Source organism: Plectropomus leopardus, chromosome 15, assembly GCF_008729295.1.
Source record: "Plectropomus leopardus isolate mb chromosome 15, YSFRI_Pleo_2.0, whole genome shotgun sequence".
In the NCBI taxonomy this organism is placed as follows: Eukaryota; Metazoa; Chordata; class Actinopteri; order Perciformes; family Serranidae; genus Plectropomus; species Plectropomus leopardus.
The window spans coordinates 7217696-7462845 of NC_056477.1; the positions used below are offsets into that span (position 1 = coordinate 7217696).

General features: G+C 38.8%; 6 protein-coding genes and 1 long non-coding RNA gene across 11 annotated transcripts; 4 read left to right on the plus strand and 3 right to left on the minus strand.

The window, feature by feature from the left end:
• Nucleotides 1-21504: 21504 nt before the first annotated feature.
• Nucleotides 21505-108010, minus strand: ccdc88ab (coiled-coil domain containing 88Ab). 4 transcript variants are annotated; one of them, XM_042501656.1, is made up of 37 exons: nt 107412-108010; nt 107179-107279; nt 92431-92539; nt 71080-71149; nt 62145-62203; nt 60509-60592; nt 60160-60300; nt 58612-58784; nt 52148-52229; nt 51428-51586; nt 50753-50899; nt 50468-50612; nt 49684-49862; nt 47814-47951; nt 46110-46293; nt 45848-45978; nt 45176-45469; nt 44699-44881; nt 43879-44157; nt 42726-42850; nt 42208-42346; nt 41383-41559; nt 41122-41283; nt 38615-38892; nt 38000-38143; nt 37622-37808; nt 37073-37218; nt 36336-36428; nt 35694-35896; nt 35259-35306; nt 31758-31835; nt 29194-29421; nt 28933-28986; nt 26373-26450; nt 25666-25755; nt 24817-25082; nt 21505-24116 (listed from the first exon to the last, which is right to left on the minus strand). In XM_042501656.1, the coding sequence occupies exons 1-37, from the start codon at nt 107472-107474 to the stop codon at nt 23226-23228; spliced, it is 6108 nt and encodes a 2035-aa protein (XP_042357590.1). In that variant the 5' UTR covers nt 107475-108010; the 3' UTR covers nt 21505-23225. The 4 variants fall into 4 exon arrangements, with proteins under 4 accessions (XP_042357590.1, XP_042357591.1, XP_042357592.1 ...); XM_042501657.1 differs by lacking the exon at nt 35259-35306; XM_042501658.1 differs by lacking the exon at nt 26373-26450.
• A 9334-nt stretch (nt 108011-117344) lies between these two features.
• On the plus strand, nt 117345-129586 carry LOC121954951 (polyribonucleotide nucleotidyltransferase 1, mitochondrial). Its single transcript, XM_042502707.1, has 28 exons — nt 117345-117570; nt 117835-117895; nt 118722-118796; nt 119057-119162; nt 119265-119314; nt 120092-120155; nt 120242-120289; nt 120403-120516; nt 121457-121643; nt 121902-121953; nt 122177-122234; nt 122378-122474; nt 122561-122663; nt 122938-123008; nt 123220-123256; nt 123359-123425; nt 123547-123636; nt 123786-123839; nt 124559-124668; nt 124824-124895; nt 125220-125283; nt 125381-125464; nt 125582-125665; nt 125789-125895; nt 126611-126666; nt 126806-126884; nt 127723-127770; nt 127859-129586. The coding sequence occupies exons 1-28, from the start codon at nt 117452-117454 to the stop codon at nt 128009-128011; spliced, it is 2310 nt and encodes a 769-aa protein (XP_042358641.1). The 5' UTR covers nt 117345-117451; the 3' UTR covers nt 128012-129586.
• Nucleotides 129587-130974: 1388 nt separating this feature from the next.
• On the plus strand, nt 130975-140770 carry LOC121954239 (serine/threonine-protein phosphatase 4 regulatory subunit 3-like). Its single transcript, XM_042501590.1, has 16 exons — nt 130975-131414; nt 132016-132071; nt 132556-132654; nt 133561-134184; nt 134998-135075; nt 135621-135737; nt 135893-136009; nt 136729-136860; nt 137065-137167; nt 137269-137310; nt 137483-137641; nt 137839-138008; nt 138107-138246; nt 138333-138481; nt 138573-138712; nt 139395-140770. Exons 1-16 carry the CDS (start codon nt 131273-131275, stop codon nt 139500-139502), a joined length of 2376 nt encoding a protein of 791 aa, XP_042357524.1. The 5' UTR covers nt 130975-131272; the 3' UTR covers nt 139503-140770.
• Nucleotides 139806-158298, minus strand: cfap36 (cilia and flagella associated protein 36). Of its 2 annotated transcripts, XM_042501591.1 has the most exons (11): nt 157961-158298; nt 156912-156976; nt 156686-156787; nt 152706-152820; nt 152529-152616; nt 149997-150156; nt 146898-147000; nt 146403-146584; nt 145951-146100; nt 145496-145603; nt 139806-144739 (listed from the first exon to the last, which is right to left on the minus strand). In XM_042501591.1, the coding sequence occupies exons 1-11, from the start codon at nt 158064-158066 to the stop codon at nt 144656-144658; spliced, it is 1263 nt and encodes a 420-aa protein (XP_042357525.1). In that variant the 5' UTR covers nt 158067-158298; the 3' UTR covers nt 139806-144655. The 2 variants fall into 2 exon arrangements, with proteins under 2 accessions (XP_042357525.1, XP_042357526.1); XM_042501592.1 differs by lacking the exon at nt 145496-145603.
• On the plus strand, nt 148243-156717 carry LOC121954241. Its single transcript, XR_006106557.1, has 3 exons — nt 148243-148329; nt 151917-152010; nt 156638-156717. It is a non-coding gene; the product is annotated as an uncharacterized LOC121954241 (long non-coding RNA).
• A 5532-nt stretch (nt 158299-163830) lies between the features above and the next one.
• Nucleotides 163831-226376, minus strand: LOC121954911 (inactive phospholipase D5-like). Its single transcript, XM_042502654.1, has 10 exons — nt 226206-226376; nt 179904-180040; nt 172268-172454; nt 170375-170483; nt 169963-170090; nt 167601-167798; nt 165535-165671; nt 165226-165391; nt 165023-165113; nt 163831-164381 (listed from the first exon to the last, which is right to left on the minus strand). Exons 1-10 carry the CDS (start codon nt 226374-226376, stop codon nt 163831-163833), a joined length of 1875 nt encoding a protein of 624 aa, XP_042358588.1.
• Nucleotides 226377-234450: 8074 nt separating this feature from the next.
• On the plus strand, nt 234451-238507 carry LOC121954528 (SLC35A4 upstream open reading frame protein-like). The gene is made up of 3 exons (XM_042502081.1): nt 234451-234515; nt 235861-235959; nt 236134-238507. Exons 1-3 carry the CDS (start codon nt 234501-234503, stop codon nt 236329-236331), a joined length of 312 nt encoding a protein of 103 aa, XP_042358015.1. The 5' UTR covers nt 234451-234500; the 3' UTR covers nt 236332-238507.
• Nucleotides 238508-245150: the final 6643 nt, after the last annotated feature.

Here is a 245150-nt window from a genome sequence, read left to right on the forward strand (position 1 = left end):
GGAAAGAGACGTTGCTGTTGAGTTTGAGAAGCATATTTTTGTGAAGCTTGTAGCACCTCAAAGCCGAGCGCCATCTAGTTCCAGTTTATTGGAGGGAAGGCGGACATCTATATCTCAAACTCTTTGCAACTCACACAAAACAATGTTGACTGATAAAAAGCTCTACAAGTAGGAGGAGAAGTATGTATTTTTAATTTGGGGTTCAAACCGCCCCTTTAATGAAACAGAGCTATTATTTTTATTATTATTTATACCTGTGCTTTTCTTGCCATGACAGTAGATGTAGAAGTAAAAGATTTTGTCTGAAGAGTAGGCAGTGGGTGCACACACACACACACACACACACACACACACACACACACACACACACAGCGTGACCTCCCTGCTTCAGCTGAAGTGACATTTAGATCCATTGTAATGTAACAGACTGCATTTTAACTTGACAGGGTATCGACTTTTAAGTCTCACTGATGTAAATAGGAAACGTGACCAAATATAAACTTACCTTTACACTGAGTAGCTTTGGGCTCATCGCAGCTACCTGTAAGAGAGAAATAATTCAAAGTAACTTGCTGTCTGTTGTTTTGCTTCATATATTGGTTTTGCGACTGGGTGCAAAACTTATAAACTCCATAGTTAAAATACTTTGGCAAATGTCTTAATATATGTTAGATTAAAAACAGAACCTGACTGAACTGAAGGGAAGAAAAACTTTGAAAAAGGATAATTAAAAACCACAAACTTAAACAGCAACACTATATATGCAGTTCTACAAATGGAAGAAATATGCATGTCTACTTTCTGGTAATTTTTCACTGTTTACTTGATAAAGAAATGGAAATCTATGTTACTTGCATCCTCGAGGTTATGAAACGGCTCCGTGTGATTTGAGATGTCGAAATCAAGTGATGTTTTCTCACAGTAAAAAGCATAAACGATTAGCAGAAGCCTTAGCTTGTGAGTAAATTTATTGCATTGTAACCTTATACTAAAGGGGCTACATGTGTCTATACTCTTTGAGTTTCAATTGGATGCTGGATTTTTTTGCATGACCATACAGTTAATAAACATACATTAAAAATGACACAGTGTTTGTTTGGATGGTTGTTATTCATAGCTTTGTTTTTGTACAACAGTGAGATTATTTAATAAAAGTAGCATTTGAGTATGAAAAAAAAATAAATACAGTATTTGTAAAAGTAAAATAATTAAAAATGATTTTAATGCTGAGATTTCAATTTTGTATTATTATTTTTATTATGCAAATGTTTGCTTAATTAATGCATTTTTTTTCAATGCCCAACTAACTATCACTGTTCTACCTTTACAGAGGTGTGGGGTTTGCACGGATGAAGGCCAGATCCACGTGCCGTGCGGGGAAAAACACTCAAGTTAAGTCAAAGGTGCAGTTATTTTATAATTCTATTTCTTTAGCCGTCAAACAATGCAGTGATGTTTTTTGTTGTGCTGGGTTACTTATCTGAAGTGTTGTTTAATTTTTATGACATGTAGAAATTTGACTTTTTTACACATACTATACCATTGCCTTTTTCACCATATTTTTGACATGCTAAATTATAATGTTTTTGGCCTTTTTTGGACTTTATTCCCACAATGTATAATATATCAGGTTTCTACAAGCTATTATATGTTTTCTTCAGGCATTTTTTTGACATGTAAAAATTTGACATTTTTTCTGTGGTGCTTTTGTCCATTTTTTTTCCACGTGCTAAATTGTTTTTGCCATTATGACCTGTCAAATTTTGACTTTTTCCACATAACATGCAATAGCTTTTTTTCACCATTTTTTCAACATGCTAAATGATGAGATTTTTGGCCTTTATTCACACTTAGTATACTCCAACGCGTTTCTACAACTATTATAAGTCATTTTCAGCCATTTTTAGGAGCAGTCAAAATTAGACTTTTTTCCACATACTTTACTAAGGTGTTTTTTTGCGATTTTTTAAATATGCTTAATTATGAGTTTTTTGGCTTCTTTGGTCTTTATTTCTACTTTGTGTACGATAACGTGTCTCTACAAGCTGTTATATATAGTTTTCAGCAATTTCTATAATATGTCAAATTTTGACTTTTTTTTACACATACAATATTATTGCCTTTTTGGCCTCTTTTTGACATGTTAATTATGATGTTTTTGGCCTTTATTCCCACTTTGTATACTATAACAGGTTATAGCAAAAAAGCCATACTATAGTATTGCATTTTCGGCTTTTTTACTCATTTTTTCAACATGCTCTATTATGGTGTTTTTGGACGTTTTTGCAGAATACTTTGACACGGCATGGCTCAGCACACTGTTTTAGGTGGTTTCCAAGTGTTTTTTTTTTTTTTTTTTTTTTTGGTATTTCAAATTTTGGCATTTTTCACCAAAATTGCAATACTACAGTGTGGTTTTTTTTTCTATAGTATGGCTTTTTCCTCATTTTTTCAATGTGCAATATTCTGGTGTTTTTGGACATTTTTGCAAAATACTTTGCCATGGCATGTGTTGGCACACTATTTTAGGTGGTTTCGAGGTGTTTTTAGGACATTTGAAATTCAGGCGTTTTTCACCAAACATGCAATACTATAGTATGGCTTTTTCGCTTATTTTTTCAAACGTGCAATATTCTGGTGTTTTTGCAAGTTTTTGCAAAATATACTTTTCCATGGCATGTCTTAGCACGCTCTTTTATTTGTATTCCAAGTGTTTTTAGGACATTTGAAATTTTGACATTTTTCACCAAAAATGCAATACTATAGTATGGCTTTTTCGCTTATTTTTTCAATATGCAATATTCTGGTGTTTTTGGATGTTTTTGCAAAATATTTTGCCATGGCATGTCTCAGCACACTCTTTTATTTGTATTCCAAGTGTTTTAAGGACACTTGAGATTTTGACATTTTTCACCAAAAATGCAATACTATAGTATGGCTTTTTCGCTCATTTTTTTAATGTGCAATATTCTGGTGTTTTTGCAAGTTTTTGCAAAATACTTTGCCATGGCATGTGTTGGCACACTATTTTAGGTGGTCTTGAGGTGTTTTTAGGACATTTGAAATTCAGACGTTTTTCACCAAACATGCAATACTATAGTATGGCTTTTTCGCTTATTTTTTCAACGTGCAATATTATGGTGTTTTTGCAAGTTCTTGCAAAATATTTTGCCATGGCATGTCTTAGCACGCTGTTTTAGGTGTGTTTGAAATGTTTTTGAGACATTTCAGATTTTGACATTTTTCACCAAACATGCTACACTATAGTATGGCTTTTTCGCTCATTTTTTTCAATATGCAATATTCTGGTGTTTTTGGAAGTTTTTGCAAAATACTTTGCCATGGCATGTGTTGGCACACTATTTTAGGTGGTTTCGAGGTGTTTTTAGGACATCTGAAATTTTGACATTTTTCACCAAAAATGCAATACTATAGTATGGCTTTTTCGCTCATTTTTTCAATATGCAATATTCTGGTGTTTTTGCAAGTTTTTGCAAAATACTTTTCATGGCATGTCTTAGCACGCTCTTTTATTTGTATTCCAAGTGTTTTTAGGACATTTGAAATTTTGACATTTTTCACCAAACATGCAATACTATAGTATGGCTTTTTCGCTTATTTTTTCAATATGCAATATTCTGGTGTTTTTGGATGTTTTTGCAAAATTTTGCCATGGCATGTCTCATCACACTCTTTTATTTGTATTCCAAGTGTTTTAAGGACACTTGAGATTTTGACATTTTTCACCAAAAATGCAATACTATAGTATGGCTTTTTCACTCATTTTTTCAGCGTGCAATATTATGGTGTTTTTGGACGTTTTTGCAAAATACTTTGCCATGGCATGTGTTGGCACACTATTTTAGGTGGTCTTGAGGTGTTTTTAGGACATTTGAAATTCAGACGTTTTTCACCAAACATGCAATACTATAGTATGGCTTTTTCGCTTATTTTTTCAACGTGCAATATTATGGTGTTTTTGCAAGTTTTTGCAAAATATTTTGCCATGGCATGTCTTAGCACGCTGTTTTAGGTGTGTTCGAAATGTTTTTGAGACATTTCAGATTTTGACATTTTTCACCAAAAATGCAATACTATAGTATGGCTTTTTCGCTTATTTTTTCAATATGCAATATTCTGGTGTTTTTTGCAAGTTTTTGCAAAATACTTTGCCATGGCATGTCTCAGCACGCTCTTTCAGGTGGTTTCCAAGTGTTTTTAGGACATTTTTTAAATTTTGACATTTTTCACCAAAATTGCAATACTATAGTATGCTTTTTCACTCATTTTTTCAACGTGCAATATTATGGTGTTTTTGGACGCTTTTGCAAAGTACTTTGCCATGGCATGTGTTGGCACACTATTTTAAGTGGTTTCCAAGTGTGTTTTAGGACATTTAAAATTCAGACGTTTTTCACCAAAATTGCAATACTATAGTATGGCTTTTTCACTTATTTTTTCAATATGCAATATTATGGTGTTTTTGCAAGTTTTTGCAAAATACTTTGCCATGGCATGTCTCAGCATGCTCTTTTATTTGTATTCCAAGTGTTTTTAGGACATTTGAAATTCAGACATTTTTCACCAAACATGCAATACTATAGTATGGCTTTTCCACTCATTTTTTCAATATGCAATATTATGGTGTTTTTGCAAGTTTTTGCAAAATACTTTGCCATGGCATGTGTTGGCACACTATTTTAGGTGGTCTTGAGGTGTTTTTAGGACATTTGAAATTCAGACGTTTTTCACCAAACATGCAATACTATAGTATGGCTTTTTCGCTTATTTTTTCAACGTGCAATATTATGGTGTTTTTGCAAGTTTTTGCAAAATATTTTGCCATGGCATGTCTTAGCACGCTGTTTTAGGTGTGTTCGAAATGTTTTTGAGACATTTCAGATTTTGACATTTTTCACCAAAAATGCAATACTATAGTATGGCTTTTTCGCTTATTTTTTCAATATGCAATATTCTGGTGTTTTTGCAAGTTTTTGCAAAATACTTTGCCATGGCATGTCTCAGCACGCTCTTTCAGGTGGTTTCAAGTGTTTTTAGGACATTTTAAATTTTGACATTTTTCACCAAAATTGCAATACTATAGTATGGCTTTTTCACTCATTTTTTCAACGTGCAATATTATGGTGTTTTTGGACGCTTTTGCAAAGTACTTTGCCATGGCATGTGTTGGCACACTATTTTAAGTGGTTTCCAAGTGTTTTTCGGACATTTAAAATTCAGACGTTTTTCACCAAAATTGCAATACTATAGTATGGCTTTTTCACTTATTTTTTCAATATGCAATATTATGGTGTTTCTGCAAGTTTTTGCAAAATACTTTGCCATGGCATGTCTCAGCATGCTCTTTTATTTGTATTCCAAGTGTTTTAAGGACACTTGAGATTTTGACATTTTTCACCAAAAATGCAATACTATAGTATGGCTTTTTCACTCATTTTTTCAGCGTGCAATATTATGGTGTTTTTGGACGTTTTTGCAAAATACTTTGCCATGGCATGTGTTGGCACACTATTTTAGGTGGTCTTGAGGTGTTTTTAGGACATTTGAAATTCAGACGTTTTTCACCAAACATGCAATACTATAGTATGGCTTTTTCGCTTATTTTTTCAACGTGCAATATTATGGTGTTTTTTGCAAGTTTTTGCAAAATATTTTGCCATGGCATGTCTTAGCACGCTGTTTTAGGTGTGTTCGAAATGTTTTTGAGACATTTCAGATTTTGACATTTTTCACCAAAAATGCAATACTATAGTATGGCTTTTTCGCTTATTTTTTCAATATGCAATATTCTGGTGTTTTTGCAAGTTTTTGCAAAATACTTTGCCATGGCATGTCTCAGCACGCTCTTTCAGGTGGTTTCCAAGTGTTTTTAGGACATTTTAAATTTTGACATTTTTCACCAAAATTGCAATACTATAGTATGGCTTTTTCACTCATTTTTTCAACGTGCAATATTATGGTGTTTTTGGACGCTTTTGCAAAGTACTTTGCCATGGCATGTGTTGGCACACTATTTTAAGTGGTTTCCAAGTGTTTTTAGGACATTTAAAATTCAGACGTTTTTCACCAAAATTGCAATACTATAGTATGGCTTTTTCACTTATTTTTTCAATATGCAATATTATGGTGTTTCTGCAAGTTTTTGCAAAATACTTTGCCATGGCATGTCTCAGCATGCTCTTTTATTTGTATTCCAAGTGTTTTTAGGACATTTGAAATTCAGACATTTTTCACCAAAACATGCAATACTATAGTATGGCTTTTCCACTCATTTTTTCAATATGCAATATTATGGTGTTTTTGCAAGTTTTTGCAAAATACTTTGCCATGGCATGTGTTGGCACACTATTTTAGGTGGTCTTGAGGTGTTTTTAGGACATTTGAAATTCAGACGTTTTTTTGACCAAACATGCAATACTATAGTATGGCTGGCTTTTTCGCTTATTTTTTCAACGTGCAATATTATGGTGTTTTTGCAAGTTTTTGCAAAATATTTTGCCATGGCATGTCTTAGCACGCTGTTTTAGGTGTGTTCGAAATGTTTTTGAGACATTTCAGATTTTGACATTTTTCACCAAAAATGCAATACTATAGTATGGCTTTTTCGCTTTTTTTTCAATATGCAATATTCTGGTGTTTTTGCAAGTTTTTGCAAAATACTTTGCCATGGCATGTCTCAGCACGCTCTTTCAGGTGGTTTCCAAGTGTGTTTTTAGGACATTTTAAATTTTGACATTTTTCACCAAAATTGCAATACTATAGTATGGCTTTTTCACACTCATTTTTTCAACGTGCAATATTATGGTGTTTTTGGACGCTTTTGCAAAGTACTTTGCCATGGCATGTGTTGGCACACTATTTTAAGTGGTTTCCAAGTGTTTTTCGGACATTTAAAATTCAGACGTTTTTTTGACAAAATTGCAATACTATAGTATGGCTTTTTTTTCTTATTTTTTTTTCAATATGCAATATTTATGGTGTTTTTGCAAGTTTTTGCAAAATACTTTGCCATGGCATGTCTCAGCATGCTCTTTTATTTGTATTCCAAGTGTTTTTTAGGACATTTTTTTGAAATTCAGACATTTTTTCACCAAACATGCAATTACTATAGTATGGCTTTTCACTCATTTTTTTCAATATGCAATATTTTATGGTGTTTTTGCAAGTTTTTGCAAAATACTTTGCCATGGCATGTCTCAGCATGCTCTTTTATTTGTATTCCAAGTGTTTTTAGGACATTTGAAATTTTTGACATTTTTCACCAAACATGCAATACTATAGTATGGCTTTTTCACTCATTTTTTCAATGTGCAATATTCTGGTGTTTTTGGACATTTTTGCAAAATACTTTGCCATGGCATGTGTTGACACACTATTTTAGGTGGTTTCCAAGTGTTTTTAGGACATTTGAAATCCAGACATTTTTCACCAAACATGCAATACTATAGTATGGCTTTTTCGCTCATTTTTTCAATGTGCAATATTATGGTGTTTTTGCAAGTTTTTGCAAAATACTTTGCCATGGCATGTCTCAGAGTGCTATTTTACATGGTTTCCAAATGTTTTTAGGACATCTGAAATTTTGACATTTTTCACCAAAAATGCAAGACTATAGTATGGCTTTTTCGCTCATTTTTTCAGTGTGCAATATTCTGGTGTTTTTGGACGTTTTTGCAAAATACTTTGCCATGGCATGTGTTGGCACACTATTTTAGGTGGTTTCGAGGTGTTTTTAGACATTTTAAATTCAGACTTTTTTCACCAAACATGCAATACTATAGTATGGCTTTTTCGCTCATTTTTTTTTAATGTGCAATATTCTGGTGTTTTTGGACGTTTTTGCAAAATACTTTGCCATGGCATGTCTCAGCACGCTCTTTTATTTTTTCAGTATTCCAAGTGTTTTTAGGACATTTAAAAATTTTGACATTTTTCACCAAAACATGCAATACTATAGTATGGCTTTTTCGCTCATTTTTCAATATGCAATATTCTGGTGTTTTTGCAAGTTTTTGCAAAATATTTTTGCCATGGCATGTGTTGGCACACTATTTTAGGTGGTTTCGAGGTGTTTTTAGGACATTTAAACTTCCGACGTTTTTCACCAAACATGCAATACTATAGTATGTTTTTCGGCTCATTTTTTTTTTCAACGTGCAATATTATGGTGTTTTTGGACGTTTTTGCAAAATACTTTGCCATGGCATGTATCAGCACGCTCTTTTATTTGTATTCCAAGTGTTTTTAGGACATTTGAAATTTTGACATTTTTTCACCAAAAATGCAAGACTTACTATAGCCTATGGCTTTTTCGCTCATTTTTTCAATATGCATATTTCTGGTGTTTTTGGACGTTTTTGCAAAATTTTTGCCATGGCATGTGTTGGCACACTATTTTAGGTGGTTTCCAAGTGTTTTTAGGACATTTAAAATTCAGACGTTTTTCACTAAACATGCAATACTATAGTATGGCTTTTTCACTCATTTTTTTTCAGCGTGCAATATTCTGGTGTTTTTGGACGTTTTTGCAAAATACTTTGCCATGGCATGTCTCAGCACGCTCTTTTATTTGTATTCCAAGTGTTTTTAGGACATTTCAAATTTTGACATTTTTCACCAAAAATGCAAGACTATAGTATGGCTTTTTCCGCTCATTTTTTCAACGTGCAATATTATGGTGTTTTTGGACATTTTTGCAAAATACTTTGCCATGGCATGTGTTGGCACACTCTATTTTAGGTGGTTTCCAAGTGTTTTTAGGACTTTTAAAATTCAGACGTTTTTCACCAAACATGCAATACTATAGTATGGCTTTTTCACTCATTTTTTTCAGCGTGCAATATTCTGGTGTTTTTGGACGTTTTGCAAAATACTTTGCCATGGCATGTCTCAGCACGCTCTTTTATTTGTATTCCAAGTGTTTTTAGGACATTTGAAATTTTGACATTTTTCACCAAACATGCAATACTATAGTATGGCTTTTTCGCTCATTTTTTCAATATGCAATATTCTGGTGTTTTTGCAAGTTCTTGCAAAATACTTTGCCATGGCATGTCTCAGCACGCTCTTTTATTTTTCAGTATTTCCAAGTGTTTTTTTAGGACATTTGAAATTTTGACATTTTTCACCAAACATGCAATACTATAGTATGGCTTTTTCGCTCATTTTTTCAATGTGCAATATTCTGGTGTTTTTGGACATTTTTGCAAAATACTTTGCCATGGCATGTGTTGGCACACATATTTTAGGTGGTTTCCAAGTGTTTTTTTTTTGGACATTTAAAATTCAGACGTTTTTCACCAAACATGCAATACTATAGTATGGCTTTTTCGCTCATTTTTTCAATATGCAATATTCTGGTGTTTTTGGACGTTTTTGCAAAATACTTTGCCATGGCATGTCTCAGCACGCTCTTTTATTTGTATTCCAAGTGTTTTTTTTTTTGAACATTTTTTTTTTGACATTTTTCACCAAACATGCAATACTATAGTATGGCTTTTTCGCTCATTTTTTCAATATGCAATATTATGGTGTTTTTTTGGACATTTTTGCAAAATACTTTGCCATGGCATGTGTTGGCACACTATTTTAGGTGGTTTCCAAGTGTTTTTAGGACTTTTAAAATTCAGACGTTTTTCACCAAACATGCAATACTATAGTATGGCTTTTTCGCTCATTTTTTCAACGTGCAATATTATGGTGTTTTTGCAAGTTTTTGCAAAATACTTTGCCATGGCATGTCTCAGCACGCTATTTTATTTGTATTCCAAGTGTTTTTAGGACATTTGAAATTTTGACATTTTTCACCAAACATGCAATACTATAGTATGGCTTTTTCGCTCATTTTTTCAATATGCAATTTTTCTGGTGTTTTTGCAAGTTCTTGCAAAATACTTTGCCATGGCATGTCTCAGCACGCTCTTTTATTTGTATTCCAAGTGTTTTTAGGACATTTGAAATTTTGACATTTTTCACCAAACATGCATTACTATAGTATGGCTTTTTCGCTCATTTTTTCAATGTGCAATATTCTGGTGTTTTTGGACATTTTTGCAAAATTCTTTGCCATGGCATGTGTTGGCACACTATTTTAGGTGGTTTCCAAGTGTTTTTTAGGACATATAAAATTCAGACGTTTTTTCACCAAACATGCAATACTATAGTATGGCTTTTTCGCTCATTTTTTCAATATGCAATATTATGGTGTTTTTGGACGTTTTTGCAAAATACTTTGCCATGGCATGTCTCAGCACGCTCTTTTATTTGTATTCCAAGTGTTTTTAGGACATTTGAAATTTTGACATTTTTCACCAAACATGCAATACTATAGTATGGCTTTTTTTCGCTCATTTTTTCAATATGCAATATTCTGGTGTTTTTGGACATTTTTGCAAAATACTTTGCCATGGCATGTGTTGGCACACTATTTTAGGTGGTTTCCAAGTGTTTTTAGGACTTTTAAAATTCAGACGTTTTTCACCAAACATGCAATACTATAGTATGGCTTTTTCGCTCATTTTTTCAACGTGCAATATTATGGTGTTTTTGCAAGTTCTTGCAAAATACTTTGCCATGGCATGTCTCAGCACGCTCTTTTATTTGTATTCCAAGTGTTTTTAGGACATTTGAAATTTTGACATTTTTCACCAAACATGCAATACTATAGTATGGCTTTTTCGCTCATTTTTTCAATATGCAATATTCTGGTGTTTTTGCAAGTTCTTGCAAATTACTTTGCCATGGCATGTCTCAGCACGCTCTTTTATTTTGTATTCCAAGTGTTTTTAGGACATTTGAAATTTTGACATTTTTCACCAAACATGCAATACTATAGTATGGCTTTTTCGCTCATTTTTTTCAATGTGCAATATTCTGGTGTTTTTGGACATTTTTGCAAAATACTTTGCCATGGCATGTGTTGGCACACTATTTTAGGTGGTTTCCAAGTGTTTTTAGGACATATAAAATTCAGACGTTTTTCACCAAACATGCAATACTATAGTATGGCTTTTTCGCTCATTTTTTCAATATGCAATATTATGGTGTTTTTGGACGTTTTTGCAAAATGCCATTTTGCCATGGCATGTATCAGCACGCTTTTTATTGTATTCCAAGTGTTTTTAGGACATTTGAAATTTTGACATTTTTCACCAAACATGCAATGCTATTGTATGGCTTTTTCGCTCATTTTTTCAATATGCAATATTCTGGTGTTTTTGGACATTTTTGCAAAATACTTTGCCATGGCATGTGTTGGCACACTATTTTAGGTGGTTTCCAAGTGTTTTTAGGACTTTTAAAATTTTTTGACGTTTTTCACCAAACATGCAATACTATAGTATGGCTTTTTCGCTCATTTTTTCAACATGCAATATTATGGTGTTTTTGCAAGTTCTTGCAAAATACTTTGCCATGGCATATGTCTCAGCACGCTCTTTTATTTGTATTCCAAGTGTTTTTAGGACATTTGAAATTTTGACATTTTTCACCAAACATGCAATACTATAGTATGGCTTTTTCGCTCATTTTTTCAATATGCAATATTCTGGTGTTTTTGCAAGTTTTTGCAAAATATTTTGCCATGGCATGTATCAGCACGCTCTTTTATTTGTATTCCATTTTTTTCAACTGTTTTTTAGGACATTTGAAATTTTTGACATTTTTCACCAAACATGCAATGCTATAGTATGGCTTTTTCGCTCATTTTTTCAATATGCAATATTCTGGTGTTTTTTGCAAGTTTTTGCAAAATATTTTGCCATGCCATGGCATGTATCAGCACGCTCTTTTATTTGTATTCAAGTGTTTTTAGGACATTTGAAATTTTGACATTTTTCACCAAACATGCAATGCTATAGTATGGCTTTTTCGCTCATTTTTTCAATATGCAATATTCTGGTGTTTTTGCAAGTTTTTGCAAAATATTTTGCCATGGCATGTATCAGCACGCTCTTTTATTTTTATTCCAAGTGTTTTTAGGACATTTGAAATTTTGACATTTTTCACCAAACATGCAATACTATAGTATGGCTTTTTCGCTCATTTTTTCAATATGCAATATTCTGGTGTTTTTGCAAGTTTTTGCAAAATATTTTGCCATGGCATGTATCAGCACGCTCTTTTATTTGTATTCCAAGTGTTTTTAGGACATTTGAATTTTGACATTTTTCACCAAACATGCAATACTATAGTATGGCTTTTTCGCTCATTTTTTCAATATGCAATATTCTGGTGTTTTTGCAAGTTTTTGCAAAATATTTTGCCATGGCATGTATCAGCACGCTCTTTTATTTGTATTCCAAGTGTTTTTAGGACATTTTTGAAATTTTGACATTTTTCACCAAACATGCAATGCTATAGTATGGCTTTTTCGCTCATTTTTTCAATATGCAATATTCTGGTGTTTTTTGCAAGTTTTTGCAAAATATTTTGCCATGGCATGTATCAGCACGCTCTTTTATTTGTATTCCAAGTGTTTTTAGGACATTTGAAATTTTGACATTTTTCACCAAACATGCAATACTATAGTATGGCTTTTTCGCTCATTTTTTCAATATGCAATATTCTGGTGTTTTTGGACATTTTTGCAAAATACTTTGCCATGGCATGTGTTGGCATACTATTTTAGGTGGTTTCCAAGTGTTTTTAGGACATTTAAAATTCAGACGTTTTTCACCAAAAATGCAATACTATAGTATGGCTTTTTCGCTCATTTTTTTCAATATGCAATATTCTGGTGTTTTTGCAAGTTTTTGCAAAATATTTTTGCCATGGCATGTATCAGCACGCTCTTTTATTTGTATTCAGTGTTTTTAGGACATTTGAAATTTTGACATTTTTCACCAAACATGCAATGCTATAGTATGGCTTTTTCACTCATTTTTTCAATATGCAATATTCTGGTGTTTTTGCAAGTTTTTGCAAAATATTTTGCCATGGCATGTATCAGCACGCTCTTTTATTTTGTATTCAAGTGTTTTTAGGACATTTGAAATTTTGACATTTTTCACCAAACATGCAATACTATAGTATGGCTTTTTCGCTCATTTTTTTCAATATGCAATATTCTGGTGTTTTTGCAAGTTTTTGCAAAATATTTTGCCATGGCATGTATCAGCACGCTCTTTTATTTGTATTCAAGTGTTTTTAGGACATTTTTTTTGACATTTTTCACCAAACATGCAATACTATAGTATGGCTTTTTCGCTCATTTTTTCATAGTGCAATATTCTGGTGTTTTTGCAAGTTTTTTTTCAAAATATTTTGCCATGGCATGTATCAGCACGCTCTTTTATTTGTATTCCATGTGTTTTTAGGACATTTGAAATTTTGACATTTTTCACCAAACATGCAATTTTCGCTATAGTATGGCTTTTTCGCTCATTTTTTTCAATATGCAATATTCTGGTGTTTTTGCAAGTTTTTGCAAAATATTTTGCCATGGCATGTATCAGCACGCTCTTTTATTTGTATTCCAAGTTTTTTTAGGACATTTGAAATTTTGACATTTTTCACCAAACATGCAATACTATAGTATGGCTTTTTCGCTCATTTTTTCAATATGCAATATTCTGGTGTTTTTGCAAGTTTTTGCAAAATATTTTGCCATGGCATGTATCAGCACGCTTTTATTTGTATTCCAAGTGTTTTTAGGACATTTGAAATTCAGACGTTTTTCACCAAACATGCAATACTATAGTATGGCTTTTTCGCTCATTTTTTCATATGCAATATTCTGGTGTTTTTGCAAGTTTTTGCAAAATATTTTGCCATGGCATGTATCAGCACGCTCTTTTATTTGTATTCCAAGTGTTTTTAGGACATTTGAAATTTTGACATTTTTCACCAAACATGCAATACTATAGTATGGCTTTTTCGCTCATTTTTTCAATATGCAATATTCTGGTGTTTTTGGACATTTTTTGCAAAATACTTTGCCATGGCATGTGTTGGCATACTATTTTAGGTGGTTTCCAAGTGTTTTTAGGACATTTTTGAATTCAGACGTTTTTCACCAAAAATGCAATACTATAGTATGGCTTTTTCGCTCATTTTTTCAATATGCAATATTCTGGTGTTTTTGCAAGTTTTTGCAAAATATTTTGCCATGGCATGTATCAGCACGCTCTTTTATTTGTATTCCAAGTGTTTTTAGGACATTTGAAATTTTGACATTTTTCACCAAACATGCAATGCTATAGTATGGCTTTTTCGCTCATTTTTTCAATATGCAATATTCTGGTGTTTTTGCAAGTTTTTGCAAAATATTTTGCCATGGCATGTATCAGCACGCTCTTTTATTTGTATTCCAAGTGTTTTTAGGACATTTGAAATTTTGACATTTTTCACCAAACATGCAATGCTATAGTATGGCTTTTTCGCTCATTTTTTCAATATGCAATATTCTGGTGTTTTTGCAAGTTTTTGCAAAATATTTTGCCATGGCATGTATCAGCACGCTCTTTTATTTGTATTCCAAGTGTTTTTAGGACATTTGAAATTTTGACATTTTTCACCAAACATGCAATACTATAGTATGGCTTTTTCGCTCATTTTTTCAATATGCAATATTCTGGTGTTTTTGCAAGTTTTTGCAAAATATTTTGCCATGGCATGTATCAGCACGCTCTTTTATTTGTATTCCAAGTGTTTTTAGGACATTTGAAATTTTGACATTTTTCACCAAACATGCAATACTATAGTATGGCTTTTTCGCTCATTTTTTCAACGTGCAATATTCTGGTGTTTTTTTTGCAAGTTTTTGCAAAATATTTTGCCATGGCATGTATCAGCACGCTCTTTTATTTGTATTCCAAGTGTTTTTAGGACATTTGAAATTTTGACATTTTTCACCAAACATGCAATGCTATAGTATGGCTTTTTCGCTCATTTTTTCAATATGCAATATTCTGGTGTTTTTGCAAGTTTTTGCAAAATATTTTGCCATGGCATGTATCAGCACGCTCTTTTATTTGTATTCCAAGTGTTTTTAGGACATTTGAAATTTTGACATTTTTCACCAAACATGCAATACTATAGTATGGCTTTTTCGCTCATTTTTTCAATATGCAATATTCTGGTGTTTTTGCAAGTTTTTGCAAAATATTTTGCCATGGCATGTATCAGCACGCTCTTTTATTTGTATTCCAAGTGTTTTTAGGACATTTGAAATTCAGACGTTTTTCACCAAACATGCAATACTATAGTATGGCTTTTTCGCTCATTTTTTCAATATGCAATATTCTGGTGTTTTTGCAAGTTTTTGCAAAATATTTTGCCATGGCATGTATCAGCACGCTCTTTTATTTGTATTCCAAGTGTTTTTAGGACATTTGAAATTTTGACATTTTTCACCAAACATGCAATACTATAGTATGGCTTTTTCGCTCATTTTTTCAATATGCAATATTCTGGTGTTTTTGCAAGTTTTTGCAAAATATTTTGCCATGGCATGTATCAGCACGCTCTTTTATTTGTATTCCAAGTGTTTTTAGGACATTTGAAATTTTGACATTTTTCACCAAACATGCAATGCTATAGTATGGCTTTTTCGCTCATTTTTTCAACGTGCAATATTCTGGTGTTTTTGCAAGTTTTTGCAAAATACTTTAGCATGGCATGTCTCAGCACGCTCTTTTATTTGTATTCCAAGTGTTTTTAAGAAATTTGAAATTTTGACATTTTTCACCAAAATTGCAATACTATAGTATGGCTTTTTCGCTCATTTTTTCAATATGCAAGTTTTTGCAAAATATTTTGCCATGGCATGTCTCAGCACGCTGTTTTAGGTGTGTTCAAAATGTTTTTGAGACATTTCAGATTTTGACATTTTTCACCAAAATTGCAAACGACCCCAAAGCAACAAAGAGACATTTCAAGCATCTCATGAAATGAAACAACTCTAAATAAAGCTTCATGTTTTCAATATTTTCCTGGCAAATGTGTCTTTTTCTCAATGAACTGATATTGTGACAAGTGTCTTCAGTAACTGAATAATAATATTAATAATAATAAATATAATAATATATTTATATTATATTGTTATTATATGAATTATATATATATATATATATATATATATATATATATATATATATATATTATATATAGAGAGAGAGAGAGAGAGAGAGACATTATTATATATCAAATAATAATAATATATTAATATTATATATAATTAATAATAAAATATGATTATTATGATAATATTAATGTTATATTAATTGTCTGTTTATGGCACAAGTGTCTCCTTGGCTCCTGAATTTTTGATACTGAGCTAAAGGGAACGTCGAAGTAGTTTCAGCTGTGTGCTGATATGGCTCAGTGGGGATTGCAAATGACTAGTAAACCAATGGTTGCAGGATCAAATCCCAGTGTACACAATTGACTTTTGAAAAGTTTAAGAGACAGGAAAGTCAATCAAGTTACAGGCAGTTGGATTGTGAGACAGGAAGGACAGTGAAGAAACAGGAAGTTGAGAAGGTTAGTCAAGTTACAAAAAGTGAAGTTGTACCACAGGGCACTGAGTGAAGGTAGACAATGATAGTTAGTATCGGCAAATGCATCTGTTGATATGAAGGAATATCAGTAAAGAAATGACAAAGTAAAGTCAAAAGTCACTTTGAAACTGTGATGTGATAATTATTAGTAACAGTAGTAATAATAATAATAGTAGTAATAGTAATAATAATAATATTAATAATAATATAGCAATAATAATAGTACCAATTATTATTATTCATATTATTATTCATGAGAGAGTACTGACATGTTTTAATATTAATTAATAATATTAAATTATTAATATTAATAATAATATTAAAGTGTATGATATTTTGTTTGTTTATGACACAATTGTCTCCTTTTCTCCTGATTTATAAATATTGAATTTTCCCTGCCAATAACTTAATTAATTATCGGCCAACTCATATATCTGTCAATTTTAGACAGACGTCGCTGCCGATACTGATTTTGACCTGTTTTGAGCGTTGTTGATTATCGGCCTAACTCATATATCTGTCAACTTTTCGACCAGAGCACAAAAAAGTCCGACTGTGGACCAAAAATGCCCATATATGGGGGGGCAGGGGGCGGGGCGAGCTGAAAATCACCTGTGATTGGACAGAATATCCCTCACTCATTGGTCACTGGTGGCTTGCCCCTCCCATTTATATTATAATAATAATAATATTTCATTATTAATAATATTAATATATAACATTAACATACCATTATTATTATTATTATTATTATTATTATTATTATTATTATTATTATATTAATATATCATTATTGTCCATATTATATTATTATTTGTATTATAATAATATATCAATATATTAATATTAGAATAACAATATAAATTGATATGTTATTATTTATTATTATTATCAATATTATTATTTCTGTTACTGAAGACACCTGTCACAGTATCAGTTCATTGAGGAAAAACACACATTTGCCAGGAAAATATTGAAAATAGCGAACAAGGCAATAGTATAGTATGTCGAAAAAAGTCAAATTTTGACTGCTCCTAAAAATGGCTGAAAACGATGTAGAATAGCTTGTAGAAACGTGTCATGGTATAGAAAGTGGAAATAAAGTCCAAAAAAGGCCAAAAATCCTCATAATTTAGCATGTCAAAAAAATGGCGAACAAGGCAATAGTATAGTATGTCGAAAAAAGTCAAATTTTGACTACTCCTAAAAATGGCTGAAAACGATGTAGAATAGCTTGTAGAAACGTGTCATGGTATAGAAAGTGGAAATAAAGTCCAAAAAAGGCCAAAAATCCTCATAATTTAGCATGTCAAAAAAATGGCGAACAAGGCAATAGTATAGTATGTCGAAAAAAGTCAAATTTTGAGCGCTCCTAAAAATGGCTGAAAACAACTTATAATAGCTTGTAGGGAGGCGTTATAGAATACAAAGTGGGAATAAAGGCCAAAAGGGCCAAAAAACTCCAGCATTTAGCATGTCCAAAAAATGGCCAACAAGGCAATAGTATAGTATGTCCAAAAAAAAAAAAGAAATCCCTTAAAGTAGTCCAAACTGGTGTGTCCTGCCTGTCCTCCTTCTGCTGCTGCATCAGCTGTTTGTGACGACGATCAGCTGCAGCGTCTCTTCAGCTGTTCACCGTCATCTTCACATCTTGGTCTCGCTTTTTGCTGAGCTCTGTTTTGCTAATATGCTGTTTTTTGGGTATGTTTCCATGTAAACAAACACTCGTGCTTCGTCTCGTTTTTCCTCCGTGTGTTCAAATTTTCGGGAAAAACATGGACGTTGAAAGCTTCATCCAATCGGGACACAGGAGGTGGGACAAAGCCTTCACAGCCCTCGCTGATTGGTTGAGAGGACGGAACAACGTGAGTTTCTTTGGCCAATCAATACGCAGGAATTGATGATGTAACCACGTTCACTGCGGAGCGCCTGGACGTTTTAAAGGGGCAAATCTGATATCGGTGGAAAACTTTAATTCTCCACTTTACATGACTTTTAAAACAAGTTGATAGGATCATCGGCATCCTTATATTTAATAACCATCTCCGTTACCCACTGAGCCAAACCTCCAGACACAATACAAATGTGTGACATTCCTAGTATTTCAGTATCAGCAGTGACTTCTGTCGAAAACTGGACTGATATATCAGCCAGGCTGATAATCAAGTTCATGACAGGAAAAAAATCAATTTTCAGTATATGAAAATTTAGGAGACAAGGAGACAATTATGTAGTTTTGAACTGTTTTAAATGTTTGTTTCAATGTATATCATCGATGACTAATATCAGCAAAGCAGAAGGATCTTTCAGACGATATTTTATTTATGCCATGAAAGTCAAAAGTCACCTATCCGAGAAAAGTCTTGAACCAGCAACCACAGGCACACTGACTGACTGAGTCCCCCACTGAGCCAAACCTCCACATACTGTTAAAGATTTCGACGTTCACTTTAGCTCAGTGTCAGCAGTGACCTCTGTTGAAAACTGGACTGATATATGAGTCAGGCCGATAATCAATTAAGTTCTTGGCAGGGAAATTAAGTATATAAAAATACAGGAGACTAGGAGACAATTGTGTGTTTTTGAAGTGTTTTAAATGTTAAATTGTATCATTATCTCAACAAAACAGGCTTTGTTTTCCCAAGATAACGAGATAAATATATCTGGTACCATGAGAAAACCAGCTTGGTTTGCCCGAGATGCTGAGAAAAAAAAGCCATTATCAACGAGCGTTGTAATCTCAAGATAACAGCATAAATAAGTTGTGATCTCAAGAAAACAACCAGAAATATGTTGTTATCACGAGAAAACCAACTTCACAAGCTAATATTTCTTTTAGGGCTTTTGAAATTATAGCTAAGGTGCAACTAATAAACCAACCATCCACCATCCTGAGCTAAAATGGATCACGCTGAAAAGAAACTACACTTTTCACCTCTCCAAATGGAAAGTCAAAGAGCTCAAGTTAGTGTAACAGTAAAAAGGAATAACATTTTTACATTTTGAGAGTGTGCAGGATCCTTCCCAAACCGTTTCTAACCTAAAGAACTTATACCAGTTTTCCTACAAATAACATTTGGGTCTATATGTTCTGAAACAGCCCAGCATAAGAAAAAAACACAAATAAAAAGGAGTGCACGCTAGCCTTGATGAATTTTAATTACATCAAATGGATTTATGTAAAAAGTGGAAAAGGAGGAAAACACTGGGTCTCATCATCATCATCATGTTCAACACAGCAACACAAATCTGCATGTACTGAGGTCTCAGGTCACCTATACCGTGGGCCTTCTCAGTAAGTCAGTTACTGTTACTTTTTCAGAGCAGGACGGGGAGCAATAAATGAGATGATTTAGTGCGATATGATATATGATTTAAGCAAAGATGAACAGTGTGTCGGGTTTGTTTTCATGGCTGCCATATAGGTGACCTGGAACTCTCCCATGATTAATTTCTCGCTCTCTCTCAGATCACACAAACTTCGCTCATGATTTGCAGGCAATCACATAACTGTCATGGCTTCCTGTCCAAGTCCATTTGGCATCCCCACTGAACGCTGTCCTCCTCTTTGATTGGATAAAGGAAGTAGGGTGATTGCTTGAATGATTGCTCCATGCAGATTGTGATTCTTCAGTCTGAAATGTTTGGTGATGACATGCTTTCAAGATGTTTTGTACGAGACTGACTGTCTGTCTTTGCTTGTGCATGCTGCCCATTTACGAAAAAAACGTTTTCTGATCATGGCGTTGGGCAGAGGAGGGTCCGGCTGACTCTGTAGTTGCACAGAAGATCTAAAATGGTTTAAGATTGCCCTTTTGGCTTGTTGTGTGAACATTGGCACTTAATCTTAGTCCGTAGAGACTAGTGCACACCAAGCAGTCCGTCACACTGAAGGACACGTGGCAGTGCAATCTGCCACAGCTTTTAGTCTTTATAGAAAAGAAAAAGCACAGCAACATTTTCTAGTATTTTTCTGTTTCCTTGATTCAAGGAAGAAAAACAAGACAGAGAAGGAAGCCACTTTTCTCTACTGAAGTGTCCTGGGTTAAAAAAAAAAAAAAATACAGGGAGGAAAAACGAAACTGGGATATACAATCTTTTCTCACTGTAGACGGTCTCAGCAGATTAACTCTACTAGGCTTCAGACACACAGCTCCAAGGCCACCTTTCTCTCTGAGTCCCAGGCAAGCAAAGAGGAGTGGCGAGAGTCAGAGAAAGAAGAGGCAGATCAGAAAGTAAACAGTTGAAAGAAACAAAAGAGAACAAAGAAAAAAGAGAGAAAAAAGATTAAAAAATTAGAAATTGTATCAGTAGACAGTGATATACAAGAGAAAGAAGGAAGCAGCCAGCCTGGATCTACATGCATTATGAGGGGAACAAGGAGGGGGAAGGATATCAGTGCTACACTGAAGCCATGCAGCAGCAACACGCAGCCTGAAAACAGCACTGTTTTCTGTCACCAGCAGGAAACACTCAGCAGTCACCGTCACCGACAACACATGAAGCATCACGGAGGAGGGATACGGTGAGGTGCTAGAGTCGTAGAGCTCCTCTTGTTGGGGGATTTGGGGACACAAACAGGCAAAGTGTTCATCCACTCAGAGCGACATGGTTAAACGGCCCATATGCCATGCAGACCAGGGTCCCATCAGGCTCTGTGAACAGGCGTTTGGCACCACAGGGACGGTGGGACAGGACAGTGACGAGGACAGGAGGGGTGAGCTTAGAGTAGCAGAGGAAGCAAGTGCACGGCAGGATGGGCGACATCTGTTACACCATGTTTTAGGTTCCCATGGAGACAAGACCGACCCCCCCCTCCCCTCCACCCCGCCCCCCTTTCCTCCCGCTGGAGCAGCACTCACTCACCACACGCTCACAGCATGGTAGCAGACAGACGAGGGTGGTGGGGGCGGGGTTTAGCAGCTTTGCTGCGGCTCCCCGCTCCTGCTTTTTGACTTTCTGCCCTCCACATCTGTAGGACAAAGGCAACGTTTATGTTACATCTGTAGACAAGAAAAGTGTTCATTTATACCTGCATATACTGTAGATTAAGATAAATACATTAAGCAACTTCAGAACGGCAAGTACTGAGTACAAAAGCAGAAATAAATAGATATAAAGGCGGACAGTACTACGAGTATTGGCACAAAAAGCAGTGCTCGTCTTTGATTATAATTTAAGGATTACAACAATCTGTACAAGATCTTGTCAGTCTGAAATACATAGTCAAATATTATCCTTTCTCAAGTTGTGGTGCGTCGGGATGAGTAAATAAAAAGTCTCCAAATACCAAAAGAAATGATGTTAGCTTCATTCACAAAACATTCTGACCACTGAAAACTAATCTCAACTTACTGTATTGACTTCCTGTTTCAATAACTCAAGGGATAAGTAAAACTAAAACGTAATAATCACCCTGATCATCCTCTACTACCTTCACAGTCAACTTTCTCTTAACCAACTATACGTCCCCTTAGATTTAGGGCTGGGCAATCAATTAAATTTTACTTTTCTACGATAATGAAAACAAAATAATCACAGTAAAACTATTATTGTGCTGCACTCCATTTTGCAATGATGCTCTTGTTTTGTCTTGTGATAAATCCAGCACACCCCTTTCCTTTACAGCGGTGCACTTTGGCCCCTCCCTAAAAGTCTAAACTCATTGTCAGCCAAGCTGTGGCATATTTAGGTTACCTTGAGCCAAAATGATGAATTGAGAGCCTTTAGTCAATGAGTTATTGTGATCTCAATACTGACAAAAAAAAGTGGGATCATGATTTTTACTTTAATTGAGCAGCCCTTCTCAGATCATTTTGGAAATGAAGCTTCATCATTTTGTCACCAGCCCAACAGGTCAGTTAAAATCCACCACATCATAACCCACAGAGCAAATGCCCTGGTTAATATTATAGAAAAGAAAATACAGAAAAGGTATCAAATTGTCCAAAAACAAACCGTACACACCAACACAAACAAAAACAAGATACATAAAATGAGCATTTTGATCACAGCAATCAAAATGAGCGTTTCAGGAACAAAGCCGTGCAATTTAGTGGATGATGCAACAGAGTTAAAAAAGCAGTGAAAAAGACAGTCACCCAAACATCATCGAGACATCGCCATAAACAGAAAGTGGAAAGTGAATCTATTATCTGACACATTTCAAAGTCTTAATTTGGATTTGTCATGAAGAAAATGCAGCTATACGATCTTTCCCATAATAATTTGCTCTTTATCAAAGACAGCAATTTCTCACATTAAGGTGTTTTGTTTTTTTAAAGGATTATGGTGAAAAAATCACTGAATCTCTATTATTTCTTAGTGTTACTTAACAATTTAAGCTATAAACAGAAATGCTAAGCCTTAACTGTGATGCATTAACCCCAAACTGCAGATAATAGTGTATTGTTAGCCAGTGAAACAGATTTAATGAGGAAACAATAATATGGCTGTTGGATGAAACAACATTCATCAAAGTCTCACCTCAGTAAAAAGAACAAGGCAGAAAACAGGAGGTGACAAAAAAAAAAAAATCAAACAGCGATTCACCAGTCAGCACCAAACAGAAAAGAACCAAACAAAAACACCACACAGAGATAGTGCTCCAATAAATACATGCAGAGGAGGAGGATTTGTCATTTCTCCTTCATTTCATTCTCCCCTCGTTACGTCAAGTCTGGTAAAAAGATCCCTCCCTGTCGTTCACACACACCCATACTCGTACCACAGAGACTGGTTGTCCTCTGGGCTCAGTGACTGGTCTGGATTATTCACACGATTGGGATCAACGCCCTCGTGATACTCTTTCTGGCCGTTTGTTTGGCTGAGAGGGGCCTGGTTTTGGGTGGAGACGTGACTGGGGATAGTTGAAGGGTGTGTTTTATTTGTAACAGGAGGCCCGCTGATGTTGCTGACTAGGGTGGGGTTTAGAGACAGGAAGGGGAGGTTTTTGCCCGCTGACTCACTAAAGATGGAGTCCATGAACACTGACTCTACAGTGAAGGAAGGGCCGAGGAAAGACTCGAGGGTGGAGAGGTCGGGATCCTCCAAACTACGGCAGGGTAAGCTGAGTGACTTGGGCAGAGGGGTGGTGGTGGTGAGGGGTCCCTTTAGGTTTGTGCTGTTGGGGTGGTACTCACTGGGTGTAGGCTGGGAGCGGACCCCAGCCTTGGTGGAGGTGGCGGGAGGAGAGGCGTCGACGGACACAGGCTGCCGGTTGTCCTTTGAGAGCAGGTCGTGGATGCTGGTGCGCCGCGTGGTGCCCTCTGCAGTAGAGATGACGCTGCTGGCCCGGGGCAGTGTAGAGGAAGCAGTGTCCAGGCGTTCGGAGACAGACGTGGCTTTGCCCTGTGCGGACAGGCTGGAACGCACCGGGACAGAGCCTCTCACACGGGTGCTCTCTGCCTTACGCAGGGTTGGACGACCCGGTTGCCCAGCAGATCTCGGTGGGCGGTCAGAGCTGGCTGGCGCTGCTTTTCCGCTGGATGAGCGCAGTATGCCCCGGGCCTTTGTGGAAGTGCGTTCTTTCGGCGCATGGTCAGAGGACGTGGAGAGGCGAGGAGAGTCTACAGTGAGGTTCTCCTGACTGCCAGACTGCAAAAGACAAAGCAAACAAACAATCTCAAGGACAGTGCCCTCATACCATCCTTTTGCATTTCTAACCTTGGCTGATATTCTTGAATCTTGAAAAAGCAGTCAGCATATTGTTTTAAAATTAATTATAGGGATGCACAATATAAATTGTTGCTGACATCTGATATGCAAATATATAACAACTCATTTGACCGATACCGATGTATATGTACTTTTCCACTTTTATCATCATATTATGCATACTGTTCATCATGATGTCCCACCTGCAGATAGAGACATAAAATATACATTTTTTAAACTTAATACTCATTAATTGTGCTAAATATGAAAAATACTTCAACTAAGGGTTGTTTTGTACATGTTCACTTTGTCAATTTTTTAAAAAAAAATCTGTTAGTGATACTGGCAGAAATCAACATGCTGGCTGATTCAAATATTTCATTTTGAAGCCAATATCTGCCAACACCAATGACATGCCGATATTTTTTAACCATCCCAGTAATTTTTTTTTGAGAGAAAATTGCCAAAGATTCCCTGTCTCCATCTTCTCCATATTGAGGATTAGCTGCCTTTCTCTGTCATATAAGGTATTAAATTAAATATTTTAAGGTTTTACACGATTGTTCCAACAAAAAATTTTGTTCAGTGTCCCAAAGCTAAACCATAGCGCCATCAGATATAACCGAGTTCAACGCCTCACCTCTGCAGGATCAATACCCTCATCCAGGAACTGCTGCAGGGAAAGCACCTCGTTGCTTCTGGCCTGGGTCTGGCCTGGGCTGCCTGCAGCTGTAGACGAGTCGAGCGACTTGCGCAGCTGCAGCGGGCTCTGGTGGGAGGAGCGCGAGGAGGTGGGCTGCTGGACCGGGCTGCTGCCACTGCTGGACCACACCTCCTGGTCCAAACTCAGGCTGAACTCTCCGCTGCTCTCGCTGTGAGGCCTGCTGAGGCTGCCGTTTAAGGTGCCTGTAGGAGGTGGAGAAAACAATTTGAGCATCTATGATCTTTATTGATCTTTGTCATTCACCGCTTAGAACTGCATTAGTACCATTCTTCTTTTAAACTGCCTGCAGTTATAGTAATGTCATATATATAATCACTTAAAAGCCCAATGTGTTATAGCTCTCTCATAGTTCATTTATAATACTGCCCATTCAACACTGATGACTTGGAAATGACAGAAAATACATTTTTGGAAGTGTGATGAAATTTCAATAAGCTGCCTGTTTTAAGTACATCAAACCTACATTGAACATTAAATACGTTCTTAATGCAGGAAAAGTGCACCTGTCACCCATTAAATGAACCTTAAATATCAGTTACACCTAAGAGACAGCAGCCAGACTCCCAGTAACATCATTTTGAACAAGAAATCCTTAACTTTGAAACCAGGAAAAACAGACTAGATCCAATTTCCACAGGAAGACACATTGAAGTAGACTTCAATAAAGACATGAAATAAAAGATAAGAGGAGGAAAAGAGGAAGGAGAGAGTGTTTAGTTGAGAAAAGGAGGAGAAAAGGGGGAGTTTAGGGAAGGAGGAGCGTACCTTTGCCCTCCAGAGGAGAAGTGAGGTGGGAGTTATTGTTACTATTACTACTGGTGGTCCTGTTGCTATGGAGACTGGTGGGTCTGGAGGCTGGGTAAGGGACGAGAGGGAGGACACATACACAGACAAACACAGTTAGGATTCTTTACGGTTACATGTGCCCACACAAACATGCACTAACACAAAGAGTGACACGTAGGTGTACGCTAACAGTTTGACAGAGCGTCTCCTGCTGGGGCAGCAGATGGCACATGCCAGGCAGAGGGACAGGAAGGGTGGCTCAGTGCCAGGCTGCAGTGCCAATATGTCCAGTCGGTAAACAAAGAAAGTAGTGACAGAGAGGACAGGGACACCTAAATCCAGGGACCAACACACCTGAGAGACAAAGGGGAAGTGATAAAGACAAAACTAAATAACAGGAGGGAAACAGAGGAAGATTAGTTATAAAAACAAAGAAAAAAGTGGGTGAGATTGTGTGAAATTGAGGAGGAGGAATTGAGAAGGAAGAAAGGAAATAAGTGACCTTGCTCTTTATTGTGTTTATAGGGACAGTTTCAGCTGGAAACCAGGCACCATGAAACCATTTCAAACTGGTTTTCAGGACATGTGTGACACCAAATTTGAATTTTAAATGAATAATTACATTATTATGCCTAGAAAACCAGCCCCTTGTAACCCAGAGTGGCATTCAGTGCCGAGTCACTTACTACAGATGCTACATGGGACTCTGCACATAACGCTCAGATCAACAGGGGACGGCAGAGCACTGCGGTACACCTGCAGGCCTGATAAAACACACATACACACAACTCAACACATCCTAGTTGTGGCACATCATCGTTAATGCTGCCTTGAAGGAAAAAAGAGCAAAGTTTAATGTCTCTTAATGCTTTAAAATACAGATGGGAACTAGAAACAAAATGGAGAAAAAGCTGCCTGGAAAATCAATAGGTTTCTAAAGCTGCCATTAACGACTTAATAACATCTCAGGACGACCTAATGGCTGATAAATTATAAGCAACGTCCGGTGTGTGAGTGACAGTTTCCTCCAGCCATTACAGAGACATACTGGGAAATGGGGCTCGCTCATTTATTGGATTTTTAATCAGCTAAGTAGAATCCAGGTTGGACACTAATGTCATGGCGAGCCAGCTGAATGACCATTTAAGGTTATGAGATACATACAGTATTAGATGCAAAGTAGGAGGAAGTCTGGTATATTAACATAGTGCTTCACTTTAAAGTCCTATTCACGCTGGACTAGGATTACCTGAGGACCTCTGGTAATTTGTAATAATTATGATTCTGCCATGTCTGTAGTTTTTCTAGTACCTAGAAGTGGAGAAGAAGTAGAGTTTAACATCCATGTCTGGGTCCATTTCCCCCATGTTGTCCATTTGAGAAAAAAAAAAAGAAATTCCCGAAAGGTGTTCTTGAGATATCATGTTCACAAGAATGAGACGGACAAGCTGACAGTGACCTTGACCTTTGACCACCAAATTCAGTAAATCGTTGAGTCCAAGTGAACATTTGGGCCAAATTTAAGGAAACTCCCTCGACAGGCCTTCTTGAGATATTTCGCTCAAGAAAATGAAACAGGTGCAAGGTCACAGTGACCTTGATCTTTGATCCAGCAAAATCTGATGAGTTCACCCTTGACCTAAAGTGAATGTTTTTACTAACATGGAAGAAAAAATGACCCGTCCCAAAAACAGCTGAAAAACACATTAAATAGCGTGCAGAAACGTGCCATAACATAGAATGCTGCAAAAACAGCCAAAAACACCATAATATGGCATGTTGAGAAAATGACCCAAAGAGCAAGGCTATAGTATGGCGAAAAAGTCAAAAAATGACCCGTCCCAAAAACAGCTAAAAAACAGCTGAAAAACACATTAAATAGCGTGCAGAAACATGCCATAGCATAGAATGCTGCAAAAACAGCCAAAAACTACACAGTATGACATGTTGAAAAAATGACCCAAAAGGAAGGCTATAGTATGGCGAAAAAGTAAAAAAAATGACTCGTCCCCAAAACAACTGAAAAACACATAAAATAATGTGCCATGACATGCCATAGAATAGAATGTTCCAAAAACAGCCAAAAACACCAGAATATGGCATGTTGAAAAAATGACCCATAGTATGGCGAAAAATATTGCTCAAGGTATTCCCAACATTGCGTAACTTACAGACGGACAACCTAAAAAGGTAATGCCTATTGCAATAGCTATCGTCGGTGCGTTAATTACCTTTCATATTTTGCCAGTTATGGAGAATGTGTAATTATATCAGACCAATGCAAATTGGCATCTATGTGATTTTGGGTTATATTTAAAGCTTTTGATTTCTCTGCTCCTTGTTTAATGTCTTTAGGAAATATGGAGGCTACGTTGACAATCATAAATCAAATTTTTGTCAGCCTTTTGGGCACAGGAGGCTCATCTCAATGGAGACCTGTTTGCCAAAAAAAGCAAGTTCAAATCAATCAGTAGTGCAAAAATCTGTTTTGTTTGTTTAACCTAGATTTAGAAGAAAAAATAAGGTAACACTCAAGATATCTGCTCGTAGTGCTGTGCAGTGTTTCTGTGTTGTTGCAAATGACTGTGTGCAACATATCCCGCAGATAATGTCAGTAAATCTGAGTAAAATACAAACTTTGCTTATCCCCTTTGAACGTGCCACATAAAACACAGACATGGAGGTATTTTCCAAAGTCACGTGAGGATCCCAGGTAATATTAATCCTTTGAGAATAGGGTTTATGAGTAACTGCTTGCAGAATAAAGGTATAAAATGTATTGAAACTAATAGAAAAGTGCTTTAAGAGAGACAAAACCTGACTGCAATAGACTGAGCTTAAGTGCTAGGAATGTGTGTCAGTAGTTTGGCGGCTGTTTAACAACTGGGTCATCTTCATTAGAGCGGCACAGAATTGATAGATAGTTGCTTGGCGGCAGATTAACTGCCCTGGATAACGTCCTAAAGCCTGAATTAGAGTCAATCCTACTTTCAGTGGAGGCTGATCTCTCTCTCTCTTTTGCTCTCCACTAAAATTGCTTTTCCAACTGTAGATCAAGCTTAGTCAAAGAGCAGGAAGGCAGCCCAAAGATGAGCAGTGGGACTGCTGAGGACGTGACCTGCTTTTTGGGGCTATTAGGTCTTTTCTCATTCTTCGTTTGTAAGGCCAGCAGCTGCTGAGAGTCTGTTGCGATTACCCGTCCTTTTCCTTTCGTTTGACACAGTTGATGCTGATGTCAAGTCTTACCTTGACTCTTGGGGTCATCTAAGGAGCCCGCAACATCCTCACAGGAGGCATTATCTGTTGAGACACAGAAGAAAGTGATGCTACAGCTGCTTTTTTCCACCATCATCACACGAACCTCCACTAAAATGAGTCCAGTCTACTAAATATGGATGTTTACAGGTGAAAAACATATTTTCGGATTCACTCATGTACCTGCAATTTACGTTTAAAAAATGCACCTGTTTCTTCCTACCCTCGCACAAATAAAACCAGTATCCTGACCTTTGACCTGCAGCCGCTGCTTGCCCCGGCTATGCCCTGCAGACGGCAGGGTGAGGGCGGCACAGTCGATGGCGTTGGTAGATAAGGCGAGCTCCTTCATGCGCCCACTGCGCCTGCTGCCACCAGTCATGCCTGCGTCTCCGGCCTCAGCGCCGTCTAGGTTCTCGATGCTGCTCGCCCACTGAGCTCCGCCTGCAACCGCCATGGTCTGCAGCAGGTCGTTCATGGCTAAATGGACGAACAGAGGGATGGAAAATAGGACAGGAACATTAGCTGTTCACCAAGCAAGTCATGCTTGTCCAGCTCTTTGTACCCCAAAAAAAACTTCACTCATACCAAAATGTTGATATTTTTCCCATGTATTTGTGTCTATGTGACTAATGGGAACAGCTGTTTTTGAAACTGGTCCAGTATTGAGCGAGTTCGCTGCAGCCAGAGGCAGCAAAATAGGCTACAATATAGTGCAATTTACGTCCACCAAAAGTACTTATTTTTGGGACAGGCTCAGATTGTAGTGTCTCACAACATTGAGGAAAGTATCCCTACTTAGATAAACCTTTTTGCCAAAGAGTAAGATTGTTTTTTTTTCTAGCCTGAAACAGCTCCGAAATATCGCCAAAGTTTTCACCATAAAACACACTTCATCTAAAGTAGACAGAAGCAAAGAAAAACCCAAACTAACTTTGTTTGTCTTTAAACGGGTTTCAACAACTAACAGTTCTGGTTTGGTTGACATGAACTCTTGATTCACCCTGCAAGACCTGGAAATATGCTGGCTCTATAGGCCGACACTCTAAATACTCTCTAAAAGGTCTATCTCTGTAGGGATCCTTTCCCTTTCAGACACTTAACAATCTAAGCCTGTCAGTGGCAAAAACAAGCACTTTTAGTACACGTACATTGACAGTGCTAAATCCCCAGCAGGGATTAAACTGCAGCCAGTTTCACAACTGCTGCTGCAGCACTGTCGTGTAATACTGGACCAATTTGAAAAATTGTTGTCATCATTAGTCAATTAGACATGAAAACATGGGAAAATACTGTACTAAAGTTATCCTTTAATGTCAGAGACATTTTGTATCCCTTTGAAGATAATCACTTGGGGATGTAAAATGGCTCAGATGAGCGCATTTTTATGAGAAGCCCTAATTTGGGTTACTAGTATCCTCATACAGACAACTAGAGTGAGTAGCTTTCACTCCAAAAGCAAATAGGACAAAATCTAAAATATCATCACATCTACTTGATTATTCAGTGAACAAAAGAACACAAAATCAAGTCTAGCCCTTTTTGGAAATCAAGGCACATGCAAGCATATAGAATCACAAAAAATAAATAAATAAAAATCATATCATTCAAAGTGCATAAAGATGGCAGCTGCGTGGTTTGTCATCCTTCAGATATTTTTTTTTAAACAGGTGATAAATCACCGTAGGAGGCCACTGTCTTTATGCACTTTATTTTACTGAGCCATATGCGACGGCAGAGAAGCACGAAGGCATGCAGAGCTGCTCTGAGCGGCAGCAGCTGTACACAAAAGATCGGAGCCAGAGTCAGAACTAGGCAAGTCCATGTCAGCAGAATAAGATCTGAAATGCAGCACACTGACAGAGGAAGAGAGAGGGAGAGGAAGACAGAGCGAGCGATAGAGAGAGAGATACAATAAAGGCTCCATTTCAAGTCCTCCATGGTGAGTGCGAGCAGAGTCGATCAGGCGGTTGGTGAATTTTTTTTTTCCAAGTCATGCTGTAATCAAAGATGGAGGCAAACACACCACAGGCGCATGAAAGGCACACCCGCTGTCTCTCCAAGTCTCTCACTCACACACACACGTTGAGCCTTTCATTCAGTATACACAAAAAAAATTAAACCACAGAGCACATGACAAAGCTGCCCCATAAGTTGCCTGTCGTGTAATGATTCCCACAGTGACCCAACTAAAAGATAAGGCTCATGACACTACAAGAGACACATCTACAGGAAGAGGAAATCCTTACTGTCACATCAGTCTTTGCATTTTTTTGAGGTTAATCCTAAATTTATTCATTTTCATTTATACATATTTTCTTTCAGACAGTATGAGTAAAGTTTCTGGTTATTCATTCATCTGCTAACAGAGAACAAAGTGGATAAAAGCTGAGAGCAGATACTCTACAGGAGGGAGTGGAGGCGGCAGACGCAGGGCGGAGGAGGTGACGGAGGGGTGGGGGATTACTAGGCAAAAATTATAAAAGGACAAGTCACTGATGTCACTAGATGTAGCAGCATGGGGGTACGGTGACTATCGGACAGTTTTAATCTTTGGTATATTTTGTGTCTCTAAGAGATCATCACTGTAAAATACTAAAACTCTTTTTCTAAATATTAACATGTTGGAAATTTTCAGACTGCTGAAGGTTTTAAAGCTGTGACTAAGACCCAATACGCCATGCTGTCACTGTCACGCCCCCACGCTGCAGCCACCATGAAATCAGCGACTGTTCCTTCTTTGTTTCTCCTCGTGTGGCGATGGGAGGGAGAGGAGGCGGAGGGAGGGCTAGTGTGGCGGCTATCGGAGGTCTTACACATGGAGCGCCGGTAGATGGCCTTGGCCTTGTCTTTGTCCTTGGATCTGTTCCTCATGAAAGGCAACCTTTTTATAGCTGTCAAGAGCGCAGCCAGAGACAGACAGACAGACAGACAGACAGGAGGAGAGGGAGCGACAGAACGAGCCCGAGGGAGGTGGAGAAAAGAAAACAAAAGAAAAAGGAGGGCAGAACAGAGGGATGTGGTTATAACGTTTTCACAAAGAGAGCCAGGGGAGAGATGCAGAGCGAGAGCTGAGTCCCTGGACACTCAACTGGACAATAGACACACAATGCAATAGACACAACCACTACAATATATATGATTAAGAGTGGGTGGATCATATTGTTATAGAGTATAAGGTATCTCAATCTTTTTAGTATTTCATGGAAATACTGTTAGACAATTACTAGCCAGATGCCGGATTAAGTTAATGGAGCTGAAAACAATTTCTCTACAAAACAGATGTTTTGTATTGTTAAGCTCGTGCTGGGAGGGTTATGTACATTTTATTTCTTTCATTTCCCCCCGGAGAGATTGTGTTCAACCCAAATGATTTTTTTTACTAACATTGTTAAAGGAACAGTGTGTAAGATTTTTGGGAGATTTAGTGGCATCTAGTAGTGAGAGCTGCAGATTGCAACCAGCTAAAACTTCTCACGGTTGGAAATTGTGTTTATTTGCTCAGGAGTTTTTTTGTTCTCTTCCGCTCCAAAACATTCATTTAAAAGTGTAAAAACACTGAATATAAAGCAGTTTCATGTGACAGATCAGTGTTTCTTCAACGGGGCCAATCACCCAGCACCTGCTAATGTGTGCTCAGCTTTTTTCTTTGATAATCTAAATTCAAGACGTGCACAAGGTTTTTACCTGATGCTGAATTATGCACAGAGGCTCCTCCCTTTCCAAAACAAACGGACTCAGTCAAACTGTTTTGCATTTAAAAAATCTTTGTTTTTTTGAATGTTCTCATTGCAGAAGGGATTTTTTATTGAGCTGACTGACACAAAAATGCAAATGGCCTCTTCTGGAGTCGGTGTTTGTCTATTCTGGGCTGCCATAGAAACATGGCAGGGCAACAGGGCAAACTCTGTGTATGACGACACACTGCTTTTGTAAATTTAAATGGCTCATTCTCAGGTAACGAAAACTCAGCAAATCTTATTTTCAGGTGCTTTTACACTGAAGAAAACATACTTACATTATATATATATTTATTATTTTACATTTCTGCCAATATTTCTCCCTAAATCCTACACACTGGATCTTTGCTAACTGATCATTTATTTACACATTTTTCTTTTTCAAATACTTGTTCAAGAGCTTTCTGGATGGACTGAAATACCTCCCAGAGACTTCTTTAAAACCTGAATCATACTTTTAAGGGCAGACTTTTATACAAATAAACATTATGCAACAAACAAACACAAAAATGTAAACACATTACGCAAACCCACGAACACACACTCTAATGCACTTTTTATCTGCACACAACACAGTCACTCTCTCATGGCAATGGTCATGAGTGTTGTATTCTGCATTACATACTGTACAAAACCACATTCGACACATTACCAGTTACATGAAACACGGAGGATGAAGAATATTAAAGGGTGCAATTAGGAGAAAGAAAAGGATAAAGGGCAGCATTACAGCATCAGGGAGGACTGCAGGGGTTTTCAGAGACATGATATACTTTATTATTGCATTTTTGACTGTCTTTGGTACATGTCTTAATGTATTTTACCTGTGATGTTATTCATATTTATTCATTTGTTGTAATTAATGTTTTTCTACGTTTCCAGAAGCTTCTTTTCCCTTTGTGTTTACTGCTTGCTTTGATTCAAACTTTTAAAAAATACATTATTTACTTTAATCTATGTGCGACACACTTTTCTGGTTCTTGATATAAAAAATAAGTAACTCACTTATTATACTAGCTTACTTATGCTGCCTATAACTTCTTTATTTTATACAATGCATTTGATCTTGGAGGAAAGAGACCTACTTAAGATACTTTTTTATATGCAAAAATAAACCTATGAGCCCAAATACAACCTGTATTCTGTATTTCTTCCTCTCAATCCAGACAACCAGGATTCTGACACATCTTGCATTGACTGAGAATCAGTCACAATGCATTGCACCTTTTAATAGCTTGGATGCTACATTAGAGGACGTTTCTTTGTAATTTACAGGTGAACTGCACAGATCAGCAGGTTGACGTGACCTTAAATGGGAATTAATGAGCCTCGGTGACCTGTTGGGGGAGAAACTTAGAGTGAACTGGATCTGGGGAAAAAATACCTATGTTTTCCAATATTTGAACCACATGAGAGGAGCTTGATTCTGCTTGATACCAAAACACTGTTGAAAGACAACTCAACACCAATTTAGCATTGTCAGAGGATGTACGGTTCCACAGAGCCCCTCCAATGAAAGCTTTTAACATGTGCATATGGTGTTTTTTATATGCTTTCAGATGTATCGTCACCAAAACATCAGAAACCTCATGAACTATCCGTCAACTGAAGGAGTGAGACTTTCCATAACACTGGGGAAACCAAAGGTAACTACTCATTTTGCAAGTGAAGTTTCACTTCCGTTTTCACTTGAAGTTGTCAGAGCTGCGATCGGGAACTTGGTTTATCCATCAGCACCAGCGCAATATCAGCTGTTTCATAACGTCATCAAGCTGAAAGCCCATGTTATCTATTACCGTTTACAAGCAGAGGTTTGTGTTTGATGAGAAGAGTCGAAGGTGAGCAGGGACGTTCAAGCTGCGGACAAGCAGCTGAAAGACGTGGCTCATTTGCATAGCCATGTGTTTACAACTACAAAATTTGGCTAAGTTGTAGAGTTACATCTAAGCCATTTTAAATCATGTAGGGGTGCTTTTTAATGAAAACAAAACCCCTAAACATGTAATTTTGATGAAAAAAGATGCCTCTAAAGGTATTAATCAATGCCACAATAGACATTTCTTTAAAAGTCAAATTAAAGTTGATGTAGCAGAATCAGAGTTACCATCTTTTATTATCTCACACATTCTTCTTATTAATGTCTGGCACCTGCACTACCCACAATGCAAACTGGCCACTGACAATTCGGTTGGAGATTTGGTTGTCTCGTAGCAGCTAATGTTGCTTTCAGACGGTAGCCTTTAGACTTTGATGTATCAAATCGGTGTAATTCCTCTTTAAAAATTAGTGTTTTCAAGTGGACAAAAAGATATTTTTCTCAAACTTATGTGTCTAATGTTTGTGGAAAATTTCATAACTCAGAACAAAGAAATCAAGCACTCCCGTTGTTTCAAACACAGGAAAAAACTATTTCTCAAACCAGGTCCCAGACTGAGAGTCAACCTTGTGGTGCTGCGCAGCTCAACCGTAACCTCGAGGACAGCTGAGTGACACAGACAATGGACTCACGAAAACATGCCCTGAGAGACGTGACAGTCGGGTCACAAACCCCGCCCACCCTCCCCATCCGCAGCATACCATTGGTGGAACCCTGCCCTTGGGCATGGGACTGCTGCCCTCTCCTCCCTTCGCAGAGAGAGAGAGATAAAGAAGCAGAGGAGCAGTTAGGGGAGGAGAGACCCATTCAACCACTCAACCAGTTCACAATCGTACAAACCAACACACACACACATCAAGTAGTGCTTTGCAACTTTGTGAGTACGTGAGTGTGTATAATTATGTCTTTAAAGAAGTTTTCAGCATCTTTACATGTACATTTGTATCCATATGTGTATGAAATAATGTCTAACTATCTGATCAGAGGTACTTTTAGTGTAAAATTGTTTGCAGGGTAAGTATGTATTAATATAATTCATCCTGAAGTTCCCTCAGTCGTGACTGAATCTGTAAGTACTCTGGTTTTGATTCTTGTGTGTCCATCTGTGTGTGTCTCAGTGTTTCCTTTGTACTCACTGCTGCTCCTCTTTTGTGTTAATGTGTCGTCCAGCGAGTTGGAGCCGGAGCCAATGGATGAGCTGTCCTGGCTGTCCAGTGGGAACGTCAGGAAACCGTCGCCAGATTCTGAACGAGAGGGAGTCAGCGTGAGAGAGCGCATCCTCTCCCGGCTCTTCGGCTTGATCAACTTCCTCATCTTCAAAGTGATCCAGTTGCCACGCCTATAAAAACAGAGACGAGGCAGAGAGTGAGACAGAGAGACTATCAGGAACACAAGGAGAAAATAAAACAGCTCATAAAATATAAACGTACTGATATCAAATTCTGATTTGTTACATGTGTGTAATCAGCTTCTAAATCTTCCCATAGACGATAAAAAAAGGTTACAGTATACAGCTGTTTAAAGCTCTGCAGACCATTAATATTTAATGCATCGCTTCCTGAAGCCGCAGCGTGAGTGTTTTCTGGCATTCCCGCGCCTCAGAGATAAGAGTCAACAAGCACACAGAACTTTTGAACATCATAGTCTGCTATGATACACAGACTTGTTGAAGTCACTTAGATTTTTATATTGAGATGTTATACCAGTCATTACTTTATTTTTTGGCTGGATTTTTGTCAAATATTTTTTGTCACATAACTACATGAAGCCTCTTTTACCTGCGTGGAGGCGAGGGGTCGTAGAACTTGTACTGGTCCATGATCTTCTCCTCCAGCTTCTCCTTCTGTCTCCTCAGCTCATTCAGCTTGTCTCTGACAGGCAAAGAAATGAGAGATTAACAGGTAAAACAGATAAGAGTGAAAATGCATACAATCAAAAAGCAAGTGCATGTTGCTGGGTGTCTACAGATATCAGAAACTTAAACTGTATGTTTTTAAGACCTTTTCAAGATAATTTTTTACAAAATTTAAGACTAATTTTTGAACAACACATTTTCTTTCATATTCAAGCAATTGTAGCAATTGTGCCCCATGCAGAGGTATTTTTCATGAAGGAATTAGGGTATCAGAGCGAGTTAGATTAATATAAATTTTGCCAACCGTTACTTGCAAGTATAATTAAAAAAAAAAAAGGTGTTAAGCTCGGTGGTAAGTTTAAAGATTTCTAACATCAGAAATGTGGACTTTACCCAGAAGACCTTTACTCATATTAAGGAAAATAAACTAAAAGATGGACAAAAGAAAATAGATAAAATGTCTGTGGCAATTGAGACTTCACAAATTCAAATTTAGAACTATTTAATGGTTTTTAAGGCTTAAAATTTGTGCAATTTAATGCAAGACATTTTGAGACATGCTGGTCCAAATACCAAATATACTGTTAGAATATCAAAATAACTGTACACATGGACATGTTTGGTGTCTGTTTTAAAGAAAAGTGATCATCAGGGGTTTACATGTATTGTCTTTGCTCTACGTGGAACAGGTCCTTGCTCTCCATGGTCTGCTCCAGCAATGTGCGATTCTGCAGCATCAGAGTCTGGATCTGGTCCAACAGGTGGCGGTTCTCCTCCTCCAGGTTTCCTTTCAGCTGGCTCAACAACTAACACAAACACACACACACACACACACACACACACACACACACACACACACACACACACACACACACACACACACATACACATTTACACATTAAATAAAGAGATGCTAAGACACCTGGATCAACAACAAATTTGATTCATTAAAAGGGTTTAAACCATCCACAACACAGCTGGCTTTAGAAGTCATTTCTACAAAAGGCAAACCAGCAAAAAGCTGGTTTTAAAAGTGGCACAGAGAAATATAATGGGAAACTCCCAAGATGAAGCGAAGCGAAGAGAAGAGAAGAGAAGAGAAGAAGAGAGCTGACCAACCAGGAGAGGAGAGGAGAGGAGAAGAGAAGAGAAGAGAAGAGAAGAGAAGAGAAGAGAAGAGAAGAGAAGAGAAGGGAAGAGTCTCCTCACCTCACACTGGTTGGTCAGCTTGGTGGAGGTGATGTCCAGCTGCTGGTACTGCTCTTTCAGTTTTGAGAATTCGGCCTCCAGCTTGGTCTGTTCCAGCTTGGCGCTGTTCAGCTGGGTCTTTGTGTTCTTATGATCCAGCTGGAGATTGTCATTGTCCTTCACCAGCTGACGATATGTGTTATTCAGCCTGCGGAGAGAGCAGAGGGACTCCTCAAGATCTACACACGTGCATGTAAAAGGGCTTTATTAAATCCATTGAAAATTCAGGTAGGATTTAGGAAAAATATCAAGTTTAAAAGATTGAGTCACTTTGTTGACATGTTATTCATACATTTGCAGAGTGTTTAAGATAAAAATATTGATACACGTGGATCTGACCTGTCATTTTCCTCTTTGAGCAGTTTGTACTGGTCAGCAGTGGCTTGGTGTGTTTGGTTTTCTTGTGCCATTTTTTCCTGCTTCTCCTTCAGATTTTTCTCCAGATCCTCCAGCTCACCTTTCCTCTGCAAGAGCTGCTTATACCTGCACACATAAAACACACACATTACAAACTGTTCAATGACTTCACATAAAGAAGGTTTTAAAAGGGTAATTTTGGTATTTTCCAGCATGGATCTTATTTTAGAGGATTATTAACTTAAGTGTCTGGCATCATTATGAAAGTGATCCTACAAAGAAAGACATATGTGTATGTATATATATATATATATATAAATGGAGTCTGGGTGGTTTGGTGATGGTGATTTCATGGCTGTTTTTGGTTAAACAAAAAGTCTTACTCTTTAACAAAAAGGTTAAAAGGATCATTTCCATAATGTTGTCAGGCACTTTTATTAAGAATCTGAGCCTGTTGGTGGCAAAAATAACCGCTTTTAATGGACATAAAACAAATTGACCTCATAAAAGAACGTTCAAAGAAGGTCAAAGTAATGCATCAAGTCATGAGTAAGACTTGAGCTTGCATCCCTCCCATGCTCCTAAACCCGGTCTCACTTGTCCTCCAGGTCCCTGTGCTGCTGCTCCAGGCTCTTGTGGGAGGTTTTCAGGCCTCCGTGCTTTCCAATCAGCGCCTCATACTCGGCCGCCTGCCTCTCATGGAGCGCCGCCAGCTTCTCGTGGTCGCGCAGGAGCAGCTCATAGGTGGCCCTCAGCTCCTCTTTCTCCCTCAGAGCTCCCTCACGCTCCCCCTCCACGCTGCTCTGCTGGCTCTGCAGCTGGGCGTTCTGGGCCATGAGGGCTCCACTCTTGGAGCTCAGGGTGGAGTTCTCCACCTAAAGGAGAGGACGAAGACAGAGATTTATCAAGGAAGGAGGTGCAAAAAGGGGCGTGTGGGAGGGGAGAGGAAGAGGAGAGGGACTGATGTAAAAAATAACAAATGGAGCAAAACAGTGGAAGAGAAGACCACAGAGGAAAGAAAAAAGTTGCAGGTCTACACTTGTTAAAAGATCATTTTTCCTGTGATCTGTGAGGAGTACCTCAAATCAAACATCAAGGGAAATAAAGGTAAAAGTCAGGGTTTCCACACATTTTCATGGACAAAATTTCAAAACTTTTCAAAGACTTTTCATGAACCCTTAAAAACTATTTTTTCTCCTTGTCCCACATGCCCAGCATTTTTAAAACGTGTCAAATTCAAACTCAATTCAAACATAATTCAAGTAGCTGGAACACATTAACTGAGCTTTAAAAATAAGCTTTTTGTTTTAACTTTAAAAAGTTAGTAACTGTGCTGCCTTACATTTTTAAGTTGGCTGAATTTGAAAAAAGAAAAAACAAGTTGAATTATTACAAAATAAACTACATTTGTATTTTCAAATTGAGTCAACATGAAATTTTAAGGCAGCCTGGACACTAACTTTTTAATGTTTTCTTTTCACGGTGTGAGAGAGGGAATGAAAATAAAATCAGAAATATGGAGAGACATATGTGATGGTACACAAAATGTCACAAACTGACACACATTAAAGTGACACAACCTCTGATTATGACATTATAATCAGAGGTTGTTGCTGTTTCTGTCCACAGGGGGCACTATGCCTCTGTTCGCTTTGTTCTCCCCTCTTTTGCTGTAAGCTCCATCTACAGAAACACCATCAGGAAAACTTTCTTTTCAAGTTTCCTTTGTGGTCACAGTGGTTTCCTCGTCTAAAATCCCCCTTCAATCATGACCAGTGTGTGTATTCTCCTTCTGACACACAGACACACTTTATGTATCTTTAAACAGAGACGGCTTTTTACCTCCAGCGCACACACACACACACACACACACACGAAGAGATATATGTAAACAGCCCCAGAAAGAGCCAGAAGCTACTGTATGGTCAGTGTAAGGTCAGGTCGCCTATAAGCAGGGTTTGAATTACTGCCAAACAGAGAGTACAAGTCTAAATCCATACCAGGGAGCTAAGCAGCCGCCTGGCACAGCAACTGTACAAACAGAGCGATGTTGGAAGAAGGCTGGAGAGCTTCGTATTAGATGTTTAAAATGTAGAATTGTTTAAGTGTTGTTTTGTATCCAATTCAATGTTATAGAATAGTTCAGGAAGCATTTTATGTCATTATACTATTGATGCTATCTTATTCTAATAGGGACATGACCTTATCATTATCATATTATACATATTTATTATTTCTATTATCATCATCATCATCATCATCATTATTATTACTATCATTATAAATATAAACATATAGTGCATGCATCTAGGAGAAATACGAGGTTGTGTTTTAGGGAAGTTCTTCTTTATCAGAATTCAGCATTACTGTACATTCTAAAAGCCATTGGAGGAAAAAGGGGAACTTGTGATTTCGAGCTAAAATATTTTATCAGTAAGACAAAAAAATCGTATTCAGAAAATTATAAAATGATATTGCATGCAGTATGAGGGAAATAAACTTTGGGGTAAGACTGTTTTGTCAACAGCTGTATTAAAGGTAAACCATTACTGACTTTTAGATCTGTTTCGGGTCTTTTTGCTGTTATTAGATAGTATAGCTGAAACAATTACTCCTTGAAGTGATCAGAAAAGACAGAAATTTGAACATCATCAATATGATAAGATACCAATGGGATCTTGAAATCAACTTGTTTTACTGAATTATTTAAAAAGAATATTAGATCTTTATTTGGGAAATGAGTCGAGCTATAAGGGCTGCAACTAAAAACTTCTTTAGTTGATTTATCTGTTGTTTATTTTCTTTATTTATTGATAAGTCTACAAAATGCCAGAAAATGGTGCATCAGTGTTTGCTCAAGGTGACATCCTTGGGAAAAAGACAATGAAGATATTTATTGGTATTGTTTCTTATTGATTGAATCAAAAATGCATTGTGGTAGACTTTGATGTATCAAAAAATATTGTGTCATTGTTCAAGGAATTAATGTAATATGGTACTGGAATAAAACTTCTGATTCACATACTGGGTAGCTTTGTCATTTGTACTGTATGTGTGGCGTTTTCGACAGGACGCTGTATTGTGTAGGATGTGTGGGGGATTACCTGCAGCTTGGCATTCTGCGTCTGCAGTGCCGTATTGTTCTCCTGTAAAGAGGCCGTCTGTCTCTGCACGGCCACGATCTGAGCCTGCAGGTTGGAGCTTTGAGTTTCCAGTTGTTTGAGCTGGCTCCTCAGAGCCGCCTTCTCAGCCTGTAGCGTGGCATTCTGGGAAAAACACACACATTATATAAGATACCGTACGCACAATCCAAATGTGTGTGTTCACCAAGTCAATAAGGAATCCTGATTTTGTGTCTTTCTTACATTTCTCTCCACCTCAATGAGTCTGTCTTTGACTTTCAGCAGTTCTCTGGTGGCTTCATGACTCTCTTTCTCCCATTTACTGACAGCCTGAGGGTCCTCCGCTCCTCTAGGGGGCGAGCTCTGCACCATCCTCTCCTCCTCCTCCCTCTGACGCAGCGCCTCGTAGTTTTTCTTCACCTGCAGAAACATGCGAGTCAACACTTGGGCTCCTTCAGTGTAATAAAAAGACCTCCAACATCAATATTACATAAATCCAAGACATCTGATAGTGACATACTGCCCCAGGCTTGACTGTACTGAACTTTACTGAATGAAAACGCAAACTACACTAGTAGAATATGACATGAGTGACAGGGAAGTGTCACTGCTGAAGCTGAGAGTTCATCTCCAGAAGCCTCAACTTTTCCCCTTTCGCCCTTTATCTTTGGATCCGATTTGTGTCAGCAAGTTCAAAACACAAACTCCTCCCGAAAGGAGAGCAGACATCCTCCACTCCACCTCTTTGACAGTCTCCTGCCGCCTCATGAATAGATAAACTGGTGATAGAAGTGGAAGAGTGGATGAATAAATAATGTATCGGTCTGAGACGCCCTCAGTGTTTTCAGTGTTTCTAATGTTTTAGACTGCGGAGGGAAGATTTTAGGACACTCCATTCTCAAGTGGACAGGCAGGGAGATTGGTTTTGACTTTGTGGGGAGTAATGTGTTTTATGTTTCAGGTCTTCTGTATTGTGGTCAGGCAAAGCATCTGCATGCAACTCGTCCAAAATCCTGTATTTTTGTACATGTATTTCTATCTTTAATATTATGGATTTGTGTCACTGACCGTCTTGAGCTCCTGGCGAAGCTGCTGGTTGAGGTTGGAGGACTCCTGCAGTCTGGCCTCCAGGGCGGCGATCTTCTCTTCTTTAATCTCCAAAGATGATTTCAGAGTTGACTCCAGCTTTGTTTCCAGAAGTTTAAACCTGAAAATAAACTCAAGTTAGCTCTGCGTGTTTGTATTTGTGCCTCCAGAGTGTGATCACACATTTGTAATCCTAAACACAGATAATGTATTATTGTCATGGCTGCAGTGTAGCAGGGCCAACTGACTTCTTGGCAAGAGTGAAGCAAGCGGAGGAGATACTGGCTCATAAAATTCCCTCGGGAGGATTCTGCTATAGACTCAGATTAATTAAAACTTCAACACCAGAGCTAAAATGGGCCACAGGGCTGATTTTCTTGGACTGTATTGATCATTTTTAATGATCAAGTGAGTTCTTATTTTAGGGTTTAAGACCCGTCACAGAATGGTGACCATTGTGGCTTGTGTGTGTGTGTGCGTGTGTGTGTGTGAGACGATACCTGTCGTCGGAGCTCTCGTCGTGCAGCAGCCGTTCCTTGTTCAGTCCAATCTTCTCCAACTCATGTGTCAGTTTCTCCAGATCATTATTCATCTGCTGAGTCCGCAGCTTCTCGCTCACAAGCTCCTAAACACACACAGACAGGCTCACACTGAGTAACTCTGAGACACACAAATACGTTCAATTTATTCAGTAATAACTAATAATGAAGATGCATGATTTTAATGGAAGATTCAACATTGTGTACTAAGCTTTGCTGTCTGTGTTATCGATACATGACATAATAGATTCCCATCAACAATCATACCTGTGGTGTGTTTTAAAAATGTTTTCCCCTTCAGCAGTGATAAAACAACAGGATCGTTTCAATTTGTTCCACTAAAACAAAATTTAGTAGAACGAAATGACAGAAAAGCTATTGTTGTATGTTTCTTTAAGTGCCTTCAAAGAAAGAAATGTTTGACACATCTGAATCAACAAATGATTATGACAGATAAATCTGTAAACATGTGAAGCTCAGTCTTCAGACATGCAGGGTTTTGGCAGGTTCAAATCTGCCAAAAAGGAAGAAAAGAGCTCCCTGTTTTTATCTGGACTGCAGCTAAGCACGTACCAGTCCTATAAACGCGAAAGAAAATCAATGAGGTCATTATTAGTCTCCTTTTTCTTGTTGTTTGATGTTTAATAGTATTAAACATCAAACAACAGGGAAAAGGAGTCACAATACAACTTTATAGTTTTATATCTCAGGGGGCACTTAAAAACTCAAACTGCAGATATGTGCACGTCAGTAAAGTTGGAAAGATATTCAAAGATGAAAAATTCCCGGTTCAATAACTCATACGTAAAACGTTATTTAAACAAAAAGCAATCCTCTTTCCAACCATAGTAAAGAAGACAACAAGCTTCTACCTAATTTTGATCAAAATGAGCTCGACAAATAACGTTGCGCATATTTTGGGTACATTGTTATTGGAAAAAATCTTCAGTATCTTATCTCACGTAATTATTTGAAGTCTTGAAGAAAGTTGCTTGTAAAAATTGTTTGCTTGAGCCAGTTGAACCACAGTGCATATCCACACCCCCTCATTTTAATCAGGAAAAACTCTTGAGAAATGCTGGAAAAACAAATATCTGCTGACTTGTACTCTTACCTCTCTGAGTGCGATGAGGGTCTTCTTATCAATGTTGCCCAGTTTGAGCAGCTCCTTGTTCTCTTTTTCCAGGTCTTTGACTCGGGTGCAGGAGTCCCTGAAGAAGATCATCTCCTTGCCCATGGTCCGATTCTCTTTCTCCAAGGAGGCGATCCGCTGGTTGCTGTCATCCAGTTTGGAGTCGCGGATCTCGGCCTGCTGCCTCAGACGCTTGTTCTCCTTCTCCAGAAGCTTCTTGTCTTTCTCGAGCTGGGAGCTTTCCTGCTCCAGAGTCTTGTTCTGGAGGATAATACAGAGCAGATGGATGAAACATGATGGGATTTACTATTAGTCTAAATGCCTTGTAAATACATGTTTGGCTAAAAGTGGACACAGATTAATTTAAAGGGCCAAAAATCTATTCTGACAAATAATCTGGGATAATCCAACTCTGCTGGAAAACTACTGTAACTTTGTCAGAATGAACCAAAAGAGCTGCAGTGCTGCTAAAGTGCCAAAAAACACATTTTTATACACAAGATTCTTTAAACTGCTGTATCATAAACACTACTTTAGTCTACTACAATTTTGGGCCAATCTGATTGACCTCATTCTGACTGGCAGAATCAGTCCGTCCCTAAAAAAGTCTGTGAAGCTGTGTCAGTAAAACACCTACAGCTATGTCATTTGATGTTGTACCTGTTCTGTTCCAGAAAAGAGTGCAGCCAAAAAAATATTGTTTTTTAACACTTGTTAAAAGTTCAGATTTTGTTTTCTTATGAAGCCATTTCACACATTTCATCATGTGATTATTGCTACTGCATGAATGCATTTTTCTTACCTCCTGCTCCAGCTGCTCCAGGCGTTTACTGGAGATCTTGAGCTCCTCCAGGTTGCGTTGGAGGGTTTGATTCTCGGTCTCCACCTCTTGCAGCTCGGCCTCCAACTGCTGGATCTTCTTGCTGCTGTTCTCTAAAGCTTTCTGCAGGCGCTGGTTCTCTGTATCTAGGCCCTGGTAACTCACCTGGGAGAGCAAAAGCCAGATTAGGATATTAAAAGCATCCATGAACTAGTTGCGCTGCTCCCCAATGGCATTACAAGCCAGATCCCCTGTAACTTACCTGTAAAAATATACATCTGCGACAATAAATCAAAAAAGCCAAATATTAAAAGGGGCTTTTAGCTCTACGGCTGTTCTGCAGTCTCTGTTAGGGACCATCAGTAGTCTGCTTTTTATTTTTTAAATTGTTTTGCCACATAGTTGCATTTTATCTGTGTCTCACTGCCTGCCATATGACAGGCAGTGCTGAAGTCTCACCTCTAATCTCTCCGTCTTCTTGGACGAGGCTTTGAGCAGCTCCAGGCTGCGCTTCAGCTGGCTCCTCTCGCTCTCCAGCTCCCTGTTCTCGGCTTCAAGCTGAGCCGCCTTAGCGCCCGCCGACCGGAGATTCTCAGCCGAGCGTCGCAGCTCCAGGTTCTCGTGCTCCAGCTGGGAGTTCTCCTTTTCCAGAGCCTCCAGCTGGAAGGCCATGTTCTTTAGCGTATCCAGCTTCTTCTTCAGACGACGGCCCTCTGCCTCCAGCTCAGTGTTCTCCTTCTCCAGAGACGCCACCTACACACACATAAGTGATGAGGAGTAAAGTTTTTGACATAACAACACAAACAAGTTGAGGGAGATTGATAAGACAAAGAACTGATGACTGACATTTAGGCTTTCCTAAAAATCACATTATGATCATAACTGTCCATGCAGGCAATTATTTGTCAACAAGTAAAACTACCATGGCTTTTGTCCTGTAGGGCGACAACAATGTCAACATTTTGGCAGCTGTGTTAACATGGCTGCAGCTGGCTGCCAGATTACGCTACATTTAAACAGTATCTCCAGTCTGCTCTGCTGTGTGTTAATTGATGCATCGGCACACTGAAATGGAGCAGACCCACTGATTTCTCAAAATACAAAGCAGGCAGAAAGCAAAATGCACCACACCTTTTCACATGTGATTCCAAGACTGGCAACTTTCTTCTGCAGGCTCTCGTTGTCCCTCTCCAGCTTCTGCAACAGAATCTCCAACTCCTCTGCTCTCTCGCCTTTCTCCTTCACCACCTCAAGCTCTTTACCTGCATAAAAACACAACAAACAGCCAGTATGTTGATTCTGTGAAGTCAGAATGACAAACTGTGTAGAAAAGAAAGCTGTTGGATACTGATTCCTAAGAACCACAAAAACTGTTTAATAACATGTCACTCACGTAGTTGTTTCCTTTCAAACTCCATCTTGTTGAGTTTGGCGGTTGTCTCGCAGATGGACTCGTGGAGAATGCGATTCTCTTTCTCCACATCCTTGACTCGCGCCTCAGCACCAACCTGACAGCGCTGACGCAGAGACGCCACCGTCTGGCTCAGGTGCTTGTTTTCCTGCTCCAGACCCTTCAGCTGAGCAAGAGACATGAGAGAGTTAATGTCGGCCAAGGGTCATGTTTAACCCTTTGAAACCAGAGCAGATTGGCTTGATTACTTACAAAAACATGGGGAACAGGAAATGAGCAACTCAAGAAGAAATGACAAAAAAAATAGCTAAAATAAAAAACGGTTTGAAAAAACAGAAAAAAAGGAAATTACTTTAAAAAAGCTTAAAATAACATTAATTCTGTAAAAAGTATTTTTTAATAAATAATTCTGATAATGTTAAACAGAATTTTGGAAACATTTTTCCATATTTTTTTTTAAATTATTTTTCAAATCTAGTAATTTCTTGCAATTTGCGAAACAGTTCTTGACAAGTTACTCATTGCCTTTTCCTGATATTTTCAAAATAAAGTAAACCATTTGCTCAGATTTTGAAGGTTAACATATTTGTGAAAGCATCTGAATGCAGCACAAGAAAAGTGATGTCGATCCGGGTTTCAAAGGGTTAACATGACTGATTTACTCATCGGTTTGATTAGGTTTGTGGATTATTACTGGTAATGAAAGATGCTCAAGGTTCAAATGTTGTGTTGTGTGTTACTTGTGTGACTTTATTTGAAAGGTTTATTGTAAGGAGTTTGGTAATATGAGCTGATATGTGAAGAAAAATATTAAAATTTGAAAAGGAAGCCCCTAGGTTCTGCTTCAAATTTTTATTTAGTTTAAATTAGACGAAAACAAACAAACAAAAAACCTCAAGGAGCTAAAATAACATGTAGAAACAGCTTATGAGGAGACAGCAAAACTACGGTGGAATAGCATGTGTTTTGTAACAGCACTGCATTAGTTACATCTCATTGTGTTTACAACCAACTGGATAAAATTGCCCACATTAATCTGTGAGCGCAGCGTGTTGTGTTTTCTCTGCCTCATCAAAGCCGGATTTTACAAATCAGATGGTTAAACTAATCAAAGGTGTCAGATTTAGGTGTAACAGCCACAAACTCCCGGCAGACAACAACAGCCAGCAACTGCATCTGGGCCACAGTGAGCCGGAAAACTGTGCAGTCAATAAAACATAGTGGTAGTTCCACTTAATAGTTTTTGGAGCCAAATGCAAATCAATTGCACAAAGATTGCTCTCAAGAAAACTCTGTAAAGACTTTAGTAAATTACGCAGTTTAGTCGTTTTCTTGGAGCTTCCTGGAATGAAAATCAATGATGGTTTTGTAGAGAGAGCGGCGTGTATGACGCACAGTCTCAAACCGATGTTTGCCTGAATGTGTTGATGTTTCCATATACTTGTCCTGTATGTTAACTATATTTCAAAGCAGATGCATGTTTGATGTGATTATACACATCCTCAGTTAGGTGGCTCTCTACAACATATTAGATTAACTGCACCAAGCCAGTCAATAATGCATCGTTCAGCATACATCTACATGTTTCCTACTTAATATCAGGAAAAAGGTTACTTGCTGAACATCTGGTTTTGGGATAAACTTCCCCAAAAACATCATTGTGAGCCTGAATGTGTTTGTTTGTACCTGTCTCTCAGAGTTTTCTCTGAGTGTTTCCAGAGTCTTCTCCAGCAGAGCCTTCTCCTTCATCAGGTCAGTACTGAGTGATTCAGCGCTGCGGAGCGACTCTCTGTCTGCCGTCAGTTCACTTCCCAGCTGCTCCAACTGTAAACAACATTTACAAGTTACATTTTCGGAAGACACACTATCTTGATTGAGTTTTAATGTTCTGGTGCAAGTATTAATCCATGATGCAAGCAGAGACTACATCACCTCATTCTGTCACAACTCTGCACACAAACACACACAAGTTATAGACAAATACACTTTTAATGAGACTATTTTATTATGCAAGTCGACCAGGAGCTGCATTCACATTTTAATGTGTTTTGGCTCCAGTCACTCAGAAATAAATTTCTCACTCTGGATTTTTCCTTTGTGAGAGGAAAAACACAATTTCATGCTTTTTATTCAGAGGGCACAGACAGAGGCTTATGTTTCTGAAAATAGCTGAGAGACTTCTCTTAGCGAGAGGCGCTCGGGTGTCAAAGAATGAGAAAGAAAAGGCAATGCAGGGCTGCCTGGATTTACAGCTTTGCTTTCATCCTCCTATCCACCCCTCTCTATACTCTCTGCTTCTTTCTCTTTTTTATTTCTCACTGTGTCTGTGTGAAAAGGCCTAAAGCTAAGTGTTAAGGTGATTTATTATAGAGGAGAGCTGGTCCAATATGCTAATCATGGTAGTGACCCTGATAAGGGCAGGAAATTACAATTTCCAAGGCTGCAAAGTGAAATTTAAAAAAAAATCCTCATAAAAACTATATAACCAATATTGGACCTTTGCATAACTATTTAGAAATTTGTGCATGATTAAAAATAAATACGACATCACATTGTGCTTATCACATTTACACATCCGGAAACCTTTCTCTGTCTGTAAAATTTTTAGAACATTTTCGAGTTTCTACTGTTTTTTTTGTTTGTTTTTTTGTTTGCATCCTTCAAAGGCCAAAAGAGTTGTTTGACCAAGGAGCAGTGAAGTAAATGCGGCGTAACATGCAGAACACACAGGCTACATCTGCAACAAGAGAGCAGAACGGGGCGCACAGTATCATTTTATAACTTGGATGGCCTACTTTCAACAGGTCAGACAGTAATATTCAAGTGGATGATGAGGAGGAGAAGCGCACACAGACAGAGAAGGAGAGCAGCAGTGTTGAGACAGAAAGGGAGGACAGCACAGCCCCTCTGGTAGTCGTGGTGTCAAATGCAAGTCACCGGCAGAGAGTGGCGACAGGACAGCCTAGGGAGGTACCACCAGTGTAGAGCAGCAAGGCAGCAAATGTGTCTTTCCACTTTGTCTCATATATCCAATTTTTGCAATGAACAGAATAAAATGCATCAGAGTCGGTGCACAAGGTTTCTGTGCATAACAATTTTTATCGCATGATGAATTTGGAAGCTGAATATGAAAAATAAGCCTTGGTGTGCAAAGGGTTTCACTTTTATTAAAATTATTACATGGACATTGTGAAACAAGAGCATTTATTGTGACATGAGCATTTTCTAAATAAGCATATAAGAGATCATTGATGTGAATCTGAAGAGCAAAGGACCAAGAATGGAGCCCTGAGGTACCTCTCAAATAATGGTATTAGAAATAATCTCTTTTTGTTGTCTTTTCTGTTGTCTATGATGCAAATAATTCAACCATTCAAAGATTTCATGATTTAATAGTGTTTGAGTGATAAGGAAATGTTAGAAGAGTATCTGTGTGTGTAATTTTGCCATTCAGTTAGCAAATACACATCATACATTTGTCTAGAAGAACAAAAAAGGAAATTATGTTTTAACCTAACCGAACACTAAATACCTAAATAAACGGTCCATTACTTACTTTCTGGTTCAGTCTCTGGTTTTCCTGGTTGACTTTGGACAGTTTTGACACTGTGTCCTGACTGGCTGCGGCTCTGAGCTCCTCCACAGTCTTCAGCAGCGTCTGGTTGTCTTTCTCAAGCTTCAACAGGCGGCTCGAGGTCAGCTCATTTACCTCCTCGCCCAGAGACTTCTGAGGAGCTGGGTCAATAACAGCAAGGAAATGTGGATTGTGCATCAATGATTTTAAAAAATTCGAACAAAGCAATCAAAATCCTGCTTTGATTTTTTAGTGTTCTTAAACAACAAAGATATAAATCCATCAAAAAATAGACAAACACAAAGCCCTGGGGTCTGACTAACACAGGTCTTAAAGCTTTTAAAGTGGCATTTTAACAAACACACAACACATCGTCTTTATCCAGATCCCTGGCTAGTTAAACCTCTTAACAGCTTTCATAATCCAAACGCACAGATTATCCTCCAAGAGTCACTGAATATTAATTACAGGTTTTAACCAAGTGGAAAGAAACCCAAGTGGAGGCTGGCAAATGCAGACGGGCCATGGGGGATGACGACAGGGCCAAGAGCCAATAAGCAAAGCCCAGTCTGTTGGCTTTGAAGTCTTGAACCTGGTCAACTCAGGTGAGTCTCAGCTGCATGATATCTTAACTCTTTGCTTTCCTAAACACTCCTCTTTGTTCAATTTTTTTAAACTTTTAGTTCAGAAACTTTTTGTTTGCATGTTGAAATATGTTCTTGGTCTTTGTATTTTAAAAAGATCCTTGCCTCCACCTTCTCCTTACCTTCGGTCAGTTCTGGTGTCTTGGACAGTTGCTCCAGCTCCCAGCCCAGGTGCAGGGACTCGTCCATGCTCTGTTTCTGAGCCATCTCCAGCACAAGGTTCTCCTCCAACAGCTCCTCCATTCGTTTTCGGTCCATGTCCCGTTCCTGGAGAGATAGACAGTGTGTTGAAATAAACAAATGCACCTGTCCCAATTACTCTGGTTTCTTTACCCTCACAATTACTGACCCTCATATTTGTCTAGCTCCAACATACATTACACTGACATATGAACCCATCATCTCACCATCTCCAGGTCATGGATCTTGGATTTGAGCTGCAGACTCTCTTTCTCCAGGAGGTGCAGTTTGTCAGACCGGGTCCGGCTAGCATCCAGCTGCTCCTCCAGCATGCTCTTAGTCTCTAACAGGACCTGGTTGTCCTCCTTCAGCTCCTACAGAAACCACCACATCAGCAAAGAAGACAAGTTAAACAACAATGCATAAACACTGCAGCCTGTCCAAAAATGTTTTGGAGATCTTTTTTTTTTTAGTTGTTGTTATTCGTTTGTTTTTGTTGCTTGTGTTCGTTTTGTTTTTCTTTCTTGCTTGTTTGCTTGTTGGCTTTTTGAAACAATGTGATGGGTTACATAAGATGCAAACTATTGTTGTACGGTCTGATTTTCATTTGTACTTGAAAGTTTTTAAAAAAAAAAATATATATATATATATATACCACTTGTGCTGTATTCTTAGCTTTCAGATAATCACTTGCATCATGAAATTATGCAGTATGGACAGTCGCTGGGGTCTCGTAGCATGGTCTCGTCTTCACAACATGGCCAATTTGTACTAAAATTATTAAGACTTGTTCATCATGTTTCAATTAAAAGTAAGTTCCTTTAAAGTCAACTTCATGATGCTAAAGTCCTTAAAAAAATTGTTTTAGTGGCTTGAGGTAATGGGGGTGTGCAGTCGTGTACCTCGACTCTGGCCTTGTAAAACTCGATGTCGTGAAGTCTTTCCTTGTATCGGCTCAGCTCGCTCTCCAGTTTGTCGACACGGATCGCTTTCTCTCTGAGTGCGTCCAGCTCATCCCGGTAGGCCCGAGCCGACCGAGCGTCTGACAGCAGCTGGAAGCTCTGCAGGATTCAGCAGCCAAATACAGAGCATAAATATGTTGATATGGATGTCTCTTCGTGAGGAATTTTATGAACCAAGATGTAAAAATAAACATGAAATCATAAATAAAAAGCTACGGAAGTTGTTACAAGTCAGTGGCCTATAATCTTGTTTGACTGCAGATTATCTATAAACAACTCACAGTCTTGTCCGTTACATAAACAGATAAAGAACAGAACTCGGCACACTATCAATTATCACAAGCACGCATCAACACACACACATCCTCCATTCCCTGAACTCATCCACCTTGTTTACGACATTCAGTATGTTAGCCAGGCATGCAGCCTGCCGCACACTCCAAATCAAAAGCCATGCGAGGCTGTTGCTAGACCAAAGATAGCTCTAATAGCCTCTAATGAGCTAAGTCACTAACTAGCTGATTAAGCCTGGCAGAGCTGCAGACACAAAGTACTTAGAGAGAGAACGGAGCAGCGGGTGAAGGGGGGACATATCAAGTCCTATGTTTATGTGTTGTGTGCATGTAGGTGTGTGAGAGTCAGTGTGATTTGCGGCGTCACCTCTTGTTGAAGCTTCTTGAGCTCCACTTCCATGTTCTCAAACTCCTGCCTGGTGTCCAATAGCTGCTCACTCTTCTCCTCCCTGAAAAAAAGGAGACAAGAGTTCAACAAGGAGAAAATGCAACCTGTGTCACCTTTAGAGAGCGAGAACAGAGAAATGGCAGGAGATACAGAAAGATATGGATGTTTTTGTAGTAAAAAAGGCAAGAAAAAATGTGGGGTTTTTTTGGTTTCTGCTCATGTGACTGAGATCACGCTGTACACTGAAAATCATGTGCTAGTTTTTTCTTTTAAGTGTGCGTGCATGTGCACCAATTCAGAGTATTAACAAGGACTTTCCTTTAGGGCTTTTTCCATTTCGAAGCTCAGAACCAGATCATTTAATGACAGCGACCTATTGACACAGTTGCACAGAAAAGATACACTTTAAACAATTTGCCTGAATAGCTTCATCGTCGTAACCTTTGGGTTTGGTACTGCGCACATTTAAACTGATACCAGAATCGCTAAAGTGCAATTCTGTTCCTCTGCTCTTCTTTAATCAAACATAAAGCTGGTCTTCTGTCTTTGTCTGTCTGTCTGCTTGTGTGCATGTGTGTTCTTATCAAGCAGTGATACCAGGTTATTGTTAAAAATGAAATCGAAAATAGACCAAATGTCATAACTATTGGAGCAAATTGGCACTGCAGTGATAGTTTTGTTGTTGGAGCGGCCGATAATGGAGCAGAGTTCTTAGGCCGGCTTGCCAGTTCCAGGGCACTGTCGACTCTTGTCTGAGGTTGAAGCTGGTGGCTCTACAGAGCGCTGTAGCTTGCTTTGCAGCTTTGGGGCATTTTCTGGCACTTCCTTTACTTGTCTTAACATGGCATTGTCACTCAGATGCACTCTCAGGTACCAGAATTTGTCACAGATGGATTTACATTAATCAGTACTTGGTAGTGCCTACATACTTTAGTTAGTACCCTTAAAAGTACCATGTTTGGTACCCAACCCTACTTAACTTTAAGCATTTTATTTGAAAGTCGTCATTTTAGCTGTCTCAGTAAATAGTTGCAATTAATCATGCAAGAGTTGAAAGTTTTAGCACCATATTAAGCTGAGTTAGAAAGTCAAGGACTGAAGAGGGAACTAAAAAACATTTAAAGGAGCCTTACTTTACTATTTGGAAGCCACCTGAAAATGTAAGAGACCAATTTCAGGTACAATTTTAATGCATTTTGAAATTTTTTGGTATAGAGGCTTCTTCATTCAAAAGAAATGTTAGTATTAATACTAAGCAAATGCAACATCCCATGAAGCAAAAATGACTTTGTTGACAAGTTAAAAAAAACCTCGGACTCACATGTTAATCAATAAACCCACTAACCCATTTTCTTTAAGTAAAAATAGCCTGTTGTGTCTGAAGTGTTTGAGCTATGATGGCCAGGAGTCAGGACACAGTCTTTCCTGTGTCCTGTTTGAAATCTGCTACCAATAAACAACCCTCTTCTGCTGGACATCCTCAGCATAACACACAGCGACGCACAGAGAGGGGAGAGACAGCAGTTAAAAACAATGAAGAAAACACTGAACCCTGTGACCACTTCAGGGGTAAACATATGCAAATCTGCTCCTGAGGCTCAAACCCCTCATCTTCTTTTATTCTGGACAAACTTCTACATCAGAAAAGGGGAGAAAAAAGTTTTACATCTGATTGTTCAAGTGTTAAAAAACCACTGAATTAAATATGTCATTCTTTCACCCTTAATAGTAGGATCCAGCTATCTGCTCTCTAACACTATCCTGTATCCGTTTGTTTAAGTGACGGGGAAATAGGGCAGCCTGACATTTGCTGTCTGTGTGAGTTTGTGTGTGTGTGCAAATTCTCCGGGCTCCTACCATAGAGGGAGAATGTGTCACACTGCTTTGAAGGAAAACGACTGCATTCCTGAGATGCTGTTCAGTATGTGTGTGTGTGTGTGTGTGTGTGCGTGAAACCGCTCCACCGAACATCTGATGGCGTATTTGATTACAGCTCTCTGGAGACTCAGGGCGCATCTCAATAAGGGCAAAGGCATCCTTCTTTTCTTATTCCTTTCATTCATTTAACGCCTCCTTCCTCCCACAGCTGACATTATTTGGGAAGTTGGAGTGTATACGCAGTCAGGATGTTCCATCACCCGTTTCTGTTTTCATTTCATCAGTTAACCCCCTCCACCTCCAGCAGCCCCTCCCCATCCACCCCCCTTCCCCAAATCACAAACACCTGTCAACTCTAGCATGGCAGATTAGCTTTGGGCTCATATTATGGATGCAGCTGGCTCCGCTGCTTATGTTAATGGTTTTACACGCACTGCATCTGTGCAAGTACAGACACAAACACTTGTATGCACTATTTGAAAAGCAAAGAAACAAAGGCAACCTTTATTCCTCTCTACATGTCTAACTGGCATCCTTACCCGAATCTTAATATTTCCATAACCCTACATCATGGCGCCATCCGAAAAACACATCCTCATCTTTCTGAGAGCCGACAAAAAAGCATTTTAATGCAATAAATAAACCAATAAACAAGCTGTAAGCTATATGTTTCTATCACCTAAAAGCGGCTCACTTTTGCCTACACTGTCCACACACACTCACATATTCTATGCACAGGCCTGTAAAAACACAGCTTTTGAAATTAACATTACCAAACATTTCGTCTGTAACATTTTTAACTGTTACTTAACTATTATAGAAGTCAAATAACAGAGGGGGGTTGTTGTTAGAGTTGTAAGAGCCACTTAGTCCTCCTGCCTTACAATTTGTGGCCGGAAAAGTAAGAGCCACTTAAGCATGTATATATTTACATTTGGTAGAAATGCACGTGCTGGTATGACGTATTACATAGGTTCTGATATTATCTTAGTTTACATATAAAAGCTTCTGTATATTCTGAATAGTGTTTAGTAGTGGACTATGCTGAGGTTTTGTGTATAGTTACTATTTTTTCTGTGTTAGAATACTGGAGTCAAAGTTTAGTGAGAATGGCAAAAAGAAATAACAAAGTGGTGCTTGGAAGATGACGTGAGGTCTTTGTAGTTTTTGATTGCATGCTTTTGACCACGCTGAAGCTTCCTTATAGTGTGAAATAATATGCGAAATGTAGAAGGACTTCACCTGCTATTATTGTGGCCTTAAATAAATCTCATTAAAGTTTTCTCTGCCTCTTGAGTTCATCACATCTACAAGTAACTGAACTGGAAATGAGAAAAAACTGGCATATCTTGCAGACTAAGTAGAACTTGGGCATGTTAAAACAGCCACAAACAAACACAAAAATCCATTATCAAACATGAAATATGAAAAAAAAAATCAACCTACTGACCTTCAATATTCAATAAACAAATCATATATTAATTTAATCATTATAGCAAGAACATGTGTTGGTTGAAGGAGGATTAAAAAACAGACTGGTTTAAAACATTATCCACCAGTCTGGAACAAAACATGCATGCTAAGTTTGATTGTAACTATTCAAGCCAAAAAGGACATCATGCCTTTCACCTCACTGGGTTGGTCAGTGGCAGTTAATGATCTACTGGCATTCAAGGTGTATTGGCTGATTGACATCAAAATTTAGAAAGACTCTTCATTAGTAACAGGAAATAAGTGATGTTTTGCCATCTCTACGATTCTGTCTCTCAGTTCAGTCTGTCATAAATTCACAATCTACTTGCTGTCAAAAGAATATAATGCTTGAAAATGTTTCAGTTTTTGTTTGTCAGGTTCTGTTTTCTCAAAAGATATGCTGTCATATTTCAGATCCAAAGAGCTAACCTAAATAATGCTGCCTCTATCTGAAATTTCATTTTTGCATTTACACTCGATCGCTAGTTTATTAGGTACACCTAACTGAAAGTATGCAGTCCTTTATAACTGTCCTGCATAAAATCCAACCTTTGTGAAGGTTATAATATAGTTTGAAGTGATGTCGAGCTGTATTTTATTTTACAGAAATGTGTCTCTGTTCTTTAGTCATATTGATATAAACGGGGTGGACAAAATCAAAGAAACACCTACGGTCTGTGTAACACATTCTTCTGGTTTGTCCCAAAGGTCAAGACGTAACGTGGGGAAGCAGCGCTTCATTTTTATGCCCCACATATCTGACACAAGCTTCCAGAAAACTGCAGGTCCGCTGCAGCTTTATGTTCCTTTAAATCAATCCTGAAGACTTCTGTTTGCAGAAGCATTTCTATTAAATCAAATAATTATTGATTTTTTACACCACACTTCAATTTTTATTCTTGTACCTTCTTAGAATATTTTTGTTGGTTTTAATTGTATATTTTCTCGTTCTCTAATGGGATTTTTAATTGTATTTAAATGTCTCTTTATAATGTGTGTCTTTTGTGCTTTGTCTCAATGCTTTTAATGTTTTCTGTAAAGCACTTTGAAATGCCCTGTTGCAAAAATGCAATACATAAATAAACTTGCCTTGACTAATATGCTGTCAACAGAGCATATAATTAAAAAAATATATATCCCTGACTGTGCTAAAAAAGAAATACGGGTACAATATACCCACATTTGAAGCTAATAACTGACTTTTAGAGGCAGTGCAAAATACATTTTTGGCAAGGGAATTGGGTAAAGACTCATTAAGGAACAGCAGCGCTAAATATGGCTCTAAATGTGTGTCATCAACTTAGTGTGTGTCTGAGCTTTAACAGAAGAAGGAATAGCGGCCAAGACACAGTAGCTTTAACAGAAACATTCACAAACAGACCACTGTGGGAAACATAAATCCCTCGGCTCTGACCTGGTCTCCTTCAGACACAGGACCACACAGAAAAGACACGCACACACTTCTATATTTGTGTGCAGGGACAATATTTGTGCATGTGCATGCACCCAGACACAACAAACAAACTCTTCTGCCTTAAAGGAAGAAACCGCAATCATGTGACCAGACCACATCAGCATTGTCTGACTTAAAGCGCTTTTTGTCCCTCGTCTGCATGACAGCAACAAGCAAACAATGTCATGGAAACCAACAAACAAAATATCTCACTGGCTTGTTTGGTGGTGTACTGCAGCCCTATTTAGGCCTTCTAAAGAAATCGTCATAATGTAGGTCGGGGATATATAAGGGAGACAGTGATGAATGTCACACCGTTTCACTACAGAAGCACAATGTCCGAGGTCAGGCTCGAGGAGAGAGCGTTTTTTATTCTTTTCATATGACCAAGAAAAGGGTGACCTGCACTTCACTCTGAGCTACACCCAGCTATTAAAGAAACATAATTCCCACACAAGCCACTGTCTATTGGACAAAAGAGACAACATTCCCTGCAAAATACAGGGGCAGAATGACACAGCATCATAAGGAGCTGCAATTAGCATAAAGATGACTTGACTATGAATCAAACGAATACATTTTCTCCTTGCTACGGTTATGAATGGTCCGCTAGCCTGGAAATCAGATCCACTCAAGCACACAAATGATTACCTTGAAGTAATAAGTGCACATTATCTGACCTGACACAGAGCATCATTGAAATCTACTCCAAGATTAGTTTCAGTGAATCGTGAAAACAGAATAGACTGTGAACAGACTGTCAAAGCATTCAGTATTAACATCGACCTCATGACGCCAGACAGTCTGTTAGATTCGATGTTTGAGCGACAATTCAATACTTCCCCTTATCAGAAGGAGCGGCCTTTCTTCTAACTGGTCTGTGTTGACCATTAAACCTTTGTCCGGTGGGGGATTTTAGCACTTTAAAAAGGAAACTCTATTATTCATAGACACAATTTAAAAGGCCTCACTAAGGTTTGTGAGACACTAGTGTGTGTGTTTGTGTGTGTGTGTGTGTGTGTGTGTGTGTGTTTTTGTGGTGCAGTATTACATCACAGCATCCTGGTCTAATGTGAGTAATCGCGATGCAGGGAGGAAATGGACTGCTGGTCTCTGTGAGTCTGCTTCTCTGCATTGTCATTGTTCTTCAGCATCACGTTTGAGGCCTGAATGAGTCATTTAAACTCCCAATAAAAACTAAGAGCATACACTCATTGTGATTTCCCATCAGGACCAGCAAAGACCATCATCCAATGAAATAATAGGCGTGTAATGATCCACTGATCTGCATCAATATATCAAATAAATGAGCAACAATCACGTATCATCGATGCAAATATGAAAACATTGATCCATATCATCCTCTTTCAGATGCGCCTTTATTTTGAAATTCTGTGCCACCATCACACAGCATTAGGAAGATAGCTTAAAGATCCTGGTCTGAGCTAACATGAAAATGTTTTTCCAAAAATGTTGCTTGAATAGATACAATCTAAGCAGCAGATGAAATATTTGTATGTAGTTCTTGAGCTTGTCTGGGGCTTAGTATGGATCTGCACTTCCTGTTTTTTTCTTCATTATGTCCCCTTTGCCCAAGTTCAGTGATGTCATATCTAGCTGATAAAGCTGTGGCACTCACAGTTCCTGTCGAAGGCGCCTGATCTTGGCCTTGGCATCAGCCAACTCCACAGAGAGGTGCTGTCTGCTTTCAGTCCTCCTCATACTGGGAGAGTCACCGGGAGACTGGGTCGGACACGGAGCCAGAGGAGACAGCTGCACACAGTCTCTCTCCTGGGTTAACTCCACTATAGTCTGCAGGGAAAGAGGTGACAAAAAGAGGTCAAGTAGTGAGATTTCTAGCTTTGTAGAAGACTACAAGGGCAAGAAGTCAGGCTGTATGAGTTCACATTTGCTTCAGAAAGAAAACACTATAAAAAGTTTTAAAACAGAAGCATAATTTTGAATCTGTACTCATAAGAATCTGTACAGAATGAACCGGTGCTGCTATTTTTAGCAACAGTAATAGGAAAGATCCAACAACTGGGTTAGCACGATGGACTGGGTGCAAAGAGGAGAGTAGATCCATGGATTCCCCCAAAGCTCCCCCACCACCCAAAACTAGAACACAGGCATTGGGGCAAAAAGTGCATCCCACACACAGCCTATTTTGATCAAATGCCCGTGACAGGAAATGGGATTTTAATTGAGAGCGGCTGGACTACACAGTGATAATCTGGAGGCTATTAGAACCCCTGGTACACACACACACACACACACACACACACACACACACAAACACACACACATCCAAAAAATACCACACAAACAAGCACTCACACTCACAAACACACACAGACATGCACAAAGATCAGCTAAATCAGTCGCGAGCATCTGCACCCTATGGGTTGGAAACTCATTTAATGACGCATATACTCTAAGTAAAACACACACACACACACACACACACACACACACACACACACACTCCATCCATCCATCCATCCATCCATCCATCCATCCATCCACGAGGCAGTTAACAGTTTCAACCCTTCCTTCCTGAAGCTGCTCTCTTGTGGTAACAGCAAAAAGGGAAAAGTTTCCACATAACTCTGACTACAAGTAGCTCATCATTTTCATTAGCAAAGGTCTGTTGGTAGAACTGTAACAGACATCCACAAACACACATCTGCACATGAAAACCTCCCCCACACCCATTGAAAAATACACAAAATATACCTGACTTCCCTCACTGCTTTGCTCTGCCCTGATTGTTGTACTTGTTTATTGCCATTTCTGCTTTTGGTATAAAAGAAATTCCCAAATTAGCTCAATATATATAACATTTGACATTCCTGCCTGGTTGTAACGACTGAGCCTCCTTATTTTATTTATTTATTTTTTTTGTTTGTCATCTTTTGTTTTTGTTTTACCATTTTTTTTTTTTTTTGCTTCATTTTTTTCATTTTCATCCACGTTTCTTATTATTTTTCATGTGTGTAAAATATTGCTAATTTTGTTGTCATTTTATTCCATAAGTTTTGTCATGATTGTCATGTCATGGGCGGTTGGTAGAGTAAGGGGAGAAAATATGGAGAAAAAAAATTGAAGGCTGCTCTCTGATTTATACGCCTTGCACACTGTTCTTCCAATAAAGAAAAGAAAATAAAATAAATATATTTGTCATTACCTCCAGCTGTGTGTCCCTCTCATCCACCAGGCGTTTGAGGTGGAAAGCCAGGTTTCTGGAGAGTCCATCCAGGTCCTCAGGTGGCATTTCACCACTTTCTAACCACTGCAGATCCACCACGTTCTCCTGATTGTGCGTCACCTAAAATCACAAACATATCATCACCAACTGTTAAGATTTTGTCCTCTGATGTAGAGAAAATTATTGCTGTTCAAAGATGCATTGAAATTTTGCATCCATTAAACGTCACTGGCACATTTCTCACATGTTTAAACTTGAGTACTCACAGCCCCAAGGAGGCAAACCACCTTAATGCTCTCCAGTTTTATGCACTACAGAAGAGAAATACCTCTTGGATGTGGGATGCGATGGCAGCTTTGGTGTCAAAGTCGAGAGTCTGGATCCGCTCAATGTACTCTTCCTTCTTCTCACACTGTATACAGGGAAAACAGGTAAAGGAGATGGAGGACATTTATTGGTTGTTAAAGAGTTATGCCTGATTTATACCTGCCGTAGTGTCCCAGTGCAAGCCTCACAAGCCAGAAGATGGTGAAATCACCCCATGGACGTTGAGTGCAAACGCTTTGATCACAGCACTTGGTCATGCAACCCTGAATTTTTGTAGCTAGGCGCTGTGCTTTTTAGTTCAACAGGGACGCCTTCAAGGGAAGATTGGGGCAGATTTGTGTGTACAGACATGTCTAAAGATCTTTAATGATGATTCTTCATTAAGAGACCATAGGGACAATCAAATGGCCTTACGCTGTTGGGAAGAAGTAGCCAACCACACTGAGGAAAGTAGTGGCTTTTTACTGCTGGGTGTAGAAAAACATGAGAAATCACTATAAAAAGCTACGAAAACAACCTCATGGAGAGAGCAGCAACCCGAGGGGAAACAAAATGGGATCAAATAATTTCAAATTGAAGGTAAGCAGCAGCAATAACTATCAGTGTTTGGCAGTGCATTAGTATTTACTACAGCCTGCAGACAGTCAGCCTTCCCAGTGACGTACTTCTGCTAAAACTTGTTGACTTCTTGCTTATCCAGGGTATATTTTGTTTTCATACCGCCTGGCATTTTGGAGCATATTCCAACGAATATTGCATTGAGCATAAATGCCTCTGTGCATGCTCATGGCTCGCGTGCCATCTACCGCGCCACGGTATTTCATGCTAGTGTAAACAAGCTTTAGGGGAGTTGGGGTTCAACTGGAGGTTAGTAGACCGCCACTGCAGACACAAGGCAGAAACTGCTCAGAAATACACGTTTCCAGGAAGCAGGAGTTGTGTCTATTTAGTCTTCAAATGCAAGTTTATCTTCTGGATCAGACAAAGATCATTTTACTCTCTTGCTGGCAAAGGATCAGATAAGAACAAGACAGTGAAAAAGAGCTTACATCTGTAGTGCACAGTGTGCCAATTCTTACTCAGCAATGAGTACTGCTGTGCTTAATGCCAGCTTGAAGTCAACGGAATATTAAGTCAGAGTTACTCACATGAATGAATGAACTATGGCGTCTTTTTGCTAAAACAATAGAGCTGGTGAAAGGTCAATGCCCTTGTTTGAAATGCAGTGAGTAAGAGCTGAATGGGGCTTTGTCACAGGACAGGAAAGGTCTGCCACGCCATTTATTACAAAGCATTAGCTGTTCAAAAGAGTTAGTAAATTCATTTTATCAAAGGGAGAAAAGGGCTGTAATCAAGGGAAGCTGGAACCAAATGGAGACTTCTTTTCCAAAATTAGTCAGGCTTTGGGATTAAATTGCTACAAGATGAGCAATAAAAGTGATGAACATTTCAGAAACGGGCTCAGCTGAAGACGTTCGCTCTTGTTTCACGTGCTAATATTCTGAATCATGAATCACAGGCACAAAATGTCTCTTTTAAAGTTTGATTGCCACCTGATATAAAAAAAATTTGCTCCTTGAAAATTGAATTAAATATGTAAAGTGTGTGTGTTTTAGTTGACTAAACTGTAGTCTTACCTGGACAGCACAGCCTAGTAGCAGCAGCAACAGTTTCTTCATCTCCTCCAGACCTTGCTCTAAAAAACAAAAACAAAACAAGGAAAGGGAGTATTATAACTGCACCCAAAACCACTTAAAGTATGTCTGCATGAGACACCCGACAAAATAAATGTTAAAACCACACAACAAACAATTTGCAACGATTAAACTCTATCTTGTTTGTGCTTTGTCTCGTCTGACATTCTGATCAGTCCGCTGTTGTGGTTCACAAAGGCGTAAAAAACACAAAGAGATAAATGAATAAATTCTATTGACAGATGTTGAAAGCAGTGGAAACCTTTGCATCGAGCATTTCACCGCAAAATGAGAGATCTGGTGAATGATGCAGGGTGAAACCGGTCATGATTATACATATGGAGTCTTTCTTTACAGTGGAGTCTTAAGTGTTGGGTAACATTTTTTTTTTTCAATTAGAGCTATAAAACTGTTATAGCAGCTGTTTCCTGCTCTGGCACATGTTCAGATTGACTATTAAAAAAAACAAATCAAGATTTAGCAGGTTACAGTAATGGTGCCACCTTGGAAAAATCATCCACCGACCCCACATTTACTCGTGCATACCAATTAATTAAATCCTTAGGTTGCCAGAGTTTCCCCCCAATAAAACTCCCTCCACTAGCTGCAGTGCCACAATGTTTTCCGCAGCATAGAGCTGGCAGGGTGAACTTCCACATGTCAGGACATATTATCAGAAACTGGAGAAACCCGCAAACAGCTGTCAGCGTGCTCAACAGGCCTGAGCTCATCTGTGGGATTTGTTGCTGAACAACAAGTAAACCAGGTGGTGTGACCCTGACTAAGTGGTGTGGTGTATTCAAGTTGTGTGTATCAGTTTCTGTGTGTTTTCCCTGTTTGGAGCAGTGTGTGTGTGTGTGTGAGAGAGAGAGAGATAAGCCAGCCCATCATGGGGTCCAGGGGGTACTGAGTGCTAACACTTTTCGGATCTCATAATAATAAATCCAGATTAGCGACTGCATGTTTTCTGTGTCAGGTGGCCTGTTTGCCTCTCAGTTTAATGGGCCAATCATCACAGCGGGAGCAGCTAAACTGCAGCCGAACAGGAAGACAGTTTTGATCTATGACTTTACACTTTGTTGAACTTCCAAAATTATTTTAAATAAAAATCAAATGAGTTGAATTAAGTTAACATAACCAGTATAACACTGTTTACATAATCAGTTGTTCTGTATCGGAAAAGCTTTCAATACTGCCTAAAATGCTAAACCTGGTACTTGAGTCTATGAGCCGATCCGATTGCAAGTAACTTATTTTAAAAAAACTTTAAAGCAAATTTACACCCAGATAAAACAGTATTTTTTCTGGAAAACAATTCTTCTTCTTTGCTTCTCTAGAGCAGTATCCTACACAGAAAGTTACACTGTGCAGCCACTGGCAACTACTGTTTTAGAGCGGCAAAGAAGATTTGATTTCCAGTAAATGGTAATTCGTTAGCTATTAGCAAAATGTCAGCAATGTGGCAATGATTTACACTGGAAAGTCCCACTAGTAAAGGGTAACGCGTACAGGATGCAAGGCTTTAGTTTGAAGGGGTGATGTTTTGGAAATTGTGGCTGCACATTTACATTTTTTAAAAGAATTGCGATTTATTCCTAAGGTTTTTTATGACTGATAGTCAAGTTAAGTAATAAAATAAGTGTATGGCAATCATTCTTTGTATTTGTTCATGTTTTAAAGACTTGAACCTGGGCCATGCCATACAACAATGCCTATAATAATTTCACCTACATGCAGAGTTAAAAATATACAGCTGTTGTTTATTTATTTTTTAACACAATGGTATTGGATTGGTACTCGGTATTGGTCGATAAATAAGTTCAGGTATTAGAGTCAGTATTTGGAAGGAAGGAAAAATGATCTTATGGAAAAAAAAAAATAACTGCTGGAGAAAGAGGTCTGGTCGTTTGTTTTAAGCACCAATTTAAAGCGCAGCAAACAGATGACCAAGCTGTTCCTTTGGGAAAACTCAATGGTCCAAAACAAAGGATCTATCCATCAATTTTACAGATTCCTCCAGACAACAAAATCAATCTTCCTTCTCTCATTCCTCACAGCTCAACAAGTCAATGTGTTATTGAGCAATTGAGACGTCCACATGATGTGCCAGCTTAATCGACTTTCAAATGTGACACCAATGTTTTACTCTAGACAATTAATTCTTGATCATAAACCCAGTCCAGGAGTTTAAAGGACAAAGCAACACTGATAAGGGAATAAAACCTGCTGCTGTGCCTCATGCTGTACTTTTGGCCCTGGCTCAACCAGTGATGTCAATGCAGGTTGCTTTTCCTTGCAGCTGGTGGAAAACTAGAGCTTTGCAGCAGCCTTTTTCCTCTGTATATGATTTCACTGTTGATTTACCCATTAGGACTGGCTAATGTCTGAGTGTTTCTATCTTGATATGGAAATTCAGCTGTAATCACATTTGTTCTGCACTGCAGCCAAGGAAAGATGATGCATTTTGTTTTTCTAGGTCTCAGGGAAACTTTCCAGCTACAGCTAATATTTCTGTAAAGTAAACATTTACTATTTGCTCAGAAAGTCTGGATAAGTGCTGCACTGCAGTGTACACAGGTAATGGCATCTAATGATTTCACCCAGGAGTTTGACAACATTAGGGCTAAGTCTGACAATTTCTGCACCTTTCCTTAGTAGACAAACTATCACTTTTGTTATTCTTCAAATAACATATAAAAAAAATCATAATATGAATTTGTATTATCGTGCATACAACTGAGTGCAACATTATGGATTGCTGATTCTAAAAGTGTACACTATTATCCCCATATTTTAAAAAGTTAGAGGGTCTCATTCATGAAATGTTAGTAAATCTGTGAGAAGATTCACACATAAAACACCTTGGTACTAAAAAACTACACCAGATTAATGAAAACTGCAGGAAACTCGGATTTGATCGTAGGCACGAGTGTAGTTCATGAATGCCAATCAGTTTTAAATTGACAGCATGCTCACATTCGTCAGCAATTTGCACAGATGCAGTTTAAGTTTTGGTCAGGATGAGGCTCAGTATTTGAGGCCATGTAATGATCCCAAAAATGGCCATCACTATTTTTTTTTTTCACAGAATCTGTTAATTGTTGACTCCTTTATCTAAATGTTTTATATTTCTATTCTTTTGTCATGTTCAACTTTTGAGTTTGAAAGGCATCTACGTATTGTGAATGCAACGAAGCACAATGCAATTTAAATTTGAAATTTCTTACAATCAAAGCAATATTTCTCTGCATTCTTCATTTAAACAAGCAGTATGAGTCATCAGAGGCATGTGTAGATTTTGTAAAAATCTATGAAAAGATCGGAGCAGCTAACATATTATTGAATGCCAGAACACATGTAAATTTCCTTCTGCAAACACTATCACACAAATTTGTTCTGAGACCCATCGTGTCTCGCTGTTCTCTATAACAGCAGGCTTTTCACCACACCTTTGAGTTGGGCTGTTTGAAACAACTTTAAAACACCTTCAACCGTGGTCAGACGTCAAACTAGTTAATTTCAAGCATAATCACTGTTTAATGATGTCCGCTCCTGCAACAGCTATAACCAACCTGATTAAATAACTGCACCTGCAGAGGACTGATTGTACCAAAGAAGGATGACGGTCGATAAAAACTTAATTCTTACAGCTGGAGGGCTTAATGGTACACTATTAGAGCCATAGGAGGCTACTCTAGTTGGGGAAGGGATTTAGCTCAGCAAATCTACTGAAGCAACGTAGGAAAGATAAGGACCCTCACAGGATAAATAATTTATAGAGCTAGAGAGGAGCGAACAAGAGGGAGAAACGGTAAGAGGGAGAGATGAAAGGAAAAGAGACAAAAGAGGGAAAGCACCACAGAGCAGAGGCAACACAAACACACGGGAGGGATATAGAAATAGACGAACCAAGAGAGAGAAAGAGCAGGAGGAAGGCGAAGAGGCAGGGTTGAAAATAGAAAAGAGAAATCTCCCTCCAGCAGCCGCAGTAAGGAGGCTTCAAGGAGGCGTAGCCAGCCTCATCTTTTCTCCTCTCCTCCCTTCTTACACACGCTCACTTCTTCCATCCATTTATCCTCTGCAACATGCATCCACCCATCCTTCCTTCCTTCCCTTCAACATTGTTACAAATCATCTGCACCTCCCGATTTTGCATTTACTCATCTAGGCTTCCTTTTTCTCCTCCTGTCCTTCCTCCCTGCTTCATCCTCCACAAGGAAACAAGAGGTCAGAGGAACAGTGACTAACCTTTCTTCCTGCAATGCCATTGTTAATCCGTGTGTGAGGATGTGAGTAAAAAAGAAAAAAATATATGTGTGACTGTGTACATGTGCAATCAGCTGCTACAACGCTCTCTCCTGCCACGATGAATAGATTCATTCAGGACCCGATGACTTGCATGTCTGTAGTGAAACTGTTACAAGCTATCTGATATTGCTTTGACGGCATGCCAGAGTAAATTCAGACCATCTCACTGCAGCAGAGGACAGAGGTGGCTGAACCTTATTTTCGGATTATTTCAGAGCATTTGTGCTTTATAAGACAAGATAGAGTGTCAAAGACAGACCGCCTGAAGCTGAGGTCAGTGTCGTGAGCAACACTGCACGCCACACCCAGCGACATGGCCGATAAATTATATCACAATTTCTTTGGTTGTATCGCAATACACAATGTATATCTCAATCTTCCAAAATCTTCTCGAATTTACTGTGGACTGCTAAAATACCAAACTATTAAATAAAATACTGTTGCAATAAAAATAAATAAGGTATTGTTACAATCACATAAAATAAAGTACAGACACAATAAAGGCAAATAAACTGCTGTTGCACTAAAGGTAAATAAAGTTGTATTAAATGTTACATGTGAGGATTTATTCACTGTAATGGGAAACTAATGGCTCCCCAGTTTATACATTAATAATATTTCTAAGTCACTCTGGTGCTCTGTGGTCACAAAATGCAACTGAATGGTCGAGACCTGCATACACAAAAACACACACCTTCCCTTCAATCATGCTATCTCCAAGGAGAGAGTGATCTGGTTGGACAGCGAAGTGTGTGTGTCTGTGAGAGGGAGAAAGCCATGGGAGAGAGCGAGAAAACCAAAATGCCAAAGTGAGTCCTATACTAGTGGCTCGAAAAACATGAGAATTTATGCTCGATGTATGTAATGTAGTCATTTCATACATCCCACGGGGAACAAGCCAAGATACACTGTGTATAATCTGTGTACAGCCCGCCTCTAGTCTGACTTTGCACTTTACAGGGAGCACTGAACTGGCTAAATATGATCACAAAGAAAAAAGATTTTTTTAAAAACATACTGGTCAAATTGGCATTTTCTTCTGTTTATCTTCATTGTTTCATTCTCATAACTTTCAAAGCTAGCACAGCACTTAAGTCTTCTCAGCCATAAATACACAAACAACTCTACTCTATTCTTTCTCATGAGACACTAGACACCACAACACTAAGAAAACAGACAAACCAAACACTCGCCTACACACACGGTTAACTTTTCTAGCAAAAACAGCACGCCTGACTTTTTTATGAACTACTCCTTCAATTGCACACACATACTCTCAACTGTCAAGCCCCCGCAGTTAATGCTCTCTGTCAGCTGTCAACAGTTGTTCTTCCTGTTGTTGCTACTGTTGAAATGATTTCAGCTCATTAGGAGGTGCTTTCATCCAAAAAACATGTTTTAATTTGTGTCATCCATACGTTTGGCCTTATTTATTCAAAAAATGTGTTTATAATCATTAAAGATAAAAAAAAATCCATATTACATCTGAGATTTGTATGTGGAAATCTGTGAAGATTCTTCAGAGAGAGGATATATTTTTGTCATCAACCACTGTTACAGACTCAGGTTATGCTAACATGATAATAATAAATGACTACAAAAGTTTACATGAATAGTCACAAACTTTTTTTCAAAAGATCAGACTACATCACTGCTAAAAACGCACAGGCTTGAAGACAGACTAAACAAAGGAGGTCCTGTGCGTCTGTGTATATCACTGTGTGTGTATATACGAGGCAGACTCAGGTAAATCAGATACTCAGATACTGGGGGTACTACAGTGCATTCCCACTGTTCACTGTTTTGAAGACACCCCTCCCCCATCCACCAACTAAACACACACACGTGCACACACTCACACACATGCAGAGTCGTCCCCTGCCCCCCTAATGAGAGCATAATAAAAGCCACATGGCCAATGACTTTCAGCTGGCAGCCGCTGAGCCACAGAGCCAGACTCCACAGCCACCGTGGGTCAGACCGACTGAATGATTATCTGACAAGCTGGAGGGTAAAGGGCAAAAGAGACCCTGAGGAATGCAGTCTAATGCTTTCTGCCTGCTCTGGTCCACTTGCTCTGAGCTGCCCTCCACTCCTGTCTGCGCTGAGTCGACTTTAGTAGTCATTTATATTCACTTCAGACATGTGTAAGTCTGTAGATCTGGAAGATTATCAAGGCGCTGTAGATACAGTAGAGCTTCAGAGATGTGCTGCTGAGAAATTCAAACAGTAGTGATTATTTTGGGAGTTCTGCTCATGAAAGAACCCCTCTTGGCTTCACTAGAACGGGTTATTATGGGAAGCAGATGGTCTGATGGTTACTATCACTAGTAGCTGAACAAATACTAAGAACAACGCATTAAAAAATACTTGTTTTTACTGTTAATTTTGCAGAACAGTGATAGATTTTTTTTACTTCCAAAGTAAATTAACAACCAAGTAATGCATGCATGAAACACACAGTCAAACACACGTGTGTGTGTGTGTGTGCTGTGTGTCTGCAGCCTTTTATTGTGCGTTTATTTACCCTTCATGTCTGTGGGGGCGTATGAAAATTAAGAAGGTAACTGTGACCATTGAAAAGCGATGAAAACCCAAAAATAACAGCAATGGCTGTGGTGAAAGTGTGACAAAGGCAGCTGAGGGAGGACGGGATTTAGGAGCCATTTCATCTGCTTAAAAAACACACAGATATCCTTCAACACACTCTGCCAGTTGGGCCTGGAAACAATTCACTTTGACGAGCTGATGATAACATGTGAAGAGGTGTACACAAAGGCTATGAATCTTTGTGTGGGAACTTGTTGCTTTTTCTTTCCAAAAGTAAAACAACAAATCCTATGACCTTGTAGTGGTTTTAGCAAAGGTTTTGCAGTGGGGGCTGATGTGCCAATAATTGACCTACACAGGCTGGGAGCATTTTTCCATCACATAGTTCTCCTTTTATCTATACAGTCCTTTAATTTCCACAGCCAGCACACCGTGACCCTAAATGATGGCCTGCTACTAGTTATCTTATCTCCTCAGTGGTTTCATCAAGGTCACATTGGAATATCGAGTAACACTTCGGGCTGCAGAGGTCAAGCTGCTCAAAAAGGTTTTCATGAAATGCAAACACTTGACACTGCACTGCTGTTGCTTTAAGGCTGCTCAGATGTATTAAATGTCTGGGTTCAGTAGGTCGTAGCTTTGCTGCAAAATAGTTAAATTCATTTAACGCTTCCTTCTTTGATGTATTCTTAGATCTATATTAAGCCATGGAAAAGAAATTTAACATTGTGGTTTACTTTGAACTATCTTGTAAAAAATACAGAGACGCTATTAAGCACCGTCTATGTGTTTTATAGTCAGATTCAAGATTATCACTGGATAGCAAATTGGACCAGTCAACTGGACTAGTGGCAGAAGTGTAATAGTGCTGCTTACTTGCTGATGGAGCGCAACATACTGTTTCGATACACTATCAGCAACAGAAACATTCAGAGAGCCGATCGAGCCCTGATCAGGCCTGAAGAACGGCTTGGTGATGCTCTAAAAACATAGGTTTGAGGTGCAAAAAGCTTCGTTAAAATGGAAAAGAGCGGCAAGTCGCTTACCCTGTTCGAATGCTGATGCACTGAGCAGGTTAGACCGTCTTCATTGAGAAAAACATTCTGATGTTCACTTGTTTGCAAAGGAACAGGTTAGGAAGAGATGTAATCAAATTTTTTGAGAATTGTATTCCTAAAACATGCTCTCAGAGGACAGTGCTCTGTATGTGGTTATTATAATAAAAGGACAAACTGAGGAAATAGCAGCATTCAACCCCATACACTTATACTCATTGGGCTGTTTGAGACTGCACTTAAAATGGACTTTAAATCTGTCATATTATATGTCCCTCCTGGACAGAGTAGCCCAGGATGTTTAACCATGTCTCAGAGATACACAAAAGCGAATCTTTCATTAAATGCTCCAAATGTGCCTTCTTAGAAAAAATAATATACATCTCAGCTTTGAATATGGCACCCTAAGCATTTTAGCTTCATTTAAAGTCTTCAAAGCTTTTGTTTACCATTTTGAAGGCTTGCTTTATGTCACTAAGATGTTTTTTTTTCCTTTGAAATCAACCCATTATCCATTTCCCGTCACCTCAACAACAAAATCAGCATTTTTCACATTCCTCTATTATGTCCCTTTTAATTCTGCCATCATGTCAATATTTTTTATAGCGTAGTTTGGGCATGACAGTTAAATAGGCAGCTCTTTATTGAGCACATTGAGAAACAAATAAAAGAAATGACTGGAAAATTAAATCTAAAACCAGAGAAAAAGTTACATTCCCCATCAAAGCAATGCATAATTAAAATATGTCTATTGCTGCATTCTAATTAACACACAAAAGCTGTGCAAAATTGCATGTGTCCTCTGTGTGAACTGTATAAATGCTTGCTGCTCAAGTGATTAAAGAGGAATGTATGGAGCAGATATGAATCATATCTAGTTTCTCTAGAGTTTCTCAATATTACTCAAATTAAAACTTGCACAGCACTGGTCATCGTATTTATCTGTGTGGTACGTTGAGACTTACCAGACAGAGGGTTTCGGCCCAGAACCAGCACGTTCGGTAAAGGCATCATCACCAGCTGCTGCAGAGTCTCCTGTTGCACAAAGAAATGAAAAAAGAAAGTCAGCAAGAGAGATCACTCTTTAAAAAGAATTACGGACATAAAAATGGAGAGAGACAATTTATACAAACCTAATCAAGCCCAAACAACTTGATCTAATTATTCAAAGAAGTGTTGGATTCCTACACATGGGAGTATGCTTAACTCTTCCATTTACACGTTGACCAAACCACACTTACGTTATAGTTTATGTTTGACTGTTGATTATAATCTAAAGACCCAGAAACACCAAACCGAACCAAAGAATTAGTGGCAACTTAGGTCAACTGCTGCATTGGTCTCGTGTCTTCTGTGTCTTAGCCAAAAGGTTGCACTTGAACACACCACACAACTGAAGCCAACAGCTAACTAGCATGTACATTCTGTGCCTGCGTGAGAGGAAATAACACTGCACACCTGCAGGCAGCATTACTCTATATTCGTCATTTAAAAAGGGACAACGGAAGACCAATAAGACGAATTCAAGATGCTTGTTAGTCAGTTAGCACATGAAAAATCTCCAATCAGAGTGATTTTATTTACTGACAAGCTACACCATTTCTGATGATGCCAATTAAACACGGTGAATTGCCCGAAAAAAGCAGACAAGGGCCACCTAGTGCCAATAATGTGGAACACAGAACAATAATGTGGGCAACAACTGCTCACCGACAGCCCGACATCGACACGCTCAACCGTCGGCGTGGTGGGTCAGGTTCCTCGTCCAGATAGAAAGCTCACTATCAAAAACATTTTAGCCTTTCACACATGTACTTACGTTAAGAGTGCAGAGGTTTTTAATGCACATCCCTTTTAAAGACAGGTTTCGGAACTACGGTAAGAATAAAAACGCTATCACGACAATCCTGAGGCCTTTGACAGTGTGTGAAACGCTGCAGGTATTTGACTGTAATATCTTCTCCTATGACAGCAAATAATAGTGAGGTGTACGTTTTACCGGAGTTACAGTGCAGGCGAGGTGTAGACTTCAAAAGATTATCTAGACAGCCAAAGGAAAAGCGAAATTAACAGTATCAATCTCCTATAGTGGACAAAAGTGATGGTCACATGTCCACCGGTGAGTGTTGTACAATATGTGAGTGCATGTGTGTGGGTGAGATGATGCAAGTGACAGTGGTATTTATGTGGGTTAAATTGCTGGTGTGGGTTTTGCCGCAGGGCCCCCTCCATTCACATGTCAATCATGAAAACCAAAATGAAACCATGAGCTGCAGTTTACACACTCTTGCAGACACACACACACACACGTACAGACACACAGCTGGTAAGGGTGGGCTGAAATCTATTTTGCTGATGTTTTGGTTTAAGTCATCAAATTATGGGCACCACAAGAGTGCAAAAACAAGCTACTAGCAACAACATATTACTTACATTCATGTCTTTACATAATTATATTGCCTAATCTTTGCCCCAAGTTTTGCATTAAACATGGAGGATATGACTCATCGACGGCCTGCCAAAATATTTTTGCAGTCCTAACATTTAGAGCAGTCTAAAGTCCAAACCACAGTTGTGTTGGAAAGAAGGCAGGTTTCTTCAAGCAGAAAGGACATGAAGGTCACCAACTTGAATATTTCATGTCTACCTGATGGCAGACAGCAGTTTGAACTCATCTCACCCGACAGTTTGACGACTCTGCGCAGGTTACTGCTGATGTCATGGCAAAGTAGCTTATATAAATAAGGGGTTTTAGAGAAGACCCCCACCCTCCCAACATAACCATCTGCCCTATACATATTGCATTGCCTCATCGTGGAGGTAAAGGGGGGCAGGAAATCTGACGTCAGTTGGTGATTTTGATTTGAGCCACATCTGTGCCACTTTGAAGCATTTTCAAAATAAAAAAAACAATTACGCTGACCCCGAGCTAATGAATTCAAAACTGTGTGAATTCAAAACTTTGCAACATAAATGTTTCTTCAAGAAGCATATCATCTTTCACACTAATCTGTGGAAAGATGCAGAGCTGTCTTTGTCCGAGATTAAGCACCTCAATGAGCTTTTGTCTGAAAGTAGGATGACAAGCCCCTAACATGATAACTATAGCCATATGGTCACTAAGACCATGCATACACATTAAATCAACATTTGGAAATCATTTCTAAGCACATTTTTTTTCCAACAACTCTTCCAGCTGCAGGTGATGAGAATGAGTGAGAAAACATCAGATTGTTTCAGTAGACAGGTTTCCATTAACCCTAAAAATGCACAAACTGAAATTGCAGAATATAAAATACGCCTAATGGAAACATCAGTTTAGAAAAAGAACACCCATTTATCGCATTAAAAGGTTTACACTTGCATTGGCTGGTACTTCAGGTGATTAAAAAAGACTTACACAAAACTGCAATGGAAACACTTTTTTGGCTTTTACAGGTCACATGATGCTACGGCTATGGGTTGTCGGTAGGAACTGGCTCCCTCATGATGCAGCAGGAGCTACAAGAGCTGTTTCTGCATCACATAACCCTTCAAAAGCTGAGCTGATCATCTGGAAGTTTTAAATCCACAATTCCTCTGTAAAATCGATGACTATCAGCTCACAGAAATCCCTCATACATGGCCGCTCTCACATATAAGGGTCTTGCCTTTCCTTTCACTCGATGATCACCTTTGATTGGAAATAATGACGGCTATAGAAATAGACCTGCTGTTTTGAACATCCATCACCATACTTCTAGAAATTCTATCGCAAGAGGAGAAGTCACATAACATCACTCAAGTAAACGCAGTCATCTCACAATTGTGTTTTAGCGACATCTCGAAAATATTGCTATAGGTTTTGTGAAAATTTATGGTGGAAAGCTTAGTGTTTCTGCAGCTTTGCAAACCTGCAGCGTATTTTCAGAGCCCTTGCTCAGGCTTGCTCATAGCTTGATAGGCTCTCTGAATGTTGTTGTGGCTGTACATCTGGAAACTTGGAGCTCCATCTGCCAGAGTTCACTGGCTTCTTGTGTGTTAGGAAATAGGTGTCACTGCTAAGCTGCCATTTTAATAAAATATTAAATTCTTTCTCTAAGGTTTTCTTCAACACCATGATACAGTTCCTCTTTTCGCCCACATGCCTGTTTCTGTGTTTGTTGTTTAACGAACACGCGCCATTGTTTCTCCATGTCAGGGGAAATGTATTCAGTACAGTTGCAAACACAACTTCAGATGTATCTTCCTTATCAGAGCCTGCAGCAGGGGCGATTGAAACCAGTGGTCAAATCAACCTTTGTGGGCAGTTTGATTTGATGCAGAGGCAGAAAACCACTGATTTACAGAGGAAGATTTGGATAATGGGGTGGAAGATTTCCAGTGGAGCACACACGTCTGGTTTAAAGGAGATAGCAGCACCGAATCTGACAGATGCAATGAGATATCATGCATCAATGCATGCATGTTTTTATTATTTTTGTCCACCCCTGTGTTTATGATTGTGGATCAGGCTCATACAGCGGGTTTTCATTTAGGCAAACAGGGGACACTGCCTGTTGAGACGCTCACTGTGAGAGCAACATATATAAATGACTGTATTTTCACATACAGATCAGTTCTGTAGGTGCTGATTTAAATGTTTTCAAAATCACAAGGAACAAATCCATGCTTTTATACACACACAAACGGACAGAGAAGCTTCTATGAGATGAAGTAAAGGTCAGATTTAGTCACACTGATGATCAGTCACAGTTATTAAAAGAGGAGCATGGCTGCCCTGGTATATCTGTCATGGTGATGGAGAGCTCTGACCACATTTGCCCCGCCTGTCCCTCTCTCTCTGTTTACACTGATGTATCGGGCATGCAGCCAGAGAGGTTACAGTGTGTTATGATGGTGTGCCAACTCCCAACCTCTTCACAGAAAATGAACAAGACCATTACCTTTTCAGATATGTATTAAGACCTTGTATTTAGGGTGGAATATATTGGTCAGATGTTTCATAAATGTATGGACATCAGCAATTCTTTGGATGGTACGATACTGGATTTTTGCCGATATCAGATATGATGATATTTTTCCACCCATTTTGGCCTATTGCCAATGCAAATGGGGATAAATGCACATAATTTTTTCCCCACCTTACTGCGGAAAACATTAAGTTAAGATATATTATGTGTACTCTTATTCTGATGGTCCACTGGCAGATACAAATATAAAATGCAATGGTTTTCAAAATGTAAACATTTACTGGGCAAAACAACAAAACTACTCAGGTTACATATATAACATGCCATTTTTTTGTAAAATCTTCAAACAAAACTGTAAAATTCACTCTATTTTACCAACAGTGAATTATGTGCTCCCTGACACAATCCATCTGACCCATTTCAACTAATTTAAAGAGGGAGCAAGAAAGTTTTTGCTGTCTAGCCAGAACTTGCAAAATGGCAAAATGCAATAAAAATCCAATAAACAAGAAACTCCTATTGCTCTGCAAGGCATCGACCCCTTTGTAATGGAGTTTAGCCTAAACAGGAAAGCCTTCACTTCATGGATGTCATGAATATGAGCAGTGACAACTACTTGCAACCCAGAGGAACTTTGTCTCCAGTGTCTTGCCACAATAAACAAAAGGTTTAGTAAAATATCTTTTCCGCCTTGCACTGCAGTGCCTGAGAAAAGGCCAGCAATCTTTCCAAACTGTGTTAGCCTACTTGTGTAAGCAGACATACCCCAGTAGGGTTAAGTCGCATAGTTAACGTGTCATCTAATCTGCAGTGAGGGATCGAAACTAAGTACATGTACTGTACTTAAGAACAAATGTGAGGTACTTGTACTTACTTGACTGTTTTCTTTTTATGCCACTTTATGTTTTTACCCCTCTACATTTCAGAGGGAAATATTGTACTTTTAACTTCATTTTGTTTATATGACAGCTTTAGCTACTTTACAAATAAGATTTTTGCATAAAAACATACAAACATGTTATCCTTCTTATAGTTGTATTTATTTATTTTTTTCTAATGTAACTTTTTTTTGGGGGGGGGGCTTTTTTTCTGATTATCTTTTGGGCGTTTTTGCCATTATTTTCGATAGGACAGAATGATAGCTTAAAAGGGGGAGAGAGAGGGGATGACATGCAAGAAAGGACAAAGGACAATTTTGACTTATTTTTAAGGTGTTTTTTCCCCCTTTTTCTACTAATTTGAAGGCTTTGGCATGTTTTGTTTATTTCGAAAGATTTTTTCGTAGTGGGTACTTTTACTTTTAATACTTTAAGTATACTTTCCTTATTATCCATACTTACCAACTTTAACTTAAGTAGCATTTTCAATTCAGGACTTTTACTTGTAACAGAGTATTTTCATAGTGTGTTCTTAGTACTTTTACCTCGGTAAAGGACATTAAGACTTCATTCACCACTGCTTATCGGCCTGTCATAAAGGCAGACATGTTCATTTTGAGCCAATGCTGATATTCAGTTTTGAAGCCTTTATTATTGCGCATCCCTAACAATATGGTTTATTATCTATCAAATATAATGATATCATGTACTGACCCAGGTACCAATGATGACTAATATTGTATTAGACAGTTCCAGTCTGGAATGACCAAATAGCATGATGTCTGATGACAGAGACAGATTGACTCAACAAGCGTCAGACAGAACAATCAGCGTAGCTCACACAGCCACAGTTGGTGTCTTGCAGAGAAGCATTTGGTGTGCATGAAAGCCAATCCACCATGCAGAACTCATGACAGCCGCTCTGGGCAAAATCGAAACTGTAAAGGCCAAAGAAACTAATCTGCATCATCAAAGAAAACTATTTACAGCCTAAAATCTAAAGTTTTAGGAGGAAAGAAATCAGATGATTGCACTATGGAGAACTGCTTGTACATATCTTCAAGGCTTGTGGAAACGGATAATCATACTTTCAGCTTCAAATAAAATCACAAGTCACCAGAGAAGAGAACTTCAATTAGATCTTTAGTTTTGCCACAAAAGGCACACACTTTCTCTCCTACACAACCACCTGTCTCAACTCAGACCACTGCCTCCTATTAACACATGCTCACACCTGTCCCCTTCAGGCTGTTTCTGTCTCAGTGTGTCACTACAGCTTCATAATGCAAAGACTTCAACTATTTATCTTTGGTGGAACACAAGTGCAGGGTAAAATCACAGCAAAGTCAACCTGCTTCAGTGCAGGTATCAGTTTAAGAGTTTGCAATATAATGATCTGTACTGTGCAGAGTCATGAGCTTAGTGTAACACTGTGTACCATTCAGTACCACATTTCCTTCCTTTCCTTCCCTTCTCAGGGGTCCACTGAGCTGCTCGTTAGTCTGTGATCCTCTGATCTGCCCTGGTCTAAGCTTGGAGCTTTGTGAAAAAACCCAGGATATTATGAGCTTCAAATGCTTTTTTTCTCATTTCAATCTGCATTCTGTATCCAACTTTATAACAGTTTTAAGACAGATTGTGGCACTGCAGGACTGATTTCAGACTACATGCTTGACAGATGTTCAGAGTGCTAACATCACTGTGTTTCCTGCAGAGCATGGCGCTCTGTCGCTGCTTTATCTCTCCCACCAAATGTGCACAGAGTGGTGTGCAGCACAATGTCTGTAGCTGATGATTTAATTTCACTCTCCATATGGCATAAATTTCAAACTATAAAGCTCTTACTGCTTATGGAGCTGGAAATAAAAGGAAATAGCCAAAACAAACAGGTTATCAAAATAATACAAAGCAAGAGCAAACAAAAACATGAAAATCCAGACAACTTTTTTCATATCATTGTGGTTCAAATTCCAAGGGCCAATGGCAGCCAACTGACATTTTGTGTGGCTCAAAACATGAAATGCATCCTTTACAGGGCTGCCCCCTGAAAACAAGGACAGTTTTTTTGTTTTGTTTTGTTTTGCAGTCTGCATGTCATGTACTTCTAGGGTTGTTTCTTTCCGCAGAATAAGCTGCAGACTGAGTTCTAAAGCTGGAAGCAACTTAATACAACAATGTCTGTGGCTTGTGTCTGTAAAAATACTATGGCACGTCAGGTATAACCCTACATTCAATTTTAATAATTTGAGGTTCACTTCAAAACTTTTACATTCATTTTATACACTACAGGGAGACTGCGTCTCCCTAACAAGCATCTCTTATGTTAGGGATGACAACTTGTAAAAAGCTGCAGGTTGCAACTAGCAGCACTTTAGTATTTCACTAATTAGATTTGGTCATTAATGATAGTGCTGTTAGCTAAAGTGTGTGGAAGTAAATCATATCACATTTATGCATTAAAATTATTGATCTGAATGTTTTGCCTCTAAATTCTATTCAAAATTTAAACTCATTTTCACCTTTATTTTTCAATGTTCACAAATTCAGAATCAAAAAATCATGGTTTAAAAAAATTCAAATAAAACATATTTGAATTGTTCAAATTCGACAGGCCAAACGCACATGCCAAAATACGAGGTATAAAACACAGGTAATATATTTTTCAGAGGCCAAAATACAGAGTCAACATACGGGAACTCAAGGATGAGCAGTTGATTCTAGATCAAGTCAAACAAACATCCAGCCAATCAGGTTACGCCAATACTGGAAAGCTGTCGGCATAGATTCGGCCATCAGTGATAGTGCTGTTCGTTATAATTAGTTATTTCCCTCAATCATATGCTGCCTCCCTAAACTGGCACTCTGTAATCAAAACCTTGAGCACCCCTGATTTATATTAGACTGATGAAAATGATTTTTGGATGCGCAGCACCTCAAGTATCTTCCCAGTCAGACAGTGCATGTACATAAGGCACTGTGTTGTTGAAAGATGTGGGTAATACCATGCTCTGAGGATTAGCTGCAGGCTAATAAAGCTAAACTACAGTTGACTAATATGCAGCTTGGATTAGCTGGTGACGGCTTAGCTCTCATACATAAAACATGATGGACACTGCAGGAGGGAGACCAGCCACCACGCTGAACGTGCCATGGAGATGTGCTACAAAAACTGACGGGCACGCACGTGCACACACACGGCTTTCAAATGAAAAGCCTCACTGTAGCTGTGACAGAGGAAACGTCCTTGGCTCAGTCACTATGTCACTCTCCGATACTCACTGCCGAATCATATCCACTTCACACATGGGGGATGGGAAAGAGTCGGTCATTTAAATTTTCAAAAAAGACAATATTCACAGAGCGAGGGAGTGTTGGAGAAAAAAATGACAGATAAAGGGGGAAAGGGAGGACTGAGAGAGATGCAGCTTTGATTCCAACACTTCTTACTCCAGGCACGCAGGACTGAGCTGCCTCCTCCTCTCCTCCTCCTCCTCCTCTCACCATCCCCCTATCCTGACACTATATTGCTGTATTATTGATTCCAGCAGGATTCACAGCTCCTCAACACTGTCTCCTCTTCCATCCCACAGAGACGTTTAGACAGACTGATAGAATGAGGTGTTGGTTAAAGCGGAGCTTGTCAAACACAATGGGATTCACTCATTCAATATATTGTTTGCAAAGAGATCTGGTTTTGGGCATCTGCCGTCATGTGTATGCGAGCAGAGTAATAAAGTCTTCAAATGAGCTCTGCAGGTCTGTTATGAACTGATATTGATTTACCTCGTCCTCCCTTTGCTGCTCAGACTTTTCTTTTGGAAAGTAAATTTGACATTCTCTATTCAAACCTATGACAAAAATCTATATTTTTAGAGAAAATAATGAAGCATTCACACAAAACTGCAATAATTCTGAGGTCTGCATCCTGCTCTATTGTCTTTAGTAGGCTGAATGGACGTCTGCTGACAACAGAGATAATATTCTGCTGATCTATCAGTCTGGTCGATGATGCTCACACACACACAGACACACACAGACACACACACACACACACACACACACACACACACACACACACACACACACACACACACACACCTTCAGGGCCATGCTAAGATAAATAGTGCATGTGCTTGTACAGTAGGTAAGTGTGTACATTTGTGTTAAAGTGGTGTCAGTGGAAAGGTTATAAGGCTGCTGTGTTTGTGTCTCACAGGAGCCCTGTCTGTTAAACTAGCTCCCCCCTACACCCACCCACCCACCCACACCCACACACACACACACGCCTCCCTACTACTCCTTCCCATCCATCCACGCAAGCACAAGTTCCGCTGCCGGCACAGCTTTAACAGGGGACTAATTGTACTGCGACTGTGTGTGTGTGTGTGTGTGTGTGTGTGTGTGTGTGTGTGTGTGTGTGTGTGTGTGTGTGCCCCAATGCTGCCTGAACCCTGAAAGCCTGAATCACACCCATTCTGCAGACATGGAGCGTTACCATAGAAACGAGGAGATGGGTTTATTCTCCCCACGCTACTGAGTCTGACACACATAGTACAGTACATGTACATGCAAACACACACACACACACACACACACACACACACGTAAGCCCTCTCCTGGGTACGGCACTGCGGACTTCTCTCCTGCTGAAAAACTGCAGAGATTATGAACTTGAAAAGGTTATTACCACCAACAATGGGAAGGAGCACGCTTCCTCTTTCTCTCGCATCGAACACAAACACACACAGAAAGCACTTAACACTAGATCTCACTGCAGCCCCATGAACTGAATCAATGCAAAGAGAGCTTTGCCTGCTGTTGTAGCAGCCAAATCAGGATTTGGTCAACAAGGGTAACTGAAATTGTTTAAAAAGCTTGACCACTTTTAATTTTTTTTTAATCTAGAGTGTCTAATCATTTGTGCAAAGAATAACAATATCAATAATGACAATCTTAAATCCCCTCAACTGAGAAAGTCATCATAGTGTAATTACCTTACGAAATACTGATGAATCAAACCAATTTGGTTGTTCATTTAAAAAAAAAAGAAATAATAATTTGACTATGAAGCCAGCAAAACGACAAAAGAGCTTTTAACTTAAAAGAGAATGAATTATGGAGAACTAAGAAAGACCCTGAGCAAGTTGTTCCATTAATCATCGCATAATTCTTGGCTATGTGCGAATTTCATAGATAAAGAAGTGAGCCAGCGTTCTTGTTGAAGTACTACTAATTAGATTTGACCTGACAAAAAAATTCAACAGTTGCCTTTTGGCTCAACGCCACTGAAGAGAACAGCAGTCGTGGTCTACTGTCGACCAGATGGACAGATCATCTCTTACACGAGGAGGAGGAGAGAACGAGCCATTAGTACTCTGTTTCTTTTGTTCTCCGCTGTTATCTATCGGCTAGAGTGCTTTTTACAACACACCCCCGAGGCTAAACGAGTGGACGGGTTGATCCTGCTGCTCGTCTCAAAGGTGGAGGAGGCAGGTGGAGCTGGGATGACCAACCCCTCCACCCCCACACCACCACCCCAGGGCTCTGCTTCACACTGGCTGGAAAAGTTAACATAATCACACACATGTCGTTCTATGCAATTTAAGTCAATGCAATTATCGCTCTCTTTAAGGTGACACTCAAATGAAGTTTGATGGTTTCTGCTGATTGTTCTTTCAACTCCAATCCACTGTTTTCAATTTAGTTAAAAGCTTTGTAGCGTTAAACCTGCAGAGCAGCTGTGAAAATCGTTTTGTGCAATGACAATTTAGAGTAAACGGTTTATTCATTTATATAGTTTATTTGATAGGGACAATGCAAATTAAAATAGTACAACTTTATGCTGTTGCAAACATGCTGTATTAACTGATGTTTCACAGATAGAGATTATAGTTGCTAGTGTCCAACTCTTGTCCCTAGTTAGTTTAGTGAAGAAAAAATTCAGGGAGCTATTTTTAATTTATTCATTCTTTATATATTTTTTCACTTGACTTTATCAAAGCAAAGTTGCTGGTAGCTTGCAGTACAAGATTTTGAAAGTCGCAGATCTGATTAAACATTTGCTAAGCACATTTAAACAAAGTTTTGTGTTGGAGTTTGTTATATTTAAAATATTTAACACTGAAAGGAAGATTTTCATTTTTATTCTAAATGCACATTGGTTACAAATATCAATTATTAGTCTCATTAACTACTAATAATTGGTATCGGTACACAATAGGGGTCGACCCTAATACAATTACAGTTAAAAAAAAAAACAAACACAAATATAAAGGTGCAACAACCTGGATGTTTGGATGCTACAATTAAAAAAGCAGTCAATTTAAAATTAATTTTAAAAGGTGCGAATTTTAAGGCTGTATTTTATTGTTTTGCCACTCTTGACTCTTGCAGACATGACCCAGTTCAGTGATGGAAAAGAAGAAGCCAGCTTCCAGCTTCCCCTTAATACAGCAACTGTGCTAACACCTTAAAATAGCTCTCTGCATATGGGAACCTACACTACATCATAACTGCCACAAATTCCCCTTCACATGTTCTCCATCACACTCGGCACACGAACATACACACAAAGTACATGCTGCAGAAATGTATGCACACACTGTGTTATTTTGGTGAGCCAATGTTCAGTTCCCACTCCAGGCTGTGATTATATGATGTGACTGGTGAGTGGTTCTGGGTGTAAACGGGAACTCCACTCGACATGAAGGAAAACTGGAAAACTGTGGGGATTTCTGTGTACAAATATGTCTCAGAATAAGTGTTTGTTTACAGAAAGCAGCTAACTAGAAAGACAGCGGCAAAAAGGCCTTGATCAGACTGCCAACCCAAATCCATTTATTGGCAAATCCAGACTGATTTTAGAGAGTCTGGACACAAAAAAAGTCACATGAAATGGATTTTTTGCAAATCAGATCCAAACTGTTTTTACTGATGCGTCTCAGTCTGGACGCTCAAATCGGATTTCAAAGTGTCTTTTGCGTCACCGGCAATGAGACACAACAGTAACATCAAATCTAGAGTAAAGAAAGTGCTGAGCACAATCCACGCTGTCACTAGCAGAGCGGCAGCACAAAGAACAACAGTCCATGGACAGACGGAGAAATAAATTGTCTGCTGGCACCTCCAAACAATCGCACTTGACAGGGTGATTGTTTGGAGAGTGAAATGATGGACCTCCTCTGCGTCACCAGCAAAGCCGCGTAGTTACAAACCACTATGTTGTTACTACAGCAACCGATTTTGATGGTTTGGTGATGTCTGGACACACAAATCCTATCTGATCGCTTGCAAATAAAAGTGCATATACGCCACCTTAAAGATCGGAATTGAGAAACAAATCTGATTCGCCAGCAGACTGAACGTAGCCTCTATGACATCTAAAATTTGTAAAAAAGTCAAATGCATGACTGTTTAGTATTCCTGCCGATTGCTATACACCTTTTGTCCTCTGGGGTCATCTTGACCCCACCCTGTTTTGACTGTTATTTAAAGCATATTGTATAAATTGTCAATCAATTTTGTGTTACACCTTTAGTCCTACTTCAGTCCAACCCATTACCACACATTTTTTTTTTGCCTTTGTTTCGGAATTTAGGGCAATACATCGTCATCATCATCAACAGGATATTCAGACTAGCTACCATGTGAGTCTGCATGACATCACACATTAAGCCTGCAGCTACAAGCACATGCCCTAATAAACTGATTTGCGCATGACTGATGCTGAAAGGAGCAGAGACACAAGGAGCCAACAGGGAATTCCAGACTTATAAAACAAACATTATATAAATTTAAAAAAAAAAAAGACTGTATATTTTGACTGAGTTCTTGTTAAAGGTAATAAAAATAACTGCTGGCTTGAGGCAAAAGCTGTAATAATGAGGATAGAAAATTCTGTTTTCCATTTCTGATGGAGTCAAAAGCAAACATCCATAGCTGCAGTAGTTTGCAACAGACTGTGTGTGTGCATGAGAGGGCGACAGTGTGAACTGCATGTGTGTGTTTCAGCTTCACTCTGGCCCAGAAACAGAGCATCTTTGTGAGGCTTTAGATCAACAAGGGAAAAGGCCAGACTCAGACGCCTCAAACCAGGCAACAGTTGAGAACATGAATTCCTGAATTCTTTACGAAAATGAAGAAAACACATGAATATTTAGTTTTAGATAGCAAGCCATAAAAAAAGCTGTGTCCTCACAGCCTAGAGGCATCAAAATCCAAATATTCTCTGGTTTGTTTTGTTGCAGCCTACAAATGATAACAAATAAAATGGCCAAAATGATACCTGATGACCTATCCTACATAACTTATTTTCAGCGTCTTGCCAAAGACCCTTGCAAAGCTTTGGGGCCAGGCCTGCTCAGCATGAATGGTGGCCTCTGTCACTCTCTAAACAGTCAAAACAGAGCTCCCAGCCTTTACGCCACACCCCAAACCCAAGCAGTGGCAAACAGAGGACAGAACAGCTCTTATTTCCAAAACTCTTACGTTTTTTTGAAGGAGCAGAGAAAAATGTTGCTTCGGTCTGCACAAAAACGCACATCAACCTGCAATAAATCAACGTTCAACAACATCTACAGAAGCTTAAAGATTCTTAACATCTTAAATACACTTATTTCTGTCCCTGGAAAAAAAAGGTATCACCATCCCATCAATCTAAATGAGCAGTTTTGACATTGAATGGCACCAGATGTTTCCCGAGCCCGATTTTCATAAACCAGGATAAAGGGATTCACTTAGCAAGCTTAGAGAAAAGCCACTAAAAGCACAAAGAATTCAGTTCAGTTGGCTGAGGCTCCATAATACACCCCGCTTAAGTATGCCAAACCGAGGCCACTAAATTAAAAAGGAGGCCCCGCGTATATTTGGACTGACCACGAGAGAAAAGAAACTTTCAACGGACTCAAATGACCAAGCATCCGGAAAACTTAATAACCCACTCAGGAAACAGAATTGCGATAAATGCTAGTATGAACATTTACGCTCACTAATAAGTGACTACAATCATCATTTCTGCTTTTATGCAACATTAAAAATGCACACTACATTTATCTGAACAAGCGCACACACGCTTACAGCTGTTCAGCCCTGATCTGTTCACCAGATTCTGAAGTCTGAAGCCTGTCTAGACATTGACCTCCTCCTACACAATCTACTGTACCAGAACAGTAACAGAGACTTTGAACACACACACACACACACAAACATGTACGCAGACACACACTCAAGCCCAAGAGAGCTCAGACTATGAAATAAAAACCATTATTATTGAAATTCTGGTCTTGCCTCAATTGACATTTCACAACTTCTGCACAAAGAACAATCTCCATGGGTTTCCTATGTGGAAAATGGCACACACATGCTGCAAGGATTACATCATGTACAGAGAGGCAGTTCTTAGGCATGCTGTTATTCAATTCACATTGTAAACGTCTGCATTGGTCCAGATTTTTTTTTTTGTGTCTTGATTTCTTTTCAGGTTTTTGCCTTTAATAGGAGATGTTTTATTTAATAGGAGAGGTTCAGTGTGAAAGGGGGAGAGAGAGGGGATGACACGCAGCAAAGGACCAAAAGTTGGAATCGAGCCCATGGCAGCTGCGGTGAGGACATAGCCTTTATACATGGGGCGCCCGCTCTACCAGGTGAGCTACATGGATGCCCCAAAAGCCAGACTTTTTTATGATTAAAGCCAAGATAGATCCCACATGTGATCGACGCAGACAGGCTTCAGCCGCTCTGTTGCATCTGTTTTGGATATGTCCAAGGCTTTACACATTTTGGGAAACAATTAAAGAGATCTTATCTAAAAAATGTTGAAGAACATCTCCACTTATGGCACTTTTTGGTGTGGTAGACAAATGAGGTTGGGGCTTTACAAAAAAAAAAAGGTAGCAACCAGGTACCAGACTGAAGCAGCAGGCACCCAACAGACACAGTGCCGAAAAAATGCAAATATAGTGTGGCAAAACGCCAAATGAGAGTGAATCTGGGGTTGGCTTTTACTTTCTATTGCTGGTGAGCATGTTCCCAAAGAGTAACTAAAAATCCTGCATATCGTACCTTCAAATGAAAAGACCGCATTCCACCATAATCACTAGATCAGGGAATTAATTTACCATTTTAAACTGAAGAAGATCAGATATCCTGTCCGAGGGTTTACTTGGATATTTCACACTGTTTGGCAGCCTTTTGGCAACCATCAAATACACAATAAAAAAGACAGTAAGCAAGAAACAAATCCAAATTAAAATCGAATAAACACTGTGTAAAATGAAAACAGAATAAGTTCATTTGGACAAACTGTTGAGAGACACAGGACATTGACATGAAGGGTCATAACATTAGGCACATCCTGAATTCATTGGGACTATGCGATGGGCAGTTCTCTATATAATAGAATCGATTTAGCAACCTTTTTTTTTACCTTTTTAACTGTTGAGGATATGGGAGCTGACAGCAGTGACAATGGAACACATTTCTATCGTTTCATGGATATAATTTCTATGGCTAGAATAGGGTGGGACGTTGGTCAAATGTGTCTTTTATTATTTCTTTTTCATTGGACCTGTGATATGATGTGAAAAAAAACACATTAAAGTAGTGAAAGGGCAGTAAGGAGGAGTGGACAAAGGATGGGGGAGGAAACACGCTCAACTATCTGCCTCTGACAGTTCAAGAAGGTTAATGAATTAGTCATTTCTTGACGCCAGCGGAGCCTTTGGGAGGAAGAGGGAGGTCAAGAATTTATTGAATTGGAGCCCTTGCTGACTCGCCAGACACTCTAAATGAAATATAGAGCTTTTATATAAGAGACAACATATCTGTGGACACCAGTCCGCAGTAGCCTTCAGTTAGACACTGACTTTATGAGAGTGAATTGTAAATTACTTTTAGGTTTATCCTCTTATCTTCAAAAGAAGAAAACATACCAACCATTTACTCTGTTGACACAGTGATATTGTTAACCTAGAGAGAGGTTTCTAACTGATTTTTGGAGAATTTAATTAAAAAGAGTCTCAAGTGAGATCAATTTATTGAATCACAGGAAGCAACCAACCATACAAGGCTTTCACCCACTCCAGGTCCCCTTTCAAAGTGCTGCTGAGTAGTACAGTAAATTGAAAACCTGCTAAGTCCATTAGCCTCAGACCTGAACGGTTCTGTCTCAATCCATATGGCTCTGGAAATCTGAAACCAGTGAGCGACAAAACAACCACAGGAAAAGGAGACCACAAAACCATATATCAAAGCCAATTTTCCTCCTCGTTACCCCAATAAGAGATGCCTATTTTTGACTTAAGAGCACTGTGTGGGAGTAGGTACACTGCCATCCATTAGTAAGTATTTAGACACATTTTCTGCTGTTTGATTTGTATTAAAACAATGACAGAGGCTGAAGATTTTACCATCTTTAAAAGGTATTAAAGAAGTCCATTTTGGGTGAACAATACAAGGCATGTCGCCATGTCCATTCACAGCCCCTCCAGTATCTGAAAAGCACAGAAAAAAAGGAGGGGGACACAATGTCCAGAGCTAATAGTCTGTACTTACACACAAAGTCATTGTTTCATTTCAAATCCAATTATCTGGAGTACAGAGCCGAAACAACAACAGATGTGTCACTGTCCAAATAATGACAACAGAACAAGACCACATGAATGAATGCAGATCTGCTACGTATCCCTCGTCTTTTTGTCTCTGGCCTACTGTCCAAACAATATCCAGATGATGGATTGATTGATTACAATTCAAAGGGCTATGATGCAATTAATAAACATTATTGATGCTTTTAGATGCATCTTTTTTTTATTTCTGTGCATAATTTCTCATCAGTGTGTGAGTACTTGCAACTTTTAAAACATAATATATTTGTAATGTTCTTTAATGAAAAGAAACAGATGAATTCATGTCCATTGTCTTTAATAATTTCAGTAGTAGTAGTAAATAAACACAACGCACATTGTTTATGCCCATAATGTTTCATAATCCAATTGGTGGACGTACAGCAAAGTCTTAAAAAACCGTTACAGGTAATTATTATGTCCAGAATTGTATTTTTAAATTTATGGCTATTGACTTTCTTGCATTGAGACTTAATCTTTCTTTATCCTTCTAATCATCAAAGAATCAATTCTTGCCCAACTTTCAGTCTGTCCGCATCTCTCACACTTGCTCTCTTCCTTAGTGGTCTTGCATTTTAAAGCCCACTTCTCACTATTACTTATCTGATTTAGTGCCTTTACTCTGATTAAATAGACATTATCCAGCCCTCTGGTTGCTTTTAGTTGATTAGCAGCTGCAATGATTGCAGCAGTTAAATAAGAACAACTTTAAGTCTCATCACTGATAGTCTACTGCATAAAGTAAATCAAAGAGAGGGGGAGATTAAAGGCAAATGCATGAAAGAACTGAGATAATTCACAATCAAGAGGAGTTTTTTTTGGCTTTTTTATCATCTAACCTCAAAGTCCTTGGCGCAAAGCACTGATAGCTCCATGCAAACAAGGCAAAACATTTTTTTTTCCTGAGAGCCATATCATGAGACAGTCCCTTAAAGGCCATCAAGGGGGCAGAGAGACACACGGCAAGGACAGCAGTGACCTATGGGGGATTTTAAGCTGTAGGTGGTCTCTGTGAGGCAGAGCCTGCAGACACAAGTGGCCGAACAATAGAGTGACCACGAGGTCAACGGAGCGATGCGGCGACAAACAGAGAAGATTAACGAAACACCGTAGATGAACAAGAGTTTCATTGTTGGCTTACAATGTCGTCCTAAAGCTAAAACAACTCAGACTACTCAACAGTATGATTTAAATGCCCACAAAACAAATAAAAACTGCAATTCTTGGCCTGCATTTAGATCTCCAGAAACAACACCAAAGTACTCACATTGTGTTTTACAATGTCAAATAACCACCGTCCTTAAAAACTACACATACTTCACAAAGAGGTTAAGAAAACTTACTTTGTATGAACAATTTGGTCACATGGACCAACAAAAAAAAAAAAAAGGGGATTAAGTTTAATTCAACACATAATCTGTCGACCCCTACTTTCAATGGCAAAAAAAAACATTTTCTGTTTCCATTTCTGTTTTTTTTTTGTTTTTTTTTTGCAAAAACAGGTGGGTTTCATTGCATAGACTTGCTAAATCCAGGATTTTAAATATGCAGGATATGTCCTGTCACTTACTTAGTCACCAGAATGCCCCCAGTTAATATCCTTAACCCGTCCCATCATCTCATCATCCACCAGCTCTCCTGGTCCTGACTTAACCTCCGCAGCCGCTGACCCACCACTGACTCTGACACCGATAATTCTGCTAGCCATATGAGCCTTGCGGGGCTTTTGTAAGCTTATAACGTCCAAGTCTACACAATAGGCTGATTGTTTAAATAAGATGATCGGTGATTAGCAGGATGTTTAGGACCAAGAGGCAAACTAGACCTAACAAAGCAATTAACCAGCCAGTGACACTCATCGCTTGACCTCTGGTGCAAAAAGACAGATGAAGTTTCAGACTAAGAAAAAAAAAGTTATGCACAAGCTAAACCAACAAAAACAACAACGAGAACAGCCTCACTAAAGTACTATCAAGATACAGAGAAAATGTAATTAAGTAGGCCGTAAAACTCACAGTTTCTCCAGTTCATACTGAACAAAAGCAAATAACATGAAAAATGCCTTTATGCAGCCTCTGCAGACCAACAGCCCCTGAGGATATGGGTCACAGTGCTAAGTCTGATGTGTGGGAAATCTGTGTGCGACTGCTTGGCCATGATAACATTCCTCAACTCGCTGCACTGTCGCAACAGCATGCTGGGTCACGCTCGATTCCTGGTTATCATAAACACAGTTGAGACACTGTTGCTGCAATGTAATGAATCATATTCTCTCTGGGATGTTTCAATTTGCTAAACTCACCAGTTTCACAATTGGATTAAAAGTTACAGTCAAGAAGTGGCACTGAGCATTTAAGCAATACTGTAAGACAGGAGACTGGAAAAAAAGCTAAAGCCAAAGAGCTGCACAACTGCAACACAAACTTGACTTTGGTTGTGTGTCGAATACCTGCAGAAAACACATATATTGTAATCTTGACATCTGACATTTCAAAATGACCAGACAATGTGGACGATATGATAATGCCGTGGTGCAATGTCTAAGGGATACATTAATTTGCATACTGCAGAGAAAACTGGGACCATATGCCATCAAGCCCAGCCAGACTTTGGTGTAGCTAATTTTCCAAGATTTTTTTGTGTCATGTTCAAAATCACAAACATGCCAAGAAAAAAAATAGTAAGAAATAGTAAGCAGTGGACAGCAGCATGGGCGACAGTGAAATTGTTAGAGAGAAAACGATGCTCTGTGGCTGCTTGGACAGAGACCAACAGAATTTTTGGCTGAGAAGACACATAAGTTACCAACAGTTGCGCCATAAAACGAGTGAAAATTTGCATCTCCACCTGCAGCTGGAGCAGATAAATACAACTGCAAAATCATTTGTCCCTAGATCATCTTCCTTTAATAACTATACTTCTTTTTAAATAAGCGGTAAGAAAACTTACTTTGTATCGAATACTTTGGCCACATGGACCAAGGCTGACTCCACTGTAAGACGAAACAATTCCACTTTTTTCACCAAAATTAGCAGGAAAACCCCTCTAACAACCCGTAATAGACCCCTTTCCCATTGCCAGAAGACCTCAGCTATGCACAGGACTCTGCAGCCGACAAGAATGACTCTCTGTTTTTTTGTCTGTTTGTTTTTTTACTGGTGTGTCACGTTCAACGTAACAAACATCCTGGAAAACAGTAGAAAGCAGCATAAAGGCCAATAAAAATGTTGCGCTGTTACTTTTTTTATGGTATATTTTTCAGTATCTCTTACAAACTTGGTGTTGACTAATTTAAAAAGATGTCTGGGGCAACCAGTGGCTCAGTTGGTAGAGCAGGCGCCCGATGTACAGAGGCTGTGTCCTCGCCGCAGCGGCCACGGGTTCGGATCTGGCTTCGGCCCTTTGCTGCACGTCATCCCTTCTCTCTTCCCATTTCACGCTTTATCTGTCCTATCACATAAAGTCACTGTCATGTTTCTATTACTGACAATCGGAGCTCAAGCCAATAAATATCCATGAAAAAGCCAGATGTTAGTGGGTGTTAGTGGGTTTCTCTCCAGTGGAGAGGGGGCTTCAGACGGTTCAGGATTTCAAGTCATGTTCAGAACTATGACTTGTATGTAAATTTATTCAGATTTATTCATAACCTCAGCCATACAGAGTGAGGTGATTGTAGATAAGGACTGCATGCTATTTGGCATCCAGGGCTCAGATGTGCGCTGTAAACTCTTGTCATAGGTGTCTGACGCAGGCAAATCAACAGTGTAGCATGCAACAATATGTGCATACTGCAAAGTTAAGTAAGTGATCACAATATGATCCAGGATGCATGTGCACAACATTTTCCTACATAACTGTGTATCAATGTATCACTTTCACCTGCATTTACAGCTTTCAACACACTATCAGATCACCAAATATGCATTGAAGTGCTATGTGAGAGAAGTGTGGGGCTCAATTTTTAACATGAAGGAGTCCATCTTTTACTCCCCAACACTTCCTCCTCAACATTCAGTCATTTCCTTTTAGTCAAAGTAAAGATTAACTGTGGTGAGAGTTAACAGACATATCTCACAACACAGACTGAACATGAGATAAGACTTCACTGCATGTGACTTGGTATGCTTCCTTCACATCTTTCTGCTAAAGCTTATACATCTGCTTTGCAGGCATTACAATATCGCTGTGAACTGCTTCTTGTAGTTTTGGTCTTTTTCTGGGACACCTGAGAGAATAGAGGCTGATATATCAGGAAAAAAAAGTCATCCGAGACGGAAATTTTCCATACAGGATCATTTTTTGAGATTAAAAAAGAAAAGTAAATGAATTTACTGATTTATCACAGAGATTGGGAGAGGCAGATCAGTGGCATTCCTGATGTCTCTGTATATTTATTGGGCCGTTTCTGGCATCTGGATGGATGGAGGTTATGATACCACATCACACGCAGTCACACATACACATCTGTAAATATATCTCTGTTTACACTGCCGAGTCTTCATGTGGCATGAGTTTGTGTGGAAACATTCAATTCTGTGTGTGTGTGAGTGAAAGCTGTGTCTGATTGTATTTTTTTTTTACTGTAATTTAAGGGGAAAAAACCCACTGTATGAATAAAGACCACCCCAGCTCAGGCACGAGGAAACACTGGAACACTGTGTTCAGCTTTACTTAGAGCTTAGCGTTAGCCTAAGCCATGGATCAAAGTGTTGCAAGTCATGATCATGATTTTGACCCACAGATTCCACTAAAAGCAGCTCTCAACCTCTACCTCAACATGACCACCGTCAAACAGCCTTCATTTTAGATCAAGCAAGAACAGGAACATGTGATATGAGACTGCAGCTTGCAGAGAGAAATCTTACCTGATAGTAGGATTTAATCTGCCTGATGAGAATAGAAAGGTTCTGGATGCGCAGTGTGGGGTCATTGTTCACCTTCTTGTTGGTCCTCTGCACCGTGGCCTTGGGATTTCTGTGGGGAAAAAAAGGCACACTGTTAGTTAATGTCTGTTTGTAGTGAGGTTGTGAGTTTTTTAAATATCATCATAACACTGTGGACAAAAGCACATCACAAAATACTGCAACATTGGATAAAGAATATATTAACAACTTATCAAATTGCATTCTGTGTGTAGGTGCTATTTTGTCTGTTATGCGCCACACTGGCCAATCAGAAAGAGCCCTCATTGTTAGAAACCGTATGATTGGTCAAAATCTGCAGGCAAATGAGGTATATTAGACTAATACTACTGTGCTACTCTGCATCGTTGGAGTAAAGCATAAAAAGATGAAAAATGTGCAAACGCAAGAAAGGAACTGGTGACTTAAAGAAATATATCACGTAATCTGCCAGTAAATATACAGGAGAGATGCTGTGAAACAGTTACTGTGTCAAGAACTGATCACATTTAGGTATTTATTTATGTATCACAAGTAATATCGTAACGTAACGTTATCGCAAATATTTCTCATATCATGCAGACCTACACCTGGAACACACTGCATGCAGCACGTGACAACAAGCTCGCTGAACTGCAGCATGTTGCACACTGGGGGTGTTCACACTGGCAGCGTAGTTGCTGTGATGCAGTTGCAGGGCTGCCTGCTGCTATGAGCACTGTATTGCAACATTTATAAGCACATATTCTGCTCATCTGTGAAGACATGCAAGCTCACTGCAAACAACATGTTCCTTTAAATGTTTCATAATAAAACGCCTTGTGTCAACAACTGATGGGATTCTGTCTACAGAGTCGTTGTCAGAGGACTTCTATTTTGAAAAGGAAGAAGGAAAGTTTAAGTAGAACAGATGTGTTTGTATTTCCTCATCTCTGTGACAGATAAAGACGTTGAAACTGTGGTGAAAGGTGGTATAGAGTCAATATAATTATCAAAACACCATTTTTTGCGGGCTATTTCTGTTGACAACCACGCATGGTTGGTGAGCCAACATTTCTCTAGATGTGCTGCGGCTGACAAGCAGCTGACCAGCCCTGCTCAGACAGTGTGACTACTCCAACATGTTAACATGGATGATGAAAAAAAAAAAAAACAGGTTCCCAGACACTCACACGCTGCTCACGCAGGCAGTGTGTTCTAGGTCTGTAGCGACAATAAATGCAAGTTAAAGATGTAGACAGACACATTTCAAAAACAATGTTTCTGATTGTGTCACTGGGTTGTGTGAAACATCTAGTGTTTGGTTTGACACTCTGCTGTTCTATGTGATGGAACGAGTGTGTGTTTGGCTTAAATCATTAGCAGCACACTGACAATGGACCCTTGTGAAAGTAGGGTCAGAGCCATGTTTTAGAGTACAGCACAGACACATTTAAAGACCGAGCCAAATAGAAGTGCCGCCCCATAAATCTGGCAGCACCATTGTAGACAGAGTTGTCTCCAGACTTTGAATCCAATTCTTCGGTGAGTTATATCCAATTCAAACATCCTGACAGTATTTTAAATTTTCAGGCTGCATTAAATTCTACAACAGACCCTCTGTAGACATCAAAATACTGAGAAGGATTTCATTAGCATGGTAAAGAAAGCGTCGTTTCCTGTAATTCCCCGACCTTTAACCAACATCTCCATGTATCTCGTCTGTCTGAATCAAAGAGAAGAAGCACCTTCTTAGTACTTGTAGCTTTCAGAGCTGGTGTGTTTACCTGTGAGTTGCCTAAAGGACACTTAAAAGGAGCATGCACGACGACTGATGTTATCACGGGTGTCAACATGTTTTAGTGAGCCTCGTCGACATTCCAAAAACTCACACAGCAACACCTCCCCAGCCGCTGTTATCTCACAACAATCCAAACTGACATTTACATATCTATGGAGATCACCTTTAAAATACCAAACCTCATTTCATCTCAAACCTTGGTCTCTTTGGATGCTTGGCACATGGTCAGTGCTTATCAGCAATCCATGCATTTATCAGCTAACTACTTCCCCTTGTTTTAACTGTGAAGCTAACATGTCAGAGCTTCTTAACTTTTAACAGCATGTGCAGCAGTTTCAGCAGTAGCTTGTAACAGGCTAGCTTTGTAACAGGTTAAAAGTTAAACAGACTAACACTTGTGAGACCTGTGGCCTTAATGTGATATCTACTGATCCCCCAAGGCAAATTCCTATTTCCTGGACTCGCCACTTGACAGAGCAGAGACTGTGACAAAGCAGTAACTCTAGAGCTGATAGGTGTCACCAAGTACCAGAGGGACACTTGTGTGTATGTTCTCATCGATTTCTCCGTGTATTGAATATCATTCTGCAATTCTACTGCCTGCTTTTAAAGTCTGACAGATCCCCAGCTGCCAGAATTGAAAAATATAATGTTATATATCAGTATCAGAAAGACTTTATTGATCCCAAGGGTTAAACGGGGTCACAATACAGTTGATCTAATATATAAGCATAGAGAAATTATAATATATATAAAAATAGACAACAGGAAAAATTAAAAATATATGCAAATATGTGCAAGATGCTAGCTACAACATACAATGCAATAAATATCCCTTGTATCTGTTTTCACTTACATGTGTTTTTGCCAAATTGAAGCAGTAAGTGCACATCATTGTCTGCTGTTATTTGTTTTGTAAAAAATAATCAGTAATATAATTATTTCCTGAGCACGTTTTTTAAAAAAAGCAGTGTCATCCTCTGTCTACCATGTGTCGAGCCCAAGAGGGAGTAGTAGTAAAATCTCACCCAGCCTCCCTAAAAAAAGGAAAAAAAACTACCCTGTAATTAATTTATGATACACTTGCCTTGGGATTGTCTGGAAAAACAACACTACTCATGTACTTGAGATTTGTAGAGCCTTACGCAAATACTTCTAAAGAGCAGCTCTCCTTTTTCATGATACGCACTTCAGACTTCAAAGCATATACATCACATGACCTATATATGGGGGTCAACATGCTCCAAGTAGAGGGGGAGGAGGGTCCTGGCTGCTCGTGAATGTATGCATGCATGCATGTAGTGTGCAGCACATGTGAAATCATGCATGTGTGTGCAAGTCTGCATCTGTGCTCTTGCACTACAGAATGGTGTGTCTGTGAGGGCTGACAGCTCAATAAAGCTTAATCCTGAAACACCACAAAGACAGGTTATAAATCAAGATTTTTTTTCTTGTTATTATCCATCCTGTGTATAAGAGAGGAGGTCAGAGGTGAAGGATTCTTTATGTTGCTCAAGGACATTGGGCTTAGTGGATGTTTGCAGTCAGAGGACTTCTGTTTGAGTGGCTCTTCCTAATCACTTTACCACTAGAAGTACATCTATTTCATATAAAACTAGAGCTGTCAAACTATTATTATTTGAATCTGGATAATGGTTTATCAATAGTTTATCATGATTAATTGAACTTTTAATCACATGATTCCATTATTTTGTATTTCACAACAGTTTTGAGGTCCATTTTGACGAGATGAAGCAGTTCATACCAGATTTTCTTGATTAGGAATCAAATGATGATGAAAAACTGTGCTGCAATTCACTCATCTGCTGAAACTGCACTCACTGGAGCACATGCTAAATGCTTCAGTAGCTAAACTCTTCAATCAAATTCTAATATAATAATAACCTTGTTATGTTACACCAACAAAAGGGCAGAATGGCTGTCTCTTAAATCAACCGGCTGCAGTGTGGATGTGTTAATTAGCCTTTTGATCAGCCTCCGCCCCAATACACACACACACACACAGTCATGCTAATCAGAAGGACACAGGGTTCTTTTTCATACTGGTCTAAATGAACAGTCATGTGACCTCCCCAACTCCTCCTGCCACACACACTCAGCCCCTTTCGAGGTCCATAGTAGGGGGTCTATTTAACCCGTTAATTAAAAAGCATGGAGGAGGCTGTAATCCTGTCAGGGCGAGGAGGGGGGTGTGCTGAATGAGGTGTGTGTGTGTGTGAGACTGAAGGAGAAAAACAGCAAGGAAGGGGTTGCCCATTCACACATTCCTTCACCATCAGCCAAGAACATGGCGGCTACGACAACATGAGCGTGACAACTCTGCACAATCCACCCCTCGTTTCTTTGGCTCTGATGCCACACATCGAGCACGCGACAGGCCGACCCCCCCGTGGAGCAGCAGGCGAATAAATACAGGGACTTAAAGCGGTGACGGGGGTCACAAAAAGACTTTAAATAGACAAATAGATTAGACATAGACAAGCAGAAAGCCAGTTAGACAGACAACTAGTGAGCAAGGCAGCCAGACGGCCGGTCAATAAGCCGGTCCGATGGTGCTGTCGATACACACTGCAGCCTTATGCAGCGCCTAGGGCCACTGGGCTTTCTCCTCTCTTCTCCTGGCTTTGATTGGCTGGGTAGGTTAGGGAGTAGTATTAACCTATATATGACAGGCTACATTACAGTCAGCATGGGCAGCCAGGCACATACACACACACACACATACACAAAGTGGGCTAGATGCACACACACAAAGAAAAAAAAAGATGCAGGCTACGTTTGGCCACGTGTTGGGGATAGAGCTTATGAGCTGCACTGTCCAAACACAGCGGGGGAGTGTGTGTTTTTGCCTCTCTCTGTGTGTGTGTGTGTGTGTGTGTGTGTGTGTGTGCATTACAGACACACAGAGGAAGCCAAACAGGGGGATGAGCTCTTATTAGCAGCCATGGGAGGGCAAGCAGTTCAGTTCGGGATAATTCTGTGGGTCTGTTTCTGTAACATCTAAATTACAAATTAACTTGTCTGAGACTAGCATGAGATTTCATCTCTCAACAAACATAGGGGTGGGTGATATGGCCACACTTTTTTATTGCGGTATATGAAATTTTATATCATGCTAACTGTATACATCACAATTAGTGATGTCATGTTAGTGGGATTTCTAACTTCAATAAAACACCTTAAAATATCACTAACAAATACACTTTTTGATGCTACAGGGAAAAATAAACATAACAAGTCTATAACATGACAGAGCACAGCTGGAACCAGTGTACTGATATTACGGAATATGAGTAACACATCAGTTTCAAATGTTAAAAATTGATGTGTTTACAACATCAATCGAGATAATTATTCTGTAAATGCAACACAAATAACTCAAAACAGTGACACTAAAATTCTTACAAAGTGAAAGCTTTAAGGTAACTTTAATGAGAATTTCAGTTGTTCCAGGTTTCTATATTTACACCTTCACTCTCCTCATCCATATCTGCCCAAATCATGTTACCTCGCAATTTAGCCAAATTGGTGAGATCATGAGATCACGTGAGAATCCAGACCTGATTCCCTCCCACAGTAGAAGCAACACACCCAAATCACTACTGATGGGTATCTTTCTACTGTTGCACTGTGTATACATACACCCAACTCTACTGCAACATGCAATTAAAATGGTCAAAATGAATATTTTAAGTCAGTGTGTTCTCATACACCTCAATACATGCGCTTCACTCAATGACCCAGATAAAGTCATACTTTATTGAAACCATTTGCATGCCTTAAAGAAACACAAATAACCCAAAATTGATCAAGTTTACATTAATTTGTTGTTTGTGAAACTTCCTAGTAGCTGACAGGCCAATAAAAACAAAGACTGGGATAATGAATTAATATATACAATACATTTTCAGGATTCTGTGTTGAATTAAATATTGCCACTCCCCAAACACATCAGTCTGCAGGCTTGATGCACAGAATCAACATGATAAGAGTCATTTCAAAGAGTAATATATAATATAGCCCTGGAAATGAAATTATGAGTAATCTGATTACAACCCTAATGTAAGCCAGATAACTGGCTAAATGTTTACCTGACAGTCCCAATAACTGGAATTCAGCCTTAATCTTGTTATGATGAAATCTTGTTTTACTGGAGTGCATGCTAACACACTGACTGACTTTCCAAATGGATGCTTGTAAGCACAAACAGGCAAACTAACCGGTCCTTTTAGAAAATTAATTAACCTCAAACTAGTCAATAACAAAGCGATGATGTTAAAAAAATCATATGTTAAAATGGTATCATCCTTCATCTTCAAAAATTAGGACAGTAAATGCATATAACATTAGCACACCACATAGAAAATACTATGTCCAACTGTCCATTTACAAAACATAACTTGTTGGCATTTCAGGCATGTCAACGCTTTACATTTTGCTCTCATTTAAACCTCAAGATGTCTGCATCCTTCTTTCTCATCCGCTTCCCTTTTCTCGTGAGAACTGTATTAAACAAACAGTCCGGTGAGGATCTGACCGTTGGTATGCGGTTCTCATCACCCTGTTTCCTTGTCTTGACTTTTCATGGACTCTTTTCGCTCCTGTCTTTGTCTTTCTGTTTCCACTGGGCCTCTTCCCATTCCTCTCCTCTGCGACTGTATCCATAGGGACTCAAGCTAAACTCATTCCTGCCAAACTGGATGTGATCTGATGCATTACTTTGTGCTAGACTACAAGCACTTAGACCATAAAACATCTGATGTCTTGAATATTTGGCAGCATTGCTTGAGAGATAATGGCTCACAAAGTAGAACTACTTGTACAATTCCTTTAATGCTTTAACAGTCACGGCATACTCACAACTCGGAGTTCCTCTTTTTAACAGAAATGTTGTACTTGGTCACTGATTAATTCTACTGTGTTGTTAATTCTCTGTGTTGATGAAACACTTCCAGCAAATGATTAACAGCAGAGGTCTTCCATGGAACAGACATTTTTACATAACTAAAACGTTTTTTTGCTGTTGTTGTTTTTTATTTTAAAACGGCACTTTAAAATGAAAACAGTAATAATCTCTGTATATATAACTGGAACTGTTGCTGAAAACAATTCATGAGTACAATGCGGTTGAGGCGGCCGAACAAATAAATTGGAAGCTGTTGTAAAGACTGATAAGACCACGGTGCCCAGTGGCTCATCTGGAGACCCAGGTGCCCAATATACAAGAATGTTTCCTTGCAACAGTAGCCGCAGGTTCGATTCCAACCCGCGGCACTTTGCTGCATGTCGTCTAGGGATGCACAATACTGGACCTTTTGCTGATATGACGATATATAACAACTTATTTTAACTAATATCAATATATATACACTTTTTTCCACACCTAATTTTAGGGATCATCAAGTCTCTTCTGCAGAGGAATAAACATCACATTATGCGTACTCCCTTCACGATGGCCCACCAGCAGATGTAAACCTAAAATGCACTGCTTTACAGTGTGTGTGATATTCATTCATTGTGCAAAATAATACTTCAGCTTAGGGTTGATGTTTTGTACATGTTCACATTGTCAATTAAAAAAACAATATCTGCCAATATCGATGACACGCCAATATTATCGTGCACCCCTACTGTCATCCCCTCTCTCTCCCTCTTTCAAACTGAAACTGTCTCATCAATCAAAGGCAAAAAGCCCACAACAAGAAAACAAAACTGATGAGACCCAAACAGGGCGCAATGTGGGTGTCTGCATCATCATTTTCAGAAGTCTATTTAATTTCCACACAGCCAGACTAAAACACAATCCTGGAGTTTTCAAACTAAAACAAGGATATTCACATTTTCAAAAGTCTTTGTTTGAAAGACTGTAAAGTCGTGCGGATGCTAGGTGTAATTGTTACACATATTAAAACGAAAACTTATTAGTGTGGATGTAGCTTATGTCCCCTAAGCTACTGAAGGGCCTTTAACATGTAACAGATGGAGAAAGTGTTGAGTCTGCATTAAGAGCAAACAGCAGCAACAGCAAAATTAGCAGTGAATTTGGGGACAGGTCAAGGAAATCTGATTAAGTATAATCAAGTATAAAAGCAGAGGAAATTTAGAACCAACAACTCTCCAACAAGATCTCAAGTTAAATGGTAATATCTGTGGAATTTCCTGAAACACGCAGCATAGATGAACATGATAAAGATATAAAAAATACTTTGCTTCAAATGTCGATTCCTGTGAATCAGATCGACTTTTTATTGCTGAGAAAATAAGTAAATAAGCAAAGTTGTGTCTAAAATCCCAAACTGGTCCCTGTGGGGTTCAACATGTTCTTGGTTGTGGGATTTTGAGTGCCTCACATTAACACAGCCTTGTTAAAGTTTTGTCCTCTCAAGGTCACAGCTGCTGTTTCCTGTCTGACTTGATATACATCCTCCTGCGAGACAGACACAGCGAGCTTGGCACGACACAAAGATGATTACGAGAGACGTCAGATTAATGTTCGACTCTACACTTTGATGAGGAGGGCTGTGGACCCCACGGTCCAGGCAGGAGCAGTGAAAGAACCGAACAGACTGACACCCCAGCAGCTCTGCCTGCCTCTTTTCTCTAGTCCAGCTGGAATCCCAAATATGTCTGCTGTAACTAGCCCTAGAGAAAGCAACAAAGGCTTCAACATGCTGCTCAAAGAAAACAGAGGAGGGAGACAGGAGAGGGAGTGGGAGAGGTGAGCCATGGACAGAAAATGAGACACAGAGATGAGGAGGACAGACTCCAGCGGTGGGAGGGATGGGAGAACGAGCAAGGCGTACAGTAGCAGAAGGAATGAAGGAAGGAGACACTGATTGGACAGGAAGAGAGAAAAACTACATGAGGACTAGGAGAAGGAGCGCAGTCCAATCTGTGGCTGTAACTAACAATAATTTAACTATCACTGAATCTGCTAATTATTTTCTAGATTTATTGCTTTATTGTTTTATTGTTTAGTCTATGAAATGTCATTGTAGTAAAACAAGAAAAACTCCCTAGAATGCAACAAATATCTTATTTCATCCACACATTTCAAAACCCAAAAATATGTCATTTGCATGACAAAGAAAAGGCACAAATTCTAACATTTCCTGGTATTTTTGCATTAAAAAAAAGGACTGAAACATTTACGGAAAGGCTGCAGATTTGATTTTTTTTTTTGATTTTTTTTTGTCTTTTTTGAAATGCAATCTAATGAAAACAACAAAGAAGGATGTCAGCAAGGACAGTGTGGGCAAATTCTTAAACTGTTTGTATGTTTTCCTATAAAAGCAATGCACCCAAGGATGTCATACAAACTGCAGTGTGTGAGGTGACACTGGGCATATTAAAGATCTCTCACACATTTAATTTGTTACGATCAATCATGTCTTTTGTTCGATTAGGTCTAAAAGGGCAACATAACATGATTTTTGTTCAAGAATACTGCATGAATTAGGGTATTTTTCATTCTCATGAAGAAAAATATAAATGTATAAGATTCAAATATAAATGAAGAGATACATTTCTTTCTGTGGCCTTTTCTAGATTCTGCTTGTAACAATAAAACTTTGCCAGATGGTTGTCTAACCTCAGAATATTCTCCCAGATCTACAAAGCCATAAAAAACAGACCCTTAAGCCTCCATATGTTACTATAACAATTACCAGAGAACAAAATGATGCATCTGTAACAAAAGACCAACTGGGTCCAGGGCTTAAGCCAACACTTCATTCAGTGTCGTCCCTCCAAACCAATACTCTTCTACAAAATTCATCGATGGAGTTCTGCATGTGTTTGTGCATGCATGATGTGTACAAAAGCCCATTCTGTCATGAAAGGAAGTGATGACAGGCGCAGTGAGGACTATATCCTGTGTGAGCCTGCAGAGTGGATTTACTGTAACGTGGCCTTGAGAGAAAAATAAGCTTTCAAATCTGCAATAGGTATTAATAGATCCATAATCACTGACTCATAGGTTTACTTTGTCCCCTGGCAAGCATCCTCGTCTGCAAGCAGAATATATATGCAGATAAAAAAGCTGGAGGGCAATATTTCCCTTCACGTTTTTCTTCATAGCGTCATCCCCAAGTGTGCAGCCATTCAGATCAATTTACAGACATGCATGGATCTGTCTGAACACTCAAGCCAACAGATACATTAACCTGTAAAACATGCACAACAACATTCTTTTAGTAATGCACATTTTACCTAACTATACATGCACTGAACTCATGTTAGCAAAAAAAAAAAAAATGATTAGTTTTTGGCCAAGTTAAAATCTCCTTTTTAAATCAAATCTCCTTTTCTATCCAGTTGTCTATTTCTTAGATAAACATACGTATACATGCACTTATTATATCAAACATGTAGATATGTGCCTCAGCAGTCTAAACACACATTGTTGTAATAGTGGACTAAACAAAGCAAGAACAGCAATGACAGGAACAAAATAAATAAATAAATGATAGACAAAGCACAACTTCTCAGACATGAGACACTTTGTGCATAAATCTTTAAGTCAGCTGTCTATTTGACTCTCATACCTCTGTCCCAACAGAGCGTAGAGGACAGACTGGCTGGTTCAGCGAACAGGCCAATGAGCCAGCACGGGTCTGCAGGATTGGCAGCAAATCAGAGAATCCTACTGGACACTTGTCACTCTGGCAAAACCTTAATTGGCCCCCTCTTGCTGAGCGGGAAAACTAATTGGTTTGACAGCACTGAGGAGGCGATCTAATTGGCTGGGTAATGTCAGTCACAAGAGGGCGGGGGAGGAGGGGATGAGGTGCCATCTGGGTGTCAGCAAACCGTTAGATAATCCTAGGGTCTCTCTTCTTCTGCTCTCCCATGCTGTCCTGATGACAACTGCTGCCAGCCTGTCTGCCATGTCTGCACCGAAGCCGCACAGAGACGTTCACACAGCAACACCACAGCTTCAACTGCAACAGCTGACATCACTAGTAAAAATGTTAAAAGCTCAAGTTTCTGCAGCCAGAGAACTAGAAGTTTGTGTGAGGGAGGAAAAAAAAAGTTTAGTGAACACATTACTGACTTTCATCTTCTAATGTGTGTTTATCTTTGGAGTTTTATCATCCACTCGAGTGTGTTTCTTGGCTGCAGAGAGCATTTTCTTCAATGACTGTTATTAGTGCTGAACTCTTGTGTTTTTTCAGTGTAACGGCAGCTACTGACAAGGCTAACAACAGCGGCGCATTGCCAACTAGCACTCACGACGAAATATTTCAAGCTGTCAGAACGGAGGGGGTGAGGAAAAACAAAATGAGTAAGTGAGAGTCAGTGTGTGTTTGTGGGAATTCAAGTATTAAGAGGACTGAAGTTGCTGTTAATTATCGCCTACAGTCGCCCAGAGAAGTTGGAAAACTCACCTGTGGTTTCTAAGCAACTTTTAATGAGTAACTATGCAAGAGGGAGATGAAGAGAGAAAGGGAGCCTTACAAAAACTAGGTCTGCAACAGTTATTTTCATTGTTGATTAATGTGGTGATTCTTTTCTCAATTCATCAGTTAGTTTTTTGGGTATATAAAATGACAGAAAAATTGGTAAAAATGGTCAATCACTGTTTCCTAAAGCCCGAGATGATGTCGGTAAATGTCTTGTTTCATCCACAACCCAAAGACATTCATTTTACTGTCATAATGGAGGTATAAAAAACCCTGAAAATATTCACAGTTCAGAAGCTGGAGAGAATTTTTACTTTTTTCTTTTAAAAAAATAATGGTTAACCATTATCAAAGTAGTTCTCAATTAATTTAATAGTTAACAACTTAACAATTCATCATTGCAGCTCTACTAAACATCCATGCACTTCTTCCAGTCAACAAAGATCTGAAATGTGAACAAAATTTGGATCATGTGACCTCTTTCAACTACATGTCTGTCTTTTAATACTAAATTAACTCATATAAAGTTTTAAAAATGATAAGGACAATGAAAAAAGACACATCTTTAAAGACTGCCATCATCGAAAAACTCCCTGCAGCTGCTGTTTAGATGCATGAGCTGTAACATGCATTTTAGCTTATGATACATCTATTTTAGTTAGCTGGAGGTGACCACGTGGTGCTGGTGAGGTGGGACAGTCAGACAAAAAGCAGTCTCACCAACATAACATCTGACCAATACTGTAGGCCTTTTGTGTGGGAGGATGGCTGGGCAAGACGACTACCAACAGCTGCCTCAGACCAAAAGAAAATGCACCCACAGACACACACACTCCCACGCAGACACAGAAGCTCTACAGAAAAGCACACACACAAATATAAACACACAGAGTTGGCTGTGTGACTGGCAATCCCCGACATACTGTCAGAAGATCATTGAGCCAGTCACAGTCGATTTCAGCTCAACGCTGGCTGTTCAGAACCAATCAGGACACCACAAAAAAGTCCCGTCCATTTATTTATAGACAGAAAACCAACCAAGCAACAAACATCTCAAAGTGTTGATCTAAGGAGTTGCTATGAGGCTCTGCAAACATGGGGCTTGCTATTGTTGTTCGCATGTCACCCTCTTGCTCTTTCTTTGCAGATCTTCCCTGTCAGATTTAAACCGTTTTAGCAGTTTTCTGTCTCATTTCCAACCCTTCCCCCTCATATCCTTCCGGTTGCTCTCCATTATACAATGTCCCATAGGGGAAAATTCTCTAAAAATACTGCTATGGTTTTGAAGAGGCTGTGCGTGGAAGAGGAAAGACGCTCTTGTCTAACTGAACCTGCAGTGGCCTTTCTTAAACACCTCTCTGTTTTGAAGGATTCTTCTGAGAGTGGAGACAGCCTGGAGGAGTAGGAGGAGGAAAAACAAGCATGGGAACCAGAGGTGGAGGAGGTAGTTGAAACCTGAAGTTAGGAAGCTTCGTGAAGGGATGCAGCCGAGCAGCGGGAGGTCGAGGACATGGGAAGAGGGTAGAGCAGGAAGAAGATGACTCCAAGCGGAGACATGAAACGGCCATTCAGGGTTAATCAGCTCCTCATGCAACACAGCAAGATCTTAATCGTTTTAAAAACAATTCACACTGAGGTACAGTAATATAGAAATAAAGAGACACACTTATGCAGAAGACATGCATCGCATTAAGCTTGCAGTTCAAGAGATACCAAAGCGAGATGACACAAGAAGTCGCCCTATGAAGCTGCAACACGCATTATAATCTCCTCTGAGGTGAAAATCAATTCCGCTGGGAGTAGGCTTGGTTGAACGCTCCTTTGACAGGCAAACAGGAGGGGTAACTGCTGACACTGTAAAGTGTGGCATTAGCGGAAAATATGAAAAATTGCCCTGCAAGCGGGAAGTAGCTTCCCTGTGCCAGACAAAGGACTGGAAAGCTGTCGCCTGTCATGCTATATGTTAGGAGGCGACTGGAAAAAGACTGATTCAGACAGACTATAATGCCTCATCCTCTCCAGAATCTATCAAGAAATCTGCAAAAGCATCTACTTCCCTTTCAATTCAATAAAAACGAATGTGTACTGGCACATTAATGAAGGCACTGCTGTGTAACCTGCATCCAGATTCTGCACTGCAACCAGTGTTTGCCCGCTTAAGGCTACTATTTCGAGTTTAATCTGCAGCACAGCAGGAAACGTGAGCTCTGGAGCTTCCAGGGGCGGGGTGTCTTCCAGCCGGCTGCAGATGACAGTCTAGGGTGACTGAAAAAACAGCGCTACTGGAGGTTGAGGAGCTGCTTGTTGCCTACTCACACCACGGACGCTTGTGAGCAAACCCACACAACTACAAGAGATCCTGACAATAAATGTCTGCAGAGATGTCTGACAGTGTGACCCATGATTGCCCCCAATACAAGGTCCCTTTGTGTGTAGCCTACATTCACTTCAGCAGGCAATTTCAAGTGCTGGACAGGGGCTGGACTTCTTGAAGAAATGCTTAATTTGTTCATGAGGGGGTGACCCTACTGAGAGCCCCAAGGCATCATGATTTGATGTCTCTGGTCCACACAGACCCTCACTGGTTGCAGAGATATACTAGTTTTAAGGTATACTGGTTTTAAGGTAGGTGAAAGTTGACGATTATGATACTGTGTATATTTGCATATCTACAATAGTGAAAAAAGTCATCTTTACAGAGTTTCCACACATTTTTAGGGACAACATTTCAAAGCTTTTCCATGACTTTTCAAGGACCCATAACAAAAATTGCCCAACTTAGCCAATGTTGTGCAAAAACATCAGACTCAAACATCATTTTAGCTAGGTGGCATACACAAAGAGAAATGGATTATGGGGAGAAAATGACGAAACAAACGTGGTGGTGACAAAATGTTGTCACACACTGACACATATTAGTATTATGATATGTCGACAGCTACAGAAAAAAAAACGTGTTCTTACATTATGACGTGAAAGGTTATCCAAGGAAGATTACTGTAACATTTTTATTACACAAAACAAAATCCCTTGACTTTTCCAAAATTTTTAGTGATTTTTAACTGATTCCCTTGCTTTTCCAGAGCTGGAAACTATGTTTGTGAAACTCCATGTTTTTTCCAGGTTTTCCATGACCATGGAAACCCAGCTATATTTTACTAATTTTCAAAAGGGAGACTTTTTATGCACACTTCCATTAAAAAAAATCAAAAAGAAAATGGCTTTAAGTCTTAATTGTAGCAATAATACATTAGTTCAACAAAAACTAACCCTTCTGCTTTAAGGGTCATTCTGACTGATAATAATTATAATAATAATTCTGTAACACTGTGAATTTATACCGATACTTTCTCATAAAATCTCATAGTGTTGCAATCCTGCTATATCATGCAAGCTTTTGAGGTATGCATGTATTAAAATGGAGCGTTTGGGGTCTCAAGCATGCTCTCATTTGACTACTGTGATGCAGAGGACATATTGGGGTAACATGTCTGTCAAATTACTCACATCTCAAGCATGATCTCGTTCAGGTAAATCCCATCCACCAATTCGATATATTCCGATAACTGGGTGCCATCAGTCAGCGTCGCCTGCCCGACTGTCTTCACCTGAAAATAAATGGGACAATGTAAATAAGATGTCAAGATAATCAATACACACTTCAAAGAAATGCTTTCACGGGCAGGGCGGTTTAATTAGTTTGCTTAATACACGTTTGAATATTTAATTAAGGAGCTTACCCAGCAGACCAGAGGCGTGAGCATAAACTGCTCCAGCAAAGGAGAGAAAACCTCGCTTTCCATATTTTCCACTGCAACTGGCGCTGTTTTAGAAAATGTGCGCTCCTCGGCAGAAATATGCGTTTGTTTTGGCTCCACTCATGTAGTTGATTCGATTAAATCGACGCTCATTTTGGACGCTGAAAAACCGGGTCCGGGGTTTCTTGGAGATATTCGGGGAAGCAGGAGCAAAAGAAAAAAAAAAAAAACGTTAATCCACAATCTTCTTGACACGAGCCAGCTGTTTCTGATGCCAACGACTGGGTTTGGCGACCTCACGGCGAGGAAATGAATCACATTTTTTTTCAAAGATTACTAAAATATTCTGTTTTAGCTGCAGAGGCGAGACTGCACGAGACCTGAGCCAGGTATGGTTTTGTGCTCGCGCTAAAAAAAAAGAAAAAAGGTGTTACTGGGAGTAAATCTCTAACGTGGAAGGGAAAAATTCCTTCGACCCGAGCAAAAATACCCAGGAAAAAATCCAGAGGTTTCAGGTCCGGGTTTTACTCCTCAGATGGATTTTGAAGTCATTTCTGGCCGGTCGCTTGTCAGTCCTCCTGTTTGTCTCCGTTCAAACGCAGCACACGAATGAACAGTTGAGAGGATGACTGGAGGACACTTAGCACCGCCTCCCTCCCCTCCTCTGCACCTCCCTCCGCCTCCTTTGCTCCAAAAGAAAAATAGGGCATTGATCATAGCATCCCCTTTCTTTTTCTTTTTTTTTTCCTTTTTAGTTGTGTCAATTTTTGGGAAACATTTGGTCATCTAGTACAATTAAACTATTTGTTAGAAAGAATGGACTGTTTTCAGGAATGATGTACACAAAGATGGGATGGGAATACGTTTAGGTGCAGCTCAAGTGATGTAATTTTTATGCAATATTTAGAAACTAAACGTTTTCTGCTTATTTTACTCAACTGTAGGTAGAAAATAAGGGGGTTAGTGCATACCTTTTGTCTGCATTTGCAGCATACTGTGCATTAAAGCAACAAGACGAGTAAGCTACTGACACCTGGTGGGTAAAGCACAAAGAGACTGCTGTAACTGTGCTGTAAATGATTTGTCTGTGATAGAGCTGCAACAGTTAATTAATTAGTTTGTTGATCGACCCAAAAAAGCATCAGTCAATCATTAGATAATTGTTTTTGTAAATTTGTAAGCAAAAAAAGTCAAATATTATTATTGTTGCAAATAACAGTTAAAAGAGAAAAGGTGAGAGAGGGGTAGGGATATAAAAGTTTTACTTCAACTTACTCCTTTTCGAACAGTGTACTTTGTTTTGTTTGTTTGTTTATCATATGTTTGAAGTTTTGGTTCAAAATAAAGTCATTAATTATTTAATGAATTAAATAATTCATTCATTCATAATGAACTGAATAACTTTAGATTTTTGGACTGTTAGAGGACACATAATATTTGAAGACATCATCTTGGATTTGGAGAAATCATACAGGGTATGTTTCATTGTTTTCTGACATTTCATTGACAAAACAATTAATCCATTGATTGGGAAGATAGAAGGAAGATAAATCTAATGAAAATAATCTTTCAACCCAAGTCTGTGAGCTTTATCTAGAAACTACAATCATTTGGAATAATTTGCAAATTATCAGTTGCAGCCCGAGGCGTCACTCAAACAAAGAGAAACAAAGAGGCTTGATGTTCTGTAGTTATGCCAGGATACCAAAGATACATCTATAAAAGACAAATTAAGAAATTTGCAAGAATTTAAAAAAACTGACCGCCCACATATTTGAAAGGAGAACTGTATGAAGTTCAGTTGATAGGCTTCCCAGTAGCTGGATATTTTAAAGGAACAGTTCACCCCCAAATCAAAAATACATATTTCCCCCTTACCTTTAGAGCTTTTTATTAATCTAATTGCTTTTGGTGTGTGAGTTGCAGAGTGTTAGTATAATGGAATTAGATGGCGCTCAGCTTGTGGTGCTCAAAGTGCCAAAAATATATATTTTAAAAACTCAAAAGTAATGTGTCTTTCTAGAAATCATGACCCAGTTACTCAAAATAATCTACAGACCTTGTTGTGTTTCTTGTGGGAACAATTTTCTTTTTACTGAACCACACCCACCAACCGTATCACTGCGCAAAAGGAAGCGTGCATCTATTCCACCTCACACCACTGGACACAGGATGCCATTACTGTTTATATCTCATACTGTCAAAGGCATGAGCCTCTTGCCTGTGAGAAGATGTGTACACCTCCTTCTGTGTGTGTAGAAAATGGTGTATTTGGTGAACTGTCCCTTTAAACAAACAGTATTGTTTTTAGCTGTATCAGCACCAGGGTAATGACTGGATGATAAGCCCAGATCCCACAGTCATTCACTTTGTAGGAAGGAGACACCTAATCAACAACTGATGAATGGCTCTGCCGGTGTGAAGGCCGAGCAGCCAAATAGCCAATTAAAACACAATCACTGATTTGGGAGCCGGGGACCCGGGTCACCCTCTCAGGAACAAATAGATTATTGCTTGGACCTCTAAAATGTATAATTCAGCAGCAGCAGCTCTCTTGGATGAGCAGAGGTTCTCATTTGCATGTAGAATAACGGTCGCTGTGGTTGGTGCTTCAGCTTGAGGCTATACAGTATGAGGCCCTGACTTGTTGAGTCTTGTTTTCTGCAAAACGTGTTTGACTGGAGGGTTGAGGGCACATCAGGAGGCCACAGCATGAAGTGCAGCTTCTCCAAAATCCCTTGTATGCCAAACAGCTCAACAAAAAAGGGATTTTATTTTGCTCTGTTTAGCTGTCACGGTCACAATGAAGTCTACATCTTTATCTAGACATAAATCAAAATAAATCTCTACAGGTGGTTTTGGCTCAGATCTGACATGTTTACACAATGTAACTGCCATTTAGAGACATTCTTTAAAACCAAATAAGTGATAAGTCTACCAACATATGTCTTTTTGTGGATATGCCACAATACCACATAACTTGCATAGGAAAAACCTATGCAAACTGACTACTATGGCAGGAAATCAGATAATCTGATTGAGCAAATTTTTATGCACTATTCTCCAATCATACCTCTGCCAATTTCTCCCACAATTCAATTTTCTCCTTATAAATAATTGATCTGATCTAAATGATTTACAATGAAAAGGGTCATTTGCTTCAGAAGCCACTTAAATCAAATCTTTTCAAATTAAATATCTTTCGGTGGCGACCCACACAACTGGATCACCCCGGCCCACAATTCAACAATCACGCAGATAATGAAACCCTTTCACTGCTCATGTGTAGCGCCTGCTCAGCCACACTGCAGCCTGAACTCAATTATGCGATGCTCGATTACTGTGGAGGATTATGTTTTGTGTTGCTCAGTGTGTTTGTGATTGTGTGTGTGTGTGTGTGTGTGTTAGCATTTATTTGTGTTAGTGTGGGATTCATTAACCTTGGATTGAACAGGCTGCTCCTGCCTGTTTAATGAGAATCTCTTATATTCATGGGCAAGTGTTGTCACAAAGCGGCATCCACCTCCACCTAATGACTCAGCGATACAGCAGCATTCCTCACACACACACTCAGCTATAAAGCAGGCAAAACTACCCAGAGGAAACCCACCAACCGCCTCTTTTGGCTCAAACTCCACAGATGGAGTCTATACAGTTGGAAACACTGAAAAATGTTTCCTCTCGTTGGTATTAATCCAGCCTGAGGATATAAAATCCACAACCACGAAGAAGCACTGCTCTGAAATCCACAACAGAAAAACAAATATCTTTTCTGAGCAACCGGATGACCTTGCGGCTACTTGCTCTCTCAGATAACATTTTCTTTCTGTCTTCTTCAGACTGCAGTTTCCTGTTAGTTATTTGACTGGAATTTACAAGAGACCACAAGCATTTTGATTTGAGCTGTGCTGATCTCATGTGGCCTTGAATGCAGGGTGGGCTGACTAACGCTGGATGGAGCTTCTACCATTTCCTCTTTTGTCACGTAACATATGTATTGACTTCCCTTCATGAGGTAGCATGACTAATACTACTGATAAATGGACAACGCAGTTAAATTTTTGTTCAGTTCAGATCCCTCATGCTCATGAGTAATAAATCCTCATACAATAGGCCACATACACAAATCAAAACCCAGCTTATTCTGAGTAAACATGAATGTTTGACCTTTTTTTTTTGAAATAAGATTTTCTTTTTGGCATGTTCACTTTTATTTGACGCAGAGGCCCCAAGGTTGAAATCAACTGCAGTTATGGTATGGTCAGCTACTGGTATTACATGTGTTTAATTAAATTCTGTCGACAATAATAATAATAACAAGGTCAAAATTATATTTAAAAATATATTGATTAATGCAGCAAGGACAACTGATATTTACATCAAATTGCATGGCAATTTGGCCTGTATTTACTCTTGTCACAATAACCCGATACTGAGCTTGACAAAAATGAAGAATTATGTTCTTGGTATGATACTCAATTTATGGCCCAAATCTGGCCTGTGATAGGGTGCTGGATGTCCCGCCAAACATTTTCTTATTTAATTTTTAAAAAAAAAATATTATTATAAGATTGTTTTTTTTTAAATAAAGGTACCTGAGTAATATTTTCATGTATTTATTGAGAGTTGTAAAAAAGCAGTACCAACTGTTTATCACAAAATAAGGTGCCAGAGTGCATTAAAAAGCATCATAATCAAGCTTGTTTATTTAAAATAAGGTACAAGGGAAGGATCACTTGGACCCCCAGACAGAGGTGTTATTATATACATGTCAGTTATTAATGTTTATTTTATTACCTGGTCCCTGGTCTCCTGTCAATTGCAAAAGTTCCACCACTGGCAAAGCAAGTTGCTCCAGGTATCATTATTTTTCATGATTAATTTAATGGTACTCTGGCCTGTGGTTGTATCTTAGTTTGGACCAAAGTGTTTAACAGACAGACCAATACTTACAGAAGCCAGTTGTATTTTTAGTAAATACTCACACTTTTGGAAAAGCCTGATGATCACATGGTCAAATCTATCTATTTACCACTCATAATTATATTGTATTTTAATTTGTAATTTCTAAAAGCCTCCCATGGACAGGTGTTGGAAATTAGCATTTTGCTTTAAACACTCAAAGCAGTGCATCTGGGACTTGTGCATGTCTGAATATTACGACACCAATGTTACTGTATGTTCATATCAAATAAACAAATAAATAAAATAAAAATAAATAAATAAATTTAATTTTTTTATGTTGAGCACAGACATATTTAAGAAGAGCACCAAAATAGGACATCTTCATGGAAACTATAAAAAACACATCTTTGACATCATCATCAAACACTACTCCTGCCTTTCTAGACTGACTAAATGATGTAAACGTCTGACCTCTATCAGCAGTGGAGGTCACTGTGACCATACGTTCAGTCTCTCTGTCTCCATCCTGGACAGCTGCCATGGGGAATCAATTCTTAACATTCAAATCTCCAGTTCAAATGATTAAGACCCCCTGTGGCACAGTCAAACCACTAATTGCATAAAATTACAGAGCATTAAAGAGTGTGTGTCTCCCGTTCCTTAACTCAGAGAGAGATTAAATAAGTGTTTCATTCATAGAGATACATTCAGTTACATCACCATGATAGAAAAGCAAATCTTTATTCTCCTATCTAAAACACCAAGCTCTTCTTTATCTTGATTTTTTTAACCCATGATGAGCCACAGCTCAGTCTTGAGGTTCTCAGGCCTGGATTTGAGGCTTGACACCAAAAAGTAATCAGCTCCTTGCATTCGAGGCTTTGAATCACTCTATCCTCTGTCTGTCTGAGAGGCTTTTTAGATCAACAACACGGCAGGGAGCAAACATATAGGAATGCAGAGGTCACAGTTGAAATTAAACATGTTTTAGTTACTCGCTGTGTTTCCTGAACATTTTCATTACAAGACAAAAATCTAGTAAACATAGATTTTTCGTACCTGTGATGAATGCAACCATAATTGCTTTGCTTGTTTCTGTTTGTCACTACACCCTGAACAAGGCGAAAGCCTGGACCTGGATAATTTATGTCTTTTTTAGGGAATATATCTTTGTTTTTCTGAACATAGATTTTGTTTTAGGCATGGGTTGTTTTATTAATGATGTGAAGGTTGTTTTCTCAGCTGAAATCTTTTTGCATGTGTTAAATATGAGTTGAATGAACTAAAACCAATGAATTTGGTTTATTGTAACCATTGTTCTTATAGAATGCCATTGAACGTGGTATTATCAAGACACTCAGAGAATAAAAAAATAAAAATCATGTTTATTACATTCTGATTTTACACAATTAGGCACATATCCACTCAACTATGAATCACTATTCATACCCAGACAATCAACAGACACACACACAATGGGGGTTTTCCAATAGGCATCCAATCATTAGACTGATCCTGTGAGGTTAATTTATTATAGGAGCTTTATACTAACAAAGGCAACCTGCTGTTGAGGTGTTTGTGTCTGGAGAGCTGATTTTCTTTAGAAAAACATGTTTTTACTCGGGAATATAATACCTAATGACCATAACAGACACATAACAAGCCATGGATGAACACATTTCGATGTACCATAAGGAAAAGTAGTTTATGAGCTTGCATGTAATACTGTTGAGGCAGAAAGCTGTATTTTGTTCAGAGAGTGGAACCTTATTGCGTGGAGCCTTGCCATGTGCTGTAATGTAATTACCACGCTTGTGACAAAGGAAATCATGCGGTGCCAACTCATGTCGCTATGAGCTGTCTAAACGCTGGTCCCCTCAAGCTCATGCATGTCCATATCAGTGGATCCTATTACTGGCTTTTCAGTGACATGCAGAAGACATGGAAAAAAGGCGGATTTCAGTATCACTGTTGATGGAAATTTGCAAGAATTGTAAAATGATAAGTATTTAAATTAGTTACAAATAAATGTGTCATATGTTTCCACAGAGGCAGTCGCTGCATGTTTAGGGTGATAGATAATCCGCCTGTAAGGACACAGCCTGGTTGCGATGGAGCCAGAGAAACGTCACCCCTGCTACAAATCCTGTGATTTCTGCATGTGTGTGTTCATGTGTGTGTAAGAGAGATCAGTACGGCACTCATGCAGGCTGTCGTGATGTCACCTCCTGAAACAATGCAGCATGAAAATCAGAAAAGCACTCAAACCCCTTGACACACACACAGACAAACACACACACACACACACACACACACACACACACACACACACACAATCTTGTACTCCAAGCCCCTTACCTTAACCTAGGTGTGACCTGTGACCTTAAAACCAAGTTTTAACCCTCACACAGGCCTTTGAAAAAGCGAGGACCTGCCAAAGTGTCCTCACTTTCCGAAAATGTCCTTACTCTATTACTAAATACAGTTTTGTAAATTATGTTTTTATTTTATCTTTATTTTATTCATCTTTTTATTCTGTCTTGTTCTTGTTTTATTATTGAAAAAGCTCTTCTTTTTTTATCACTTTAAAGATCAATTGCAATAGCACAAATTGTTTTACAGGTTTTTTTTTCCCAAAAAAAATGTTATCCCTGATGCATTCACAAACAAGAAAATGCATCTTGAGGTTCTTCAGTTTTTCTTGGTTGTTAAAATTTTTGCATGACAAAACAACACAAAATCCTCCACAGGGCTCTTTATGTTCCTTGTAGTCTACCACAAAACACAGACTGGTCCATTACGCACTAATAGTCCGTGGCTCTGCTTGGTAATAATGAGATCTCAATGTGTCCCGCAGCCATGGAAACAAGATAATACTGGTAGTGGTAATAATGGGAGTGTGTGTTCGTGTTTTTCTCTGGGTGTGAGCCTGTGTGAAATCCTGCAATTAACTGGAGTGCGTGCATGGGTTTGTGCATGTGTGAAAGTAATCCAGAGAGTGTCAGAGATGGTGCTAACACTCATCTGTTGCCATAACAACTGCAGCAGCCCCACTGTTCGTGCGTTGGCTGGCTGACTGACTGGAGGGCTGCCTGGCTGGTATAAGCAAACTTCTGGACTCGCTGTCTGATCAGCAGTCAAGGTCAGCGGTTTACTGACAGTCAAACTGGCTTTGTGAAGCACATTTTTCAGAAACATTTCACAGTTTTACAGCAGAAGACCATTTGATATACAAATACACTCAGCATATTTTGTTTTGTTTGACCTGCTGTAAACTGCAATTAAAAAGCCATTTGAGCCCACATGATCGACACAGCTGGTGATGCAGCATCCAAATCTTTTATTGTCAACATTTTTACATGAATACAAGATATACTTAAACACCAGAGTAAGTTTTCAGTCTAACATGGCCTTCAACCTACAATCTTGTATTCAATTTGTTTAATTACATTAATTTATTTTATTTCTATTTATTTATTCGCACTTGGGATGGGGTAGGGATGGATTACATGTGTTAAATCTTTAGTTGTTGTACTGAGATTTTGTTCTGTGTTCGATTTTTTTTTTGTATGTGTGTGTCTGTATACATACGTACATACATATACTGGTATTTGTGTGTGTCGTTTATTGCTGCTAAAATCAATCCAGAAATTGTTGGGGAAAAAAGCCTTTTGATGTTTCATTGATGTATATATGCAAGTGGACAGTGGTTGATCAAACTAATAATATTAATATCTTTATTAACTGAATGTCTATAATATACAGTCACATATGTATTAAGAAAGGCAGGTGGCTTCCATTAATTTAGGCTATAAATGTTATAAAATGCTGAAAGATGATTTTTGTGATGCAATGCTGACACCTAGTAGTCAAGATTTCAAATTGCAGCAGCTACCTTCTCACTTGTGTCTGTCTTGTGTCTTCCTCTACTACTACTACTACTACTACTATAAATAATAATAATGATAATAATATAATAATAATAATAATAATAATAATAATAATAATAATAATAATAATAATAATAATAATAATAATAATAATAATAATAATAATTATTATTATTATTATTATTATTATTATTATTATTGTTATTATTATTATTATTATTATTAATATTATTATTATTATTATTAATATTATTATTATTATTAATAACAACCATAATGCTATTATTTTTTTGTGATCGCGATTAGAATGGAAATGAAACATTTTGAAAAAAAGAAACCATGATGATTATATTATTTTTGTTGGGGCCCTATACCAAACAATCAAGTTCCCTTACATCTGAAATGAGTAGCGCCACAATGCTTCATTTATAGCGGTGGGCTATGTTATTACATATTTTAACTTTTTTTCTTTATAAAAAAATGCAATTCCTGTGATTTGTATATTGCACTAGGCTCTATTGCAATTTCACTAATATTTTGAGAAATTCTGCAGACCTATCCCAGAGTGACTGGTAATACATTATTTTTAAATGGGCAATTGAGCAAGAGGAAACTATAACAGTTAAGCTACTTCAGGATTAATAAAGGACTAATACAGTGCTTTTTCTTACTCTTCTACTTGCATGAAGCCTGTTGGGTGTAAAAGTAAAGGGGTAAAATGTTTAACAATTATTGCAAGTGTTTGTTAGTTTTTTCTTTCTCTCTTTGTGGTTTGTTTCCTCATATTGTTTTTTAAATATATTTATCAAAGTGGTTTATTATTAGTAAAATGTTATATATGTCATTATAACTATCTACTTTTTCACTTACCTTTGCCAAAAATGGCAAAAATCAAATGGAAGACATGCAATAACATGGATGATAATTAAAGAGATATAAGTTATAAAAAAAAATAAAATAATAAAACAAAATCTAGAATAGCATAGTCCATCATATGCTCACGATTGTAAAGCGGAATTGTTGTGACTGTGTTTCGGGTGATACGGACGCTTTAGGTGTGACACACTCACCTGGCCTGTCCAATCAGAAGCCGCGTCCCTGTGACGTATCTCCGGCCATGTGACTAAATGACATGGTAGCCTCCATGCGCATAATATCTCAATTGTAGACGCACAGACTGTCATCCGGACACGCTTTTCTTGGTTTTGTGCTCGTGTTTTTGTAGATATGAGGTATTTGCTCCGGCTGGGCCGCTCGGTCGCGCGCCTTCATGTCCGTTTATGTCACCAGAGTGTTTACAACAGCCACGCGCATCCGCGCAGAGTGCTGGTGGACCTTGGCGAGAAGTGAGTTGACTTTCCTGGTTTCCTTTCAGTTTCAATTCCTGTGAAAAAGCAGCACATCATTTTTACCTCGAGCTAGTTGTTTATTTACCCGCTGTCATGGTGTTTTTGTTGCGTTGCTATCCTCGCGTTTAACTCCAGACCCAGAACAACTGTGAGAGATCACAGCGTCACTGAATGTCACGTTAGCACATGTTAATATGACAGAAGTTTCAGTGTCTGAGACATTTCAGTGTTTGATGTGCTGCGTTCATGTTGTTTTTGCAGGAAACTTGAGATCTCTTCAGGGAGGTTTGCTAGATTTGCTGATGGATCTGCTGTTGTGCAGGTACAGAGAACAACATGTCAACATTTACATTAAACATGTGCACCACAGTGATGGGATGTAACTAATAATAATAATAATAATACTAAACACTATTTCTATAGCTGTTTTCTAAACCAGAGTTACAAAGTGCTTCACAGTACAAAACTATGTAATATGAGAAAACGAGGTAAAACATAATTCACATAAAATGCAATTGAAATATAATACACACACATCCACACATGTGTACAAACACATTTATACACATATATGTACAAATGCATACACACATATAAACACATCCATCTATGTTGGCATATATATACATATGCATACCCTGATTTTTTCACATTTCAGGTGTTTTTTGTTTGTTTGTTTGGTTTTTGTTTTGCTTTGTTTTTGTTATGGTGTATTCTATGCATTTGTGAAAAAAGATTAAAGGCTTACAGATGAACCCACTGGGGAACCTTGGGGAAAACTGACTGCTGACCCTGTGTCATGATAGTGTGGTTAAACATACATGATAGGAATGTGAATGTACCATTTAAAGTTTGTACATCTTTATAAAAGAAAAAAAGGAAAACAAGACAGGAAAAAATGCAGAATCCGCACTAAGGCCGTTATCATTTTGATTTGATTGTGCTTTAGTGGTGTATATTGAAAAACAAAATGCCAGTTAATCAAATGAACACAATCCAGGTGACACGACGTGGGAATATGGGGCCAGTTAAACCCACTTTGCTGTGCTGGTATTCTAACTCAAGTGTAATAGATGAAAGTTCTTTTTCCACTAAAAACACTGCATAAAATGTGTTTTTTTCTGTTTCATCTCTTCCTCTTTTTGAAGTTGGGCGAAACCTCTGTGATGGTGACTGCTGTGAGCAAAACCAAACCTTCTTCGTCTCAGTTCATGCCTCTTGTGGTACGTTCTCTTAACATCACAGTAAAATTCCCAAACTGTCCTTGTATTTAGAGTGTGATTGTGCTCGTTCAGCCTTGTCTTGTCACATTTGTGTGTGATGTAAATGGTTTCCATAAAAGAGTGGTAATGTAGATGCAGTTGATTATTGATGATTATTCAGACCGTCAACATCAGTCGTTTGTGACTCAGAACCTGAAACTAGAAGGACGACTTTATTGGCATCGGGGCAAAATCCTAATTAATGAATGTTTGACTGACAGGTGGACTACAGACAGAAAGCAGCTGCTGCAGGTCGAATCCCTACTAATTATTTGAGGCGAGAGCTTGGCACCACTGACAATGAGATCCTCACCAGCAGACTCATAGGTAAGTTGATGAGAGTATTTCTTATTTTTATGCATACTTTAAAAGCAGCACGTGTTGTACTGTGACTTTTTGACTAATATTCCTCATGTTTTTGTTGCTCAGACAGGTCGATCAGACCCCTGTTCCCTCCTGGTTACTTTTATGACACTCAGGTCAGTTTGGTTTGACATTGCTTTGTTGTAATACCCTCTTTTGGTTTAGAGAGACAGATATTTCGAACATGTAAAACAGACAGAAAAGACAAAATGGCAATAAAGAAAAGGGATGGTAATCTAAACTTAATGAATAGATTCAAATAAGCAACAAGAAATTGCATTTTACATGTTCGAAAAGGAGTAGATGGAGGTATAAATGTATTATTTCGTACCCCTTCTCAGCTAATCAGTTAATTTACTTGTGAAATTTGTCTCTACCGTCTATACATACACTTACATATTTACACACACAGACTTACAGTGAAATAATCTTTGCAACTGATGTAAAATTTTAACTGTTGATTTTGCCCCTTGTTTTTATTATTTATATTGTTTTTGCTTTCATATTGTGCACACCTTGCTGCTGTAACAACACAAATTTCCCTATTGTAGGACTAATAAAAGATTATTTTATCTTATCTTATAGACATACAAACATACACACACATACCCATATACATATATACACATACACATATATACATACGTGTACATGTATATGTCCCACTGAATTTACACCTATATGCATATACTCATATTCATATATATTAAACATAATATGTGTACATACATACGCGTATGCACTTGCACGCAACCAAACACACAATATACAGTTAATAAACAGTAATTCAAGTTGCACGTACAATGCAGATGTTATACTGTGTCATAGACAATGATATTAATGTGTCTCTGTCTTCAACATTTTGTCTCCGTGTCCGCTCACACCATCTGAAGATCCTTTGTAACCTGCTGGCAGTCGATGGCATCAATAATCCAGATGTGCTGGCTGTTAATGCAGGTGAGTCAAACATCTCGGCCTTCCATCTTTTCCACAGAGGGAAGTTTTTCAGATCTTTGGCTAAAACATTGTTTTCTGTCATAAAGCCTCTGCTGCCCTGGCCCTGTCCGACATCCCCTGGGATGGACCCATAGGTGAGAAACACACAAATTCACATTTTCTGACCTTCACTTCTGGTTTTCTCTTTGTTTGGTTTCAATTCCTGTGATGTGATTATTTTTTTATTTATTCATTCATTTATTTTTAGGTGCTGTGCGTGTGGGAATGGTAGACGGAGAGTTGCTGGTCAACCCAACTAGGACAGAAATGAATTCCAGCACTCTTAACATGATTGTTGCCGGAGCTCCCAGCAGTCAAGTGGGTAAGATGGCAAACATTTTAAAATTCCCAGTCCAGATTTTTGTTAAGTGAAACAACAACAATAACAAAAATATTTATTTAGTATTAGTAGTTTTGCATGAACATCTGATAATGCTGTAAACCAACAGTGGCTTATACATCATTTCCAACAAGTCGAGTAGCCTAAATTTGCTTTTTACGTAGCAGTAATTTATGGTAAATGGACTGCACTTGTAAAGCGCTTTTGTAGTCATTCGACCACTCAAAGTGCTATCACACGACATGTCACAATCACCCACTCACACACATTCACACACTGGTGGCCAAACAATGTGCCAGCTGCTACTCAGTAACCATTCACACACACTCTCACTCTGATGGAGCCATCAGGAACAATTTGGGATTCAATATCTTCCCGAGGATACTTCAGTGTTGACTGGAGGAGCAGGAGAGTGAACAGCCAATCTTCCAATTATTGGACGCCTGCTCTCTGAGCCACAGCCGCCAAGATGTCATCGATAATGTTGTTACTTTATGATTGTTTCAACAAATCTAAACTGGTTGAACATGTAATAAAACGTGTTGGCGTGATGTTCCTCGGTCAGATACGTCACTCGAAATTTTTTTCTTTTTTCATTTCAAAAGTGAAATGATAAACATTGCTATGTTCACCTGCCCATTTACATTTTGTTTCCAGTTAGTGGATTAATGTGACGATACTCAGCGTCCAGGTTTTATTACATTATCTACTGACTGAAAGGAACATTTTATATCAGTTTTACAAGTTATTATTCTAGTAAATTTAGAAAAATTTAGTAAACATAGTTTACTTTAGTAGATGTCACCACTACGGATCTGCTCAGCGTCTGCCGTTTCCAGCTCATTGTCACATGTTCCCCTCTGTGTATCTGACGACAGAATCATACAGCATTTACACACTAATGTGACTCTCTGTCTGCCAGTGATGATTGAGGCGTCAGCGGAGAACTTACTGCAGCAGGACTTCTGCCACGCCGTGAAGGTGGGAGTCAAACACACCCAGCAGATCATACTTGCCATCCAGCAGCTGGTACGGGAACAGAAGGTCACCAAGCGCACCCCGGTCAAGGTCTTCTCAGTCCCGCCGAACATGGTGGAACATGTTCGGCAGTAAGTAATGAACCTGTTAAAAAGCACTAGGACTGTATTTAAGTATCATTTCCAGAATAAAACAAACTGAAATTAAGATTTTTCCTCCTGAATCAACTTGTAAGTTAATGATCAAGACATTATTTGTGTTTAGCTGTAGTACTGAGGACCCTGATTAAGCAGTTTCTGAGCTTTATTTTCAAAAATTGAGTGGAAAATATAGGACTTTTTTTTTTTTAGATACAAGTAATAACTTGTTTTTCCATGTCTTCCTCGCAGATTAGCTTCTGAGAAGATCTATGCAGTTTTCACTGATTACACTCTCGATAAGGTAAAGCCTGACGCCTGTTTCACACATGGCCCCTCACAGTTATCACTGTGTGTTAGTCTGTTCTGTTTGTACTAGGGTGAACATGTGAAATTGAATTGATTAATTAAAAGGCTATGCAATGCTGTCAAAGTATGTAAAATATGTTGCTGTGAGCTTTGATTGAGGAAAAAATGCATTTGGTATTATTTGAAATAAATATCTCTCAATCTCATAACATTTTTAGATTTCAAGAGATGAAGCCATCAACAAAGTTCGACTAGAAACAGAAGAGGACCTAAAAGGTAGATCACCTTCAGTTTTCATGTTGCATGGAAAGAATTTCAGGTTATGTGTTTCAAATATTGTTGCAGCCGCCTTCACACAATCGTAATTTATGTTCCTGTCTGTCCACTGAACTTTGTGAATTGTTGTCTTCTACATACAGAAAGATTCCCTCAGGCCGAGTCCTTTGAAATCATTGAATCCTTCAACACTGTGAACAAAGAAATCTTCCGTAATTTAGTGCTAAATGAGTACAAGAGGTAAGTCCTCCCCCTGGGGAAGTTGATGCGTATTGTCATGAAACATGATAAGCCTTTATGACTGTTTTTTTTTCTTTTTTTCGTAGATGTGATGGGAGAGAGTTGACGGCTTTAAGGAACATTTCTTGCGACGTCGACCTCTTTAAACCGCTGCACGGCTCCGCTCTCTTCCAGAGAGGACAAACACAGGTGAGCGAGAAGGTCATACAAGATTGATTTGAGAGTAATGTTTTTTTTGAAATAACGAGATCACTGTGTGTCCAAATTTGTTGGCGATATAAGACTGATGTTTGTTAGTGTTTTTGGGGTTTTTTTTACTGAAGGATAAAATAGTATGTTTGATAATGAATGCAAAAGCAGGAGGAGGCTGAACAGAGAGGTTCTTTCCTCTGAAATTACATTTTTACTGTGAAAAGGACTCTGAAAAACACCTCAGTCCTTGTTCTCTTCCTGTTTTATTCAGGTGCTGTGCAGCATCACATTTGATTCTCTTGAATCCAGTGTCAAGTCAGATATTATCACCACAGCTCTGAGGTAAAGTCATCACTCATTTTCACACATTTGGACTACACACTGACTATGTTTTCATTATTAGCACAGTTCAGATAGTGTTGGCCCTTATTTCTCAAAAGCATTACATATCTGTCTGTATCTGAATGTATAGGCACACAGTGTATCATCCTAAAAGTATACAATATAAAGGAAACAATTTAAATCAGCTCTTCCATTTATTTTCTGTCTGCAGTGGCATTAAATCCAAAAATTTCATGCTTCATTATGAGGTAAGAAACGTCCTCTTTCATCTTTACAATCACCAGATGTATGATTCTGTGTCTTTAATTCTTTGAGGTTAAACTAAAATCAACCTTGCCTTTTAATTTCAGTTCCCTCCGTATGCAACCAATGAGGTTGGGAGGACGGGCAGCATGAACAGAAGGGAGCTTGGACATGGTTTGTGTTCAAATTGATATATTTTGCTTGTATTCAGTGTCTGCGACGACTCACTGCCATCCAGACTCTTCTGGACAAAGACTGTGTGTTAATTTGTGTTTGTGTGTTTTTGTATTCCCAGGGGCCCTGGCGGAGAAAGCTTTGAGACCAGTCATTCCTAAAGACTTCCCCTTCACTATCCGGGTCACTGCTGAGGTGCTGGAGTCAAACGGTGGGTGTGGAGACACAGATTAAAAACACCACAGGGGACGTGCTCATTGTCTGGCAGGATGTCTCAGACAGGAACATTGGGTCACAGTGTCTGAACGCCTGTTTTCTTTTTCTTCCTCTAACTGTTTCCACCTCTTTATCTCCTCTCAGGATCCTCCTCAATGGCTTCAGCATGTGGAGGCAGCCTGGCTCTGATGGATGCAGGTACTGGAGTGGGCGTGAAACAGCTCTGTTATAACTGATAATCACTATAGGAAAATGTATTTATTCCAATTTATTTTTTTTGCCATTTTAATGCTTCAGCTACTGATATAACCCAATAAAAAAGTTAGTACTATCTAAGTTGTATACCAAAAAAAAGTTTGTATTAAAAGTCAGTAATCTTATGACATAGAATTATACTACAGTAGCAGTTTTGAAAGTTTTTTTTTCTTTTTTTGCATTTAATATTTGGTGTTCATTCCCAGTATCGCTGCTGCCAGGTGCGAAAATCCTATTTCCAAAATTGCTATTTTTCAGGAATTAGAAAAAATGCTGTTTTTTTTAAAAAGGATCCAATGGAGATCGGTTTAGTCACAAGCTTTTTTTTTTTTTTTTTTTTAAATTGATTGGTCGAGAAATGGTAAAACCACTGACAGAGGTAGGGGGACCAATAGAATTAATTTATGAAATAAAATGAAAATAGTGAAATGTGGACTTACGAGGTTTGCACCTGACAGTGACAGTTTGTATTAGTGCATTCCAATAATTAAGCTACTATCAATTTTGGACAAATTTTTATTCAGTTTTCTTGTCAATTTTAATTTGCTTCATGAACATAAATTACAGGTGAACAATATCACATTTCTATTCATATTTACTCAATTGTGCAATTGTGTGATTATGTGTAACTTATATGTTTGTATGTCCATCTGTGTCTCCAGGTGTGCCCATCTCGTCTGCTGTGGCAGGTGTAGCAGTTGGTCTCATCTCAAAGGCAAACCCAGAGAAACCTGCTGAGATCCAAGACTACAGATTACTAACTGATATTCTGGTACGTACGGTGTGAGATCAACCGGTTATAACTACCAAGTGGAAAAAAGGAGCGTAGCTGAGCAATACATATCTGACATAAAGTCATAACTAATGCCCTGCTTAATTATATTGGAGTTGTTCATGATGCACTCATTTTTATTGTTTTCTAAACAGGGAATAGAGGATTACCTCGGAGACATGGACTTCAAATTGGCAGGAACGCAAAAGGGCATAACTGCGTTACAGGTACTGTGTCTGATAACCCACAACAAGTCTCTAATATTAACTTTTTTGGCTCACTTTTATGCTGAAGACAACATAAATTACCTGATAATAAATTCGATTTTCATAGAAATATTTTAGCGGACCTATTGTCAGTGTTATGTAAATATAATTTGCTGCTGTCTGAAACATTGAAGAAAAGACAAGGGCCCATTTTGAGCTTTAATTTAAGACTTTCTTGTCATTTATTCTTGTCATCGAGTTTATTGTTTTTTTATAAGACAATAGAGGTTACTTTATGTTTCATCCTTTGGTCCACGCTTTTACGTACTTTTATTTAACCTCCAGGCTGATGTGAAGATCCCAGGTTTGCCTCTGAAGGTTGTCATGGAGGCAATCCAACAGGCCACAGGTAAGCTCACATGGCACTGAAACTCAGCATTTTATACTAAAGAATAAAGCATCTACATGATTTTAATGTCTTTTTTTTCAATTTTATTTTGTTTCAGTGGCAAAGAGGGAAATCTTGGGCATCATGAACAAATGCAGCGCAAAACCCAGAGAGACGAGGAAAGAGAACGGACCTATTGTTGGTAGGTTTTGTGTTAGATTATAAATTTGTGCATGTACATTTTACAGAAAGAGGTGAGTTTTGCTGCAGTTTACTGTGTACTGGCAACTGATGTGTGTGAGTTTTATTGTGTCTTCAGAAAATGTGCGGGTGCCTGTTTCCAAACGAGCACGCTTTATTGGTCCAGGCGGTTATAACCTGCGCAGGGTACAAGCTGAAACCGGTAAAAAGTCATTTACATTGAACTGAATCAGAAAAGCAACCAGAAACATGACTTTCTCTGTAAATGAAGTGTCAGTTTTTCTCACAAAATGCTGAAAGCGTAATTTGTTTTTACTTCTCTGAGGTGTGACAATAAGTCAGGTGGACGAGGAGACTTTCTCTGTGTTCGCTCCAACACCGGGAGCCATGAGCGAAGCCCAAGAGTTCATCAGTGAAATCTGCAAAGATGATGTGAGTCTCCACCAATTCTGGGGCCCTTTCTGAAAACTGCTCATTTTAGAAAAACAAAAAAACAGTCTGACATTGATCTGAGCCAGGGTTCTCGCGAATCCTTATAAAGTCTTAAAAGGTATTGAATTCATTAATCTTAAAATAAGGCCTTAATTAGTATTAAATTGACTTAAATTAACCTTTCAAAGGTTTTAAAAATGCTTGGAGGATTTTGAATATTTTTTGTGGCATTGCACTGTAAAATTGGTAACATCTTTTTGGGTTTTTTTTTGGTTAAGTAATTTATTAAATTCCTTTTCTTAAACTGGCCGTGATCCAAGCTGTGGAAACTCACATGCAGAGTGAGAAACACAAAATCGTCCAGAAAACAGGCCAGAGATGCCCAGTGTTTTAAAAATATATATTATACATTTTTTGTAACATTTAACATAGGTAATTTAAATTCGTCTCTGCACAAAAAGTCATTTTTTATTTTACAACAAACATTTAGGTAAAACTTCATTGTCCGCTTTAATTTTGGTTATTAGAAAATTGGTCTTAAACTTAAGCTCTAGTGGCATTAAAAACATCTTTAAAATGTGTTAAATCCACCTTGCCTTAATCTGTAGGAACCCTGTTCTGAACATGAGGCTGTTTCAGTGTGCAAATAAATTCATAGCTGTACATGTACTGCATGTGTGTGAACATACATGTGTATTTCTGCTTTGTCTTGCAGCAAGAGCAGCAGCTGGAGTTTGGTGCGATCTACACAGCCACCATCACTGAGATAAGGTATTTACGGGAAAACAGTGTTTGATGCAGCTTATAAACATGCAGTGTAAAGATGCTATCTACGAGAATTTTATTCATGATTTCAATAGAAGTCAAATCCAATCAAACTGCTTCTGAATCTTCTCCCGCTCTGTTTCAGGGACATTGGTGTGATGGTGAAACTTTATCCCAACATGAGTGCCGTCCTGCTGCACAACTCACAGCTGGACCACAAGCGGGTCAGTGAATTTGCTGTTGTATACAGTTTGTTTGCATGCTCATGTTTTTTGAGATTTTTAAACAATGAAATAACTTATTTAGGGGATAGTTTGGATCTTTTAAATTTTGGAGAAGCAGGCAGGATTAAAGCCATGGAAGCGAAGCAATGTGCAGCTGTGCATGAGGGCAGCTACAAAACTTATTTTAGCCACCTCCCCAAAAAAAACAGTTCCACTTTAAGTGTATTAAGAATATTTTCACAGCTTTAACTTGTGATCAGACTGCGTTTTGCGACGGGAAAATGGGTCCCCATCTATGCTCCCGTCAATGCCACCAAACTCCATTGAAAAAAGCAGTGATATTAGCTCGCTGGACACAGGAGCTGCTGTGTGTGACTGTGGAAAATTTAAACTAACCCGTTTAGATGCCAAAGTCACACAGTAACAAAAAAACAAAATAACCGATGGAGTAGGCCGGCAACTCTTGCGTTCAGCAAAGTTAAATTACTTTGAAAAGAGCCCAAAAACAGCTTCAGTTTACTGTTGTGAATTGCTGTCTGCGGCAAGGTAAAGTGATCAATATATTAAAGTAAAGAGTGCACTTTAAATTATATTGTATTGCTTTCAATGGAACTTCCTTTTTTTTTTGAGGTGGCTAAAATATGTTTTGCTGCTGCTCCTGTCCACAAAAGTACATTGCATTGCTTTCGTGTCAGTACTCCTGTCTGCTTCTCCAAATTGGGGGCGTGCAAACCACCATGCACTGTCTGTAATACACTAACTGTGCCTCATACAGCTTCACTTCAGAAGATCCAAACTATTTCTTTAATGTTAATTTATTTATATTTTCCTCTTTTAGATCAAGCATCCAACTGCTTTGGGTTTAGAAGTGGGACAGCAGATACAGGTACGTGTCAGTCAGGCCGTTGCATCAAAAGTAGTCCTTTGTGTTTAAATTCTGGCCTCATCGTCTCTGACTGGATTTATACTAACAGGTCAAGTACTTTGGACGAGACCCGACAGACGGCAGAATGAGACTTTCACGCAAGGTGCTCCAGTCTCCCGCTGCAACAGTCGTCAGGACAATGAGTGAGAAACAGAGCATCTCCATGGGCTCAAACAGCCAGGCGACCAACACCGATTTGTGACACAGAGACACGACAAATCAACGTCTGGCTTTGCTTCCAAAATGGGTTTAAACGGAGCAGATTTTGTTACAAAGTTCTGTTGAGAAATCTGCAAAGAGTTTTAGAGAGTCTGGAAAGAACTGCAGCTCATCAAACACGGCGTCCAGCTGTGCTTCAGCAGATGTGCACAAACTGAGAAGAAGGCTTAGAGAACACGGAGCAGGAGACACACATTCAAAAACTGTAAATGTTTTATTTTTAAGTATTCCCTTTTTAATGGTGTCTCATTTCCACATTTGCCACCTCAGCATGACGCAGTAAGAGGGTTTCCTTTCAGTTTCATCCAAATATAGTCATCAAGTGCAAATTAACAACAGTTTTCTTATTCATGTGTGTGATATTACTGCCTCCTGTGGTGTGGGACTTCCATATTTGGAGTCAAGTGTGGCGGTGTGTCCTCTAAACTGCCAGGATCAAGACACGGACAAAGAAAGCCAAGTGGGAGAAGTGTACTATTATTTTTTTTTTTAAATATTCCCTTTACGTCACATTATATTTACAATATATGGTCATGTGTAAATAAAACAACTGGTTGATTTGTTTTGTTAAAATTCCAGCAAAATAATATCCAGAAACAAACACATTCAGATGGCAACAAAGAAAAGCACTGTGCAACAAATAGAGGGTCAATATAATCATTCCAAACAGTATAAAACCAGATTTAACACGGGTTACAAGATAGGATGAAAGAAATCAATATAAAAAAAAGAATAACACATTTATTGAAAATGAATGATCGGGGTAAAGAAAATTGTTCTTAGTTTTACCTGAACCTGTGCTGCGACACAGTGACCAGGCAGCAGTCCACACTATTTTAAGTTTGAAGGCATCTTTCAGCCACGCTTGGCCTCTGTGTTTCACCACCTGTGATCACAAGAAATCACAAGTAGAAAGGCGGACTTTATGCACAGCAGCTGTTTTTCCTGTCATGAAAGCTCAACTGGGGACATGCACGAGCACCTCATCACCAATTGTGCATCCCATGAAGACAGTTGTTTGATAAGTGCAAGATTCAGCAGGTGGACTCCTAAATAATGTAAAGATGAAGAGACAGTTTACACTCATGAGATGAACAGACTCAGAAAACTGAGAAATACCCATGTTAGGAGCTGCTGTGTTACAGTCTGCCTGGATCTGATGCCACATTATGTAATAGACTAGAAATCTTTAATTAACTAAGAAGGTAAATAATTGACCTTTGGCTGAATTCGTAGTTACAATTCCGACTCTCAACTCTAACCTTGTGGCAGAAATATGCACCAAATTAAGATGTAATCTCCATTTGGTGACAATAGAGACAATCTTGATACAATGAACTGAATTCTGTGAATGAATACGTTCCTCCATGTGACATATGTTCAAAGAGCAGAAGGAGTCCTCCGATACTGTCCATCACTGTCGGAGCATTATTAGTTTGTACTGTAAGAACTGTCCTGCTTCGGGGTTTGGAAAGTACTGTGCTTACTGCAGAAATAGGTGTCATTTTCTAGACTGGTGGACATTTGGGATTCTTAATATCTGTACTAATAAACTGAGGTGGTATTGAAATCGTATGTGTGTCTGTCAGTCTAAAGTTTGTGGATGACACCACCCTCTTTGGGTTCATCTGTGGTGGGAGTCCGTCTACGGGTGAGAGTTTGACCAACTGGGGACCAAAACCACCTGGCGCTCAACATCTGAAGACAAGTAAGTTAGTTGTGGACTTCAGAAAGAAAGCTATGGACTCCTCCCACTTCCTGCCCTATATTATCACATCAGCTCTCTGCCTCACCAGGAAAGCAAAGCAGAGGATGTGTCTCCTGTGGAAGAAGTTCAACCTGCCCAGAGTGGATGATGGTGCACTCCTACAGCGCCATCGTGTCCATCCTCACCTCCTCCATCACCAGTTAGTATCCTGCTGCCGAGGACAAGAGCAGACTGCAGCATCGTTCATTCAACTTTGAAGACATGAGGCGAGCAAGAAAGATTATGGCTGCCCAAATCATCGGACAAATGATAAGAGCACATGTAAAAGAAAAAAGAAATTACATAAGTTCACAGTTTACATGATGCCACTGTTTCTTAAAATGAAAAAAATAACCCACTAAAAAGTGGTTATTTTTCATATAGTTAATGATATTTTTGTTGCTGTTGTTGATTATCACAGTCTCAGATAGGTCAATGATTAGTAGCAATATTGACTTTTTTGCATTAATATGTTTTGTGTTATGTCAGTTTTTTTAAAAAAAACAAACTTCATTCTTAACATGTTTGGAAGACACAAAAAATGTACCCTGTCAAAAAGTGCAATAAAAATGCCATATATAAATATATTTTTGAACTCTCACTGCATTTGTCAACTGACATTAGTCCTGATAATAACTACCAAATATTAATTGACAGAGGGAAAAAAGTAATTTTAATGGGTTTCAATGATACAAAAAATGTACCAGTAGTGTTAAGAGGGAGTTTTTTATTTTATGCAGTGTATTAGGGACATATTATATGAACTGAGGCTGAAATCTAAAAGAGAAGATGAAAACAAACCCCTTTGCCAAAATGTATGCAATATGCATTAACACAGCCAAAATGATCCAAAAATGAAAGTTAAAAAACAAAAAATGCACCATGAGGGTGAAAGCAAAGCATTTTTCTGGTTCAATTTTCGACCTCCAGAAAATCTGCCTCTAAGTGCAGTTTTATTATTTCTTCGAATATGTTAATCGTTACATCTTATTTAGGTAATAAACCTGATTGTGATACATCTTTCTCCATAAAGTCATCTGCAGGTAATCGCAGCTGCTATCACCTGCCCTGCCTGTAGGTGGCGCTTTAACCCCGTGGCGCTGCGGTGCTGCCATTGGCTGAAGCCGCTCGGAGGAGGAGACCCCGCGGCAGTTTGCGCTTGATTGACGTCGAAGAAGAAAAAGAACACAAGATCGGATTACAAGATGGCGGTCTGTGGACGTTAGCAAGAAGGCCGTTGGAGTTGTTGTGTTCTCTGTGAATTTTACTGTTTGACAATAGGCCTCCTGCTGAGCTGTTTCACATCGCGAACGTAATATGTTGAGGAAATAGCGACTGGTACATTTCACTGCTGCTGTGAACTTTACTCAGACGTGCATGTTTTGTAACATGCGGGTGGGAACAAAGTTAACAGGTCGAGGGTAGGAAAACACCAGACGGGGTGAGGTGATAGCCTGTTAGCAGCCTGCTAGCCTGCTAGCTCCGACTCGGTTAACCATGTCGGACACTCGGCGGCGAGTGAAAGTATATACGCTAAACGAAGACCGGCAGTGGGATGATCGGGGTACCGGACACGTTTCGTCTACGTTTGTTGAACGGCTGGAGGGAATATCGTTATTAGTTCGGGCCGAATCGGACGGTAAGTTCCCAGTTAGCATAGCCGCATTGACGTTACGCTGGCTAACGTTAGCACGCTAACTTCTGGTTGTTCGGACAGAATTCTTCATATGGCTACTATGTATACTTTGCAAACTATGATTTTTTCTTTGGGAGTGTTTAAGTGTTTTGAACCATTTGTTTCAGACTACTTGGACGACCAATATTAGAGCTAATCCTACATAAAATGCAACGATTTATTGAATTGCTGCTGTTAGCAAGATCGTTACTCAAGCGACGTGATCTCGGTAGCATGGGGGGGCCTTGAAAGTCTGAAATGTTCAAACTTATTTCTGCTCAGAATAGTAAACCAGTAATTTTTCTACACACAGATCATCCCCAAAAATAAATAACATGGGAATTGGTTAGCTACATAACATCCCCCTGTTGTTAGTTTTAACTTTGTAATATTGCAACATTGTTTTGTTCAGCGTTTCACATTGTCTGTTTAGCTCTAAATGCTCTCTAGCAGGCAGATTAATTGGCATTAACCTTCAAGATTAGGTTGCTAAGTTATGATGTAATTATTGTGAACATTTACACTATTTCGGAAATGAAAACTTACCAAAGTCTTTGTAATTTAGGATCTCTGCTGTTGGAGTCGAAGATAAGCCCAAATACTGCATATCAGAAACAACAGGTAAGAATTTGTATTCTGGGTCTGGATCAGCGATTACAGACATGTGAATGCTTACATTTACTGAATACAAATGTGAAAAGTTAGTCACTTTAATACTGGGACTTGTTGCTGGAAAATTACTGCTGCAATGCATTGCAGACAATGGCAATTCAGTATATGAAGCATGTGTAAACCTAGGAGTAAGCAAAAGGCAGGTCACACCAGCAAAGTAGTTTTTCATCATATTAAAAGTCAGCACTATGAGAGGAAATTGTAACAAACTTTTCAGATGTTTTGAGATAATAGATCTGAGCCAAATTATCCTCTTGCATATTGAAGACAAAGTAATCATCGTATTAAAGGCCGTCAAATGGCACGAAAGTGCTTGTCTGTGTTTTCCGAATATGTGAGCGCTGTGTTTTGAGTGTTTGCAAGCTAGTGTGTCCCGTGTACATGATAAGCATTTCTTTGTATACAACTTGATGTTTCTTTCTCCTCCTTGCAGGACACACTGATTGTCTGGTCGGAAGCAGATAATTATGACCTTGCCCTAAGTTTCCAGGAAAAGGCAGGCTGCGATGAGATCTGGGAGAAGATTTGCCAGGTAAAGTAAATCCTGTTTACCAAAAATGTGCATTATTTTATATTTGTTTCCTGGGGAGTACACAAACAGGAGTGGTGCTTGTTGTCAGTGCTGTTATTGTATGACACTACTACAAAGGGCTAGAGGCAGTATAATTGTATTTATCGTTTCATTCTTCACTTCATTTAAACGGTTGCTAGATTTTCGGCCTGGTCGATTATCAAAGCCATTATTTGGCATTTTGCTGATTATCTGTATTGGCGTTTCATTTGCATGATTACTGATAAAATTAAGTAATTAAATCTTGAGTGTATTGGGGCGCCCGTTAGCGCAGTTGGTGGAGTTGGCGCCCCATGTATAGAGGCTGCGTCCTCGCCGCAGCGGCTGCAGGTTTGAGTCTGGCAAGGGCCCGTGCTGCATGTCATCCCCTCTCTCTCCCTCTTCATACTACATCTGTCCTGTCAAATAAAGGCAATAAAAAGCCCCCAAAAATATCTTAAAAAGAAAGAAAAAACTAAATGTATTACACTTAACCAACACCAGGAAAGGCAGTCTGCATTACGTGCAAAGAAAGTGCCAGCACGAGAGGAACTTTTACTTTGTAAAACCTCAGGGAGCTACTTTGATTCATTCATTTTTTTATTTTAATTTTCAGAGTTTTATTTAAAAAAAAGTTACTGGCAGCTTGCTGTACTTGATTTTGAAAGTTTCAGTTTTTAATAAACATTCACTAAAGGTATTTAAAGTGTTGTGTTAGAGTTTGTTATATTCCAAATTTTGACAGAAGTATTTCCATTTTTATTGTAAATTCATGTCAGTTTCAAATATGGTTATCTGTCTCATTAAGAACTAATAATCAGCATCACTATTGGTTAAACTAATATCTGTCAACCCCTTCTTCATATTTACCAACTATTAATTTCCCAGGTTCAAGGCAAGGACCCTGCCCTGGACATCACACAGGACCCCATCGATGAGTCGGAGGAGGAGCGCTTTGAGGAGATCCCTGAGACAAGCCACCTGGTGGAGCTCCCTCCTTGTGAACTAAGCCGACTGGAGGAGATCGCTGACTTGGTGACCTCTGTCCTGTCTTCGCCCATCCGGAGGGAAAAACTCGCTCTGGCCCTGATGAGCGAGGGCTACATCAAGAAACTCCTGGGTCTCTTCAGAGTATGTGAGGACCTGGACAACAGGGAAGGTCTGCATCACCTCTACGAGATCGTGCGGGGAGTCTTGTTCCTCAATAAAGCGGCCCTGTTTGAGGTGATGTTCTCTGATGACTGTATCATGGATGTGGTGGGCTGCCTTGAGTACGACCCGGCGCTGGTTCAGCCTAAGCGGCACAGGGAATTCTTGACCAAGACAGCAAAGTTTAAGGAGGTGATCCCTATCACGGACTCTGAGCTGCGGCAGAAGATCCACCAGACCTACCGGGTGCAGTACATCCAGGACATCATCCTGCCCACGCCGTCTGTTTTTGAGGAGAACTTCCTGTCCACACTAACCTCCTTCATCTTTTTCAACAAGGTGGAGATTGTCAGTATGTTGCAGGTAAGAATCCAATCCAGGTAACTTGTATCATAATTTGATGCACAGTTTATCAACAAGCCATTCTTTGTTTTTTCTTCTGTATCAAGTATGTTTTAGAGTTAGAGTTGAATATATTTGTGTGTGTGCAATATTTTCCTAAATCTAAAATCAGTTGCTACTGGCTTACATTTGTTCAACAGGTGTTTGAGAATCTGCCCTTCCTGTGGTTCCAGACAAACACACCTAATACTTGATTATAGATTAAAAACTGAATTTTCAGCGACTGAAATGAAGACAGATTGTTATAATCTCTGTGTAAACGGTATCAAACAATGCATGTGGCCACTCAGGAGATTTTTCAATTCATGGTAGTTTCTCACCACAAGTGCAAGATGCTGCACATCAGATGCACATAAAGTTTTGTAATGTGATGGTTGAACCAGTAGAAATGTAAAATAATGAAAACATTTTTAAAAAGGTCATTTGGCAACAGAGTTCAGGTCCATTACATTGCTTCTACATAAATTTCAACGTGGAGCTTATGTGAGACACGTTTTCATTTAAAAAATAATTGGTTCCATAGAATCATTTTCATGGTCCAAATTATACCATACAGTCCATCCATTTCATATTTAAATATTAGGCATCCCACTGATTATATTTATAGGCTAATAAGTGGCTGTCTAAAGAATCAGGTTCTTTCCGTGTTTTTATGAATAGCTATTTTTTATTTCTCTTTCTGCAAAATGAGAGTACAGTGTTTTGTAATCATCTTTATTGTTGTATTATTATAGCCTTTAATATCTTGATTTCTGTTTTTTATCTGTGCAACAGGAAGATGAAAAGTTCCTAACAGAGGTCTTTGCACAGCTCACAGATGAAGCCACAGAGGACAGTAAAAGGAGAGAGCTTGTAAGTCAAACGGTTGTCAAATCTCAAAGCCAGATGTCGTGATGATATTTTTTGTGTTAAAATGTAGAAACCTAAAAGTTAGACAGAAATTTGAAGTTGGCTTTTGTTATTGTTAGAAGGAAGTGTGCTCAGTATTACCGTTCTCGTTATATGGATTCATTTTGCTGTCTTTAATGCCATTTATTTCCTAAGGCTAAATTAATATTAACTTCATGTTTTTTCATGATGATTTTGTTTTGAATTACCTCTTTGTCTATTGGCTCATAATACAACAACTTTTACAACATAATTTATTTAAAAGTGTAGGCTCTCACTGAGAGTGAAATAGGAATTAATTATTATATTTGTCCATGCAGTTGTCATTTATTAAACTTCACATCCTGGAATGGAGAAAATGATTGTGTTTGAAATAAATTCTTCCACTGCTGTACAATATCACAAATGAAATAGTGCTTGAAGCTAGAATTTCCATCGGACCTTTTAAGGTTTGCTACTATCTGTCATTTGCTGATCAACCATAACGTGTGTTTTTCCTCTTTCCCCAGGTGAACTTTGTCAAGGAATTCTGTGCTTTTTCACAAACGTTGCAGCCACAAAACAGGGACGCTTTCTTCAAAACTCTGGCAAATCTAGGCATTTTACCTGCTCTTGAAATAGTCATGGTAAGTTGTGGGCAGTGCATAAAAGTAAATATCTAAATTGCTGTGGTTTAACAGACTCCATATTTGTCATTTGCCTATGAACGATCAACTGGGGAAGCATTTCATTGAGTATAATTCTCTCTTAGTTCTTCAATTCTTGTTTTTCTCCTGTTAAGGGAATGGATGACCTGCAGGTGAGGGCAGCAGCTACAGACATCTTCTCTTACCTGGTGGAATTCAGCCCCTCCATGGTCCGGGAGTTTGTCATGCAGGAGCCACAGCAGACAGACGACGTAAGCATCTAAACATCACCGTCAACAAGCATGCTCACGATGTTTAGATGCCTGAGGGGTGGTTTGGTTCAGTCCAAACTCGCCTTTATAAAATTCTGCATTATTTTAAAAAGTTATCTGACGCACAGCAATAATGTGAAAAAAGGGGTAGAATATTTAAAATGTGTTTTGCCCTAAAGTTGCTTGATATTCATATGCAGTGTTGAATACTGAGTGATGTACAAACATACCTTTGCAGTAATGCCCTAATACATGTTTGAATTACTGTGCTGCTTCAATTTTTTTTTACAATTTGTGTAAACAAAAAACGGCACATGGCAAAAAGCTTTCCACATGTGAATGTAAAGCCTTACAGGCTCTGGAAACAGTGCTTTTTCTAAGTAGTAACTGAGGTGAACTCTAAATATCAAATAGGCCTTTTAATCCTGTATGATTGTGGACACTTTGCTTTACTCTGGTCTACAAGATACACTGGAGCAAAATAAAATTTGTACAGACAAGAGGCCTACGACTGGCAAAGACAGGAACGATACATTGGCTGCAGTTGATCTATTTGATATTGATAAGAGGAGCCTGAATTCACTGTCTTTCTTTGAAATAAATTTCCTTCCAGTAGGTCAGGTTTGTTGCAGTGTGTCAGGACAAGTTTCTGTTGAATTTCTCTTCAGACCAACACGGCATCATTTTGATTGTATCTCCTGCTGTGTTTTGTTCAACAGGATGTTCTGCTGATAAATGTTGTGATCAAGCAGATGATATGTGACTCCGACCCTGAGTTAGGAGGAGCCGTCCAGCTGATGGGTCTGCTCAGGACGCTCATCGACCCTGAGAACATGCTGGCTTCCACCAATGTAAGCAGAACCAACACACACAAAATTTAATGGAGACCAGTTCTAAAACTACACATTGATGTCCAGAGTTATATTATCGCTCTGTAAATCTTCATGCCCCCAGATGCACTGCCGGCAGCTGGCAAATTGCAAACCCCGATCTGCATTATGCAACACTAAAACATAAAACGGCGCATGTCACAGCTTCATGTCATTTCCTTTTAGAAAACGGAGAAGACAGAATTTCTGAGTTTCTTCTACAAATACTGCATGCATGTTCTGACTGCTCCTCTGCTGGCCAACACTGCACATGACAAAAACTCAAAAGGTGAGCTGAGGACAGATGCCTCGCATCAACTGAACTGGAGTGTTTCAGATTGCAAGAAAAGCACAGAATGTAACTGATTATTGTGTGTCACAACCTTACAGATCTGCAGGAGGGATCAACTAAGATCAACCCGGTCTGTCCAGGTAAGCATTATGCAACTTAATATCAAGCATGAGCCACCCAGTGGTCAAAAACCTGTTAATTTCAGTTCCAACACTTACTGGAAGTGATTATTCTTTTAGCATAGTTATTGTAACATTACATTTTAATTTGTCCCGATGTGACGTAGCTTTGTGTTTTTTTTGTTTTGCGTAGATAACTTTCAGACTGCTCAGCTGCTGGCGCTGATCCTGGAGCTTCTGACCTTCTGTGTGGAGCACCACACCTACCACATCAAGACCTACATCATGAACAAAGACCTGCTCAGGAGAGTGCTGGTGCTCATGAACTCAAAACACACCTTCCTTGCTCTTTGTAAGTCCCCACATGCACAAACAGTTCATGTACACACGTCTCTGGTGTTCGTTCTTTCCTTCTGTAAAATTTCTGTCAGTGGTAATCCTACATTTGAAAAGATCCTTTAACAAGTTTACTGTCAGGAGTTTTTAACAATACCAGAGCTTTGGCCTAATTTTGACAATGTCAGTTTTTGTTTTTTTTTTTAAATCCAGGTGCCCTGCGTTTCATGCGCAGGATCATTGGTCTCAAGGATGAGTATTACAATCGCTACATCATCAAAGGGAACCTGTTTGAGCCTGTCATTAACGCCCTGCTGGACAACGGCACCCGATACAACCTCCTCAACTCAGCCATCATAGAGCTCTTTGAGTTCATTAAAGTGGTGCGTAGACACAAAATGTACATTAATAGAAAAGTGTGTATTGTATATCGTGTGTGGATTGTTTGAGATTTTCCATCATTCATGTCCTCTCTCTCCAGGAGGATGTCAAGTCTCTCATAGCTCACATTGTGGATAACTTCTACAAAGCACTTGAATCCATTGAGTACGTCCAGACTTTCAAGGGCCTAAAAGGCCGTTATGAGCAGGAAAAAGACAGGCAGAGTCAGAGACTCAACAGGTCAGTAGACTGATCGGACACATGGGTCATACTGGTGCCGTGATTTTTATTTTAAAGATACTTAATTAAGTACCTTTTCCCTGTAGATATCGCAGAGATGCACGGTCAATGGACGAGGACGAGGAGTTGTGGTTCAATGACGACGACGATGATGATGATGGAGAGGCTGTGGAGAAGAGCCGAATGGAGGATGACTTCTCTGACAGCTACGGCAAGTACATGGAAGCCAAAAAAGGTAAGATGCTCTATTATTGCAGGATTCTTCGTTTTCTCTCCAGGTTACAACAGCCCTTTAAGTTTGATATTTACGGTCTCTGTTACTGCAGGAGCTGCCAACGGAGCAAATGGTGCCAACAATAACGGGAAAGCTGCTGTAATCCCACCTGCCTCACCAGCCGTCACTCCAAACAACAGTTCAACTTCTTCTGTCAAAACAGTTGCTCTTCCTGCGACACCAGTGGTGAAGGTAATGACCAGTTTGCTTCCTCCTTGTGTAGAAATGGGATTAGAACGTCAGTGATTGAATTTTTCCTTTCTTTTGCTTAATATTACCCCGTTCCTACCAAAATTAGCGTGTGCACACAGTTTTTTCAAACAAGGGTAAACCCGCTTAAATATAGCATTTCCACTGCCAGTGAACGCATCACTGGAGCACACGAGTCTTTTGTGAGCTTTTGTGTGTGTGAATGTGTTGGCTGTTATGTTTGTGTGTCCGTGGGATGTCACGGACAGGCAGGACAGGTCAACAGGAGACAGCAGCAGGAACAGAGGTCTTATAAAACTTTTCAGTGGTTCTTTCTTTTTATATATCTCTTAGTTATTCAGTCTCTCTTCGAACTTGGTGCAGATGTGCATGGATCGATGTTTTAGCTGCTTATGAGGAGACGGACAGTAATTAGTGACAGCGCATCATTGCATCTCGCTGGTTAAGGAGCTGAAATTAGCGCGTTCACCCAGGTGTTATATTCCCATCGATGGTGATCAGAGCCTGAGGCGATAAAAACCCGTGTCTAATGCAGAGCTGATCGTAAACATTCTCATTACATTAAAAAGCCTGACGTCAGCGGGTGTTAGCGGGTTTTTTGTGCAGTGGGAACGAGGCTTATGTGGGCCTTTTTTGTTAATCCTTCTGTTCCTGTTTCTCTCAGACTGCTCTGGTTGGTTTGGTGGACTACCCTGACGATGAGGATGACGAGGAAGAAGACGAGGAGGAAGAGCAGTCTCCAACAAGGAAGCGTCCCCGTCTCAGCTCTTAAGGCTAACTGTCCTCTGTTTGGTCGTAGTGGACGGACACCGAGTCCCTCCCATCCTCCCTCCTCTGGTCGTCTCATTGGTCCTTGGCCTGCCTGTGCCACCTGCCCGTCTCACTGAGGAGACGGGCAAAGACGAGCTCCCACCTCACCCAGTCCCTCCTGATCTCTGCTCCTCTTTTGTCCCTCAGTGGAAGGAGATGGAGAGCTTGTCTTTTGGAAAAAAAAGACAAATCAGTCTGTTGATTTTACCTCTTACTTTCACCAACAGCCTCCCCCTGGAGATCCCAAAATCTCCTTTTCCTCCTCCCCAGGAGAAACTCATCATCCCTCCTCTCTGTCGTCACACTCTTCCTGCTCTGACCTCCTCCTGAACAACTTTCTCCTCCTCATCCACCATCCTACGTAACAACCAGAGACGCTGCGGTGGATGTAACAGTGCCAAGGCGGTTCCTAACTCTGCTCTGTTGCTATAGCAACAGTAGCAAGGAAACTGCGGTACTCGAGCAACCCCACAGGAACCCTCACACGTCCTCATTTGAACTCTCCCTTCCATCCGTCTCGAACCCGAACCGATGAGCTCCAGAGACAGAGGAAGCCAGAACACAACCAGCCAGCGTACGAACTGTTCAGCAGGCCAGTCAGGCTAGCAGGACTAGCCGTCATAGTTATAGAAAGCTTGACTGGCTGAAGCAGCGTGTGCCGCCGTGCCACAGAACTGTTCACTTTTGTCGGAGATTGAGGGATCTAGGCAACACGGAAGAATTATGACAAAACGTTGAGAGACGAGGGAGGTCACAAATGATGAAAACTCAACAGTACTGAGGCTTAGATTCAGAGGAGCAGGACTCAAACCTTCAGAAGCCATGGCGTCAGTTTGGCCAAGGCACACACAAAACACACACACACATACACACGACGTCTCAGACACACACACACACACACACACACACACACACACACACACACACACACGACGTCTCACACACAGGACTGCGTTTGCCAGAGATCCTGTATTTCATGACTTTGTTAAAAAGTACTGTACAGATGTTTTATTTTCTTTTTAATCATTTTTTTCCTTGATCTGATTTTCAAAGGGGGGAGAGAGATACCTACCTGCCTGTGTATTTTTGTTGTCGTTGCACAAAAGGTGGGGTCACTGTTCACCCTTTCAGTCCAGTTCATTTGATTCAATGTAAAATGCAGAGAAGTTGCAAATGCTGGTTTTAATAATAACGTATTAAAACTGCAGTAAAGTCATTTTTGCAGCCACATTTTTGAGGATGTCTGGAGTTTTGTATTTTAGCAGATTGAAGAATTTAGTGGCCTCATTGCGGTGCACACATAGCCCAGTTTTTTTGTTCTAACTGGGTGATAAACCTGAGCTGTTGGTGTGCTTAGAGTAGACGTAGCGCACACTAAGTCCTGGCACCCTCCTCTCAGACAGATCTCAGGAGTTCAGCATCGGAAACAAAAAGCTGCCCACTTTGTCTGTGCACTGTAACACTGCTAGCTGGTGAAACATCTCGCATTTCCACTGAAGGAAGAATTCTAGTGAGCTGTAAGGAGCTTTTAGGTGCCAGAGGCTCTTGTCCCAGTTTGAAGGTCCAGAATGTTCAAAACCAATTCAGAAGTATTCAGCTCTGTTCAAAAGTTCAATTTCAATTTTTCTTTGGCCTGTTCATAAAAACAACTCTGCAGATCAAAAAATAAGTTTAGTACATTTTTTCAAGATTTCAATTCAAGCTGTTTTTATTGCCATAAAGATAATTTAACCCCAGAGTTGATGCAGTGCAGTTTGAGAATCAAACCGTGTTGTTTAAGTGGATTTTTTCTGACACACCACACTGGTTTGACTGTCAGAAAAGGCCATTTTATTGTTGGGTTGAAACATTTCTTGTGTTGCATCTTCTCGTCACAAGCACACTGAGAGGCAGATGAAGAGAATCAAAAATTTGCTAAAAACGTCAATGACACAGACGTCTGTCAAACCACGAGCAGCACAAGTAAAGTTAATATTGCCAATGTGCTTTTCGTAGTTGAGCAGTACGTGAGCAGCGAATTGTCTTTCCTCCTGTCTGTTAGCGTCACCCAACAATATGACTGTTTTTGCTCCCCCCCTTGATGAATTTGTACCAAGTGCATTTACTACCACTATCCATTCTTAACATTTGTATGAATTTATTTGATAAGTTTTGAAATTAAATGTGACCCTGACATTGAACTTGTGAATCTAGCTTTGTTTTAATAATTACAGATTTGGCAATTGGATTTACAAAACCTCTAATTGACTGAGTTGTTCCTTTGAGTCCACATGGTTGTATTTAAAATCTCCCAAACTGAACTCACAGGGTGTTCGATATCAGTGGAATAATTAATAATTAACAATTTGTGCGAATTTTACAGCAAGGAATGGTAAACCCGTCAGCGTAAAAACAGCCCACAAACGTAATACAAATCTGCAGCTTTTAATGTAATAATCCCACAAACGTAATAAATTTCCCACAAGCGTAATAGCAGTTGCCGACTATAAACTAAATACATTTGCAGGGATTTGTTACGTTTGTGGGGAGAAAAATGGAAAACCTCAACTTTCAAAATTGTAATAATTTCCGAAAAAATGTAATATGAAAAATGATCTTTGTGGTGATTGTTGTTTGTTTACTTATACACCTGCCAGTGGGTTCGAGTCAGCTCGTGGCAGAGCATGTCAGAGCAGCACTCTGAGTATGTTATGAATAATTTACAGAAACATTGCGCGAATTATAAGCGGTGCATTAACAAGGTCACCTGCTCTTCCACTTTGTCACTGTCTCTCAAACACACGCAGCTTTATTATTCCTTGTCAGTTCACAGAATTGCTTTAAATATCTTGTTTATTTTTATTTTTATTTTTACTTTATCATTTTTATATACTTAATTTTGGCTCTTACGTTTGTGGATTTTTTCCATGAAACGCTACAGATTTGTGGCTGTTATAATGTTGGCAGTGGTTAGAAATCAACAGCATTTTTTTCATGATTTTTGGACCAGTTTTACTGCACAGTAATCTGTTCCAAACACAGGAGAGAAACGGTAATAAATCCCGTGTAGCTCTGCACGACACCAAAGCACCTTTTTACCAGATTCAAAGATCAGTGTGAGAACAGCAGTTTGTCTACACACAAAATCTGGAGTCTAGCTCATTTCTATAAAATGTGCTTTTATTAAACAGCGTACATGAAATACTGCATTCCTCGTAGAAAGCGACACACTTGTCTTGGCCCCTTCGTGATCACATGACTGTGTGTTCATCTTGACAACTTCCTCTGCGCTCTTTGAACTACAATCGAGCGGCTACGGTTTGATCAGCTTTATGATGTACCAGCTGACTGTTCCCTGTGGGAACGCTAACAACAAGACTGTACACTTGTGCTAGCTAAAGTTATCTTCACCTCGGCATAAAACTCTCCAAATCATGTCTTTCCACCAGCATTAACCCTTAACTCACTGATACAACTCCGGGCCAGTTGGGCCCAATATCCAGTCTGTTTCACCACATTACTGACCTTTTTCACTGATGTCTACAGAGAAACAAGCTAAAGGGTGTCCAAAATCCCTCCTTCAGTCAATAATCAACAGAAAGTGGAAAAATTAGCTGTGAATCATATTTTTGCACAATTACTGACCGGTGCAGTGTTGCATGATAAACATCTATCAGTGGTAAAGCTCTGCTTTTTAATATTACTAGCAAGTAGTGTGCAGGCTGTGAACACATTTTTCATTCCAATTTGGATTTTTTTGAGGGCACCATATAGTTCATAGATTTTGCACTTAAAATTTGGACGCCGCTGTGTTTTGAATTTCTAACTTTTATTTTTAACTTTAAGTACGTACTGCAGCTGCCCTTAAAGCAACAATCTGCTCTATTTTACATATTTTCTGTAAAAAACAACTGTAAAATCAATGAAGTCTTTGTCTCCTTTGTGCATCGAGCACTGTGATTGGCAGTTAAACACTGATGTCACCGCTACAATAAGAAATGACCCTCCTGCATTGTTTCATGCATGGAGTATGCATACAATTGGGTCAAACTTCGTCATAACATTGCAATCTGAGCTCTGAACCTCATGCTCATATATGTGTCCCCGTCTGTAGAGCGCAATTTGAAGTAAAAGAATAACAATGCAATTTGAATGAGGCAGAACTAAAAAGTTATCACTTAAAGTTAAATTGGAGATAAAACAAATGTCATTCACGGGGTGCCCAGTAGCTCACCTGTAGGAGCGGACGCCCCATGTACAAAGGCTATGTTCTTGCCATGGCAGCCGCAGATTTGACTCCAGTCTTTGGCCCTTTGATGAATGAATACCCTTTTTCACGCTTAACCTGTCCTATCATAATAAAGGCGAAAAAGCAAAAACATCTTTAAAAAAGCCATATACCAAGCTCACCAGAGACAGGGTTAAATCCTAGACTTCTGCTGTTGTTACATAGTTTGAACTTTTATGTTATAACTGCATAGTAGATCGTGATTGAGTATAGTTGTTGCAGCCTGCATCAGGTGTGTCTGCAGCTCAGTCCATGTGACACATCTTCGCTGTGCTCAGGATTGTGGGTCAGTATTACTCGAAAAGCATGTTGGCTTGCAAAATTAGACCGGATGCAGTTGGAAAACCTGGTATTTTTGGTATCCTGCATTTAACACACTATATCCCGGGTCATAATTAACTTTTTTTCCGGCATACTAATGGTATTATAAAGTAGTATGAGGACTGGAATAAAGCCAAATGAAGCACAGCCACAAAAGGAGCGTTTTGGACACAGCAGGCCCAGGTGTGACTTGTCCTGTAAAGTAAAAGCCATCTCCACTCACATGTATAAAACTGACCGCTCCATGTGTTTTTCAGCTTACCTGACATGTTCTGAACTTACTTAATCAAACAGATGTCTGAGTTGTTGGGTGTGGAGACTGCCACATACTGGTACATCCAAAAGACAGCAATGAAAAGAACTTTGAAAGAAGGAAGATCTCATACTTTTTGTGTTTCTTTGGAAAAAAAAACCTTGGTGTGTGTTAAAGTGAATCATCTGACTGAAGGAGGCAGTGTACAGGAAGCCATGTGTTTGATTAAACAGGATATAAATAACAATATAGCAGTCAGAGAGAGAGGGGGGAATCATTTCTTGATCACTTCTTCTTTCAGCTTGTCAGCCAGATGTTTTCTCTTCTGTAACTTCTTCCTCTCCTCAGCAGAGATCTCCTGCATAAAGAGACGAAAGCAGCAGTAGGGTTAAAACCGGAGGGAAAAGATAACAACCGCCATCAGTGGCTTTGGACAAAATGATGAGGGAGTGGAAAAAGCAGTCGGGAAGATGACTAAAATACAACCAAACACATGTGTACACAAGTATGAGGTAAAACTGAAAGAAAGCAGCTGGTATTGTAGCTATGCGACACTTTGCATATTTTGCATATTTGCAGTATTTTCCAAGTGTGATACCAGTTAACCCTAACCCCCTAACCCTAACCCAATAATGAAATATAAACAGGAGAAAAAAAACCAAAACAAAACGACAGTAAAACAAAAAAATACTCATCAAGAAATAAAAAATGCTTAAAAATTATAATAATTCTGTAAAATATATTAAATCTGCGTGATCTAAGCAGCGCACTAACGTCAACTTCAGCAGGCAGCTGACAACCAGGTTTTATACATCCAAAGAACTTCTATAAAAATGAACTGCATTGACACACCGGGCTAGTAAGCAGGATAAGCGGGAATCGCTTATTTGAAGTTTTACGGTAATAGCTTTTCAGCGGGTGTGATTTCCTGATCAAAAGTGTACATGAAACCTTATTCTCTTCACTTTGTGGAGTAAATAAATGCGGTTTATTCCTTTTCTTTGAGGCAGCGTACGACACAGACGAGGGGGGAGGACAGCACGACAAAGCAAAACCTCAGCAGCAAACTAGACATGAATGAGTACGTGTTCACATCAGGCAGCTGATGGATCACCTTCTGTTTGGAGGAGTTAGCAGAGTGTTGTGCTGGAGGAAGAGGAGCAGGAGGAAGAGGAGCAGGAGGGGGACAGGCCCCGTTCCTCTGGGGCTGCCCCACTGCCTCCTGACGACCCAGACCAGGTCAGATACAGGCAGAGGGAAATGAAAAACAACCAAATAATTAAATCAGAAGGATGATTTGAGGAAAAAAAGATAAATCAAGAAGAAAAATGTGAGTTAAAGAAAATCTAGTGAAATCACGGATGTTGTTTTGGAATTAAAAGATAAAAAAATGTAACCAAAATAAAAAAGTATGGATAAATTAAGAGGTCCTGGTAAAACTCAAACCCACCAAATACAAGGAAATAGTGAAGATAATTACATATATAACATCATCTGCAACATGTTCATGATCCTGACCTCTGACCTCTGTGTGAAAGGAGGTTTAAGGAAGGAACCGGCTGTACTTACCGGGGTGGTGGTGACGGGTGCCTCCTCTGGTGAGGTCGTCGGCTGCTTGGTTTTCTGCTGATCTTTTTTCAGTGCGTGCAGCTTGTCTCGCTGCTGGCGCAGATATGCCGCCCTCTGCTGGAGCTGCTCCTGCTGAGCTGCTGACAACTCCTGGAGGAAAGTGTGGAAGTATAAATGAAACAAGAGAAGAAAAAGTACAAATCAAAACATGCACAAGCGAACGATGTGAATTTTGCCCCGGTCAGCTCTTTTTAAATATTGTTTTCCAGAAACTAGAAACTCTGAGTTGTATTGACTGTGTTTAGTACGCACAGGTTATCTTTGACATTGTGATGTGCACGCTAAAAAATATGACACAGACACATTAAGAAGAATTTGATATGGTACTGTTAAACAAAAAAGACCTTGTTTCATAAAACTGCAAAATGAAATGAGAAGAATGACACACTCACTTTAAATGGCTTGGAGAAGCCAGCCTCCCTGTGCGCCTCCTCCAGCCACGGCTCGCCTGCAGTCTGACTGCCGCTCTTTTGCTCCTTGGTGTCGGGACAGAGGCTGACTGAGGCTTCAGCGGACTTTACTGGAGCTCTGACCGCAGGAAGGACTCTGGACGCCACACCATTACTGCTGCAATCTGCACACACACCAGTATCCTGAGTTGAAGCTTTCTCGGGTTGGTTGTGTTGAAAAATTATAAAATTATATAAAAAATAACATTAGCAGGACTGCTCCTGTAGCTTTTTATTAGACAGACAGTAGAACACAATATACATATAACCACCATTTCCTCCAGAGGTTAAATAGGTTTTAAAAAATATAATTTGGATTTATTCAGGGTTTACCCAAGTTTAAAAGTAAACCTGCTAAATGTGGTGGGGAATTCAAATGAGACAAACAGAAGAAGTTGAAAAGTTGGTGGTACAAAGTTTAAAGCTCCTCTGAGATACCTGGTGTGGGTTTAGACGTGGAGCTGCTTTTAGCTGATTTTGCTTCTGCACTTCCTGGAGCAGCCGCCTTGCTGTCTTCTTTCATGACAGGTTTGCCATTGACCTGGAGGGAGAAACCCACGAGCATCAATACATGTTGTACAAATGACACAAACACTGCATCACACTCAGCTCATTACTGCAACATGATATTGCAGCGACGGCAAATTATATAGTCATCATATTGTAGACTTGTGGGCACTTGCATTGCATCCAGAAATTTTCATATTACTGTAGAACGGTGACACTTTTGGCCCAAAATCAAGTTTTAAAAATATTGGACATTAATATTATTTTCTACTTTCATTGAGTTAATTTTTAATCAGCATCATTTCTAATCATAATTATCAAATATTCATTTATTTTTTCAGAATTTTAACATATCATGTACCAGGTTTTAGTCACAACACCAACATGTTCTTAGATTACAAAAAAATACACAAAAAACTGAATTATTTTTCAATATACTACATGCAAAATAGATTTTTTTGTATTATCAAAGCCTAAGATATGTCAATATTGATTGTGACAGTGCACCTAGTGGAAATAGCTTGTTTTGTCCATATCTCAAAAATGGTTTAAAAAACAAAAAAATACATAAATAATAAATAAAAATTACAATTTCCAATTTTTCTCCACCCAGAAGTAATACAATGCATGTTTTTTTATGCTTTGATGGCTTTGAAAAATTGCAGTTTGAATGGGTTTCATCTGCGCATTTTTTGCACTTAATATAAATATAAATTCATGTGTTTTATTGTAGGAGCTGAGCAGGACCTGTATGCATGAACACAGCCAAAATGGTTAAAGCATGAAGAATGAAAAGCGTGTAAAATGCGCCAAACTGTGCCTAAGGGTTAAATGGCCTCTTGATATCTATTGACACTGCTCCACCTCTGATGTTGATTGCATGTAAAATGCAGAAAAAAACTTCCCAGTCACCCTGCAGTTACTTTTTAAAATCTATAGACCCTTTTCCGCAAATATTTTGACATGTCATGGTAGAAAAAGCTCAATTACATTAATGAAAGCTGCATTCTGCTTAGTGGAGGCCTTGGTGCTGTCCACGCTGGCTCACTGGGACATTTAATGCAACTGAACCATCATTACTGTTATCAGTATCACCTGTGCTTTTCCTACAGTAACAAGTCTGTCTGCTGTGGACAAAGTCCATTGATACTTGTTAGAAAATGCCAGGTATACCCCTTCCTTTCCCACAAGGAAACCCCAAGTGGTGGTGCTGGTGGTTACCTCCCACTTCACCGCCCACTTTACAAACACAGGCCTAAACACAGGCCTAAACACAGGCCTCACTTTCTTTGTCTGCAGAGGTCTGCTGTCACTTAGATAGAGAGGTGATGTTTGCTGTGTGTCTTTTGATTTCACCTAAAATGTAAGTAAGAATTATGCTTAATTGATTGCATTAGGTTGGGGTTACCTAACAAGTTACCTAATATACAGGCTTTAAAACTACAAAGCCTCTACAAGTGCTACCCACTACACAGGCTATGAGACAGGAAAGTTACTATCTGCCCTCAGGATGCACTGATACTTTGAACATAATGCCAATTATACTAAACGGTGCATTTTGATGTCAGAGAAAACAAGAGCAGGCCAGATGTATGCAAAATAATAATTTTCTTTTCTTTTTTTATTTTCACATATAAACAGTTAAAATTGTATTAATGCATCCTTAGATGGGGCAGTAAACTAAGGATTATTTACTAATAGGTCACTGATTAAATTGTTAGTACACAGACGGTCCAGTTACCAGATTATTTTCAGTGGCAGTGTTTCCGTTCATTAGTGGGACGTGGTGACCATTACTGCGGCTGCTGTCAATATTCCCCTCAGCTTTGGCCTTAGCACGGAATAACCAGCACATTGGAGACAGTGACATGTTATAAAGGACAGGTCGGGCCTTAAAGGGACAGTAAACCCCAAAATCAAAAATACATATTTTTCCTTTTACCTGGAGTGCTATTGATCAGTCTAGATAGTTTTGGTGTGAGTTGCTGAGCATTAGAGATCTCTGCCTTAGAGATGTCTGCCTTCTCTCCAATATCATGAAACTAGACGGCACTCAGCTGGTACAGCTCTAAGCACCAAAAAAAGCAGTTACATGCAGGAACTATTTTCTTTATACCAAACTATACATGCCAACCGTATCACCACATAGTTGCCTAGCACCACTAAGCTAGCAAATTTACAGCTCAGTCATCCATGGCACCAAGACTGATTTTAATTTAATTGGAAACAAAAATGAGCACCAACATATACAAACTTTATGGGAGATGTAATGAAATATCTGGAGCTAGAGAAAAACAAAAAGAAGGGACATTTTTACAGAATTTGGCAATCTTTTATTGATCATTTCAACCACATTATGTCTTCTGTGAAGAATTAGAATGATACTTTAGCCCTAACAAGGACATTGTTTGCTTTTTTTCCTTTAAAAAAAATCATATATTATTATGTGTACTCATTAGTTATACAGGAATATATAGGTCATCAGTACTAACTGATATTAAATGCTGCTACACGTGTTGATTATTGTGACTCAATGTGACCTATATACTGGGGCCTTTCTCTCCCTCTGTTTCTCACTATCTTTTATTATTTTGTGCTGGGTGTACATGTTTTTTGGAGGTGATGATTGTAATGTATTATTTTACTTTATTTGTTACAAAGACAAATACAGTTTAAAAAAAATAAATGTTACCTCATGAACTGTTCACAACAAGGTGGGTGGGCAGTAAATGTGTTTTTTTTTTTCGTGCTTTGAGCACCACAAGCTGAGCGGCATCAAGAGAAGGCAGACATCTCTGTGGCCGATATCTCCAACACTCTAAATCTATCACCAAAGCTATCTAGATAATAACTGGTACAACAGGTAACTTTGATTTTAGGGTAAATAGTCCCTTTAAGGGGAAAAGAGGCATCTGCAATAAGCACTGTCAGCATCACTCGAGCTGTGAGATAAAAGTCTAACAGATGTAACACAGTGATGCTGCTGGTTTTACGGGCCTTCTTTGGCTCGTAAAGCTTGTGGTGTCTTACCTTGGCAGTGTTGTGTTGTTGGCTGGGAGCAGAGGTGGTATTTTGGGATTCCCTGCTTTCTGCCGTTGGCTTATCAGTGCAGCTGCTGGAGGTGGAGCCAACCGCCTCCTCTAATAGCAGCCTCCTAGACATTTCCTCATCATACTCCTCTTTTGATTTTCTGCGGACAAAGCAGCAGCAGAGAGAAAAACAAATGTTAGATTGAATCCAGGGCTAACCGTTTTGGATTTCATTAAATTACCCCAAGCAGAAGTAGTTCTTTTTGCAAAGCCTGAAATGCCCGAACTTGTCCCGCTGCAAAGCATTCAAGAGCCCGCTCAGTTATAGAGCATGTTTCGTAGCCCAGGTGTGATAAGGAGTTTGTTAATCTGCAGTTAAGCAGTTTCTATTGTACATTTAACATTTGGCTAATGATATTAGAAACTAGAATGAGACAGCAATGTCAAGGATTTCCATGTGATAACCACGCTATGCCCCAGCTCGCTCACAGGCATCACCAGGGCAACCCACAGATCCTTTAATTTGATTTATTTAACAACTTAAATTGCCTTAGAGGAGACTTCCGCAGAGCATTTACTAACAGTAGGTGTGCAGATAGAGCGAGGGATGTTGAGAAGCAAAAAATGAAGGTTTATTAGTTAATTTTTCTAAGAAAAGCTGTAGAAAATCTGCATGGTTGGTGCTTTGTGAGACGGCTGACAAAAATAAACAAAGATTATGACCCAAAATAAATCAAAGAAACACCAGCATGATGGTTACTCTTACTGCAATTGTGTCTTTTCGCGCTTTTTTTCTTTTAATTACTCGACTAGAGCCTTGTGTGTGAGAATAGAAAACAAGTTAGTAATAACACGAACCAATGAACTGATGGAGGCAGTGGTAGACCAGCAGCTCCCGTGTTCAGCGAGCTAAAATGACTGTTTGGAGTTTGGTGGCTTTGATGACAGCATAGATGGGGAACTAAAGCCTATGACTTCTCCATGGGAAAGTGCTGTCTGGGGCATGGTGAAGTGGTGAAAATACACTCAATATAGCATACACTTAAAATGTTATTGATCTTTTTAGGTGACATGAATATGTTTTGATGCTTTCCTCCTCCACAGCCGCACATTGCTTAGCTCCCGTGTTGGTACTCCAGCCGGCTTCTCCGAACTGTGTGTCCCGTCTGACATCTACTGTATGTAATATACTGTCACTGGCTATGGATAAGTACCAAATACAACCCTACTTCAAAAGATCCAAACTTTCCTTTAAATGGATGGCAGTGTTGTTGAATATCAGCATTTGGCGACAGTCATTCCAGCTGTTACTCTGACTCTACCTGTTCAGAAATCCTGCAAAGATTTTTAAAGCATCCAGGAAGGACTGACTGACAATCAAACCTGCTACTAAACTGTCTGATTCAAATGACACTCAGGAGACAAATTCAAGTCAGTCAACCAGCTGTGAGAGACAGAGTTTACAGCACTTAAAAAAAACAATTCTATAAATCATGTTTTCAATTTAGCAATATCTATTTAACAAAAGGAAGCGTGTATTCATTACTTGAAGATTTAACCCAACCAAGGATATTCTTTCAGTGCATTAGTTTTATACAAACTCCCCAAACCACTGGCTATAAACCATGTCAGTACAGAATCACAGTCACCTTGCAGACTTGAAACTTGCTTGAGACTGGCAGCCCAATTACATGGCAGCAAGCAAATATTCGCCTTCACATTTTGCATGATGATGCGTTTGCAAACAGGGACCATGAAAAACAATTTCTCCATGATGCTTTCAAGTGCTTGTAGGTTAACCTGTTAAATAAAAGCATCGTAGTGGTTGTATATATTTTCAGAAGAGACAATTAGCAAAAATGAAAATTTGTGGTTGTTGGTATTTTGGAGTTTTTTTAAGTCTCTCATTGTTGATTTTCAGACCATCTTGATGTAAACTGAACCCGGTGGTGATCTGAGAGGAAACGCTGAATAATGCAGCGCAGATAAGCAGCCAAAGCAGCCAAAGCAGCCTGGTAAGACAAAGGGGATAAAAATACTATTTCTCTCAGTTGCTTGTTTAGTGTCAATCCCTCCAACCTAAATTAGCTGGACCCTAAGGAGCTTAGCTTCGGTCCCATTAGACTCAGTGTGCTCTACTTGGCCAGGCTGCAACGAGCAAAATCCCATTAGAGAGCAGTGGCAGGAGCTTCTAGACACATATGGGCAATGGATGCATAAAAAAATGTGGAAATATGAGAACAATATAATGACAAATAAACTCGGATCGAATTACATGATGACTGAACTAATCAACTGCTTAAACCAAATACAAAAATATATCTACTGACCTAAACTCTAAGATGTTTCACTGAATACATTAACTGTAATATTTTCAGTAAAAATACGTAAAGAGAAACAAATATCTATTTGTTTTAGTTTGTCAGGTTCTTGTATGTGCACTGACAAAAAAAATATCAGTGAGACTTTGTGAGGCTACGTGTTTAAAATAGGACAAACATAGTAGGATATAGAAAGAGCACAGGCGACTTACCTGAGAACCTCCTGCAGGATTTTCATCTCTTGCTCCTGCAACTCTGACATCACATCCATGCCATCCGTCAGACACTCTGGGAGGGCCCCTGCACACACAGGCATATTATTACAGTGTTATCAGTAGGGATTATTTTTTTCCTGATTAGGTGTATTTATGTGCATTAATTTAGCCTACCGTTCCTTTCTTTAATGACTCTGAGGGCTTGAAGCTGCAGCTCCATGTTCTTCTGGACCATCAGAGAACGAAATATCTGGAAGTCGTCTGTAGCCAGAACTGGCTGGAACACCGTCTGAACGACAAAAAGGCAGCATATAAGACCTTAAAAAATGAAAAATATCAGTGTACCCACAAAGTAATAATGAGTGAATGGCATTACAACAAGCTGGAGAGAAGCGTCCGTGACTGTAGAGAATGAATCAGGAGAATGCTTCTCACTGCAGGACTATGACCTCAGCTGTAGTGAGGCGTTATAAAAACCCTTACCTTCGGCAACTACTGTATGTCAAAAATTAGTTTTCCCTTTTCTGCACAGCCTTTTATTTCTTAAAATAAGTCTAGGAGTTGTTTAACAAACTTCTTTTTTTTATTTTAAAAAAAAATCCAAGACATTTCTTTCACTTTGTTGTAGTTTCTCACTAGCATGGGGGAGTTGTTGCATGGATGCTGAGTGATATATTTGGTATTCATTCTTATTGCTCCATTTATTCACATGCTTGTACCCTGTGACCATTTGAGGAACTTTAAGGTATTTATTGTAGGATGATGATAAATGACGATACTTATTATGTTTTGACTTGGATGGTGTGTAAGGTTATATTTAGCTATATTTAATGTTTATTGTGATTTATGAAAAAAAAAACCCTCTATTACGCAGCTGCGATGCAAAGCAGTTTCAGGTGATCATCAGTCTCAGCAGACCTCTGAGTGGATGATTAAAAAAATCGAGGCTGTGTCTGTGTTTGTATATATGTAGAAAAGTTCTCATGCTACCATCATACCTGATGAAGGTCTGTTAGACTGAAACATCGCTTTCTGAATAAATGTCAGCAGTAAGCAGGACAGTGTGCAGGAGATTCTCTCTTTGCTTAAAAGCTTGTTCTGTCATTATTCTGTCAGAAATGTATTGCCTGATAATATTTTGTTAGTCAAAATCAGTCATTTTAAATATTAGATATTGTTTTGGTGTCATCCTTATGCAGAAGCAACCAAATATTGTTTCATGTCTGTCTTGTCAAGATCACTGAGGTCTAAATAATATTTCACAGAAACAAAAAAAATCATGATATCGACAAAACTGAAAAACTTATTTGACGAGCTGTGAATTTGAAAATTACAATCTGCTTTATTTTGGTTCAGTTTTCAAGCACCTTTTTCTGCCTGAAGTGTAGCAACAATGCTCTGACCACATTCTGTGCTTATGTTTTTCTAGAAACAGGTTTCATTAGCTAACCCCAAATGACAGACTAAATAATACTCACTGTTTCTATAAGGAGATTTTTGCCCTGCTAGCCGTACCGACTGTAGATCAGGACAGGATGTACAGTACTTCCAGGATGGTGGACACTCGACTCAAGTCCCGACATGAATTAACAAATGTTTGCAAACAGAGAGGCGCTTAGGCCTAATCTTTCACATTAGCTTCTATCGTCAGAGGTTTGTCCACCATCTAGGCTAATGAAAATCTTTCTGACCAACCTTTAATACAAGTTCAGTGTTCTGGGTCACTGGGTCTAAAGTCTGCATGCTCAGCTTCTCTCATCTTCTCCTCCTTTTTATTTCCTTTTCCAATTTGTCTATCTCATTCCACAATGTCTCTGTCTGAAGCCAAAATACAGTATATCCTTTTTCCCCGAGTAACCTTATGACAAAAAGGTACAGTCAGCTCCAGTAGGTAAAGACATATGACTCCCCAAAACATTCTCTGTAACTCACTAGCCTCTGTTTGAGGAAGAGTCAAGACCTCTCCTCTAATCACTGCAGATACTGTAAACCAACTTTTTAGTGAAGATATGGTGCCATGTGCTAGACGTCATGTTAGACTTGAAAAGTAACTGAGTCATGAAGCAAAGCTGTCCAAGATGTGACCATGTTTTCCGTGTACCTTATCAGTGATTTCACAGATAATGTGAAAACAATGTCGTCTTCACTTATTTATTCTTTTGTTAGTTTTTCTTTGGTGAAACAGATCAACAAAAAACTTCATCCTAACAACCTAAATTAACTAAACCAGACTAAGCTCTTATGCTCTTGTATGTAATACATAGTCAGTCAATGTGAGATTTCCAGCAAAATTATGGAAATGTAGTTATATGTTTGAATTAGAACTACTCATTTTTCTGCAGCAGAATTGCAGTAGTATAGCCCAATGACTATTATCTTCATGAATGATTGTAACTGTACAGGTGTAAAACCAGTGCGTTCCCTCAGTGTCTGTATTTGAGTATAGATGCAGCCTTGCATGCTCTCAAACAAATTAAACTTTAACTAAATAAATTTAAGGAGCTTATTCACTAGCCAGTGTGATTTTTATCCTTTATCTTTTTAAGCTTTATTCCATCAGGACGGTTAATAAAGGTAACTTATGTCGCTGATTTTACTATCCAGGACATAAAAGTAAAGCAAGAGATCTCTCATATAGTTGAACCCCAAAAGCAACAAAGTGCAACACGAATAGATAAGAAAATAAGGCCTTTCTACAGAGGACACAACCTTTGTGTGCTGCAAACTAAAACTTCTACTACTGTTAATCTTTGCTTCAAGTGAATTTGACATACTTTGCAGACATTAACTATTTATCTCACAGTTAATTAATGAGATCCAAGTCTCCTGAGGATCGCAATGAAATCCAGTTCTTCATCTCTGCCAGTCTGGCAAAGCCAATTTTCACTTGTTGATCAGTGCCAAGAAAAAAATCTAATGATAGACTGTAACATTTAAACTGTTACCCTTTTTATTTAAAATTCTTATTAACCTTAAAATAATAAACTTTTAAAACTTTCTGTTATCTGGCAAGTTGGCGTCTCAAACAGCATGGGCAAATAGTTACAGCTTATTATATACATACACACAGACAACACACATACATATAAAACATGGCCTTTATCCATAGCATCTCAATGCCATGAAAGAACACTTTTAGTATGTGGACCCAGACGCACCTGAACCCCAAAAACTCTTACATTTTAACACTGTACAAAAATGCAGCAGCAGGTTGATAATTACTGAGGGAAGGCGTCCACCTGTTTGCTCCCAGTCACAAAGTTTGCTTTCGAACTTTTCTGCTACCATTTCAGAGCCTCATCAAGTGCTGCCAGTTTATTACTTCCAGCAACACGGATGGAGGCGATTATGTTTTAAGATCTTTTCCATCTGTTTCTCTGTCTCTTTCTGTTAAGAAAGTTTCCAAAACTGTAAGTGAAATAGCAACAAATCTTTTCATCAAAGAACTGAACAACTGAGATATTTCCCACTGACTAAATGACGGGATTTTCATGGTGGGCATGAATACTAAAAAAAAAAAAAAAAGCCATATTGGGGATTGATTGGTTATTATTACATTATGAAAAACAATCAGACTAACAGAGAGGTAGATACTTCATGTTTTTTGTGAAAGAAAAAAAGCGTGAGCTCATTCCTGCTTTAGATATAAGCACCTTGTCAATTTCAACACAATAGTTGCAGACAGTCTGTCAGAAGGTGTGCTGAACAAATAGAGCTGAAGGGCCACATGGCACTGCAGCAGTTAACGGAAATTAACAGGAGCGTCTTGTGTTTTTTAGGTACAGTTATGCAATATAAGAGATTCCTGATGGACATAGGCAGAGTACAGGAAAAAAACTATAACTTTTGATAAATCCTGACAATTCATGGCTGTAATGGAGGCACATTTCTGCTTGACAATGTCAATCTAAATTTAGTTTTGGATAAAAACATACATGTGGTTGAAGATAAGGTTCAAGACTTGCTTTTAAATTTGCTGAATCATCAGGAAAACCACACACATCTGCCTTGGAGAGGGAGACAGAGACCAGCTATGTTTGGCACCAGGTACAAAGTAGCATAACTACTGTTACGTAAGTAAATCCTATTCTTGATTCCCCATTCAGGTTAACTGGCAGGTTGACAGTGGTGTGCGAACAGGAAGCTTAACGTACCTGCAGCGTTTTGGACTTGGCAAAGGGAGAGGTGCATGCATCCAGAAACTGCTGCTCGTTGATGCCAACCTCCTGCATGTAATTCTCCAACAGATTCTCCACCTACAAAAGCAAAGCAGCTTACATCTGTCAAGTTTGATGAATCAGCAATATAAAACCACTAATTAGAGACATTGATGAAGCAATGCATGAAAATAAAGCCTTTTGGACTAAAGACTGTACTTACCAATTTCTTATATTGCTGGTGGATCTCTGTGTATGACAACTTATTTTCATCTTCATCATCAAAAACTAAGAACAGGCCAAATTAATCACATAGAAACGTTAGTCATACACCATTTATACCTTGACCATAAGAAACATGTGAAAACCCAACTCAGAGTAGTGTCTAGCTTGACATATCTTGGAACCAAAACATACAGTCACAGCCCAGAAGTTCAGACAGGTGGTATATGTTCAGTTTTTTTTTTATTATTATTATTTTTAATTTAATTTTGTTCAATAATGACTTTGTATAATATTCAATTTAACTTGTTTTTTTAAATCTATTTTTTATTTTCATTATAAGTGTATTTTTTTATTTTTACGTATTATTTTTTGATACGTTTTTTACACTTTGATAAATGTGCCGTAAAGTGGTCTTATACACACAGTATGTGCATTGTGTGAATGTGTATTGTTTATTCATTAAGTTATTACTTTGTAATTTTCTTTTTTATTAATAATTGTTTAAATATACTTTTACCATCTTGTCATGTCATCATATGTACATGCAACGCTATTTGTCATGGTTTAAGTTGCTGTTGATGCTGTTTTTCCTTATGAAAACAGTAAAAACCATGATAAAACATGAACAGCTCCTCCTTAACTATTTTATTCACCTATCTGTTCATGATTTTGAGCGTTAATTGCCCGCAATGCGTTAATATAAATGCCATTTTTAGTACCTTGGGTTTTGGAAGCTTTGTTCCTAATGTTAGCTTTAATGAGTTATTATGACTTGCTAATTTGAACGATTTGCTAGTTGCTACTCGAATCATCTATGGCTTTAAGTCGAGGGGAAATTTCTGAAACTGTGATTAACTTAACAAAAGGATGAGTATTAAATTTGGGAAAGAGATATAAAACATTAAAAATACCACAGCCAACAAACATCTCAACAAAAACATCGCAGTCACAAGTTAGCCTCTTAGCTTAGCCTCCGCGTTAACGGTGCTCCAGCTTTACTTTGTTGCCAAATGTCCAAAACAGAATATGCTGTATACATATATTTACCTGTACATTTGTTTTCCATAAAATCCGTCACAGGAATGACCCACTCTGGACTTCCCAGGTAGCCAACGATGCTCTCTACGACCCATTCACTGTCATCCTCAGCCATGTTGGCCGCTGCTGGGTGAACAACAACAACACCAGCGCAGCGATGTGTCTCAGGTCAGCGCGTCCAGCTCCACTACAGCGCGAAAATACACAACCAAAACTGATGGGAAAAGACATCCGGATTATTGTCCTTCATACTGGAGGCCCCATCGAGCGTCACAACGGCTGTTTTCGCCCTCTTGACGGGACGGGAGGACGGGACGGTCTCCGGGAGGAGACGCAGCACACTCATGAATCTGCAGCCTGGAGTGGTGACGCCTAATCGGTTTCTAAGGGAACCGTTACGTCATTCCGCTGCCGCAGACAGGTACGTGCCACCGGTATTTCTGCTGCTGTCTCCTCTCTCTCTTTTTACTATATTTCAGCTCCATACAGTCACAAAGCAATATTGCGTCAACTACTAATTATTTATGCAACATTTAAGAATCGTACAAGTGTCAAATCATGTAAGCAGTGGTGAAGTACTCAGATCTAAGTAGAATACCACAATGTAGAAATACTCTGTTATAAGTAGCCTAAAAGTCCTGCATTCAATTCTACTATATGAACACCATATACTATAGTGTAACATATAATATTTTATAATATGATATAAACTCTAAAATATAATATAATAATATGGGCTACTTAAAATATTCCTACACACACTCTTAAAAAAGGATGTGTCCATATCAACACAAAATGAAAATTTTACACGTTAATTGTGACGCATTAAATATGTCAAAGATCTGTCTGTGTCAGATATGTTAACACAAATATGCGTAATAATATATCAATACTAACACAATTCTGCTTAGGTAAAATAACCAAAGTATAAAAATCATATATTATGGTAATATAAAATATAAAATATATAATATAACATAACCTACACAACAGATATTGAGGTAGGCTCATGCAGAATGGCTTCTTTCAGAATAATATTCATCACATTATTAGAATGATTCTTGATGCGTTAATGTGTTCATCACTTAAATATTGCAGCTAAGAAAGGTGTAACTCATTTTTATAATTTAATAACCTATATTTCCATTAGTTTCTTGTGAATCAATAAAGTTGTATCTTACCTTGTGATTATACACATAATTTCTATGTTGATTATGTTTTGTGTTATCATTCTGAATCTGTCAGGTAACCAAACTAACTATAGTTATCAAATAAATTTTGTGGAGTAAAAAGTACGAAAAAAAGCACAATTACTCAAAACCTTCACAATGCTTGTTTTGTCTCACCGATAGTCCAAACCAACCTACTGATTAATCAACTAATCATTTTAGCTCTAGTTGTATGTGATGTTGGGTAGTTTTATTCATTACAAAGCATCATATTTTATAGGCTTTCATATATAAATCATTAAATTTACAATTAGCCAGTATGTTCCTGTAGCAGCCTGAACACCCCTCTGCTTATCCACTGGCCTGTGCATCCAGGCTACATATATAAGGCCTGACTGACAGTCACAGTGCAGCGATGTACTAGGGATTAACTTCTGAGGTAAGCCACTATGCTTTAATTAACAGCCTTTGTGTTAAGGAAACACAAGTCACTTATATTTAAACAAGAACACACACAGAGACATAAAAAGTTTTTTTTTTTATTAAGAGTAAAAAGGTAGCCATCAGATAATTCAGTAGTGTGCATAAACAAGGTTATTCAATAAATATACATTCCTTCTGTATTTTTTAAAGGCATATACGCTTTCATTATTATCATTAACTCTAGAAAGGCTTGTAGCTACTGTGCACAGTTTATAAAGGCAGGGCATGCAAGCAGCAGTCAACAATTCAATAGAATAAAGGTAGGCAACATTAAAAAGCTTTTACAGTGAGCGTTTAAAATGAGCTTGTCCGTAGCACTGCTTCTGTCTCAAGCATGGCATTTTGGACAAAAAGTAATTAAAAAAAATCCTTTTTTATTTTTATTTTTGTTTGGATTTTGTAATATGCAATTAGCAGATTGTAAACTGTTGCTCATTTTAAACCTTGGCATTTGTGGTCTGTGTCCCAGAGCAACACTAAATAATATGCCAGTAAAATTGTAGTCCTTGTCCCTGCTATCTGTAAAATAGTCACTGTAACAATCAAAGATTTCAGTGCATTGTATACAGACTTCCTGCCCCCGTGAAACAAATAATAGCAGCATAAAATAGTAAATCTGACTCCAGAACAGCAGTCAAACAACAAGCAATACAGTGTGTTGGCGTAGTGTTTCACAAGAAAATATGTTTGGACATTAATATTGAGAAAATGCTTTTGAAGTCTCAATGGAGACACTGTTTTACAAATGAAACAGATGGCTGTTTTTGCTTCACGAGTTAGGAATCAGTTCATGGATGAATTAATGCTTGAGTCACTGACAGAAAAGGATAAAGTGTTAGGGCACGCACACAGCAGCAAGGGATTTTAATTTTAAGCATGTTAAAATTAAACTTGTAGCTGTGGGTTTTTTTTTTTACATCATTACTGATGTATACTATAAATGCAGTAAATATTAACTACTGTACCGTGAGTATATGTGCCATACAGAATAAATGATCTTATGATCACCTTGAAGAATGGCTGCTTTTAAGATCATTTCAGTTGAAACTTGAGCAGGAAAATTACTTACATTCCCATATTGCTGCCTTTCATATAGTTGATAAAAATTTGCATATAAACAGCAGTTTGAACAATGTATTTTAAAAATACATTGTTTTAAGAAGCATCATATTTTGCAGCAAATAAAATGGCCTTTCTGAAGACATCCTCTAGATGGCAGAAGTTATCCATCATGACCAGATTACATCTGTCCGGTGGTGTGTTTTTGACAATGTTTGATTTCACTGCTATCAGTGAGTCAGCTACATGTGTCCTGTCTGTACATATGAGTAAAATGTTACGACTCATTAACCAAATTTTACCTCAGTGACTGCTTGTATCTAGTTCTCTCTTGTTACAGGTAAACCTTCTAAGCATTATGATTGTAACAACCTCAGTTTTCCAGCAGAATTAAAGTGAAAATTTCACCCTGTTAAGTGAATTCAGACAAAAAAAATCCATCACACCTGTGCTGCTTTCACATTAAACCATAACACCCTGCATACTTTTGATGAAGACATCACAATGTAGCTCTCTCTGGTTATCCTGTTTTCTTGATTAAAGGCTTAGGAAGTGAAAAAAAAGTTTCTGCGCTATAAACTCACAAGCTTGAAAAAGGTTGCACCAACTACAAAAAGTGCACTTAGACTAACATGCAATCATTCAAAAATGCAAATGAAAGTCACTACAAGCTTTCAGTCAAAACTAAATTCTTTACTAAGAATTGTGTATTTTTAGGTCTACCTCCACATGTTAAAGGTAATATATATTCAGTCACAGGCATGACATTACAATCAACAATGTCCTTGAGGTTAAACTGCGGCAACTGCAACTGTCGAGCTCTGTTAAAAATTCATTGTATTGATTTGGCTGACAGCAGAGACCCTCTGGCCCCTTTGGCTAACTGCTCCTTTAGTATTTGTCCAATAAGTCACAACATTGAGCACTATAGATATCCATTCAATTCCTCCTTTGTTCCTAGGATTTGTATAAGGGGACTGGAATGATTATCTATAAGGGGACGTTCAGATCAATAGCTCCTCCTCCCCCAGGGACAAACACCTGCCATCCACTTAAACTAATGAAGGCTTGAGTTTTTTAGTGGTGGCGACTGATTGAAAACACCACACCATTTTACATTTGCTGTTATGTAATAAACACAGGAGAAAAGGTGCATCATCTAATTCAATTATGACCTCCATACAATCAAATATTTTGATATGCACCATCCTGCTGTGAAGAGATATATGACGCATCATGTTCTGGATTATGTAACCGCTCTCTGTGCAGTGCTTAGTGCTCCTGGTATTGAGATTAAAACATGATGGACATGATTTGATTATTCCCTTTAGACCCCAAACTCTTCAGCTGTGGGTCAGCCCTCAAAACCGGTTATAGGATTCTTACAGTACAGGACTTATGGGAATGTTTGTCAATTTCAGTGTGTTTTGTAAGTGGAAATTAAATTGCAATTTTGACTCCTCAGCAAAAATACTTAAAAATCCCTTTAGAGGGATGTTTATTAGTTCATTCAAGGCAAAAGAAGAAAATGTTGGCATTGTACATTTCTGCAAACCATGGACACGTTTCATAAGCATTTCTAAAGTGACGTAGTGTATGAGCTCAGTTTGTCACTGGCATGTGAACCTATTGGTGAGACGCCTGCCAAGCTGCACGCCAGTGTTCGAGACCAACAAACAGAAAAACGGTGGTTTTTCGCAAGTCATTGCTGTTTGCAGCGCCTTTCTAGCCGCCAATATAGGTGTTTTTTTTTTTTTGCAGCCCATCACTGTTTTCCCAGCACTGTTTTAGCAACCAATTTTGGATGGGTTTTATTTGTGGCCTGTCATTGTTTTTCCAGCACCTTTTTGGCCACCATATTTAGGTGTTTATTTTGTAATCCATCCATGTTTTTTAGGCACATTTTTATCCATCAAACATAGATGTTTTCAGCAGCATATTGCTGTTTTTCAAGCACCTTTTTAGACACCGAACGTGTTTTTTTAAGGACCCATCACTGTTTTTCAAGCGTCTTTTTAGCCCTTAAACATAGGTGTTTTAAGTAGCCCATTGCTGTTTTTCAGGCTCCTTTATAGCCACCAAACATGAGTATTTTTTAGAAGCCTGTCACTGTTTTTACACCAGGGATAGTGCCACGGATAACAGTGGTTTTCTAGCCAGGCATTTCTGTATTTCCTACTGGAATTGTGCCACCAAAACTGGAAATTTTAAGCCAAAACATCAATTTTTCTAACTGACCAAATGTTTTTTGCATCTAAACCTAACCACACGTTAAAAACAGTGTTGTTGAAAAATAAAGAGAGGTTAAGTTTGAATGTATCTGTTCAATGTATCATCATAACATACAAATGTAACATATCCTTGGTTTGCAGACGCATACAATGCCAACATGTATTGAGGTGATTGGTTCGATTAATATGTACAGATAATATGGTTGTTTGCTTCTGTTAATATCATTTGACCCATTGTAACAATTTATCAAACTGATGGTTACAGGTTGTTTTATCTCAAGTTAGCATTGGTATAAATACGCAACGGTTGTAATTATTTGATTGCAGAGTCACTTATTTAGAATACTACTGAAGATGCACAAACTATTTACATGGTGCCAAAGTATGCATACCAAAAACAGAGTACACACAACATGTAAAGCGGTGTAGTAAATCATTCACTGCTTTGGAGTATGTCTTTGATGCTAAATGTAGCCAGTGTAGCTACATGTGCTACACTACCGTCAATCTCTGCAGAGACATGCAGGCGTCCCTCCCCCTTTTAAAGGGTGATAAATTATGACAGCTAAAGTGACAAACAATCATTTGGCAATCAATAAGTTTTCCTCTGCTTTAGAGATCTCAACAAGGAGAGACAAAAAGATTAAATAAGTTGTTATGTGTATTAATTAGTGTTTCTTATAAACCACACTGGTTTGGTTTCATTCTTAGAAAAATCCATCAAAAGTGCCAGACTGCAGCGCAGCGTTAACTTTCCTTCCTGAGTTCTTCTGTGAACATCAAATCCTGCAAACCAGATGTTGCTCAAATCTTCGAAGTTTTCTTCAAAATAGCAACAATAAAATGCTACAAAGACCCAGTGTGTTAAATCCACTGTTCCTGGGAGAGCAGTTCTCAAAATATCTCTTGCTGAAAAGATAACCATGATGCTTTGTGGTTACAGGGACCCATTGAGGATCTCTCTGCTGCCGCTGCTCTCAGCTGACTGACTGGGTGGCTCCATTGGATTGTCGCGGTGAGCACCTTTTACTTGTACCTGTCTGTTGTCAAAGTGACTCATTTTGACACGTCCCCTTTCTTGGTAACTGTCTATAATTGGCACCAGTTCATTGGCCTTGCCTTGGTGGCTTATTTTGCTGAGTTTGTCATCATGGTGCCTCGTTTTTACTCCTGTCTGTCCGTCATCTTTGTGACTGCTTCTCATCGGCGCAGGTCCGTTATCATGCTGGCCTGTTCTGATAGGCATTGGTCCATTGTCTATGTGACTGGTTTTGATTTGCACCAGCCTGTTGATCTGGTGCTTGTTGCAGACGGGGATCTTATTGGCTTGAAGGGAGCGGGTGTAACGTGAAAACCAGTCCCTCTCGAATGCAGCCCGTAGCTGCTCCACCACTGTGGAGTTCCTCTCCTCGACACCCTCAGGCTGACTGATCACAAGGCCTACTCCTGCGTTTAAGTTGAACTCATTCCCGACCCAGTCAAGGTTACCTGCCAGGACAAAAAGAAGCAAGAATGGCTTGTAGCAAGATAGAAATAACACAAAGATTTTTTAACATCGTCGGTTAACCTGTTTTTGATTTCCAGGAAAGATACATTTTCATTGGAGAACCTTGACCATTATGGGAATATTTTATAACCTTTCTGAGAGTCAGATGATGGGAAGATGATGAAAAGATCAATATCACTTTGATGTCTGTGTGTTAAGTACAGAGCTGGAGCCAGGACGTGATTAGTTTAGCTGAGCATGAAGACTGGATAGAATAGGAAACAGCTGGCCCGGCTGTTCAAACTTCAAAAATATGAATATCAGCATCTCTAAGGACCCTGGCACACCATGCCGACAGTTGGCTGTACTCTAGAGTTTGGGCAGTCGGTCCAGAAGTCCCATTTAAGTTTGTGGTCTAGCACAATACAGAGGTACTTATATTCTGTCAGGACTGGATTGGCTCCCCACTTATGATTGGTTTGTCTGGGTCTTAAAGATCACTTCATAATACCTTGTGTATTGTTTGATTGATGTCTACAAAAAATAATGTAAAAGCAGTAGTTTGAGCTATGAGTGTTGAGATCTGCATGAAGTGAGCAGAGGCATGTGGGACACGGTCATAAGGTCTTGTTGATGAGCTCACCTAAATAAATAGCTTGGTCTGTCACCATAAACCTGTTGTGGTTTATTCCCTGGAGGCTGCCATCCCTCTGTACTCGGGGATTGAAGAACTTCTACACATAAACACACACACACACACACACACACACACACAGACACACATAGTGAGCATTGATATAGTGTATCTGTAGCACTGAAAATAGTCCGTGTTGGCCTTGTACTTACAGCTTCCAGTGAGCAGTTGACCTGCTCCATGCACAGACTCCTCAGAGACCAGACGAAGTTGAAAGTAAGTGGATGAGTCTTTTCCCAGCAACTTATCAGTAGACGGACCCGGACCTTCCTCAGGATCAAAGCCTCCCGGATAAGGCCGTCGATACGAGACCAGTACCTTGGCACAGATACAAATACACAGATAAATGTGGGCATACAGAGTTTAATCACTTGAACCAAAGCAGATCCGAGCTTTTGATGATAAATGCTGTCGAATCATTCCAAAGAAAGCAACTCCAACAGCAGCACCGAGGTTCTAACCTTTGAGCGCTGCGGCTGAGGAGTGGCAGGTAATCGATGATGGAAATATATATGAAATGACGGGCTTCCTGGATGACTCTGGAGATGGCTTCAAGATCACTGCTACGATCTTTGGGGATGAAAACATCTGGGGAGCTCTGTTGTCAGAGGAGGAAAGACAGTTAGGAAGTGTCGGTGTTACGTGATGATGCACAAACACTGACTGTGTGCTCCTCTATGAAACAAGATGGTCCCATAAAAGATGATTATAGCATTTCCTGACCAGCTGTTTCTTTCCAAAGTGACTCAGAAAGGAATCTTAATATGCAGATTTACCATAATGATTGTTATCAGCACTGCTATCATCATAACAACCAACTCTCATCACCTTTAGTGAGAACCTAAATGACCATTAGGATTTAATTGTATTTCATTGTTTTATATATGTGTGTGTGTGTGTGTGTGTGCGTGTGTGTGTGTGTGCGTGTGTGTGCGTGCATGTCTTACCAAGCCTAGAAGTTTTAATATTCTGCTGACAGACACATGTGAATGTTTAACTGTGAATTTCTGCTTTGAGCTTTTTGTGTAGATATTAACAGCAGTCAGAAGGCATGTTTCTAGATGTTATTCATAAATATGTATTATTTTATTCTCAGTATATTTCATATATATATATATTTTTTTATATATTTCTAGATTTAATCTACATCACTCTACATAGACAGCAGTTAACTTTAACACATTTTACACTTTACATGTGATCAAAAATTGATATTTAATATGTGAATTAATAAAAAAGGTGACCAAACGTTGACTTTTGCCCACTATGTTTATACATTTATGATGTCAAGTGGTCAAATCCCCTCATACAATTATCTTGGAGTTTCTGAGATGTTTTTTTTCTGACATGGGAGGCTGTTCATATGAATAGTGGGCAAGTCTTTATTCTGAATATTCTGAGGTCACACATATGCAGCATTAGATAACCCTCATATTTACATTTTTTCGGTTGCAGGCCTAACCATTCAGAGACAGAGGCAGAACCATCCAAATAGGTGAGTACACTTGCTTTTTCAGGGGGATTTGGGGTATCTGATGGGCTACAGTGCCCCCTGTTTAAAAGGTTGTCGTTATTGCGGAGTCAGGTCACCACTGAGCTTCTGTTTCATTGTGTGTTTGTACTTTTGTGGGTAAACTGTGTGTGCAGCTGTAACTGGCCAGTTTTCGGGACATGGTGTTGTTTGTTGATATGTATTGCTGCTCTGTTGTCTCTTGTTTTCTATAATCTCTTGTCTATATGAAGAGGAGAGTGGTTGTAGTGACTCATGAGGTTATCATACTAAAAATGCCTGAAAAGGTCTGCCGTCATTTCAGCAGGACAGTCAAATGTTAATCTCCTCTACTCTTAGGGTCTTGTTGTCACATTTCAGAACTTTTTCACAGCACTATTCATACTTGTGGTAACTTTCCCTTTGACCTTTGTACTTTGCAAATACAAAATTCTAGGTAACACATTCCCACTGTAAAATCCAACGCATAGATGGTATTTTATATGTACGCCAAAATTGTGTGTGTGTATATCTAAGTGCGTGTGTATGTGTGTGTGTGTGGTAACTAAGGAGCCAAAGGGACTGTCATAATAGCCTGCACTAGAGCCCATGGTTACTAATTTACGCCATTGCCTCATGTGTTTTACCCTGGTTTGGAGTCTGGTTTCACTCATCTGAGCAGAGTTAGTAATCAGCCCTTGTGTGTTTAAAGCCCTGCTTGACTCTGTTTGGATTTATGGACTTTGTTTCTTGTGTGATTTCCTTGATCTGATTTTTCTGCCTACGCTGACTGCATTCATGATGCCTGATCTCCTAAAGATTTGTATTTGATAAACTGGTGGTTGCTGTTTTTCCCTGCAACTGAGTCCCAGTTTCATACTAAATCTTTGCACATTCATGTTTGGTAATATCACATATTTCTCCAGATGCCTATTTTCAACCTGAGCTGAGCTTGAATCATTTAGAGTAACTCAGCACACCTGTGTGGGTGTGTAGAGCCTTTAAGTAAGTTCAATTAACACCATAGCTGTCACTTACAGAGACGTAGGCCTGAGCCTTTGTGCTGTTGAGAGTGAGCTCCAGCGGTGCGTCTCTGTTGAAGAGGGCAAAGAGGCGCTTAGACCAGAAGGAGGGGATGAAGTCTTTATACTGGAGCCCCCAGTAGAGGCTGAACACTCTGTGGAGGTCCAGAGCCAGACAGCTGCAGTCGTACACCAACACGCCCAGCTCCTTTCTCTGGAGAGCAAACACAGTCTCTGTTAGACCACAATCAGCGTGGACACAGAGAGCCCGCACTAACATCAACATCTTTGTCATCGTCAACAAAAATCTCCATCAAAATCAGAGTTCCTTTTTTTTTTAGTAATCTTGACCTGTCTGATGTTACTCCTTAAACACTTTTATATTTATACATCCATGCATCTACACACATGAACACACACAGACACACACACACACACACACACACACACACACACACACACACACACAGCAAATCTCCAATGGCAGCAGGGTTTGAGAAGACACTACAGTGCTTCTCCCTGTTCTCATTTTTTTCTTTGCTCTCTGCTGCATGTTTCTTTCAAAGAGGCACTTTTCAATTTCAGCTTCTCAGCTTGTACCTCCTAAATTGCCGTCTCTTTCTCTCTGTCACTCTGCACATTCTTTCTCTTCCTTCGCAGTGTTTACACGAGCAAAGTATTCACTGAAAACTTATTGACACAGCCTATCCTATTCAATCTCCCTCAAAACACCCCTACACTCACAGTGCCCCTTATATCTTGGGGTTTCTATAGATAAAGCAGCCTAAAAAATGGGTCCACACTTTAATGAACCGTGCAAGAGTCTCAGCTTTGAGGGTGAAGATGAAAGAATGGCCACTTTCTATTCTGGGATGCCACCTCACCTTGTAAGCCCCCACCAAACACCCATACAAATCTGTTCCTTTCAATACATGACTTTTGAAGACACTGACATGAAACTCATGCAAAAAAATAATCTCACTATCTGTATGAATGTGATCTGATAGGTGTGATCTGATGCAATGATTTGCAAATCCTTTTCAACAGTGATGAAAATAAATATTAAGCATTTTTTCATTACACTTATTTCTAATGCAGCTATTCAATTGAAATTTAAACCAGACATTGGTATTAACTTAATAAAACCACACTGATAAATAAATCTTAACATTTCAATCCATTAAATTAATGTTCAAAAAGGCTTTTGCTTGCAATGCCAACTTTCTGAATGAAGTAATGAATCTCTCATAGTGTTTAGATGTGATTTTGGCTCATTCTTCTACACATGCTGTCTTTGAATCTGAAAAAATTTTGGGGGCCCACTCACGAATCTTCATGAAAAAAAACCTTTAAACTTCAACATTGAGTGTCCTCAGTTCTCAAACACTTTGAGTGTTGTTTAACAAAGCTGTGGTGACAGAGTGTTAACAAGCTGTCCTAACTTTTTTAAATGTGTTTCAGGCTTTAAATTCAGTAAGTAAATATATCAACAAAAATCAATTCAGCAATCTAACAACTGTGATCATTCGGCACCTGTAAACTTTTTTCGTTTTAAAATTTTGAGTGATTCAAAGTAAAGGACTTGCATATTGGTAATAAATATCTAAAGTCTGCAGATGTTTCCAATTTAATTAACACTGACATTATCTTTATTTCAGATGATGCAATTTTCAGGAGGGACACCCTTTTGCATAAGAGGGCTGTGTACTTCAAATAAAATGAATCCAAGCCAGCAAACCACTATCAAAGCCTTTTACATTAGGGGATTACAGCTCGTAAATAAATACAAATCCCATGAAAATCCACTGGATACAAAATGACAACAGCGGGTGTCAGACGTGATTTGTAATCACAGGCAGATCATTAGGAAATGGACCCTGGGGCACAGATATGCAAAAAGTCCAAACACCTCTCCCCGATAAGAGCAATGCACACAGAGACGGGGTAGTTTTGACCTTTTTGTTGTAGTTTTGCGTCTCTGTTGCTGTTATGCTTCTTTTTTATGGTTTTGTGTCTCTTTTAGGGAATATTGTGTCTTTTTGTGGTTGTTTTGCACATTTTTTGTAGCTATTTGTGTCTCTTTGCAGTTCCTTTGCATCTCATTATGGACTTTTTGTGTCTCTTCGGGGTCTTGTCCTGGCTGATACCTGTTAATCTGCAAGACATTTTGCACAAGAAGGACAGGGGGCCTTGACACTTCGCTCAGGGGCCCAGAATTATAGCCTGATGAGGCTTCAATAACCTATACTTTGCAGAATTTGTGTTAAAATGCAGCTTCAGACTTGATGAGATTACAATGTTGTATTTTCTGCCCCAACCTCTGTTTTTGTGTGATTATGCATTTGTTTGTGTGTGATGTGTGGTGGGTCTTGTGGTACTGTGGCCAGGGATCTCCAGTCCATGCTAGCGCTGCCGATGTAGATATGTCTCCTGTCGACCACCCAGAAGGATGAGAGGAGGTGGCCTTTGGTCAGCGCTGTTGTGTTCACATAGTGGACTTCAGCATCTGGGAATGGAGAGAGAGAAACAGACACAGAGATCAGATAAAAGACAAAAAGACAGACAAGGAGAGATGGAAATTAAGAAAGTTACATGTGAAACAAGGACAAGGATTAAGACAGATTAAAACAGGATCAACAAGAAAATAAAACAGAAAAACAAATGAAGGAAAAGATGTAAAGAATGAAAGAGCTGAGCAGGACAAATAGGCAGAGTGAAGAGTCAACAGAGAGAGCTGAGCTGCATGTTTGAACACAGACACACAGAATTTATAATACAGTGAGAGCTGACAGTGTTTGGCGAGCATCCCGAGCTCAGTGGAGTCGATTGGTCCGCTGGAGATCTTCAGCTGGATCCCTTTAGCTTTCAGCCCCTGCAGCCTGGACAGCAGTGCTCTGCCCTGCAGGAAAAAACACATCACAAAACACCTGCTGTCACCGAAAATTCATGCATTGTGTATTCAGAGAAGATTCTTGTGTATTGCATAGATTTTCTTTAATATTGTGGCACCATCAAGAGTTATTGATGAGCTGTCGTGATTTCTATGCCTGTTTGTGGTAGCAAAACATGTTTTTAAATTAACTGAAGTTTGCAATAAACAGACATGCAGTGCACTTGCCTTCTACAAGAGCATCTCCATCTCCACTTTTTGTAACTTTGCCTTTACAGTGTATTAAATTTTCCAGTCCAGCCTCCCTCTCAGTGAGGTGTCTCTTTTTTGGCAGCTTTTTAGCAGAGAGCTGGAGGCTGAAAGGCCATTAGCTCTCCTCTGGCCCGAGGCTTTGGAGAGGAGCTATTATTTTCCAATCAGCAGCCTCAGGCTTTCATTAGTCTTCCTGATATACTCTATTCTATTCAATTCCCTCCATGCAACTGTCAATAACACCACATCCTGTTCAAATCCAAAATGAATAGTTCACTTCAAGCAGCCTGAAAAGAGTCTGGACTTGTGTTTTACCAGAAAGTACAATTCTACAGAGACAGTTATAGATTTGCCGCTCTGCTGGTCACTTTCGTCAGGCACTTGTATCATACTGTCATTTGGTCTACTTTGACTTTATTGTCTAATTTGGCTGAAGCAGAGACAATTTCGCCTCTAATGTCCTTTCAAGATATGATAAATATCAGATGTAGCAGATGTGCACAGATGTGCTTAATGACCTGAGGACGTGGATGTAACATCAAATAGCCACAATGTTGAACAGCTAATGTGAAAAAAGCAAATCAACTCTTCTGTCACACCTTCACGCCCACGTCAGGCAATTACTACACCTATAAACTAAAACAAAACAAACAAATAAACTAACAAACAAAAACTTCACTTACGAGCAAACCAGCAGCGTTACAAAGGAGAGGTATTAAGTTTGGGGCTCTTATTTGAAAGTTGTTGCAGTTCTACCAAAGAATGATTTTGCAGCAAATCTTCTCCAGTGGATTTGTTTAAGTAACTGTTAAAATGTAAAATTATCCAAAATGTCATGATATAAACATAGATTAGTGAGAAGTCCAAAATATGGTCACAAATTAGGGTAGTTGTTTGGCCACCAGACATAGGTTTTGTTTAAACATGGGAGACACATAAATGAAATGGAAGGTTTGGAGGGGTTTCCACCAGAAAACTTTGCACATCAAACACTAAATAACTTGCAATCTGGTGAATTTATGTGCACTTATTTCTGCTTTTATCTGCATCCGTTTATGTTTTGAATGTCTTCATTCTTGTCAAAATAGATAGTTTCATGTATTGTTTAGGTAGGTGACAAATGCATATAATAAATATTAAGGGGAGCGTGTCCCTTGCATCCCCCCCAACATCTACACTTATTCTATGACATCATCTCAGGTCTCCGAAGACTTATCTTGTGACCCTGTGGGAGTGTTTGGTACTGGCTGTGTTTAGTTTAGCAGCCCCAGATCCACCAGCTACAACAGTAAAATGCTCCAATATGCTTTGGTGTATCATTAACAAAATTATAATGTAATGATCATAATGTCAATAACTAAATGGGCCATTTTTCTGCAGAGCGAACACTTTTAATTTGATACTTTTATACATTTCTCAAAGTAGGCTACTTCTCCCTCCGCGAGGAGGAGACAGCAAAGAGGTAAAAAAAAAGACATAAAATTTGAATAAGCGCACAAACTTCTTCAGGGTCAAATCTCTGTAGGCTTGCTGGTTTGTACCTGTCTGGCAGCAGGCTGGAAGCTGGATTCATAATCAGACGAGTTGAGGAGCCACAGTGGGGAAACTATCTCCACGACCCGGATAGCTCGGTCCAGTAAGCTGTACAGCCCCACTGAGAGAGGGAGGTGTGAAGTACCATTGTCTAAGAAGGAGATGTCATCCGGGATGTTCTCCACAAGCACTACTCTGTGGAAAAATAAACAGAGAAAGAACGAGTAAAGAACAAACACAGTGAAATTTAGAAAGAGCATCATTAGGATGAGCCACAGAGACATGGTAATGAAAAAAAAAAGCTAAGGAAATCATGTTCTTTCACAAAGCAATTATCTGTTTGCATTAGCGGCAGAATTATTATGAGTCTCGGTGCCACTGATATGAGGTTATACTCTGCTAACAAATTAGCGAACAGCACCTTTCCTCTGGACCATTGGCTTAATGAGAGTTATCAAGTTTTCTACACCACACATGCCTTTAGATTCCATTAAGCATCATTAAATCTGGTGCAGGTTGCCTCTGGCTGGGGAATAATTGAAGGCTGATGTGGAGATTTGTCAGCAATGCAGATTCAATTACACCTAGTCAGGGAAAAGTGACTCATTTTTTTTTCTGTATTCTTGTTGGTTTCTCATAAACACTACTCCCTGCACGTTCACATGGTGCATTGTAATGTCATCATCAGCAGTCTGGTGTAGTCTAATATACTGGAGTTGCAGCAGGCATCATTAATTCATATGCAGAGGCAATATCAATCCACTGTTTGACAGGTTCAGTGAATTGCATGAAATATCCTTGAGATTATCTGCTTAAGATTCAGTGCAGTTGGGTGTCATAAAGCTGTACAACTGAGCTGAACGCTACATGATGTGGAACATGTTCTCAGCGATAATTGTTTTGCATTGTAATGTTATATATCACCGTGAATATCCCTGCGCTTTCTGCCAGGGTGTAATGTCAAGTTATCTGGCTAACCATGACTCTCAGCTCTCCCTAATGTATCTCCAGTTCCCATTTTACCCCAGTGGACTGCCTGAAAGCGACAGGAGCATTAGCACTGGAGTCAACAGATTGAATTAGCCGTGGCTGCCCTAGATCTGCAGCCACACAGAACCAAGCTATTATCAAGCTCCAGCGCTCACCACATTCCCTCTGTATCCTGCTTAGACTTCGATTTCTGCCAGGCAGATGTTATAAGAGAAATATAAATGAGAAGAGGTTGTTCAGTGGGGGTGAACTTGGATATTTATTCTGCTGCACCTGCATGGTCGATTACATTTCTGGATAAAACACTTTTCATGAAACTAGTAGAACCATTTCTGCACTCAATTCTGTGTGAGGGGATGGATTTTATATAAAATGCCATATTAAATATACTGCAGATTAGTTTAGCTGTTCAATAGGTGCCTTGTATAACAAATCTATTCTGTGCTCATTGCTGATTCATAACTTCCACTCGCTACAAAAACCAAAACAACAAGCTGAAAAACACAAAAACACGACATTAAGCTGAGGAGAGCTATTGAATCGGGTGACAAATCTCTGTAGGTCTGTCACTACAAGCAGTGCCTCTCTTCTCAAAGTTGTTTTACCTTTGAGTAGTGCAAATTTGAAATTAGCTTGTGCATTAGTGTAGGATGTTTTTGATGTGGTTGTGTTTTGATTTGTTCCTTGTTCATCATTTGTTTGATAACATTTATTCTCGGTAAAGATGCATACAAGGTTTAAAACTGTAGCAAAAGTGCAAGTGTTGGTAAGTGTTTGTTGGTACGTTTTTGGAATGTAGTGGGTGATGTTTTCATCATATTTTCATGTAAATTATCTGTTTCCCCTCTTTTTGACTTGTGATTTTATTTTATGAAAGATATACTTTAAAATTTTTCTTTTATTTCAAATTTCTGTTTGTAAAACACAGTGGAGTCTGTGCTGTCCGACTCCCTAGTGACGGCTTTGTAATGCCAAATGGATCTTAGAGCACAGGATAGAGGCCCCTCAGAGCACAGGGTTGGCTAAAATGTGACAGCTCGGGGTCTATCAAGTGGCTGTACTCAAGGGCGTGCTGGTGAGAGCATGTGCTGCAGGTGATAATGTACTGGCATCACAGTGAGAGGACAGTTGCCAGCCCGCAGCTTGAAAATATATTCTGAGCTAAAGTAAAGCCCAGTCAGGTTTTGGAAAGTAGCCAAGGGTCAAACTGTAGGACTCGTACCCTCTGTGATAATGACATGCTGATTTCTCCTCAAGAAAATGACCATCAATTTGTAAAAGGGACAGTTCACCCCGAAGTTAAAAAACACATATTTTTCCACTTACCTAAGTGTTATTTATCAATCTAGGTGCCCGATTACTCAAGATAGTCCACAGATCCTGTTGTGAGCAGCTTCATGTTGGAAACATTTTTTAACTGAACCACTCCTGCCAACCAAATCAATGCATTGACTGACACCTGACTTTGATTTTTTGATTGGTTTATCCACATTACGTGATATGGATTGGGGATAACCATGCCCAAATCAACGCAGCTTCTGGAAACTGTAAAAAATAAAAAAAAAAAAGTTACCCAGAGAGTCAAAAATTGTCCCAGTGTAGTGCATCTCATACTGCAGCTAATGGGCCCCTCAGTGCGTCAGTGTCTGATGCCAAGGGCAACAGGCCAAGTGTTGATATTTGATGAGTTGGGACTGAGACCGAGCTGGATTTCTGGAGAGAGACATTGCTGTTATTAACTATAAGCTGTGTGCCATCTAGCTCAGTTATATTTCAGAGAAGGCAGACATCTCTATCTCTAACACTCTGCAGCTCACACCAAAACAATTTTGTTCATTAATAGCGCTACAGGTAAGAGGAAAAATATGTATTTTTTATTTTTGGGCAGAGTTTGAGCCAATCACAAGTGAAGTTGGCTCATATGTTGCTGAGTTTGGATATTCTTCCATCTGTCAGCCACAGAGCTTGAGGACTCGACACAGAGTGAGTAAAATGAAAAAAAAAAGTGTGACAAGGCACGAAGAAACCAGCAAGCTGTAATGAAATTATAGAAAAGATTAACGTGTATATCACACAGCGTAGAGTCTTCTCCTTTGTTCTATATAGACAGCAAAAACTAGGACGGCAACAGTAAACACCTCACAATGACAAAAGACGAAGAAGGAGACTGATGGAAAACAGACTGAAGAGGAGGGGTGGTGATCTTATTTTAAAAGAAATCCTCTCAGTTCACCATAATGGCTGCAAGGTGTGATGAATGGTGGTTCTAAGTATTTTAAACAGGCTTTGGTATTAAAAGTGGAGGAAGCAGGGAGGCAGCCGTCTCTGGCTGCAAGTGATTCATCGATTTATTCAGTCTCTGATGTCCAGTGTTGGTCCCCCTCCATTGTAACCCATCTGCACACTCCTGGGTGTGATTCATCCCCAGCAGCCAATACCTAAGTGGTGTAAACTTCACTGTGTGTGTATGTGAGTGTGTGTGTGCATACATGAGACAGCGAGGCAGAGAAAGAGAGAGAGTGTATCCGGATATAAAATCCCTCACTCTCTGAATGATAATGAATCTTCACCGTGCAGTAGGTAAGCGCAGCTGGATCAGAATGATAAACTCTCCCTCCTGATGTTTTATTCCAGAAAGCAGAGCATATTTCACTCCATTATAGAGCTGTCAGGGCCGAGACAACTTCACATGTTTAACAAACTGCAAACATCTTACAAACATCACAATGACATGTTAAGTATGCCAATTAAACATGCAGGTGCTTGTGTGCCAGCTGTAGCACACTTAGAGTAACAGCATGTGCCAGTGTCAGCCCCTGACTCCTGATATAAATTATCCACCCTCTCGTGTGCTGCCCTCAGTGTACAGCAGCGAGGACATTAATATGGGTATCACAGGAGCTGCTGCTGCACCGCTCCCTGCATGCTGTGTCTTTTTAAAGGTAAATGTCAAGTCCAATGTTTCATCTGGCTCAACCAGAACACTGTTGTCATGGTAAGCACACTTAGTATGTAAATTTTAATCAATTATCTGGAGCTTGAGCCACTTAATGAAATGTTTCTTTCACTGTGATCTTCTGTGTTATATGCAAATTAATGTAGACTGCAAGTTTATTGCATTGGTCTGTCTGTCTGTCACAACTGTTCTCCCAGGTGTTTCCTGACATTTTGACTCACAGCCAATAATTTGCTGCGACTAATGAGACTTGTTAAGCTCACTATAGGCTGCTGTATTCCATGTTGTTCCACAAACTGGTTGTTTATTCTTGGAGCCGCCAAGCCAGCTTTGCTCCAGTCAGTTCATTTAATAGTTTTTTTCTTGGCCAGTTTGGTATTTCTGTGGGTTGTTCAGTTGTTTTTCTCAAGCTGGTCTTATTTTGTGTTGGCTGCAGCACAGATCTGTAAATGGAGTTCATGAGGCACGAAATTGTGCATGCTCTATGCATTTGAGCCAGTTGAAACAGCTCTTTTTTAAGTTCAAACCCATGTATAAAAAGTGGACATAGCCTTTTTTTTTCCTTAGGCAATGTGAGGGTCTAAGGCCAGAGGGATGTTGTATGCTGTAAAGCCCTCTGAGGCAAACTGTGTTTTGTGATAATTGGCTTTATAAATAACATTGACTTGACTTGACTTGACTTAAGCATGCATTCTTTCGTGAAGCCAGCAGGGGCGACTCTGGTCGCAAAAAGAATCGGATTGTATAGAAGTCTGTGAGAAAATGACCCTATGTCTCTCATGATTTAATGCCTCAGTAAACATTTTGCTAATGAATTTATGGTCTTAATAATTAGATTCATGTCTTCTGTAACACAGAGTGATTCTCAGTTTTGTAAAAAATGGCTCCATGTACAGTAGAATAGACGATAAAACAGGGTATACTTTAGGGTATCGCTATCTTGCAAACGACAAGTGGATGACCTGTCAGTCAGGATGGAGCAATGTGTATCCATGGCACTTTGTATATTTAAATAGTTGTGAACTTGTTTTGGGAGGTTGTGTCGTCTTGGAACTTCGATTCTCTCACAGTGTGTTATCAGTTCATAAAAGTTAACTGTAACATTTTCTTTGCCTAAAAATGTAAAAATATACCCAACTGAATCGGCTGTTTTAAGCTCGTTTTTTGTTGACTTAGCATGTCAAGGTGGCTCCGTTCATTACTTTGCTTATGGTTCAAACTTATTCTAAGGTTATAATGTTGGTGTCCACTAAGTGGCTGCAGAAAATAAGTGGATGTGAGTCTGGTTGTTTCTGCCCTTCCATGAGGCAACTATAGATCAATATTAACCTGCTTATCATCCGTCTGACACCAGGATACATCAGTCATTTGAATGCTATCAGATAAGAGGATACCACTTTGCTCCCACACCCAAACAACATGTTTTACTGCAATCATAGCTCATAATTTTCATCCTCATAGGGAAAGTATAAATCAAATTGAATTAAATTATGAGTTTGTACTGTCAGAGAAAGAGTGAAGAAATTATGGTCATCTAGTATCTGCATTAGTTGTTTTTTTTAATGGAGATGCAAAAATGCAGCAAGCCATCTCAGGTCTCCTGTTCCTGAATCCAGACATTAGCATTGTTCATTATGCAGACAGAAATAGATTAAAGGGAAATCTACATAACAAAACAACCAGCTGCGTGTTACATATCTGAATTACAACATTACAAACAACAAAAAGCTGCTGACTCATTATTTGGGCTGCTAAAAGGCCCAGAAAGAAAACCAAGGCAGGATAAAAGGATCAGTCTGCTGTATTTAGATTATTAAGAAGAAACAGTCATGAATTTCATTTGTAAGTTATTCTCTGGATAATTTTCAGAGTGAATTCTGTCTGAAAGAGACTTGCATTTTCTTTGATTAATTACAAGCACCTTTAGAAATTTAGGGGAGTGTGAGCAAGCCTCAGTGCACCTCATTATAAATGTGTCAGTTTTGCAGTAATCCATCACTTTTCCTATTGTGTACTGCAGCTCGCTCTGAGCAAAACACTTTATGAAATCATCAATTATGTTACATTTGTGCATGTTATAGATCTTTCATATGATGCATGACACTGTAAAACTTTGTCATTAAGCTTATGGGATATAAATACCAACGCATGGCTGTAAAAATGACAGCACGCATTTCTGAAATTTGAGCTAAGTTCTGAACTGACAACACCGTCACACAGCCACGAACAGCTGATGAATAGGTTCATCTCTGACTCATTCTAACCCCAAATCTATCTTGTTATCCAATTCTTCCTCTCTCTCTTCATCTAGTTCACCCCCCATCCCTTCCTCAGTTTTATATTCATCTCTCATCTCTCGAAACTTTAGCCGTCCTTCAGAGCAGGAGGGAAGCCCAATTCAGCTTTTCATGTTTGGATTACATGTTCAGCCTTAAGTGGAAGAGAGGGATGTCTGATAGTGCTCTCTGAAAGGTTGTTAAATGGCTGATTTGGGGAAGAGGAGGGAGCAACTGGATGGACACACATAAAGAAAGAGAGAGAGAGCGAGGGAAGTAATTCAAGGCTGAATGGTAAATTGGATGATAAGAGTCTAATGGAGGGGAACCATGTAGGAAGTGGAAAGCAGGGAGTGCTGTATCAGAGAAAATGACTGCTGATCAGCTAGTTTCACTCCGGACCGCCGGGTCATACTGCAGTGGTTACCGGGCTTTTTTTCTGGGGATCCATATTCTTAAACAGACTAAAGAAAGTTATTAAAGTCTGGTTTAAACTTTAAGAAGAGCCTGGTAATCATTTCATGGCAGCGGGGGAGGCTACAATAGGATCAGATTTTTTAATGTATTGGTTTACTTGGCCTGCACCATTTTTTTTCACTTTGAGAGAGCAGTATATAGTACTCCCTCTGAATTACTGCAAGTAATGCTGTGGGGCCTGCAGCCTCTACACTGCAGTTTTCTATCCTTTGCCAGTGGCTTAAACCTGCTGGATTGCAATGTGTCTCAGCCTGGGATTGATTTATGGTCTGAAACTGGAGCTAAAAAAAAAAAAAATCAGAATTTCTGGCAATGGTAACTGGCTGAATGAATAAACAGCCTAAAGCCTCATTCCCACTACACAAAAAAACACTAACATTTGGCTTTTTAATTCAATGGTAATGCATATGATCTGCATTCACACCCAGGTCTAATGACTCTGCAGTAGACACGGGTTTTTATCGCCTCTGGCTTCGATCTGCATTGATGGGAACACGACACCTGTGTAAATGCGCTAATTTCAGTTCCTTAACTGGCAGGATGCAATGCCGCACTGTGTGTAATTACTGTCCGTCTCCTCCTAAGCAGCGCTAAAACAGTGATCCAAATACATCTGCACTGAGTTTGCAAAAGAGGCTGAATAAGTAACTGAAAGAGAAGAAACCACTGAAAAGCTTTCAAAGACTTCTGTTCCTGCTGCTGTCTACTGTTTACCTGTTCTCCGGGCTGGTATGTGACGTCACAAGTACACACCAACAAAAGAACCCCCAAACACAAACAAAAGCTGACAGAAAGGCAGACTCGTGTACTCAAATTGGGCCTCCTGGTTTGAATTTCATGTCTCAGTAACGGCCACTAAGATCGTAACCTATGACGAGTATATCATACCTATTTGACGAGTATACAAGTCAAACACGTGTGTGTTTGTGGTTCTGCAGCTCTCACCTGCAGTTCCTGCTACAGTTCTCCTCCGTGATCCCGTCTTCGTCTTCGCCCCAAATGTCCACCGCTGAGAAAATCAACGCCACCAGCACGGCGAAGCAGCACACCAAGGCAAAGATCACAATGCACTTCTGCTGAGACTGCAAGAGAGAGAACAAGAACAACATTGATTTGCACGCTGTGTTTTCCACTCTTCATCACTACTGTAAAAACAAGGCCAAAGTGCCCCAACCTTGGCTCCCATTAACTGGCTGCTCCGGGCTGACACAACTTCTGATTTAATGCACAGCTCAGCAGGTTATAAGATGATATAGAGGGGAAATTAACACAACATGTCAGGTCTACATATGACCTTGCAAGTTCAGGGTTTCATATGAAGAACATGAGGCAGAAATGAGGAGAAGAAAGGAAAAGAGGGAAGAAAGAGTACAGAGAAAGGAGAGAGAAGAAAGCGAAAACAAAGCTATCGATTGAAACAAACATTAACATTAGAGATTTGGATAAAGTCCAAATGATCCCATATGGTCGAGAAGGAGATAAGGGTCAGCTGTCAACATCTATAAGAGCGATGAGGACGAAGGGGAGACTAATTCACAGCTGTTACTCATCCAACAGCTCGCTTCAGTCCATCTGCTTATAGAGTACAAGGCCTACAAGAACTGTTTTTCGCTAATGAAATGCAAAACCTTTGTGTTTTATAATTATGAGTGAAATATTAAGCTAAGCTTTTCACTGAAAATTGAAAATAAACCAGTGATTTCTGTCCACCAGTAACACAAAATATTTTATTGTCGCCTGTTTAATATATTTCTTTATTGTCCATCTTACAGTGGTCGTTTAAAGGACAGTATAAAAAAACTCGTTCAAAGTGAGATTTTAATCACATTATAAAGGGGGTAAGTGCTACCATAACTCTGCTGTTGTTCATAAAAACTGTCAGGTTTTAAAGGTCACTCTCCAAAGAAGTTTCTGTAGCTTGCAGCTTCATTTAACCCTCTGAAACCTGAGCAAAAACATGGGAAGATGACAATGAGCAAAAAAAGAAGAAATTACCCCAAAAAAGAGCAATTAATGAAATGAAATTAAAAAAATAATAAAAAAGTGCAAGAAAATTGCCTGAAGATTAGAAAAAGAAGAAGGAAGAAGAAAATCAAAAAACAAAGGAATTACCTGAAAAAAATGAAAGATACATTTAGATATTTAATTTTCTTAGTTATAAATACAGTTTTAATACAGTAAAAAAAAATCTAAAACTACTAATTACTTGCAGTTTCAGTAATATTTCTTCAACTTGCTTATTTCTTTTTCCCCCCACTTTTTTCTCTCCCTCTTTTTTTAATTTACAGTAAAGACTAGACATAATAAAAGCTACAACATAAGAACAGACTTAGGCACATATAGATAGAACAAACAAAACAAAACATAAAAAATACCAGCAATAGCACTGATCTCATTCAGTGAGATATATAAATGATGGTCTTTAACATACTTATTCAGTTATATTAGTTACGCCCATCCTTACAACTCTTAACCATTCTTCTGTCAGGTATGCTGTTATTGGGGACCAGCCCCTAAGAAAAACCTCCAGAGTATCTCTTTGCACATGTGATAATCTCTCCAGAGGTAATATAGACAAAAGCTTTATGTACCTCATCGTGATATCAGGGGGCTCTTCATCTAACCATTTTTGTAAAATTTCAAGGTGCGCAGCATATAAAGTAATTCTAAGACTGTACCTGAAACTATGTTCACAGCTGAAGTCTAATCTCGTTTTTGAAAGAAATAAATCCAGTTTCCTCAGGGTTCAAAGGGTTAAGAAATGTACAAATTCAGTATCACAAACTCATGTCAGTCGGCACAAATACTGCACAAAAAAAGCTATTTTGTATTGACGACCAATTATACAGTATGAAAAGAAATACAATATTTGTAAATCGTCAGTCAACAGTTCTTCTGGGGAAGAAATTACTCTTTGGAGAAAAAAAAGGGGAACCATCCATTATTGTTGACAGGAGGTGGGAAAGTGTTTCTGCTTTTTACTGAGATTATTTCCCAGGGGACTGGATGGCAAAGACAGCTAAGAATTGTGTTAAAGTCTCTAGCGTTATCTCATGAAAACAAACACTGAACGAAATATTTTAAAAATTACAGCTGGAGGCTACGGAAGATAAATGAAACTGGCCTTTTATTTTATTTTTTGCATTTACAGTTTAAAATTTGCCAACTGTGATAATATATAGTAGTTACTGGCTCAAAGCTTCCTGCTTTATATCTGGTTTATATATTTGGTTTCATAGAGATACGATTTGTGTTTAATTTGACAGCATATGATACATAGCACTGTAACACATGTGACTTCAGCAGGTTGCTCTTGTTTCACCTTCATGTCATTGACTCTGCGTGACACTGTCTGACCTGCAACGTCAGCTCGGGTCATTTACAAGGTTGTGGTCCTCTGGTGGTGATGAGATGATTACGCAAGCTTGAAAAGTGAGAGTGAGAGTACTTTCTTCTGGAAATTCATTTAAGTACTTTTTTTTGCCTGATAAATTTTGAAGGCAGTTTATTTGATGGCAGCAAATATGTTCATTGGCAATATCTTGTAATCCAAAAATGTTATATTATTTTGCCAAACCAGAGGTCTGGGACCCTTTTTGGGGGGAAGATGTTGATATTTAAATGTTAATTTAGTAAATGTCATATCTTCAAGTCAGTGTTGACCTTTTGATGATTTAATCAAGACCAAAAATTTTCTCTAACCTTAAAGGTACAGTCACCCCAACACTCAGCATCTCTCACCAAAACAATTTAGGTTGATAAACAGCACTACAGGTAAGATGACAAATATATATTTTTGGTGTGAACTGCCCCTTTAACTGTTTTTAGTGCCCAAACTTAACCATAAAAATATTAATTCTGCTGTAGTTGCGATGAGCAGATTAAAGGGAAAACCAGTTCATTTCACAGTTCACAAAAACAAACTTTAGGCAGCATTATGGTCCTAAAATGCCAATGAATCGTTGTACATAAAGTCTTGTGAAATAAGATTGTTTTCAAAGTATACGGTTCATTTTGACTTGTCATAACAGGAAAGACAGAGGTGTAATTAATAACACTAATTATGGCTCTAAGCCATGTTAGTGGGCCAGCATGCATTAATACCAGGGCACACAAATGGAAATCATTCATTATTATTGTTATTAAATGTTGCTATGACATGTCAAAATGTCTGCAGAGGTTTATGTAATGTATGTATGTTTCTCTGTGTTTGGGAATTGAGACCTGTTTATTGATTACTACTTGATACTGTAGTCATTATGATACTACACTCATCAGTGGTGTAAAGATAGAAGCTTTCATATTGTTATAGGAATATAAACAGCGTATCATTATCTATCACTGTCATATAATGATTATTTTTTTATATTACATTACATACTGGACTGAGGTTCAAGAACACATACAGTAGGTGTATCTACAGCAGCCTCACTCATGCATTCATCATAGTGAGATGCCGATGTGCAATAGATTTGACCCAGTTATTGGAAACGCCCCAACTATTTGTAAAATAATAACAAATGCACCCTGATCCCTTTGAAAGCTGCCATAAGAGCCAGAACTAATTATCCTTGAACACAACAGATCATTAGCACAGTCAGCAAGACTCCACACATTACCCTCGGAGACACATCGCATACACACCATCAACCTCTGAGAGCTGCACCAACACAAAGCTCGGGTTATTTTATTGTGTTTATTGTAGCTAAAGACATTCATGCCTCTAGCTTCCCACGTGGGAATTCAATTAATCTGCCAGCCAGTCAATGGAGAGTCCCTGACGGAGCACAAGGGACACTGGCAGGGATATTTAGCTTCACACTCTCATCCTCACAAAACAATCTGTCTGAGCTGATGTCTGACGTGGGAATAGTATTTTCTGTGTCTTGGCAGCGCTGCAGGGTGGAATATTATAATCTTTATGTGCAACCAGCATCTGATCAAACAACTCATTCACCTTCAGTCCTCCATAACTGAGTGACAACAGCACGGAGGTTAAAGGACTGACCTCCTGATCAGAGGGCAACAGACCTGATGGAAAAAATGTAGGTGAAGGAAAAAAATAAATTAATCTCTGCGTCTGAACACCAAAGAACCCGAGGCGCTAACAAAAGCATACTCAGCAAACACTCACAGGGTAAATGGAGGGTAAATCAAATCTGTCATTCATCCCTGCTTTGTACACTGGATATACTGCAAAAAAGGCAAAGTACAGATGAAGGTCTACCTGCATGCTTCTCATATTTCCAGTGTTTACCAGCGTTTGCATTCACATGTGGTCAGATATGTGCATCATGGCAGAGATATAAAGAGGGCAGACTCAAAGTGTGCACTGGGGATGGTGTTACCCGACACTGAGTACAGCTAGGGATCAATACACCTACAATTACAGGAAGTAGTCTGCCTCGCAGTTACTGTTTACAAAGACTGCTTAAATAGTCACACAGAGAGGAAAGTTAAGGCCACCTGCATGTTTGTATTGAAGTGTCTGCAGTTATTTGGAAATTATGAAAAACGGCAGTGTGCTCAATTCCAAAAGGAGAGGTGCACAGTTGTCTATCTATCTATCTATCTATTTGGTTCAGTAACATGTGGACAGTCTAGAGGAAGCTAGCAGAGGGCCAACCATTAGCCACTTGGCTGCACTTGCTCTATGGGCCCCACAGTGGAAGATTCAGGCCATTTCCTACTGTGGAAATTCAGCTTTTTAGGCGTGAATGTGAGCATGATTGGTTGTCTGTATGTGTCAGCCCTGTGTTAGTCAGGTGACATGTCAAGGGTGTACCCCGTCTCTCAGCTCCCTGCAACCCTAACAGGATAAGCAGTTTTTAAAATGAATGAATAATAAGCTAACTCTTCGTCAGATGATTGGGTTCTTAGATTGCATGTTGGCCAATGCATTCTGCCTCTGCAAACAAGAACATTTCCAATACCAAAATCTTTGCATTCATATGGAGATATCTGTTTAAAGAACCATTACTGAAGTAATAACCCTAAACATCTGATTACGGATCATCTCTTTTTCTTGGCCAACATATGCAAACTCATGTGTATATTTTTATGTGCCGGCACTATTTTTCCTGTTTACAGTTACAGTTAATTACAGCAGCGTGTGCTGGGAAATTCCAGTCCTCTACTAGTGGCAAATATAGCCTTGAATGACTTGCAAAAAAGGAGTCATAAATAACATGATTTAGTAAGATTGCTCGCCCGGCTGTATTAAAAAGCTCTCCAGAGTCCATCTAAAAAAGGCTGTGTGAGGCGGATGGCACGGTGCCACAGAAAAACAAGTATACACTCACTGTCTCTCACGCAGACAGAAGTTAAGGCCAGGCTAGAGGAGGTGGATGTTTATATCCTCAGATCAGAGGCAGAACTTTTAAACAATGGTCGACTCACTGCCAAACCTCTAAGTTGTTTTAAGTATGCCCTTTGCCATCTGTTGAACAACTGGCACCTTTTACTCAATTACAAGTGAGATGGAAAACTTAAGAGTTTATGAACTGTGTGGTGATCATCTGAAGCATGCTCTATATTTCTTATGTCCCAGTTTGTTGTGCTGCTCTGTCACCATATAGCGTGCTGAAGCAAAGCAGAAGGAAACATTGCATTGAGCTGATGGTTCGTGAGCACCATGCAGAAGTCATATGGCCCCTGCGGCTTTGGAAGCACATTTAAGGAAATCTTGAGCGCGCCTACAGAGAGGCAAAATGAGTTTCTTCACAGTTCTGCCAGAGAAAAGTGTCAGGGGCCCAATTATCCTCTTATGAGCATTTCCTCTTTGTCAAGACATGGTGAGAACAAGGAGCCGTGCTGCTCAGAGGGAAAGAGAAGTTAACACCAACATCACAACAGAAGTCTAGGAGAACTATGAGCAACATATCCTGGTTTAATTGGTCTTATGAGCGCTGCTCGGGGTGCTGCAGATGTTATGTCACCACGAGCCTGGTGACAGGATGAGTTTTACTGGCATTTGAAGAGGCAATCTTGTTTCTCATGCAGCCAGTTTCCATCCATGTACACAAGTTTATGGAAAGGAGAAAAGAGAGAAAGAGTAAGAGGAACAAAATAGGGGGGTGAAGGCTACTAAAGCCTTTGTCTTTGTGTTGAATGGAGGTTGGGTTAGTATAAACAAAACTGGGCCTCATGCAAGAAAGTAGGGGTTGATAGATTATCGGCCTGACTGATTAGTGGGGCCAATATTTGGCATTTTGCTGATTATTTGTAATGGCGTTTTATTTTAATGATTGCTGCTAAAAATGATTGATTAAAAAGTGCAAAGAAAGTGTGAGCATGGGAGGAGCTTTAGGGGGGACCTTAGGGGGATATCTTTATTTATTATTTTTTTGTTTAATTTTTCACTTGACTTTATAAAAAAAGTTGCTGAGAACTTTCTGTGTTTGATGTTGAAAAGTTCAGTTTTGCTTAAACATTTGCGAAAGGCATTCAAGGTTCACGTTGGATTTTGTTATATTCCAAATTCTAAATACTGACAGAAAGATTTTCATTTTAAATGTAAATGGATATTAATTCCAAATGTTGGTTATAAGTCTCTATCGATATGCGCCCTGAAAAACCGATATTGGTTGACCCATACAAGAAGCAATATACAAACAAATTTTTTCTTATTTTTGCTCATATCCACGATTTCTTCTGATTTTGTTAGTATTCCTTGATTTTTTGGGATTTTTCAGTGTTTTCTTAATTTTGCTTCACTAGAAAGTTTTACGAGTGGTCGAGAGCGCTCTTACCAAGATAAGACAAAAACATCTCATCCTGAATCTCCCATGGGTGTCTAATCTGGTGACTGAGAAGGCCATATCATATAATTCACATCATCGTCCTACTCATTAAACCATTTAGGAACTCTCATGCTGGATGACATCCCCTTATTTGTTTGTCCTTCAATTTGCTGTTTGTCTTGATGTACATCACCAGACTTCCTCCTTTGCTCCTGTCATAGTTACTACGGCTAAAAGAGGTCGCTGCCCAACAAGAAATGTAACGTTTCTTGGTTGAAAGTCTGGTTTGTTTAGGGCTGAATGTCCTGCAGCACATTATTTATAACTGTTGATATTATTAGTCAGTGTAACTCCAAAAATCAAAATGAACACCAGCTCCTTTGTATGGAGATCACTATTCTGTCTTCTATCTGGACACCTGAGATGTTGAGTGTATATTGGTAAACCTCTGTTGCTGTTTCCTTTTCTTCCCTCTCTCTATCACCATTTTCACCTACTTATTGCATCCATACGGTTTAATCACATTTGTGATGAGCAAAGTGCCCTGAGTGAAACTAAAGTCATGTTTTTCTGTTTTTGCCTCATCCTGCAAGGAGAGGCAGATGGTTCACACAGCTGCTGGAAACCTGAAGACAACTAATCACGCTAATAGTGACAGCAAGCCAACGATGCATCTAAAAGTGTATCGGTGACACTCGCACACAGACACAAAGATGCATGTGGGATTACAGCCATGATAAGAATTTGCAGGGCTCAAACCTTTCCTCACCTTGCTGATAGGTGTGGAAACACTTCATGAATTGTTGATGAGCTTTGTGGTGTGAAGGTGATAGATGTGCGACAGAGAAGGACGCCCTAGTGCAGATTATTTTACATCCTACAAATGGGCTGAAGAATAAAAACAATCAGATTATGATCGTTGGCAGATAAAGTTGCCTAATTTGACAAGTTTAATATGTGCACTGTTTAATTAATATTCCTCTGTCGCATTTGATTCCTACAAATGACCATTGAAGAGGTGTCACTGATGACTAATCTTATTATATTTGGCTGAGCATGTGTGTTTGTGTGTGTGTTTGTGTGTGTTTTCAGTATTAGCAGCCGAACAAGAAGTGAACAGACAGTAAAGACTTTAAAGGAAGCACTAATCTTACGGATACCGAGACAAACGCAGATGATGCGATGTCACAGTAAGATATTTCTGGCATAACTACAATCATCTTTTGATGGAGAAAACCTTTCATCTGTCCAGAACATCAGCAGCAGGTGTCAGATTATGGTGTCAGCCCATCAGTATCAAAGAACAATGTTTTCTTTACAAGCTCTCTCTCTTTTTTTTATTTCTTGCAGAGTTAAATGGTCATGCAGGGAGACGTTAATCTTACAAAAAGCATCTCTACCAACAGTAAATCTAATCAGAACTCAATGCAATAAAGCTACAAGACATCTTGATAAGGGTGTGGTTTCAGTCAAGTGCCACAGTGCACATATACCGTGTACCATGAGCTGCAGTATCTTTTATCTGACTATGCTCGGGACTCTTGTGTGCTATCCACATTTCCTGTCTCTCTCTTCACTGTCAGCTGTCATATAAAGGCAAAAATGTGCTATACCTGATTTTTCTATTTTGTTCTTGGATGATTCCCATAAACAGTTTGGCTTTGTACTTGATGCACAGGGGTTAATGTCAGTCTACTCTGTCAGATACCTACGTCGTAGTTTTTGATTGATAGTTCAGTGTTGGATTTCACCTGTTGATAGCACCACAGCAACAGTAGACAGATGTATTATATACTAGCAGGCCATATTACATTCTTTCATTTGCTTTGCAACATAGGCTACAGAGTGACAGTGGGCTGAGCACGTCCTTATAAAGCTGAAAATTAACCCAGGTAACTTCTATTGTGTCCTGACTCGATCACAGACTATTTCTGTGCAATATTTATACTTTTATTGTAACAGAGGGCAGAAGAGTGTGACACAATGAACAGATGGTTTACAGTTAAATTGGCACAGATGGGTGTGACTGAAAAAGGGAAAGATTACTGAGTCTCTCTGCAACTGTTTTTAAATTCAAATTAAAAACATTATTGTTCTGAAGTGCTTTTGACTAAATGTTTTTAAAACCCAGGGCAATAATTTCATAGTATCTTTATTCTGATTTTATTTTTATTTTTTTAAAATGTCTTTAACTGGCGATTCCAGAAGTTCCCAGATCCATTCTTCATGTATATTTACAATGCATCTATATTTACAGTCACCCTGAGTGTCTTTACTCTAATTTTACTATGTTGGTCTATTCTGCTTACATGGCATCTATTGCATATCTGTCCATCCTGTGAGAGGGAACCCTCCTATGTCAGGTTTCTTCTCAAAATTTTTACAGGAGGGCTGGGATTTCTTTCAGACTGTAAATCCCTTGAGACAAATTTGTACTTAAAATTGACTTGACTATCTCTGTGGCTGTCGTAGACCCGATGTGTACTGTTGTTACAATCTTAATGAGGTGCAATAGGTCAACTATAACATAGCCCAAGGGTAAAATCCCATTACACTTAAGCCAAATGAATACTTGAGTCAATAAAGCTTCCACAATGTGCAAATTCAAGCATGTGTTTGCTGTTTTGGTGCAGTCTCTGGAGGATGCTGCAGATGTACAAAGTTTACTGATAGAGACACTGATGCAGTGTTTGAAAATGGAGAAATCATTATTATAATGATACACACTATTACACTACACTAAAATCAAAAATTACAACGACCCCATCATACCAAATTTAAGAAGTAATGATACTTAAGAGGAAAGCTGAACTCTAAATGCTCTCTACATCATACAGGAGAGCAGCTGCAGACATTCAATGTGCTGAATTGTTTTTAGAGATAGAGGCATACGTTAAGCCTTCAGTGAAGTGCTACTTTTGCTTATTATCATCTGGACACTGTCTTAGGCCCTAGATACACTGTTTTTTGTATCTACAGAATAATATGTACTTTTGGGTGATGTTTAATGTTCACACTGCTTCTGATCTTTACCAGCTGTACACAGTCTGCTCCACACAGAAAAAAAGCTCTTTTATGGTTATTCATCTGGAGGTGTCATCACTCTATTCCACATGTCTCTTCTTCACAGCAGGGATCTGGAGGTTGCAGAGGAAGAGAATGACGAAACACACTCTCACACACTACACATTCGCACCTCAAAGCTGCCTGCAGTCTCGGCTTCTGCAAGATTTACCATTTTATCACAATCAATCAACACTGATTTTACATGAATGTGACATGACTAAACCAGGTGAATCTGAAGACAATATACAGAGCCTCAAAGTTGATAAATGTGCCAAATTTGAAGCTTTTACAGTGTTAGCTAGCATTTTTCAATCATAAAAATGTAAAATTACATTTGAAAGTTGAAATGCTTTTTTCCTTTTTTGTATAGAGAATAGTTTTGTGTTTTTGTCACTGCTTTGTTGTCATCAATATGTAAATGTAAGGGCTGAAAACTTTGGATGTTAGAGATGTAAAGGTGAGGGAGCAAGTGTGTAAGCATTCAGGTAAAAAAAAAATATTCAGGTGCCAAAAATATACTTCACTGCAGGACACAAAGGAGGTCTGTGCACTGTTCAGCTACAATTAAATAATTTATTTCTCTTTGGAAGAGACAAGAGACAAGACTCATGACAAAGTGCCCCTACACACACACACACAGAGAGAGAGAGAGAGAGAGAGAGAGAGAGAGATAGAGATAGAGAGAAACCAACCACCATAAAGCTTTAAACTTTATCTTCAGACTTCCTCACCAGTAAAACCAACTGTACAGCATCTAATGCTGAGCCCACATCTCTGGGTTCAAGGCCACTGCCGCCACAACAGCATTCACTGTTGATCCGATTGATCAAGCAGTTGTCCCTTAATGACATGAGCTGAGTCTGGTCTGGACTCTAATAATCTTTTTTCCATCTTGCAGAATGTTAAATGTTCAATAAAAAAGCAACCACCAAACTAAATTAGAATTACACAGTGCTATCCTATATTTACGTCTATATACACACACAGGTAACATATGTGTGCGTGTGTGTGTGTCTGTGTGTGCGTGCAGTGTATCTACATTTGATTCCCCCAGGTGCAGAATGAGTGACAGTAAGAGAGCAGTATCAGACAGTGTGCTGTCACAGTGTCTAAACGAATGCTGAACAGGCAATTTTCTTTGTGTGTGTCTGTTTGTGTGTCTCGATGCTCGGAGCAAAATGCTGGGAACGCAGTTCATTTCCAATAAACTGTCGGGCTGCTCTCTCTCTCTCTCACTTGCTTGCCCTCTCTCTTTAGCTCTGTGTAATGAGTCGAGCCAGATTTCATAAAGGTATGCTCGTCATTATACTGTGTTTACTGCTGGAGTCGGTGTCTGTGTCCTGTCTCTTATTTCTATTTCTGTCTCGGTTTCTCCTCTATCTTTTCTATGTATTCACTCTATTCTTATCAATATCCCAGTAACACTAACAAAAAGAGAGCAAGCAAAAATAACGATAAGGTGCCTGTTCAGTTTATTTAGTCAGTGGCGACTGGACAACATTAATGGAGGAGTGGATTAATGCATGTCTGACAATTTATGACTTATTAGCTTTGTGTTGAATATGGATTCCACTCTCATATCTGTATGTAAATATTATTGCTACAAAGTCTGCTGCTGTTACATCCTCGATCTGTCTCTGTCCCTCTCTTCAGACACATATCCACTTTCCTGTGCCACCTCAGTTATTCTTTACCTGTCCACCAGGTGCCCTCACACTTTTCTCCTGCATTCACTCCCACCTCATCACCCTCACCTGAGCCTCCCCTCCCACCTGCAACTCATTTCATTCCCTCTTTAGCCCTATACCAGCCTCTTTTCTGCTGTCAGTTCCACTTTTGTCAAAGATTTTCTAGTGTCTGTAATGTGTGGATTCATCTAGGACTTTTCTGCGTCTGCCACTTTGGATTTATTTGGCTGGTTGGACTACTTCCTCCTGGTTTTAACCTTCACCTGCCTTGTGACTGTAAGTTTTTGCACCTTCTTCTTTAAGACACTGCCTTTGTCTACATTTGTGTCCTTACCTGTTACCTGCTTTCATTCAACCATGACAATATTCTACTACCAGCAGCTAGTTAGCTGAGCTAACTTGGCATGAAAACTAGAAACCTGACTCAGAGCTTGATAATTTGATGTTTTATACTAAGGTGGCTGTGTGGATGAAGACTAGGATGGGTTAAAAAGAGACCCATCTTCATCAGGTGTCATAAGTCCTTTTTACTGTCTGTGATCAAGGTGACACTGACATTTCATTCCAGGCTGTGGGGAGATGATTGTCCCTGGGACATTCATCAAAGCTGAAATGAAATATGAGATGTTGAAAGATATTAAGTCGGCCACTTTAATAAGCAAGCATTCATATAGTCACATGGTCATATATAGAGAACATAAAATTGTTGAACATAATAGTCACAGTGTTTGCACACTTTGAAAACGAAAGACTGAGTCAACAAACAGAATAAAACATGTTGGTCACTCTGCTCTTGCTGAGTATGCACACAGCTGATTGACACATAAAGCAGCACAGTCTGACAGGAGGGAGGCAGCTGCAGTGGACTTAATAACTAAAATGAATGACACTGGTGCAAAACAGAATGTGCATTTGTGAATTTCTGAGTTTGCTTTTTTTTATGTGCAAAGTATGAATATGTGTATGAGTTATAGCCAGCTCACTGTACAGTTTTTGGAAAGCTTGTGTTGTAAGGAGGAAACCCAATATGAGGAGAGTGTCTCAGCTTTTCTTTCCTATGTCAGTGTGCATCAATCATGCAGCATCACAGCCTTGTTCACATTCAAGAGTGATATCAGAACTGATATAAATTGAGTTAAAAGCATATGAGGATATGATCAGAGTTGCTGACTGTTGTGCGAGAGATGTCTTGCACAGGGTAGAGTGGTATAATTAGACTTATGTTGACATCAAATAAAGCATTAACTCTTGTAAACACTAAATTATTTGTTTGGATAGTGGATAATATTGCAAACTTATGTTTAGGCTTGGATATGTATATTAGAGCTTTATGGGCTAAAAAGCATTGTGTGTTCAGACAGATTGCAGTGCAAATGGCTGCATACAGGGTATTTTATAGCTTATCACTGTGACATGTAAACACTTATGTGTATTTGGGATTTGGTATCATCTTATCTCAAATATGTTTTGCACAGCCAATTTAGGTTTATTTTTTGCTCAAACTGGGATTTGGCACTTTATTCTGAGCCTGTGAGTACAAACAAGAATAATTCTTTGGTACAGTATTTCAGTGACTTTTTCATGTGTACCATGGAAAGTTTCAAAGAGGTTTCTCCATCCATCACTGCTTCATGACTGCAGCATCTTGCCTACAGGGAACAAGATGTTTATCTGCTGTCACCTGGCCTGATACCAAAGACAGTTTGTGTCAGTTTGATTTGTTGCTTGCTGGATTTATTTTCTGATACCTTCCAGATAGCCAAAATGACCTGGCCCAGTGGAGTCTTGGCTGAGACTCAGGATGAGTGAAGCCCCATAATTGGGCAGAATAAACTGCCTGATTCCGGCTGCAGTCACTGGGCTTTTATCAAAAATTTCCTGGCCCAGCATCGGCCCAAACTCGGCACAGTGGAGGAAAAAAGTCGGGCTGAATCAGGTTGCCCGACTCAACTGAGACTTAGCATGAATAATGCCCCATAATCAGGGGAAATAGACCGATGCGATTCCATTTGCTGACATTGCCATTATGAGGACATCACAACCTAATCGTTAACAAAGAACAATCTCAGAAACCAATACTGTATCGCCACTGATAAAGCCTCTTGGGGAAACAGCCAGAATTTCGGGGGATTCTGGTTTAGGCATTGGATATCCAGGCCAGGACTTCCTATTCTGTGCATCAGTCATTATTTACAGATCAATATAGCAACTTGAAAGAGATCCAGACAACATTTTGGCTAATCCCTGTAAACAGATACCTGCATATCACTGCAGATAAATTACAAAAAAAGCAAATAAATAAAAGCTAGATTATCATTAGACAATAGGTGATGGGTTACCAGATTGCATGGTCAATGCATCATGTCTGTTTTGTTCTCCACTGTTACCAAAGTCCACTCAAATATGACTTGTCAGTATTATTCGGACTACAAAACAACAACAGAATATCTCCGATATCAAAATCTTGTCCCATTATCTACAAATTCTGCAAGCATGTATCTGTTTCTAGAGATTAAACAAAGATTAGTTGCAGGCTGTACATTATTCTATTTTTCACTTGGTTTTACTTTGAAATCAATACTGTAGAGAAAGACAGCGGAGCAGGAAAATGTAACTAAAAAAAATGACAGTGAGCTGCTCAGTTCGTGCTGTCAGAGCTTGTCACCTCTGAGCCGCTGCCTGCTCCCACCTTATGGAGAGTGACATGGAGTGCACCTCTCCAGAGAGACAGTGTGCTCTTTGTTCATCTCACCGACTGTCTGCTCGGGTCTCCTGAGTGAACACAGGGCTCTGCCAGCCGGATGAGCAGTCAAACAGATCTGCGCTTACTCAGGCACAATCACAGCAGCTTTAAAAGGATGTGACTTCATTATAACAAGGCTTCACTGAGAGAGAGCGCTGTGATAATCAAGACTTTCTGTCATCCAGGTCAAAGGGTTTCTAGTAACTTTAAATGCAGCTGGCCATGCTGTGCAAAGTTCACCAGAGTTTTGGCCTCTTGTGTGAGCAAGAAATGACTTCTCGACTACAAAGCAAATCCAGCTGACTTTGAGTTACAGAGTGCAGTGGCCGGTTGGCTGAAGGCCTTTTTTCCATCTCTGGTTAATTTGAAAAAGGAGTGATCATCTCAGCTTGACTCTGCTGGTCAAATAAAAGAAAGAAACGGATGACCAGATTCTTGGCGCTGGGTTTGTGATGGCTGTGAGCCCAGACCTACATATCTTTGAAGATTTTCCATTATCAGTCTGTTTGACAGCTCTGTCAAAACTTGTGCATTTATAGATCTGCTCGTGTCTGTGTTGATGACTGTGGAACAGAAACTGTTACTAGAAACCTTTGTAGTATTCATTTATTTAAACAAGTTATAAATATAAAATCTACTTGTGTATACTGTGTAGAACAATGAGTCAGAGTAATTCTATGAAAGGTTATCTCATGTTGACAAGAGAAGTGCAAGCTACTGTGCATCCTTACAAGTTTTTCAGCCTATTCTCACTCTCAACTCGTCAAATACCCGCTTTGTCAGTAATCTTAGTTACATACCGACACCTGGAGGCACCTTTTGATTATTGTGATCAGTTTTTCATTATTTAGTTTCAAGATATGCATATATAATTGCAGCAATGATAGATGTGACATATAGCATTGCAGTAAAAAGTTAAAACTAAACAAAACCAAATTAATAGCGACACTTATAGCAGGATACCTGAGTTTTCAATATAATACTTCAGCCCGCTCGTCCTTTGTCTTCACTGCACATTTCACAGGATATTTCGCGAAGCCACATGCAAATGCATGCAATTATTTAAGCAAGGTAATTTCTCTAAAAGTTGCTGAGTATAAACCTGTGTGAACATCAACCAATACCTCAAAGAGTCCTTGCAGACAACAGACCACATAATGTGCTACTATAGCGGTAGTGACACATGTCACTTGGCATATCTCACATGATGTTATATGATGTTAGGAACTACATGTTTTTAAACCAAGCCATGTTTTTTTTTCAATCTTAACCATAGACTTTTGTTGCTTAAACTTAAGGAAATAAACCTAAAAACGAAGGACTTCAGCTACATTGTACATAGACACAGTGTATATAAACAGCATAAACTGGCATGCTGTCACTGAATGGCCAAAACTGGTGCAGATCATGATAGGTCTACTTACTAAGCACAGTTTATATGAATTATTTTCTGAACTGAAATTGCCATTTTGTTTTACTTCATTCATTCACCCTGACAGGCTATTGGACACACAGTCTTGTTTTGACTTTGAAGTCATGTGTCCATCCAAACAACGTAATTTTGGGGGAGATATACTTATTTGTTAATCATCTGAGAGCCAGACAGAGAGAAGATCAATACCTTGTGTCTGTACGCTAAATATTAAAAATAAAACCAGAGCCAGGAGACCATTAACTTAGATTAATTTAAGGAAAGAAAGTAAGAGAAACGGCTCGGCTGTCTTTGTCAGCCTCATGATGATACCAAGTAACTGCTCACAACTTTCTTCTTCCTCCACTAAATAACCAAATTTTTACCCTGTGAAATGTCATACTTCCCCTCATGGTGCATTTATTACTGTTATGCCTTGCTTTATGTTAAACAATCCCTGTGTCATGGCATTTTGATGCTTTTTAATCTTGGTAGCTCAGATGTAATTAAAAAACATTGCCATGCACCCAAGGGTCCAGATGGCCTTTTGCTTACAAGGCATGAAAATGTATTATGGGGATTTTATTATGGACAATAGCTTTTTCTTTGGAGGTTTTTATGCATGCTTTGATGGTCAAAGGCTGACGGTGGCATTGTACATCCTCTGTATAGTCCTTCAGGATCTGCTCATAGCCAATACAAAGATAAATAGACTGAAGTCATTATTCATGTCTCTCGCCTCTACACAGCCATGTGTAATGAAAATTATTTTGCTAACCCAAAAAAGGTGTCTGGCTTAATTCCAACTTCTGTCTTTTTCACTTTTCAGTCTGAATCCACCCAACATCATTGGAGCGAATCAATAGCGCAGGAACACCATCCATCTTTAAGACAGGTACACACAGGAGAGCATGAGCTGAAATACTGAACAGGAAGAGCCAACATGTTAGACACTAAACTTTTATACCATTCAGTTAAACCAACAGGGGCAAAAAAGTTTTCCACAAAGTTCTTCAACTGAAAAGACAAAAACTATCTCACACTATGAATACTACTCTTTAAAGGCAGGCAGTATTATTAGCAGTATTATTGTGACAGGAGTCAAAACACATTTTAATGTGACAAAAATTTCAACTTTTTCAGATTCTTAGACCAAATCAACTCTTGCAATACCCTATGCAGTGTTCTTGTTTCCAAGGTGGCTTTTAACGAGGCTAATGATCCCATTAAAGTGCGGTTATAAATCTGTGTGAATGCAATCACACCACGGCAGTACCTCGTTTTCTTTTATCACTCTCCTCTGTAATGTTGTACAATCAGCTGCTGCTCTCGGTGAGAATTTACCACAAAGATGAGCTCCTGCATATGTGTGTACGATAGATTCTCTGCCAGAGGGAAACTGTGCTTTCATGTGGTCCTTGAAGTTTGAATGTTTAAGAAAAGAGAAAACTTTGTGGCATGGTTCCAGCAACAAACTACTGCTAGTTCAATGTATGGAAATACTTTTAAACCTCCTGTAACTGATTTTTATGGCCATTTGGAGGCAACACCATGAGCTGTTAGCACAGCCTGGTCTCACTCCTACAGCGTCAAATAAGCTGCTTGGGCAGTGTCCCCGATGTCCACTATAATGACATCGGGGACACCATTTAGCACCATTTAGAGATGCACCGGGCTCTTCACCAATTCCAAGGTAAACCCATTTCCCACATTATTACATGTTCAAAGTAATAGACATATTTACCAGTCGCTGGATTCCAGACCCAGGTTACCCAGGAGAGGGATGTTCAAGACCAGGAAACAATAATTAGTTCCTGTGTTTGTGGCACTAAAAGCTGTGTGTCTTTTGGTGACTTCCGAAGTCTTTTTTTAGGCATAACCAAGTGATTTTGTTGCCTAACCCAATCACTGTTCCCTTGCATGAATCACCTGACCTGACTAATGGTTACCATGATCTCTTGCTATCCATTTTGTTGCCTAAACCTAACCCCTTCTTATTGCTGTGTTTATGCCACTAAAATTCTGGTGTTTTTTGTGACATCTGCAATTTTTTTGTAATCATCATGAGGAAGCTTTCTTGCTTAAACTTAGTCACCAACTCCTTCTTCATCAACAAACAACTCAAAAGCATGCCCCCAGTATCATTTTAATAACACCTGGGGCTTCTGCCCAAGCTGCAAATAAGAGAGTAAAGAGATCACTTTGGTAAATACAACATCAACATATATTCAGCTTTATAAAAGTGATTTTGCAAATGTTAGTAGACACAGCTGCTCTTCTCCTACAGAATGCAAGTCCAATATTCACTCTTCTGGGCTCCACCAATTCCTGAGGCAAAATGTCTCACTCTTCAGCTGCTAAATGTTCCACTATGTTCGCAGCTACAGTTTTCTTATTCTGTCTGTGTGCTGTTTGGTGCTGAGCATGTTGCGTGTGATCAGTTTTTCAAGCGTTTTTGCTGAAAACAGCAGCCTGCTGCGGCTGATAACAACCCTACAAGAGCGATGAGAGTGAACCAAAACAGAAAAGTTGTGGAGCGGACAGCTAAACAATGAGCTTAAACTCACTGAAACAGCTGCTGTGTTGCCTTTCTCATAACACATAGTTATTATCCATTGTTGATATAAAATATTGACGACAGCGGCTTTACGGTAATAACTGAAATTTTATTGAAAGCAATTATGGATACTTTCTAATCAGACACAGTGCCAATTTAACACCACTAATGTGTGGTACTGTAACTTCTTATGTATATTGTATAGTTTGTATTCATGTTAATTAATGTGCCTCAGGTATCCACAAAACGAAATATGGTCACACATCTACACAGGCACGCATACGCTCATTCTATTTCTTGGGGTTGACACCGTTATATTTCATTCTGCTTTTGTTTTTTGTCCCTTAATTCAATTTATGTGACAAATGACTTCTGGTACTGGATCCTGCTTTGTGCCTGTTCCTGTACCGATGAGACTTATAAATAAAGTTGCTCTAAATTGAATTGCATCTGTGCTGATGAAAGACTGTGTTCCTCGCTAGAAGCTGAAGGCGAAGCCATCCATCACTTCTCAAGGCAGTCTGGGGACGAGCGGGTGGGAGCTCGACAGTCCCAGCAGCTCCAATCTCTTTCAGATTTACTCTGACAGTCATGCACCCTCGTACCTACTCTCTAAAAAAAACTCATCAATTCTTGCTCAACTGGGAGCTGTGCTCTCAATCTGTTCATCCTATTGCTCTATCCGCATCCTTTATCCCCGGATCTATTCACCGATTCCCACTTGGGTCTTGCTGGCACTGGAGGTTAGCACATTGGATTGTTCAGAGTCCTGCTGAAATTATCCTCCATCCAGTCTAATCTGCTGTGTCATGTTTTCACAAGGGAGGCTGCGGATACAGAAGCTGTGTAGCTCATGTGTGGAATACATGCAGGGAAACTCTTTGTTGCAATGAAAGCAGTAATTTATGATTTCAATTGCTTCTCACAGGTTGCAAAATGGATCCAGGCTGACAGTCAGTTTAGACCAGAGACTAATTTATGTCTGAAGGCACCACAACAAGGACTGAAACTGAAACTGATGCAACTCCCTTATAGAGGACACTAGAACTGACTGGTTTCTGTGAACTAGTGGGAATGAACCTACTGCCCTTGCTTGGACGTGTATAGTTGTGATCCAGCCAATCAGGGCTGATTAATAGTTGCACAATGGGACCGATGAGTGATTTAGAATTTCAGCGATGATCTGTTTACAGATGCTTCATCTTCATGCTTGTCAGGTATTCATCTAACGTACTTATAACTGACACTGATGTTCTACATCAGTACAATTACCAGTATTCATATCCAGGACAGCCTTCAGTGGTGGAAGACATATTCAGATATTTTAGTTAGGTCAAAGTAGCAATACTACAGTGTAAATAATACTTGTTACACATACAGGTCCTCAATGAAAATTATTTGCATATATTAGCATCAATATATACTAAAAGCTGGGGTAGGCAGAATTTGGAAATACACCTTTGTCTCTGTTCTAAGCCCCTCCCACCAGATGACCACAGGCATTTGCATATGCTTCATACATTAACCCAGTGTGTCCCATACACTGATTTATTTAACACTTTGAAACATGGGAAAATTGTCTTAATTTCTTTCAAAAACATGAAAAGAGTTTTTTCAAAGTTGACGTCCTTCCATTAAGCCTATTTTATATTGGCAGTTTCAGTTTGCACATTTTGAGGTTTAATGGAAACCTGCATATTGACACAGGTTTTGTTTAATTTATGTCAGAGTCTTTTTGATAAGTTCATCTTCCTTTTCTGGTTGCTTTGCAGTGTAGGCAGTTGCTGACAATGCTGGAGTAGCAACTTTTTCTGCAGGACTGTCTGCCATCGAATCAGTCTTTCACTGAGGTGCACGCACATCTGCATGTGCAGGACAGCCAATAGGAACGCCCTCTCTCTGAAATGACCTGTGATTGGTCAAAGTCTCCCATCGTGAGCTAGATTTATTTTAAAACAGAGCCAAGAAGAGGTGCAGAAGTCTTGTGTTTTCTCAGATGACTTAAATTACAATGCTACTTGAATTATGATCTGAATCTGCAAAGAAACTTGTCATGAATTAATAGTAGCTGAGTAAAATTATGTTTCCCTCTGAGATGTGGTGAAGAAGTATAAGTAGTATAAAATGGAAATACTCAAGTCAAGTACAACTCCTGCACTTGGGTTAATGTATGCCAGTGTGTCATCTTCTGAAGGCCTGGCAGGTGAAGCACTGCAGCCGGTCCCTCCATCTCTGTAGCTTTTGGCTGACCTTTTCTCCGACCTTTTCAATAACTGATTTACCAGAGAAAGGTCAGCGTCCATCTTTGTAGACAAACGCCATCGCTGGCCTTGATGTTGACCTGTGAATGCTGACATACACTCCTAAAACGCTGCAAGTATTTGTGAGAGACAGGGAGACAGACAAGAGGTTGGAGAGGTAGAGGTGGAGAAATCATGAGGGTGATTCATGAAGAGAGGATGAAAGAGTGACAGGATGATGAATTTAAGGACACATATCATGCTGCTATTCTTGTGAAAGCAAAACTTTTAATATTTTTTTTAAATCAGTGAAAGGAGAGAATTACAGCACTGTGGGTTTTTAGTCATTGTAATGTTTGACATTTGAGGTCACGGTGGAGGCATTTCAGCAGATGTATGTTTGAATTTTTTCATTGGATTTCATTAGTGGCCTGTTTTTTTTATATTTTGTAGCATTTTTATTGCTGTAAATCTACAATCATGACACTTTTTTTTGGCAGAACAGAATGTGAGTGACCTTTACTTTGCCATGAATGTGTTGTTCAATGTCACCAAGGCTGTTACTTCTTTCACAAGGAGTCCTTGTATCTTTGTCGTTGTTAAACCACATGTTACTTCAGTGCACCAAGGACTTGAATATGTCTGTGAACTGCTTGTTATAGCTGTTTTTGTAACAAGAAGTAGATACGACTCTGCCTGATAGCACTACTGCAATCTTTTTCTCTGCACAATTTCTGGACTCTGCGGTGAAATCTCCAAATATCTTGTTGTGTATTCATGTTAATAAAATACACTGCTTTTTCCTTTCACAGCAGCTACAATGGCATCATGCACCCCATCTACTTTCCCTCACTCTCTTTCTCTCTTTTCTTGCAAAGCCGGTGTTCCCATTGATCCAAGCTGGGCTTTTAAAATCAATAAGTCAATTATAGTTCCATTAAAATGACATGAGAGCCCTGCTGACCCATGATGAGGCCTGAGACAACCGTTAACTCGCCCAGTCAACCCTCCATCGCTCCTTTCCAGCCCTGTTCAAGCCGTCCTCTTTGTCCAGTTTTTAATCTGGCAGCATCTGGTTGCATAACACAGGCACAACAGCACTGCATGCTTTGTCTAAGCCAAAGAATGTCTTTGTCACACTCGACACTCTAAGTATTTAGTTATATGCACGGCACTGAGTGCTTTGAAAAACAGTGGAAAGGCTTTTTTTTCCTTTTTGGCCATTTCAACAATCAGAAAGAAGGAAATATGTGTCAGGAGTTTATCGCCTCCACTTCTTTTGTCCCGTTCAGAGTCTGAACTATTCCCAGTACAGTTTGAGTGCATCCGAATAGCATCCTCTCTGTTTAATCTGTTTTCCTGCATGTTGAAGAGATGGGAATAAATCATCATTATTTGCATAGTCATTCCACTCTTTGCAGACCTTAGTTATGTTTCTTTTTCCTGACTGATTGCTAACATTACGCTGTGCTTAATACTCACTTAAACCTGCAATAACTGTATTTTGGCCACTTGGAGTGGGTTGATATTTTAGACTTGTAAGCAAACAGTTGCTTCATTATGCATCCAGCAATTACAGAGCAACATCAGCATGCATTTGGAGTTGCATTTGTGTCCACCTGGTGAATGTTAAATCTAATAGTCACTCTCTTTCAGCTCTTTTTTTTAATCTCTACCAATTCCTGCAGGAAATCTCTGGCTCTTTAGCTGCTAACTGCTCTTCTGTGTTTACTAGCCGGCCTCTTATTGTGTCTGTTTGCTGTTTAGTGCCTAACATGTAGTTTACAGTGAGTCTTTGGAGCTTTTTAGCTGAAAACAGTTGCCATACAGCAACTGAAAACGACACTCTGAAAGGGGCGAGAGTGGACTGCACAGCTAAACAGTCAGCTGAAACTCTCTTTAAAGCTTTGAAAAGTCAAAGGGGGCAACAGATTTGAGTGATAATTCTTGTAGGCCCGTCACTATGTTTTAAAGTCATTTAATTTGTTTATATAAAAAAATTAATTATAGGTGTGAAAATAAGAAGTGATTTGTTTCCATTGGTGCATTTGAAATATTTAATCTACTAAATGAGTTTTTTTTCTTAAGATGCTGATAGTTAATAAAATTAGTTGTAATTTGGATTGGACGGTATTCTATGGCTCTTTAGAAGCATGGTTGTTTTATTTAATGTACATATTTTATTAATTATTGGTGGTACTGGTGTGATTTGATTCCTTTTTGGTTGGCTGTTGCAGCCTGTGACTTGAGTATAGAGATGTATTTGGTTTACAGAGGTCATTGATCGTAATGTTGCTTTCTCAAAAAAAAAAAAGAAAGTTAGTGCTGACTGTCAGTGTGTTGAGTTTAAAATTTTGTTTTCAAATCAATCTGCCTGAATATTATTAAGACTTGTAGACCAATCTCCACTCAGCTGCCATCATGAAGTCAAATAGCAAATTTCATTTGTTTGTATTGTTATATATGCAATTACATCCATTATACTGTTACTTCAGAGTTAACTGTACTCACCATTTTTTCTCCACCACACAAATACATATTCATCTGTAATTAGAAACTATGAATATGAAATGTTTAATTGGCTTTATCTTTGGCCATTCTGTCTTTCTAAATCAAACAGTAATTCCATTTTTTTAAATTGTGTTTTCTTTCCTTGGAGAGCAGTGTGTAACTATGTTAAGAAAAGTTATAAACAGATTAAGTTTATTATTATCATCAGTGCTATTCTGCAGAGTCCGCTCTGCCTGTCTTATTCTCTCCACCACATACACACAAAAACATCTCCTGCAGACATGCAACTATCTGAGGCAGCACTTCAACCCTCCTCTTTCACAACTTCTTTACTGTCAAAACAGATCTGATACTCCAAACTATCAATAATATGTTTGTGATATCACTCTTACAATATGCTCCTGCTGGTGTAGCGATACATGAGCTACGTGCTTTTTGTTGACTCCAGTACTCACAGCGTTCTCGTCTTACTAAAAAGTAGATGTTTTTGCAGACCCCTGCATTTTTTCTCCACGCTTCCGACGGCGTTTCCTGCCACTGCATATCCATAATAGCGAGTGTATCCTATTGCCATTGGTCACGTCACTACCAGCTCACTGCTTGTGCATGTGTTGTGTATGTGTGTGCGTCCACGTGTTTGTGGTGGAATCAGCAGGATGTTCAATTACACTGGCTCAGCTGGTGTATAGACAAAGAGGATGGTTTACTGAGTACCCACACACACACATGATCATACCCACTCAAGCACGCACATCCTTTGTGAGCCAAAAGTGTTTCATTAAAGCTCTGCCAGTAGAGCTGCTTGGGCTTGATCCCTTGACAAGCCACAGGCCTTGGCTAAATTACCACGATGGCAAGGAACAAAGAAAGACAGAGAGAGAGAAAGAGAGAGGGAGACTGCCATGAATCGATTCACAATAGGGACTCGGCTCCTCTTCTTTAATTACACTGGATTTTTGATGGCCGAGTGAGGACAAAATCAGCAGCTAAAACAGGATATCAGACAAGCAATCATCAAAGCAATATGTCCTGTTTCCCAAATGCACATGAAAAACGAACAACTAGCACAGCTCAGTTACTCAATTCAGGTCCAAACATCTACCTTTTTCCCTTCCTCAAAGTCAGAGCTGTTTTTTATAAGCCCAATAAAGCGATCACCTTGGGGACACAAAGATGAACTGTTCTCCAGAAGGGCCTTCTGCCCAATATCTGCAGTGCAGCTAAAATAAAGCTGAGCAACAACTCTTCACCGTGACCTTTTCCCACAGACTTGTAGTCCCTACAACTCTACATGATACAGGACTTTGTGAAGTACAGCAGTTTTTTGTCTGTGCATCTGTGCTTCTGGTGCTTCTCTGTGTGTAAAATACAACCCAATTGCCAGCACAATGTTGCTACTGTACAATTTTTCTGCAAGCCACGGATATAATACATTTCTGCGGTTCATATGTAGTGGATATGTTAAAACTGTACATTTTGTAACATTTCAATTTTTAATTTTCAATTTTGCATTGTGGTTAGTTTCAAGCACAAAAAAACTTGGTTAGGGTCAGGAAAACATCATGTTGGGGCTTAATATTCCCATTTTGTTGCAACAAACACAGCTGGAAATGTCTAAATGTGTCATTAAAAATACCCAGTTTTGTCACGAGAAATGCAGCCAAAATGTCCTGAGATTTGTTAAAAATATACCCAGTTTTGTTGCAACAAACCTGACTGGAAATGTCTTGACGTGTCATTAAAATACCTGGTTTTGTTGTAACAAACATGGCTGAAAATGCTCCAATATGTCATTTTACATACCTAGTTTTGTCTCAACAAACACAGCTGGAAACATCCCAACGTGTTGTTGAAAATACCTGCTTTTGCTGTTCGTTTGGAACAGTGGTTTACTGCTGTCCGCTGTTTGCAAGCTATCTTGCTTGCTGTTAGGTGTCATGCCATCCACCATCCCCTTCTTCTCCTGATGTGAATGGTACGTATGAAATGTGCAAATATAACTAAGGTTTGCAGAAACGTACAATGCCAACATTTTATTATGGCTGGTGTGATCACAGCAACATAATAAGTGTGTGACTCTCATACACAAACTGAATCCCTGCAGCAGCTCTTTGACAATGTGTCAGTTGACAGAAACAATGTGCGTGTTTACTGGTCCGGGTGTGAGTGGCTTATATTTCTGGGTGTCTGCGTAATGCTGTCAGCGTATCAAGCCTTTACAGCGTTGCTGGAAATTTCGGTTGGACGGTATATCATAACTAGTTCAGGCTGAAATATTGAATAACTATTGAATTGTTTTTTTTTTCTTGGTGATTTTTTCTTGAAGATTTCTCCCTTACCAACGTAAGATTGATATCCTGGGGTTTTAGTGAAATATCTCCACAACTTGTGGGTGGATTATCATGTAACTCGGTACAAATCCATGATGCCCAGAGGATGACACTTAATGACTTTGGTGATCCTTTGATTTTTCCTCTACCACCACAAGGTTGACATTTGTGGGTATGTGTGTACACACATTCATTATCCCCTCAGGATGATGGTTGCCTTGTATATCCTGTGTCTTGTTGGAGTATTGGTTATGCATATCCTCAGAAATGAACGCAACGTGACAACAACTTGACATTAATACAGTTGCTTTTGATTGATGCTAACTTTTACCTTGAGCAGAGTGTATGACTGGATTTTATTGCATGTCTGGCCTTGACATACTGTCAGCTTTCTTTACTTCATGCAGGCACCAGGGATGCTGATGCTCACAGTAATGAGCTGGCACTTCAAAAAGTTAAGTTGCAGGACAGGGAGAGAACTTTAAAATCACTGAGTCCAGACTTTTCTGCACTGATAATAAAAAAAAAACACAAAAACTTTACTTCCTGCACATCAGCTGCAGTTCTGCTGAGCCTCTCATCCAGATGTGCCTGTAAAAAGTGCGAGTTAATTTTATACCAGTGTGTAAAATTGCTCTGCTCCTGGGAGACAAAGATAAGGTCTGTTGGAAATTACCTGTACACCAAAAAGGCTGAGGTGAAACAAGCATAAAAAATGGTCAGAGTGTCTGCTTTGCATAAAAGGTCTGAAATACAGACTTTATACAACATTTCTAATTGCAAAGCCACTGCTAACACTCCTGCTGCCATCTTTTTTTGACAAATTGATAATCTCTCTGCATATTGTGTCCTCTGTAGTTAATTGAAGTGATTTGAATGTAGCTGTTAATTGCACAGAGACAGCAGCTTAATGAGAATTGATGCAGAGTGAAGCTGTCATGAAATAGATGAGTTCCCACACTTAAGTCGTATAAAACACTGAACCATCAGAGACATGAATGCGACTGAGGAGCCTGAAAGCACGCTCAACATCAAGGACAAACACCCCAGAATCTAGCTGTGAAAAAATGTAGACCACTGGTTTCACAACAATGCCATCTGTCACACTGACAACAGCTATGAAACTGTAAAATTATACCAATGTATCATCACTGCAATGACATGTAATCTTGTCTCAAAATAATAAAGTTAATACAGGTCAATACACAAATTTCTGAAATGTGTGTACAATATATTAAGCTCTGTAAAAAGTGATTAATCAAGTTGTTTGATCAAAGAAAACACGGAGATTAAATTCCTGACGAATGCTGACCAATAGAGTCAACATCCTCCATCCTCCTACACAGCTGATGTAATAAAGGTCCATCCATAATTAATGCTTTGATAAATCAGGCTGTGCGTTCTCGGCTAAGATCTTGTAATGTTCTGAGAGGTGTCATTTGTTTTGCCTGGTTAAACCCTTGTTAGCTCAAGATGATGGATAATGTGTCTGCTCACAGTGCAGTATTGTGGTTTGTGTGTGTGTTTGTGTATGTGTGTATATGTGCAGTATTATGAATAGGGTGTTTAGAGCGACACTTGCTGCAAAAATGCTGTATTGTGTTACTGCTAATGCAAGTCAAACATTTCCTACTGGTGCAGAAAATGCAATGTGCAAAATGCAACGTTTTTTTTAGTGAGCTCAGCACTTGCCGCTATCAAAAATGTTTATCAAAACTGTGTCTACAAAACAAGAAAATTGTGATTTTCAGCATTTTTTAAATTACAGTGGATCAGTTTGAAATACCACAGGGAGTAATGGAACAAGAAAAATAAGTAAAACTTGTCAAATACCAAATTGGTCGGTGGCCCATCACATCAAAATATGATAGGTGCCCCTCCTGAGTCAGTTTTGGACATTTGGGCATGTTGTGTCAATTTATACTCATTCCCCGCATTGTGTTTTTATAAAATAAACTTAAGTCTTCACAGGAAATGAAGAGTTTCCGCTCGCTAAATCTTTCATTAAGTCTTGTTCAAAATAATTTTAAAAAGTAGGTCAAAAAAATAAAATGTTTTGGGGATCTACTTCTCTAGGTTTAGTCAACAAAAGAACATATTTAATCATTAATTAATTAATTAATTCATTCATTCATTCATTCATTCATTGTCCGTAACCACTTGTCCTTGCAAGGGTCATGGGGAGAACATATTTAGGTTTAGAAAAACACACCACAGTTTGGATATGAATAAATATGCTTGTTACTAATGTGATGTAACATCACGTGACATACATCAAATATATCTTATGGCATACGTCACTGTGGTGGTATGCTACACGCTATATTGTCATTAAATAACTTGACTTTTGGTTTCACATGGGAGACAAACAGCACTTTCCTGGGTGAAAGTGTAGAGTTTCTCACTCTTAATTCTGTAGTAGTTGCTGGGGAAGTCAACAGCGGTCACCACCCGGGTCATCTTATTCTGACACTAAAGGATGACGGGCCACTGACCAAGCTTCAGCATTTGACGAGTCGGAGGTGAGAGACTCATGCTGTGTGCAGCATAAAATCAGCACACACCTACACACACACACACACACACACAGGTTGTGACTTCCATTATTAATTCAGTAGATGGAGGGAATGTTTGCTACAGCTTCTCTGTTTTTGGATGTGGGATGCAAAGCAAAAGCGAGGCTTGTTTCCTAGGCTCCTTGAGGAAACCCAGAGATAAAAATGGCTCCCTTAGCTTTAAAATTTCAGACCTTAGTAACATCTGTATCAGATCTTCAGTAACACTTGGCTGAATTCTGACTCTTTCATTGTTTCTTAGGAAATTTTGATGCTACTATCCAAACGAGGGCTATTATCACTCACAGCTTAGACCTGTTAGTGCAAGAGACTCCTACATACTACATTACCCATGAGTCTCATCAGCTATTGCAGTGTATGAGACATCATGTTTGCTGCTCAACAGCACATTTGTCTTAGTGGTCCATGTGGTCTGCTTTCAGATGAGAGTGCAAAAGTGCAACTGAAGTTTGGAATAACAGAGTGTGATGTTTTTGTAGCAAAGCAAAAAGTTCTGATTATGGAGGTGGCAGATGAGTGTACAACGTGTCAACAATCTTTGTTTGTGTGACGGCTTTATTATTCAGTGTTTTCAGTGGGTTTAGTTGCTTATCTCACCACACTCAGTTTCTCAGCAAAATGGTAGTTTGAATAGGAATAATAGATTTTTGTCATGGCAGAAAAAAAGTAATTATTCACATTAACATTATGCAGCAAAATGGATGTTATTATTTCATTTTGTCAGTTCAAGGACCCTGGAATTATGTATGATTTCTCATATCCATGGCTCATTTGCACTGATTAATGTAAGCTCTATACTGTATTGTGCAACTTTGTATTTTTTACCATACAACAGATATCAGGACTTCACATTTTTATATCAGTTTAAATATTTGTCTGAATTTAAAAGAGGTGCAAAAATGTCCAAGGATTTCATTCACTTCATTGCAAAGCTTGTCAATATCTTGCCTCTGACTATATAACAAGTAAATCCTGCTGTTCTGCATCAAACTGCTGAAATGTCACTGACAGAATATCAAACTTTAAAAGGCTCCCTGAGTGACAGCCTAGACGCCGCAAACCACCCGTCCATAGGCATCGACTGTAGAGTGCGTTTTCATTTTTTTCTCCCAGCAGAGCTTATGTGATAATGTGAGGCATTCTTTCACAGTTTTTCACACACTCAGCACACAGGTAGCCGTTTGAGCGCTGTCCTTAAGTGACAGGATCAGGACATCGCAGAATCAGCTCACAGGGCAGATGTCATGCGCTGCATTCTGAAAAGAGCATTATAATCAAACATTCACAGACAAAACACACATGCAGCATGCAAACTCCACACGCATGCCACCATAGTGCAGTGATAACATTAATCACACCATGTATGTACTAGATGCAATGTTCACTTAAATATAGCACTACTAGTAAGCACTCAGAGTGCACAAACTTCTGTACAAGCTGCACAATCCTGTCAAATAACATTAAGTGTTTGAAGCAAATTAACGTGCCACCAAAGCTGGATCTGTATCAAAATAAACCAGCAAGCAAATGTAAAAGATAAAAGAGAACCCCTGGAATGAGTCCTAAAACCTAGTAATGAGTTAGCATTTTTGCACCTCTGGTTCCCTCATCTTAAAGTCACTGCAGTTTTTGAATTTGTTTTTGGTTAGATGCCTGAAATAAGGAAATCAAGAAATGGCCTGAAAAAATGCTTCAAAATTAAAATAATTTAAATATATAAATATGAATATAGTTCACAGGACATTTTTCCCAAGCTTGCTTTTTAAAAAAAAAATAGACTTCTACATCTACTAATCTCTTTTTCTGCGTCTCTCTTGTTTACTGTGCTGGTAATACTTCTTCTTTGATGCTCACAGTTTCAGCAAAATTAACTGAATGATTGAATTGTAGATCTGAGTTTTATTTCCATACTGACAAAACATATATACATTAAATACATTTTTTGTATATATATTGTATTGTATGCATGATCTCAGCAGCTACCTAAGGTTATCTTCAGCAGGTAGCCAACTACCTTTATACATCCAAAGAACTTCTATTCAAATGAACTGTATTGCAACCAGACTGGGCTTCTAATTGAGACAGGCCTTTATTTGTCAAAATGTGTCGCCACATTCAGCTAGTAAAAGGGACTGGGCATCTAATTGGGACTTGGCTCGAAGTTTTACTGTAAATTGAGACATGGAGGCACAGTCTGCCACAGGAACGAATCACTTGTTCTTTATTCGTCAAGGTTTTCCAGTCGAGTCTGCCACTTGTTGTTTCTCATCAAGAGTGGTACCAAATAAAACGCCACAGTGGGAGACAGCAGAGGGAATAATAACACAACAGTCTCTGCACACATCGTGCACTGAGTCAGCTGTAACCCTGAACTCATGCACTCTGTCCTTCAGTGTAAAAAGAGGCGAGGTGCGTCCAGGATGACCGTGTCTTTGAGGCAACATCATTCACGGTGAATGCACCAACGCTGGATCTGTCCCACTGTTTTTGACAAATAAGCAGGGAGCTAGTGGTTCGGTTGCCATGGATACCACTTCAGGTGTTTTGGGCTCTTCTGTCTGCTGGTGCTTTGCACCATGGTCTGACAGGCTTCTGGGTCTGTTTGTGTGTGTGTGCATGTGCGCTAATGTGGGAGTGTGTGCCTGCGTGTACCCAGCATATTGATGCTGTCTGTGAGCAGCATTACGAAAGACTCTTCTCTCTCCGTCACGCCACCTTTTATCTCTGTGGTCTTCTCTCAGCGCTCTTCTCTTCTCTTCTCTTCTCTTCTCTTCTCTTCTCTTCCTCTTCTCTTCTCTTCTCTTCTCTTCTCTTCTCTTCTCTTCTCTTCTCTTCTCTTCTCTTCTCTTCTCTTCTCTTCTCTTCCCAGATCTCACTGCCCATCCCAGTCTTCTATTCTGCCATTTTTGATCTTTCTCTCTCTCTTGCTCCGATCCCATCACTACCTCCTCTCCTCTCCTTCGTGTTCCCCACTGATAGACAGTCTGAGTGTAGTGGGTCAGACTATTTTGACCCAGCAGCTCCACTTTTAAGGCAGCACTTTGTGCACCCAGGCTGAAAGACGGATGGTACCAGGAGACACAGAGAGACAGATACAAAGAGGAAGAATCAAAGAGGGAGGCGGGAGGAAAGAAGGAGTAATGGTTTAGGGAAAACCTCGCTGTAAAAGTCTGATTTATAGTTGTCCAAGATGAAATGTCAGTAAAATACAATTACAGTAAAGCTCCTGGTCAGTTCACAGTGAGGTGAGCCCGGGTGAGCTCAGTCTGCTCATCCTTCTCTGGCGTTTATTAACTTGATTTGTGTTGTGATAAAGTATGTTATCAAATTACCATCTGATTAAGCCCTGAGCGAGGCATTTTACAGTTGAAAAATGAACTTGTTGTCAGTGCTCTCTTGTGGACAAACTATGAAACACTTTTTCTTAATTGCCTCAAACTAATTTTGGCATTTCTGTACTGCAATTTCTTGTTAATTATCAGTCAACATGTACCCCAATATCACAACCCCATATCCTTTAAATTATGTTTCTTTACTACATTTTATTTACAATAGCTAAACTCCATTTGTTATTTTTCATGAACTAATGATCTGTTTGGGATCAAATCTTCTTCTTACTATTGCCAAAAAGCAGTACATGGAAGGGAAAATAAAAGAAGATCATAGGACATTCAAAGTCTTGCTGGCTCTGCCCAGCAACAGAGACGCACTTCACAAGTCCCAAAAGTCTCACTGTAGAGGAGCTGTGACGCGAGACAGTGTTGCTACAATGTTGGCATCAGCATGTTTATCAAATGTACAACAGCAAACTATGTTAAGCCATAATTGAAATTATTTACATGACCAAGTCAAGATCAGAGCTGTCTTCTAGAATAACTTCAGTATGCAACGCATATGACTCACACACACAGATACACACACACGACAAGATGAGCCACTTCCCATGACACTATATGCAAGAATACCACCAACACAACTGTCTTCAGATCTTACAGTAAATTCATGACTCTCTCTTCACACACACACTCACACGCACAAAAGCCACTTGAGTGTGAAGCACTTGAAGCCAAAGAACAGTCAGAACACCTGACACTTCCAGAGAGAAACATTATCACTTTCTCATTTACAGCACGCAGGTCGAGAGCACAACGTTATTCTCAGTTCAAGACCATTAGACAAGAAAATAGATAAATGGATGAATAGATAGACAGAGGAAAAGTGTAGGTAGATATTCAAAGTAGTGACGGCAAGCCACAAAGATAAATGCATTCATTTTTTTGGGGGGGGGGGCTGAAAGCCCAGTAACATTAACACAAATTCTCACGCATAAAAACTGAACAAATGTATAGTAAGAAGAGCTCACCTTCATGGTGCATCTTTCTGTCGCGAGTCCACCCTGAAATACATGTGCTTTTCTCTCTCTCTGTGTGTGTGTGTGTGTGTGTGTGTGTGTGTGCGTGTGCGTGTGTGTGAGAGATGAGAAAAACTAAAAGACTGTGTGTATGTGTGTGTTTGTGTGTGTGTGTGTGTGTGTGTTTATGAGAGAGAGAGAGAGAGAGAGAGAGAGAGAGAGCTGTAAAATCTGTCGCTTCCCCCTCTTCCCCCTGGCGTCACAGGGGAGGGAGTCGGTCTCTCTCCGCAGCAAAAATGTATAGATACAAGTGTGTGTGTGTGTGTGTGTGTGTCAGAGAGGGAAAGTGCTGCTCCTCCTGCCTGTTATATGAATGAAAACTCTACCATGGAGAGACACACCTTAATCCTAAAATGATGCCTCAGTCTATCCATCTATCTGTATATCCTCGACTCACACTTTTTCTATCATCCAGTACTCCTCTTCTCTCTGTTTCCTGTCCTCCCTCCTCCCTGTCTCACTTTCCTCTTCTCCTCTTGTCTCTCCGTATCGTGTGTTCGTCCAGCTCCTTCTAACTCTCCCTCTCCCTCCCTCCTCCTCTAATAGAAAGCTCACATTTCCCTGTTCTCTCATATAGAGGCTGAAAGAGGGAGGGAAGAGTGAATAAATAGATGGATGGTCCAGCTCTCCTCCTTTTTTTTATTCACTGCCACACATCCATTCGCCTCTCCTCTCAACCTGCTGTGCATGATAGTGAGCTGCCGATGCCTTTGCACTCACTCCATGTGATTAAAAACACACATTAAACACAGATTTTAAAATCAGAAATACAATAAATGTGCAGAAAAATGCCCTATTGATGCAGAGGCACAGGTAGAAAGCACACTTGTAGACATTCACATTGCTATAAACTGTTACAAAGTATTGTGTCACTGGATAACTGCATCCTTATTCACTATTTTTTTTAACTTTTCTATAGTCAAGATTGCAATAACTCAAGACTCAGATACACTAATGCATCCTATTTCTTGCACCTGTTTGTGAATGTGACAGAAAGCTGTCTGGGTGCAGAAAAATATGCTTCATGGTATTCACAGTGAGCAAGCACAGATATCATGACATAATTTTGGAGGTTAACTTGACACATTTTTAGCACATTGAAATGCAGCGCCTGTTCACACACAGAGCAGGGATAGTAAATCTTTTAATCTGCCCTGCAGCTGTGTGCTGATGCAGAGCGGCCGTCAGAGGGTGCTGTTACTCTTTGCAGGTCAGAGCCCATTCAGTGTAGAAGATATTAAGGAGAGAGTGGAAGAGTAGGACAGCATTATTGTTGTTTATTGTACTTCATATTATTATTAAAATGCAACATTAAATGATGAGATAATCTGAGCACTGTTAGACGTCTAACTTATTTGGGCTAAAAACAATCAATCGTCATTTGTACAAACAGTTTAAAGGTAAATTTGTAAGACTTTATATATTATTATCATATTGGGAGAAAAGGGAGAACATTTAAAAGTATGTTTTCTTTTGTGTATTATCACCTGAAAATAAGAATGTGTTTTTGTAACCTCAGGGACATGCTACTGGTTTATGGAGATCACCACGTTACACCGCTATGTTTCTACTGTAGCCCAGAACGGACAAACCAAACACTGGCCTTTGATAGGTCCATTCAGGTTTTTTGTGTTGGTCACTGTATGTAGACGCCCCTCTGAGATGAGAGCATTAAAAAACATTGATTTTTTAACATAAGACTGCTTTATTCTGTGTTTCTACAGGTTTAAATCACCTGCTCTGTTTGATTTTGGGGAGGAAGAGATCTCTGTGGATAACCAGGCTCACGGCAGAGACCTCCTGAACATCTGGATGTTTACTTATCACAGAATAAGGTGAGCACACACTGGGGTAGTTGCCTGTCTCCAACATGCCAAACAGTGCTGGAGAAACACTGATTTGTAATGCAAAACTGCCTTATTCAGTGTTTTTCCTTGTTTTAATCACCTGACGTGTTAGTTTTGGGGAGGAAGAGACCTTTGTGTATAGTTCAGCTCCTGTTTAAAATCTCCTGAACAATTAAATCTAACCGGATCAAGTTTCCGCCTGTTGCAGTCTGCAGTCCTCACACCTAGATGGCACTAAAGCCCCCTAAATCTCATACACTGGACCTTTAACTTTAATTTAAATGCAAAATGTAGCAGAGGATAGTAGCGAAAAGAAAACACTGTTTTATTTTCCATTGTTAAAGCCCTTATAAAGACAATGTTTTTATGTCTTTTATGGTGCATCCATCTGCAGCTCACTGCCCTCCGGCTCAGTACAACTTTACTACAAGGCAATAAAAACCTATAAACAAACATTATTACTGTAAGTTACACTTTACGCAGCCAACTTTCACAAATCTCTTGTGAGACTACAAGGATGACCTTTAGCTCAAGTTTAGGATGGTTGCACTCACCCATTAGTGGAGCTGCTCATCTGTTTTATGGGATATCCTTCTTGTTTATTTCAGCGGTAAATGACAAGAACATAGTGACTGAAATCATACACTTAAATTATCCTAACTTTATTGAAATCATCCTGCAGTGCCAGAAGGTGGATTCATAATCGTTAATCTAAAGATTTCAATCCAACGTGATAATCACATTCATGCTTGTCTAATGTATAATATATATCTGCATATATCAAGCTGTATGTCAGATCAATAGCCGATCACGTCTCTGTGTGATTAATTTCTTCATGCTGTGACTGCCTCTGAGCTCTGAAATGACTCTGTTTGTGTCTTTGTGCTCCACATCAGAGGAGTTTTCATGCCCGAGAGGATTCTGGGTCATCACAGTAGCAGAGAGCTGCCTATAAATAAAGATGCAACAAATAAAATAGATTTAAGATGCACGAAAAGCTTCATGCACACTTTAAAGCAGGAGTTTTCATTATAGGGCCTGTTGCAATAAAAGAAACATGAGTAATATGTAATGTGATGGATTAAATATTCTGCTATTTCCAAGTGTAGGATGTGTCAGTTTCTCTACACACCCCCCCCCCAAAAAAAAAACAGAAACAAGGGTGGTGTTTGTATTCGTCACAGGCGTCAGTGATGCAGTATCAGCAGTCATCATCTCTGCTGTCCATCTGTAGAAGTTGGAGAGTTTTATGATTTTATTACTCTGCAGAACTTTCTAGCTGACTTGGCAGCGCACACAACACAGAATGAGGGAGACTTCGCTCTCAGTCCTGTTTTTTTCTGATGACAGATTGTGTGTGTGTGCGTGCATGTGCATCTGCGTGTGTTAAAACAACTGGCTCGGGTCATTTCACAGTCAGTCTTCAGGTACCAGCTGCAGCTCTCCTTTGCCGTGTCCTCAGGCAGTTTGTGGGGACCCATCAGATGCTGAGCTTTATGAAGGGTCGAGCTGCTGGCCTCTTCCTCCCTCTGCTAGTGTCAGCCAGCACCGTTATAAGCCAGGCAACATGCTGATATGGGTTTTTGTTTGACCTTTAAACTACCTGCTGTTCTTAGTGTGGATGTTTGTTTGCAAAATTCACCAAATCTTTCGATACTGTAACCCTTCACACCAGTTTTCTTATGCTGCTATATATATATATATATATATATATATATATATATATATATATATATATATATATATGTACAAGGTAGTTTCCTTGTTACTTTTTAGTAATTTCTTGCTAAATTTCGAGCCATGTCACTTGCTCATTGCTTTATCCCATGCTTTTTGGGGATTTTGTGGTCACTGAGTCTATTGTTGGTCTTGTTGTGTCTCTTTGTGGTCATTTTGTCTATTTGGGGGCTTTTTGTGTCTCTTTGTAGTTATGTTGTGTATCTGTGTCTCTTTTAGATTATTTTTTGTCACTTTATGGTAATTTTGTTAGTTGCTAAATTTGTGGGTCTTTGAGGTCATTTTATATGTTTTTCGTTGTTTTTATTGCCCTGTTGGCCCATTTAATAATTCATTGCTGCTTCTGCCATACACAGATTGAGGGTCATTTTCAGGGTTCATTTTGCCGTAAAGTCATTGTTTTGGCATTTACACCAAAGAGCTAGTTTGTAGTATATGTGTGAGGTCATACTGCCGGTGTTAAACCAGTACTATACTGGTTTTGGTTTCATGTTAGCTCACTGAGTTACAATATTATTTTGATGTATTATAGGCCTGTGTATATCTTTACAGGTTAGGCTTAAACTAAAAAGAGGAAATAGAAGGAATAAGAAATACATTCAATAATCCATAATAATCCATTTATTATTCTTATCATTAAGTTGTGTTTAACTGACCGTCACAATTGACGTGGCCAGGTCAGTGTGGTGCTGTGTGTGTGTGTGTGTGTGTGTGTGTGTGTGTGTGTGTGTGTGTGTGTGTGTGTGTGTATGTGTGTGTGTCATGCCACGTGTTTAGCAGTTACACAGTTTCTGTGGGATTTACTGTCAGGAAGTGACAGCCTGGAAAAGAGTTGCACCAACAAACAACATCAGCTGTTCAATTTTGCCTCTTTGTGCAAGCAGAGCAACTATCCGCACCAGATGGTGATTTGTTACAGGAAATGCACTGGCAGCTTCAAAATCATTTTACTGCAAGATCTAAGGGGTGTGAAGCCAAAATACAAATACTAATTGGAGTGATGTGGCAGATGCACATGTTGCAAAGTTGCCTAAGAATGTTTCATACTTCCCCTTTGTTTTCTTTTTCCTATACAATCTGTTTTGTAGATAAAAATTAATTCTTTGGATTAATATATACACAAGAGTCATGTTCTCTTTGAGGTTTGATCCTCAGAGCACTGACTCCCTCTGTCTAACCCATTTGTCAGAAAAAATGTTGGCCTTGTATGATTCTGCAAACCATGGATATGAAGCAATAGTACATCATTATGCAGCAGATACATTGCAACTTTTCAACAATGCTGTGGTTAATGTGTGGTTAAGTTTAGGCACAAAAAGCACTTGGTTATGGCCAGGAAAAGATCATGTTTTGACTTAAAATACCCAAATTTGGAGGCCCTCTGGAAAGGCAGCGTTCTCTGTAAAATAATTATAACTTTTAATGGCACCATCCTGGCAGAAAACGCAGCAAGAGCTCAGTATAAGACAACCACTTTTTGTCAAACTATCCTGGCAAGGAACACAGCGCTGTCTCAGTAGAAAACAACCACTTTTTGTGACACTGTTCTGGCAGTAGATGCCGTGATGTCTAATTAAAAAACTTCAATGGCACTATCCCAGGTAGAAACTCAGCAATGTTTCCCTAAAAAAACAATTGCGTTTTATGGCACAATCATGGCAGGAAATGCAGTGATGTCTTGGTCGACCTTTAGCTCACCTGCTAGAGTGTGTGTCCCATATGCTGACGCCTTTGTAGCGGATGACAATATCACCTCACAAACTTTAGAAATGTTGATACGAATCATTATGAAAACTGGGCTTCACCCCTACACACACACACATGCACACACACTTTTAGTCAGACAGCGGAAATGTATCACAGAGCAGTGCAGCTTCTGCAAGCAATACGTCACCTGACAAAGACCAATAGTCTAAAAGCCAATGAGTGAATCATTAATGTAGCGATGTTGACCCCAACCTTCTAAAAAACAGGCGAAAATATCCACATTTTTAGACACACACAATATGAAACTAGCATCAGTGGCAAGTATGCGAAGAAATACTCCTCGCTCTACAAGACTTAACTTAGTAAATAAAAAAATAATAAATAAGCTATAGATGAATACAGTGGATCGAAAATTAATGGTGAATTATTTAAGTTTTAAACTAGTAAACCTAAGGGAAATGCTATCCTGGTTTGCTGAAACGTTCAATGCCAACATTTCCTTCTGGTCACTGCGCTGCTCTATCATCAGTAAGTCTAGTGAAAACATCTCAAACAGCTTCCTTCCTGTATATTTATTATACTTTGCTTGGCATGAAAACATCCGATATATTGTGATAAATAAATTATACCCCCTGTGGTCAGGAAGTAATCTGGCACTGGAAGAACTCCCTGGCCTGACGGCTCGGAAGCAATGAGTATCTTTTCATGATTCATCACACAGTCGGCACACACATTTGAAACCAGATCCACACAGATGTTAAAGAAAAAAAATTGCAATAAAGGCATCAAGTGATAATAGATAGTGCGCTCTGCGTCATCTGCTTTATTAAAAATTTCTGTGAGAGCGAACTAAGCTTCCAATATTATTACTATAAGCTGTGAGTTGTTCACCTGTGAAATTCAATACAACACATTTCCACAAATCAAGATACTCGAGAGGGCTGAAGGGAATATTAAATTGGATTATGAAATGCCAATATGAAAAATTCCTATTTAACCTCCGTTCTGAACTCAGTGCTTTAAAGAAATGGAGAGCGTCTTCATGAAACATAAAGATTACACCACACAGATGTTTGTGCCAGGTTTGAATCCTTCTGACATTTCACAGTGAGCATCCCGCGATCACACTCTTGCAACACTTTTTCAGCTATAATAACTTGTCTTGCAATGAATTTCAGCTAATTGCCTAATTAGCTCACCTCATGAAAAAGCCTGGGCCCGGCTTCCAGTGGGTTCTCACCATTAATCTCTCTCGGCATGTGGTTTTGTATATGAGTGTGTGCTGTAAAGAGAGTGTCAGACTGAACGAAAGAGAGAGAGGTAACATGTTTGGAGATGCCGCACAGTAAAGAAATCCATCAAAGAGAAAACAGCCAATTACAGTGAATGAGATCAGGCAGATTTGAAGCTTGCATATGGTAAAGCTGACAGCCAGCACACTTCAAGCCCCTGGATCCTGGAGAGATATTTAATTAGTTTCTATTGACACTGACAGTGTTTATTATCCTGGCACTGTATGTATAGCACACAGGCTCGTCATCAGGAGGGGTCAGAGGGTACGGATGACCCCTGCCCAACACTCACCACCAGTAGTGCTGGAGCGGGGATGAGAGGCCCTATTTGGTAAACTTTGTCCCATTTGTAATGGCTGGCCTGATAACACACACTTACACACTTTCAGTCAGACACTCAAAAACTTTTTTCACATTAGACAACAGCTCCCTCTACTGTTGTTATGCTGTAAGTCTAACTGCTGTCAGGCTGACTGAGGAGATCAGGTTGCAGAATCAGTGACTTATTTTAAAATACCTTCTTAAATCCCATTTTTACTGACTTGAATTTTTTCTTTTTATTCTTCTTATTAAATGGCATAAACCTAATGACTTTACAGTATAGAATACATGGCTATATATACACAAATCCACAAATATTTAATAAAGTGTCTGTGGAAGGTAATAATTAGTCATTAGTGTCACCATGTGGACAACATGCTATACTTCATTAACTCAATACTGTAGTGATTCATTAACTCCCTCACCTATCTCTGTCTTTTGGGTGGAGAAAGTTAACAGTGCTTCAGTACAACTTTAAGGAAGTATTTCATTTTACAGTCATTTATTCCAAATATTGTACTTCTCTTCCTCCACTATATTTATCTGAATGTTGCAGTTGGGAATTGCTTTGCAGATTAAGACTTAAATAAAGCATATGATGAGTTTGTAAAAAATGTAAACTCATATATGTAATATGTAAACTAACCCTACTAACATATGATATGTGGAAATGTTACAGTTATTGATAAATAATGCACATCAGATGATGCACTCATAACTGCATTAAAATTATACTATAGTGTGTCATTAAAAGCGTACATAATGTAAAATTTAAGGTTAAGCTGAAGTGTTAACATAGGCTCCACCTTGAACAAACATCAAAATACTGTTTATCAGTAAAAATAATCAGACAGAATAAATAAATATCTTATAAATCTTATAAATATCATATAAATAAATACCCGCATAACAACGAATGGGCCCATTGTGCCTGATGCGTTTGCATTTACTTTTGATCTTTAAGTGCATGTTAGTGATGATACCACTGTTATTTAGGTGAAATGTATAAAGCAGGACTTGTACTTGTGATGAAGTATTTTTTAATTGTGGTGTTGCTCATTTTACTTCTATAAAAGATCTGAGAATCGTATGTCAGAGTGCCATAATCTCTGACCAGAAATGATAGCACATTGACACTTCTTCACTGCAGAAGGATTACAGCCAGAGGTTCTAAAACACAGTGATTCATTTATGATAACTAGCAGTCGTGGTTGTCAATTAGATAACTGGAAGATGAAAAGCAGAATGAATGGTTAGTGTTGATCCATGACATCAATTGTGGTGATTTGGTTCAGAAGATGACAGTGAGTGAATCATCAGTCTGATTTGTCTAACAGCTGCAGCATAACACATTCTTAGCAGCAAACAGATGGGAGGGAGCAAAAACTTTAATTAAAGCCAGAAGCCTCGGCACGACGTTAAATTGTTGCTGAACTGACATGAAGCTGAACTGGAGCCAAGCTGTCAAACAGGGCGCCAAACAGCCCAGCGTCAATTTAAATAGTAGCTTTACCGATCACTGCACGTATATCACTTTGCATCAGATTTTATAGTCAGAAAAAAATCTAGACATTCACACACACCATGAAGACATGAAGACAACTCTCTTTTTTTCTTGTCTCTGCAAAAGGACCCGTGAAACTTGGCTAGAAAAAACTCCTAATATGTGAAAACTCGGCTAACTTTAATCAGCCCCTGCAGGCGCCGAAGAGTGTCCTCTTTCATTTTACCAGCTTCCCTTCACTGGCTGTCTTCCATCGACCACAGAGACTATCCTGTTTGATAGGCATTTGAAAACACCCTTAATTAACCAATTAGACTGACAATGATGTATATGTTTTATGTCAAAGAGCAAATGAAGACACTAGGGCGTCTTAGTGACAGATCAAACAGTGTTATGAGGCAGCTGCTTCGTGTCTGAGTTAAAGTGTTGAGAGACAATTACAGCACAGAGCTCATGGTGGGCATTTCCTGTCAGATAAAACTCCCCAATTAAAAATAAAAGGGATACAAGACTGAAAACATCTTTAACTGCAGGAGTCAGCTCTGTGCTGCTTTAAAAGTCAAGACAAAGGTCTCCACCAGATAATGGGGATGAACAGCAGAGCTTTGTTCAGCTTGTTGGGGAAAAAATGCCTGCAGAAGACAGCAGCATTAACACGGCTCTTGTTTCTTCACGGAGCACTAACCACCCGTTATCAAAGGGATTTGTCGAGATTAAATGTGACGATAGGAAATCCTTTAAGATCATCAAGGGAATAGATGAGTAATTGAGTTTAACTCTCCCTAAAAACTCATCATTGTGTTTGTGTGAGTCTGTTAATGCCTATAAATCTGTCATTACTGATAGTGATTCTTTAGATGTAAGGGACTATTTCTTCACTATAATTTAGTTCCATGGTGTGTTCATCATCCAGAACTAGGATACAGTTTGTATAAAGACGTGACAGTGGATTTTTTTAAAGTAATATTTAAATTCTATCAGTATTACAAATGAAATCCAATTTACCTCCATCCAGGCTAAGTGAAGAAAAAGAAAAGTTTATATGATGAGAACGTATAAATCTTATTCTTGCCTTTTTATGACTTGTGCTACCCTGAGTTTTGATGCTTTGCATCGTCAGACAACTGTTTCTTACAATTTGACTTTATTGATGGCGATACTGCAGATAAAAAGGCAAAACTGTTTTAAGGAATTATTTGATGGCAACATTTTTTTAATAACTAATTTGATTTCTCAGGTATTTAATTTGCTCATTAATGAGAAAAAAAAAATCATGTTTATTTTCTCAATTGAATTTCTATAAAACTGCATAAATCCTTATATGGTCTGTTAATATATGGTATAACCGTGCAGATTTTGTAGCTTGAGTGAACTACCTTGTTGTATGGTTTTTAAATTTAATGTTTACTCTTTATTCTCCAAATCAAAACTTTCTTCTTTGTATCTGTGATTGCGTGCTTGTCCCAAATAGATGCCATGGATCAGTAATACTCAGTCTAAGGTCCGTGGGCCAAATCTGACCCGTGATAGGGTGCCTGGTGGCTGCCGACCATTTTCTAATTCACAATAAAAATAAGTTGATTCGCACTATTACTAATTTTTCTTGTACTTTGAATGTAAAAAAAGTGCCATAGACAAAAATAGAGCTGTTCATGTACATTTTTTAAAAGAGGTGCAAGGGGAGGATCCTTACAGGTTCCCCTGATAGAAGTGTATGTGAGCCCCAAATGCCCTCAAATCCTAGACTCACCCATGCATACACCAGACGTGCACTGGGCTGCTGCAACTGGATTTGCGTTTTGGCAAAGATGAGTGAGCACATCAAAGGTTGAATGGTTAAAAACATATGACAAAAATGGACCTCGGGCAAAGGAAGTTGAAAGGAAGTCCCTGCCGTAGCTCTTTATCTTGGCCACTTCTTGTTTTATTTGAGTGTTAATGGTAAACCTGCAGCACGAAGATGAATAAAACTAATCAATGTGAAGAGCCAAGTAAAAACTTCCAAATGTCCTCAACCCTCTTCTTAACAATCTCCATCATCATGACCCTCATTCTCCCACAATACGAGATGGAGATAAAGCAAACGACTCAGAGCACTTTGTTTCCAGGAGAGAAAGCCTCAGGGCCTGACTGCATATGGTTGGACCAATACTGCCACAGACCTGCGTCTATACATCAGCACAGCCACCATGAAATTGAAAATGCAATCAGCATGAGGAGTCGGCTCTACTTGGAGCTGCTAACCCTTAAAACTCATCTGGGAGACTTCACCACCTTTGATCCAGACTGTCTCTTCTACTTTCAGTCCATCTTAAGAGCAAACAGTGAACACACTCTGGCTCTGATTGCCTCAACAGAAACCTAAAGTGGTAATTTACTTACATCAGTGCAATGTGCATTCGAAACCAAGCGTGTGGAAAATAAGCTATCAGCAGTGACTTCAAAGTACAGGACAGAGCTATCATAAAATATACGTATATAAGTACAGCCATTAACTCAAGACTATTAATGGTATTACGCCCACTTAAATGCACTTATAGTTTAAGAAAAGCAGCCGCAGTTATCACACTGTCCATGAGCTGTAGGGAAGCAGTCAGCATATGGTTCATGTAACAGAGAAAATAGTGGCTAATCAATATCATCATATCTCAAAAGTTCACACTGTAAACATTGAGATTGTCATATTCTGATTAGTTTGTTTGTAAAGCATAAGGCGTAGTAACAGTCACATTATGGTATTTCATTTTCAGAATGTGATGCAGCTTTTCTTTAGGACGCTCACGTAATTAACAACCAAAGATTTCCGTCACGTTCAGCATTATCACTGAATTTACGTGCTCATTGGATGGTCCCATTTTCCAAGTTGAGACGCTTTTGTTCCATCAGCTTTGGCACGTTCACAAACTTTTAAATTGTAATGTGGAAACAAGTTCGATGCTACAAATCAAATGTGATGTATTTTATTGCTTAGAGTGTTTAAACACATTGATAGCTGTTTCCAGTATTTGTGTGACAACAAAGAGCAAAGGAAACAGAAAAAGACTAATGTGCCAGACTTGTTGCTGCACCAGTGCATTCCCTAAAACGCCTAAAATATTGCTTTCTCACCTTGACTATTCTCATAAATGCATTTTGTTAATATTTTGGGTAAAATCACAGCTATTCACAAAAGTTTGATGGTTAAAAAGCCCTATAAGAAGAAAAGGACTGAAAGCGTTCAAACATTTAAAAAAATTTGGTGTATAAAAGGCGTGCTCGTGGCACTTTAGTTCAGGATTCATGACTCACTCCGAGTTTATCAAGTTGATGCTGAACTTCTGACTTATATCACGCTGCTGTGACAGCGGCACTCAATGTGCCTGAAGCACTCTGTATTCACCTTCACCTTCCACCAACTTACTCCACATTTATCATCACTGTCAGCAGGCAAACTCTTGCTCTGACATTAAATGTACATCCAGACTGAATCTGTTAAATAAAAATCCATTAGCCTACATATTAATGAGGGGTTTTTTAATGACGAGAAGGAGAAATCTGATCAGTTTGTTGTTGCCAACACACTGCGGGCATTAGATGTGAGTGTAATGGAACTTAATCAGAATAAATGGCAACACTTCTTGGAAGAATTTGGGTATTGTTAACAAATTGCGGAGAGACTGTAGAGTGCTAATTTATGCTAAATATTGCATAGACTGTGTGTCTGGGGGTTAAACAGCAAAAATCCCTTGCCTACATAAGCAACTGCTGCCAGCTTGAAAAATAGCTTGTCTGTGTGTGCGGTCTGGCGTCCACACTTACTGTATGTGTGTGTTTAAGTGGCCGCGTGCAAAGTATATGTGTGTGTGTGTAGGTCTGCAGAAAGGGGACTGGCTGATTCATCGTTGGTTATGCAGACAGGCTAAGAAAGCAGCTCTCTGGACATGGCACTGTTCCCCTCCAGCATCAAATATTCAACACACATCTCTTCCATTCTTTTTCCCTGACGCTAAATGTCTACACCTAGCAGCTCTGTTTCGAATACTGATACTGTTTACCTGCAAGCAGGGAGTCTCCTAAGGACCACATAACTCCTTTGTTACAAAATAAAAGTGATTGTTGAGTATCACAAAGCAATAAAAGAAAAGCACTGCTGCGGAGTTAGAAGTGAAAAACAGCTTGATCCCCAAGCAATAAAAGCAGATCTCCCACAACGTGCACAATTTAGAGACTTACATTTCATTTCTTGAAACAACGGTTTACAGTTAAAGTTCCTGAGCGGGACACAACAAATGCATTCCATGATATGCCAACTTTCTTATTAGCATGTCTCCAACTAACAATTCTTTTCATTGTTGATTAATACATTATCTCTATTGATTAAGTAATGGCGTCATGTGACCAACATGCAAATTCAGCTGGCCCAAAACAAGAACAGAGAAGCTCAATAAACACAAACGAGAATGACTTCATTCTCTGCTCAGGATGCCAGTACTCTATGAAATGCTGACGCTATAAACGTTATATCTTTTGACTGCATAGCAAGGTAGTTATTTACTGCTCTACTAATGTTCTCAATATTGTAAATAGAACGTTTAAACTTTAACCCTTAGGGCCTACTTTAATATTACACACATTCGTATGACTCTGCGCACAAAATGCATTTTTCAAAATCAGTCTTAATCATAAATATCAAATATTCATTAATTTTCAGAATTTTAACTGTGTAAATGCCAGATCTTTGTCATTATACTACAATGTTTTTAGATGACACCCCCCCCACACACAATTGAATTAATTATTTTCAATATATTACATGCTAAGTAGATTATTATTATTATTATTATTATTATTATTATTATTATTATTATTATTATTATCACAGCCTGGGATATCAATATGTCAAATATGGTTAAAAAAAAAAAAAAAAAAAAAAAAAATGTCATCAGGTGGAAAAATAGTGAAAAAAATACAAATTCCAATGCAAAAGCCCAGAATGACACCCAGAAATAAAATAGTGCGTGTTTTTGTGCTTTGATGACCGTGGCATCAGAAATTGCAATTTGAATGTGTTTCAATGGTGCATATTTTGCATTTAACAGTATGAATGTAAACATTTTGTTTACACAGTATATTGTAGACTTATTGTAGGAGCTCAGCTGTAAATTCCAAGATTAAAAAAAGTACACCGTCATGCCAAAATCTATGCCATACGCATGAACACAGCCAAAATCATCAAAGATGGAGAATGAAAGCACGTAAAATGTGCCACATAGTCCCTAAAGGTTAATATTACAATTTTTTTCATAAGCCGATGATCAGTGTCAAAGAACATGTCTCAGTGGATACTCACAAATAAGTACTGGATGTGAAATGTTTTGGCTACATTATATAATCATGTTGTTATTTTTAGTTGGTCCTGTTGCTCTGCGCTTTAATCAAAGGAATTAATATTTTGTAGAACACAAGTAAGCATGTCTTGAATATAGATTTTTCAACTGAATGAGCCAACATTCTAGCTCCCAAATTTTCGTTTCAGTCTCTTGCCATCTGTTTCTCCAACCTCAGCTCCAGCATTCAGAACTTACATGTTCTAGTTTGTCCCTCCTGCGGAGCCAGACACTGGATGAGTAGTCCTGCTGCTGCACTGCCGTTATTATGGAGCTGGCTGGAATCCCGATGGCTGGCATGCCCAACCCTAACCCCTGACCCCTCACGTCCAGACCACCCATTGCGCCGCGGTTCCCTCGTAGCTCCATTAGGCCAGATGGTTGGGCGGGTGGTGGTCTCTCAGTCTCGGTAGAACAATCAATTAACTTGTTGATCTCCTGTTAATAGCTGAAGAAAACTCTTCCGTTTTGGGATGCATCGTGGACATTTAGCTTGACACCTTGCAATTCCTTTGTACATGTTTTTTTTTTTTCCAGAGCAATCTGCTGGAAAAAAATCTGCTGCAAGCATTCAGCTTTATATTCCTCAGATGCATCACCACAAAGCTTTTATTGTCATCATACCCCTGTGCTCATAAAAAAGGAGCATCCCTGTCTTCATCACTGTTGGCATACATCCTCAGGCTGTAGGAAAATCCTCTTCCAATGTGCTTCCAGAAGCTTCATCTTCTCATAGTAATGCAGGGATCTTTGCTCAGCCTGGCTGGGTTTAGCAGGACACAGACCTGTAAGGCTCAGCTCTCAGCAGAACGGGGACTCCGACGACTCTGATCAGGTCTTCCACTGATTCAGGCATCCCCTGTGTGGTAGCGTATGCATGAGGAAGAGGAGAGAGGAGAAGGGAGGGGTATAGAAACATAGAGGAAGAGATATAAAGAGAGAGAGTTGTGGTGATGCTGATGCAGCGTCATAGAGGAGAGAAAGCCCCCCGTGTTGGACAGAAACCAGTGAAACCAGCATCCCTGATGACAGCTACTGGACACACCCATACCTATATCTCTCCCCAAATCTTCTTTTCTCCCTCTCACTCTTTTTCTCATTCCTCTTTGCAGCTCTGCAACTCCTTTCTCTTCTAGATACTTTTTTGTCACTCCTTCTTTTTGTCCCCAACTCGCTCCCTCTTTCACAGCATTTCAATGCCTAAACATGTGCAATCATTGTCTCTCTTTCTTTCCACCACTTTCAAACAAACATTAATTTTTTCCCCCCTTATTCGGGTGTGTTGCTGTCTCCTTAGGGTGCTATCCCTGGATACACACATGCATCTTTGACTACACACACACACACACACACTCATACCTTGGCACATCACAGCAGAGTGGTGCAGTGAGGCTGCAGTACCTCTCTTCCCTTACCTTGGCTTGTCAGAAAAGCAACAGAGCTTAAAAACTTTAATTGGCTTATAACTGGCATGTGGGCAAAGCCATACACGCTGCGCGCACACACGCACATACGTGCACATGCACGCACGCACGTGCACATGCGCTCGTGCACACACACACACACACACACACACACACACACACACACACACACACACACACGCATCCATCATGTAAATGTTGAAATCATTAGCGGCAAACAGCCAGTGCACCTTAACTTTCTGTGAAATGGAAACAGTCCATTATAATTGCATGTCTGGACTCTCTGAAGCCAGCATCAGACAATACTCTGCTTATTATATAAAAAAATAATTGATGTGCCAATTATATTGAAAATTATATAAAATGAATATATAATGCCATCTGGGTGTGTAGTGTTTTTTTTCTTTTGGATATACAACACAGTTAAACTGATTCAGGGTGTTATCAAAATGAGCTCTTATTTTGGTAGCATCTGTGTTGACCTGAATGGAGTTCAGTCTCACGCTATCATTACTATCTGCTGCTATCGTGATAATGTACATTCATACTTATTCCTGACAAAGAACGAGGTAACAGCGCTGCATCTTTCGCAGCCAGGGAACACTTAAATATCAGACATGCAGAGGTGTGGATTCGAGTTAAATGACTTTGACCCGAGTCAGACTTGAGACACAAATTTGATGACTTTAGACTCGACTTGACAAATTGACAAAAAGACTTGCAACTTGACTTGAACACCAGTGACTTATGACTTCACTTGGACTTCAGCATTGTGACTTGAAAATAGAAGATTTCAAAGTATGTAATTTAAAAGGTGTGCCAAAAATCAATATTCATGTCCCTTAATTTCCTGAGTTAACCAATGTTAATACTATTAATACCCAGAAGGTCAACAGTGACTTCCCCAGATCTACTTTGTTTGATTCGTTCTGACAGAATCCAATCAAGTTGCAGGAGCAAAGTATGAAGAGCTAATGTTACCTTACTGAGGGTCATTTGGAAGAAATCTTACGAAGTGTTGTGAATGTACAAATGCTACATGGTGGTTAAGAAACAATGAATATGCACAATGTTTGCATCAAAAATTACAGATGCAGCAACTCTCAACTTATTTTAACATAAATAAAAATTTTAAAAATCCTTTTTTGTTATTTTTTAAATTTATTTTAACACATATTAACATATAAACATAACTGACTGACTGTACAAAAATTCAGATAATATAGCTACAAGGGGATCCACAGTCAAGAACCGAATTAAACAAACTAAACCAAAATATAAGATAAAAACACACGTACATACATCTAAATCTCAATCTACATATACATATACATGTATACATATGCATATTTATATACATACACATACATTGACTCAAATCTCAAAGTTTAGGACTTGGAACTTGACTCAAGACTTGTCAGTCTTGACCTGGGACTTGAATTGGGACTTGAGTGCAAAGACTTAAGATTAACTTGTGATTTGCTAAACGGTGTAGTGATCGGGAAATATTGTATTGGAAGGATTGGCAGCCTGCATATTTTAAAAGAGAGGAAACAGGAGCATGAAGTGCTTATTTGCAGCCATGTCTTGATGCTGCCGAGTTAAACTTGCTGAATACGAAAAGTTTTATTATTCATTTTAGACCATCACTCTTCGGTAAAGGGATTGTGACACAATGAATAAAAACTCATTTTAGAGGATTCAGGGAGCCTGAACTGCCCATTCAAATGATCCTGGACTGCAGTTTTACGTGCAGTCTGAAAAAAAGAGAGTAAATCAATTTTGCATAGTCATAAAATTTGACTTTGTCTTCAGTTATCTCAGAGCTCTGTTGAAATCTCTCTGTCTACATAGAGGTAAATATTGTCTTCTCATTCGTCTGTTCAGTGAGACAAATAATCCATTTTTTAATTAATGCAGTGCTCCCTCTCATTTTTTTCAAGTGGTAGGTCATTGTTTTGTTCCATCTCCATAATGCTGAGTCACAAGGAAGCTCACATCTTAAATAATCACACTCCTTCTTCAGAGTCCCTCTTATTCAGTCCAATCACATGCCTTTCTGCTGGCAGAGCGCACCACACTGTATCAGGAGCCATCAGAGGAAACGCGAGCTGCATACTAAACACTGAGGTTAATAAGAGAACTTAACTGAACACGAGCCAAGTCGGCACACATAAACATTGAGCCACGCTAAAAGGCTTTCAGGTTTAAGCCATGGAGAAATGCATCACATCATCTGACAGGCTTTGAGTGTATCTGACTGATGGGAAACTTTCATCACACTGCACTGAGTCAGAACGTAATATTTCCACTAATTGTCACTGACAGGTTCAACAAGCCATAAGACAATAGAGCACAAACACAGAAACATCATTTTCTTCGTCTTTCTTTTTCATATAAAGGATATGAGCAATTATGGTATATTATTAAATGGAAAGACAAACAAAACAAACAAAAAAAGCAAAAATAATAATGAAGCGCCCTTTCCTTTTTTTAATGTACAGGTATGTTAGTTTTTCCAATCCAGATTTATTTATAAAGCACATTTAAAAACAACAGAGTTGACCAAAGTGCTTTATATCAATAAATAGATTTTACAAAAGTAGCATAAATATCATAAAACAGGACATAACAAATCAAAAGTTTATAAAAAGGCAATAAAACCGTAAGGTGAAACCACAAAACTGTCAACTGTCATACAAGGTCTGAGAACGCTAAAGAGAACAAATGAATACAAGCAGCGTGTGTTGATACGTCCTTAATGTGTTGCTTTATACAGCTGCTCTTGCTGGTAGTAAAATCACCTGGATAAATACAGAAAATGCACAACTTTGGCCAATAAGGGATTTTCAGCTTTGTTATCTGGCTAACAATGCCAAAAACCTCCCTCTGAAAACTTTCATTACAACACAACAGTAGACAAAGGTGGTGCAACACGATAAGCCCCAGAATTTATACACAGGGATCATCTTATCTGATCTAACAACAATGCAGTGTATCCTGTTGTAGCTGCAACACTCCTGAGGCAGGGCACAGATTATGAAACTATAAACTGTTTTTGACATAAAGGGCAGTGGAGGGCAATTAGCTTATACGCTCACTGATAAAAAAATAATAAATGATATTTCCCTACCGAGGTAAAAATAGTGAAGGTAAAAAGAGTGACTTTCATGCTCGCAACCCATTTAGTCAGAGGCTGACAGCAATAACAGATTACAGTGTCACGCAGATTAAAAACAAATGTTATCACAAAAGATACACTGATGACAACAAAAAAGCTTTAGATGCTTTTAGCAGTTGTATTTTATCACAGTTACATTTTCAAACTAGGAAGCAATCCACATTATGTCCAACTACTTTTTAAGAAAGCTTGTGTCATACTACTACTACTAATGATAATAATAGACAGGACTTGTATAGTGCTTTTCTAAGTACTCAGAGACGCTTAATATGTAGTGCAGAAAGAAAACAAATTAAAATACAAGATAAAGAATATGAAGTACTGAAAGCTGCTTACATGAAACTGAAGAGCAAATACAAAGAACAGAATACAAAAGTGTAGAGGGTATGACAGTTCAGATTTCTGTTATAGTAGCTTACAAAGCATTTAAAGTAGCAGTCTACCTTGCTCCTAGACAAAGCTGATGAAGCCAAAATATTAGGATTTATTTATATTTAACTCAAAGTTTCTCATTAAAACCACTCACTTCTCTCTTTTTCAGTAAAATCTCAGTTGGACGAGTGTCTTGTAACACCTCCTTCCCTTCCTGTAAATTAAATCATATTTAAAAGACAGTGAAATATTCCCAGTGCATTAATTATAAAGTATTTTTTGAGTTGTCCCTTGAAACTGCAAAACAGACAGATCACTGCCTTTATGTCCTGAAACTGACGTGCACAGTGCTTTCTTTTCCTTTGAATTATAACAGCTAGATCTGCACAAACAAGCCTCACAATTACTGTTTGGAGAATTAAGACAAATCTCTTTTATTATGTAAGAGTAAAGGGCTTATTTAAGAATAGATGAAGCTCCAGTCACAAAGTTATAAAAGTCAAAAATGATTTATCGTTTTGCTGTTCACCGAATAAAACCAAAGGAAATTGGGGGGGGGGGGTCTGTAGTTTTTTTATACATTGGGTGAAGGCAATGAGCAACTTCACAAGAAATTATTTCTAATTAGCATGAAATTTGTAAAATAAATAAATGAATTTAAAAAAGAAAAAGAAAATGACCTGAAAATTAGAACATAAAAGATTACAAAAAAAAAAGAATAAAATAAAAAGGAATGACTTGGATGTATGTCTGTGACATAATGTTAAACATGTAAATTGTTATTATATTTTTTGAAAATATTTTTTGATACACCTCTAATAATTTTATCTCTTTCTAAAGACAAACAAACAAACACACACTCTTGCCAATATTTCTTTTCAGGTTTCACAGGTTTTACTGCTTGTAAAACGCAACTGACGGCAGCACAAGAAAACTGAAGACGGTCCAGGTGTTAAATGGTTAAACAGCTCGAGTCTTCTGACATTATGACAGATTGTTGTTCTTCTTCTCAGCTGAAGCTGGCAGCTGAAACATCTGCCCCTGATGTTTATGGTGCATGAAGACACATTTCCTTAAAGCACATCACTGTGATGATTGCACCACAAGCTTCAATGACCTTTCCTTTACAGTGACATCCAAAGATTAGTCAGCCAAATATGCCTCAGCCAAAATCAATAACTCCCCCTAAACCATCAACAGCTTTGAAGATCAGAGACGCCTTACCTCCATGGCTGCCTCCAGCTCCTGCTGTGTGTGAGCGCTGTTTCATCTCATGCAAAAGCAAACGCAAAAGTCTGTTTTATTCCAACCTGAGCAGGCCGTGTGGTCCATATACGGTCCGTCCTGTGATAATCCTGAATGAGCAAAGGTTAATGGACTATTTGTCCTGCAGAATGTGAGGATTAAATGCTTTCAGGCCCTCTAGAGTCATAAACGGCTGCAGAAGAAACTAGCAAGTAGAGGCTAAGATGTAATCATTTGTGTTCTGGCAAGATTAATCTTTCAAAATGATAATAGTTTTCTCCTGAAGCTTCTGTCTCTCTCTTCCTTTCTCTCTGTTAAATACTCCCTCTCTCCATCTTTCTCGGCCTCTTTCTTCCCTCTTGTGACTCCAAGCTCTGGCATTTGCTCTCACTTTCACAGTCTCTCTGTGAATCACACTTGCGGACTGTCATCCAGGCCCTCTGTTAATTTTAACCCAAAAGGAAACACAAGTTTTGAGTGCAACTGTGTCCATGTAATCACCGAACAGATCTCATTTCTGGGAGAAAACTCTGATTTAATCATTAATCCCCACAGTCTCTCTTTAGGCTGTGAGTTATTGCAGCAAACAGTGCAAATTTAACAGCTCTGATTAATGAGTATCGTTTTCATGACACTTAATCCCTCAGTCTCTCTAATTATTTACTCTCTCACTCTTTTTTCCTCTCATCAGCTCTCTCCTGCAGATTCTCCAGCGCCGGCAGGTGAAAAGGTCAGACTGCACACTCTGTCCAAGTTAATTGGATTGATTTGTCTCAGGCAGCTTGCAGTGAGACTTTGGAGGTTTGTATGAACTAAAGGCTTCTGTAAATTTAATGTTTGAAAATAAGTGCCTCTGAGGTGAACGCTGATATTCTGATGCAGCATATGGCCTCTTCAATAAAAGCGGCATAAATGCTTGATCTGAGACTTTCTGCAATATGGTGGAAAGACTGGCATGTGGGGGTGGGTGGCAAAAACACCAGTGCTGCAGAATCTGTTTTGACATACACACTTTCTAATTTAACTCATATCAGCCAATTCATATATAACTATGTAAATATGAGAGGAGATTTTATGGTCTGACTGCCAGTTTTTTCTCCTGTCCATAATTTTTAGGGGTCATCCAGTTATCATAATCCTGAAACAGTACACTGTGCAAAAAAAAATCTGTTGTTTTTATGGACAGGAGAAAAAACTGGCAGCTGTGGTTGCCAGAATAATTCTGCAAAAATACAGTGAAGATGTGAACAAATTTACGTAACAACAAGTACATTTTACAATCTAAAACTGCTGCAACATTTTTAAACTACAATATTTATACCATCAATTTGGAAGACAAAAATAAAAGGCTGCAATTCCATCACCTTATGTGTAAAAAACCCTCAAATTAGATTAATAATTAAAAATCTACACATTAAAAATCATAATTATTTTTCTTTCAATTTCAAATAGCTGCTATGAGCTGGTAAAAAAAACATTTTATGTCATTGTCTTTTTTTGTCAAACAGCAATAGGAAATTTCAAGTTTTAGGGAACATTCAAATGTAACACTCAAATGTTTTAATATTCATTTTTAGGCTGTGTATTAATCTTTTTTCCTCCGAGATGTAGTTAGTAGAAATATAGAGTAGCAGATGATGGAAATATTACAAGTAAGATACAAGTACCTCAGAATTGTAGTTAATTGTACTTAAGTACAGAAGGACTACTTAAATTAATAATAATAATAATTATAATAATTACTTTTTTCTGACATGACATTGTAAAATCTGAAAATAAATGGCCACATCTAATTTTTTTAATATAATTTACCAAATCTCTCTCTTCTGAAACGAGTCATGAGAGGAATTAAGACAGTGGCATCTCACATGCGGAGTGATAACAAACCAAAACTGTAAACTTGCCAACAAATGCCAGGTATTTCCCACTTACATCAAGATCTTAATACTACTACTAAAATTGGTCTTAAACTTCTTAAATTTCTTTCACAGTGCATTAAAAAATACTTTAAATGTATTATACATGCCGTAAACGGTAGAATAAACAAATTAAGAGAATATATTTTTTCTCAAATCTACCTTTGTTATTGTCTAATAATATTAATAATAATACTAATAATAATAATACTATACGACTATCATGCAGTTTGTAGTGATAAAACCCAGGAGGTGGCGATAATGCGACGCATTTGGATGCCAACCGCCAAAAAAAACTCAACAGAAGAAGAAAAAAACGAGCGACGAAGAAGAAGTCAGACACATCAATACAACTATGGCAGATGACAAGGTCGGAGTTTTAAACCTTCTACACTAACTTTATATTATAGCTATTTGGCCTTAAAATATTATTATAACAACCCGCTTAATTTACGGTTTTATTCATCAGTCATTACCTCGCGTTTAAGTTTTCAGACTATCGTAACGTAGCAACCTGGTGTTGGTTAGCTTAGCATAGTTAACGTTAACCGAAGTGTCAAGTAGCTAGTAGGCTAAAGCTAGTAGTCTTAACCAGCTAACCAGCAATATAGATATAATGGCGATTTTTTAATACGGATGTTTTGAACATATTGACAACAGGGGACATGAATAAGCTGTTAAATGTATCTAAGAACGAATTAACAGCTGACAATGATTATTGAGCTGCTAGCTAACTTCGCTAACCTACTAAGAACTTGTTTAAGTGTTTGTTAACCATTTAAAACCTGGATGGACATCAGTTTTCTTGTGCTCACAGGCTATTTAATCATTTGAAACGTGAGCAAATTGGTTTGATTTCCTTCAAAAATAAGGGGCGAAATGCAGAGACCAATTCGGCTAGAAATGTCCCACAAGGTGCAAGAAATTAGTCAAAACTGACGAGGAAAATGATCTGTAAAATAACTGAAAATCTGATTTTAAAGGGGGGCGACAGTTATTACAAAATTATCAAAAAACTATGAAAGTTTTGCTTAAAAATATATTTATGATCAGTGTAATTAAATGCTTGATTTTATGTGACGAGAAATAATATATATATGACACTTTTACAATTAAATTTGGTTTTCTTCTTTGTTTTTACTTTTCTTTTTTGTTGTTTATTTTCAGATATTTTTTCGTAACTTTTTACTAGTTTTTCGCTACTGTTAGTGGCATGTTTTGTTAAGTTGCCAACTGCCTTCCTCTAATGTTTTAAAGAAATCAATCTGATCAGGTTTCAAGGTCTGGTTCTGGTTCTCGTGTGCACAGTAAAAGCACACGAGAACCAGAAAACTGTAAAGTTTGTTTACTTTGAATTGAGACAACCAGTTTTCAGATGAGGAAAATATGACCTGTATTGCTTAATTTAATTAGACAGCCTTAAAATGTAAAATAACATATTACTCTTCTCAACATAAATGCAGTTAGGGAGGCTGGAAGTTTAGCCTTGCTGATTGTGTTAGAAATACTTTAATGTATTTAATTAATTAATAACCAGTTCTTGGAAGAATATGAACAAGATGCTCTAAAACTGAGTTTTGTTATTGTTAGTCCATGAGTACATGAAAACAGGAAATGCGTAAATTAAAAGTATTTAAAATTAGATGTGCTCTGCTTTCAGTTAACCATTGTCACCTACTCTAAACTGTTTTTTGTTTGTCTTTATATGTGTGCAGGGTCCTCTGGGTCAGCTCAAGGACCTGGTGGAGCTGAAGGACCAGTTGGAAGACATTCAGAGACGGATGGAGGATGAGATACAGGCTGGGGTTCCTCCTGTAAGGCTCACACAGGCACAAATGAGTACACACGCAGGTTACACTGTCTTGAATTTTGCCCACAGGCCAGACAGTTATAAGAGTATAAACCGTTAAAGAGCAGATGTTGATATAAAACCACTGATCTGACTGTCAAGCACCAGGTCTAATATCTCATCTCTTTTGCTCCTGAAGGGAGGCAGTCTGCTGGCATCTCCGTTCCTGAAGGGTTTTCTCGCCGGGTACATTGTTGCAAAGCTGCGCTCTTCAGCGTTGATGGGTGTTGCTATAGGAACGTGTACTGGAATCTATGCAGCACAAAATTATGCCGTTCCCAACATTGAAAACACTATCAAAGACTACATGCGCAACCTGAAAGGAGGACGCAAATGAGAGGACAGGAGGACGAGAGACAACAAGCAGAGGGTGCCACCACAGCTGCATACGGGAACAGATATGTATTTCAAAACTTAAAACGCTTCAGTTGTTATTATCGTCACCTTCCACATTAATGAGCAAATAGGAAAACTCTAAAATAGCAAGCCAACTGGTGGAGTAAGGTGAAACAGTGATTCTTATAGTATTTCTTCCGATTCAGTTGATCATCTGAACTCTTGCTACATGAGTATCGAAAATAGGTGACTGACATACATTCTGTAAGAAATTGATCATATAAGCAGCATGCGGAAGGGATAACAATTTAGTCAATTTTAAACACGAGAGCCCATATTTCTTACTAAAATAGTCGTAACTTTATTAATGACTTTATTGATATAGCACTTGTTAAAAACAAGTTCTTTACGACATGAAAACGAGAAAATATCAGATGAATAAAAAAATATACGACAATAGAGTTGATTCAATAATGATAGTAATAATATATTTTTATATATATTAATTCTATGGCCAATGATTAAAATTTAGACAAACTCCTACATATAATAAAATAATCAGGGCTGATATAATTTATTTCTGACCTCAACCCCATCCATCCTGACACCAGGATATGTGCATGTTTGTGATTTATTGATACTTAATGAGACCGACCAGTATCCACATGTGCAGGCCAATTTCACCTCTTTTCTTAAGGAGGATCACAAGAGAGAAACACACTGCATCTCTTTTGCTGTTCAGATAGAGAGTCTTGAGTTTCTAAAAGAGGAACACTCTGTCCATAGAACAGCAGGCGAGTTTCAGAGGTGTGTTATCTTTTTTGTTGTATTCTGCTATCTGGTGGTCAGAAATCAATTTTAGCAGCCTTCAGTAATTTCACTTTTTTGCTCAGGGGGTGATAAAACATGTAAAAATGCGCTCACCTCATATCTGATGGTGCTCCTCTCTGTAAAACCTGTCAAAACACTTCATTTTTGCAGGTGTCAGAGCAAAGTCTGTGATGTGGTGTGATGTGACACGCCTCTCCACGTGACTATAGGTCAATTTTTCACCGGGTAAAACATTTCATTTTGAAATAACAGTTCATATCGCTGTATATTTCTCCATGTATTCTACCACTTCCTGCTTAAAACAGTCATTCGGGCTATCAAATGAAAAAGTTTTAGTTGCACTTGTTTTGTTTTTTTTTTTAAACAAAAACAGGAAAATGTGTGTTTAAGTATTGTATGTAAAATATAGATAAAGAGTGCCTACTCTGGTCTGGAGTTGATATTATCATCTCATGCCATGTGTGCAATAGCCTTTCCTGTTGGGGTTGGGCTGCCTATTTCATATGCTGGAAACTAGGAGATCTTTGCACTTATATGATGTTTAGGGATTTAAAGCTGTTGCTCAGTTTCTCCACAGTCAATTTGTTTGTCGTTCAAGAAATATCAAAAGCTGTTACAGAAGATCAGTTACATGTTTACTTATTTGAAATGTGGTGTCTGCATCATCGTTAATGAGTCGTATTTATGTAAAGGTGTTTTTTTTTTCTTTTTGAGGAAGAGATAATGTCAATACATTGTCCATAAACAATGCTGTTGCTGCAGGACGGTAGTCTGAAAACCTGATGCACAGAAAAACACCTTAACAGTAGCAGATTTGATCATGCAAAGATGGTGTTCACATGACCCCGGGTACTGTGTTAATGCTGTTGAAATAAACGCACAATGCTTCTGTGTACACAGTCAGACCTGGAACAGGTATAAGACACAAAAAGCCATATTTTAGTTAACTTGAAGTTGTGCCCATTTTTGATTTTTACTATAACTGGGAAGTGTATTGGGAAACTACATAAAGTGTATGTTTGGTAACTGGAACACAGAAACAACTTGTGCCTATTGACAATCATTTTGTTCATGTATTTGTATTGCATGCTGTCGCTTTCTTTATTTTGCGTTTTGTTTTTGCACGTTTACTCTTACTTTTTACATAACATTTCTTTAAACTCTTGATATGTTGTGGAATATTCAACATGATGGATTAATCGATAGAGCTTTATTTCACCAACTGTCTTTTCATTATGGGTTAGAATTTCTTCTGAAAAAAACAACAACACAGAATCTGTCTCAGTTTTATTTGGGTTGTTCAAATAAATGGGGAAAATACAGTTTCCAATTGTTTCAAAACTGAAGTATTTCTGGTTCCTGATTGTGTTCAGATGTTTGTAAATATTTATAATCGCAGCTTCATCCCCCCAAACTTTAGCCAACCATTCAAGATTTATTTAGGATTGAAAATTTAATAAATGTAAAGAGGCAGTGGACAGGTTTGCCAGCTCAATTTCTCAGAAAATATATTAATTCATTTTTACCATCTGCCCCCCTTGGTTCATACTGTTATTTTTCAATTCGCCTCTTTTACAACTTTTTTTTAAAATCAAATTGATGAGATAGACTCTAAATAAAACATTAAAGTCTTAAAAACAATAACAAACTATTCCTTAACTTTTACCTGCCATTTAAAAAAGTAAAAGATTCTATTCTAATCAATAGCAAAAGTCACGCTGCAATAAACTGATAAGATTATAGCAAGCAGATAAATGGTTATAATTTGGCAATTTATCACCAGTATGTGAAACCCCATTAGCTTATCAAGTACTACAAATATGATGGCAATTAGAAGTTGATAAAAACATAACATGTCAGGATTTGGAGTTGAGTTCTTGCTGGTCTCTGGAGGAGATTTCATCAGCTTCAGTTACCCAGAAACAGAAAACAGATCATGAAAAAATACAATTTATTCTAAGTATTAGCAGCAACAGAAAGCAATCTCTCTTTAAAAATATCCTCGTCCAAAATGATTTAAATATTCTAAGTGCTCCGTCTTTTTAATTTGATTTTATTAAACTCAATTGAAAGCACAGTAAATATAACCACATCCAACGAGCACTACTGCTCACAGATATTTACTGTATAAACAGAATCGGAGGAACAACATGTATGTACTCACCACAGTATCAGGCGTCAACATTGTGCAGAGTCAACCAGCCTTTGTTGCCGACTACAAAGACAAAAACTTGAGTCAACAATGTGTCTTAAAACATGATTCAGAAATGATCATTGCTGTAATGCTATAAATGTTTCACAATTTTTAAAATCTGCATTTGGATCCAGAACTGCCTCACTGTACAAAGAGCAATTAGCGATGATGGACTTTGAGTACACCAGATGATTTTTTCATACAATTGAATGTAGAATGAAATATCAATAACAACTAATTTAACAAAAAATATTGGATCGGCACGGAAAAAGAAAAAACAAGAAAACAAAAAAACAAGAAGGGCTGAAATATTAACCCCTATAGCAGACATAATAACACAAAACATTAACATGAAATCTATAATGTAAAATATAGCAAGCAAAACTGTAACCAAGTGTGTGTGACAATTGGGAAAATAAGTTTTTATTTTTTTGCTGCGGTAAAATCCATTTCAGGGTATTTTCCTTAAAAAAAAAAAAGGTCTTATAATGATTTACTGATTGGACAACAAATGATGGCTTTTTATTTAAAATACTACACACTATAATAAAGAAACAACATAATAAAACACAGCTTTAAAACTACAAATAATGTTAAAATAATTCTAATAATAATAAGTGTTGTGGTCATCAAAATCTCATCTCAATCTGACATCATTAGTTATCTTGTTTTACCAGCACGTGCATTGCAGTTGGCCTGTCCCATGGATCCAGGGATCATTTGCCCGTTGGCTTGGTTCACACACCAGCACTCGTCCATATAGCACTGCTTGGCCCGGTACTGGCCGTGCTCATCACAGACGGGGCGGAAACCTGGGACCTTCTCTGGCTTCATACCAGCTTCCTCCAGCTGGCAGTCAGTGGCATGCAGAGGAACTGGAGGAGGAATGAAATGTAATTATAATCAAAAATTCAATTATGAATTCATATATTGTACATGTACAGTATACACATGTGGTAATATAGTAAATATATACAAAACATACGGGTTTTCTCTGGGGCTCTGGTGGATTTGTCCTGCAACACAATCAGTGAAGCAAAAACAGAGAAAAAGATTAAAACCATATCTTAAACTTGATTTTACAAGAATGTGACAGGATTCATTCCACAAGAGGAACACGACAGCAACATTAGTGTTACTGTATAAAAACTGGACTTTTATTATTATTATTATTATTATTATTATTGTTATTATTATTATTATTATTTTAAATCACATTAAAATAAAAAAAATAAACCCGAACCTTCACTGTAACTAGAGCATAACTGATAAAATAACTGGCCTCTATTTGGGATATTATCTTATCAGTATAGGTCTTTTTTGCAATAAAAAAATAGAGAAACAGCTTATCCATCTGAGTGCACTGAAAAGTCAATTTCGTTTGTCCTGTTTTACACAACAAACTAGTGATCCCTATACATTTTTGGTAAAAAAAAAAAACAACAAAAAAACCCCCACAATATATAATAGGATTACTGAAACTCAAGTATTGATATTAACATCAGTCTCAAAAGTCTGGTATTGAACTTTTGTTTTTACCTCATCCACAGCGACATCCATCAGCGCAGACAGGGCCTTCATTGGCATTTGCATGCGCATAGGCACAGAAACTACAGACAGAAAGAGAAACAGTGTGAGAGAAAAATAACACTGACAGAGGAAATGAGAGCTCGACCCCAACAGAGACATTAGAAACCTGGATCCAGTCTAGTTTGAATTTTAAACCAAAGACAACCATTACAATGCAGCTCAACCTTTTATTCTGTCTGTCTTTTGAGGATATGTGATATTCTGCTAAATGCAAACAGTGAAAAGATTATTAATCCAGCCTCCTCACCAGATCTGCCATTCGTCAGCTCTGACTGCAGGTTGTTGTTCTGCTCCTTCAGAGACTTGATGTCGTCTCTCTGGCTGAGGAGGAAGTAGGCGATGGTCGCCTGGCCCACAATCAGGATACAGGCCAACAGGGTTATACCTGCCACCTTATAGGCCCGGGAAGGGGAGCGACCACTAGAGGGCAAGAAATGATGGGATCAGGTAAGTTGAGGTAGAGAGGGAGACGAGAGACATGTTTCATTTGGAGGAAATGTTGGACATTTACATGCTAAAATGGAGTCAGATGCAGAAACAACAAGGAGACTTCCAGAATAAAGTCATGATATTATGAGAAAAAACTTGTAATATTATGAGAATTAAGTACTAGTTTTACAAGAAAAAAAGTCGTAATTTTATGAGAATAAAGTCATAATACTATGAGAATAAAGTCATAATACTACAAGAATAAAAGGAGATATTGTGTTACGCAGGCAGCTTGCTTGGCAACCATTGTCCACGGTTGCTAAGGAGACTGCCTGTGCTCTTGCTTGTTTTATAGTTTGCTGTTTTATATTTTTGCTTGTAAAAATGTGACTTTATTTTCATAAAATAACAACTTTATTCACATAATATTACAAGTTTATTCTCTGAATAATATGAGTTTATTCTCAAAATATTACTTTTTCCTCATGATATTACAACTTAATTCTCAAAGTTACCACTTTATTCTCATAATATTATGACTTTATTCTCAAAAAATAAAGCCATAATATTATGAAAAACAGTTTTTTCATGGTCCTAATCAATAATTGATATTTTTCACAGACAAAGAGGTCATACAGTCTAAATACTTCGATGAGATATAATGAGAGACAGAGAAAACATAGAAAGCGAGGGAGCAGCAGAGGAGTATTCAAAGTATGAGGAACATTACTGAGAATCATTCGATGAAACAGGAACCTCAGCCGTGGTATTTATACGCAGTGCGTCACCGCCGACTGAGAGGTTAAATCAGCTGTTGCCGAGCAGATCCTTAAGCGAAAGTTTGGGAATTTTGCATATCTGTCTTTTCCCCTTTCTGGCTCACAATGAGGCCTCCTTTTGGTAATTCTTATCACTTTAAATATCAGTGCCTTTCTGACTTCCAATCTCAGCTAACCGCGGTGTCCACTCTGGAATGAATTGATGCCAAAATCATTAAATACAGTCTTGTTTTTTTAATGTGTTAATAAACATTTTTTTTCAATTAAATGGGATTTAATCAAAAACAAAAACACCTCCTGAAACACCATCCTTAAAATGTTGGTATAATTAAAACTGATTTAAAGGGCTATACCTTTGTGAATTTTATTTCCTTCTTCATAGTTAATGTAAACTTTAAATTACTGATTTTTTTTATATTGGTTTGTAAGAGTTTTTATTTCCTTGCTTTTTTATAATGCCACTATTTTCCATTAATTTTTGTATAATATAAAAATAAATTAGCAGAATCTCGAAGCTTTATATAAATTGGAGCTCTTTTACTTTTGTCACATTTGTTCAAGTACTTTTGTTTGGTGATGCAGAAATGTTTGTTTACATGTTTGTTATTACACAAATCAACAAAGATTCAAGTGTTTGAGATGAATAGAAATCAATGGCTGATTGGTAGATTAAAATTAATTATGAATTAATCTGGAGAACAACACTGTGATTTACAAATGTTATAAATTAAAGTGCAGTAAGTTGGTATTAAATGGGTTAAAACATTCAAAAGATCACTGCTTTTGTTTAGTCCTAATGCAAACTTTAGTCCAATTTAACTTTCGACATGGTTACAGCGATATTACATTTTACAGGAAACATTTTTTCTCTCACACGGACATAAGCTTTTTGTTCTGTCTTTGTGAAAATTTCCCATAATGCAAAACTCACATCAAATAAGTCTTAATAACTAATATACAGTAAATGGTTAACTTTTAGGGGCCCCACTTGTGGTCCTGGTACTTGGACCCCATAGATAGAAAAACAAGTACACGGACAGTTCCTTACCCCTGTGCGTTGGCAGCTGCCTGCTGTCTTTGAGCTGCCAGGAGAGGCTCGTTTTGAGTCTCAGGGTCCATCTTCACACAAACCTGTAAACACACACACACAAGTGTTTGAACACGAAGAACGAGATGCTTCTGACACAAAACACACACAATTACAATAAGCACAAACACAGAAACTATACCTTATTTCAGGTCGAGGAGCAAGTTGTGTCACAGATATCAATGAAAGGATTCACTGAGTGTTTTTACCTTTAAGGTTGAGGAGAGACAGGAGGAACTGAAAGCAGCAGGCGGGGGAAAACCAACACTCACATCTCAACCTGAACAACCAAAGTGTAGTCTAACTGAATTTCTGATTGGCTACTCCTGATGACACATCATCTGTCACCAGGAAGAGGGTATAGTAAGCTATCAATTAAGAAACAGGTTTATGATCCCTACATATATCTTTGTATGGTTTACTTAATTAAATATTTGTTAATAGATAATGATGGTAAAGAAATGTTTATTATTGTTATTTTTTGAGAAAATATATATATTGTATTAATCAATTGTTTTTTTGGTAAATGACTATACTGGATAATTGTATTATTTATTGCTAATGGATTTAATAGAATAAATTCTAAATAATAACGTTTCCGTATTAGTACTACTGTTTATTGATTTTTGTTTGCCTTTGATCATAGGCCCTGACCCAAATTTGGGTCCCACAATCCTCATGTAATCATCCTCATGTAATCATGTTGTCACGTTATATTATCAGAGAAATAATAATAGACTTCATTGATATTTGTTACACAAATTTTAGATATATATCAGCACATTCTGCTTACATAACTGTTGTGATTATGTTGTTTTACCACTCCACATATCTATATCCATTCTAATATATATATATATGTGTGTGTGTGTGTGTGTGTGTGTGTGTGTGTGTGTGTGTGTGTGTGTGTGAAAATGATGTGCCCATAGGTCTACTGAATTAATCTAACTATCTACAATAAATGAAAAAGCAAATAAAGCTTTGGCAGTGGCAGCTGAACACAATTATGTTATTTCTCAAACATCTCGACTGGTTCAAGGAATCTGATGGATACTGTCCAACAAACACAACAAAGTATCACGTAAATACTGAGCTAAGACAAGTAACTACTTTTTTAAAAAAAACTTTTGTTTGATTTTCACTTTTGTTTGACTAAAAAAAAAAAAGAAGAAAATTGAGATACAACCACAGTCTGACCTTCGAGAAGTATTGGCCAATTAAAGGAAGTGAGAGCACAGTGGGGGGAGACGGGAATATAACGAGAAAGTTGGACATTTACTGTAAGTCAAAAACAATCAGGCACCATGAAATAACTGGCATTTAAAGGGTTAAAATTCCCCAAAAAGAATAATTGATATTTAAGATAAAGACTAATGTTAGTTAAAAAATAAACCCAGTAAAACTAGAAAATGATATTAATGTAATACTTTTTAAAGCTTGATTTTGTGTGCAAAGCGGTATGAGTGATTTGAGACTGCAAAAAAATAATGATGTAATGATGAAAAAAACAGTGTTGCTGCTAATCATTGACATATCTTAGACATGTAGTAAATTGAAATTATTTTTTTTTTTGTCTAAAAACATAGTGGCATCATGTGAAAACCTGGCGTTTAAAGGTTTAAAATTCATAAAATGGATGTATATTTAATAGTTATGATTAGGAATGATGCTGGTTAAAAAATAAACTTAGTGAAAGTAGAAAATAATGTGAATTTAATATATTGTAAAGCTCGATTTTAAAAAGCACATTTTGTGCACAGAGCGATACGAGTGTGTTCAATATTAAAGCAGACCTTAAGGATTAAAAAAAAAAAACAACAACAACCCAGAACTTCTTGAATCACTGAATCATGATAGACCTTTTCTCAGCTGATATTTGGGGGTGTCATACAAAAGCACAGGTGTATTTA

Excerpts from the sequence above, each read along its gene's own strand:
- cfap36 (XM_042501591.1), bottom strand. The coding sequence starts at position 158,066 with ATGGCTGAGGATGACAGTGAATGGGTCGTAGAGAGCATCGTTGGCTAC. Across the intron at positions 150,157-152,528 it reads ATCCTGCAGGAGGTTCTCAG|AAAATCAAAAGAGGAGTATG; the intron begins GTAAGTCGCCTG and ends CTTTGTCCGCAG. Across the intron at positions 146,101-146,402 it reads GCTTCTCCAAGCCATTTAAA|GAGTTGTCAGCAGCTCAGCA; the intron begins GTGAGTGTGTCA and ends ACTTTCCTCCAG.
- LOC121954528 (XM_042502081.1), top strand. Across the intron at positions 235,960-236,133 it reads TACAGGCTGGGGTTCCTCCT|GGAGGCAGTCTGCTGGCATC; the intron begins GTAAGGCTCACA and ends TTGCTCCTGAAG.
- ccdc88ab (XM_042501656.1), bottom strand. The coding sequence starts at position 107,474 with ATGGAAAGCGAGGTTTTCTCTCCTTTGCTGGAGCAGTTTATGCTCACG. Across the intron at positions 60,593-62,144 it reads TACTAGGCTGTGCTGTCCAG|TGTGAGAAGAAGGAAGAGTA; the intron begins GTAAGACTACAG and ends CCCTGTATACAG. Across the intron at positions 28,987-29,193 it reads GCAGCGGCTGCAGGTCAAAG|ATAATGCCTCCTGTGAGGAT; the intron begins GTCAGGATACTG and ends GTGTCTCAACAG.
- LOC121954951 (XM_042502707.1), top strand. The coding sequence starts at position 117,452 with ATGAGGTATTTGCTCCGGCTGGGCCGCTCGGTCGCGCGCCTTCATGTC. Across the intron at positions 119,315-120,091 it reads GTTACTTTTATGACACTCAG|ATCCTTTGTAACCTGCTGGC; the intron begins GTCAGTTTGGTT and ends CACCATCTGAAG. Across the intron at positions 120,156-120,241 it reads TGTGCTGGCTGTTAATGCAG|CCTCTGCTGCCCTGGCCCTG; the intron begins GTGAGTCAAACA and ends TCTGTCATAAAG.
- LOC121954239 (XM_042501590.1), top strand. The coding sequence starts at position 131,273 with ATGTCGGACACTCGGCGGCGAGTGAAAGTATATACGCTAAACGAAGAC. Across the intron at positions 137,168-137,268 it reads ACATGACAAAAACTCAAAAG|ATCTGCAGGAGGGATCAACT; the intron begins GTGAGCTGAGGA and ends ACAACCTTACAG. Across the intron at positions 138,009-138,106 it reads TCTTTGAGTTCATTAAAGTG|GAGGATGTCAAGTCTCTCAT; the intron begins GTGCGTAGACAC and ends CTCTCTCTCCAG.
- LOC121954911 (XM_042502654.1), bottom strand. The coding sequence starts at position 226,376 with ATGGAGCTACGAGGGAACCGCGGCGCAATGGGTGGTCTGGACGTGAGG. Across the intron at positions 165,114-165,225 it reads TCAACTGCTCACTGGAAGCT|AAGTTCTTCAATCCCCGAGT; the intron begins GTAAGTACAAGG and ends GTTTATGTGTAG. Across the intron at positions 164,382-165,022 it reads AGACCAAGCTATTTATTTAG|GTAACCTTGACTGGGTCGGG; the intron begins GTGAGCTCATCA and ends TTGTCCTGGCAG.